The sequence below is a fragment of the Poecilia mexicana genome, unplaced genomic scaffold (genome assembly GCF_051168715.1).
Source record: "Poecilia mexicana isolate PSO_F unplaced genomic scaffold, ASM5116871v1 scaffold_12, whole genome shotgun sequence".
Classification (NCBI taxonomy): Eukaryota; Metazoa; Chordata; class Actinopteri; order Cyprinodontiformes; family Poeciliidae; genus Poecilia; species Poecilia mexicana.
Genome location: NW_028263381.1, coordinates 21,123,633 through 21,358,721, shown reverse-complemented (window position 1 = coordinate 21,358,721; position 235,089 = coordinate 21,123,633). Strand labels below are relative to the sequence as shown.

The 235,089-nt window shown below is 38.6% G+C and overlaps 14 protein-coding genes and 4 long non-coding RNA genes across 19 annotated transcripts; 7 read left to right on the top strand and 11 right to left on the bottom strand.

Annotated features, from left to right (window-relative positions):
• Positions 1-3,991: 3,991 nt before the first annotated feature.
• Positions 3,992-4,575, bottom strand: LOC148156056 (uncharacterized). Of its 2 annotated transcripts, XR_015764904.1 has the most exons (3): positions 4,440-4,575; positions 4,145-4,348; positions 3,992-4,067 (listed from the first exon to the last, which is right to left on the bottom strand). It is a non-coding gene; the product is annotated as an uncharacterized LOC148156056 (long non-coding RNA). The 2 variants fall into 2 exon arrangements; XR_015764903.1 differs by having other exon boundaries at positions 3,992-4,348.
• A 4,407-nt stretch (positions 4,576-8,982) lies between these two features.
• LOC148156055 (uncharacterized) lies at positions 8,983-9,522 on the bottom strand. The gene is made up of 2 exons (XR_015764905.1): positions 9,431-9,522; positions 8,983-9,339 (listed from the first exon to the last, which is right to left on the bottom strand). It is a non-coding gene; the product is annotated as an uncharacterized LOC148156055 (long non-coding RNA).
• A 737-nt stretch (positions 9,523-10,259) lies between these two features.
• On the top strand, positions 10,260-12,354 carry LOC148156054 (tripartite motif-containing protein 16-like). Its single transcript, XM_088011098.1, has one exon. The coding sequence runs from the start codon at positions 10,275-10,277 to the stop codon at positions 11,940-11,942; it is 1,668 nt and encodes a 555-aa protein (XP_087867224.1). The 5' UTR covers positions 10,260-10,274; the 3' UTR covers positions 11,943-12,354.
• Positions 12,355-17,050: 4,696 nt separating this feature from the next.
• Positions 17,051-19,181, top strand: LOC148156053 (E3 ubiquitin/ISG15 ligase TRIM25-like). Its single transcript, XM_088011097.1, has one exon. It carries the CDS (start codon positions 17,093-17,095, stop codon positions 18,767-18,769), a length of 1,677 nt encoding a protein of 558 aa, XP_087867223.1. The 5' UTR covers positions 17,051-17,092; the 3' UTR covers positions 18,770-19,181.
• Positions 19,182-21,822: 2,641 nt separating this feature from the next.
• LOC106912608 (tripartite motif-containing protein 16-like) lies at positions 21,823-23,162 on the top strand. The gene has a single exon (XM_014979421.2). The coding sequence runs from the start codon at positions 21,976-21,978 to the stop codon at positions 23,101-23,103; it is 1,128 nt and encodes a 375-aa protein (XP_014834907.2). The 5' UTR covers positions 21,823-21,975; the 3' UTR covers positions 23,104-23,162.
• Positions 23,163-32,514: 9,352 nt separating this feature from the next.
• LOC106905904 (tripartite motif-containing protein 16-like) lies at positions 32,515-34,202 on the top strand. The gene has a single exon (XM_014970948.2). It carries the CDS (start codon positions 32,577-32,579, stop codon positions 34,200-34,202), a length of 1,626 nt encoding a protein of 541 aa, XP_014826434.2. The 5' UTR covers positions 32,515-32,576.
• A 6,654-nt stretch (positions 34,203-40,856) lies between these two features.
• On the bottom strand, positions 40,857-58,034 carry mamdc4 (MAM domain containing 4). The gene is made up of 29 exons (XM_088011358.1): positions 58,031-58,034; positions 56,248-56,340; positions 55,972-56,133; positions 55,019-55,144; positions 54,100-54,333; positions 53,897-54,022; positions 53,661-53,816; positions 53,401-53,504; positions 53,085-53,240; positions 52,611-52,701; positions 51,874-51,990; positions 51,361-51,453; positions 51,133-51,267; positions 50,914-51,059; positions 50,047-50,155; positions 49,870-49,974; positions 48,813-48,947; positions 48,591-48,718; positions 47,497-47,713; positions 47,286-47,423; positions 46,498-46,625; positions 46,338-46,428; positions 45,784-45,933; positions 44,992-45,117; positions 44,796-44,920; positions 43,977-44,076; positions 43,049-43,209; positions 42,887-42,952; positions 40,857-41,686 (listed from the first exon to the last, which is right to left on the bottom strand). The coding sequence occupies exons 1-29, from the start codon at positions 58,032-58,034 to the stop codon at positions 41,648-41,650; spliced, it is 3,561 nt and encodes a 1,186-aa protein (XP_087867484.1). The 3' UTR covers positions 40,857-41,647.
• A 1,438-nt stretch (positions 58,035-59,472) lies between these two features.
• On the bottom strand, positions 59,473-61,697 carry phpt1 (phosphohistidine phosphatase 1). Its single transcript, XM_014970964.2, has 3 exons — positions 61,322-61,697; positions 60,107-60,234; positions 59,473-60,018 (listed from the first exon to the last, which is right to left on the bottom strand). The coding sequence occupies exons 1-3, from the start codon at positions 61,485-61,487 to the stop codon at positions 59,926-59,928; spliced, it is 387 nt and encodes a 128-aa protein (XP_014826450.2). The 5' UTR covers positions 61,488-61,697; the 3' UTR covers positions 59,473-59,925.
• Positions 61,698-62,230: 533 nt separating this feature from the next.
• On the bottom strand, positions 62,231-76,348 carry entpd2b (ectonucleoside triphosphate diphosphohydrolase 2b). The gene is made up of 9 exons (XM_014970963.2): positions 76,010-76,348; positions 72,598-72,715; positions 71,727-71,877; positions 70,813-70,972; positions 69,627-69,854; positions 68,102-68,377; positions 66,763-66,882; positions 64,676-64,813; positions 62,231-64,599 (listed from the first exon to the last, which is right to left on the bottom strand). The coding sequence occupies exons 1-9, from the start codon at positions 76,124-76,126 to the stop codon at positions 64,387-64,389; spliced, it is 1,521 nt and encodes a 506-aa protein (XP_014826449.2). The 5' UTR covers positions 76,127-76,348; the 3' UTR covers positions 62,231-64,386.
• On the top strand, positions 76,328-80,790 carry LOC148156052 (uncharacterized). The gene is made up of 4 exons (XR_015764902.1): positions 76,328-76,447; positions 77,722-77,772; positions 77,849-78,002; positions 80,358-80,790. It is a non-coding gene; the product is annotated as an uncharacterized LOC148156052 (long non-coding RNA).
• On the bottom strand, positions 79,054-129,011 carry grin1a (glutamate receptor, ionotropic, N-methyl D-aspartate 1a). The gene is made up of 19 exons (XM_014970962.2): positions 128,376-129,011; positions 123,526-123,660; positions 122,726-122,902; positions 117,207-117,304; positions 116,127-116,248; positions 114,707-114,881; positions 112,500-112,644; positions 110,669-110,755; positions 109,364-109,499; positions 108,586-108,713; positions 106,371-106,535; positions 105,043-105,161; positions 104,604-104,716; positions 102,232-102,380; positions 101,199-101,356; positions 100,596-100,757; positions 99,532-99,641; positions 99,068-99,213; positions 79,054-80,548 (listed from the first exon to the last, which is right to left on the bottom strand). The coding sequence occupies exons 1-19, from the start codon at positions 128,622-128,624 to the stop codon at positions 80,480-80,482; spliced, it is 2,643 nt and encodes an 880-aa protein (XP_014826448.2). The 5' UTR covers positions 128,625-129,011; the 3' UTR covers positions 79,054-80,479.
• An 8,775-nt stretch (positions 129,012-137,786) lies between these two features.
• LOC106907543 (cholesterol 7-desaturase nvd) lies at positions 137,787-152,661 on the bottom strand. The gene is made up of 7 exons (XM_014973314.2): positions 151,966-152,661; positions 144,647-144,835; positions 144,197-144,375; positions 142,947-143,072; positions 142,513-142,632; positions 140,489-140,665; positions 137,787-139,169 (listed from the first exon to the last, which is right to left on the bottom strand). Exons 1-7 carry the CDS (start codon positions 152,333-152,335, stop codon positions 139,008-139,010), a joined length of 1,323 nt encoding a protein of 440 aa, XP_014828800.2. The 5' UTR covers positions 152,336-152,661; the 3' UTR covers positions 137,787-139,007.
• Positions 152,662-156,010: 3,349 nt separating this feature from the next.
• Positions 156,011-162,235, bottom strand: cel.1 (carboxyl ester lipase, tandem duplicate 1). Its single transcript, XM_014973309.2, has 11 exons — positions 162,128-162,235; positions 161,796-161,943; positions 160,195-160,314; positions 159,918-160,115; positions 159,713-159,843; positions 159,513-159,620; positions 159,319-159,433; positions 158,985-159,171; positions 158,609-158,812; positions 157,377-157,586; positions 156,011-156,275 (listed from the first exon to the last, which is right to left on the bottom strand). Exons 1-11 carry the CDS (start codon positions 162,227-162,229, stop codon positions 156,086-156,088), a joined length of 1,713 nt encoding a protein of 570 aa, XP_014828795.2. The 5' UTR covers positions 162,230-162,235; the 3' UTR covers positions 156,011-156,085.
• A 2,289-nt stretch (positions 162,236-164,524) lies between these two features.
• On the bottom strand, positions 164,525-171,642 carry LOC106907541 (bile salt-activated lipase-like). The gene is made up of 12 exons (XM_014973310.2): positions 171,565-171,642; positions 170,534-170,609; positions 170,224-170,371; positions 168,725-168,844; positions 168,459-168,656; positions 168,252-168,382; positions 167,491-167,598; positions 167,283-167,397; positions 166,499-166,685; positions 165,149-165,352; positions 164,862-165,062; positions 164,525-164,780 (listed from the first exon to the last, which is right to left on the bottom strand). The coding sequence occupies exons 1-12, from the start codon at positions 171,591-171,593 to the stop codon at positions 164,597-164,599; spliced, it is 1,701 nt and encodes a 566-aa protein (XP_014828796.2). The 5' UTR covers positions 171,594-171,642; the 3' UTR covers positions 164,525-164,596.
• A 318-nt stretch (positions 171,643-171,960) lies between these two features.
• On the bottom strand, positions 171,961-178,264 carry gtf3c5 (general transcription factor IIIC, polypeptide 5). The gene is made up of 11 exons (XM_088011095.1): positions 177,969-178,264; positions 176,614-176,812; positions 176,328-176,538; positions 175,825-176,005; positions 175,603-175,707; positions 174,746-174,860; positions 173,757-173,837; positions 173,379-173,467; positions 173,220-173,302; positions 173,012-173,154; positions 171,961-172,251 (listed from the first exon to the last, which is right to left on the bottom strand). The coding sequence occupies exons 1-11, from the start codon at positions 178,182-178,184 to the stop codon at positions 172,043-172,045; spliced, it is 1,632 nt and encodes a 543-aa protein (XP_087867221.1). The 5' UTR covers positions 178,185-178,264; the 3' UTR covers positions 171,961-172,042.
• An 11,544-nt stretch (positions 178,265-189,808) lies between these two features.
• On the bottom strand, positions 189,809-196,558 carry gfi1b (growth factor independent 1B transcription repressor). Its single transcript, XM_014973308.2, has 7 exons — positions 196,293-196,558; positions 195,921-196,024; positions 195,599-195,775; positions 193,845-194,074; positions 193,481-193,618; positions 192,348-192,513; positions 189,809-191,217 (listed from the first exon to the last, which is right to left on the bottom strand). The coding sequence occupies exons 2-7, from the start codon at positions 196,015-196,017 to the stop codon at positions 191,039-191,041; spliced, it is 987 nt and encodes a 328-aa protein (XP_014828794.2). The 5' UTR covers positions 196,018-196,024; positions 196,293-196,558; the 3' UTR covers positions 189,809-191,038.
• Positions 196,559-198,243: 1,685 nt separating this feature from the next.
• On the top strand, positions 198,244-222,708 carry tsc1b (TSC complex subunit 1b). The gene is made up of 22 exons (XM_088011094.1): positions 198,244-198,565; positions 202,372-202,582; positions 202,657-202,760; positions 202,891-203,043; positions 204,295-204,439; positions 204,510-204,664; positions 205,132-205,205; positions 205,293-205,471; positions 205,917-206,041; positions 206,696-206,861; positions 206,943-207,064; positions 207,415-207,508; positions 208,365-208,472; positions 209,084-209,702; positions 210,114-210,157; positions 212,472-212,638; positions 213,794-213,976; positions 214,054-214,164; positions 218,291-218,413; positions 219,423-219,610; positions 219,693-219,869; positions 220,665-222,708. Exons 2-22 carry the CDS (start codon positions 202,474-202,476, stop codon positions 221,269-221,271), a joined length of 3,753 nt encoding a protein of 1,250 aa, XP_087867220.1. The 5' UTR covers positions 198,244-198,565; positions 202,372-202,473; the 3' UTR covers positions 221,272-222,708.
• A 1,186-nt stretch (positions 222,709-223,894) lies between these two features.
• Positions 223,895-231,667, top strand: LOC106906342 (uncharacterized). Its single transcript, XR_015764784.1, has 2 exons — positions 223,895-224,209; positions 230,661-231,667. It is a non-coding gene; the product is annotated as an uncharacterized LOC106906342 (long non-coding RNA).
• Positions 231,668-235,089: the final 3,422 nt, after the last annotated feature.

Here is a 235,089-nt window from a genome sequence, read left to right as displayed (position 1 = left end):
AAAGGGTTAATTATTTTTATTTAAGTCTTGTGAGTGATAATCTCAAAGTATTCCAGATTATTTTCTTCTTGCTGGCTCCACTTCAATCAAGTTTATTTGTGTAGCACATTTCAGCAACAATGCCGTTTCAAAGAGGTTTACCCAATAAAAACACACAAAAATAAATAAATGAATAAATACCATAATCAATAATTGAGAGAGCCAAATGTAACAAACATTACATTTTGATGAGTGCCATCATCAAAATCATTAATACGCATGAACTATAAAAGGTTCTTTTTATTTCGGCCACAGCTGAAAACAAATACAACCCCTGGCAAAAAGTATGGAATCACCAGTGTTGGATGAGCAGTCATTCAGACATTTCATGCTGTAAAACAAACTCGGATCAAAAACATGATACAATATTAAGGTCATTCCAAAGTGCAACTTGTTGGCTTTCAGGAACACTCAAAGAAATGAAGAGAAAACATTGTGGAAGTCAATGAATGATACTTTTATTGACCAAACACAGGGAAATAAATATGGAATCACTCAATTCTGAGGAAAAAAGTATGGAATCACTCAAATTGGAGGTAGAAAAAAGGACACACCCAGTCTATTTCCTTTCCCTAAATGGACACCTGCCCCAGATTAGATGTGCCCGTTAGTGTGCAGTTCAAAACACCTGCAGTCATGACACCTTGGAGGGCTGCTGGACGAAGTGGAGTGGCGAGAACCATGACTCCAACAAGAGAAATGTCCCTTGAAACAAAAGAGAGGATTGTGAAACTTCTTGAAGAAGGTAACCCTTCACGCATGGTTGCTAAAGATGTGGGCTGTTCACAGTCAGCTGTATCCAAGATATGGACCAAATACAAACAGCATGGAATGGTTGTTAAAGCCAAGCGTACTGGTAGACCAAGAAAGACATTAAAGCGTCAAGACAAACAACTAAAGGTCATTTGTCTTGAAAACCAAAAAAGTACAACTAAACAGATGAAGCATAAATGGGAGGAAGCTGGAGTCAATGTATGTGACCGAACCGTAAGAAATCGCCTAAAGGAGGTGGGATTTCAATACAGGAAAGCTAAATGAAAACCAGCATTGACACCTAACCATAAAAGAACAAGATTCCGATGGGCTAAGGAGAGGCAATCATGGACTGTGGATGACTGGATGAAAGTTGTCTTCAGTGATGAGTCAAGAATCTGCAATGGACAAGGTGATGATGCTGGAACTTTTGTTTGGTGCCGTTCCAGTGAGATTTATGAAGAGGCCTGCCTGAAGAAAACAACCAAATTTCCACAGTCCTTGATGATATGGGGCTGCATGTCAGGCAAAGGCACTGGGGAGATGACTGTGGTTAATTCTTCTATCAATGCACAAGTTTACATTGACATTTTGGACAGTTTTCTCATCCCTTCAATTGAACAGATGTTTGGAGATGATGAAATGATTTTCCAAGATGACAATGCATCGTGCCATAGGGCAAAAACAGTGAAGGCATTCCTTGAAGAAAGACACATTCAGTCGATGTCATGGCCTGCAAATAGTCCAGATCTCAACCCAATAGAAAACCTGTGGTGGAGATTGAAAAAAATGTTCCACAAGAAGGCTCCAACCTGCAAAGCTGATCTGGCAACTGCTATCAAAGAGAGTAGGCACCAAATACTGTTTGTCCCTCATCAAGTCCATGCCTCAGAGACTAAAAGCTGTTATAAAAGCCAAAGATGGTGCAACTAAATACTAGTGATGTATTTTGAATGGTCTTTTGTTTATGTGTTTTTCATGATTCCATACTTTTTTCCTCAGAATTGAGTGATTCCATATTTATTTCCCTGTGTTTGGTCAATAAAAGTATCATTCACTGACTTCCACAATGTTTTCTCTTCATTTCTTTGAGTGTTCCTGAAAGCCAACAAGTTGCACTTTGGAATGACCTTAATATTGTGTCATGTTTTTGATCCGAGTTTGTTTTACAGCATGAAATGTCTGAATGACTGCTCATCCAACACTGGTGATTCCATACTTTTTGCCAGGGGTTGTACTTCTCTGATGCTCGATCAAATACAACAGCTCATGAAGCAGCATGGCTCATCATGCTTTTATTTTGAAAACCGACACGTAAACTTCATCCGACACGCCTCCTTTTTACTTGGTACACGCCTCAAAGCCTGGCTTCAGATGGCCCATCACTATTGGGCAGTGTTTTTTTATTCCTTTTACATTTGAATGGCAGTGCACTCGACAACAGGGAGCTGAAGATGGGGCGGCAGAAAAGAACTCCGGGGTGCAAAACAGAATAAAACTCCATATCAAGTAGTTGGTCCACCTCTTGATCAAGGGGTAGTATACTCTATAGCGCCTGTGGATCAGAAAGGACCCCTTGGTCAGGTCCACAGCGGGGTGCAGGTGCCAAGAGGGCGGTTTAGGAGATGTACAGACAAACGTTAGGGCAGGAGATGAAATGGTGGATTTGCCTGAATCTGAGATTCAATCAGACGCTGAGAATGATGACGTTGGTATTTGTGAAGATGTAACTTCTGATGTTCAGCCTCTTTCTGGCCAAGAATCCACACAGGAGATTGACACGGCCATCACTCCTGAGCCGAGGAGGTCAGCTCAAAAAACTGCCAGACAGCATCCAACCTTATAGGCTGCCCTGTTCTGTGCAGACGAAATGATTCTGTTCTGGGGTAACAGGTCTTTATCTTTAGGTACATCGTCGGGTCGTCGATGCGTAATGATTGGGAGGAATGTAACAGGTGGAACCACCAGGTGTCGCTACCTCCCTACAGGCTGAGCCTCCATAAGAGGGAAGCTGGTGCAACAGAGTCACCACCAGGTGTGACCAGGTGTGTGTTGGCCCACACGTTCCACTGTTTGCTGGCTGTAGTAGGTTTGGAGGAAAACTGTTTTAAATCGATCCTCTTAACAAGTACATGCTGATGTGGTGTTTTTATGGAGGGCCGCACTATTAGTGATGCTCCAGTGGCAGCGTTGCCTGGGCATGTGGCTATTCGACGCCGCAGCTAGGCTGTATACATTTGTCTCTTTTAATCAGATTGAATTGTATGGTTTTGCTTTTTATATTGTTTTTATTTGGTAGGGCTGCATCAGGTCCACCGAGTTTAATGTGTTTTAGATTGATTTGATTAAAGTGATTTATAAGCATTTAGTAATTATTTTTGTAATTTTGTTTTTACAGTTTTATCCCTGCTTCCTGCTGTCCTTTTAGAGTGTGATTTTGTTTTTGTTTGTCCGCCCAGCCTTTGGATTGTTTGTCTTCCCTTAGTATTTGTGAGGGCGGGCCAACAACTTTCCATTTATTTTGTTTTCGTTTTGTCCTGTGTCTTGTTTTTGGGTCACTTCCCAGAAATACACACCTTCCATGTTGCTGTTGATCTTAAATATCTGTGACCCGATCCTGTTTGGTGTGATCTTGGCTTTGGATTGCATCTGATCATTTTGCAGTGAATCCAGTGAATCTCAGGTTTGCAGTGAAGATTGTAGTGGTTTGTGCAGATTTGTCCGAATGAAGTGGCATTTTGAATTCAGGCTGAACCCGTTATCGGATTGACAACGAATGGATATAATTAACGGGAAACCCTCTTATTTATGCAACAATAAATATTGTGAATTAACTTTATTCTGGTTGTTATTTATTACTCTTTGGCTTGACGGAGTCATAACATTAAGCTAGCCTAAAATGACAGGTTGTTGTCTCGTTTGGGTCACCATCCATCCTATAAACTGCTGAATCGTCTCGTATTTGACTGCTAATTGCTGCATCCCGTTTTGAACCGAGACCAATTTGTTCCATATTTCTATTCGTGTCTGATAGACACACCTGTCACAGATCTCAACAATAATGACCAAAACAAAACACAGTCGCGATATTTAGAGACGCATGGATCGGGAGAGGAACTGCAGACCCACCAGAACCTAAAGTGTCATATCGGATGAAACTCGATTAGCCCACATGCAAGTACACAGACAGGAGAACAAGAAAAGTTCAATGGGTTTATTGTAGCGGGGAGGAAAATCAACTGGTGCGAGCGGCGGGCAGCAGCACCAACAGCACACTGAGAGAAAAAAGGGGAGATGGTGAGTTGAGGTGGTGGAACCTTGCGTAGCTTCAGAGATAAACAGAAGAACTTACGGGTGTGGGAGGTATAGAGAAGACTTGGAGGGGTCTGCGATTCTGGGTTTCACTTTCCTTGGTTTTCGGGGGGGGGGAGCGGACAGGTCGGCCAGGGCCTCAGAGCGTCTGAGCGAACGGAAACCCACTTGAGGCGGCGAGGATGGGTTAGACGTTCCGCTTACAGATGGGGGGCGAACGTCCTGATCCGGATGCTCGGGTGGTCTGCAAAGATCAAAAAGGGTGGGTTACTCGGAGAGCCGAAACAGGAAAAAACACAGCGATCAACGAGGGCAAGAAGGCCGAGAGTGAGTACCAAAACTTAGTCAACAATCTGGCGTCGAAGTGTTGGCCACCGCCTCTCTTAAGCTGCAGGTAAGAGCGTAATTGCTGACCGGTGTGTAGCTGACGCAACAGGTCCGTCCCCCGAGCAGCCGTCTCCAGGACTCCACCTAGAGGAGAAAACCAACCCCAACCTCCACCCAGAACCTAACAGTACCCCCCCCTCAACGGTCGCCACCTGGCGACCGAGACACACCGGACGGAAGGGAAGCGTGGTATTCAGAGATGAAACTGGGGTCCAGGATAAAGGAACCAGGCACCCACATACGGTCCTCAGGACCGTAACCCTCCCAATCTACAAGGTATTGCCACCCTCGTCCACGTCGACGAGAGTCAACGATACGACGCATAGTGTAGGCCGGATGGCCATCAATCTCACGGGCGGGTGGAGGGGGCTCGGATGGAGGGCACAGGGTGCTGGTCCGAACAGGCTTTAACTGGGAAACATGGAAAGTGGGATGGATGCGGAGGGCAGCCGGCAGACGAAGACGGACGGCGAATGGACTGAGGACGGACTCAATCTGAAACGGACCGATGAACCTAGGAGACAGTTTCTTGGACATAGATTTGAGCGGAATGTTTTTAGTGGATAACCAGACCTCTTGACCCGGGCTGTAGATGGGTGCTGGAGTCCTCCTGCGATCAGCAAAGCGTTTGTTGCGGGCAGAGGTGCTATTGAGGGCGTTGTTAGCCATCCTCCAGATGTTCTTACAACGGCGTATGTGGTGTTGGACCGACGTGACTGAAATAAGAGACTCGTCAGAGGAGAGAAGAGGGGGTTGGTACCCAATGGAGACCTCAAATGGAGACAAACCAGTAGCAGTAGAAACATGACAGTTATGAGCGTACTCCACCCAAGGCAGAAACTGACTCCAATCAGTCGGGTTGGTGGAAGTGTAACAGCGTAACATGGACTCGAGTTCTTGGTTGAGGCGCTCGACCTGACCATTAGACTGGGGGTGATATCCTGACGTTAAAGAAACCTTAGCATCAATAGCTGAGCAGAATTGTCTCCACACTTGGGAGATAAATTGTGGCCCTCTATCTGATAAGATTTCGATAGGGGTACCATGAAGCCGGAAAACATGTTTAACCAGCAGCAATGCAGTCTGAAATGCTGTGGGGAGTTTCTTGAGGGCAACTAAATGACAGGACTTGGAGAAACGATCCACAATAGTGAGAACGGTGGTCATACCTCTAGATGGTGGAAGTCCGGTGATGAAATCAATAGCAATGTGCGACCATGGGCGTTTCGGAGTGGGAAGAGGCTGCAGTAGACCAGATGGTGGTTGATGGGATGACTTGTTACGGGAGCAGATGACGCATGCTTGAACGAACTCCTTGACATCCTTATGCACAGAAGGCCACCAAAACCTGCGATTAATCAGGGCGATGGAGCGGCTAGTACCTGGGTGTCCAGAAAACTTGGCTGAATGGATCCACTGAATGAAGCGGGCTCGGATGGATGACGGAACGTAAATCTTGTTCAGAGGACAGTTCTCAGGAGGTGGGTCAGACGTCTGGGCCTGTTTAATGAGGTCTTCGATCTCCCAGGTTACGGCTGCCACCTTACAGCTAGGAGGAAGAATCCGGGCCGGGGTCCTCTCCGAGTCATCGGGGGAATGTAACCGAGAAAGGGCATCAGGTTTGACATTACGAGATCCTGGACGGAAAGAAATAGAAAGATTGAATCGGGAAAAAAAAAGAGACCAACGGGACTGACGAGGATTGAGTCTCCTGGCAGAGCGGAGGTAAGAAAGGTTCCTGTGATCTGTCCAGACCAGCACCGGATGATCAGCCCCCTCCAACCAATGCCTCCACTCCTCCAGGGCCAGCTTGATGGCCAACAACTCCCGATCCCCCACCTCATAATTGCGCTCAGAAGGTGACAACCTGCGAGAGAAGAAGGCACAGGGATGAGTCTTGTTGTCCACCTCAGAGACCTGGGAAAGGACTGCTCCTACCCCAGTGTCGGATGCATCTACCTCGACAATAAATTGTTTGGAAGGATCAGGCTGAATCAGGACTGGGGCCTTGGAAAACAAGGACTTTAGCTTTCTAAAAGCAGCGTCAGCAAGGGGGGACCACTGAAACTGGATCTTAGTGGAGGTGAGCGAAGTAAGGGGCTGAGCCGTCTGACTATAGTTACGGATGAAACGACGGTAAAAGTTAGCAAACCCCAAAAATCTTTGGAGCTGTTTACGAGTTGCAGGAGTGGGCCAATCCAAAACAGCCTTGATCTTCTCCTCGGTGGGCCTGACCTGTCCGCCCTCTAAGATAAAGCCCAAAAACGAGATTGATGGCTTGTGGAATTCACATTTCTCAGCCTTGACATACAACTTATTGTCTAGGAGACGTTGCAAAACTGAGCGGACATGTTGTTTGTGTTCAGTCAGAGTCTTGGAGTAAATGAGGATGTCATCGAGATAGACAAACACAAAAATGTTCAAAAAATCTCTCAGCACATCATTAACCAAAGCTTGAAAAAACGCTGGGGCGTTGGACAGGCCAAAGGGCATGACCAAATACTCAAAATGGCCCATAGGAGTCTTGAACGCAGTCTTCCACTCATCACCTTCTCTAATTCTGAGTAAATGATAAGCGTTGCGCAAGTCTAGTTTAGTGAATACTGTGGCTCCATGAACCGGTTCAAAGGCTGATGACAAAAGTGGTAATGGATACTTATTCTTGACAGTTATCAGGTTCAAGCCACGGTAATCTATGCAGGGTCTGAGTGTGCCGTCTTTCTTACCGACAAAGAAAAACCCTGCTCCTAAAGGTGAAGAAGAATGGCGGATGATTCCTGCAGCGAGTGACTCCTTGATGTACTTCTCCATGGTTTCACGTTCCGGACGTGAGATGTTATATAACCTGCTTGATGGCAATGGAGCTCCTGGCAACAAATCTATACAACAGTCATATGGGCGGTGAGGTGGAAGTGTGCATGCTTTGGTCTTACTAAATACTTGTGCCAGGTCATGATACTCAGAGGGTACGGTAGCCAAATCCAATGGATCGACTTCCTGACCCGCTGCCGGAAGGGGGCCTGGAGGAACAGCAGAACAAAGGCAGGTGGAGTGACAGTGGTTGGACCAAGATTCTATCTTCTTGCCAGACCAGCAGATATGAGGATTATGCAAGGTTAACCAGTCGAAACCCAAAACCACAGATGAGTTAGCTGATGGAAAAACAAAAAAGGATAAAGTCTCTCTGTGATTCCCTGAAATTACAAGTTGTAATGGTTTGGTCATATGGGTTATAGGTGGCAAGTCTTTACCATTCAAGGCAGATACACGAAGAGGTGTGGCTAGCGGGACGGTTTCTAATGCTAACCGATGGGCCAGTTCAGAATCGATGAGAGAACGTTCACAACCTGAGTCTATCAATACAGACAGAGGGATTTGATCATTCTCCAAACATAACTCAGCAGGAAGTGTAAGGTGAGAGATGTAATTTTCAGTGCTCTGACCCATCAGGTTCCTCACCGTTACTGATGGGCGCGACAGTTTAACTTCTTAGGACAGGTGGCAACGAAATGTCCAGGGGTTCCACAATATAGACAAAGCCGCGCGGAAAAACGCCTGTTACGTTCCTCGGGGGTGAGGCGAGTATGTCCAACCTGCATAGGTTCCGGCTCGGTGGACGGCGGCGAAACTGGAACGAGTGAGGCTGAAACCAGAGGAGCGGAGCCAAAAGCCTTATGCCCCCTCTCCTTGGAACGGGAACGGATTCGGTTATCAAGGCGGACCGTTAATTTAATCAAATCTTCGAGGGTCTCTGGATCATCCAACACTGCGAGTTCGTCCTTAATATTTTCGTTTAAGGCATGAAAAAACGCACTCCTCAAAGCAGGTTGATTCCAGCTAGATGCCGCTGCCATTATACGGAACTCAATGGCAAACTCAGCCACAGACTTATTTCCTTGTTTTAGGTTCCACAAGTCACGGGAATTTGCAGTCTTGTCCGGATCATAACAAAATATCTGCTTAAACTCCTTCAGGAAGTCGTCAAAAGTACAGCCAAAATTAGCCAGATCAGGGAATTTAGCCTCCGCCCAAGCCAGTGCGTTCCCCGACAGATGGGTGAGTACAAAGGCTATTTTGGCACCATCGTGGGAAAAACCCGAAGGAGCGTGATTAAAGGCTAGAGAACACTGCATCAGAAAGCCTCTGCATTTACTCGGCTCTCCGTCAAACCTCTCCAGCGCCGGCAGGCGAAACTCAGAAAACATGGACCGGCTGGGTGGTTCTGGAGCTGGAGCGGGAGCCGGAGCTGACGCGGTAGATTGTTGGAAACTTGTCTGTAAGAAGTTAGCAATCTTCTCTAGCTTCTGATTAGTTTCCTCATTGGTAGCATGGAGCTTACGTAAAACGGATTCATGGTTTTGTAACGTGGCTTGTTGTTCTGACAGAGTCCTCCTGATTGCGTCTGCGGGGCTAATGGGGGGGCCAGATTGTTCTGTCATGTCGGATGAAACTCGATTAGCCCACATGCAAGTACACAGACAGGAGAACAAGAAAAGTTCAATGGGTTTATTGTAGCGGGGAGGAAAATCAACTGGTGCGAGCGGCGGGCAGCAGCACCAACAGCACACTGAGAGAAAAAAGGGGAGATGGTGAGTTGAGGTGGTGGAACCTTGCGTAGCTTCAGAGATAAACAGAAGAACTTACGGGTGTGGGAGGTATAGAGAAGACTTGGAGGGGTCTGCGATTCTGGGTTTCACTTTCCTTGGTTTTCGGGGGGGGGGAGCGGACAGGTCGGCCAGGGCCTCAGAGCGTCTGAGCGAACGGAAACCCACTTGAGGCGGCGAGGATGGGTTAGACGTTCCGCTTACAGATGGGGGGCGAACGTCCTGATCCGGATGCTCGGGTGGTCTGCAAAGATCAAAAAGGGTGGGTTACTCGGAGAGCCGAAACAGGAAAAAACACAGCGATCAACGAGGGCAAGAAGGCCGAGAGTGAGTACCAAAACTTAGTCAACAATCTGGCGTCGAAGTGTTGGCCACCGCCTCTCTTAAGCTGCAGGTAAGAGCGTAATTGCTGACCGGTGTGTAGCTGATGCAACAGGTCCGTCCCCCGAGCAGCCGTCTCCAGGACTCCACCTAGAGGAGAAAACCAACCCCAACCTCCACCCAGAACCTAACATAAAGAACCAGACATCAGAGTCTCTTCATCCCTCAATCATCTCCTGAGACCGAAAAATAATAGAAATGGCAATTTAAAGAACAAATCATGCTAATAGATTAATGGTAAATAAATACATATTGTGAAAAAAAAATTTTTATTTTTCTACATTAGTTTTTTTGGGCTTTCTGTGTAGGAAAATTTAATTATTGTATTTTATAAGTACATAAATAAGGGAGATAGCTTTATAAACAGACGGATTACAAACTGATATGAACACGATGCAAACATTGGACTCTCTGCTGTTATTATAGAGCAGTTAGGAAACAGGAGGCATATTTTCCCTGAACCACCAAACACATCTAGTTTCTTCAGCAGGAACGATTCTTTCATTTCATTTCCTGAAGCTGTGGAGAGCTAACATGTTAGCAACCTGAGTTTAGAGACTCAGTCGGTTATTTTGAGCAGAAAACTGCTGTGAAGATGATTCAGCTTAAACTATTACTGCTCTCAGAGCGCTCCTCTTCCTGGTCTCACACACACACTGAGTCTGGGCGGGACCTGCTGAAGCTGGAAGCTGATTGGCTGCAGCCTCTCTGCCCTGACATGTGATTGGTGGATCACAGCTCCACCTTGTTTCTGTTCTCAGGAAATGAAACTAACAGTCAGAGCTACTGAGAGCAGAAATGGAGCAGCAGGCAGTTCAGCTGGATCGACAGACTTTCTCCTGTTCCATCTGTCTGGATCTACTGAAGGATCCGGTGACGACTTCCTGTGGACACAGCTACTGTATGACCTGCATTAAAAACTTCTGGGATGAAGGTGAGAAAAAGGAAAACTACCACTGTCCTCAGTGCAGGAAAACCTTCACACAGAGGCCTGAGCTGCAGAAAAACACCATGCTAGCAGCTTTAGTGGAGCAGCTGAAGAAGACTGGACTCCAAGCTGCTCCTGCTGACCACTGTTATGCTGGACCTGAAGATGTGGCCTGTGATTCCTGCACTGGAAGAAAACTGAAAGCCATCAAGTCCTGTTTAGTCTGTCTGGCCTCTTACTGTGAGAAACACCTTCAGCCTCATTATGATTCAGCTGCATTTAAGAAACACAAGCTGGTGGAGCCGTCCAAGAACCTCCAGGAGAACATCTGCTCTAAGCATGATAGGTTGTTGGAGGTCTTCTGCCACACTGATCAGAAGTGTATCTGTTATCTCTGCACTATGGATGAACATAAAGGCCATGAAACAGTGTCAGCTGCAGCAGAAAGGACTGAGAGGCAGAGAGAGCTGGAGGAGAGACGAGGAAACATCCAGCAGAGAATCCAGGACCAGGAGAAAGATGTGAAGCTGCTTCAGCAGGAGGTGGAGGCCATCAATCGCTCTGCTGATAAAACAGTGGAGGACAGTGAGAAGATCTTCACCCAGCTGATCCGTCTCCTCCAGAAAAGAAGCTCTGAGGTGAAGCAGCAGATCAGATCCCAGCAGGAAACTGAAGTGAGTCGAGTCAAAGATGTTCAGGAGAAGCTGGAGCAGGAGATCACTGAGCTGAAGAGGAAAGACGCTGAGCTGGAGCAGCTCTCACACACAGAGGATCACAACCAGTTTCTCCTCAACTACCCCTCACTGCCAGCACTCAGTGAGTCGACACACTCATCCAGCATCAACATCTGTCCTCTGAGACACTTTGAGGACGTGACAGCAGCTGTGTCAGAGCTCAGAGACAAACTACAGGACGTCCTGAGAGACTCATGGACAAACATCTCACTGAAGGTCACTGAGGTGGATGTTCTACTGGCAGAACCAGAACCAAAGGGCAGAGCTGGATTCTTAAGATATTCATGTGAAATCACTCTGGATCCAAACACAGCAAACACACGGCTGAGACTATCAGAGGGGAACAGGAAGGTGACAAGGATGAAACAGGTTCAGTTTTATTCTCGTCATCCAGACAGATTCACTTATTATTATCAGGTTCTGAGTAGAAAGAGTCTGACTGGACGTTGTTACTGGGAGGTGGAGTGGACAGGGGCAGTTGATCTATCAGTCGCATACAAGAGTATCAGCAGAGCAGGACGTGGGAATGAATGTATTTTTGGAAATAATGATAAATCTTGGTCATTAGATTGCTACCTAAGCAATAGTAAATTTAGACACAACAACATTCCAACCTTAATCTCAGGTCCAGTTTCCTCCAGAGTCGGAGTGTACCTGGATCACACAGCAGGTATTCTGTCCTTCTACAGCGTCTCTGAAACCATGACTCTCCTCCACAGAGTCCAGACCAGATTCACTGAACCGATACTGGCTGGAGTTTGTGTTGGTTATGGATCCTCAGCAGAGTTCAGTAAACCCAGATAGATTTCCTCTTGTCTCTCAGGTTGTTGATCAGGGTTCATGGTTCTGGTGTCTCTGCTGTTCTGATCTTCTTTATTTTCCCGGTTTAGTTCTTTGTGTTACAGGAGCCATAAAGGAAATCACTGCTGATGATTTCTTTCATTCTGATGACAGAAATATTTCATGAAAATCTAAACTTCTCTGGACTCTGATGGTTTTCCTTTAACTTTTTTATCCATGTATTTCCATGTTTTATTTGTTGTTAAATCAGTTTAGATCAAAGTGATCTGAACTTGATTCTGTTTTCTATGTTGTGATCCAGAAAACCTGAAACATCAAATCAGAACTGATGCTGTTTTCTTCTCATGTTTTAGATTTAGATCAGAAATAAATGTCTGTTGTTCGTCTTCAATAAAGAAACTTGATTACAGAGAAATGCTGAAAGTTTTCTCATCATTAATGCGATAAATTGTATGATTGGTCGTCTATTGTGCAGAAACTTTTCTTCCAGAGTCTCTTATTTGATGCTGAAATAGATCAGGGGCCTCATGCATAAAAGAGTTTGCAGTTTTCACACTAAAACTTGGCAAATGGACAAATTTAGAAAAGTGCGGGCACAAAAAAGTTCAGATGTATAAAGCCGTGCGTTTGCACATAACTCCACACCTTTTCTTTATAAATCCTAATTTGCAGGAAATAGAGCCCAGCTGCTGGTCCGCCTGTCGCCACCCATAAACACATCTTAATGTAAATTAGTATAAATACCAGGAAGTCTGTCACTACATGAGTAACCATGAGTAACCATGGCAACGCTCCTAGTTTGTAGCAGAATAAGTGTTTATGGTAATAATTATATATTTTATTGAAAAGGTGATTTCAGGGCACATAGAGTCACCTCATAAAAAATAAAAATAATAATACACTTTAAAGAAAAATTCCAAAATTAAGAAAATAAAGAGATCTCAGTGCAGATGCTTGTTTGAACAGCAGAGCGTTTAGCCAGGATTTAAAGACACACAGACAGTCAGAAAGTCCTTTGAAGCTGGTCGTCTATTGTGCAGAAACTTTTCTTCCAGAGTCTCTTATTTGCTGCTGAAAAAGTTCAGATGTTTGTTTTCGTCTTCATTCATCAACAACACTCTGCATCCACCAGCACAGAAAGATCAGAAATGAAGAGGAGCTTAAAGCTCCTCCACTGTCAACATTTAGAAAATTGTAAGAAAAGTTGGAGACGTGTCATAAAACCAGTGGCGATAAAAATGGGTCGGCACTGTATGCAACGCATAGGGACACCAAAACGATGTGGGGAATGTTTTTCTAGTCGTCATTTTCTGTATTTAACAGCTGTTTGAGGATGAAATGATCAGTAACAGAGAAACGGCACTGATTAGTTGCCCCCATCTCTCTCACCCCACTGCCCCTCCACATACAGGTGGGTTGGGCAGTAGTGATGGCCAAATGAAGCCTTGTGAAGCAGTGAAGCTTCCCAGCCCATTGCTTTGCCCAAAGGTTCATTCATTTCTCACTAGTGACATCTGCTGTTGAAACTGTGGCAGCCTGTCACACAGACAGACAGATACTTACAAATATTTGCAAATGCAATATTGCCACAAAGTTTTTGTCAAATTCATGTTTAGTAAAAGGAGAATCAATTAGATCCTATTTAACTAATCTGTTTTAGTTATTAAAATGATTTGTAGCCGATCCTGGTGCATGTTGACTCTCAGTGGCTGTTTTCGTTTGTCATCAACTGACTGACAATAGACATTTGTTTTAGTGTATTGGGAGTGCAGTGCTTGTTGGGACAGACAATATTTTTTGAATTTTGATTTTGCCTCCTGAAAAACTAAACTTCTTCAAAAATTCCCTCTTTCTTGGATTTCTATTGGCTCTCTGATCTGATCCCTTATGTTTTTACTCGTCAGGCCAGATTTTTACTCTTCCAAGAACTTTAAGTCTGTTTCTGCTGTGCAAGACTGGTAGATCTTTGCAGAACAAAGAAATAGTGGAAATTTCAAGAAGGTGAGAATTTTGGAGGTGAAAGGGTTAATTATTTTTATTTAAGTCTTGTGAGTGATAATCTCAAAGTATTCCAGATTATTTTCTTCTTGCTGGCTCCACTTCAATCAAGTTTATTTGTGTAGCACATTTCAGCAACAATGCAGTTTCAAAGAGATTTACCAAATAAAAACACACAAAAATAAATAAATGAATAAATACCATAATCAATAATTGAGAGAGCCAAATGTAACAAACATTACATTTTGATGAGTGCCATCATCAAAATCGTTAATACACATGAACTATAAAAGGTTCTTTTTATTTCGGCCACAGCTGAAAACAAATACTTCTCTGATGCTCGATCAAATACAACAGCTCATGAAGCAGCACGGCTCATCATGCTTTTATTTTGAAAACCGACACGTAAACTTCATCCGACACGCCTCCTTTTTACTCGGTACACGCCTCAAAGCCTGGCTTCAGATGGCCCATCACTATTGGGCAGTGTTTTTTTATTCCTTTTACATTTGAATGGCAGTGCACTCGACAACAGGGAGCTGAAGATGGGGTGGCAGAAAAGAACTCCGGGGTGCAAAACAGAATAAAACTCCATATCAAGTAGTTGGTCCACCTCTTGATCAAGGGGTAGTATACTCTATAGCGCCTGTGGATCAGAAAGGACCCCTTGGTCAGGTCCACATCGGGGTGCAGGTGCCAAGAGGGCGGTTTAGGAGATGTACAGACAAACGTTAGGGCAGGAGATGAAATGGTGGATTTGCCTGAATCTGAGATTCAATCAGACGCTGAGAATGATGACGTTGGTATTTGTGAAGATGTAACTTCTGATGTTCAGCCTCTTTCTGGCCAAGAATCCACACAGGAGATTGACACGGCCATCACTCCTGAGCCGAGGAGGTCAGCTCAAAAAACTGCCAGACAGCATCCAACCTTATAGGCTGCCCTGTTCTGTGCAGACGAAATGATTCTGTTCTGGGGTAACAGGTCTTTATCTTTAGGCACATCGTCGGGTCGTCGATGCGTAATGATTGGGAGGAATGTAACAGGTGGAACCACCAGGTGTCGCTACCTCCCTACAGGCTGAGCCTCCATAAGAGGGAAGCTGGTGCAACAGAGTCACCACCAGGTGTGACCAGGTGTGTGTTGGCCCACACGTTCCACTGTTTGCTGGCTGTAGTAGGTTTGGAGGAAAACTGTTTTAAATCGATCCTCTTAACAAGTACATGCTGATGTGGTGTTTTTATGGAGGGCCGCACTATTAGTGATGCTCCAGTGGCAGCGTTGCCTGGGCATGTGGCTATTCGACGCCGCAGCTAGGCTGTATACATTTGTCTCTTTTAATCAGATTGAATTGTATGGTTTTGCTTTTTATATTGTTGTTTTTATTTGGTAGGGCTGCATCAGGTCCACCGAGTTTAATGTGTTTTAGATTGATTTGATTAAAGTGATTTATAAGCATTTAGTAATTATTTTTGTAGTTTTGTTTTTACAGTTTTATCCCTGCTTCCTGCTGTCCTTTTAGAGTGTGATTTTGTTTTTGTTTGTCCGCCCAGCCTTTGGATTGTTTGTCTTCCCTTAGTATTTGTGAGGGCGGGCCAACAACTTTCCATTTATTTTGTTTTCGTTTTGTCCTGTGTCTTGTTTTTGGGTCACTTCCCAGAAATACACACCTTCCATGTTGCTGTTGATCTTAAATATCTGTGACCCGATCCTGTTTGGTGTGATCTTGGCTTTGGATTGCATCTGATCATTTTGCAGTGAATCCAGTGAATCTCAGGTTTGCAGTGAAGATTGTAGTGGTTTGTGCAGGTTTGTCCGAATGAAGTGGCATTTTGAATTCAGGCTGAACCCGTTATCGGATTGACAACGAATGGATATAATTAACGGGAAACCCTCTTATTTACACAACAATAAATATTGTGAATTAACTTTATTCTGGTTGTTGTTTATTACTCTTTGGCTTGACGGAGTCATAACATTAAGCTAGCCTAAAATGACAGGTTGTTGTCTCGTTTGGGTCACCATCCATCCTATAAACTGCTGAATCGTCTCGTATTTGACTGCTAATTGCTGCATCCCGTTTTGAACCGAGACCAATTTGTTCCATATTTCTATTCGTGTCTGATAGACACACCTGTCACAGATCTCAACAATAATGACCAAAACAAAACACAGGAAATGTGAAGGTCAGCTAAATGGTAGTGGCGAGAGCTAAACAGGATCCCGGACCCTGTTGTCATGGTTACCTAGAGACGGACACTAAGCGGCAGCGGTGAGCTGCCATCAAACTGCATCTTTCTAAAATGTCCACCGATTTTCCGCCGTCCTTAGAAGCAAAACCTCTGGCAGAAATACAGACGTGAGCAGGAAGACGCACATCCCAGGCTGAACAACGTCAGTGAAGTTAAATAGGGGAGATTTAAAAAGAATATGTGTCGCGATATTCAGTGATGCACGGATCAGGAGAGGAACTACAGACCTACCAGAACCTAAAGAACCAGACATCAGAGTCTCTTCACCCCTCAATCATCTCCTGAGACCGAAAAATAATAGAAATGGCAATTTAAAGAACAAATCATGCTAATAGATTAATGGTAAATAAATACATATTGTGAAAAAAAAATGTTTATTTTTCTACATTAGTTTGTTTGGGCTTTCTGTGTAGGAAAATTTAATTATTTTATTTTATAAGTACATAAATAAGGGAGATAGCTTTATAAACAGACGGATTACAAACTGATATGAACACGATGCAAACATTGGACTCTCTGCTGTTATTATAGAGCAGTTAGGAAACAGGAGGCATATTTTCCCTGAACCACCAAACACATCTAGTTTCTTCAGCAGGAACGATTCTTTCATTTCATTTCCTGAAGCTGTGGAGAGCTAACATGTTAGCAAGCTGAGTTCAGAGACTCAGTCGGTTATTTTGAGCAGAAAACTGCTGTGAAGATGATTCAGCTTAAACTATTACTGCTCTCAGAGCGCTCCTCTTCCTGGTCTCACACACACACTGAGTCTGGGCGGGACCTGCTGAAGCTGGAAGCTGATTGGCTGCAGCCTTTCTGCCCTGACATGTGATTGGTGGATCACAATTCCAGCTTGTTTCTGTTCTCAGGAAATGAAACTAACAGTCAGAGCTACTGAGAGCAGAAATGGAGCAGCAGGCAGTTCAGCTGGATCGAGAGACTTTCTCCTGTTCCATCTGTCTGGATCTACTGAAGGATCCGGTGACGACTTCCTGTGGACACAGCTACTGTATGACCTGCATTAAAAACTTCTGGGATGAAGGTGAGAAAAAGGAAAACTACCACTGTCCTCAGTGCAGGAAAACCTTCACACAGAGGCCTGAGCTGCAGAAAAACACCATGCTAGCAGCTTTAGTGGAGCAGCTGAAGAAGACTGGACTCCAAGCTGCTCCTGCTGACCACTGTTATGCTGGACCTGAAGATGTGGCCTGTGATTCCTGCACTGGAAGAAAACTGAAAGCCATCAAGTCCTGTTTAGTCTGTCTGGCCTCTTACTGTGAGAAACACCTTCAGCCTCATTATGATTCAGCTGCATTTAAGAAACACAAGCTGGTGGAGCCGTCCAAGAACCTCCAGGAGAACATCTGCTCTAAGCATGATAGGTTGTTGGAGGTCTTCTGCCACACTGATCAGAAGTGTATCTGTTATCTCTGCACTATGGATGAACATAAAGGCCATGAAACAGTGTCAGCTGCAGCAGAAAGGACTGAGAGGCAGAGAGAGCTGGAGGAGAGACGAGGAAACATCCAGCAGAGAATCCAGGACCAGGAGAAAGATGTGAAGCTGCTTCAGCAGGAGGTGGAGGCCATCAATCGCTCTGCTGATAAAACAGTGGAGGACAGTGAGAAGATCTTCACCCAGCTGATCCGTCTCCTCCAGAAAAGAAGCTCTGAGGTGAAGCAGCAGATCAGATCCCAGCAGGAAACTGAAGTGAGTCGAGTCAAAGATGTTCAGGAGAAGCTGGAGCAGGAGATCACTGAGCTGAAGAGGAAAGACGCTGAGCTGGAGCAGCTCTCACACACAGAGGATCACAACCAGTTTCTCCTCAACTACCCCTCACTGCCAGCACTCAGTGAGTCGACACACTCATCCAGCATCAACATCCGTCCTCTGGGACACTTTGAGGACGTGACAGCAGCTGTGTCAGAGCTCAGAGACAAACTACAGGACGTCCTGAGAGACTCATGGACAAACATCTCACTGAAGGTCACTGAGGTGGATGTTCTACTGTCAGAACCAGAACCAGAACCAGAGAGCAGAGCTGGATTCTTAAGATATTCATGTAAAATCACTATGGATTCAAACACAGCAAACAGAGAGCTGGGACTATCAGAGGGGAACAGGAAGGCGACATTGATGAATCAGGATCAGTTTTATTCTAGTCATCCAGACAGATTCACTTATTTTCATCAGGTTCTGAGTAGAGAGAGTCTGACTGGACGTTGTTACTGGGAGGTGGAGAGGAGAGGGAAACAAGTTAATGTATCAGTCGCATACAAGAGTATCAGCAGAGCAGGAGATGGGTATGAATGTGTTTTTGGAGGCAATGATAAATCTTGGGCATTATATTGTTACCAAACCAATAGTACATTTTGGCACAACGACATCTTGACCTCCATCTCAGGTCCAGTTCCCTCCAGAGTCGGAGTGTACCTGGATCACACAGCAGGTATTCTGTCCTTCTACAGCGTCTCTGAAACCATGACTCTCCTCCACAGAGTCCAGACCAGATTCACTGAACCGATACTGGCTGGAGTTTTGGTTGGTTCTGGATCCTCAGCAGAGTTCAGTAAACCCAGATAGATTTCCTCTTGTCTCTCAGGTTGTTGATCAGGGTTCATGGTTCTGGTGTCTCTGCTGTTCTGATCTTCTTTATTTTTCCGGTTTAGTTCTTTGTGTTACAGGAGCCATAAAGGAAATCACTGCTGATGATTTCTTTCATTCTGATGACAGAAATATTTCATGAAAATCTAAACTTCTCTGGGCTCTGATGGTTTTCCTTTAACTTTTTTATCCATGTATTTCCATGTTTTATTTGTTGTTAAATCAGTTTAGATCAAAGTGATCTGAACTTGATTCTGTTTTCTATGTTGTGATCCAGAAAACCTGAAACATCAAATCAGAACTGATGCTGTTTTCTTCTCATGTTTTAGATTTAGATCAGAAATAAATGTCTGTTGTTCGTCTTCAATAAAGAAACTTGATTACAGAGAAATGCTGAAAGTTTTCTAGTCATTATTAAGATAAATTGACAACCATTGAGTTTCTGCTCAGTGCAGAAACTTTTCTTCCAGAGTCTCTTGTTTGCTGCTGAAAAAGTTCAGATGTTTGGTTTCGTCTTCATTCATCAACAACACTCTGCATCCACCAGCACAGAAAGATCCTGTTAGCAGAAATGAAGAGGAGCTTAAAGCTCCTCCACTGTCAACATTTAGAAAATTGTAAGAAAAGTTGGAGACGTGTCATAAAACCAGTGGCGATAAAAGTGGGTCTGCACTGTATGCAACGCATAGGGACACCAAAACGATGTGGGGAAATTTTTATTCTAGTGGCCATGTTCTGCATTTAACAGCTGTTTGTGGATGCATGAAATGATCAGTAATAGAGGAACGGCACTGATGAGGTGCCTCCTCTCGTTAGGGTTGCCAACCGTCCCATAAACTGCTGAATTGTCTCGTATTTGGCTGTTAATTGTTGCATCCTGTATTGAACCGAGACCAATTTGTTCCGTATTTCTATTCATGTCTGATAGACACACCTGTCACAGATCTCAACAATAATGACCAAAACAAAGGAAATATGAAGGTCAGCTAAATTGTAGTGGCAGGAGCTAAACAGGACCCCAGACCCTGTTGTCATGGTTACCTAGAGACGGACACTAAGCGGCCGCGATGAGTTGCTATCAACCTGAGTCTTTTCAAAATGTCCACCGATTCTCTGCCGTCCTTAGAAGCAAAACCTCTGGCAGAAATACAGACGTGAGCAGGAAGACGCACATCCCAGGCTGAACGTCAGTGAAGTTATATAGATTTAAAAAGGAAATGTGTCTCGATATTCAGTGACACATGGAGAGCTGTGTGTTATCAGACCGAACCCCCTGAGAGTTCGATTGTACAAAACCTCCCCAAGCAAAACAGACTTTCTAGGCAAAAGAGCCAAAGTTTGATTAAAGTGGACTGAGCAGGGCTGGTGTGAATGCGCCCTACGTTTTTATTTGTACTCCTTCAAAATATTTCTGTGCCTATATACCAATTGCATTAATTTATTTAATTCATAGTTATTGCCTCTTGGTCAGATTTTTACAATATTAACATTTCGTTTCATTGCCTTGTGGATGACATCCAGATTTATATGCCCCTAAATCGACTAGATGGTAAAAATGAATCTCTACAGGTATTAATAGACTGTTTATCTGAAGTTAGATCATGGATGCAGCTAAACTTTCTTCACCTCAATCATAGCAAAACTCAAGTCATATTATTTGTCAAAACCTTCACACTAATAATCCAGACTCGATACTTGATTCTTCATCTCTGTTTTGTCGGACTTCAGCCAGGAATCTTGGTTTTATCTTTGATAACTGTTTAAAATTCAACAAACAAGTTAGTTCTGTTGTTAAATCAGGTTTTTATCACTTGCGGATTTTAGAAAAGGTGAGATCTTAATTTTGTTTTAAGGATTTTGAAGGAATTATCCATGCTTTCATTACATCTCGATTGGATTATTGTAATTCTGTATATAAAGACCTGGATAAATCCCTGATTCAGCGTATTCAAGTGATCCAGAAAGCAGCAGCTCGGCTTCTTACAAACACCCAGAAGAGAGACCATATAAGGCTCGCATTGGCCTCGTTACACTGGCTATCTGTTTCATATCCAATAGATTTTAAGATTCTTTTAACAACTTATAAAGTTTTAAATGGGTTAGCTCCTCCTTATCTCAAGGATCTTTTGAAACTTCATTCTGTGTCCAGAACTTTACGATCAAATAATCAGCTGCTACTGAATGTTCCTCAGACTCGACTTGAGAGAAACGGAGATCTGGCTTTCTCGGTGGCTGCTCTGACTCTATGGAATAATCTACCTTTCCAGATTAGATCTGCCCACAGCCTGGAAAATTTTAAATTGCTTCTTAAACTCATTATTACTCTTTGGCATTTAACTGAGGCCTGATACTGTAGCTCTTCTGTTGTGATGTTTTTATTCCTTTACTTATTATTACTCTTATTACTTTAACATCATACATATATTTTTCTTGTATTGTTTTTCTTTTCATCCACTTATTTTTTCTGTACAGCAGGTTGGTACAGTTTTAATCCTGTTTTTAAAGTGCTATATAAGTAAAGTTCACGTTGACATTGACTTAAGAGAGAACGTCTAATGTGCTGCAGCTTTGTGCATCTTTAAAATCTAATTTTGTTCATATATTAGCCTTTGTAGACCTTCTCATTATAAATAAATACAATGTGAACATACCAGACCATAATGTAACTTGATCTACAGACAGAAATATCAAATGTATCATACAGCCCAATGAAGGTTGTTCATTTAGTCATTAATAACTCACTTTTGTCTGTTTAATAACTATAATAAATAAGCTGATTTAAAACACAACGGATATCTAGGCTTTATTTTTAAATACTAAATACAGCTTTTTGGTGTTGGTATCTGTGATTAACCTCATGGTCTTATGAAACGTTGGGTGAAACCTTAACAGCATTAATTTTATGAACTTCAACTTGTAACTGGGTGTAACCAACATCTGCCTTGGATAAAACCTGATTGACTGGAGACTCTCCGCACTGAAACATGAGTCATAAATCAGGTCAAACCAGTTTCTGTTCTCAGGGAGTAAAACTCTGACAGTCACTGTGACTGAGAGCAGAAATGGAGCAGAATCAGTTCGACTGAGAGACTTTCTCCTGTTCGATTTGTCCTCGATGCAGACAGACCTTCACATCAAGACCCGTTTTGAAGAAAAAGGTAAAGTGTATCTGCTATCTCTGCACTATGGATGAACATAAAGGCCATGAAACAGTGTCAGCTGCAGCAGAAAGGACTGAGAGGCAGAGAGAGCTGGAGGAGAGACGAGGAAACATCCAGCAGAGAATCCAGGACCAGGAGAAAGATGTGAAGCTGCTTCAGCAGGAGGTGGAGGCCATCAATCGCTCTGCTGATAAAACAGTGGAGGACAGTGAGAAGATCTTCACCCAGCTGATCCGTCTCCTCCAGAAAAGAAGCTCTGAGGTGAAGCAGCAGATCAGATCCCAGCAGGAAACTGAAGTGAGTCGAGTCAAAGATGTTCAGGAGAAGCTGGAGCAGGAGATCACTGAGCTGAAGAGGAAAGACGCTGAGCTGGAGCAGCTCTCACACACAGAGGATCACAACCAGTTTCTCCTCAACTACCCCTCACTGCCAGCACTCAGTGAGTCGACACACTCATCCAGCATCAACATCCGTCCTCTGGGACACTTTGAGGACGTGACAGCAGCTGTGTCAGAGCTCAGAGACAAACTACAGGACGTCCTGAGAGACTCATGGACAAACATCTCACTGAAGGTCACTGAGGTGGATGTTCTACTGTCAGAACCAGAACCAAAGAGCAGAGCTGGATTCTTAAGATATTCATGTGAAATCACTCTGGATCCAAACACAGCAAACACAGGACTGAGACTATCAGAGGGGAACAGGAAGGTGACAAAGACGGATAAAAATCAGTCTTATTCTAGTCATCCAGACAGATTCACTAATTATGCCCAGGTTCTGAGCAGAGAGAGTCTGACTGGACGTTGTTACTGGGAGGTGGAGAGGAGAGGGGGAGTTTATGTATCAGTCGCATACAAGAGTGTCAGCAGAGCAGGATTGGGACATGACTGTATTTTTGGATATAATGACAAATCTTGGGCATTAGACTGTTCTCAAATCAATTGTACATTTTTGCACAACAGCATCTGGACCTCCATCTCAGGTCCAGTTCCCTCCAGAGTCGGAGTGTACCTGGATCACACAGCAGGTATTCTGTCCTTCTACAGCATCTCTGAAACCATGACTCTCCTCCACAGAGTCCAGACCAGATTCACTGAACCGATACTGGCTGGAGTCTTTCTTGGAAAATCTGCTGAGTTCTGTAAACTTTAACCGCAAGATTCTCAAATACGAGCTGGTCTGACAATAAAATAAATCCTTGAATTCTTGAATGTTTGTTGTGTTTTATTGACTCAGAATATAAGTCATCATGTATTTTTGTTTCAGGTTTCTCTTGACATATTTTTGGGTTGTTTCGTTTACTAGGAAGTTCATGAGCAAAATCCTTTATTATGGTGTTTCATCTAAGTATTTGCTTCTACAAAAAGTTATTATACTGAGGTCATTTTCACACCTGATAGTTCGGTGGACTCTGATCGATTGTAGACCAAAATTGCAACATTTGTTAGGGTTCACTTTCACACCGCACTGTCAAACCAACCAAACCTTTTGAACAACTTGTTCACCTCCTCGCCTGTGGGGGCACTGCACCAAGAAACACTGAAGGAAACAACACAAAAACTTCTGAAGAAGTCACTGAGTGCAACTTTCTTCTTCACAAAATGCAAATAAGTTAATGAATCAATGAATTAAGTAGTACACTGTATTAGGGCTGAAACGATTCCTCGAATGATTCGAGTACCTCGATTACTAAAATTCCTCGAGGAAAATTTGTCAAGATCCGTGTTTTTTGTGTGTTTATATTTGAGTTTTCTGTGTTCAGTCCTGTTTCCCTGTGAGTCTCTGTCCTGTCCTCCCCGTTGATTGCTCCCCAGGTGTGTCTCATTCCCTTGATTACCCCGTGTGTATTTAAACCCTCTTGTTGTCTGTGTTCCTCGTCGGGTCCTTGTCGTAGTTCGTCACTCGCCAGTAGAACTGTAAAGTCCTGGTTTGTGTTTGTTCCGTCTGGTCCGTTTGACAGTTGCTACCGGTATTTAGCTGCGTGCTTGTTCCTGCCGTGCTGCCTGCCTTGGACTGTTTGTGTGCTATTTTCACCATTAAATACATAATCTTCACCATACCTGGGTCTCAGCGTCTCTCCTCACCACCACCAACCACACTTCATGACAGAAGGACCCGACCAAGAACCGGTGAGGAATGCTTCCATTATGGACCCAGTAAGCTGGAACGCCCTCACGGAACCGGACTACCTCCACCTCATGCATCAGTTCAAGAACCAACCGGCCATATTGGAAATAGTTTTTGAACTCTACGATTCTTTCATTCAAGAGAAACATACCTCAATTGTTCCAGCTCCGACACCACCACCTCAGCCCGTTCCTGAATTCCCCGAGCCCGCTGCTGACGAGCAGCCGCCAGTTCCTGAGTTCCCCGAGCCCGCTGCTGACGAGCAGCCGCCAGTTCCTGAGTTCCCCGAGCCCGCTGCTGACGAGCAGCCGCCAGTTCCTGAGTTCCCCGAGCCCGCTGCTGACGAGCAGCCGCCAGTTCCTGAGTTCCCCGAGCCCGCTGCTGACGAGCAGCCGCCAGTTCCTGAGTTCCCCGAGCTTCCAGAGTCTGCTGCCGGAGCGCAGCCCCCCGAGCTTCCAGAGCGTGCTCCGTCCGAGCCTCCTGCCGGCCGGCCCCTCTGCCGGCCTTCTAGGGCCTCCAGCCGGCCCCACGGGCCCGAGGGCCTCCTGCTGCGGTGGCGGGAACCACCGCACCCGCCTCCACGTCTCTGCTTCCCGCGCCGGCGGAGGAGACCGCCGGACCCGCCTCCACGTCTCGGCTTTCTGCGCCGGAGACGCCGCCCGCCGGACCCGCCTCTACGTCTCGGCTTCCCGCGCCGGCGGAGGAGACCGCCGGACCCCTCTCTACGTCTCCACCTCCTGTGCCGTGGGCGGCCCCCGGACTGTTTTTCCTGTGTTTTCAGTTCCTGTGTGGATTAACTTTTGGTTCTGGACTCTGGCCCCTTCCGTCGCCCCTCCGCCCACCCCGTTGGGTTGTTTTTTGTTGGACTGTTTTTCTATGGACTCTTGCCCTCCTTCCGTCGTCCCTCCACCCACCCTGTTGGGTTGTTTTGTGTTTTTGGACTTTTCTGTTTTTGTGGGCGTCTGGTATCCGCCCTTGAGGGGGGGGGTACTGTCAAGATCCGTGTTTTTTGTGTGTTTATATTTGAGTTTTCTGTGTTCAGTCCTGTTTCCCTGTGAGTCTCTGTCCTGTCCTCCCCGTTGATTGCTCCCCAGGTGTGTCTCATTCCCTTGATTACCCCGTGTGTATTTAAACCCTCTTGTTGTCTGTGTTCCTCGTCGGGTCCTTGTCGTAGTTCGTCACTCGCCAGTAGAACTGTAAAGTCCTGGTTTGTGTTTGTCATTTGTCGTCGTTTGTCTCTCGCCAGTAGAACTGTTAAGTCCTGGTTTGTGTTTGTTCCGTCTGGTCCGTTTGACAGTTGCTACCGGTATTTAGCTGCGTGCTTGTTCCTGCCGTGCTGCCTGCCTTGGACTGTTTGTGTGCTATTTTCACCATTAAATACATAATCTTCACCATACCTGGGTCTCAGCGTCTCTCCTCACCACCACCAACCACACTTCATGACAAAATTTACCTGCCTCGAAGCTTCGTTAATTTATGTTTTATTAGTTAGCGCACCGTGTTCCGGCCGGGACTTCATTTGCGTTGTGCGGAGCTCTCACTTCCGCCTCTGAGTTGTTGACAAAAGCTAAGTCTCAGCGGCATAAAGTCCAATCTTCAAGATTGGCCCGTGGAGATTTTATTGATTGATGATAATGCCCGACTTTTTATCGTTTTTGGGGAACCAATAAGGATCCTTAAAATGACTGGGGGAATGCCTAGAGTACGGCAGCATTTCCCCTCCGGGGCTGCTGGTTGAAAGCGAACGGCGGGAAGAGCGCTGAGGTGAGCGGATAGACTGAACAGGGCGGGCGGCTGAGTAGCTGATGCTTACCGTGTAAATGTAGCTTTACCGACGAACCGCACAAAAAATTTCATATCCCGGTCTGAAGAAACGGGTGGCGGAGCGCATCGTACATGGCTGGTAGATGAGTTTCTGAGTGTGACCAGTGAAGGTGTCGTAAATATCCCGTGTTGCTTCCCCCCGTGTTCGTCCCCCGGTCTAACGGTTCGTCAGTCCGCTGGTCTATTTCCTCCCCTCCACCCATCTTACGTTCGTTCATTCGCCCTCTCCTCCCACTCCAGGCGACATTTCCCGTATTTTCAAACCCAAAGGGTGACAGGTTAGGTGGCAAGGTGAGTTTAATTAATCTCTTAAACTCACTGAAGATGAATACAGAAACTAAAAGCTGGATTGTAGACATTTTTATAAGCATATTTGTGAGCCTGCCTCTTTATTAAATTCAATATAATTTCAGATTTTTCTATAACTTTTCTTCTGGTTAACTTAGAAAGTGAGCTATTATTGTTACAGGTTAGTTTTCTAAACTACAAAAAAGCAACTGTTAGGGATGCTCAAATATGAAAAATTTGACTGATATTGATATCTGATAGTAACACCGGTATTATGCCAGATTTACCAATATTTCATTTTATAAATTTTTTTATCCGATTAATCGTAAGAATAATCGATAGATTACTCGATTACTAAAATATTCGTTTACAACAGCCCTACACTGTATCAGTGCTCCAGAGGGAGATGTACATTTCAGTACAGTTTGTCCAAAGAACCAACATAGAACATAGAACATGGGTCGACAGATGCCTGAGGTTGCAGCCCGGGGTGGCGTTGCCCTTTTTTTACATGATAACAACAACATTAGGGTGGAATAAATTAAAAAAGTCATATCTCACATTGTGTCCTGCGTATGTTTGTAAGTAAATAAGTTTGTGAACATTGTCCCAGCTTGTCCACCCAGTCATAGTCTTGACAAGAGATGGAGGGTTTATCAATTGGCAGAGCTCCAATTCAGGTCCCCAGATCTCATGGGGAGGGGAGCAGGAGTGGGAACAGAAGATCTTGTTTACATAAAATCCAGGAGAATTTGAGATAGCCAGCCGTTCAAAGCTGACACAGGGGATCAAGTTCAGATGCCAACAGTTGTTTTGGATCAGACCGACTCCTTTAATTTCCGTCTCACAGCTACATCTCAATAGCAATACATCATCCTAATTTGTGGTCAGTCCCACTGAGCAGAGTTTTCAACCTCTTCAAAGTGTATTCCTTCCCTCCAGCGAGTTTCAGGAACTGCAACTGGCCTGCAACTGTTAGCAAGAATTGCTTCCAGTTAGTGATTCTGCTAACATAGCATCAGAGTGCTGATAGGACGGCCCATACCCTCGCAGAACCGGGGAAGCCTCGCAATCGCCACAACAGTGGCAGACGTTGTCAGAATTTCTTTATGCCAGGAAACCACCGAAACAAAAGCGCAGAAATCCTGTTATCAAAAATCCAGTTATGTAGACATCTTAAACATCCTCAACAGACAAAATGGACAGACACACAGTCTTCCACTTCCTCCAGGAATCCATTGCGTATCCAGCTGCATATGTCCCGTGGAGACAAGAGGACTCTCCTTTGAAAAGCATTCTTGTCAAGAAAATTTGATCAATTGCATTGAGAAATCAGATGACCAGATCCATAATTTGCAATTTGGAAGATATGCAAAGAGAGGCTCCAAAAAAAGACAGCACAAAACATGGAGCAAAAGCAGAGCAGATGGGGGAGGTAGCGCAAGAAGAAACAAATGTCTGCCTTCACCGAGAGCAGGAAGAGACAGAATTTTAGAAAAAGCAGAAGGTTAACCTCCACATCAAAACTAAATCCAGTACTAATGCTATGCCCAAACATAAATGTAGAAAAAATTGATAAATTTAAACAACTTAACTATGAAAATGTTGGATATTATAAGAACCACTGATGTCTTGACAATCTACCCACAGCTTTCCTTAAGAAACTCCAAGCTGTCGTTGCATCTGATCTGATTCAAAAGGTAAACTCATCTCTCTTACCAGGTGTTTTGCCCAAACAATTGTTAAACCAAACAACAATCTGCAGAATTACAGACCAATCTCCAACCTCCCATTCATCAGCAAAATTATTGAAAAGGCTCTGTCTAAAGAGGTAAATGGCTTCCTGACGATGATCCAGCGAACTGATGTCTTTCCGTGCTCACCAGAGTACGGAGACCACCTTCGTCAAAGTGTTCAGTGACATCCACATAAATACAGCCTGTGTAAGAACCATAGTGCTGGTTCGGTTGGACCTCAGTGCAGCTTCTGACACTGTTGACCATGAGATATTATTGAACCAACTGGAGAGTTGGGTAGGACGCTCTGGTCCAGAACTCAGTTGGTTCGAATCTTACAGAGCAGGGATATTTTGTTTCAATGGGTAACTTCTGAACGAGGCAGACAGAAGTCACTTGCAGGGTCCCCCAAGGCTCAACCCTGGGACCCCTCCAATTCAACATCGACATGGTGCCAGTCGCTAAAATCCCACCTGTGTAGAGTTACCTTTGACTATTAAGAACTGAAACATTCATCAATACATTTGAAGTGCATTGATGATTTTGATGATGGCATTGACAAAATATAATGTTTATAGGCTGTTTCACAACTGGAGACAGTGTAAAGGTTTTATGATATAAAGCATTTGAACTGTTTTGTTGCTAAAATGTGCTCTAAAAATAAACTTGACTTGACTACGATAAGTTAAGAAGCAGGTTGTTATTCAGGATTTACATTAATGATTAACTTTAATGCCAAACCTTGTAAAAATGTTGGGTGAAACCTTGGCAAGATTACTTTTACAACTGGAATCTTGAAGTTGGGTGGAACCGATATCTGCCAAACCTGATTGGCTGCAGCCTCTTTACATGAACACATGATTCATAAATCCGAGGTCAAAACAATTTCTGATATCAGGAAATGAGACTCAGTCACTGTGACTGCTCTAAGCATGATAAGTTGTTGGAGGTCTTCTGCCGCACTGATCAGAAGTGTATCTGCTATCTCTGCACTATGGATGAACATAAAGGCCATGAAACAGTGTCAGCTGCAGCAGAAAGGACTGAGAGGCAGAGAGAGCTGGAGGAGAGACGAGGAAACATCCAGCAGAGAATCCAGGACCAGGAGAAAGATGTGAAGCTGCTTCAGCAGGAGGTGGAGGCCATCAATCGCTCTGCTGATAAAACAGTGGAGGACAGTGAGAAGATCTTCACCCAGCTGATCCGTCTCCTCCAGAAAAGAAGCTCTGAGGTGAAGCAGCAGATCAGATCCCAGCAGAAAACTGAAGTGAGTCGAGTCAAAGATGTTCAGGAGAAGCTGGAGCAGGAGATCACTGAGCTGAAGAGGAAAGACGCTGAGCTGGAGCAGCTCTCACACACAGAGGATCACAACCAGTTTCTCCTCAACTACCCCTCACTGCCAGCACTCAGGGAGTCGACACACTCATCCAGCATCAACATCCGTCCTCTGGGACACTTTGAGGACGTGACAGCAGCTGTGTCAGAGCTCAGAGACAAACTACAGGACGTCCTGAGAGACTCATGGACAAACATCTCACTGAAGGTCACTGAGGTGGATGTTCTACTGTCAGAACCAGAACCAAAGAGCAGAGCTGGATTCTTAAGATATTCACGTGAAATCACTCTGGATCCAAACACAGCACACAAGGAGTTGGGACTTTCAGAGGGGAACAGGAAGGCAACATGGATGAAACAACCACAGTCTTATTCTAGTCATCCAGACAGATTTACTGTTTATCATCAGGTTCTGAGTAAGGAGAGACTGACGAGATGTTGTTATTGGGAGGTGGAGTGGGAAGGGGGAGTTTCTGTAGCAGTCGCATATAAGAGTATCAGCAGAGATGGAGGGTGGAATGATTGTGTTTTTGGACATAATACCAAATCTTGGGCATTATGCTGTTTTCAAAACAATTGTACATTTTTGCACAATAATATTCGGAAATCGATCTCAGGTCCAGTTCCCACCAGAGTCGGAGTGTACCTGAATCACAGAGCAGGTATTCTGTCCTTCTACAGTGTCTCTGAAAGAATGACTCTCCTCCGCAGAGTCCGGACCAGATTCACTGAACCGTTACATGCTGGGGTTTGGGTTGGAATCTCTGCCGAGTTCTGTAAACTTAAATAATGAGATTCTCTCAGTTTATTGCTCAATTTGGTCTTAATTTTTGTTTGCTTATCTGTGTTTGACTAGGAAAATAAGTGAACATGATTTTTTTGTGTTATAATATTCTCTTGATTCATTTATGGGTTTTTACCTGTAACAAGAAAATTATCTGTAAATCATTTGTGATGGTGCCTCATGTAAATATTTGCTTGTAAATGAAGTTATTATACATAGGTTGTTTTCGCACCTGATAGTACGGTAGACTGATCAATTGGAGACCAAAATTGCAACATTTGTTGCATTTTCAGTTCACTTTCAAACTGCATTGTATCGAACAATCCAAACTCCTAAAACAATTGTTCAACCTTCACACCTGTTGGGGTGCTGCACCAAGAACCACTGAGGGTAACAACACAAATACCTGTAAAGAAGACAGAGCACTGACATTCTTCACAAAAAGTAAACAAATGGAGAGCCATCAGATTTTAGTGTTTGTAAGATTTCTCCTTGGTGCTTGCAAAAAAACCATGAGCTAATTCTCCCACTAGTACTAACCTAGAGCAGTTGTTTTGAATAAAGAACTAACCAATGAACAAATTGAAAACTAGGTTTGTGGGCGGAACAGAGTTCTCTTTTTTGGTCCGCATCACAGTTTGATTACACATTCACAACTCCTCAAACGAACCGTGCTGTCTGTGCAAAAGAACCAGAATTCAATTAAATCGGACTAAACAGTGTTAGTGTGAACGCACCCTAAGTTTTTATTTGTACTCCTTCAAAATGGGACGTTATGCTGCTAGCACTTAACTTTCATCAATAACTCATAGATGGATATAATTTTGTGACTATATAATTGCATTAATTATTTGGGAGATAATGTTTGACATGTGCTACAGTTTTTTGCATCTATAAAATATGATTTTGTTCAGATATCATCAGCTTTTGTAGAACTTCTCATTATAAATAAATACAATATGGACATACCAGACAATAATCTATCCAGATCTATAGACTGAGATATCAAATGTAATAAACACTCTACTGGTTGTTTTTCATGTAGTCATTGACAAATAACCTATGTCTGTGTGATAAATAAAAAAAATTATTGATTTAAAGCAGAATGGATATCTGGGCTTTTATTTTTAATCAACAAATGCTACTGTTGTCTAAATCAGTCAACCAATGAGAGGCCCTATCATTTTTTTGTAACATAAAATAAAACTCAAATAAGGAAATAAGTGAGGATCTGAGTTTATGCTTGGAGCAGGGTTAAATGTAAGAGATAACAAATGCACTGTGTTTAATTAGCTTAGTTTAATTAATCTAGATTAAGTTTTGACAGTTTCCAGTCAACAGGAGTGCAAGTGCTATTAAAAAGACAAAACGTAACATGTAATAATAGTTCTCGGTTATATCTGTATATAATCATGCAGGCTTTATTAAGCATAGTTCTCATGAACAGTTGGGTCCATTCATATTGTCTGTCTTTAACAACAGCAATTATTACACCACTGAAAAAAACAACTATCTGGACAAATCATTAAAGCAGAATCAATCTCCAACCTCCCATCCATCAGCAAAATTATTGAAAATGCTCCGTTAAAGAGGTAAATGGCTTCCTAACGATGATCAATCGATTTGATGTCTTTCAGCCGTGTTTCCGTGCTCACCACAGTATGGAGACGGTCTTCATCAAAGTGTTCAATGACATCCACATAAATACAGCCTGCGTAAGAACCACAGTGGTGGTTCGGTTGGACCTCAGTGCAGCTTCTGACACTGTTGACCATGAGATATTATTGAACCAACTAGAGAGTTGGGTAGAACGCTCTGGTCCAGAACTCTATTGGTTCGAATCTTACATGAAGAACAGGGATATTTTGTTTCAATGGGTAACTTCTGAACGAGGCGGACAGAAGTCACTTGCAGGGTCTCCCAAGGCTCAATCCTGGGACCCCTCCAATTCAACATCTACATGGTGCCAGTCGCTAAAAACCCACCTGTGTAGAGTTACCTTTGACTATTAAGAACTGAAACATCCATCAATACTTTTGAAGTGCATTGATGATTTTGATGATGGCATTGACAAAATATAATGTTTATAGGCTGTTTCACAACTGGAGACAGTGTAAAGGTTTTATGATATAAAGCACTTTGAACTGCTTTGTTGCTGAAATGCATTGTAAAAAAAAATAAATAAATGTGACTAAGATGAGATAAGAAGCACCTTGTTATTCAGTGTTGGCATCTGTAATTAATCTCATGGTCTTATAAAATGTTGGGTGAAACCTTGGCAGGATTATTTTTATCATATGAACCTTGAAGCTGGGTGGAACCGATATCTGCTGATGGGGAAACCTGATTGGTTGCATCATAGATTAGAGATCAAACTAATTTTTGTTTTCAGGAAGTGAAACTCAAACAGTCCCTGTGACTGAGAAGGAGAAATGGAGCAGAATCAACTACACCACGAAACAGTCTCCTGTTCCATCTGACTGGATCTACTGAAGGATCCGGTGACGACTCCCTGTGGACACAGCTACTGTATGACCTGCATTAAAGGTCACTGGGATGAAGAGGATCAGAAAGGAATCCACAGCTGCCCTCAGTGCAGAGAGACATTCATACCAAGGCCTGTTTTGAAGAAAAACACCATGCTAGCAGCTTTAGTGGAGCAGCTGAAGAAGACTGGACTCCAAGCTGCTCCTGCTGACCACTGTTATGCTGGACCTGAAGATGTGGCCTGTGATTCCTGCTCTGGAAGAAAACTGAAAGCCATCAAGTCCTGTTTATTCTGTCTGGCCTCTTTCTGTGATAAACACCTTCAGCCTCATTTTGATTCAGCTGCATTTAAGAAACACAAGCTGGTGGAGCCGTCCAAGAACCTCCAGGAGAACATCTGCTCTAAACATGATGAGGTGATGAAGATGTTCTGCCGCACTGATCAGAAGTGTATCTGCTATCTCTGCTCTGTGGATGAACATAGAGACCATGAAACAGTGTCAGCTGCAGCAGAAAGGACTGAGAGGCAGAGAGAGCTGGAGGAGAGACGAGGAAACATCCAGCAGAGAATCCAGGACCAGGAGAAAGATGTGAAGCTGCTTCAGCAGGAGGTGGAGGCCATCAATCGCTCTGCTGATAAAACAGTGGAGGACAGTGAGAAGATCTTCACCCAGCTGATCCGTCTCCTCCAGAAAAGAAGCTCTGAGGTGAAGCAGCAGATCAGATCCCAGCAGGAAACTGAAGTGAGTCGAGTCAAAGATGTTCAGGAGAAGCTGGAGCAGGAGATCACTGAGCTGAAGAGGAAAGACGCTGAGCTGGAGCAGCTCTCACACACAGAGGATCACAACCAGTTTCTCCTCAACTACCCCTCACTGCCAGCACTCAGTGAGTCGACACACTCATCCAGCATCAACATCCGTCCTCTGGGACACTTTGAGGACGTGACAGCAGCTGTGTCAGAGCTCAGAGACAAACTACAGGACGTCCTGAGAGACTCATGGACAAACATCTCACTGAAGGTCACTGAGGTGGATGTTCTACTGGCAGAACCAGAACCAGAACCAGAACCAAAACCAAAACCAGAACCAGAACTAAAGAGCAGAGCTGGACTCCTAAAACATTTATGTGAAATTACTCTGGATCCAAACACAGCAAACACACGACTGAGACTATCAGAGGGTAACACGAAGGTAAAGGTGATGGATAAAGATCAGTTTTATTCTAGTCATCCAGACAGATTCACTGGTTATTATCAGGTTCTGAGTAGAGAGAGTCTGACTGGACGTTGTTACTGGGAGGTGGAGAGGAGAGGGAAGGTTTATGTATCAGTCGCATATAAGAGTATCAGCAGAGAAGGAAATGGGAATGAATGTGTTTTTGGATATAATGATAAATCTTGGGCATTATATTGTTCTCAAAACAGTTATGGGTTTAGTCACAACAGCATCTGGACCTCCATCTCAGGTCCAGTTCCCTCCAGAGTCGGAGTGTACCTGGATCACACAGCAGGTATTCTGTCCTTCTACAGCGTCTCTGAAACCATGACTCTCCTCCACAGAGTCCAGACCAGATTCACTGAACCGCTACTGGCTGGAGTTTATGTTTGGGAATCAGCAAAGTTCTGTAAACTTAAAAAGCCAGATTATCTCAGTTTATTGTTCAATTATTAGTTGTCAGGGTTTCAGCACAGTTGTTTAACTTCTGTTTTTCTTTGGTTTCAATTTTTGTTTTGTATATGTGTAGGAAAATCAGTAATTATGTATTTCTGTGTTTTTGTTTCATATTGTTGTGGGTTTATACTTTTGACAGGAAAATTATTAGCAAAATCCTTTGTGATGGTGCCTCATCTAAGCATTTGCTTGTACATGAAGTTATTATACTTAAGTTTTTTCACTCCTGACAATCTAGTAGTAAGGCTGTAGTGATTCCTTGAATGATTTGAGTACCTCTATTATTAAAAATCCTTGAGGAAACTTTATCTGCTCCTGCTTGGTGGCGGTGAAGAGCGCGGCGGGTGTATCAGGTGAGCGGATAATCTGAACATTGTGGGCAGCTGTACTTTAGATGCTTAGCTTTACAGACAAACTGGAAAATACATTTTGTATCGTCCCGGTTGCAACAAATGGGTGGCGGGCTCATCATGATGTTGCATAGCTGGTAGATGCGTTTCTGTGTGTGATGAACAAAGGTGTCAAATCCCATTGCTAACATGGACACAAAAGCTATGATGAAGATGAATACATAAACTAAAAGCTGGAGTATAGACATTTTATAAGGGTATTTGTGAGCCTGCCTTTTATTATTAAATATAAATTCAGATTTTTGTATAACTTTCTTCAGGTTTACTTAGAAAATGAGGTTAATTCTAAACTACAAAAAAGTAATTTTATACAAATATAAAAATTAGACTTATATTGATATCTAATAGTAACACTACTGTTATGTTAGATTTACCAATATATTATTTTAGCAATTTTTTAAATCTTATTACTTGATTAATCCTAAGAGCAATTAATAGAATACTTGATTAATAAAATATTCATTTACAACAGCCCTCTCTGGTAGACTCAGTTTGATTGGAAACCAAAATTGCAACATTTCTTACATTTTCAGCTGCTGCAGTTCACTTTTACACTATAATGTGTCAAATAAACCCAACCCTCTGAGCAACTTGTTCACCTCCTCGCCTGTGGGGGGGCTGCATCGAGAACCGACACTAACACCTTTGAAGAAGACACTGAGCACAACTTCCTTCTACACAAAATGTAAACAAGTGAATGGTTCATTGACTGAATGAATACACAAAAGCACCGCCTTCACCAAGAGCAGAAAGAGAAAATGCAGTGGCATCCGATTCTAGCGGTTGTAGGATTTCTATTTTTACTTTGGCAAAAGACTGTGAGCAGTTGCTAGACTTATACATTTGTTTTGGTTGTATTTACCCAGAATGCCCTGTGCTGTAGTTCACTTACCGTTTCTGGAGCTGTCTCTGGTTCGCTTAGCATTCACATATGCATTTAAACTGCACCAGAGTTTCAACCAAACCGGGACTGAGGTTTTGAGGAAGACCAGAGTTCGATTGTTCATTCACACCTCCCAGTTCTTTTCTAAGCAAAAGAACTAGTTTGATTAAAGGGGACTAAACAATGCTGGTGTGAATGCACCACACGTTTAGTATTTATTGTCTTTCAAATGTTTTTATGCCTAAAAATCTTAATTCTATAAATGTTTTGGGTGATAATGTCTGACATGCACTACAACTTTGTGCATCTATAAAATGTCTTTTTATTCTGATATTAGCCTTTCTAGAATTTCTCATTATAAATAAAAGCAATATGACCATAACACACCATAATGTAACCTGATCTATATATAGAAATATCAAATGTATTAATCAGCCTAATGAAAACTGTTCATTTGGTTATTTAGAAATCACCTCTAATAAATAAACTGATTTAATACAAACTGTAAGTCTAGGCTTTATTTTTTGATGAAACCAACTGGTGTCTAGACCAGTTTTTAAACCTATAATTAAAAATATTTTAGGGTCAGAGTTCCTGAAACCATGATTTAAAAACTTTAGAAATAAAGTGTTTTTATTTTATTATGTTGGTGAAATTTATTGAACACAAAAATAAACTTGAAATGAGAAAATCAGTGTTATGAATATACGCTTAAAGCAGACTTGCATGTAAGAGAGGTAGTAATTTTAATTGTGTTTGTTTAGTTTAGATAAATTCAGTTGTGACAGTTTCCGGTTCACAGGAGGCTTGAGGACAGTCTGGGTCAGACAATTAAAACCTGGTCACATGCAGCAGTAATATTATCCCAATAAACATCTTGGTCTTTCAAAACATGATCACTTGAAAATGAGCAGAAGTAGTTTTTACTTTTAAATTAAAAACTAAGAATTTCATTGCCCACCTTTTCTGTTTGTTAGGCTTTCCTCACGATTCGTCTGGTCTTCCTCGGGTCTCTTCCTCCTCGGCTGTTCGTCCTCAGAACCCCCTGACCCGCCCGGGCTCTGGAGGACACACAAGGAAAAACCTACTCAGAGGCATAAACAATCCAATACCAAACTATTTTAAAATACTGGATGACATAAAAATAAATTTATTTTATTTATTAAATGGTCTCATGGACGGTTGCCCAGGGCAACATAAAAAAGGGGCGCATATTTGGGAGTTGGAGCATTACATTGGTTTCAATTTTGCAACACTCAGAGAACTTCCTGCATTTAGCTGTTGCACATTGAGCACATAAGCTAAGTGGAGTTGAGTTAAAATGGCACAAATGTACAGAAGCCCATAACTGGCAGAGGTAGGAAATAAATTCAAGAGCAGTTTCTTGGTGCTTTTCTCGTTTTAGTAAAATACAAGTTTTATATCTCATTATAATTAGATTGATCTCATATTAAAACTAAAATGTGTTCTTATTAAAATAAGAAACCAACAGTAAAATGTCAACAACTATCAGGATGTAGGGGTTGAATCACTACATATTTTTTAAGGTCGATTACATCATGATAATAGTCGAGTCGATGTCGACTAGTCGCAGTGACGTCACTGTGACGTAAGCACAATTGGTGCAACCCCTAATATCAAGTTGCTTTTGTCGTAATAAGAAAATCTTTTTAACAGATTTCGTAGTTTCTCGGTTATTGACTTTTATGTTTCATTATAATGTGAAAGTGTTGTTTTAATGACTTTTATATCTCATAATTCAAAAGTTTCTAGTTTAGTTTTGTTTTGTCACTATGCAAGTTTCTCATTGTAACAAATTTTGTTTTGCTCTAACAAGAAATAATAAGAAACTGTCTTATAATGCAAAAGTTTGTCTTTTTTTTTAATTTTCGGTAACACTTTATTTGAAGGGGGGTGAATAAGACTGACATGACACCCACATAAACATGACATAACACCTGTCATGAACATGAATAAGCCTTCATGAATATTTATGACTGTTGTCATAAAGCGTCATTCGGTAAATTATGACACTTTTAATACAAAGTTGACATTATTCAAAATATCTTTGTTATGACAACTTGACATTAACCAAGAAATCATTACTGTTTAAACTTTATCTTTAATAACATAAAGTTACCTAATTTTGAAAGTGCAATCAATAATACTTTTATAACAAATTTATATCAGTAATTTATATCAACCCCCTTCAAATAAAGTGTTACCAAATTTTCTCTTCATTAAAGTTTTTTTCATTCATATGAAAAATGCAAATTTAATACTGTAAATAAAATATAATTCCATGCCCCTATTTAGGCCTGGACAATAAATTTTCCTAAAAGTTATTGCAACAGACAATAAAATTGTTTTTTGGAGATTATTTCCAAATTATCATAATGGTGATGGCGCAGTAATAATGCATGAACATATTCACATAGATCAAAGAACTTTAAATAATGATGAGCATTTAACACTGAAACAGGAAAATATTTTAGATATTAAAAGTGTGGCAATGCAATGATATAAATACATAAAAAATAATATAATAATGACAATAAAATTAAATAATAACGTTATCTCCACAAATTTACATTTATAAGTCCAAAAATAAACTCAGATTATAAAATACCTTTTTCTTGTCTTATTCGGCCTGAGAGTGAGCTCTGATACAGATCTGTGTAGATCTTATGCAGCCTTTCTATTTTATCTGATAGTTCATTTCGGAGCATTTTAATAATGTCCGCTTTGGCTTCGTCTAATAAAGATTAAATATCAGCGTATTTCCTGATGTAAATTTGATTTGATATCAATCCTTAAATCTTCACGATACATCCGTAGCTCGTTCCTACCGAAAGAGGGATTTCTTCCTCCGTTTCCGTCTTGAGTAGACCCCGAACCATCGTTGTTCCGGATGGTGAGGCGGGGAGATTTACTAGCCTTAGCCTCGTTAGCCATGTCCGTTGATGTTTTGCTAGCCGGCCGGGATTCGGTCTGTAAAGTTTTTTGAGAGCATTTCCGACTGTCTTTCATAATCTATGTTGTTCAGAGTTGTTTTTTATGCTAACAAATAGCAATATTTGTCGACCCAGTTTGTATTAAAAACAATTTTAAAAAATTTACAGAGCTGACTCCCTTTGCTGTTCACGCCATTCAACCGGAAGCGGAAGTAGAAAGTTTGTCATTTGAACGAGTTTTGTAAGAGTCTTGAATTTTGTATCCCGGTGACTCATTAAAACGGTTTTGGTGCCACTTTTGAATTTTGTATCATGTTTAACGACTTTGTATCTCGTTTTAAGGAGAAAGTTTAAAGTTTTAACGACTCAATATTACTAAAGTTTCTCGTTTTAATGTGTTTTGTATCTCGTTACAATCAATGCGAAGGTCTGACATTAACGTGTTCAATGTTTCGTTATAATGAAGACTTTTTTGTTACAATGAGAAACTTTGTTTTACTGCTCCTGAATTTATATTTTAATTTATCAGATAAGCTTCCGTATTTAAAAGATCCATTTTACTTTTTTTTTATATCCTTCTTCCCTCCACAAGAGGGAGCTCTCACTGTCTACATCAGTGTTTTAAAAGCTTTGGTTGTACAAACCAAAGCTTTTTTTGTTTTTTGTGGCATTTATAAAAGATAGAAGCAGAGTTATTTTATGTATTTAAAAAATGTATTCAAGTTAAAATAGATATTATTTTCTTTGCGATATTGTGAGTATTTATGTTTTATCTCATGTTTCAATGTCAAATACAAACATTTTCATTCTGAAGCCAAAATGAAATGTTTCTCCAGGTGATCAAACTCAAGCTGAAATGACGCACCTTGTGCGCAACAAAGGTCCAGCTGCGGGTTTTCTGGGTCTGGCGCTCTGTCTGCGGTGTTGCATCAAGCCGCACACCAGGTCGTGCGCGATCATCACGTACAGCAGGAAGATGAGCACAGCGGGATCCATTCAAGCAGAGCTATCGCTCCTCCTGCAAAGCCACCAGGTGTCAACAGAACCAGAGCCTGATGGTGATGAAGAGGAAGAGGAGGAGGAGGTGAAGTTACCTTGATTTGCGCTCCAACTTCAGGCGCTCAGCTCGCACGTTTCTCCCCATGACAACGCGCCATGTTCAGAAATCCTCCCCTGATTGTTGTTAAAGGAGGATTATCATGTTTTTTCTTATTTTTTACCCTGGTTTTCCCTCCTGCCTCCCTCGGAAACAGCAGATGGGGGTCGCGCTGCAGCTGCAGCAGCTCAGAGGGGACACCGGAGGATGTTGCCGTAGAGACGCGACCGTTGCTAAGGGCATCGTGTCGTCATCACTTCATCACGAGGTTCAGCAGAGTAAAACCTGACAGCAGGTTTACAGGCAAGAGGATTTAAAACTCGCTATTCAATATGTGAAGAAGGTTTTACTGGGATTTTATGGACAGAGAGTCAAAAAGTGTTGGTTTTTAAATTTATTTCACAAATAAATGTGAAAACTCAAGTGTGACATTTTTATTCAGCATCTCTAGATTATGACAAAGTAGGGACAGACTAAGGAAAATATAGAAAATGAGACAAGAAAGTCATATTATGAGAATAAAGTCTAAATAATATAATAAACAAAACTTATGAATTCATCCTCATAATTAACTTAAAATTGTGTTTTTATCTTCTTATGAGTTTCTTTTAATAATATTATGACTTTATTCTTGTATTATGACTTCATTTGCCTAATTTTACTTTGTGTTTTCTTAACGCAGCCCTAATTCTCTGTTGTAAAATATAATCCACTAACAGCTGCAAACCTTTTGAGAGACGTCAGCTGAACTCCTGCAAAACAAATCATTTTTAACACTTATCCTAAAGTCCATCTGAGTCTGGACTTTGACTAAAATTAAGCTGTTTTTAACCTTTAATGTTGCACAGAAGAGTATTTTTTGCTGTCTATTGCAAGTGATTTCTATTATGTTTGGTGTGGCTCTTTGCCCAGGGTGCCACCTTGTCAGGGGGCGGCATGAGTACTAGAAGGAGAAACCTATCAGTTGCAAACTGAAAATGTTGTCTGTTGCTTTTTGAATATTTATCTGTACATGACAACTAGCTAGTGATGCTGAAGTTGATATTTGATGTCAAATTGGACATTTGACATTTCAAATTTTGAGCTGAAAACAGTTTTAGATGCATAAAATCTGGTTTTTATACTTCTCTGGGATAAAAATATGAAACACCACAATATATGGGAAACAAATGAGTTTACACTCATCAGATTTTTCAAAAATACATAATTCAGTCATAAGTCATGTGGAGAGACCTGGTTTCAATATAAAAAAAAAACTAAATGTGTAAATGTAAAGGAAATAAAAGAAAGGAGACCAAAATGAAAGACAAGTGCTTTAAAATCTGCTTTATTTATGATCAGTTTGAAAGAGTCGACCACATCAGCATCAAGGTTTTTAATTTCTTCTCCATTTTTCATCTGAACACAAATATTAATAAAGCTGAAGAATCAGGTTAGAAATTAAAAAACTGCCTGAAAAGTGACATGATCTCTTAACAGCTCTTTGACATCTGGATTATTTTCTACCAGCTTCAGTAAAATATTTAATTATTTTTGTTTTTATGGTTTTAATGGCTGATGAAAACACAGCTTATCTGAAACAAGCTCCCAAAGTTATTTGTAAGTTAATTTTATCTTATTTTAAGTATACTGATATTTGTACTAGAAATTTAGAGATTTAGAGTTTTTGCAGAGCTGTGGTCATTTATCAGAAGGAAGGTGAAGAAAACGAGACCAACAAACTAAAACCAGTCAGCATTTGGCACAGAAATAGAAAAAGCTAGGAAAATAAAGGATCAAAATCTAATCTAAAACTCCAAATCTGCTCATAACTGCCTGGTTTCCACTTCAGCGCCTGCTAACGCAGCAGTGATTTATTATTCAGGCCCGTTTCATGCAGCTCAGCGGTACCGAGAGCTGCGATGTCGCTCCGACGGCCCCGTGCTGAAGGTCCGATCCCCTCAGATCTGCATCAATCAGCGCTCTGGCCTCCTGTTTTCTGTGTAAATGTGTGTTTGTTTACATGTAGGTGTGATCATTTAGGGTGACACAAGCAGTTCTCCTGCTGTGATATCACCTGCATTTCCCAAAACCACCGTTAGGTGGCAGCAAAGCTCCCCGTGTCACTCCTCCTCCTCCCTCTCTCTGACCTCGGCAGAGATCTGCAGGGCAAAGATAATCAGTTAAGCTGAAGTAATTTTAAAAAATCATCACTTATTCTTGATATTCTTTTCATGAATCAGCAATTTTACACACGCCTAACGGTTCAAATACAGTAGATTGTAGTAGCTAGGGACCAGAACCAACCACAAACAGCTAATATCTGCTTTGAACTGCTGATTTTAAAAGTTCAAACACCAAATATATTCTCCTGCTGATGAAGAGTGGATCTGAACTTCTTACTTTCACATCTAGAAAATCATATCTGATATTTTAAACTAATGTAGATGCTTTAAGGAATGTACAACCATTCCTTAAAACATAGAAAACAAAAAATGAAGAGTTAAATTCTCACACAAAATTCAGAAATTTTGAGATTAATCTCAGAAATCTTATGGGGAAAAAACTGGAAATTTCTGAGCTTGAAAAGCCAAACATTTGTGAGAAAAAAAAATCAGAAATTGTGATATTAATCTCAGAAAGTTTCTAGAAAAATATTGGAAATTTCTATAGTCTGTGCAGAAATTTCTGTAGACGATGAAACAATTCCTGCCTTAGATTATTAGACCATCTTTAATTTCTAAAACAATTTAAAATCATAAAGAAATTACATTACAACCAATAAACTAAATTTACAATAATTTAATGAAGCAATTAAATTATTGCTTCATTAATAATTTAATGAAGCAATAATTTGCTTCATTAAAGTCAACAAACCCCATTGTTGACTTTCTGTAACAATGGGGTTTGAATCGTACACCTAAAAATAAAAAAAGATCTTGCATGTTTGTCTTATTAAAAGTACTTTGGGAGCTTATTTGGAGGAGGGGAAAAGAATAAACCCTAAATTACCAGAAGAGAAACTTTTTGGATCATAATTGGTGCATTTAGTACATTTAATAAATTAATTAAAAGCAGTTTTGGGTACACCAAAGTTTGCTATTGAGTAAAAAGCTCCTATTTACTATCAAATTATATAGAATGCTGAAAATGTGGTTATTAAAGACAAATATTTCTATTGCACCAAACATTTTCTATCAAAAAAAGATTTCAATTTGTTTGCAATAATTTTGGACTGATTAATAAAATGTTTCCATCTGTTGCAAACACCTGTGGACAAGCCTGATACCTAAATTAATAGTTGCTGCCCCCTAGTGGTGAATTTGTTTTCAACAGTATAAACTGAGTTGAATAAAACTCACAGAGATGTTGTTGAATCCTGCAGCCATTGGATGGTTTTGTCTTGGAGGAACGTCCACAGGATCCTCCTGAGAGGCAATTTAACAAAAATCAAACAGGTTTCAGGAGAGAAAAAAGGTGAGAAAAGATCAAATGATTGGATTTATTGGGATGTTTTAACTCACTGGAACATATCCTTCGTTACTAATGCCCACAGAGAGCGATGGAGCCTTGGCGTCTGGTTTGGTTCGCAGGTAGAAGACGAGCAGAGCGACCAGGGTGCCGATCAGCAGCACGACTACGATCACAGAGGCAGCGATTCCTCCGGCGTTGTCCGGCTTCGAGGCTGAAAGAGAGACGAGATCATTTACTCCTAGAAAAGCTGCTAAAAACTACAACAAACATGTTGGTATCTCTTAAACAGGCTAGGATATGTCTGTGGGCTATACAAAACCTGTTTATTACAATTTTTGCACAAAATCATTTTTAGATGATGAGATTTCGATCTGATCACTTCTTCCTATTCTAACTGTTTTAAAGCGTCTTGTCACTTTAAATCCAAATAAGCTGCTGCTGGCCACGCTCTCCCACCTCCGACTCTTACACCTAAAAATGGATATAAACAGATCTGCAATATTAGAACCATACATCTTTGAAAAGCAGAAGTAGCGCCTCCTGCACAACCAACGAGAATGCAGGAAGTGGTTTCTGGATGCTAAGTCAACAACAAAGCACTTATCTTTCCCAGCAGCCGTTGTACAGCGGTAAAACCAGCTGACCAAACATACTGGAGTTCTGCATGGTTGCTAGATAACGGCGCAGTGCCTGTCAAACGTGGACTAATCAGGAAGTTTTTGAAATGGCTCATTTTTCAGACACCAAAAACCATAAACTTATTGCCAAAAAAACCCAGATGGGTGTTTTTTTTTGTCATCATCAAGAAAGTACCACAAAATATTGTGATAAAACTAAGAACATATCACTCTCATTTAAACAGAAGAGAAAATATTAAAACATAAAGTTTTTTAAGCATTAATTGTAAATGATCATGGCAACGATAAATCAAAATTAAATGATAAACGATACGATAAATTTCCTGATTTCCAGTCTTACTTGGTTTAGTGACTCTGGTGGCGCAGTCGAACCCGACGGTGTACTCGATGTCATCCAGAGCTACAAAGCCTGATGTCCCTTTGACGCCTTCAAACACAATCTGTTAAAAAGAAGAACAAAATGCAGCAGAGATGTCAGCTTTGACATTCCTTAATGACTTACAGACATGTTGCATGTTATTACTTACATCCAACACAGGAGGGCAAAAACATTTTTTTACTTGCCATTAATCACCGCGCTGCCGCAGCAGAACAACTCTATTAATAAATGAAACCTAGAGATCTAGCTTTTATTAATCTAGTGGACATTAAATAAGGCATAAAACTGTTTAAAAATAACTCAAAACCACTCATATTCTTTTTTTAATCACTGTGTATCAGCCATACTACACACAAACCTGTTGCCATAGCAACTGGCTGACACCAGCTCTGCTAATGTATCAGTATTCAACACCAAAGAACTACAACGGCATATTAGGGAAACTGTAAACAGCACAAAGAAAAAAAACTCAAATTCTGAACTGAAACACCAATTTCAGCAGCACATTTACAGGCTAAAGTTGTCAAGCTATGCTAGTGATGCTAGCATAGTTAACTTCTTTCTCATTTGCTTTTTTATTAAAACTTTCCACTGACATTGTTATCTAGTTGTTATAGTGTTGATAATTAGTAGCAAAGCACTGCGTCCTTTTCACTTTTATATATCAGGTGTACATTTAAGATTTAGTGCGACAACTAAACCGTTAATCTTCAGCAGTCGTCGTCATCGTCAGCCGTGTGACGTCACATTCCAAGTTAGGAGTTTTCTGGAAAGTCTGACCTGGTATCCCTCACGAGACGTGATGTTCAGTTCAAAATGTCTCCAGTGTCCGCTGAGCTCGTTCACGATCAGCTGCTGGGTGATGAGACCTCCAGACAGGCTCCACACCCTCAGCTGGCCGTCCGCTGGGAACATTTAGCCAAACATGACGCATCCGACCATCAGACGCTAACGGTTAATAAACAGCAGCTCTTACATGACTGGGGCTTGTAGGCCCAGAACCTCAGACAGGTGGGCTGAACCGGTGGCAGCTGAGGGCTCACCAGCCAGGCGTTTTGATTGGCTGCTGTCCGGTTGCTGCTTGGGAAGAACAGGAAGTGACCTGGAGGCAAAGTTAGACGCGTTAGAGTTTATCCACTTTTTCAACAGTAAAATTCAAACACTTTTCTAGAATTTTCCAGGTATTCCAGCACAACATTGAGCCATATTTTAGTTAATTGGTTTTGTTTGTATCTCCATTTTCAATTCACTATTATATGACCATTTGTTACTTTTATTAATAATATTTTCTGATAGTATTCTAGTAAACTAAAATATAACTAAGTTTTATGCTTTGAGATGTCTCTCTCAAACAACCTTCACACCTGACTGGTCTGAGAAAGTTAAAAAAAATCTCTAAAAATGTTCTCACTAAGTTTTATGTCATCCAGCAAATATAAATATTTTTGGTATTTCTAATTGCCTAAAATAAGAAATATTTAGTTTGATTTGGCTTCAGAGAGAGAGAAAATGTGTCTTTTTATTCTGTGTGCATGAATATCTGTAGATAACACTTCACTAATTTAGACTTTTAACCAACATTATAATAAAACAGTTTGAATATCAAACACTTTTCAAGGACTTTGGAAAGAAGTCAGGCAATTTTGAACCTTGAAAAACTCCTAAATAAAATCCAAGCATTTCAGTTCCAACCCTGATTTTGGATCAGAACCAGAACAGAACCTCTTTAAAAACCGATCAAAGCAGCTCCAGTGTCTTCCTCTCTGACCTTTCTCTGTTCCCAGAGTGTGGTCTTCAGGCGGGACGGGATAATGCTTTTCCTTCTCCGGACTGGTCAGCTCCCAGTCCAGCTTCTCCCGTTCTCTGTCCTGGATGTTGATCCAGCTGCACATCCCGTTCTCCAGACTGCACTTGGACCCTGAGGCAGAAAATCAGAACCTCAATATGCATGAAGTTCAAACTTTTCCTCTGAGGAAATCTGACATTACTGGTGGTTCCATGTGTCACATAAGATGTGTCAAATGTTTGTGCTGCGTTTGTGCAGTAAATTTATTTTTTTGTGCTGTTCACATTTATAAAGTCAAACAAATTTGGTGTTAAGCAGCTCAGCTACATTTGTGCAGCAAAAAAATGTTTGTGCTGCTTTTGCTTTCAAGTTATCGCTGTTGACCTCTGATGATAACTTCTTTATTAATATCTTTAAAATGATAGCGGCACAAATTAAAAATTTTGCTGCACAAACGTTCGACACCAACGCTGTTAGGTGTGAAGAAGGTGAGCAGAGTCGTCCTCTCTCAGCTCCTGACTCAGATCTAAACAAACCTTGGTCTTCACATGGATGAGCCGAGACTGTGATGTCATCAACAGCAACGTGGGAACCTCGACTTCCTGATCCGATGACCTCAAACTCCAACTGTGGAGCAAAACCAAGTGAGACGCCAACCCGACTGGGGAAGAAATGCTCTCTGAAGTCGCTCTGTACCTGCCAGGACACAAGGCCAACGGAGATGTTCCCGTTGCCGTGGCGCCAGTCGTCTCCCTCATTCAGGTTCTCAGAGAAGATCGGGACTCTCTCTCCCTTCTCGGGTTTGACGTAGACCGTAAAGAAGGCTGGAAGTTAAACACCCCCCAGTGATTATAGAAGCAGAAAAACATTTATGTACAAATATAAAATAAAGCAAAGGAAAAAAGAGAAATAGTGAAGTGATTTGACAGAAAGTAGCTTTTTAGGCTATGTTCACAATAAGTAAGCATGTTTCTTTGCATATTAAATGCAACCCCAATGAGACGTCTGTATGAACTCTTTATGACTCCAGAGGAAGAACTGTGACATTTTTGAAACTTAAAATTCATTAAAAACACATTAATTTAACATTTTTGTAAATGAGCCTATTTACAAAAAAGCCTATTTTTATGGCCATTGTTTCTGAGAGATTTTTCTAGCTAAAAACAGACAAAAGTTACACAAACAAGGCTAAAAACGACTTAACTAAACATGTTTTGACTTAAAACAAACAGAAGATATAAAATACAGAAAACTACAACAGATTCATCACAAAAAGTCTAAGAAATAACAGATTATAACAAGACGAAGGGAGCTAAGGAAAAGAAAGCACAGCTAACAAGAAGAGATTTTTGTGGAGCGTTGAGTAAAACGTCTGTTTGGATGTGGAGTCAGAGCTCAGAGTGGTGGGGATGTGGTTCCACTAAAAGCAGATCTGGATCACATGACCTGCTGTGTGAACGCAGCCTTGCAGGTAAAACACTCACCTGGGTTCCCTCCTGTCATGTGATACCAGAAGCTGACACATTCGGGTTTGGTGGTTCCTTGTCGGACGGGGGAGATGAGCACAGCGGCGCTGCTGGGTGGCAGAATGTCAGCGTCTGTGTTGACCATCATGTAGTAACCTGGACACAGACAGCAGGACGGGATAAATCTCCTGTTTCCCTGTTTTCTGTTCTCTGATGGGGTTCTGCTGACCTAGCTCGGTCCCCAGAGTGTGGTCTGTTTTGGGTCCGTTCGTCGTAGTGGTCTGTCCGTTCCTGTGGAGCCAGTCTATGGCGCCGTAACTGCTGTAGCCACACTTCTGGCCTTCAAAGGAGCATTTTCTGGGTATGGCACACGGGCCGTCCACAAACGCCACGTCGTCGATGGCAACCTGGCCGTCGAAACCGGAACGAACTGCTTCGAACATCAACTGTTGGGGGACGACAAAGATTTTAAAGGTTTAATCTGTTGTATCTATACAGATGGAGCAGATTATTTCACTTATAAGACGACATTTCTCATAAGAATTTTGATTTATCGTTATGATAAATTTAACTTATTGAAGAAAAATAAAAAATTTACAGTATAATTGGAAATATTAGTTTATCACTGTTAACCGAGAGCATCAATCCATATCAATAATGTGAAAATATGATTAAATGCAGTTACTGTGTGCAGGTTAGTGACGTTTTGAAGAAGCCAGTTTCAAATGAGAATGTTTTTCAAGAACAATATCTGTGTGCTACAGTTAACTAAAAAATTAGTGATAAATAAATATTGAGATAAACTTCTCAGTCCATATTGCCCAACCCTAATCAGTAGTCAGGTTACTTTTTAAAGGTAACTGTGCCAACACATTTAGTTTTCATCTAAAAGTTATTTATTGTTTCCTGTCTGCATGTGATACAAAACATTTTGCTGGAACTCAGCTTTGGTTGCTAGGTGACGGGCTGGGGTTGCTAGGTGACGTGTTGAGCTTCTCTGGCGTTGCTAGGTAACGGGACAGTGCCTGCTGGTTTGTGACATTCTGGAGGTTTCATATTCCAAAAAAAAGTTTTATTCCCAAAACATGCATTGGTGTTTTCTTTTTGTTCTTTTTTAAAGTTTCTGTGCCGTTTTTAGACGCAGTAGAGACTCAAATGAAAGTCCAAAAATGTACAAAATTTGAATTTTGCATAATAATATTTTTCGATCAACAACTAAAATCTGAAAACTGCTTTCTGTAATTTCTCAGGTTACATCTGATCATCTTAGACTTTCCAGCAGAAAAGAAAAGCTTGCTTGGATTTGACTGAATGGTTTGACACCTGAAAGTTGGTGTTTTGCTGCGGTACTGGGCAGTGCGCTTCGTGCCAATCGTTGCCGTGAGCGCCGCTGCGGGTCCACAGTAAGACCTCGTATCCGAGCCCATCGGTCAGCTTCACGTTCAGAGCACCTGGATGGGAACAGGAAGTTAGAGTCATCATTTATCCCTGAGGTGACGTGCATGTCAGGAGATCAGAACCTCAGTTAGCTCTGGGTCAGCTCACCTGCGTTCGGCCCGTAGAGTTTGTAGTAGAAGGTCAGGCAGCTCTCTGTGGGAGTGGGCTGCTGTGGGAACGACAGCAGGCGTCCAAACGCTCCACGCAGCGAAGGACTCCACATGTCCACCACCAGGCTGGAGCCTGAGCAGCATCAGGATTACACACAGGAGCTCAGAGCTCACTCACTAAATTACAATATCGGTGAAAGATTATTGATTTATTATAATAACTCAATCAGAAAGTGAAACTCGTACGTTATTTATTAAGCACAGAGTGATACATTTATATTGTCCAATAAAAATATATAATTTTAATACAACATTTTTATTTTTACAGCTTTTATTTTTTATATATCATTTTTTTATAAAAATAAAAATAATATTTTTTTATTTAAAAATAAAAAGGTATATTTTTAATTTTTAAGTTGATATTACTCATGGGCCACAAATGATTTTTTTCCCCAATCAAAGATATAAAAATAAATGTTTTCTAGCTGTTCCCAAATTATGATGCGGCATTAGAGCCACGGTAAGAAAATAACAAATAAATAGAAATATAAGAATAAATGAAGTCAAAATAATATGGGAATAAGACATTGTATTACAAATATTATGAATTTATTTTTGAAATATTATGGCTTTGTTTTTATATGATTTTATTCTTTATTATTGTAATATTGTGACTTTATTCTTGTAAATTTATTATTTTATTCTCACAGTTTTATTTTTTCTTAATATGGCTCTAATCCTCCACTGTAAGCAATAAATTAAATTCAGCATTTAATATTTAGTTTTTAAGGGTTTAAACACCTTAGAAACACTTTATTTAACTTTATTTTCTTATTTTACTTCTGTTTTATTCATCCTCCAATGAAAGATTCGTTCACTATAGATAAAGGTTTTAGAATCAATAGAAGTGGTGAAACATTTTATAACCTGAACAAATATTTTTGTACAAAACTATTCAATTCCTTCACATGTTGAGGTTTTTCTACAGGTGATAATAAAAGTAAAAATGAAGTCTGGTAAAAAAGTATTTGTTCCTTTATAATCTATGACCTCACCGACTCCGATGCTGTGATCCATCCCAGTGACCACAGACCAGTCAAAGTTGTCACTGTTGTCCTGATACCAAGCGCAGAGTCCGTCCTCGAAGTTACACGACGGCCCTGTCATCCAGAGGAGTTCATTTACTTCAAACATTCGTTATTTTTAAATTTAGAAATCATTCTGAGTGTTACCTGTCGGTAGAGATGGAGTGTAGTCGGCGTGGCAGCTGATGAAGCGAACGTTCCTCACTTTGATCCAAGCAAAAGGCTGAACTTCCACAGCGCGAGCTTCAAATGCCAGCTGGTTAAAAAAGAGGATTAGCTGTTTTGATACTGACAGACAGGGAGTTACGATACATCTACAGTATATTTATTACAGACCCCTGCCAAAATGCTAGGTTTTTGTTGACGTTAGTTCTACTAGCATAAGGCGCTATAAGCGAAAGAGCTAAATTGTCTCAACAACAGGAGTTACAACACAGTACATTCATGTAAGTGGAGTATTCTTTGTTTGTTATTGATATGTTTGCCATTTACACAGCAATAAAGATACTTTGTAAAATCTGATCATGATCAGAGGAAACGAAACTGCCATCTTCACGTCCTTCAGAATAAGAGCATGACTATAAACAGCTAAGAATTCTTAAAAGTCAATAGCAAAAACTTCAACCCATATGTTGAATATTATTAAAATGAAGCTTTACAAAACAGCCAAATTAATTAGAGCTTTAAAGTTTATCTGGAAAAACTGACTTAGCTAAAATGCTAAAGAGTTACACAAAAAATTAGCTCTGTCCAAAATGTTTTTAAAAGTTTAATTTGATATAGGTTTGGCTGCGGTTGCTAGGTAAGCTCATAGTTCCTGTCCAATGTGACTTATCAGGAGGTTTTTGAAACAGCTCCTTTTCCAGACACCAAAAAACACTAAATAATTGAGAAAAGAAAAAACAAATGTTTTTTTAAGCACTTGAGGGTTTTTTTTTAGAAGCAGCTGAAACCCAAATGGAAGAATAAAAATATGAAAAATGTGAATTATGTACAGTAGGTCTGAAGCCTGACCTGGAAGCGATGTTTCCTGACTCCTATAGGAACGTCGGCGTGTTGCCAGGTCTCCTCCTCGTCTCCTTCTCCTGTTTTCCCACTGAACTCCCACAGCTTAGGCCTCACTCCCAGCAAGCTGTCGACCACTCTGACAGAAAGCTCACCTGTACCACAGACAGACTTTCACTGCTGGGAAGAGAAAACGCTGCAAATTTCACACGTGGGATGGGAAATTACCGATATGATCCGAACTCCCAGTGAGCGCAAAGTCAAAGCTCAGGCTACAAGCCGGACCGGTGGGGCCCAGGAGGGGAGTCCGAGTCTGGGCCTCAGTTAGCTGCTGACCTGCAGCCTCAGCTACATACAGGAACTCTGCTTTGAATCAAGAAGATAAATTATACATTAATACCACACATTACTGGAGACACAGAATCCATCAGTTAACTGAGATGCCACAGTTTGTACCTCCAGTTGTTGAACTTTTATCCAGTAGCCAACCTTGACTCCCAATACTGGAGTCAGTCCAGCCTAAACTGCCGTCAGGATAGGAGAAATCCCCTGCAGCAACGATCCAAGAAGAGGTGAAACTTTGTCTGCATGGCTAAACAAAGACTTCTTTTATCAGATCTACCACGGCACCATTATAGGTGGAGAAAGGGAGGAAATTTCAGCCAAAGAAATCTTCTAGGAAAAACTTGGACATTTCTGAGTTTCAATAGGCAAAGTTTTTGACTTTTGAAATTTCCACATTTTTCTAGAAAATTTCTAAGATTAATGTCAAAATTTCTGATTATTTTCTTGCAAATTTTTGACTTTTCAAACTCTAAAATTAAAAAAAAATTCTAGAAAATTTCTCAAATCTATCTCAACATTTCTGAATTGTTTTGTGTAAATTTACTCCTTTTATTTTCCATTTACAGCATAATGGCCTTAATACATCATTGTACAGATCCTTCAGTTTAAAATAAACAAACTCACCGCATTTGGCTTCGTCCTCTGCAGCATCGCAGTCAGCCTGAAAATCACACATCTTGTCTGGGTCATCAATGCAAGGATGCTTTGGAGGGTCGGGGAAATCTTCCAGGGTGGTGTTATCTATTTAGTGCAGCAGATAATGAAACATTTTAGAAAAGATTTTCACAAAAACCTAACTCGGCACAGATGTGTCTAAGGATTTGCTTCTTCACAAAAAAACATTAGCCAGTGAGAAATTCAAGATGGCCGCCATGGTCTTCAAGGAAAATTTTCCAATATTTATCACAGATGAACACGTCTTCTCTCAAATCATTCATAACTGATTGCATAAAAATCCTATTTTCTGATCATTTTTTGATTTTTCAAAATGGCCAACATGATTAGTGTTTGCAATCAAAGCCATATAAATCATCATATATATTTTATTGATCTTGTCGTCTTTTTCGGCGGACATTTTTTAAAATGGCTGTAATACAAAGTATATTGCCAGTTATGGGCACAGCTACCCAAAAAGTTAGGCTCACAAATCACTAATTCGCTAAATAAAAACCTTAACTACGCTAATGCTAATGGTTGTAGCAGGAAGCAAATTAGTAAAAGCTAACAATAAACCACCCCAAAAATGATCAAAAGCTAATGCTAAAAACACATAATAGAAAATTTAAGGATATTTTTACTGATTTCTTTGTTGAATTTATTTACATTGCTTACATTTTGTCTCATCTTAGAGATAATCTCACCAGATGCATTGCGGCATTCAGGGGACAACACGATGCTGTCGACTGCGATTCCTCCATAGTCAAAGTCTCTGATGGCCGCCATGATGAGAATCTGTAGAGGTTTAACAGAATAAAAGATAACAACTTATATTTTCAACATATAATCAAACGTTTTCACCCCTTTTTTGGCTTTTACAGAATATGTTAAACATTTTTTAAAGAAAACAATACCTTTAATGTCAAACTGAAAATGTTTTTTACACAAAGACGACATTTAAATAAAAATAACATTAAAAAGTGATGCATTGAGTGTGCTGTGGTGGCAGGGTTGGCCCAGACGGCCATTTTTCACCATCAGTCCTTACACTGATGGTGAAAGTCAGCGGCGGCCATTTTGTATCATCTGCATGTCTTTCATTGTTATGGAACATTATTTCTGACTAAACTAATGGTATTATCTTCTGTACCATTATTTATGGTAGCTTCATGTCTTACCTGGAAGGTGTAGTTGGACACAATCTCCACCTCCGCCTTCACCCACAGGTCTCCTAAAGCTCCGCCCCTTTTCCAGACCGGGTAGATGAGCTGGTCCGCCACCAGCACCGTCAGCCCGCCGGACCGCGGCCCGAACTGGTGAGTGTACATGACCATCTACGGAAAACCAACAAAAACATATAAATAAACTGAACCCAGAAAGACCGACCGTCCGTCCATCCGTCTCATTTGTATTTTGTCATTAAATGTTAATTGAAATAAACGTAAATAATTTCTAACGCTGTAATCCAGCCTGTCTGCAGCGTTTCAAACTCACCTTACATGGATGCGAGCTGTTAGTTGGTTGAAGTCTTGGGCTCTGAAAAGCCGCCCAGTCCATGGTGAGACCGCTGTCAGGCACGGTGACGTACAGGAAGTACCCTGCCGTAAAAACAGCAATCAAAGGTTTTAGAACGGCACCAAAAGGTTCTGTAGGCTGTAATTATTCTGGACCAGTTCAGAACTGGTTAAAGATTTAAACTTCGGGGGAATCTGACCAGGTTGACAGTGAAACTCAATAATAATAAAATGAATCACCTGATGCTGTATTGTTGGAGTGATCTCTGCCTGGACCTTTCGAAGGATCGGTTCTGGAGATGTTCTCCTGATTTGTTCTGATCCATTTGAGTTTGGAAAACGATCTCAGGTCCCAGTCACACAGATCCTCCTCAAAGTCACAGCGGTAGTAACCATCTGGAGGATAAATCAAAACAAATCCCAGTCAGTGTTTCGGCTGCTCTGCAGTTTTCTGATGACATGTTGTCATTTCGTACCGCAGGGCGCCTCATCGCTGCCATCGCCGCAGTCGTCCGTACCGTCACAGAGCTGCCGCTGCTCCACGCAGCCTCCACCACCACACGCCACCATCCCTGCTGAGCAGTTGGTCCCAGCAGGGGGCGCTGTCGGGTGAAACAGATAGAAACAAATCAGTGAACTGTTTATATCATGGTTTTCTGTTCTGATTAGTCAAACTCACAGGGCAGAGCGCAGTCCAGGAACTCCAGCTGGTCTATAGCGATGTCTCCTTTTTGTCCCGCTGAGCGCGCCGAGTGGAGATAGATCCGGAAAGGGGAGGAAATGCGGCCCAGGAAGACAGTGGCTTCCCTCCAGCTGCGGGTGCTGGAGGCCTCTGGGCGCCACACAACGGCCCCCTGAGAGTCCTCGTGGAGGATCGAAGCCCACAGGGGAGTTGGACCTAAACCCGTGTGTCCTGTGGTTAAAATATACGTCAACACAACGAATGTCAACGATGACAAAAAGATGAATCTGGTAAGTCCACACTTAACACCAGTCCTGGTAAAGACATGAACCATCGTCCCTCTCAGAGAGCTAGTCTTTAATTTAGAAGAGAAACAAGCCCACAGCATCACATGTCTCCACCATGCTTTGTAGTGGACATTAGATGCTTTTCTGATGTCAGAACTTTTTCCATTAAGCTCAGTTTTATTCAGACCAAAGATAACATCTGCAGCTCTACACCAAAGTTAAATATGAAGAATTACAACATCCACTACTATAGATCTACAAGATCAGAACTCAAAAACTCAATGGATGGATGGATGGATGGATGGATGAGTGAACTAATGGATGGATGGATGGATGGATGGATGAACTAATGGATGGATGGATGAGTGAACTAATGGATGGATGGATGGATGGATGGATGGATGGATGACTTAGTTTCTCTGAACTGTGGCTCCAGTCTATAGAAACATTTATAGTTCTCCTCTTTCAGTCTCTCTGTTTAAAGCTCACATTTCTCCAAATCCTTCATTGTAACTAAATGTTCCTGCAGTTTATAAGATAAAAGATTTTCAAGGTTTTCACATGTTGTTTCATCTCTACCAGTGAATGTTTAGGGTGTTTCAGTCGTTTTTTTACCAGTCGGCGGTTACCTGAGTCCCACAGGAAGTATCTGAGTCGCAGGCGGCACGTTGGCGAAGAGCCCTTTATCTTCGGAGAGATTAACACTGAACTCTGAAGAGACTCTGCCCTCACTGCACTCACTGACATGAACCAGCCTGGAGGGCAGGAGACAATAAATGTTTTCATTTAAGATATGAAGATTGAAGTTTACAGCAGGATCTGTTCTAATGATGCTTCATGTTACCAGCTAACATTTATGGCTTTATTATCACCTGATATGTTAATATCAACATATTTTATTTATAGTGCCTTTCAAATGTATTGTACCGTTTGAACATTTTGTCATGTCACAACCAGAAACTTTATTGTATTTTTCATCATGTTTTGAAATGCAGACATGTCAAGTTTTGAATAGAAGGACGCTCCGTACAAAGTACATGCCACACCATTCAGATTTTTATGAATTAAAAATTAAGGTGAAGACAAATGTTTAAAATATTTATCGATGAGTTAGAGGAATTTAAATATTGTTTATTATCCATTTCCATATTAGTATATGTTTTTTTAACTTCGTGTGTATGAAAAAATTTAAATGACTTAATTTTTTAAAATAAAATTATTTTGCAAACCATGCATAATTTTCACCTTACTTCATAATGATGCATTTGCCCGACACATAGAATGGTAAAAATACATACACATTTTTAATGGTAATGTAAGAAAGGTTTATGGGGTGTCCATACTTTTGTAAGGCACTGCAAACAAAAGTACATCAGTAACAAATAATCAGGGATAAACATATTGAGAAAATATTGTTTTAAGATCTTTAGACAACTAACATAATGTAACATAATGAATATTTTGAGACAAATTTAAAGATAAAATAGAGTATTTTCAGTTTCTTGGCAAAAATTGTCCAAACGTATTCAGCAAGCCTATTGTTTCTGTGTTATGTAAAATTTTAGAAAATGTAACTTTGCACCTGTGGCTGTGCCGGTGGTGTAGTCCGAAGTCGGCCCGCTGTCCGGCAGCTCGTCTCCGCTCTGAACCCGCTGCCATTTGTATTCCTCACCAATAGATTCAATATTCCATCCACAAACTCCCTCGTCCTCAAAGTCACACTCAAACGATTTCCCAGAGTAGCCTTGAGAGTTTAGTTTTCAAAAAAACGTCATCAATCCACATTTAATCAGACTGCTAATGGCTAGACTGTAGCAGCCGGTAGTAAGTAGGCTAACGGCTAGTAGCTTAAACTTACCACAGTTTTGCTCGTCGCCACAGTCGGAACAATCACATACAAAGTCACATTCCCCTTCAGGAGTCTCACACCGTGAAGACCCCGAAGCAAAAACTGCGCGAAAAGATAAAATATCCAGAGAAATTTAATCAGTAGCTGGATAGATATTATCAACAAGTGTCAACATATTCACTTTACAAGAGTTTATTTTTGCTAACGCTATGAAGGTAGACATTTTGTTAACTATAAACAATTTAAAACATCTATGTTTTTATTCTTAAACGGATTTTAAGGGTATTATTACAAACAAAAAAAATTAGGTGGAAGTTCCCACCTTGAGGCAAGCTAAGCTAATGATGCTAACCTACATTCTGTTTAGCTAATTTAAGCAGTGGTTTCAAGAGTTATCTCCCATTATAATGGGTCAAACTTACTTTTAACTTGTAGTATGTATAATTTATTCATTTTACTTTGTAGATTTGACATATGAGTAGACTGGCAATTCAGAAAGCACAGTATTAGAAACTTTTGAATTGTTTTCTGGTATTTTGATTTGCTATTATAACTTCATAAACAGATGCTAAAATTTTCTATCCCAGGCAATAATTTTTCCCCTCCTTAGAAAACCACATATGAATCAAATTATAAAATCAAACATAATATTTGTTTGTAACTTTGTTAGTTTGCTAATTAAGCTATATGAGCATTCACACATAATTTGATTAGCAAAAATAATAGCACCTAAAATTAATTGTCATAAATATACCAAAAGTAATAGTTGTCTCTTTTTAAATAAAATATAATATAATTTTTCTATGAACTGCAACTAAATTTTACAGGGGAAATACTCATAATTAAGCTGGCATCATTCTGACTTGCTTATATTTAGTTCTAGGATTAGCCTCCATATTTGAATTAAATTTAATCAAAATAAAAAAAAATTCCTTTATCAGGACAGTTTTGTTTACAGATGTATGGCCTAGCATGCTCTTGGCTAAACAATTCTGATTAAATTAGTTACAAAATAAGATGCTTTTTTACTAGCTAGCTTAGCAGCAGCTACAAGCAGCTGTTAGCTTAACACAGGAAAGCTGTTAGCCTAATTCCTTCATTTCCTTATGATTCTCCAAACTAATATGTATCTAAATGCTGCACTGTTTGGTTTAACATCCTATGTGAATCAAATCTACTTAAAGAACAAATACATTCAAAGAAGTATTTTGTACTTTTGACACTTGCCCTAAATATCTTACATGAAGCTCTCCCAAACTCTTTATCAAGATATTTCCAAATATTTATGACGCAGAATGCTGCAGGCTCAAAGGCCAGAGTATTAAACATACTTTTCACATTTCTACATTAAAGTGTCTAATTGATCTGATGCTTCTAATATGACATGTCATGTTTTCATTTACTGTAAGTGGAAAATCATCATATTTAGCAGAAATAAAGGTCTTATTTGTATAGCACATTTCAGCAGCAAGGCATTTCAAACATCAGTCTGTGTGTATTTGATCTATATTCTTGAAATATTTTTGTAGTAACATCCTAATCTATTAAATATGACTGTAGATACTCTTTGCAAACCAGTATATTCCATTTATTTGACTTTTTTCCAATGTTTTAAGCAAAATAATTGTTCATATTAATGAATTGTTGACTTTAAACAAACTTAAATCTTTCTGAAAAGTTACTTCTAAGTAGTGTTTGTCTTATTTTGAGTGCAATAATATATTTGGACAAGACAAAAAATACTTGGAAAGATGTTGTGCTTTTGCAGTGACATATTCAGCAAATAGGTCACCCATAATTTATGATATAAATGGTGCAATAAAGTTTTGACATCTCAATAAACCCATAAATCTTTGACTGCAACAATGTAACCAACCTCTAAGAGTCTGACTCTCTTTAATTTTGATTATTTGAAGCTAATATCAACTCTGAGTGTTAATTTTTTCATTTTAATAAAAGTTAAACAATTTTCAACCACCTTTATTAAAAAAGTAATTTTGAATTTGCTCTTACCACGCTGAAAACATAACAGCAACAGGACGGTCAGGCGCCAAAAACGCAGCATATTTTCTCTTCCTTCACATCTCAGTCTGAAAACTGTTTGTGGAAATTTCGCCAGCCGATCCCGACCTTTATTTCTCAGAGATAAGAGGCGGACTTTAAAATTACCCAGCATGCAAGTGACAACCATAAAACACCCCCCAAAGAACAGTGAACATCCGTATATTGCTCAAGAGATGCACATGTACGTGCTGAAAGTGAATGTAATAAATACTAAGTTTAATATATCATAAAGGAAATTGCTTTTTTTATGTTTCTTTAATGACTTCCTCCTACCTGTGTGGCGATTCAGCACATGTACAAGACACTGTAAATAACAATATCTTCTCTGATTCAGCAGTATCTTCACAAGATCTTTGATTTCAGCTCTGAAGTCAATTTTCACATTTTGCATTCCTGTGCAAATCAGTTCAGTTCTCATCTCCCTTTAGTGTTCTGGCTGGATTTTCTCTCATTGACTTGGATTTCTCCGGTAGAATTTAAACCGGGCCAATCAGGAAACAGAAGGAGACATTGTCAACGATAATGTTGATTTTCTGTGATGTTTTAGAGTTGTAGTCTGACTGTACTTTTAGCAATGGCAGCAGAGGAAGTAAACGAAACCATTCAGTCCGTGTTGGCCACGGTTCCAAATATTAACAGCCATCTTTATTTGGCTTATCCCTTCTCTCTTGGCAATCTCATAACAATGACTATGAAAGTTGAAATTATTTCTTTTGAAAACGGAATTAAGACTTCTTGTTGGACTTTTATTTTTTGTTTCTTGATAGAAATGGGCTTCTGTAGAGAAGAGATGTTAAAGAACAGAACAGATTTTCTACACTAAACCACATTTTTTGTTGCATAAACATGTGAAAATATGAATATTTGGTCAACCACTAAGTGTTTTGACTTTATTTGAAAACAAAAAGCAGTTGTTCATGAAGTGGATTTAAAACCTTTTCAGAACCTCAGAAACTTTTATTGCTGTATTTCAAAGTTGTTTGTTCTGATTTCCCAATTTGAAATACAGGAAAAACTGCCTTGAATTTGAGATTCTTACTGGAAAAGTTGGAAATCTCATATTCAGTATACTTGCTGTTGTGCATCGTTATTATTGGTCATTTTATTTAAATGCATAGAAAGTACAGAAATATGTCGTGATTTTTCCAATAATTTTCACATTAAAAGAACCAAAATCCAAAGTAAATTTAATTGAAGTTTTTTTATATTCAGAAATATGAAATAATGCATGAAACAAAATGAATCAGAGAACAATTACATCAAATTTAAACAAAAAAAAAACTATTTTGTTAATTATTTATTACCTTTACCACAGAAGTTAAACTCTTTTTCAGTAACACAAGGTAACATAATGTTCACCCTGTAAAACCATTTCCCCCCCTCATAATCTGGACTTAAAACCCGGTTATGCTAATATTTAGCTCGTATTTTGAATATTAGCACAACTGAAGGAGGTTGTAAAAACAGTAAATGAGATTTAACACTGACGTATCAAGTCAACAATGACAATCATGCATTAGTTGTCCGATCTTGATGCAGTGAATAGTGGATGAATTGTTGGTCTATCAGAGTTTCAACAGGTTGAAACTGAATGAAAGTCCAGAATATTCAATGTTATTTATTTCAGTAGCCTTCGTTATCCCAGGTCACCTCGTAGTCTGGGTACTTCTCCTTCAGTTTCTCTGTGGTCTCTGCATGGTTTGCTCTTCCATAGCCCTGAAACAACAAGCCAAACATTAACTCCAGTCACAGTAAAAGTAATTTAAAATAAAGCATTAATTCAAGCCACATTGTTTCTCCGTACCAAGGAGTATCCGTACACATGGATCTTCTTGGCGTCTGGATTATGTTTTATCCTGCCTCCTCCGATGCACTCGCAGTCCAGCAGGCCTCCGTCCTCCAGCTCTGCAGAAACCCTATCGTAGATATCAGCTGCAAATAGCAAATAGAGTATTTTATCAAATATTATGCGCAAACTGAAATAAAAAAAAGCAATTATCACTTTTACAGGTTTAGATTTTGTTATGGATGAACACACAAAAAAAGCCATTTTGTATTCCATTTTGTTTAAATTTCCTAGGAAATTTCATGATTTGATGTTTTATACCATGTGCAGATATTTTGTCAATTAGTAAATCTTTAAATTGTCATGTAGGAAATAAAAATATAATTTCTTTTTGATACTGTGGACAAAAAACTAAAATCAGAGTCAATATTGAGGTCAACTTTTTAAATTTTCAGGCTTTGATAATACCAAACCCTTAAAAAAGAAACCGAAACAAACAAAATATAAAATTATCTGGAAGGGGAAAAAGCACAAGAAGAAATCTTAAATGTAATTTAAGGAGTTAATTAAGAACATTCCAGAATATATCTTATAATCTTAAATTTATGTTATTATTTACATTAGTATGATTGCTGTCAATAAGACAGCAATTGCTAAAAATGGTAATTAAGGAATTAAAAATAAATAAGTCTTTATTTTGAGACAAAAGGTGATCCATACATGTTTAAAAGAAAACAAATTAGTAATCAGTGGCTAAGAAAATTCTTGAATTTTTTATGATTGCTTAGAAATTTAATACTATACAATTATGAAAAAATATGTTGATAATATTTTTATGGTATCTAAATTTTGTTCTTAAATTCAGTTTTTTTTCATACAAATAATGCTTTGTATGAAAAAAATCAATGCAACTTCTGAAAAATAACCCATACCCCACTAAAATCTTTTTTTTAATATAATAAAAAATATCTAGATAACATTTGATAAAATTGGCATTTCCAGAATAAAAAAAAAACATCTGTAAATAGCCTATTTAGTATGAATACTTGGTTGCCATCCTGATGGCAAGATGTGTTAGAGCATTTATAGAATCCCAGAAAGAACCATAGCTGTTTCAAAATTATTTTTCGGTTTCAAATTTGTATTTATTTGCTTTGAAATTCATTTTTTAGCAAACTTTATGGTCCCAATTTAGCTCCATACGGAGTGTTTTAGGGCAGCCTCAGTACTCACCGTGGTACTCAGCCCAGCCGTATCCTCGGACTATATCTATCTCCGAATCGTCTCCCTCCTCTCGGCTGTAAACCCGGATCAAGATGTATTTAAAAACCCCAGAGGAGTCGATGTCAACCCGCGGTATGTTAGCCATGACAGCCGCTGCTTTGGTCTGGGAGCACATCTCCCAACTCTTTAGCAAACCGAGCACCAAAGCAAGCAACAGCAGTCCGAAAGCTCGGACTTTCTCATCAAACTCCAGCCCCTGCTACTGTGCGAGGAAAAACCCGGCGGACTGTTGTGATTGTAGTTGGACGTTACAAGAAAAACTTAAAGGAAAGCGCTCTCAAACCTGCGCCGCCATGATGCTGCTAACAAAAACACCGTCACTTCCGGTTTGTGGAAACAATGTTAAAAACTTTAAATGTTAACTGAGTCATTTAAGCGACACATTAACAGTGCAAGAATGTTTACTACATAGCTAAATCACGAATTGTTTCCATTATTTTATTAAACGTTAAGACAAAAAGCGTTCATCTTTCTCACTTAGCTTTTATTCTGAAGGCTAACAGGAAGCTGCTGTTCGCTGTCCTCTACCAATTATGCGTCAAGCAGCCTGCCATATTGTGAGGGTCATATTTAGCTAACAAAATGCCAGAAAATGTGTTTTAGAAGCAGGGGTTTCTAAAAAATAGTGCCACGAGAGTGTTACAATTAATTAAAAGAAACTTTGGTTAATTACTGTATGTTTATATGAATTTAAGTCTAATATCATTGAAACAAGGCTGTATAAGTTTATGACATTTGCAGCTTCACTGCTCCAGGTTCAACGTTCAGAGTTCAAAATGCCATAAATAAATCACTAACAATCATCCTTGAAATTAACTCTTGTAATGTATTTGCAGACCAAACACATCAGTCAGAATGTACAGTAATGGTCACAACATTTTTATTCAACAAAAAGTCTGCCATCTTGATTGGACGAAATGCCAGCTCAGTGAAATCTAACATTTTATAAAGTGTAGAAAATAACAATATTCGATATACAAGTATTGAATTAGGTCTCACAATGAATTCCTGTCAATTGATATTTTTCTGTTATAACAAACTCGTGTCCAATTTGCTTTGCTCAATGTAACAAACAAGAACCACTAAGTAGAAAAATGTGCTGCCGGTCCATTTATAGTTAACTTTGAGTCCAACATATACAGTATTATTAAACAATTATCTTAATTTATGCAGAAAATCTCATATCATTTAACATCTTCAGTGCATAAAAAACATGTTTGATAATATGTTAACAGACCAAAGGAAAGGGGGAGTTTTCCAGTTTCATGCATGTCAGGAACAAAACAAAATCAGATTTTTCAGTATTTGACCTGCTGATTATGTAATACATGGCCAGTTCAGTGACTTTACAGTTGACTGGTGCATCTCTACATTAAATACCACACATCACATAAAAATAATGTCAATCTCCTATAAAGACCGACGGAGTTACCTGGAGGTCAGTTCACTCCATCTGTGATTTAATGAAACATTCCCATGGTGCTAATGGACTCATGTTTGCCCTCAGTAAAAACCTACACACTAAAGAGTGTTGCAGTCAGCTCAACCTGTGCTGCCTAGTCCTGGTTCTGATAGGGAAAGGTTTAGATTTTTAATTTTGGGACCAGGTGGTCAACTTTAGGGCTCTTCAAGCTAAAACATTACCATTTTTTCCTCTAAAATGTTTGTATTTTAAATAAAATGTGCACGTATTCCTTGTTTGATCAGACAAAATAAAGCTGATTTGAAATTCAATATTGACATTCAAAATGTGAATTGCTGACGATTGAAACTTAAAAGGCGACAACTATTGCGTTCTAATCAGTAATTCTGGTCCCAAGAGTTTTTCTGTGAAACCTAACTCCAAATTATTCATGGAAAATTCAACTGTTAGCCTAATTTGTACAGAAACAGAAAACTGATATGCGAAGACGCAATGCTAATTGAGGCGCCTCTGGTTTGTGTCTGTGACCAATCCAGGAGCGCCGTTCATTTTTCTTTTCGCTGATTGTTAGCATCTGTGGTGCCAAGATGGTTTCTACTGTGTATAGATGCATATTGAGATATATTTGGTGTTTGAAGTATTAAAATAGGCATTTTTTGAGGAGGCCTGAAGTATTCATGGATTTCAGCTACAGGCAGTTAAGGTTCCTAACCCCTGTGAAAACAGGCATGTTAAGCTTCATAGCGAAATATTTAGCTTCAAAATAAATATGTAACTTGAAACTCAATACTTAATTAGCAAGCTAAATGCTAAGTGCTTAGTTTGAAGCTAGATAATTAGCTAGAAAGCTACATATTTACCAAGCTAATTAAATATTTAGTATACAACTAAATATATTGTGTGGAACTAAATATATAGATTGCTGGTTACATATTGAGCTCCTAGCTTAACATTTAATTTGATGTTAAATATTTAGCTTTTTAATTAGCTATATAGTTTCAAGCTAAATATTTAGCTTAAGCCAGGATTTTTAGATAAAAGCTACATATTTACTTAGCTAATTAAATATAGTTTGCTAATTAAATATTTAAGCATAAATATTTAGTTTGATGATTAAATATCTAGATTTCTAGTTATATGTCTAGCTTCAAGCTACATATTTAGCTTGGAACTAAATATTTTGTTTGCTAACAAGGTTCTTACTTTCTAATCCCCTTTTTTTTAAATTACATATTTAATTTTAAACCAATATTTATAAATGTGCGATTAAAATGTTGAAATTATGTTAAAAAAATTAAACCCTGTTTTTTTCCATTCATGACAAACAGCCCAAATTATTACTGTTCATTTTTGACAGTGTAACTTTACAAACCAGGCCAAACAGTCATGTTAAGTTCAAGCTTAGTGGCCGTCTGGTGTCATTGAAATGTTTATGAATCTAATTAAAAAGACAAACAGCTCAAACAAATGCCAGGCTGCAGATGATGGGCAAGCAGATTTACACTGAAGTTGCTGGAAGAAGCAATAACAACAAAAACCAAACGTCCTGCATGTTTCTTTTCTTCACAGCTCTGGAGGCATGATGTTGTATCTAGATGACGTTTTCATCGCCTCCTTTCTTCCTCTTGCTTCGCGCTCGAAACAGCAGAAAGACACAGATGACGAGGAGGACGATGAAGAGGAAGAGGAGCACCCCCCACGCTCCGACGGTGAGAGTCTTCCTCACCCCGGCGCTTTCTGCATGCAGCAAATTGCTGAGCACCAGCATGTAGCCCAGAGCCCAGCCCACCGACGTGTCGCCCGCCTGCAGACAAAAAACAACCAAACTGACGACTGAGGATCACCAGACGTCAGTTATTTATTAAAAAGCCGTTTTTTACCGTATTCTGAAAGGAAATGTCAGGGAACGACGAGTCGTCAAAGCCGTATCCTCTCAGCAGCAGAGCTTGGAGGAGCACAGAGGAAGCGCAGTAATTCCTCACACGGTCGATGTTTTTTTTATCAGACACCATCTGCAGCTAAACAGAAGTTTAAATATTCAGGTCCGACACTAAATATTTAGTTTGGAAGGAGTTTGAAGCTAAATGTAGCTTGCTAACTAAAGTCATAGCTTCAAACTAAATATTTAGTTTCCAAACCAAATATCTAGATTCAAATTAAACATTTGGCTCCAAAATAAATATTTAGTTTGAAGCTAAATATTTAGTGTGCTAATTAAATATGAAGTTTACTAGCTATATATCCAGCTTCAAACTAAACCTTTAGTTTGATGCCAAATATTTACCTTGGTAACAAGGTAGCTTGATATTTAGGTAGATGATGTGTAGTTTGTCATCTAAATATTTATTTTTAGTAATTAAAAAATAATATTTAGTTTTAAATATTTTTAATATTTAAAATATATTTAATATTTTTACGCAATAAAATAGTTTGTATATTTTATATCACAATAAAAATAATACATATTTTGTAATTGCCTGATTTTAAATGTTCATAAGAATCATTTTGTGACTGGCAATTAGTTGTTAAAAAATACTGAATATTACGGAGCCCCCAGGGGACAGGGGGAATTTTTTTTCTTTTGCGTTCCCTCGCAATAATCTACTGATCAGTTCATGCGGCATAATTGATACTGTAAGCCTTTTTTACGGTGGAAGCCGTACTTTCTGCTTTAATACAAGCTTATAAGGTTTTTCCACGGACTATTGAGTTATTATCGGGGGGGTAATAAGTCATCTGATTGTGTCTCTATTGTGTTCGTGTCTGAATGGTTTAAAGGGCTGCTTTCTGTGCCGTTCCATCTGAGCCTTAACAGACATAAACATGCAGTAAATAAATCGATTTTCAATCAGTTTTTTGCACCAAAGCGTTAATAATAATAAACACGTTTTCACTGAGGCTCTATAAGAGCAATATGAATGAAATAAGTAATTATTGATATGACAGGAGCAGCGGCTTTGACACCTGGTGGTGGGCGTGTCGATGTGGGAGTGACTGTCATGAAGTATGAATGGGAAGGTGACGCTGCTGGCTCTGTGTGTGAGGCAGCGGGTGAGCTGGGGGGTCAGTCCTCGCAAAGTTTGGAGCATAATAAAAATTTAAAAAATCGATAATTGTGACAGAACAAAGAAGAGGTTAGGAGTTGATTGACACACGGACAGATGAGATTCCCCGAGTTAATCCAGTGCGGCCGTCTACCACCATTAGTTTGCTGTGTTTTATAATAATAAAACGTGTTTATTATTATTAACGCTTTGGTGCAAAAAACTGATTGAAAATCGATTTATTTACTGCATGTTTATGTCTGTTGAGGCTCAGATGGAACGGCACTGAAAGCAGCCCTTTAAACCATTCAGACACGAACACAACAGAGACACAATCAGATGACTTATTACCCCGCGATAATAACTCAATAGTCCATGGAAAAACCTTATAAGCTTATATTAAAGCAGAAAGTACGGCTTCCACCGTAAAAAAGGCTTATAGTATCAATTATGCCGCATGAACTGATCAGTAGATTATTGCGAGGGAACGCAAAAGAAAAAAAATTCCCCTTGTCCCCTGCGGGGCTCCGTAGAATATCATAAAACAAATATGATTATGAAAAAATTTATAGGATTCATTTTTAAAAAAAATTTTCTCATCTGCACTCCAACTTTCTAAGACTCCCACAGCGCCCTCTGGTGGCCACCACTTGGAAAAACACAAGAAAGATGCTTTTCATGTTCTTTTGCTTTATATTTTTGTCGCTTATATGAATTATTGTAATTTTCATCTTTAAATACCCAAATGTCCATTTACCTTTATATTTTGGTCCATCTGATGATGTATTTTTTATTAAATGATTTATAATTTGATCAGTTACTCAGTACTTGAGTCAAATACTTTTGACTCTTCCTTGAGTATAATGTCTCTGCTGACCTCTATGTGACATTAATGTGTTAAATTGTCAGATTAAATTGTTTACCTGGCTCCAGTTCATGCTGCACACCTTCTTGGTGGCGTTCTCCAGCTGCAGCGGCGTTTTGACCTTGACCCCTGTGACATTCTGCAGGGATGAGTGAATGTGGTAAAAAGCAGAAAATGCCTGGAGATGAAAAAAAAGAAAAAGAGAGTTTAGATGTAGAAACTGGTTAAATCAAAGCACAGACAATACGACTGTCCCATGTTTTCCTGTTCGCCTCGGGGCTGAACAGAGTTTTACGGCTGAATTTTCCTTCATCTTGTTTTGACGTGTCCATAATTTATGCGCCTCAGTGCATTTTTAATCTGCAGCTTCAGGGCTAATAGCATCTTATTCCACAGAGGGACATGTGCTGCTTAATTTTCCTGCAAGGGACAGCAAGTTTCTAGCGCTTTGCTTGTTGCCTAGCAACCAATCTCTAATGAAACACAGTGGATTTAAAAAGGTAATTACAAAAAAAATCAAAGGAAGACACACAAAGAAAAGTGATAATAGATTATCTCCAATCAATAACATCAATCAGAAATCAGCTGGTTTTGGTTTGATTGGGGTTAAAATCAGTTTCAGAGCCTAAAACTGAATGTTTTCCACACATTGGGGTTTAAACCAGGGGTGTCCAAAGTGTGGCTCGGGGGCCATTTGTAGCCCTGGGGATAATTTTGTGTTGCCCAACAAAACTGATATATTTTTAACCTGAAAATGTTAAATACAACACAAAGTTCATTTATTAGAGTTTCTTTGATATTTCATATAAAAGTCATGTGACTTTTTTTATACATGGCTAAACTTAAAATAAACTTAAAATTCTAATGAATATTTCACATAAAGTAATTATTAAAATCCAAAATAAAGAAAACAACAGAAACAACAAACAAAGCAAATTATGAAATCTCTGTAAAAAAAAAAATTGTCCGTAAAGAAATGAGACCAAAGCACCAGGCTGAAGACTTTTGTCATCCAGTTTTTGGTAAAAAGAGAGAGAGAAAAGAAAAAAACGATACATCACGTGTTTGTTTTAATTTATAATGTGATTAATTGATCACATTATAATTGCTATATTTGCTATAATTGCTTATTGTTACAGGCCTGGTCAAGATTATTATTTATTTCTTATTATTTTAGGATCATCTGATAGTGTGGGAATTAACTTTTTATGCTCAGTTGGTCAGAAAATTATCAGCCAATATAAGCAAAAAGTAGGATACACATTCAGTTTCAAGCATCCAGCATCCCGATGTGAGTGAAGCATCTGACACAGAATAAATTTTCTTAAACTAAAGGTATAGTTTTAAAACTGCTTTTAATTTGTTTCACAAATCTTTACTCCTTCTGATTTTCTCACCATGAAGCTGCCAGTGACTTTCGGTTGGAAGACTTTGTCGAATGAACACCGTGAGAAGGGACAACCGTCGTGGGAGAAGAGTTCAGACACATTGCCCAAGCAGTTCTCGTAATGTCCGCTGCCGCGTAGCGTCAAGCTCCAGTTCTTCTGAGGGTTGTAGGCTTCGGGTTTGTACTGCTCGGTGCACGGCGAGTCGAAGATATTCTTCATATCCAGCGGCCCAGTGAAGTTTGCAGGATAGCAGGGATGACTGACCTCTGGAGCGTAACCCTGAGACTGAAACACATAAAACAAGGCGGCCATATTGAATTAGAGTCAATAAATTCCAAAAGCTGCTAACTATAACATGTCAAATGTTGAAATTTCAGACTAAAATTAAGTAAGATTAAAAAAGGTGAATATATGAATAACATGAATGAAAGGTAGATAATAATATTCTGTTGAAGTTCCTCATATTTTCCAGCAGAGGGTGCTGGAAATATTCATGTAAAAATATAATTTTTAAAATAATACAGGACATGTATTAAATAATAGATGATTTTGCCCAAGTGTTTGAGCAAAAAATTGCTGAATTACATGAAATAAAAATAAAAGCAGAGGGAAAAAATCTGCAGCTGATGATTATTTTATTAATTGTTTATTCCGATGATTAATCGATTAATCGATTAAAAAATGCCTACAAATTTTTTATTTAACCAGTTAAGTCTTTGCTATGCAATATTAGAAAAACATTAAGCAATGCAAATAAACAAACATTTAAATTAATTTTTTAAATAAGAAAATAAAAATTTTATCGCTTTAGATACAATAACAGAATTTCTGTTGTGAAGCTAAAACTATTCCTAAGAGGAGTTTGTGCTAAAACATATTTACAGAAAAAGGTTCTTCTTATCTTAAATGCAAAATGTTTGTATATTGTTTTTACAGTTTTGGCTTAATGACATTAAAAGACCATTTTTTGAGTCCTTTTCTCCAGTTAACAATTAATCAAATAATTGATTAATAAATTAGTGCTTCAGTTGTTGACTGTGTTTTATGACTTTCATTTTTGTGTTGTTATGACGTAAAGCACTTTGAACTGCTTTGTTGCTGGAATGTGCTGTACAAAAAAACTTGATTAATTAGTTGACGATTATTTCAATAATCGATTCGTCACGATTAATCTGATAAATCGTTTCAGCCGTAGCTGTACTTAATTATCATTTTATGTTTAGGAAGATATAAACTTTAAATGTAATTCTAAAATAATTACAAAAAGTTCAGATTTTCACCATTCTTGAACTGCAGTCAAGGGCCACACAAACTTATCTGAAGGGCCACAAACGGCCCCCGGGCCACATGCTGGACATCCTTGCTTTAAGCCACAATATGGACTGAATGATTATTGAACTGCAGGGAAACTTTCAGGTTTGTAGACTTTTATTTTTTTGTCCCTTCACTGTGGTCACAACGGTGCGACCTCAGATCATTTTTAGTCAAATTATGGAGAAATTCTGACGCACTGAGAGCAGAAACTTCGTCTTGCCTTCACGATTTGAGCCAGCAGTCTCTTTAGAAGCTGATTCTGGCCGTAGCACAGGAAGCTGTGAGTGTACAGCGAGTAATCTTGGCCGTAGAGACGCAGCTCCTTCCTGTTTGCTTCGTTCTCCACCTTCTCCTGCGTGACGAATGTGATCTGCGTCGACGCGCCGCCGAAGTCCAGCGCTCCCACCGTCGGTTGGCCGGAGCTCAACCAGCGGCCGACAAAGTCGTACTGTACAAACACAACCCGCGGTCAAACACTTAAATCCAAACATTTACAATGTAAAAACAACACAAAAAAACAAAGAAAGACTATTTTAAAAATATGACATTATTTCCTTTTGTTTTAATAATGTATTCTACAGCAAAATGTGATGTTTTTACACCATAAAGGCATCACTGCACTGCAAAAACACAAAATCTTACCAAGTACTTTTAGTCTATTTTATAGTGCAAATAAAACTAATTTAAAAGTAACTTTGCAGCAAGATATAGGAGCTTGTTTTGAGTCAATAAGTCCTTAATATTGATAAAGAAAATTAATTGTTATTATTGTAATAAATAATCTGACAGTGTAACTTATAATTTTTCATCAATATTAAGGGATTATTGACTAAGAAAAAGCTACTATTTCTTACTGAAAAGCTACTTGTAAGTTGGTTTTGTCTTATTTCAAGATAATTACACTAGAAACTAGAGAGAAACTCTTGGTAAGATTTTCTGTTTTTGCAGTGTGGTCTGAGAGCAAAGCATTAATTTAAAATTTAACATCTTAACTTCAGTAAATTTAATGTATAAAATATAAGACAGTCAATAAGTAATTTAACCATCAGAAATAACAAAATATAAAACATTTTGAAACAATCCAAACAAATAAGGTAAAATAACTTCCTGCTCAAATTAAACACAAAAAGTTTTCTGGGATTTAGCAAATAGAAATAATTTTAGTGATGCTAATGAAGCTAAAACAAGAAACTTCAAGTCTGATTTGACTTCAGACAATGAGGAAAAAAATTTATTTCTCTTTTTATTAAGTGTATAAAAATATCTGGGTTCAACTGTAAATAATATTTTCCAAATTTAGGATTTTAATCAAAACTGTAATATAATGTCAAATAGAAATTCAAGCATTTTAAATTATTTCTTTCATATTTTCTCCTCTGAAATAAAATGTCCGAATGCGTCGGCACCTTGATGAAGTTTCTCAGCAGGTAGTTGACGGTGACCCAGCCGTAGGCGCCCTCCTGCTGTCCGTCCAGGATCACCGCTCCTCTGTAGTTGAAAGGAAACGACTGGATCTCACTGCCCACTTCGGCCAGAATCTGATCCGACTGCTTTGGATTGGAGATGCTGAAAAAAAAACAACTAATGTTAATAACAGATGTTTACCGCCCTTTACAGTTAATAAAAACCAACAAGAACTGCACTGCAAACACAAAATCTTACCAAGAATCTGGTTTTCTGAAAACGTTTTTTCTCAAATTCACATTTTTTCTAGAATTTTTACTTTTTTTCTCAGAATTGATTATATTTCCTAGAATTCTGACTTTTTTTCCCTCAGAATTGATTTTTCCCAAAAATTGATATTGTTTTCTTTAGAACTGAGTTTTTTCATAGGATTTTAACATTTTTGTCATTTTATTTCTCAGAAATCAGATTTTTTTTTCTCAAAACTGACTTTTATCCTCAGAATGTTTCATATTTTTATCATACTTGATTTTATTTAACAGAATTTTCACTTTTTTCTCAAAATTTTGAATTTTCTCAAAATTTATTTTTCCTCCAGAATTTTGACCTTTTTTTCTCAGAATTTTGACATTTAATATTAAAAGATTAAAGTAAGAATAAATTTGGTAAATTCTGAGAAAAAAAGTCAAAATTCTAAGAAAAAAGCCTGAATATTTTCCTTTGGTGCCTCTGATCTTCTTCTGTTCAGAACTGCTTTCAATTAACTGATAAATATCATCTAAGCATACGATGGTCGTTTCACGTGTCTCTTTGGGCCACATAAAACTTTACGCGCCCGAACCTTGAGTTTGACACATGTGCTGTAAACAAACATAAAGCTCAAAGGTCTACAGACCTAAATCACACAGTGACTCACTTCAACAGCCTCATGCCGGCCGTGGCTCCCAGGTACACAGGTGTGTTGGGGTGTTTCTCTTTGGGAATCTCTTTAACAGCCTGATTCAGACACGCCCGTAAGCTTCGGCCCGCTTCGCCGACCCGGCCAGCGTATTCAGAAATCCCCCCACCTTAGAGAGGGTTGGGCAGAGAATCATAAAAACAGCTGATTAGATCTCTGTGCTGCATCATTTATGAAACGCTGTGTCAGGTTATGTGGCGGTTTGTTTACACCAGTAAGGCTAGAAATGCTGGTTCCCATGACATCTACCTACACAGGCAGCCATTTTCAGAGCAAAGTAAAGCAAGCATTTATTTTAGTAATTCATTATTCTATTATTTATTTTGTTGATTAATCCAATAATCAGATAAAAATGAGACATTCTGCAAATTTAAGTTTATTTTATACAATATTACAAATACATTAAAGATGTAAATAAACATTTCTTTTTCACTTTTCAGGTAGAAAATAAACATTATATTACCTAAAACTGTTTATCAATTGTAGTAAAGGATGGCTAAATAAAAATATGCTAAATGTGGCGATTTTTAAATCTGATTAATTGTCAAAATTATCGACAATTAATAATTTCAATTATTATTTAAATGGCTAAATCACAATTTAAATGATTAAATTGAAATTTAATCATTTAAGTCATATTTTATTTTATCTATGTGAATTTGATCAAATAAAGTGGGTAATTGGGTAATAAAAGACTAAAGTTTTTGTTCCCCCCTGTGACATTTGTAACCAGAATCGTTGTGGCAGTTGGATGAGTTTGCCTGTAGAATGGGATTAAACCTGACTGGTATTTGACATGCAAAGCGCTGGTTTTAGTGGCGATTCTTACCGTGTGCAGTGCATTCGCTGTGCTGGGTGACCACGCCGGTGCCATTTTGTTTATCTGCAGGCCACTTATAGATAAACAAAGAAGTGTGGGAAGAACCGGCATCCAGGACAATCCCATACTGCCGAACAAAAACAGAACAAGGAATCAGATATGTGAACTCGGAAACCGCTCCAACAGCAGGAAACGAACTACAGCGCAGGGCATTCTGGGTAAATACAACCAAAACAAAAGCCCTAACGAGCGCTAGCAAGAGAATTAGCTTGATTTATTTAACCAAAGACAAAAGAGAAATCCGACAACCGCTAAAATCTGACGCTACTCCATTTTTGTTTACGTTTCATGAGGAAGTTGCGCTCAGTGTCTTCTTCAGAGGTTTTCGTGTCGTTTCCTTTAGCGGTTTTTCGTGCAGCGCCCCCATAGGCGAGGAGAGGAACAGCTTTTTCAGTTTGGATCGTTTGACTCGGTGCAGTGTGAAAGTGAACTTCAGAAACTGAAAATGAAACAAATGTTGGAATTTTGGTCCCCAATAGAGCGAAATATGGCGGACTACCAAACTCCACTTCATTTGTCTAGAAAATCCGGTTTGTTTGGGGAGATGTAAATGTGTAATCAAATTCTGATAAAAACCAAAAAAATTAACTCTGGTCCACCTAAAAGACTGGACTTTGTAGTTTTGGCTAAATCTAAAAGCCCAAAGTATTTTTTAAAGTTACCTTGGAAAAACAGTTATTAAAGGTTTAAAATTATGGGTTTTCCCAAGATGATCATGGTATTTCTCAGTCTGGCTAAATAAAAACACTTTAATACGAGAAGAATATGCGCCTGCAAATAAAAATCTAAAATTAGTACAAGTGTGTCTGCATGGATACGTACTCCCATGTTCTTCCTTCAAATGTTTTCTCATTTCTGTTGTGCAGTGAGCTGTAGCAACCTACTTACTGGAAACACAATGAGCTTTCACGCTCTGCTTTGTCCTTTCACTTTTTAGGGAAAAAGTTGTTTCTCTCCCTGGAAGCTGTAAGAAAATCATTTCTTTGTTTGTGTGTGGCCAGTTTGATGAAACAGCTTTAATAAACCTTAAAAAGAAAACCAGCGGATATCAGTCTGGTTGCATAATTAAGGTAGAACAATGTGGTGGAAACTTGAGCCAAACTGTGAAGAAATCCTGCTCTGAATACCAAAACAACTGCAAAAGAGCTTCTCAACAAACGAGGAAATATCTTTTGCTAGTTCAGTTACTCAACGTCTTGGTTTCACTCGTTGTCACTTTTCTCTCTGGTGAAGCTCTGATAATTATATGTGGTTTAACTGAGCCATCTGCTGTTTATCAGTGTTTTCACAGAAATGTCAGTCATAACATTTTTATTTCAGCATTTCCTGCAGAGTGGGATTATGCTTCACTTGTATTTGCATTGCAAAGGTTTTTATGGTTTTTATTTCACATTAACATAAAGTTTCATGATTTTTAAGCCATAATTATGTAAATTTAATGTTTGAAATGTTACATTTTTCTCTTTTTCAATTTAATTTGTGAGATGAAAGTCCTAATCAGAGGTGATAACAGTATTTCAACATGTATTACTACAGCGTAGTAAAAAAGTATTTATTTCCTAAATGTAACTGAGCACCTGGTTACTCCTCGGCTCTGGTTCTGTTACAGGAACTGTAGGTGAAACTCGGCTGCAGTTTTTATCGTTTCCAACAAGCCGTTTCTTGTCTTTGTGATGTAAAAACGCCTCCAGGTGAAACGATTTCTGAGGCAGGAATCAAGCTCCCACTTCACCGTTTCTAAAGAATATTAACATGACTAACTTACCGAGTACCAACCCTGATCCGTTTACTCTGCACTTCATTTCCTTACAATTGCATCATACCAGCAGTCACTGCAAAACCTAACTTAAAAAAATGTTGTTACTTCAAAATTTTTGTGTTGAATAATTAATTGATAAAGTAATATTAAGTTAGTATAATAAATCTGAGTGTGACGTTTTTGTGTATTTCTTTCTCTTTTTTCTGTGTCCTTGTTTCCCCTGAGTCTCTGTCTTGTCCTCCCTGTTGATTGATCCCAGCTGTGTCTAGTTTTCCTGATTAGCCTCCCTGTGTATTTAAGTCCACCTTTGTCTCTTGTCTCGTCTAATGTCAGTTGTTGTTGTTGCATGTCGAACGTCTAAGCTCTCCAGTTGAACTGCGAAGTCCTGGTTAGCGTTAGCTCTTGTTTTCAGTCTTCTGTATTTCAGTTGCTACTGGTAATTAGCTGTATGTCCTATTCTCTCTGCTGTGCCGCCTGCATTTGGACTGTTTGAGCTTTCATCATTAAATTTATCATTTTCTTCACAACCTGGGTCTCAGTGTTCATCTTCAACACATCATGACACTGAGCTTAATTTTTTAGTATAAACACCAAAGTTTTCTGAAACTAGCATGAAAAGTTGAACTGATTGACTGTATAATTGCACAATTTGACATTTTGAAAATAAATTTGCTTAAAGAAAACACTTTAAAAGCTGATCAGAAGTTTTGACACTATGACGAGGTGTTTACATTTATTTTACAAAACTACAATGGAAACATTTTTTCACATTATGAGCCACATGATCAACAAGTGGATGTTACTACTATTGGAAACTACGGAGAAGATGACAACAGGAAGTAGTTGGAGGATTTTGTTTTTAATGAACAAACTTATTCATGTGTGATTTTAATTGTATTTCTTATTTATTGAAAGCGAAATTGTGTGGGTTTTTTTTTTTTACATTAGCGTACATTTGTAATGGAAAAGCAGCCAATGAGTTTAGCTTTTTGCCTTGAAGCTGCAGTATAAAATTTCATTAAAAAAATAAAATAAAAGTTGACAACTATGTTGTGACAGTATGTTATGAAACGAATAATCTGTAACAAAACTGAGCTCTTCTGCCTCCTCCTAGTGCTAATTGCAGCTAGCATAGCATGTTGTTAATGGTAAGGCCAGTTAGCATAGCCACTGATGACAGCAGCGGTTTTCCTGTTAAGTTGTTTTTGGCATTAGTATGTTCAGCAAGGAGTACATGAGTTTGATTGGCAGCGCGAAGCCCCGCCCTCTGGCTCTGACTGGTTGTTTTTGGTCTGGTTAATTTCTGTAATAGTAGCTCAGGGAGAAGGTGGAGATCATTTTTTCACAGATAATGTCTCATAACATTTTTTTTTAAAAAAGGAAAAAAATATTTAATAAAAGTTGCAAACTATTTTTGTGACAAATAAAAAAAGTAGTATAATCAGTTAAATCCACTTAATTTATCTCATTAAAGTCAACTTTGTAATTCATTATACACCCCAAAATCCTCTGGATTTAATTCAGCAAAACCTTGATCAGAGTTAAATTCACTCATGTTTTTCAATTAAAAACAACGTGCCGGTTTTACAGTGCGGACCTTACCTTGAACCCCGGCGCGTCCTGGACGTCCTGGGAGGGAATGGTGAGCAGCAGGATGCCGACCAGTCCGAACAGCAGCAGCGCGATGGGAGCGATGGGAAGGGCGGAAAACCGAGCCATGAAGTGAAAGTGAGACTTTCTGATTCTGGAAATACGAGCCTTCGCTCAGCAACAAGTGGAAGAAGAGGAGCTGTTCCTCTTCCTCTGTCTGACCGCTTTTCTTCACCTGCTGGCTTCCTGCCCGCCAGCTGACATTTTAAAGTCTGACTCAGATGAACGTTCAAAGTCCGGAACCGTTTCACACCAGCAGGAAGCAGAACCACGGATACGGAGCCAGTCGGTCAGCAATGCCTTTATCTGCCGGAGCTGCTTTACATTCAGCGGCGGCAGCGGGGAGGAGCCACGGGATGCACGGCTCCCTTTACATGAGCTTCAATTACTGTATGTTAAAGAAAACAAAGAACTGGGTGGTTTGCTAAGAGTGTTAGAGCAACTGTAGATGGGGGAAAGAGGAGGAGCACATTTCTGTCACCAAAAATCTGAAATTTTTTACATTTTCAAACGTTGAAAACTTTAGACTTTTAGTAATTTTCATTGTTTCAAAAGTTGGACATTTTTTTTACTTTTCAAACAAAGAAAATTCTCATTTTTCTTCAGTTCTTTCAAGAAAATTTCCGATTTTTCAAACTGCAAAAGTTTAAAGACTTTTCTTTCACCAAACAAATCTGAGATTTTCAGATTGATCTCAGAAATAAAAAAAAATAAATAAATAAAATAAAATAATTAGTTCAACCTCTGAAATGAGTTTGAAAATATGCAGTTTGGTAGAAAAAAAAATTACAGAAAAAACTTTACAAAGTCGAATTTTTTTATGTTTTTATAAACTCAGAATTTTCCATATTTTTTTGTAAAAATAAAATCTGAAATTCATCTCAAAATTTCAGATTTTTTTCTGGAAACTTTTCAACTTATCAAACCCAGAATTTCCCTTGTATTTTTTAATATAAAATTTGCAAGAAAAAACTGAAAATTTCAGATTAATATCAGCAATTTTCTGGCAAAAAATGTCAGAGTTTCAAGTTTTTCTGGAAAAATTCAGATTTTTTTCTAGCAAAAAAATTTTAAATTTCAAAATTTGAGTATTTTCTAGAAATTTTCAGATTTTTTTTTTCAGGAAAACTTGGAAATTTTTGAGTTTGAAATGTCTAAAATTTTCTTGAAAAAAATTCTCTAATTTTGACATTACAGTTTTCTTTGGCAGAAATGTAGTCCTCTTATTTTTTCTTTTTGATTTATGTGTCTGATTGTGATTTTATATTTTATTTCTTCAAATTATAAACAGTAAATTATAAGAACGTTAAACTTCAGCTCATCAAAAAAACAGATATATAAAGAGTGAATCTGTTTCCTGCTCAGTTTTTGTGCTCAGATCTGAATCTCCACATTAAGTCAGGGAACAGTTCCCAGAACAGTTCCCAAAGCAAAACAATGTTTACAGTAACAACAGCAGCAGCAGCAGCAGCAGCAGCAGTAGCAGCTGCTGCAGCAGCAGTGTGAACCGTTTTTAACTTCTCTTCACTGGTAGAAACTGGTTTTGGGAAATGCGGTCTTCAGACGTGTTGATACATTTCCATATTTCCACACTTGTATGTTTTTGATGCAGAAAATGTAGAAACACTTCTGAGGAAATAATCCCAGTGATTTATTCTTTTCAGACAACAGAAACCTCCATTGTTGTCCTGTGTGCTGACTAGCTGCTGCAGCAGGTCAGTCATTAATCCCAACAGCAGAGCTTCAGCAGGTCGAAGCTTCACAGGTTTCCTTTGGCTTTTTTCCCAGCAGGAATCGTTCGCTAAACGTCCCAGGAAAAGGTCGCAGGTTGAACTCTGGGTGGGTCTGAACTCCAACGATCTGAGCAGCGATCAACACTGAAATATGAGCTTGAAACATCACAATGAGGCGATAGGAGGAGACAACTGAAGGATCTGACAAAGAGGTAAAGAAACTGACTGGCTCTTAGCTGTTGGGGGTGATTGAGCAACAGAATCAGGTGGAACTAATAACTGTAAACATAATGCAGCTGGGTGGGAACCTGAGCAGAGCAGGACACCTTAATGATGTTACACAACCAAAACGTTATGACTTATGGAAGCTTCATGGGCTCAAAAGTCTAAAAATCACAACTATTAAAACTCAAAAGTGTCCAAGTTTCTTCTAGAACTTTTTTTTAGATTATTCACAAATTTTCTGAGTTTTATCACAAATATTTGACTTTTCAAACTCAGAAATTTAAAATTTTTTCTAGAAAATTTCTGAGATAAATATGAATATTTTTGACCTTTTCTTCACAAATATTTGATTCTCAAACTAAAACATTTCCAAGTTTGTCTTAGAAAATTTTTAAGATTATTCTCAAAATTTATGAAGTTTTTCTAACAAATTTCAGACTTTTCAAACAGAAATTTTCAATAGAAAATTTAAAGAAAAATGTCAAAATTTAAAGTTTTCTCTCTCTTTTTTAAAGAAAATCTCTGGGACTAATCTCAAAATGGTCCAGTTTCTTTTTTCTCTTAAAAAGTTTTGTGATGAGTCTCAAAATTTTGAAGTATTTTCTCGTAAAAATTAAACTTTTGGATTACAAAACTGTCCTGTTTTTATCTTAAAGAAAATTTCTAAGATTAATTTCAAAATGTCATTTTTTTCTATTAAATTTGTTACTTATCAAACTCAGAAATTTCCAAGTTTATTTTCTAGAAAATTTCTGAAATTCATCTCAAAATGTTGGAGTTTTTCCCAGCAAAACTCAGAAATTGTCTTTATTTTATTTTATTGAAAAGTTCTGAGATGGATCTCAAAGTTTGACGTTTTTTCTTGTAAATTTTCAACCTTTGTGTCACAAAAGTTTCTGTGTTTTTTCAAGAAAATTTCTGAAATTAACCTCCAAATTTGAAGAAGTGTTTTGTTTCCATCTGTCTGTCATGTCCCACAGAAATAATCACATCAGCTTTTTCTTCCTTTCATCAGTTAAAAGCAGAAACAGGTCAGACTTGTCGATGTCAGCGTTTTTTATTTACAGCAGTAAAAACATGATGGTTTAAAGCTGGAAAATGTAGGAAAAAACAAGCAGATGTCGCCGTCGGGGCTTCCTGCTGCGCGTTTGGACGCGTTTCTTACAAAAGTTCTCCGGTTTCCAGTTCAACGTCGTCACATATTTACACGTCATTCAGTTTAAATGCTTCCTCACAGCTCAGCTCGCTGTACAAGGCAGATATGCAGAAACAAACAGAAGCGCTATGTTGTGTATCAATACAGAAGCATGCAGAGGCTTAAAGGAGGCTTCACAAGCAGCTGGTTCTATTAGAAAGTGAAATGCATTCTGGGTAGTTTTGGGGCTTCGCTGCAGCTTAACGAAGGAGACCAATCAGGATAAAGTGCAAAGCGGCGCCGGACTCCGCAGAGGGCACCAGCAGGGGGGCAGCAGGTGTTTCTCACCTCCAGAAAACGGGAAACGGCCCGTTTCCCCAGCCAACCGAGACGTTTCTGCAGCTTTCAACTCACTCCGGTCGTTTCGTGCAAAAGTTCGCTGAGGTTTTGCACGAAAGGCCGAGTGCTGGTTGGCTGGGAAACGCGGCCCTTTGATGCAACCCCTTCCAAAAGCTGGAGGCGAGAAAAACTGCAGCTGCAGGAGAGAGGAAGAGAGAATAAAAACTTTTAAAGTCTCCTTTTATAAAGATATGGAAAGCTGAGTAGTCAAAGCTTTTGCTAACATTTAAAATAACTGCCTTGGGCATGTAAGTGCAAATAAACGTTTCCTAGAAATCGCATTAATCATCATCATCATCATCATCATTCAAATACATAGATTCTACATTTTCATATACAAGCACAGGCATGCTTTCATTTCACCAGAAGCTCGTTTTTAAGTGCCATTATCCCAATAAAATGTCTAAAAACATTTAAAGTGTCGATAGAAACTCATATAATTCCTATTAAAATAATTTACCTCTAGCAGTTTTTTTTTATTGCACTACAAGTCGATTCTTCTGCTCTATTTTAGCCTCAATTGGAAGAGAAATATTGTCACCAGAATCAGATTTTCATCCCTAAAATGAACCGTTTGTCTAAAAGCTACACAGGAAATCGATAAAATCAAACACCGAACATTAAGTTTATGCGAGTAAAAGGACAAAACAAGGCTAAGGTTTAACGTACAGAAGGAAAAGATCGTATATGTGGGTAAGATGGGTTCCTCTGTGCATGCTTAGCAATCCTAAAAACATCTAAGACCAGATAGATAATCCTGTTTTTAAAAAAGGTGCAAAGTTCATCAGAGTCGTTTCTTCTTCCTCAGGTTTTCATTCAGCTGAAGGAAACGTGGAGTCTTCTTCTTCTTCTTTTGACTCGTCTGCGTCGTGAACGGCCTCATCGTCGCTCTCTTTTCTTTCCTTCTCTCCCTCTCTCAGTTTTTTGTTTCTACACCACGGTGCTGACGGACGGGTCAGACAGGTTGAGCTGGCCCGTGGCGTCAGTGGGTGGGTACTGCTGCAAACGTGACGGAGAAATGGAGGCACAGAAACACACAGAGGGCCGTCATTTAGTGAGAAAACGAGACGTTTCATCAGCTTTTACCTCGCTGTCTATAATGCAGCAGCAGCAGGAAGCTAACCGCTCTCAGGGAGAAACTTTAATGTGACAGAGCAGCACAAACGCAGCAGCTTTGACTGGAGCTGAACGGAGAGACATGACGGTGCATTGGGAACAACTTAGATGGAAAAAAGAGCAAACTTCAGCTGAAAAACTCATGAAAATTCAGAGACTGAAGTCTAAAATTTGCTGGAAAAAAATCACATAAATTTGAGATTAATTTCAGAAATTTTCTAGAAAAAACTGAAACTTTTGATTTAATTTTTTTACTTTTATGAAATAACATAAAATGAACATTTCTGAGTTTGAAAAGTCTAAACATTTTCGACATTTTAAAAAGTGTTGTACTTTTATAAAGTAACTTACAATGAAATTTATTGGTTTGGAAAGTCAAAGTATTTGCTAGAAAAATCTCCAACATTTTTAGATTTATTTCAGAAATTTTCTAGAAATTTCTGAGTTTGAAAAGTCAAATTTCTTTTACTTTTTAAGCTCATATATATATATATATATATATATATATATATATATATATATATATATATATATATATATATATATATATATATATATATATATATATATATATATATATACTAGATTCATCTCAACATTTGACATGTTTTTTTCCTAGCAAATTTTCAAATTCAAATTTCATTTTAGGTTACTTTATAAAAATAAAAGAAATTCAACTTTTCAAACCCATAAATTTAAAAGTTTTTTCTAGAAAATTTCTGAGCTTATTCTCAAAATTTCAGAATTCTTTCGCCGAAATACACTCCTTTTTTCTATCTACAATGGACCTAAAACACCATCATAGAAAGAAGCCATATTGACTTTTCTTTACAAATAAAACCAGAAAAATGTGGCATGAATTAATATCCCACCCCTTTGACTTTGATACAAACTGTCTCTTTTCTACTCCAGTGTTTTTTAGTTGCCATTGGTTTTGCAGTGGTTTCCACATACACACCACTGAATGTCGCACCAAAAACCAAATAAAATCATTTTCTCTCATTTTGCTGTTGATGTTTGAAACCTAAAACAAAACTTTCTGATTCATAATTTCACCACTAGGTGGCACTCATGGCGCATTATGCTTTAATTTATAGACACACAGTTGGTAATAATTTAGAAAATAATAAATTAAAAAGTAACGCCCCCAGTCATGACACAGCAGAACACCCAACACTTTTCACAATGCGAGGCCACAAACTAATAACTTTTTCAATCTGTTTTTACAAACCACAGCACATAAGATCAGCCTGCTGTCGACGTTTCCATGGGGACAAAAACAAAAATATTCAACCAAAAAATTAGATTTTTACAGATCCTTTCAGTTACGCCACAATTTTCTAATTTTGGAAAATTGTTTTAAAACCAAACCTTATTTTCCTTCTGAATTGAAATGATGCTGCTTTGTGTTGGTCTCCCTCATAAAGCTCCAATCTGATATACATAATATCACAGAGGGGTGTAAATACTTTTACAAAGCACTGAAACATGATCTCATCTTTCTAGCTGTTGGATTTGAGCTGAGAGCGGTTAGACGGGAGGAGACGAGAGGCTGGACAGCAGCAAGTTTAACGCAGCATCTATCTTTTAAAACACAAATAAGAATTCATTTCTCCTAAACACATTTGTTGTTTTTCTCTGGATTGTTGCAGGAAAGGCAAACTCTCTAATTTTTGCAGCTTAGGAGGAACCTGAGTGAAGTTTGGCCCATCACGCCTCCTTTAATCTGACAAAACTGGTGTAAAAAATGTTCCGTTTGTGGCGCCATCATTTCAGATATTCATAAAAACGTTTCCAGAGCTCATCATCATCTATAACTTCAGAGCAAAAGCAGCAAATGAAATGAATTGACACCTATTTTGTTACATTTGGGTAATGTAGCGCTGGCAGACCTAAAAATTCATCAATATCTTCAAAGAAAAAGCAGCACAAACAAAAAAATGTTGCAGCACAAACCTGGCCGAGTTGATTGTCATCAATTTTGTTTGATTTGAAGAAGGTGAGTGGGCTGGTTGACCTTTCATGACCTTTGGAAATATTTATTAATATCTTGAAAACAACTGCGGCACAAACAAAAAAATTTGCAGCACAAATGAAGCCAACAATCAACTCGGCTTCGTTTGTGCTGCAAAAATCAAACCAAATGTTAGATTTGGATAATGTGACGGTGGTTGGTCTTTAAATTTTTATTTATATTGTCTCAAAAAAAGTAGCACAAACAAAACATTTTGCAGCACAAAAATAGTTGAGCTTGTCAAGTTGATTGACACCAGTTTTATTAGATTTGAAGAAAGTGGGTGGGCTGGTTGACCTTCCATGACCTTTGGAAATATTTATTAATATCTCCAAAACGATAGCAGCACAAGCTAATCTTTGCAGCACAAACTAATCTTTGCAGCACAAACGTTTGATGCCAGTTTTGTTGGATTTGAAGAAGTTGTTGGCGGCTAAACTTCACTCGGGTTTAGGGGGAGCAGTTTAATTATCGTCAGATTTCAACGTGCCGTTGCGTCAGACTCTGCGTCTCGTCCTTCCTTCGCCGCTCTTATTTTGCGGCATCACAAAGAGCTGAGAGGGGAAACAAGATCCCGTCGTCAAGTGGGTAACGAAACTGTTTTCTGCTGAATTTTGTCTAGTTTTAGAACAAAAAAAAGTATCGAAAAACATGTCCGCCAAACATAAAGTCAACTCTAATCCCAATCGTCTCATTCGTTGTTCAGGAAACGTGTTTTTGTTAAACTGGAGAAGTGAGTGAGGGAAGGTGTGCCCGTCTCATCGGTAGTTTCCTATTCAAGCTGCTTACGTTGCTTAGCTTACCTGCAGCTAACAGAGCCAAAACTCTGGAGCGCCTGAGCTTATGATGCTAACATGCTAACAGGAAGAGCAACATCCAGACCAGGTGGTGGGCAGCGCTGTGCAAACAGAGACTTTCTATGGCTGATCGAACGTTTTCAGGATTTTTTTTTTTTCTGAATTTGGCAACTTTTTCAATTGAAACGCTAAGAATTATGGTTCTGATTCAATGAAATAGTTTCAGTAGCTTTTCAGCAAAATATATACCAATAATTCCTAATATAAATTAAAAATATTAAAAATATTAATTCCATTAGCAGATTTTTTCCACTTATAATTAATTCCATTAGCAGATTTTTTCCACTTATAATGTAGGAAAACTGTTTTCTTACGAATAAAAATAATCTGCCAGTGAAACTAGAACTTTCCATTAATATTAAGGAATAATTGACTTAAAACAAGCTCCTGCATTGTACCAAAAATGTTGCTTGTAAGTTAGTTTCGTCTTAATTCAAGCTTAATATATTTGCACTAGAAACAACACAAAATTACTTGGTAAGATTTTGTTTTTGCAGTGTCATCCAAAAGCAAAACAATAATTTAACAAAGAAGAAAAATTCCCACATTTAATAACTTTATTAAAAAAAGATATTTGAACCACCAGAAATAATTAATATTATAAATATTGAACCAAATGAAACAAGTCCTGCTCAAATTAAAATGCTTAAACACAGAAACATCATTTTTTATCAATATTAAGGATTTATTGGCTTAAAGTTACCTGTAAACTAGTTTTGTCTAATTTCAAGTTTACTATAATATTTGCACTAAAAACTAAACCAAAAATACTTGGTAACATTTAGTGTTTTTGCAGTGTATGTTTGTATTTTTTAGAATTTCCTCCTTATCTTTACTGGCTTTTAGTGAAAAAGAACCTAAACATTTGTACATCAGAGGATGTAACTTAAACAAAAATGAAAACGTTTTCATGAAAAAGCAACCAAAGGCCAAAGAAAACCTGAAATCCGACTGACCAAGCCGACTTTAAACGGCTACAATAACATCTACAGAGCTGACTGAAGACTTTTGCACAGTTCTGATCATTTTCTAACCACCAGGAATCAGTTCTGGATGTTCCTCATCGTCAAACAGCTTACGGCCCCGTTTGCTCTCCGTATACCTTTCACTCCCTTGAGGGCGTTTTTAACGACGTCAAGTGGACCAGTCAAAGTAAGACATTTTACTGACATCACAAGCACAGGTAAGGCTTAAAAAGCTGCTTACTCCAGAGGACAGTCTACACACTGTTGCTACGGTAACTACAGCTAGGACAGGTAAAGGAGTCGGCATGCTTGCAGAGGAAGAGAGGAGCGGTGTGGCATGTGGGTGAGGGACACTGACACTCAAGTCCATTGATATCCATTAATATCAAAAAGAAGAACATTGATATAAAATTAAAATAATGGTCAAAGACTGGAGATGGTTGGTCTTTAGGTTTAAATTTATCCGTATCTTCATTAATTTTCTCATTTTCCCCCCAATTAGGGCTCCAGAGCCAACTTTCAAACCTTAAACAACCCAAATTAACAAAACAAGTAGAAGGAAACTTTGGCAGCAGAAAAACAGATCTTAAAAATAGACTAAATCTACTTTAGCCATTTTTAAGAATGTAGCTGATATACGATACATGTGCCTTCATAAATACCCCAAAGTACAAAGTTAAGAGTCGAACGTTTCCAGGTTATTGTCTTTTTCTCCGCAGATGTTCAGATAAGTATAAATGTTGAGGTGAAGCAGCGTCAGGTGACCTCGGGGTCAACGTTTCATCACTTCAAACTTTTTCCATTCAATTCCTCAAACTCACAGAAAACCGATTTTCAGCTCAACTGTAACAGAAATGCAGAAAACCAGAAACTCTCACTGCGTCAAGCAAACGCTTTGGGTGAATTGGCCACTCATTCACTATATAGTGCACCACAAGGTGAGTCGTCCATCTTGTACACCGCGTTAAAATGATTATTATTATTGTTATTATTATTATTACTGTAGCTTTTCAGCAGCTATACAGGCCATAAAACAATCTACGGGTAAAACCAGTGTTCATTTTATTGGTCCTAATAGATCATAAAGCAAATCAGTCAATCAAACAGGACATAATGTTAGCATGTCAATGCTAATGTTAGCAAAAACAAGCTGTTTTTATTATTATCTACTATATAATTCACTAAATATTTGTTATGTTGAACAATATATTTGCGAATAGAGAGAAGGTTTAATTCATGAGTTAAAGTGCAGATTAACGAAGAGCCGTCTGAGCAAACAGGGAGCCAAATTAGCATTAAAATGCTAATATTAGCATGATAATGCCAAGCAACTGCTTTATTATTACTTGCCACAGTAATAATAAATTCAGGGCTCAGTTTCTACAGAAACTGAGCCCTGAATTTACAATTAAGTGTAAAGCATTTATGTTTAATGAAATAATATCATCAATGCTAGTGCTAGCAGGCTAATGCTAAAGTTTAGTTGTCTTTTTACCATGTAGTTGACTAGAAATGTGTTTTATTTTACAGTAAATGTGTTTTTAGGTTCTGGATCCATTATTAAGAAGGGTAAGTGGAACTGGCTCAACCCATGTTAGCACATTAACAGCAATGTTAGCATGCTAATGTTAATATTCAATTATCATTTTACTATAGTACTATAAATATTTTACATTTTAAATACACTGTACAGATGTTACCAAGTGTAAAATTGTGCTAAGTTAATCTAGTGTGCAAGTGTGATAATGCTAATGCTAGCATGCTAACACAACAATTAAAGTGTAATTTCTTTTATCTCCAAAACATTGCAACAAAAAATGTCACATGGAACAGTAAGTATCCTGTGAAGAGTTTATTAGGATTAGTTAAAAATAAAATTAATATATCACCTTTTGGAATATAATGCAATAAATGTACAAAATATAACATTAGCATTGATGTTGGTGTTGTACCATTAAAGTTCAACTGTATTTTATACCTACTATAGGGCACTAGAGTTTATATCATGGTGCAGGATGTTATATTTAAAGTTCCCTTATGTCAACAGAACATTAGCATGCTAGCATTAATGTCATGCAAAGTGTAAAGTAGTCATTTTAACCAATCATTTAAAAGACAGTAAGTCTTAAATGATTGGTTAAAAATCAATCAAAGGTTATCAGTCACTATTTAATCTAGTGTACAGTGCTTTACAGTTGTACTGTTAATGTACTGGATGAATGTTGTGGACAAACATTTTGAAGCTCCCACATGTCGGTACATTCCCACTTGTTGCGCTGCATCTGTAATCAGATAAAGCTTAACATGTGGCTTCAGCTGGCGCGAGTAAAAGTAATTATTCTGGCAATCAGTGGGATGTTTGACCAACATGTGGGGAGTCTGGGTCAGTCTGGTGGAATAATCTAAATTTAAAACAACCAACAACAGAACAGCTGTTTTATTTTTACTCATGAACAAAAACCCAAAAAAGGAGGAAAATCTGTTCCTCTTTCTGACCTACAACCAACGAGAAAACAATCAGCAGCACCACTGAGTTTAGATCAGTGAAATCTGAAGTTTTAGGACAATGAGTAGCATAGATATGTATTTTAATGATCTGTAATAATTTATGCAAGATAATCCTGCTGTTCCCTCTCTGACTGCATTTTCAACCTAAAACAGACAAACTACCTTTTAAATACACATCAAATGTACTCTGCAATTAAAATTACAAAACAATTTACCTCAGTTCAGCTTAATTCACTGGTTATACACCCAATCTTTGAAAATAGACACATTGATTTTCCCACATTTTTAAACATATTTGCTCTGTAAGAGACCATTTATTTATTTATAAAAATCCATGACCAGAATTTACCCAATGTGTCAGAAGATCTGGGCATAAAGGCGATATAACGGATTAAAAATGTGTTTATGGCACAGAAAATGTGTTGTAGATAGGCTATACATGGCATTTGTTAAGAAGTGTAATGTTAGCATGTTAATGCTAATGCTAGCATGTTGAACCTTAAGTAATAATAGACATTAAAGCTCAACAATCCTTCTTTTTATCATAATCGTACCGTAGAGGCATTGAGTATCAGATTAATTGGGGGAAAAACGTAAAGTAATGTGACCTGAGTTAACCAAAACTAACTTTAGCAAGCTAAAGGTCATGTTAGCATGTTTACGCTAATGTTACGCTAATGTCTGAGCAATTAATCTAATGCAGAAGCACAACAATCATCTGGAAATGTAAAGTTGTCCTCCTGTTAGCTAATTCTGGAGCGCTAGCTACAACATTTGTTCCTACTGAGAAAAAGATGCTATGCTAAGGCTGCTAAACGTTAAGTGTAAGTAGCCCTGCTAGCTATGCTACTTTGTGAACAAAATATAGTGACTGAGTGACATTCACATTTCAAACACACCTGCAGTCGTTGAAAATATGCAGAAAAATAATTATGCTTGTCCTGTGATAGAATGAGAGTCTGACAGTTCTCAAAATTTGTTGCATGATTACAAAAGAAGAATAATTCAAACAGAAAAGAAGACGGTCGTCTTCACCTGAAAATACAACCTGAAAGAGGCATGCACAGTTCAGACCACAAGGAAAATAAAGAACTGTGACAAAGAAAACATGAGAAATCAAAAGATTATCAATAAAAATCCATGAGTGTAATCCTGAAAATAGACATGTTGTTAAGTCAGTCAACACGCTGGGTTTCTTCTTAGGCCTGGCCATCACTACTGCCTTGATCATGAGTTTGGAAAGAAAAAAAACAACAAAAACAACAAGAAACCAAAGTTACAGAACACCAGCGCATGCTCGACAAAACATAATCAAAACCCAAACTGAGGAAAGTGCAGGGTTGGTTGCAAAGGAACTGAGGAAACACACAGGATCAAGCAGTCAAAATGACTCCACACAATCATATGAACAGACAGGATCACACACTGCAGCGCCACCACCAGGAAAACCACTGCCATAACCCACACCGAGACCAGGTTAGGAGGGAACAGCAGCTCAACACAAAACACGGCTTGCTGGCTTTTGTCGCCCTCGTCCTCTTGAAGACCCCAAAAACCCCTAGAGACCCCGGATTATCGGGAGGCTTTAAGGAGACGCTTTATTTTGAAGGGGTGTGCATAAAACAGATGGAAGACTGTCGTAAACATGAACGAGTCTTCATGAGCGTTTGACTGTTGTCGTTAAGTGTCATTCGGTAAATGATGACATGTATTGATTCTCAAACTTTATAATGTTATGTAGCTTTATGGTTAATATTACATTGCTCTGTCATTTGTTGTTACCCTTTTTGAATTAATTTGCAAAGTTCATAAGTGTTATAACATATTTATTACACATTATGTCTTAGTTAATATTAAGTTGTCATAACAAAGACATTTATTGTTGACAACCAAACATTAACTAAGATATAATCTATCATAAATATGTTATAACAAGTGTTGACTATCAAATTTAAAAAGTTATGGAGCTTTATATGTTATTACATTACTGTCATTTATTGATAGTCTTTTTTGAATTAATATGGAAAGTTCATGGTTTTTATAACATATTTATTACAGATTATGATGTCTTGGTTAATGTCCATTTATCATAATAAAGACAACAATGTCTTTATGACAACCAGACATTAAGCAAGAAATTATAATCTGTTATAAATATGTTATAACAAGTACTGATTATCAAACTAAAAGGTTTTGTAACTTTATGTGTGAATATTACATTACATATTTATTACAGATTATGATGTCTCAGTTAATGTTGACAACAAAAACATTTATTGTTTTGGATATCAAGCTATCAAAAGACATTCTTCGTCTTGGTTAATGTCAAGTTGTTATAACTGTGTTATAACAAGTATTGATTATCAAACTTTAAAAAGCTCTATAGCTTTGTGGCTTAATTTTCATCTAATTATTCCTACGATATTTCAGCAAAGTGTCTACAAAGCACTTATGAACTTTGCCTATTTATTCAACTTGACTTTATGTCAAATTGTCATAAATAAATTTTGTCTTTGTTAATGTCGAGTCGTCGTAACAAAGACATTTTAAACCAAGTCAACTTTTCATTAAAAGTGTCATTTTTTACTGTCTGACATTGATGACAGCAGTCAAACCCCCTGAAGTCTCCTTCATGTTTACAACAGTCTTACGTCAGTCTCTTACACACAGCCCTTCAAAATAAAGCGTCTCTGTTTTCTCCTCCCAGCTGCTAACCTCGGCCGCCCTGACCTAGGATCCTTCGCTGGTTGACGCTAACGGAGCGGTAAACCCTACATGGTGATGGCTGATCGATGGCAAAAGGGACAGACACTTGGCAGAGGCTGCGCAGAGTCGCGTGGAAATGAGTGGGCTGGACATGGGACTCGTTCGGATGTGGGGGGATGTATGCAGAGAGGACAGAGGAGGAGAGAAGGAGGTGAAACCAGAGACAGAGGAGGAGGAGAGAAACGTGGAGTGGAGGTCGTTGATCCTTCGTCTCCTTACCGTGTCTTTGGAGGACCTACGTCTCTTGATGCTGGAAGCCAGGGTGGTACTGATGGACCTAAAAGAGGCTTTCTTTTTGGGGTCGGGCTCTGCTCTACCACTTTTCCTATCCTAAAATGAATATATGTAGAAACATTATTCGTGCGCTACGGCCGGGGCGACGACTGTGCCGCTCAGTCTCACCCAGTCGCTCTACACCCAGCACCCGACACCCCACCTTAGTGTCTACGGTTTTTAGAAAGGATCTTGTAGGACAAACACTAAAGCATTTAAAAAAGTAAAAAAAAACAAAAAGAAGTGAAAGGAGGGAGAAAGAAAGAAAGGGATAAAGCTTGTTATTAGGTGTGTGTCTGTTCTAGGGCTTACTGCACAGGATGGTGGAGTAGTCCTCCAAAATGTGCTCAAACATCCTCGGAAATGCACTGGGATGAGTGATGACTAGAAAAGATGTCAGTGATTGTGATATTTATATTTACTTAAACCATCTAAATGAATGGCTGCTGCCTGGAAACACCCAACTAATCGAAGCCTTGAGATGGGTTGACGGAAACGTTAAACATGACCTACTGAGGTACGATGGATGTGAAAAGTTTGCACTGCTGGGTTTTTGTGATGTAAAAAAATATCAAGATATTTCTGATGCAACTAATACTTGATTGCCTTTAATGGTATCAATGAGATACATCTTGAATTGGTAGCAACCTCCTAATCTGTCAGGCTGGCTCCTGTTGGGAAACTTAGTTTAACTCGCATCTAAATTGGATCTGAATCCAGTTTTGTTTGGACTAGTTATTATTCTTCGGATCATTGTCCTTTAAACTTTTCCAAGCTAACACTCACTCATGGACCCCTAACTTGAACTGTCCCCTGCAGTAACACAACATCTTAATATTTACAACCTGAAGTTAAAATATTAACTCATTGTTTTTGTTCCTCCAAACAAAAGGTGGCGCTGTTTTGTAAATGTGACAATAAAAACATGAACTCGGGGCGTTCTGAATTATTTACAGATTCTGTAAATATGGATTCGAAGCTTTCCAATAAGTATCAAAAAAGTTCTTTACTGCAAGTGTTGTGAGCAATTTGTAATTTAGAAGCATAAGAAGAAAATAGATTTGTGTTGCTTTGGCAGAAACAAACATTTTCTTTCAGCCAGTCGGCTGCCCAACATTAATACATTTATGTGTTATGTTGCAGTTAGTCAGCGCGGGGCGCAGCGCCGCGTCACTGGTATATAGCTTTCATATTCTATAAATACGTTTGTTTAAAAATGTGAGAAAACAACAATTTCCTGTTTATTAAGTCATTATTTAACACAGTTGATACAAAATAATGTTAAAATTAGTTATTTTTTAATTCAGCATTTTATATTTAGCCAGTCAGGTCATGAAAAGATGGTCGGCACTTTTCAGACAAGAAAATTCAAGTTTTTAAGAAAATGGCCTCTCATCAATTAATTATCAGTTGGTCAATAAGATCAATCAATTTTATCTTAGCTCATTAATTGATATTTATCCTAATTTCTGAGGAACATTTCCAGACTCAACATTGTCTCATTTCTTTACATCACAAAAACAGATCATCTTCAGAGGTTTGTGCAAACTTTGCATATTCAGTGCAATACGACATTAAATGATATTAAATGACAGCATTTTGGGGCCATCGTGGATAAAAACAAGTAAACTTTTGCCAAAAAACTCAGAAATTTTCTAGAAATAAAACAAGGAAATTTCTCAGTTAGAAAAGTCAAAAATTTGCAAGAAATTTTGAGATTATCTTGAGAAATTTTCTGGAAAAAACAAAAAAACTTTTTGAGTTTGACAACTCAAAATTTTTCCCAGAAAATAATCTTAGAAATTTTATGATTAATCTCAGAAAATTTCTAGGAAAAAAATAAAAGTTTTGAGTTTAACAAGTCAAACATTTGGTAGAAAAAAACTCGGAAATTTTTAGACTTATCTCAGAAATTTTCTAGAAAGAAACTTGGAAATTTCTGAGTTTGAAAAGTCAAAAACGTTAAACTTTTTAAAACTCTGAAAATATCCATGCTTTTTTTTGTTAAAAAATAATTTCTGAAATGATCTCAAAATTTCTGATTTTTTTTCTAACAAATTTTCAACTTTTGAAACTCCTAAATGTCCAAATTTTTTCTGTAAAATTTCTGAGATTAATCCTACAATTTCAGATTTTTTTGTAGCAAATTTTAAACTTTTGAAACTCTAAAATTTCTAATGTTTCCTAGAAAATTTCTGAGTCTAATGTAAAGATTTTAGAGTTTTTTGGCAGGAATGTACTCCTGTCTCTTTTTCTACCCACGATGCCCCTAATGCACCGTCACATTGTTACGATCGGAGCTTAGCGAATGGTTTCATTTACTTTTCAAAACAAAGTGGAAAAGTTATTTAAGAAATAACTTCTCAGTAGTTAGCCGTTTCGGCGCCTCCCTCCCTCCCTCCCTCACCCTCTGAGCCCCACAGCTACTCTCACAGTGACTGCATGGTTTGTGTGCAGAAATAAACAAAACCAAATAAATAAACTCATATTAATGAATTCTTACATCCTGAGTCTCTACAGAGGAAGAGGGCTGCATAGGGGGGAGAAAAGAAAAATAAAATAAATTTCCATCCACCTGATTATTACTTTATACAAGATCCTTAAGCAAAAGCCAAGGGAACTAAAAAAAATTGATAAAAAAAAATAAAAATGTGGCGAATATTTATTTAAAAACTGCTAGCAAAGCAAACATCCACATCCAAAGCCAGGCAGGTATAAAAAAGTGAGAAGCTACAGTTTTGGATGCATATCGAAGGGAAAACAATAGCGACAAAAGTCAGTAACTGAAGCCCATTTAAAGTCATTATACCGTGAAGCGGTATAATGGAAATTCACCCCACACACAAGGGAATGTGATGCAGCATGATGGGTGGAATGGGTCCCTAATGCAGCAGCAAACCCACGTTCCTAACCAAATTAAACCTGATATGGAGCAGTTTAAATACCCAACTGTAAGATGGGATTTTATCCTAAAAGTAAATAAAAATAAACAAAAAAGAAGCGCTCTAAGATGGATGTTGGTAAAGAAAATGTGGTGGGTAGTTTGGGGCTGGGCAGTGTGGTGTGAATTTCAACATGCCTTCATGGATGGAGGGGCGTCATAAAGGAGGAAAACATAGAGTAATAATGATAATTAAACATTAAACAGAGCAGGACAGATCGATGGCGGCCAGCACTGGGCCTGCAGAGCATCGTCTCTCATCAGGTCACATGACTCGGCTGTTTCAGCTTCAGGAGACCGCCGCTTCACACTCAGTACGGAAAGCAAAAAAGAACAAAATCTGTTTGTTTTCCTGTTGAAAGATGAGACCTCATGTTGGTAAATATTAATGCAGAGTGGAAACGCTTTATTAGAAGGAGGAGCACAAGGCTGACATGACGACCTCTTAAATATGGAGAAGTATTTATAAATGTTTACCGACGGTTTTATGAACCGTTGGTCAGTAAATAAAGACATTTTTAAGATATAGTTGCATTAAAACCTGAATTACAAGACTTTGCATTACTCAGTCAATGAAATCACAATTTTTCAAGAAAAGTTGCTTTTAGGGTCAGTTAAAAGTGTCAACTTTACAACACCTGGTAAATAATAATTATAAAGAAAAGTTGGATTAAAATTTTAATTAAAAGTCCATTAAAAGTGTCAACTATAAAATACTCGGTAAATAATTATATTTTACAGCAAAGCTGGATTGCACTGAAACTGTTACTTTGCCTTATTTGGTAAATTACGACACTTTCAAAACAAAGTTGCATTAAAATTTGCATTGAAAGTGTTAACTTTGCTTTAAAAGTGTCATTATTTGCCAAATATCCACTTAAAAATGCCTTAAAATAAATTAAAAGTGCATTATTCTGACTATTAAAGCAAAGTTGCATTAAAACTTGCATTAGAAGTGTCATCTTTGCATCATTCAGTAAATTAGATCACAGTTTTCTGAGCAAAGATGAATTAAAACTAGCATTAAAAGTGTCATTATTTACCGAATGACGCTTCATCTGTAAACATTTATGAAAACTCCTCCATGTTTCTGACGGAGTCGAGTCGGTTTTATGCACAACCCTTCAAATAAAATGTTACTGAGTTCATTTGGCTTTAGAAGATAAAAACAACAACAAATCAAAGCTGAGTGACGACACATCCCTTCTTCAGGTTTGGCATCAGCAGCAGGTGAAGCCGCCCGGCGGCGCGGAGCCCTGATGAGGCGCTGCTGCGCTCAGTGTCGGCCATGCTGGGCATGCGGAGCCATCAGACCAAGCCAGGAACGGACTTATGCACCAGATAAACGGCCTGTTTCCCGCCGGATCATTACTCTGTTACCGTCGCTCAGCTGCAGAGGCTGCTGCGTTTCGAGGTGAGGCCAGTTTGAGTCGTTCAGAGAGGAGTGCACCTCTGAGTAAGATCTGCTTCAAAAGGTGAAGCTGAAGCTCAAGACGGGAAGCGCCTCAGCAGGAGAAATGGCAACAGTGATGTAAATCTTTAGAATGTAACATGGTGCAATCAAAAGACTATCCACTATTCCCAGCTTTAGTTTCAGTTTTGTTGGCTTTATTTAGCCTCATTAGCTTCGTTTACAGCTTGTGCTCCTACTATTTTAAGTTTTAGATCACTTAGCTATTAGCTGTGAGCAATTAGCATTTTTAGACAAACTTGTTAGTTTGTTCTAAGCCCAACTAGCAGTTTCTAGATGAAATAGCTATTAGCTGTTAGCAGTTAGCTTGACTCTTAGTCTGTTACAGCAGCTTAAGTCTTAGCTTATCTGTCATTTTCTGCTAGCTTAAGCATCTTTTAGCTTGACTCTCAATCTGAGCAGCTTAACCAAAGTACCTGTTAGCTTCAGCTTTAGCTTAAGGAGCAGCTCAGCCTGTGTAGCTGTTAGCTCTAGGGGAGTACTCTCAGTTTGAGTAGCTATTAGCTTAATACTTGCATAGCTTTTAGCTTAGCTCTTAGCTTGAGCTGCTTGTTCCTTAATTCACATATTTACATATCCATATGCTTGACTTTTAAATTGTTAAACTGAGTCTGACTTTGATTAGCCGTTAGCTGATTTTAGCTAAAGTAGCTTTTGGTTTGAATTATACCCAGACCTGCTGTTAGCTTCAGTCGTAGCACTTGATACCACCCTACTCGTTACATTATTATTTATATTCATCACTTAAACTCTGTAGGAAAAAACTTCATTATTCAAGACAAAAGGTTACAACAAAAACAAACTGTTGTGAACATAAAATACAAAAATAACAGTGGTTAACATTCATGCCTCTTCACTGAACTAATTTGAATACCATTAAATTCTTAGGAAAATATATTCTTATGATGTTAAAACAAAGACACAAAATATATAAAAAACATACATCATAAGGATCTACATCACTATTAGGATAGAAAAACAGCTAAGTGCCTCTGAGTCATGCATTAAACTTTAAAGCTTTTTCAAAAAAGCAGCATCTTCACACAGCATCTTGCAGAGATTTAGTCAGATGTGCACTTTCTCTGAAGCTACATTCATTTTTGAATGTGCACAGTCCTCCATAATGCTGTGATACACCAACCTGAGGCAGTATAAGCATATAAAGCATATACATATAAAAAAAAACATACAAGCAGTCAAAATGAAGCCAACGATGAGACTGCAGGTTTTTCTGCTTGCCGTACTAAGGAAGGAGGACGGCACATAAACTGATCTTATATTCTCCGTCATCATGATTTGTGTCCTACATAAGCAAGTTGTCACTTTCAATAAATGAAAACTGGAGCGTGGAGTAATCAGTGCGCCCAGATAGGATTCGAAATAACATTCAAGCTGAACTAATTGAATTAGTTGGACTCTGCAGGCGCCCTCGGTGGTTGTTCTGCAAGATGCCGCTGCAAATACGTCTCCACAGTGACGGTCAATAAGCAGCAGCGGCCATCTTTGTCCGCTAGACAACGAGACCCTCAAAATATCAACGTTTAATGTGTCGTTCTCCTTTCTCAGTGATAACGCCCTGCATGCATTCAGTCTGCTTCATGTTTCTGAAACTCGAACATCCATATGAGGAGACTAACAGATGCGTCTATCAGTAGACGCCGTTAACAGGCACTTACATTCATACTGTACCTTCCTCCAGCCCCTGCTGTCTCATTCCAGCAGGGACTAACAGACAGACAACAGACACACTGCCAGGCCCGGATCGCTGACTGCGATCGGCCGTCAAGCCACAGAAAACCTGAGTGACGTTCAGAAACCTCACAGCTGCACTGATTGCATCGGAGCACAGCAGCAAATCACGTTCTTGATTGGCCGAGTAAAAGGACTTTTTCCTGGTGCTGCTTGATTAGAGCTGAAATCAGTCGACCCGAGTAAAAAAAGCAGATTCAGACGGAAACAGTACCGTGCAAAACTGTTGAGTCATGCTTTAGCTCTTTGTTTAGACTTCATGTTCGTTAGCCGAGAAAGTTTGGAGTGAAGTGTGAATGTGCAACTGAACTGTGGTTCATCTACAAACCTAGTGGTTTGGTTGAACAAACTCTATAGATATGTTGCAAGATCCTGCTCGCTAACAATGACTAGCATTGGTTTTAGCTGTCAAGTTCTTAACATAACTTGCTAAAATGGCTAAAATGTATGCCTGCTACATACAAGAAAAAGGATGCAGTGCTTTGCTACCAATTGCCAACACAACAAGTAGATGAGATCAGAAAAAAGTTTTCATTAAGAAGAAATAGCGAGGAGGAGGAAAGTATCTCAGCTAAGCTAGCTTGACTATGACAACCTTAACATGTAGATGTGCTGTGGAATTCTGTGTTTTGGTTGTTAAAAACTAAAAAAAAAGTTGACCTAAACACACCAACTCTGACACATCGTCAGTAGAGCAGGAGTTTAAATTAGCAGAGTTAGCTTAGCCAATAGCAGCGGTAGCTAATCCACCACAGCGATCACTTATCAATAATCACAAAATAAACATGAAGCCTAAAAACAAAACTAGCGGTCTGAATGTTCTGTTCTTTGTGTGGGAAATGTTTGAGTGTTTTTTGGTGCTGAATCCATTGTTGTCAGTTGCTATGGCAACGAGTCTGTCGTAGCGTAGCCAAAACAGAGAGCGAGAAAAGAGAAGAATACGAGCGGTTTTAATTGACATAATTTATAATAAAAGAACATTTTAAAAAACGGCTTAAGTTAGAAATGAGTTCAAAGTTAAAAAACATTTAATTGCATGTTAAATAAAAACTTTAAAAAGTTGAGGTAAGTTTTTACAAATTTCTCTTAACTAATCATTTTTATTTTAATATAATTTCTGAAGCCTGTAAGTGTTTTGAACTTGACAGCTAAAGTCATAGCAACAAGGAAACTAAACCGAGTCGAGTTGAGTGACCAAACTTTGTTTTACAGTGCAACTTTTTCAAAAGGCCAAAAATTTTCTCCTTTTTGTCTTCGGAAAGGCTCTGATTAATATATTTTAATGTAGCGTTTATCAACTGTTTTAACCATTTTAAATGCTTTTTTTGTGGCATTTGACTTTAATCCTGGTAATCAGACAGGAAGTGGATGAAACATTTCAAATTAATCCCAAACACTGAGCGTTTAAATACCAAACATGAAGTTTTTGCACAGTACTGTACGTGAATAGTTTACATAAATAACCAGTAATCTGTAACCTGAAGGAACATGCTGAAGGTTTGTGTGAACTGGCCCTTTAAGCAGATAGTTTTTTAGAGTGTGCTGCTCTGCAGAGCCTCAGGCGTGTTTTTCCTGCGCTGCTGCATGTCATGTTCGCTCTCTAGCAGTAAATATGGGTCGCTACAGTCCGACTCAGACAAAGCTTCGATTGTTTTTATGCTCTATTTGTATGTTTTGCTCCTGGCTGCTGCGTCGCTGTGAGAGAGAGAAAAAGTCAATGTTGGGACAATCAAAGCATCAGTTCTGCTACAACCATCTTTGACCTTACGAAGCTTAAAGAAACACTCCACCATGCCATGAAGCAGCTCAAAGGGTTTAGATGGTGTCCACTATGTTTACTTAAGTTCTACTGAGAGCGGTGACGTAGGAGAGCTACGTACTAACGAGGGAGTCCCAGTCACCGCTTGACTTCCAGAGGCTTCCTTACTGTCCTGCAGGCACACACAAGACATACGGCTGCAGTTCGACTCCTGGAAACAATCCGGACCCTGAAAGTCGCCGTCCAGAACCGGTTCCAGAACTGGGTTTTATTTTGGGCCGTATTGAGATTATGATGGTCCTCAAAGGGCAGAATGTGAAGATGAAACCCAGAAACAAACGTCTAAACAGGAATAAAGAGCCGCGACTTTAACTCATGAGTTACATAATGCTGGACTTTATTCCACATCCATGGAGTTTGGCAGAAAGCAGCAGAAGATTACGACCACTGAAAAAAAATAATTCTGGGTTTTATTTTCTAAAATCTAAAGTCGAAATTCTGAGAAAAAAGTTCTGAACTTTTTCCTCAGAATTTTGACTTTTTCTCATAATTCTGACTTTATTCAGAATTAAAAATTTATTTTGCTTACATGATTTTTTTTCTCTGAATTTTCAGGTTTTTTTCTCAGAATTTTAAAAGTTTGTCTCATAATTCTGACATTTTTCTCAGAATTTTCACTTTTTCCTCAGAATTTTTTCCCCCTGATTTTTGTCTTTGTTTCAGAATTTTAAGTTTTTCTCAGATTTGATTTTTTCCTGAATTTTGACAATTCTGATAATTTTGACTTTTGTTTCAGAATTTTGACTTTTTGTCCCTCATAATTCTGACTTTTGGTCTCAGAATATTAAAATGAGACTGATTCTGATAAATTCTAAGAAGAAAGACAGAATTCTTTTTTTCGGAGTCTCTAGTCCTCTTCCACTGAAAACTGCTTTCCTTTGATTGGTAAAATATAAACTGTTAAGGCTTCCTCTGGGCCACATAAAGCTTGGTGGCGGGCCGGATTTGGCCCGCGGGCCTCGAGTTTGACACGTGTGCCTGACATCAGATAAAGGCGGTGACGGTTCTCGGTTTACCGGAGGAGCAGAATCGTTCCTACCTGCAGGTTCTTCCTCCAGACGTTGACGGCCGCAAAGGCCAGCTGCATCTGCTTCCTGCGGGCGTCTTTGTGGCGTTTGTAGGCGATTTCGATGAAGATGAGGAAGATCCCCGCCGCAATGCCTCCAGCCACCAGCATGAAGACTCCTGGTGTCGGGGGAGAGACACAGAAAAACGGAAACGGGTGAGGAGCCGGTCTCGGATCACGCCGCTCCCGCTGAGCATGAACGCTTGTGATGCTCAGCGGTCGCCCCCGTTTCCTTCACCAGCTCCAAGTTGACGACAGCGGCTGTAAACAACAACAACGATACCGAAGAACGGCACAGAACTGTCACAGAGCACCCACGCTGACACCAAGAAGAAAAGTACGGCAAAGGTATTGGACAAAAAAGGGCTACAGTAACTTACCACTGCAGTTTTTGTCCAATCACTTTTAAGGCTTTCTCTACGCAGAGGGGACCATACCTGCCATGTTCTCAAAGGTGAGTGTGGCTGGGGCATTGCTCCGTGAGTCACACTCCTGGTATCTCACCCAGGTTTTATCTAGGTCTTCCATGAAGCCGTTCTCATGAGAACTGCAGGGGGGAGTGGGGAGAGAGGTGGACAAGTTAATACGGCGCCTCCGGAGGCAGGACCTTCGAGCCGCTCACTCCCATGTGCAACAGAGACGGATGGTCCAACAGACAGACAGAAACTTGACAAACAATGCTGGAGAGGGAAGATATAAGAAGATGTCACATAAGCCGATGTATTGAGAATGGATGAGGATGAGAGCCACTAAAAAAAGAAAAAAAATTACTTTTTTCTCAGGTTTATGAGAGAAAAAATCTGAATAAAGACCATCAGCAACCTGACTTTTGATCTCAGAAGATTAAAGTTAAAATGTTTAGATTAAAGTCAAAATTCAGACAAAAAAGAATTCTGAAAAAAAAGTCAGAATTCTAAAATTAAAATCAGAATTCTTAGAAAAAAGTTGGAATTCTGAAATCCTGAGAAAAATGTCAAAATTCTGAGATTGAAGTAAAACTTTGGAGAAAAAAGTAAGAAATGTGAGATTAAAATCAGAATTCTGAGAAAAAAGTCAAAATTTTGAGATTAAAGTCAAAATTTTGAGATTGAAATCAAATTTCAGAGATAAAAGTAAGAATTCTTAGAAAAAAGTCTGAATTCTGGGATTAGCATAAACACTTTGGGATTAAAGTCAGAATTCTGAAATTAAAATTAGAATTCTGAGAAAAAAGTCAAATTTCTGAAATTAAAGTCAAAACTCAGAAAAAAGAATAAGAATTCTTAGAAAAAAAAAAATCTGAATTCTCAGAAAAAAGCCAGAATTTTGAGGCTAAAATCAGAATTCTGAGATTTAAGTCTGATTTCTTTTTTTACTTTTACATTGGCTCTAATCCTCCTCCATAATTGCATATTGAATGACTGTAAACTGTCGGATCGTGACTATAAAATCATACGAATAAGAAAGAAATGAAACAAAAATCAAAGTTCATACGAGAATCGCAGCTTCCGCTGGGACAGACCTGAGAATGGCCAGGGACACATTCTGTTTCCAGGGGCTGTCCTTGCGCATGCCTATGCCAAAGCCCGAACGGAAAAACAGCTCTCCCGTGGTCACCAGGTCGCACTTCTGCGAGGCTTCAAACTCCAGCACCGCAGAGTCCCAGATGAAAGCATGCAGCTTGCTGTGGGGGGGGAACGGGCAGGAAGGGAGGGAGGAGGGAGGAGGGGAAGGAGCGGGTTATGGTGCAACAGTACAATGATTTACAGACACATTTACGCCTCCCAACCTTCTCTTCCTCGCACACCAAATCAAGTGTCATTCAGCGTTTACCAAATGAACTCCAAGGCCAGATGGTGAGGCGCCTGCCCCATCGGGTTCTGACGTTCGGCCGGGTTTGACCTGGAAAAGGGCGCTCCTACGCTCAACATTAGCTCAACCTCGCGCTCAGCGCCAGGAGTAATGGACCCGGGTCAGAAGGAAAGGTCGCAGTAAGGCCTGCCGCTTCCATCTGGCCCAGAGGTCCATGTACCCGACCGGCCCGCCTTAAACCGGACCGACCCTAATCTGTGTGAAGCAGCCGGCCGACGTACGCTCCGGTCGGCCCGGCCTGGCCGAGACTCACTTGTCACGCACGGCCTGGATAGCCTCTGCAGCACTCTCATAGTTGTGCTTCTCCATGTGGCGGTACATAGTGCTAAGCTCCACCTGTCGTCGGAAGTAGATGTCCACGGAGCTTTGCTTCACCGTGGCGTAGATGAACTTATCGGATGGGTTTCTCAGCTGCACACACAGAAGGACAGCAAACATTCATCAGTCCTCTGCTAGCAGTTTGCATTCCTGGCTTGAGTTTGAGCACTTGCTAAGATGGCTGCAAGTAGCTATTAGCTTGACGCAGAGCAGCTGCTAAAATGGATCAGAGCATCAACTGCACTGATTTTCAGAAGTTTTTAGCTTTGCAGTCCTGACTTTGCCGAGCTGCTACCTTACATTTGAATACATTAAGTTAGCTCAAAGTAGCTGTTAGCTTGAGTTTGATTGATTATGTTAAGATGACTGGTAGCAGCTCTTAGCTTTACTCAGAGCAGGCATTAAATGGATTTTGATCAGTTTCCAGGTTGATTCTATGCAGCTATTAGCTTGACTTTGAGCAATTATTAGTTTGAGTTTGAGCATTTTCTAAGTTAGCTGGATGTAGCCGTTAGCCAGACTCAGAAAAGCAGCTAAAACAACTCACAGCATTCGCTAAATTGATTTTGAGCAGCTTTAGCTTGACTCTGAGCATTTACAAATCTTACTTTGGTCAGCTTGAGTTTAAGAATTTGCCAAGTTGGCTATGAGTAGCAGTTAGCTTGACTAAGATCAGGCGCTAAATTAAATTGACGTTGAGCATTGGCTATCCTGACTTTTTGAGCAGCTATTAGCTTGAGTTTAGCATTTTTTAAGTTGGCTCCAAATAGCAGTTAGCTTGACTAAGATAAACCACTAAATCGACCCCATCAGCCATGAAATTAACTTTGAGTAGGCCGCCAAGTTAAATTCATGCAGTCATTAAATTTACTTTAAGCAGCTGTTAATAAAAGCTGAAAAACGAGCAGTTGAATAAAAACATTTGTGATGTTAGACAGCACCATATGAATGGTTGGTGCGTTACCCACCCTTGGGTCATTGATGCCGGTGATGCGCTCCTCAGGCCGGTCCAACACCAGGAAGGCAGCCAGGTTGGCAGTGTAAGAAGCCACAATGATCATAGCAAAGCCAGCCCACACCATGCCAAGGATTCTCGCTGAAAAGCTGCGCGGTGCACCTGTGTTGAGTTCAAGACCAGTTTTCAGCTCTGGTGACTTAAAATGCTTCCTAGAACAGGTTAGGATAGATCTATGGCCTATACAAAACATATTTATTACATTTTATGCAAGAAATCATTCTTAGATAATGAGATTTTGGCTGTTTTAGGGCGTCTTGTCACTTTAAATACAAATAAGCTGCTGCTGGCCATCAACTCTCTTGCATGTGAAAATGGCTGCAAACAGATCCACAGTTATACAACCATAGATCTTTGAGAAGCAGAAGTGGAGCCTTCTGCACAACCAACAAGAATGCAGCAAGTGGTTTCTGGATGGTGAGTCAACAACAAAACACTTGTCTTTTCTAGCAGCCATTGTACAGCAGTAACACCAGCTGACCAAACGTGCTGGAGCTCAGCGTGGGTTGCTCGGTAACGGGCTGGACGTGGCTGGGGTTGCTAGGTAACAGGGCAGTGTCTGTAGATTGCAACTTAACAATAAGGAGTTTTTTGAAACGGCTCATTTTAAAACTTCAACTTGACAAAAAAACAGCTGGATGGTGTTTTTTAATGCTTAGACTGTTTTTAGAAGCAGCCGAGACCAAAATGAAAGTATTAAAAGGTGAAAAAGTGAATTATGCGTAAACTTTGCGAACCTTGATTGGATTTGCTTTAGTCTTGACTGACTGGTGGCTTAGTTTGCTTGTTCTTGGTGTAAACTGATGGATTCAGATTGGTTGTATTTTTCCGGTAGGCCGCTTGCTTTTGACTGATTCTGTCGCCATGACGACCCCTTTCCTGGAAGCTGCAGCTTCCTTGGTGATTTTCTTCACCCTGTCAAGAATCCAAAGTGAGGAACCTCCAGACATCCCAGAAGCCATTACCAATGAAAGGCAGCACTGTCTGCCAGCCCAGCAGCGAGCAAACGGACCAAAGCTGCTCATCCCTTCAGCCCACAGAGGGATGCAGGGAGCAACAGGAAGACATCTGATAAAGGTTAAACTTTATAACACCCTGAATGTTCGTTTTAATTGGAGTCGCGATCTATTCAAATGAAGAGGAGTGAAGCCAGGCAACGCTCAGAGCTGCTAGCAGCTAGTTAACATAAGTCTAGATCAGGGACGTCAAACTCATTTCATTTTGGGCCGTAATGAGATTCTGAATGTCCTTAAAGGGCCGGTGGTAGTAAAATGTGTTGATGAAACCTGTTAACAAGCCTCTAAAATGTTTATAGATATTTATTATTTACAATATCAACACTGGTGGAATTTGGTAGTATACATATGAAAACTATGGAAGAAGATTTGACCGCTGGAAAATAAAAAGAATTCTGGCTTTAATTTTCTGAGATCAAAAGTGAAAATTCTAAGAAAAATGTCAGAATTCTGACATTTTGAATGATTTTTTTCTCACAATTCAGAAATTTTTCTCTGAATTTTCACTTTCTCAGAAATCTACCATTTTCTCCAAATTCTAATATTTTCTCGGAATTTGACTGTTTTATCTCAGAATTAATTTTTTTCCAGAACCTTTACTTTCTTTCTCAGAATTTTTACTTCTTTCTCAGATTCTGACATTCCCCCCCCCAGAATTCTGACTTTTCATCTAAAAAAATTAAAGTGAGAATTAATCTTGTTAATTCCAGGGAACAAGTCAGATTCTTTTATTTATTTATTTTGGTGTCGCTAATCCTCTTCTATTTAAAACTGCTTTCATTTGTTTGATAAAATGTTATTTAAGCATACAACAGTTATTTTCAAGGCTCTATTTATGCATTGCTCTGGGCCACATAAAACTTTACGGCGGGCCGGATTTGGCCCGCGAGCCTTGATTTTGACACTGTGCTCTTGATGTATTAGTTCCAGTGGCATTTTATTTCACTTATAACATGGAAAAATCTCAAGTTATAAGTGGAACTAGAACTTTTTCATCAATATTAAGGGATTATTGACTTTAAGTTAGTTTAAGTTAGTTATGTCTTATTTCAAATGCACTAAGGTACTTGCACTAGACACTAGACCAAAAATGCTTGGTAACATTTTGTGTTTTTGTAGTGTGGGAACTGCGCCGTTACCTAGCAACGCCAGTCGAGCCCAGTTCCGTTACCTAGCAACCCAAACAGAACTCCAGCAGTTTGATCAGCTGGTTAAAACACAGTTGGTAACGTTTTGTGCTTTTGCAGTGAAAATAGCCCAGTTGATTTTATTGCAACGTTAGATAAGCAAATAAGTTGTAAAGTGTGACCTTCTCCAATTCCAGAGTTCAGCAACACTCCCCAGGAGAACCACATGGCAGATGACAAGGTGAGGGCATCTTCTTCCTCTTCCTCACTGTTTACTTTAAATCTTCCAAATGGACTAGAGGGAAAAAATCGGAAGGGTTGCAGAGGATAAAATGAGATGTCTGAGTTCACACAGGGGAATGAATCCCAGCATTTTCCCAGGAGAAGGAGGGAACTGAACATGAGTGAGCGAAGCAAGACAGAGATTAGCTGTCGGAGAAAAGGAAAAAGGCTAAAGACTGTAGCACGGGGACAGAGCAGTGGGATGGTCGGAGGCAATCTTCACCTCGGTCTGCCCTCTCATCCACACTGAGGGAAGATCTGCAGTGCTGAGGAGTGCATATAGACATACACACACTGTGTATACAAACACACATATGGACAAACACGCCCTTCTTGTACCTGAACCGGTCTAGAAGGTAAAGCATCACCGCCACCACATGCACCGAAAGACCCACCAGCAGCCACAGCGTACTCTGGAACGGCTGCATAAATGAGTCCAGCGTACTTCGAGGAATTTCCTAAAAACACATACAGGTTATCAGTGGATTACATCAGAATGACAGGTGCACTGCAGAGGTCGCATTCAATGTGTAGCAGAATGCATTAAGCAGCAACAGTGAAGGCAAAACAGCCATAAAACTTCACAACACAGACAAATGAGATCTGAACACAGGTATTATTCCACTTACTAGTTTTTAATTGTAGATATTTAAGATGAAGAAATTTGATTTCTAAACGGTTCTTGATCTGATTTCACGCTGTTACTCTGACTTTGGATAGCTTTTAGCTTACAATAACTGTAAACAGCTGTCAAATCAACTCTGAGCAGATTAGCTTGACTTTAAGCACCTGTTAGCTTCACTCTGAGTAGCTGTTAGCTTCACTCTGAGTCGCTGTTAGCTTCACTCTGAGTAGCTGTTAGCTTCACTCTGAGTAGCTGTTAGCTTCACTCTGAGTAGCTGTTAGCTTGACTCTCAGCATTTATTGACTCATTAACTGCTAAATTGACTTTGATCAGCCGTTGAACTAACGTTGACAGGTTTTTTAGCTTGATTCTGAGCAGATTCCAGCTAGAATTTCAGCTTCTGCTAATCTAACTTTGAGAAGAGGTTAGCTTGACTAGCTAGCATCTAGTCAAACTAACAGCTGCTCAGAGTCAAGCTCTGATGGCTGCTAAATCAACTCCGAGCAGCCATTAAACTGATTTTGAGCAGTTTTTAGCTTGACTCTTAGCAGCTGTTAGCTAACCTTGAGTATGTATTAGCTTCACTTTGACCATTTGTTAAGTTGGCTCCAAGAAGCTGCTAGCTTGACTCAGAGCAGCCGCTAAATAAACCACCAGCAGCCATTAAATTGACCTTGAGCAGTTGTGAGCTCGATTCAGAGCAGCTGTTAGCTCTAAATTTTGTAAAGTTGGCTCCGAGGAGCTGCTAGCTCGACTCAGAGCAGCCATTAAGTTGTCTTAGCTTGATTGATAGCAGCTGTTAGCCACACAGAGCATCTGTTAGCCTAACTTTGAGAAGCTGACAGTGTTTCTTTCAATAGCTGTTCATTAAAATTTGACAACACTGTTAGCTAGCATCTGGCCAGCTGTTGGCCAGATAATGAACTGTAGCAGCTGAAATAATGTACAAAATAAAAGAAAAAGTTAAATTTAACATGAGGTACCGCAGTAGGACCTCTAGTCATAAATAGCTGGGCAAAAGGACCATGTGAGTGTTTCTCACCTTTTTGACTAGAATAGTGAGGCCTTGATATTTAAAGGGTTTAGAGAACTCTATGTACTGGGCACGCTCGTTGTTTATGGTCAGCGGGGCCACGATCATGTCAGCCAGCCCACCCAGCAGCTCTCCCATCATGCCGTTCCACTCCTTCTTGTTGCTGTTGTTCACCTGAAGTACAAAAGCAAAGGCATCAATAACCCTGCAGTGCGTAGGAGCGCTAGTCTGCACACACAGATGCGTCAGGCACCAAACTGGTTTGAGGCGGTTCACGTTGCAGGGTCTGCTGTCAGAGCATCGTTTGCATCTCCACAGCTTTTTTGGATGTAATAGTGAGCTTTGCATCCCTCTCGGCACTTTTCAGTGTTAGAAGATGTAGCATTAGCCCAGAAACTGTGTGCTAACCTGACCCGACGCTACAGAAAACCAACATGAGCGACTGAAGCATGAAAACAAACTCCTTATGACAAAACATCCTGGCTGACATCCACAATCTTCCCAGCTATAAGTGCTGATTGCTGGCAGCCAAACCACTTTAAGGCTTCCTCAATAATTCATCCAGTAACTAAATATGTTATTGTTTTTTTTTGTTTTTGTTTTTTTACAGAATCTGAGTGTCTCCATGACAAACGTTAAAAAATAAATGCAAGACACAAACTGATAAATTACTGCTAATTACTGCTGTTTTGACACCATTTTCGAGATATTCAGCTCTGGGGGAAAAATTGAGAGAGCACTGCACTGAAAACCTCCTGGTTATTCCACCAAACATGGATTTATGAGTTAAAACGTTAGTATTGTTGTTTATAAACTTGTTTTCTTTTCATTATTTGAGGTCTGAAAGCTCTGCATCTTTTCTCATTTCAAATAATTTGCTTGGAATTTCAGGACATGTCGGTAGTTCATAGAATAACAGAACGATGTTCATTTTACTCAAACATTTACCTATAAAAACGTAAAATTAGAGAAACTGATCATTTTAAGTGGTCTCTTAATTTTTTTCTAGGGCTGTATTTTGTTAATATATTGACCAATAAACTAATTTTGTATAAAACACTTTAAAAAGATTCAAAATAAAACATGACACCAAAAACAATAAATAAAAGCTTCTGCAAACAAAGTATTAATAATCAGAATGGAAATTATTGAACCGACTTGGTAAAAATGATCTATATTGATACGACTGAAGTAGATTATGGTTTGTTTGTGCTGCTCTTTGTGGTGTGTGTTTTATGTCTGCTGCAGTGCTACAGTGGGATACCCTACTTTGATGTATTATGAATAAGGACAGAGGTTATTTTTGGTTCAGCCAGTGTTCCTCCTCTTCTCCTCTACGGATCTCTGCAGTAACCTCAACCCAGATGAAAAGTGGACTCCTGCAGAACTTCCCATAAAAGTACTAACCAAAAACTGACTTAAAACATTTAAAACGATGCATTTAACAACCACAGAATGCTCTCTATCCTTCTTTTACTTTATGCTTAAATTGTCTACAATAACTAGAAAACAAAAGGTGGCCCATTGTGCTTCCTTGATCAGTTTACTGTAGGTCTATGGCCTATATAATACATGTTTGTCACGTTTTATGCAGAAAATCATTCTTTAATAAAGAGATTTTAGCTGTTTTAGGGCGTCTTGTCAGTTTAAATCTAAATAATCTGCTGCTGCCCATCAAATCGCACATCAAAATGGCTGCAAACAGGTGCTTGATTACACAGCCGTACATCTTTGAAAAGCATTAGTAGAACCTCCTGCACAACCAACAAGTGGTTTCCGGATGGTAAGTCAACAACAAAACACTTGTCTTTTCCAGCAGCCATTGTACAGCGCATACAGCGGTAAAACCAGCTGACCAAACTAGATGGAACTCAGCTTGGGTTGCTAGGTAACGGGCTGGAGATCACATGTGGTTGCTAGGCAACAGTGGAGTGCCAGGTTGTGACTTAGCATTTTGGAGTTTCTTGATATGGCTCATTTTCCAGACACCAAAAAACATTAATGTATTGCTAAAAAAATTCAGCTAGATGTTTTTTTGTTGTTGTTTAAGTGCTTTGTTTGTTTCTACAAGCAGAATAAATCCAAATATTAGTACAAAAACGTCCAAATTGATAAAGTTAAATAGAAATTAATGAATGCTGCTCCTAGATTGGCTGCTTTGCAAACACCAACCAATAGCGTGCAAATTAGTGAGTTTATCTGTATGAAATGTGTCTTTTTTTACCCGCTCTTGGGTTCCAAACTTCCCATCAGCCACCAGGTGGACCTCGTAGGTGAAGTTCATGGTCATGGCCAGTTTGATCAGCAGGTCGACACAGAAGCCGTAGCAGCACTGCGGCACGATGGGACGCCCTGCCGGAAAACCACCAACAGTCATGCTGGACGTCACATTTATACGTTTTAATATAAATGTAAAGGAGGAAGAGACTTTTGAAACGCTGCTTCAGAACGGATGCTGCATTTTCATCTAAATAGATCAGAACTGAAAAGTGAATTTATTTTGGATTGAACTCATATGTTACAGAGATTCTTTATTTTTGGAGTGAAATATTCCAGCTTAAGTTTTTTTCTCCTTTAATATTGACGATTTACAGGTCATGAAAACCCAATATTCAGTTTCTAAGATGCTAAAAAATATATTTTTATTAGAGAAATGTCAACCAGAAGAGATGTCGATGTACCGTTTTCAATATTCTCAACGGCTTACCCCGTCTTCACAGTCCTATCGAGGGTGCAATTTTCCCTGTTTGTCGATTTTTTGCTCTAGCACATTTTTTCCTTCCACTAAATTTCCCATTTTTCATCTTGTGGCTTATCCACTTTGTGGAAGGTGTCACTGATTGTCTGCTGGACCAGATTGTGTCTAATAAGTGTTTGAAATAAATCCCTCTGTAGGTAATGAAACTACGTAATCAATTAATTCACTGTTTTCTGAATTAATTTAACCTCTGAATGATATCCTAACTTACTGTATATGTGATGAAATGCGTCTGTTGTTTTACCTGGGATGGTCTCATTGGGCCCGGTACAGATAACCTTCTTTATTATCACTCCATTTAATGCCTTTTCCTCGTTGCATGTCCCGTCTTGCATCGTCGGTTTCACATACACAAACGGCTCCTGGTGAATCGTCACGATCTGCAGCAGGTAGACAGTTCAGATTAAAAGCATTAAAAAGACTCCTGAAATTAAGGCAACACAAAATGACAAATTAGCAAAGGAGGATAATCCGTCTGCAGCTCGTTAATTAATCCACAGATCAAATCTGAAAGTAAAGAATTAGGGTTTATTGATCTTCAAAGAGCTGAAAACCTGCAGTAGATTAAACATTTGCCACTTTAAAAACAGATGGATAAATCTTACACTGCAAAAACACAATCTTACCAAATATTTTTGATTAATTTCTGGCGCAAGTAACTTTGTCAACTTGAAATAATACAAAACTGACTGGCAACTGTTCAGTTAAATACATGAGCTTGTTTTACATTGATTAATAAATACTGGTGATTGGCAGAATATCTGGCAGTGGAACAAGAAATGTCCCCATATATTAAGACTTCAGGTTTACTAAGATACTTGCAGTAGAAACTAGAACAAAAATATTTGGTAAGGTTTTGTGTTTTTGCAGTGTTACACCACTTGAGCCAAAATTCGTCAGAAAAATAAATCTGTGCGTCTCTTTAGTTGAATCCACTGAAAAGTAACTGAAAAGATCAAATATCACTCAAAAATAGGAATTTGTGATTTTCAAAATAGCTGAAAACTTGCAGTAGCTAATCAAACGGCAGTCCTAAGTTCTGCTTAGGTTGCTAGGCAACAGAGCTGGACTTGGCTGGCGTTGCTAGGTAACGGCAAAGTACCCACAATGCAGAAACACAAAATCTTATCAGGTATTTTTTTATCAAGTTTCTACTGCAAATATCTTAATATACTTTAAGTAAGACAAAACTAACTCAGAGGTAACTTTTCAGTGATGGAAAGGAACTAATTTCAAGCCTAATATTGATGAAAAATTTCTAGTTTTACTGTCTTAAGATATTTTTCCATAAGTGAAATAATCTGCCAGTGAAACTAGTATTACTTAAAACAAGCTCATATATTTTGGTGAAAAGTTACTTCTGAGCAGGTTTTTCTCATTTCAAGTGTACCAAGACATTTGCAGGAGAAAACAGACCAAAAATACTCGGTAAATGTGTTTTTGCAGCGCAGCTCCTGTGGTGTGAGAACATTGGATGGATGTGTGTGTGTGTGTGTGTGTGTGTGTGTGTGTGTGTGTGGAGGTGGCAGCCGTGTCCGAGTCCGCTCACCTTTAATCGGGTCGACATCTGGAAGCCCTGCGGTTTCTCCGTCTCCCCTCCAGGCCAGATGATCTTGCGCTGATTGTTCATCACCACCTGCAGCGACGCCGGACAGGCGGCCGCGTTAGCGCTGAGCGCTGACAGAAGGCACGCTGCTGATGAGGCTCCACACACCGCGGGTGAGCATCACTAATGAGTCAGCGTGGCTCCGCCGCGGCTCAGCGGTTCTGTTTTTATTGCCTTCACCTCTGCTCTGTGTTACACCTGCAGCAACTCACCAACATTCAACCCGATCTGCGCCGTCCAGTCGGGTTTTCTTCTTTTAAAAGCTTCCAGGCGACACAAGGAACAAAACTAACATCTTATATTAGTGCTGCAGCACTGAATAATTTAGTAATCCTTTACTCTATCAGTTATTCTGACGGTTAATTGATTAATCAGATCAAAAACATTAGCATATTCTGCAGATTTTACTTATTTTATACAATATTAGAAATATACACTAAAGGTTTCCCCCAGAAACTTGCTGAGCTCGGTGGTTGGGTGCGAAGGAAGTCGTGTTTTTGAGTTAAAAAATGTTTAAAGTTGACAGGAAATTTGAAAATAACACTCAATAATTATGTGTTATTGAAAGATTAACACATGAACACCAACTATAAAGCCTTAAAAAATGCAAAAACCTTTAAAGAGACTTAAATAATTAAGCAATGCTAAGCCTGGTGGGGTCACAAGTAAAGCCTGGTGGCCCGCCAGGCTTATAATACACTGAGGGAAACCCTGACACTGCAAAAACACAAAATCTTACCAAGTAGTTTTGTCTAGTTTCTAGTGTTAATATTCAGATATTAAAAGGAATTCAAATAAAATTAAAATAAAAAAGCACTTAAAATAAAACAAAACTAACTTACAAGTAACTTTCTAGCAAAAAATAGGAGCCTGACTTAAGTAAATAACTCCAAAAAAGTTCTAGTTTTATTTTACTTATAAAATGGGAAAAATGTCTTATTACAAATTAAATAATCTGCCAGTAAAATTTGCACTTTTTTAAAGGAATTATTGACTTAAAACAAGGTTTTATATCTTGGTGAAAAGTTATTTGTAAGTTATTTTTCCTATTTCAAGTGAACTAAGATTCGCACTAGAAATTAGACCAAAAATACTGGGTTGGATTTTGTGTTTCTGCAGTGTAAATTTGTTTTATGTAATATTAAACATACAAGACAAAAAATACAAATAAAAAAATAAAATAAACATTTTATTGCCTAAAATGAAGTGAATTAAAATAAAAATTATCCTGATATCAACATGTGGAAAGTTCAGCTTTTTCTGATTGATTATCAATATGTAGGACTGATCTGCTGATTCCTTTTTTCTATTAATCAACTAATAATTTAATAGCAGAAGATGCTTAATAGATTTATCTTATAAATTTAAACCAGGAGAAGCTAAAACTTCGTCTTGAAGAGTTTTGGGTAAAAACAAAGAAAGTCTTTTACATTTTATAAGCAAAATGTTTATATTTTGTGCCGTTTTGGCTTAATTACTGCTCTGAATACGTTATTCTTTCATAAAATGGTCTTTTTATGAATCTGTTTACACAAGTTAGCGATTTATCGATTAGTTGAAGATTATGTCAATAACAGATTAATCATGATTACTTGTTTCAGCCCTAGTTTATATGCATTTCTGGCCCACTGTAGTGAAAAATCCTGTCTAAATGCCCCATTTGCTGATGACGTTGTGATGCTCAAACTGATTCTGCATCCAGACTGGATTTAATTCAAACCAAATAACCAGCAAAAAGAAACAAAACACTAGTTAGAGTTTTAATAACCGTTACCTGCGTGCCGTTATAAATGCCGACTTGAACCAGGCGAGACTTCTGGTAGTTCAGAATAGTGTAGTGGGCGTATTTCCTGTCTCCGTCGTCGTTGAACTCGACGCGTCCCGTCAGACCCTCCGGATATTTGGACGACATCAGCACTCTGTGGCAAAAAGAAAAATATTATATATAAACAAATATGTGTTTGTGTATTACGATTAACTACAGTGGAAATAAGAAATAAAAGATAAAGTCAAAATAAAATTAGAATAAAGTCAAAATAAAATTAGAATAAAGTCAAATTTTGAGGATAAATCAAATCATAAAGACATTTTGAGAAAAGAAATTTAATACTGAGATAAAATCCTATCATGGAAATAATATAAAATTATGAGAATAAAGTCATAAAATTACAAGAATAACGTCAAAATAATATGAAAATAAAGTCACATTTTGAGGAAAAAGTCGTATTATAAGAATATAGTCATAAAATTACAATAATAAAGTTGAAATAAAGTCAATATCATGATTATTTTCTCAATATTTCAACTTTCATCTTGTAATTTTATAACTTTATTCTCATACTTTTCTTTAACAATTTTAGCGTGACCTTAATACTTTTTCATAATATATATTTGTGTTAGAAAGTGAATGGATTCATGCAGACATGTTTTCACCTGCACAGTTTAAAAGTTTGATTTAACATGAATTATTTCCTCTCAGCCGTCAGATGCAGCAAATCGACACATTTCTATTGTAAAATATAAAAATCATGACAGAAAACAGGCTCGACTGTTTGCAGCTGCATCAGTTTTTATAAACTGCGTTTCCTTCAGTGACGCAGCAGCGAAGCCTCTTGTATCTAGGTCAGCTCCATCTGCAGGATGCATCAACTCCACATTCTCTGCATTTTCAGGAATAAATTCAGAAGAGAAGGCATAGAAAACACACAGCAAGTCGGCTGGCATGAAGAAATGATCAGACCATGATGAGTAAATATCTGTTTTCATTTAAATGAGCTGTAGGAATGATGGGTGGAGCTTTAGGTTGTCTGACCGACGCCTCACCAGTTTGAATCTTAGTTTTCTCATGCAGGTTAGTCGTTGTTTGTTTAGTAGTCGGTCATGTGACAGATTCAAACAACCAGCTTTACGCTAATTGCATTGCTGCACCTGTCCAGATGTTACAATGACTGTTTGTTATTGTTGTGGAATAAAACGACTGATTTTGCAGCAACTTTTCACAAAAACTTTGTCAAAGTTTCTCATTTTTCTAAACTTTACTTTCCCATCGAAAAAGTCGAGTTCCCAAAAAAACAGACAGGACTCCCATACAGTTTATAATAAAATAGTGAATCACATTTCAAGTATCTTATTGAAATAATACCTCAAATACAAAAAAAACTGCAGAACAGCTGAAACACTGAGTTCCTTTAAATCTGGACTAACTCCACCTGTTTTGATTTGTTTTTGAACCATAATAAATGAAACATTGACCAACATCTTGATGAGTAACGACGACAAATAAAATGTAACGTTTACAATGAAAAACACAAAATCTCACCAAGTAATTTTGGTCTAGTTTCACGTTCAAATATATCAGACAAAACTAACTTAAAATTAACCTTTCAGCAAGATACAGAGGCTTGTTTTAAGTCAATAATTCCTGAATATTTATGAAAAATTACCAGTTTAATTGGCAGATAAATTAACTTACAAAATGGAGAAAAAAGTCTTGTTGCAAAAACAATAAAGAAATAGTTTTATATGTTACCATTAAGTGTCACACAGGCTTTCAATGAACTCAGAGGTGTCCAAACGTTTTTACATTAAATTTAAAAAACAAAAATTTGTAAATTGTGATTTTTATTTTTACCTGCTTGAAAATAAAGAACTTTTTCATAAAGTCTATAAATCCTTAAAAAAAAGACAATTTCCAAATTTGTTTTCTATTTTGTTGGTGAAATTTTTACGTTTTTGACTTGAGGTCATCGGGCCGATCAAAATTATTTCAAGGACCACAAATGGCCCCCGGGCCACACTTTGGACCCCCCTCTCTGGGCGTCAGAGAGACGTTGTGAAACAGGAAGTTAAATTCGGCTGGATTGGTCGAAATCCAGGCGAGTTGCAGTGATTGGTCAGATTTATGTGAAAGTTGCAATGATTGGTGAAGATCTAAAATCAGAGCAAAATGTGTGAATGTTGAGTGGTTTGTGGCGAGCGCACCGTTTAAAAAGAGGCCCCGTCTTCCAGATGTTGGTGTTGCCCACGCAGCCCTTGGGCGGTTCTGTGATGTTCTCCTTCTCAAACAGCTCCTGGATGGACTGGGCCACCACCGCCACGGCGTCGGTGATGTGGGCCGATTCGTTCTTCCCATTAATGAGCTGGAGGGCGATCAGACCTGAGACCCGGCGGCAACAAAACCGTCACCAACAGGAGCGAAAAAATACACTTAGGACCCCCACACCACTAGGGGGCGCACAGGAACACCAGACTAGCGCCATAATATATATATATACTTATAAAATAACATTGAATAATACAGACTAAATGGCATTACACATGGAGAGATTGTTGTTACAGTTGGAACACCAATTAATATCTTCCTGCCGTTGACTGCTGTCACTGTTGGGGAAATATAAGATATCAAACTTAATGTTTCCTGTAAATTTAGTTTTTATCAGCTGATTTATTTCAAATAATTAAAATAATATTACACATTTAAATAAAAAATCCAGAAAATGTACCAATTTATTTTAAGTTTGTTACTCCTGTAAGGTTAAAATCAATAGAAAATATAACATTAGCATGACGTAAGCTAATTACAAATTATGCCAATGTTACACATGTATGCTAGTTTAGGAATGGTATCATGTTGGTATGGGAGAACCCCAAAGGAAAATATGGACTAATTTATGATCTCTACAAGCACAAACCTGAAGTATGTTAGCATGTAAAGGAGAATATTGTCTGCTTTTTAAACGAAAATACAATTAGCATTTTTTAAAGGCCTATAAAACATTAATGTTTTACATCAAAGGGGACCTATTATGCAAATTTCCCTTTTTGCATGTTTTTATACTTTTATGTGAGTTTCTGCTGTTTTTTAAAAAACAGTCCAAGAACTTGAAAAACCACCCAGTTGTTTTTAGTGACTGATAAATGAGCCGTTTCAAAAACCTCCCAATTGCTGAGTCACATTCGACGGGCACTTCACCGTTACCTAGCAACCCCAGCGGAATTCCGCCCGTTACCTAGCAACTGAAGCTGAGTTCCACAACGCTTGGTCAACTGGTTTTACCACTGTAAAATGGCTGCTGGAAGAGATGTGTTTCCAAATAAATCCAAATTAGAAGCAGATTATTTGGATTTGAAGTGACAAGAGGCCCTAAAACCACCCAGCCTGTTCAAGGAAGGCTGAACAGGTCACCTTAATAGGTCACCTTTAAACAAAACAACAACTAAATTACTTCAGTTCTGAGTGTCTGAGTCTATTTAATCCTTAAACAGAAGGTTGAAGAGTTTAGCACAACATGCAGGTGTTTCTGGTATTTATCTGATGATTACTATCTAATCTCTGGGATCCTTCATGTGTTTCTGTTTGATTCTGGACCAAACGTCGGGGCGGGTTTCTGGCTGGACGTACCGTCTGGCGCCTCGCTCAGAGCTTTACCGGACATCTCCCGCTCCCCCACCAGCCACACGTAGCCCGAGCCCGTCATGTTGAGGAAGCGGGCCGCCTTGTACACGGCGGCAGCATCGTCCTCGCTGGAGATAAAAACAGAAAAATATTACACTGCTCCCGTTTGTTGGGACTTAAACCCTCGTTATGTGAAATGACAGGAAGCAATTCTGATGGTAGCTTTTGTGTAACTCATATTCTGTTGCCACATTTCTCTGCTTTTTGGATACTGTGCAGCTGGAAGCGTTTTCTGCTCTCTCTTTTTTGGTTTTTATGGTGGTTTCTATGGCAACAAGCTTGTTTTTACAAACGGAAGCAGCTGATTAGCATCTCAAAAGCTGAAACATCACCTGAACTACGACAAATCTCAGAAGAGCTGGAAAGGAGACCAACATTTAAAGAGGAGCAGCAAAAGCAAAGGAGGTGGATTAGCAGAGCTTGACACAGGACATTTCTGCTGCCTGGATATTGAGGTCCAAGAAATCACTCAAGTAAGAGTAAAAAAGTGTTTGGTGAAAAGTCTACTGAAATTATCAGTCATTTAATATTTAAAAATTACATCATCAAATGGACTAAAAACTAAAGTTAAGTGGAAATTTTTGTATTTTAAGGACCAAAATGACAATAATTCATGTAAGTAACAAAAAAATGACAAAATCAGGCAAAATAAAATGTTTCCAAATCATTTTATTTCAATAAAAAACTTATTAAACTTTAACAGACCCTCCAGGTGTGTGTCTGTTTATGGTGAGTTTTTGGTTAAAACATGTTTGTTTTTCATTCAGTGGGTAGAAAATCCAGAAATTTTACTCAACTAAGAGCAAAAATGCTTCATAATAAAATTACTCAAAGTACAGAATAGTAAAAATACTTCTAAAAGTACATTATTTCAAAAAGTTCCTCGAGTAAATGCAACTAATTACCACCAAACTGCATCTATATTTGTGGTTCTACACTGCATTAAAGACTTTGCATATTTATCTCTGCTGACCGTGCAGCTTCTTTACCTGCTGAACCGGGCAGAAAGGTGAAAGGTCGCCTCACCTGGCGGACAGGATGATGACCCGGGCCTCCAGCTCTTTGGCCTCCAGCAGCAGCGCGGTTAAGTTTGTCTCCTGACTGAACTGTAGGACTTTCTCTGCCTGCGGTTGGGGCAGAAGAAAGGTCAAGCCAGCTACTTTTCCCGAGCACAGACGCCATGCTGCCGCTTTACCTGCGTGGTACGAGCGTGGCCAATTTGGTTTGAAAAAACGAGAGACAGAGATTAAAAAGGAAAGCGATCCAGGGGAACCGGCTGAACTAAAAAAAGAAAAAGCTTGAAGGGAAAAAAACTTTTGCATTTGTCTGCATGCAAACTGAGGGTTATGTCAAGGCTCCAAAGAAGAACGTGCATGTGTTAGGTAGAGGGGAGAAGAAGGTCAATGCAACCAGTAACTAAAAACAGGTGAGGAGGGGAGTGAGGGGGCGTTCTCCCTCCGAAAAGATAAAGAAATCAAATCAAGAAAATAAAAACTGCTGAAACCAGGGAGGTGCTACGGAGAGGGAGGAAGTAGCATCTGGGAAGTCTGAGTCCCAAACTACCGGTTCTCCACAAGGGAATGAGCTTGCAAACTGTTTTTTTTTTTCGTATGTGTGAGTGTGTGTGTGTGTGTGTGTTTTTAAGAACATGCATTCCTTCATTGACGGAAAAAAAAATTAAAATGAGAAAAGCCGGGCTCTGTTCTCTTCTTCTTTTTTTTTTTCTGGAACAACCGAAAAAAATCTATTTTTTTTCATACCAAAATCATTCTTTTTTTTTAATTATAGGGAAATGTCTGAAAGTAAAAACTCAAAGAAAAGACGTGCTACCAAGAGAGAGGGGGGCATTTCTGGGTCGGCTGGTGACTGGTTTGGGCTGGTTTCTAGTTGCTACGTTTGGAAAGTTGGTGGGCGGCGTGCATTGACCATGCAAATATACCTTAGGTCCTCGCTTGTTGTCATAGGACAGTTGGTCGAGGTTTTCATAGTTCCTTTTTTTATTCTGATGAGTAATGTGCACAGAGAAAATATGCAGACACAGAAAAATATTATAAACAGTTGAAAATGGAGGGCAGTAAAGCATTCCAACAAATCTCCACTTTTCTGCTTCAAATTGGGAGCTTTAACACTGGGGCTTGCAAAGAACATCGCCATAGGAACCAGAAACCACCGAAATGTGCTGGGAAACAAAGATCAGGAAGGTTTACTGTGCTTAAGACGAGGTCCTGACGTAAACGCAACATTTTTAAATCTTATTTAATGTTTTTGTGCTTCCATTTGGGTCTCATATGATTATAAAACAGTTCAAGAACTTAAAAAAAACAACCAGCCGTTTCAAAAACCTCCCGATTATGAAGTTACATTCAAAAATCTGTGAAATCTTACAGAGTATTTTTGGTCTGGTCTGTAGGTCAAATGTCTTGATAAGACAAAACTAACAAGTAAAATGTCATCTTATTTTTTAATAATATAAATACACTCTACAAGGAGTAGAGAAAATATGTTCATTACATTTCTGCAGTCAACAACAAAACTCCTGTCTTTACCAGCAGCCATTTTAAAGCGGCTGACCAAACTGCTTTTCAGTTGCTTTTCAGCAACATATAGCAGCTTGTTTTAATAAAAATTCCTTAATATTAATGAAAAGTTTTAATTCCACTGGCAGATTATTTCACTGGGAAAAATGTTAGTAGAAGTGAAATAATCTGCCATGAATTATTTTCTTGTTGATGTTGAAAATACCAAAATCTCTACATAACTTTATACTTTAGCCCGTCAGTCATTTAATTTTAAATATTTAAATATTAAATGATTAATGTTCTTTCTTGAATGTTACTCAAGTAAAAATGTACTTTGAGTAACATTTTTACCAAATACTTTTTTAACAGGCAAGTTTGGGTTTTAACGAACAAGCTAAGAACAGAAGTTTTTGTGTTTTCTGCTCATTTCTGTTCATCTCAGCGCCCAAAATAAATCCCTCTTTACGTTCTTTATGCTCTTTTTTTTCCCTTAAGTGGCGCCGCATCAAAATTACATGGTGGATTTTTAAAAGGCAGAAGAAACCTGGCACTTTGTGTCTTTTCTCAGCAGTTTGTGCTTTAATAATTTACAGCTTCTCCAACTTGCCTGCAGCTCTCGACCCAGGCTCTTTTCTCCTTTTACAGAATGTTGCATCAGCTCTTCTTTGTAAAGAAACAAAGATCTACTTTTATAAATTCAAAACACTCTGTATTTTTGAAAAGTATGCAGAGTTATTTAGAGTTATTGACACAGCAAACCTCATCCTAAAGGAATATTTTATTCTGTAGCCTGATTATAGTTTAGATAGAAAAACAGGAGTATAGTTTTGCCAAAATACGGAAATTTCTGAGTTTGAAAATTTGCTAATTTGTGAGAAAAATCTCAGAAATTGTGAGATTAATCTCAGATTTTTTTTTAGGAAAGACTTGAAAATTACTGAGTTTGAGAAGTTAAAAATTAGTGAGAAAAAAAATCTGACATTTTTAGATTTTTAGAAAAATGGGACAATTTTTTGAACTGAAAAAGTCAAAAATTAGCAAGAAATTGAAACTGGAAAAAAAAAAGATTTGAAATTGAAAAAAATGTTAGAAACTGACAAAAAAAATGTAAATGAAAGCAAAGACATCAAACAGAAAAAAATGTTCAAAACTACTTTTCAGATTCAAGGTTTGATTTTTGTTTTTTCAGTTTCTGATTTTTTTCTTTCAGTTTCAAATCTTACTTTTTTCTTTGAACAAACTTTGTGGCACCAATTTAGCTCCATAGGTGACTGTCTTTTGTACTGCCTGACTTGGCTTAAAGGTTTTGTCGGTTTTATTCGGCGTATGTAAACATGTGGCTCTAGCTGCAGGTTGTGTGGGAATTAGAAACACAACATGTCAGTTTTATTGACAGAGTTGAACCCAGTGATGCGACAGCAGACACATTATTAGTCCTAGAATCAATTTTCTCTGTGTTTTTGTCTGTTTGTGTGGATTTTCAGTCCTCATCCTCTCCACTCTGAGCTTTCGGTGCATTAATCGCTTCCTGAACTGGGATATATTTCCACAGCAGCTATAAAACGTTAAACTGGTGCTGCAGTTGTGTCTAAATATACACTCCTGACTGGAGTCTCGCAGGAAAACGAGCGGCGGCGTTAGATGGAGAGCACAGATGGGCTCATTCTGACATCCAAACTGCATCGTGCATAAAAGCAGCTTCCTGGATCCTCATCACAGGATTTTAATTGTCTGTTTTTTCTCCGTAAATGCAGGATGTGACTCTGGGCTAAATGATTTGAGCTGAGTAAATGGCGGCGTAATTTTTTTTTTCTGAAGTGTTTCCTGTTGGCGTTTCGCGCCGATCCCAGCAATCGGAGCAGCTTTCGCTTCAACTTGGGCAAACAGCCTCGGGTGGATGTCATATTCTGAATCTCTGCAGCTTCTGATTTAATTAAGCCTCCGAATCGGGACTCATTTCACTCCAGCACACAATTACAGCAGAAACTCGCCCCGAGAGGAGCGAGAACCCGTCCCGCAGAGATTTCCTCCATTAAATGGATCCAGCTCAGGTTCAGTCTTTTTATTCTAATTCTGTTTCTTCCTAATGAGGGAAACTTTGTCATGTTGTAACTCTGAATTCAGCTGACAGCAAAATTCAGGAACATGATCCATTTTCACTTTTTCTCATGTTACAAATGCAAATTTGAATGAATTTTATTTTGGATTGATTATTTGAATTAGAAGATGCAAGTAAACAAATCATTCAGTTCCTTATTTTAATGATAAAATAAACATTTTATTACCTAAAATGCAAAAATATATCATCCCTTTAGTACGTCTGAACTGGGTGAAACTAAAATGAACTTTTCAGTAAAACTAATTTACAATGAAAGTGTTTTTTATTTTAAATAAAAAATGTGTAAAAATGTTATCAGTTTGGTTTAATTACTGCTATGAACACAGTTTTTTTCAACAAATGACTTTTTCAGTCTGTGTGCTCCAATTCACGATTAATTGATTACTAAATAAGTTGATGATTATTTCATAACTGATTCAGCCCTTTTACAACAACTTATTCAAGTTTATTTTTGTCATTTTCCTTTGTAAAATGTTTCATTAGCTGCCTTCAGGAGTCAACAACACAAACATGAACAACAACGGAGGGAGGAGAGAAATGTTTTCTCTGAAAATATGTCACTATTTTCAGTTTGTTTCAGCTAAACATGAAAACATTCAGCTTCATTTTACATTCTGTGCCGGTGACAAAGTTTTATTCAGCTTCAAAAACACGATTAAAGAGGAATTTTCAGCAAGTAGGGAAGCAAAAAGCTGCAACTAATGCAGGAGGTTTCCGCACACAAACAACAAAAGATGGAATTTGGTGCAAAAATTCTGTTTTTCTTCAAATGAAAGCAGGAATTTGTGCTACGTCAAGTCAAAAAAGATGAGTTTTTATTAAATTTTTTAAATAAAAAATACACATTTTTGTCAGAAAACAGTCAGGAGAAACATTTCTGACATTAGTGTTAAACAACACAGAGACATCTGTGATGTAACTAATAAAGTAACTTGTAATCCAACTACTTTTGAAACCAAGTAATCAGTAAAATAACCGTAAATTCAAGTGTAACAACAGCACCTACTTTCAAACAGATGAAAAAGTATTAAAATATATATAAAATAAACCAAATTAAGGTTAAGTTACTAAGTTAGTATTAATATTAAGTGCATTTGAGAAGCTTTTTAGGGTAAGAAAGCGCTACAGAAGTGATTAAATTTAAATTTTCTTTTTAGTTGGATTACTTTTTCAAGGTGTTTTTATTAAAATATGTTAACCCTAACAAAAAATCTATTTATTCTGTCTGAATGTTTATATTTTTAATTTTACAATCTTTTGCAGCTTCTTGTGTAATTTTCCTATAAAAAAATTTCCATAAACTCAACAGTTTCCTTGTCTTTTCTGTAGGAAATCATCCCACAGCATGATGCTGCCACTGCCTTATTTCCCTGACAGGATGTTCAGGATGATGTGCAACGTGTTTATTTTACTTTCTTATGTTAAATTTTGCAAATAAAACTAAAAAAAGCTTAATATTGTATCCCTTCTGGAAAATGAAAAACATTAAAATTTGCATCTGTAACGCGACAAAACATGCAAAAGTTTCCACAGTAAAAAAAACAAACCCTGGAACCATTTTAGTTTTTCTGCGATGGTTTGCAGAGCCCCATGTTAAAGTCCACTATTTGGCTCCCAGTGTGGATAGACACAAGATAATTTGGACTGTGGCGAAAAGCAACGTGAAGATGAGCAAATAAACATACAAACTTCTGTCAGATTAGACCACATTAGACGCTGTTGATGTCTCTGGGAATGTTAGCCAATGTTTACACAATGGTGAGAAAGAGATGTGCTCAGACAACAGAGAGGGAAACAGCTAGGTACACAGAAGATCTCCGAAAAACACTCGCACACACTCGTGCTCACACACTCCCTAAAGGTGGAGGGAGGAGATGAGGGCGGGCCGCAGCGCCCCGGCGTCTCACCTTCGTCTCCCGCTCCTCCAGCAGCGTCTCCAGCCTCTTCTGAGCCGCACGGCCCTCGTGGTCGTCGCTGACGATCAGGATGATGTGGTTCCAGTTGAACTCGCGCATCAGGTCGAACCAGACGTGAGCTTGGTGGGAGTACGGCGGGACCGTCCGCAGGAAGGACAGGTGGATACTCTGAGGAGAACCGAGCGGGAAACAGAAACTTCACAATAATTCACCGTCTATTAAGAGATTAATTTCAGTCCCTGCAGCAGCGGGAGAACGTTCTGTCTCCACACACTCTATGAATCAAAAGAAGCTGTAGTTCTGTTGGTGGTGAGCTCTGTAAGGTAACCTGGAAGTCTCTGAAATGTTATATGCAATTCTAACATTTCAGATTTTAAAATTACTATTAAAATCAATTACCTTTCAAAGTTCACTCCAGGATGTTTTTCCACTTTCCATTTAAATAAAATCTCTAAATGTTTCCAGAGTTGTGAAATCCTCCCTCCAATGTTAATGGAGATCTTCCAAGGCCTCCTTTAAATTTTTAATGCCTCTGCTTTTTTTTTAACTCATCTGATTGCTTTTAAGAGTTCATTACTGCAGTTTGTGCGTCACAGCTTTTTTTTTTTTTTTAACATCAGGGGCAATATTAATAGCAGACTTTCGACTTTCATGTGGAAAGCCGTTTAATCACAGCTCCCCTAATGGACGCTGATGGGACGTTTAATCTAGGAAGCTCTTGAAGGCGTCCCTGGGGAACTCCGTAATTCGTCTGAATGCCGACTCTCCAGCCGTGTTCATCCGTCACTCACCTTGTCGGAGTAGATGGACATGCGCGTGGTGAGCCCCACCACCGGGATGCGGTAGAAGCCGGCGGTGTAGGAGACGGGCGTCGGGGTGAGATGGTCGCTGGACTGAGGCGGGTGACTCACCAGGATGGCGTAAACCTGCAGGAAAAGACGGATGAAAACGCTGATAAATCACAACAAGACTAACATTTACTTATTTATTGAAATGTTTCATTTTTGTATGGAGATACAACAGGGTCATAAATGTGGAAAAGACTTCCAGAAAACTGCAAATCCGTTAAAAACTCACCTGTTTAGAGTTGGTTCTGAAGCGTAACAAATGGAACATTGACCAACATATTTGATTTGTTCTTGTGATTTTGATGACGGCACTTGAAAAAATGTAACATTTCTTACTCTTACTTGTTTCTCAACCGCATCTTGTTATTTATGGTTTTATGATGTAAAACACTAAAATGTGCTGTGATTCATAAATAACTCACTTATTAAATTATTCAATTTATATTTTACATCATTCATTAGTTAAATTTGAAAACAAAAGAAGAAAATCCTTAAAAGTATAATTAATTAAAAAGTTAAATATTTAATTTTGATTTTATATATATTTACAAGCCATTATTTTCATCTAGTCCTTATAACTGTTCTGAACTTCCTCCATAGTGTTTGGTGTGTAAAAAATAATAAAATATATTTTTGTTTTAATTCTATGGAAGAACATTTCAGCCAACTTGTATATCATAAATGTGACAATCCTGTAGGACAACAAACTGCCGACGATAACTACCAGAAGTTTTAGTCGTCAACTTGTCAACATAATGCACTAAATCTTAAATGTACGTGTGAAAGTTTTTCTTTTCTTTTGACAAAACTTTTTTGACCTTCCAACCTGCTGCTGTGAGATAATTTCCTCCGGTCTCCTTTTCAGCTGGTAAAAGTGACTTTGCTACTAACTGTCAACACTACAACAAGATAAAGTTAATTTTTTTAAAAACAGCAAGGGAGAGGGAAATATTTCCGCTATGCTAGTTTGACTATGACAACTATAACATGTAGACGTGCTGTGGAATTCTCTGTGTTTCGGTTCAGTTATGAAATAAAAAAAGAAAGGCCATCCACAAACCAACTGTGACAGATCATCAGAAAAGCAGGTATTTCAATTAGCTAACCAACCGCTGCGGTGTTAGATTAGCTAGTAGCAGCGGGAGCTAATCTACCACAGCGACCACTTATTAATAATCACAAAGCAAACATCAAACCAAAGACATAAAGCTATAATGGACAGAATATTCAGTTCTCTGTGTGGGAATTTTTTTTGTTTTGTTTTGTTTTTTTGGTGTGGAGCCATTGTCAGTTGCTATGGCAACAAGTCTGCGCGTAGCTTAGCCTACAAAGAGCCAGGGAAAAAAGAATATGAGGGGTTTTGAGCTGTTCTTCAAAAGTTTTTCTGTGTTATTTTCCCTTTGCTGTGGCTCACTGCACTGAGTGAATAATCTCTACGTGTCCAGTTTTTACTTTGTTAACGGAGTTGTTCTACTTCTACAGCCGCAGCGCGGCTACGGATGGCTTCTTGCCTTCTGGCATTGTAAGCATGCGCCAAAGTTCTGGATGTAAACAGTAACATACTCCTTTAAGTCATTCATTCTCCTGCTCACCTTCAGTATCTGTCACATTTGAGCTGTGACGGCTGGTGTTCTCATATTTTATAGACTAAAACATCTGACGAGAGCCGGTTAGCCGTTGCTAGCATGTAAACAAATGCCGTTTCCGGTTTGAGGCGGAAATTGCGCCCATTATTCACGCAAAGCCGCATGGGAGCTAGGAATAATGAATATGATTTTGATCTTTTTTTTTCTTTTTTTTTTTTGCATCAGTTAAAATAATTTGGTTCTGAATCAGCAGTAAAATCCAAACTGTGTCTTGTTTTATGATTATTAATGAGAAACTAGAAGATTTACCCCCATTACCATCTGCAGCTATTAATTTAGGCATCACATCCTGTAGATAAATTAAACCAGACTCCTCTCTGCTCCAAAAAGTTGCATAAAAAGGTTAAAAATAACATTGTCGTCTGGAAGGATGTTAGTCACGCAGGAGGAATAAGTCTTTTGTTCGTCATTGTGGGTGTTTGGGTTGAAAACCAGAGCGGATGAGACGCCTGGGAGGCGGGCGGGGAGGGAAAGGGGATCAGGCTGGCAGAGATGCTGCGGCCCGGATTATTGGATGGGAGCATCCCGTATGGCTGGGTCAGAAATGAGGTCTTCCTTCCAAGGAATGCTCGCAGGCAGCTCTTCTCCTCCATCTGCCACTACGTCCTACAAGCTAATCTCATCTGATTAAACTCCCCGCAGACTTTCTGCCCACTTCAGACGGTTTGTTCTCATTTGCACATCAGGACTGTTTGGTGTTTTGGGTGTAAATGTGATCAGATGAGACTGTTATTCTACAGGAGTGCATCAGTTTGAGGCGATACAGCAAGCAGAGGATGAGAAAGCAGATCTGAACCTGTGGGTGTTCTTTCTGGGTTTTTGTATAAAGCCTAATTATGTGTGTGGGAGAGAGATTCACGCCTCGGGTCGCTGTGACATAACGCCGGCGCTTCTTCCAGGGTTCACAGTAAAATCCAAGCATTTTTAAGGCGTTTTCACACATTGCACCACAACAGTTTGGAGATACTAACAGTACAAATGAAATAAAGAAGACAGTTTTATATGGAAGAAGATTTGGGCCAAGAAATAAAAATGTAAAATAAAAATCAGAGTGTTTTCTCCAAATTCCAACTTTAATCTCAGAAGTCTGACTATTGTACAAAGAAGAGAAATCTAATCTTAGTTTTGACTAAAAAAATAGTGTAGTTTCTAAAAAAAAAAAAAAAATCTCAGAATTCTCTTTTATTTTTGGAATTTTGACTTTTCTCAAAATTCTAACTTTAATCTCAGAATTCTGGGTTTTTTCTCGGTATTTTGACTTTTCTGAACAAATCTAATTTGAATCTCGGAAATTTGACATTTTTCTCAGTATTCCGATTTCTTTCTGAGAATTTTGACTTTTCAAAAAAAAAATCCTAACTTTAATCTCAGAATTTTCACTTTTTTTCCTCAAATTTCTGACTTTAATCTTTTGGGATCAAAAGCTAGAATTCGTTTATTGAAATTTCAGGACTTAATCCTCTTCTGCAGTTTCATTTCACTATTTTATGATCATTTATGATTGTTATTGATAATATCTGGTGATGGAGGTTTTTAATGGATTTTGTCAACACATTTCAAGCAGCCCTTTGAGGACATCCATAATCTGGATACGGCCCAAAATAAAAATGAGTGTGACGTTCCTGCGTCACTGCAGCAGGAACAGAAGTAATCCCTCCTGAAAAGTTGTCGTCTCGCTCAGTTAAGCTACGGTTGGCCTTGAACTATCCCCCGGCTGCAGTTGCAGCCTCTTCTTGCAGGCGTGTTTTAATGCTCTGCAGATTTTCACCCCTGACCTGCTCCTGTGCACTTCAGTAGATCTGCAGCTGTGCGCCCGGAAAAGTGGAGCGGTCCTATCGTCTGAAATCTGCCTCAAACCAAAGGCTATTTTTGAACGCTGAAAGATCTGTGGGGAGTTCGTCATGTTGGAGCAACACAAAGTGGAAAGAAACATCAGTTTTTAAATGGTTAGAGGAATATTTACGTTTTGAAGCTGAACTCAGATCAGTCAGGTGTGAATTTTATGTTTTCAATGGATTTATTATTATTATTAAGTCAATAGATGTCAATACTTTAATTCACAAAGGATAACTTGTGTAACATAGATATATGTCCACCTTTCATTTCTGTCGGTTTTGCTGATTTTAATACTATATAACACCAATACATTTATTTCTTACACAGGAAACGTCAGTCGACTCAAAAATATGTCTTTCACAAAGTGTACTCATGAATTATTGACTTAAAACAAGATTATATTTAAAAACTAACTGAAAAGTTGCTTTTCAGTTAGTTTTGTCTCATTCCAAGAACTAAAAGATTTGCACTAGAAACTAGACCAGGAAACTTGCTTGAGGTGCAAATTCAGAAATTTAACCTCAGAATTCTGATTTTATTCTGCTGAGATCAAACGTCAGAAATCTGCTAAATAAAGTTTGAATTCTGATTAAAGTCATAATTTTGAGATTAAAATCTGAATTCCGTGAAAAGAAGTCCAAATTCTGAGATTACAGTCCGAATTATGAGCAAAAAAGTCATAATTTTAAGATTAAACTCAGAATTCTGACAAAAAGAGATAGCCAACATTTTGAGAAGAATTCAGAATTTGAGCAACAAGTTATAATTTTGAGATTACAGTGAGAATTCAGAGATTGAATTCTGAATTGTAAGATCAAAGTCATAATTCTGAGAATAAAGACAGAATTTTTAGAAAAACGTCAGAATTCTTCAAAAACAAGTACAAATTATGAGATTAAAGTCAGAATTATGTGGAAAAAGTCAGAATTATGTGATTATAATCCAAAATCTGAGGGAAAAAAATCTGAATTGTCAGATTAGATTCTGAATTGTCAGAACAAAGTCAGAATTCTGGGATCATTTTCCCAATTATGATGAAAATATGTCAGAATTCCGAGATTAATGTTAGAATTTTGAGATTAAACTCATAATTGTGAGTTAAAAAAACAGAATTTTGAGAAAAATGTCAGAATTTTGAGAAAAAGGGTACTTTTTCCCCCTCTTCCAGTGGCCCTAATCGTTTTCCGTAGAATTTCTCCTTAAATGAAAAAGAAAAAAAACTTTGAACGTGTCATGGTGGGGAGCCTCCAGCGCAGCAGAACACTCTGCTCCGATGCGGTACAGCGGTGCGGGACGCGGCGGGTCGGTTACCTGGCTGTGGATCAGGTCCTCGCACACCGACAGAGCCATCTGGATCGCGTTGGCTTTGTGCGTGACGGAAATGGCGTTGAGCTTGAACTTGTCCCGGCCGTACACCTGGTTGGCCTGGTTCACGGCATCCTTGAACACCTGCTCGTACCTCTTCTGGCTCAGGACGGCCCCGATGTTCACGATCTTGGGCTCGCAGCCGGCCCGCGCGCAGGAGCACGAGAGGAGCACCGCCAGCAGAAACAGACGCATCGCGTGGAGCGCCAACCCGCACAGCGCAGCCCGGTCCCTTTTCTCCGCGGTGGCGGCTCGGCTCGGCTCGGACTGAGCGAGGCGGGCGCGATCCAGGTGAGCGACGAAACCGACCGGGGCGGGGGGAGGATGGGAGCCCCGAAAAAGGAAAACGGAAGCCCGGAGAGAAGCGCTGGCTATGCGAAATGCGGAGGAATGTGCATGATCAGGAGCGGAAACCTCCAAAATGCATCTTTTTTCTCTGTTTCTCTAAAAAAGATAAAATAAAATGAATTTTTTTAAAAACAAAGAGACTACCTAAATCATCGCACTATCTTCCGTCGAACCGCGTCCCAGCCCGTTTGGACTCCCGAATCGCGTCTGGAGCGGAGCCGGTGCCGGTGCTGTCCTTGGTGCTGACAGCTGTGCGATGCGCGCCGCGGCGATCGGCTGCTTGTGCGCGCTCCCGCGGGATCTGCTTCATTCACTCCGAGCAGCTTCTGCAGATCCGCTGCTGCTGGGAAAAAACAGGGAGGTTCTGGTGAAACGTTGATCCAAACACATCAGAGGAAAGAAATATTTAAAAAACATCAACAAATTGTTTTTGTTTCTGCTTTTTTGATGCTTCAAGTATTAAACACAGCCACATTGCGGAGTACAGAGAACCAAAAGTGCCACAATTACTGGAAATAAGTGAATATTTGTGTGCAACTGTATAGTTGACATGATTTTCGTGTGTCAATAACTGATTAAATAAATATATTTAAACACAAATTATTTTATGCAATATTTTTATGACTAAACATAAAAATAACTATTAATGGCTCCTGTTATTTAATTGAGTTAAAGATACAGCTCCTCAATTGACCAATCATATTGCCTTTAGCAGTTTTAGTCCCACCCACTTGTTTAGATGTGTTACGTTACACAGAATTAAATAAAATAATAATATACTGCAATATAGGATTCTGAAATGATTGTTTTTATTTTTGTGAATTCCACTTTTCTTGAAATTATTACACATAAATATGTTTACCAACTTGAATTCAAATTCAAATCCAATTCAAAAATACTTTGTTAATCCCAAAGGGCAATTAGATGCTGTTGTAGCTCTTAATTCAAATTCTTCCATTTTAAATTGAATTGAATTTTGGCACTATTGGTCCTCGACACTAATTAATAATAAATTATGAAATTAAACATAAAATATATGTAAGATGAATGAATAAATATAAAAATAGACATAAAAAAAGAATGAAAATTAAATAATGATGAAAAAATCTCTCATCACAAAACAGTTAAATATTTTTTTTTTCTTTTGACCTCTTCTTTATTTAATATACATTTTTATCTCAGTGTTTTTGAGCAACGAGGTGATAACATTTAATTTAGGTCATTATTTGTCCCTCCTGGGCATAAAACCCCCTGAACCAAACCTCATTAATCACACCAAACACGGGCGCCATCTTTCCTTCTTTCTTCCTTTCTCGTCTCCTTAAACATTTACTCTCATCCTGAGAGGCGAGGAAAACCCAAACACTACATAAACACGGCGCAGGTACCGAGTATCTCCTCCTGCAGTCTAATGTCTGCCTGTTTTTGTTGAAGAAGCTGCTGCTGCTGCGGGGATCGTCCCTGCAGCCTGAACAGAAACGAGGCGAATCAGCCTCCCGGTTGCCATGGAAACAGGCTTCTTCACAACAAGAGCGCGCGCGCCCTCAGCGGAGCTCTCTCTACCGCGAGGATAATAATGATAATAATGATAATAACAGTAATAACAATAACAATAATAATAATAAGGGCGATACAGACAGAGCAGCAAAACCAGACATTAAAAAAATCAAGAATCTGAATTTGAATTCACGTTGTCACATTATAACAACAGCAAGCTTCGTTGTATTTTACGAGTATATATATATATATATATATATATATATATATATATATATATATATATATATATATATATATATATATATATATATATATATATATATATATATTTAGTTTTTATTTAATTATTTTGCGCAAACTGAAATTATGAAATAATAGGAAACACGCCGATTTTGAGTCTGCGCTGGGATGAGGTGACGATATAAAACAGACAAAACCCGAGTTTAGCAACCTGTGACGTAAAATCGGTGTGCGCATGCTCATCGCCACAATGTAGGGCGGCTTGTTGGGTAGCACAGATAGTCAGTACATCGGCCGTAGTTTGATGAATTTCATTAAAGTGTAATGGAAACATTTCTTTTCCACATCACACGAGTCACATGATCAACAGCCGGGACGCTACTACTGGCGAAAACGACGAAGAAGACGACAGGAAGTGGCACGATGATGTCTTTCTCTGGACAATGTCCGGCTCATAGGTTCATTGCAGTTTATAAAACATTTTTTATGTAATTTGAATGTGTTGCTCTTCTGTAAAAAGTGTTATTTTAATTTTATTTAATTTCTTATTTAATTAATGGAGGCAACTGCGAAATTATTTTTTGACATCAGCAGATCAAAGATTTGCAGCTAAAGTTGTGCAGAATTGCGAAATGGATTTTCTAATTTTACAAATTAAAATCTTAAAAGTGTGGTGTGCATTTTTATGAGACACCATCTTCCACTGCAAACAGTCTCATCTAGAAGCTGAAATATTTTTCTTTCTTACAAAAGAAAAAGCTCAAGCGCAGGTAAATTGGAAAGAGAGCCTCTGTGAAGATACATGTGGAAGCTGTGCCAGTTGGATTAAGGTCTGGACTTTGACTGGGCCATTCCTAACACATGAAAATGCCCTATAATGGTATGTTTAGGGTTATTCTCCTCAGTACCATTAAAATGATAGGTCAATAATAGTTCAGCTCTGACCAACCTCCTCGTCCTTGCAGAAGAAAAACATCCCCGTAGCATGATGGTGCCACTACCATGTTTGGTGTGTTCAGCATGGAGAGTTAGTTTTATTTGACAAGCTGTAGCAATAAGAACTGAGAAACATGGATTTAAAATAAAATCAATATGTAATAGTAACAAATGTAATCATTTGAAAACTACACTTATTTTACTTGAGGAATATTTGATATAAATTACAGCATTTAAGTGTGATGGTCCGTATTTTTCCATTAAAGAGATAAAACTACATATTTGGCCATATTACATTGTTACTGGACGGTAAAAATAAAACAAAGCAAACGTAGTTAATATTAGATGCAGGACAAAGGAAGAAAGGAGAAAAACTTTCTGTCGTTTTTAGAAACAACATCTAAATAAATCAGAAGGATGAGCGAGTATGAGTCCTGCTTCTCCCTCTGGGCTCGTCTGGAAGGATTTATTTTTAAAGGTTTTCCTCATTAAAGCGAATAAACAAACTCCCAGGAGCAGAAAAACATTTAAAACATTACTCAGAGAGAAGAAATGACAGCGTATTAGGGTCATTATAGAAGAAAATGGGGAGTAAAACTCTGGCAGAAAAACATAACTGAAATTCTTAGATTAATTTTTTAGAAAAAACTTTGACATTTTTGAGTTTGAAAAATCAAAAATGTGCTAGAACAAAATCAGAAATGTTGAGATTAATCTAAAAAAGTTTATCGAAAAACATTGAAAAATCTGAGTTTGAGAATCTGATACGAAAGAAAAAAAACAAAAAAAAAAAAAAACATTTGGAGCTTGATCTCAGAAATGTCCTAGAAAAAATAAGAAAATATCTGAGTTTGAAAAATTCAAGTGTCTAGAAAAAAAATAGAGATTAATCACAAAGATTTTCTTTAAAAATACACAAACATTTATGAGTTTGACAACCCCCAAGATTCTAGAAAAACAGGAAATGTCTGTCGAAAATATTGCAAGAAAAAAAAAATCCTATTTTGAGATTAATCTCAGAAATTTTCTAGAAAAAAAATATACATTTCTGAGCTTGAAAATTCAAAAATTTGCTTTAAAAAAACCTCAAAATAGACATTTTTAGCTTAATGCCAGAAACCTACAAAAAACTGAAATTTCAGAGTTTGAACAGTTCAAACTTAGAAATTTCCTTGATTTTTCTGGAAAATTTCTGAGATTAGTTTGGTGGAAATTTACTCATTTTAATATATCTACAATGTCTCTGTTAGATCAAAACACAAAAAGCAGAAAAATGTTTTAAAAACAACTCAGGAGAAGAAATGTCTCCATCATCATCAAATTAAAAATACCATGAAGAATAAATAGGTTTTAATGTAAAGCGTCGCTCCTAAAGATTAGCTTGCAGCCTGACTGTCACAGGCGGGTCGGTCCCTGTGGGCTGAAGGCGGATCGTTATCTTCATCCTCCTCCTCCTCCTCACACATCGATAAACCTGGACCGGTCCTCACACCGCTTTACGCCAGAATCCGGCCTGAAACAGAACAATAACTCTCCGGTTGTTTGAGGATAAATCATAAACACAGCAAGACAAAAACCAAGTTCACACACACATACACACACACTCTCACACACACATGAACTCTCACACACACACACACACAGTAGGAAGACGCTTTGAGTGATACACACTCCGCCCCCACACACAGTCCTCTGCAGAGCAAAGGGAGGAACTCATGTTTCTGTGTGCATGTGTGTGTGTGTGTGTGTGCGTGTGTGTGTGTGTGTGTGTGTGTGTGCGTGTGTGTGTGTGGATGTTGCTCCAAAGCAGCAATTACCATATCAGCCATTCCTTCTAATAAGTTCTGTAAAACAATATGAGCAGACGCAGGATGCATCAGAACAGGGACGTCCAAAACGCACCGCGGGGCCGTTTGGCCCCGAAATGACAGCTTGATGCTGATGATGTTTTATTATTCATTACTGCTAAATCTGCTGCGGAATAATTTATTAAAACTGGCGGAGTTGTGTAGTCACATTTATTTGAGTAACGTTTTGGGAAAAATGTACTTTTACTACACTGTAGTTTTGACTTTTACTTGAGTAATTTTATAATAAAGTGTCTCTTGTTTTCCCCGAATGAAGAATAATTTTGTTTTAACCAAAATTTTACCAAAAATAGACACTCTCCTGCAGTTTTTGTTAAAGTCTCACAAGTTTTATGTTAAATTATATTTTGATATAAATTATTCTCAGTTTGGGTCCTGAAATACCAAATTTTCAACTTAACTTTATATTTTGGTCTGATTATGTCATTTTTAAATATTAAATGATTTTTGTTTTGATCAGTCACTCAATGCCTGAGTCGCCTTTTACAAAAATACTGTTTTACTTTCACTTGAGAAAAATATGTTGAAGCAGAGCTACTGAGTATAATTTCTGGGTAATCTAATACAATATTAATAGATAAAATTTAGGCTTGTATTGTGTTGTAACAATGTAGTTTGATACACACATAATGAAGAAAAGGCTTCTATGACAATAATTAACTTTTCTACTGAAATCCTCCTGTGTCCCCCTGCTGGTCATTTCTGGTATTGCACACCAAATTAAGCAACAAATTGATTGCTGTTTTCTTAGCGGCTTATTTTATTTATGCAGTGATAAATATGAACTTAAATGCAACCAACCAGAACAATATTTATATGCATGAATTATAAGTTTGTTTTAGTAAAAACAAACAAACAAAACTCACTCAATGTAAAGCTACAACAGTGTACTACAGATATACGAACAGAGGAGTAAATTTCCACCAAAACAAAAAAATGAAATTTTGAGATTAATGTCAGAAATTTTCTAGAAAGCAGCATTTAAATTTCTCAGTTTAAAAAGTTGAAAATTTGCTTTAAAAAATTTCATTTTGAGATTAACCTCAGAAATTCAGAGTTTCAGCAGTCAAAAACGCTCAACTTTTCCAAATTTTCTGAGTTTCAAAAATTTAACATTTTCATGTCTTGAAAATCAGGAATGTCCATTTTTTTCTTGAAAATTTCTCGGATTAAGCTCAAAATTTCTGATTATTTTTCTACCAAATCTTTGACTTTTCAAACTCAGAAATTTCCATGTTTCTTTCTAAAATTTCTCATTTCTTTCTTTAATTTACTCATTTTCTTCTATTTACAATGACCCTAACATGCTGTTGTACAAAACAACGTAAAGAGTAAATATCAGGCTAAATAATATATTAAAATATACACACTAATTAGGCATTAATGTCTAAATCATCATACATTTTTGAAATGTTAACCAATGTTCTAATATGTGGAAGGTTAATGACACAAAACTAGAATAATTTCACTCATTTCTTCAAGGTTTTAACATTTTAATTATCTCAATTCCTTTTTAATCATTGTCCCTCCTCTCTCTAAAAACCTCTTTGTTGATGAAGATGAAGGCTTGAGTGAATGAAAGATGAATCGATGTCGTTGGAAGCGTTCAAAGTGGGAGTGAAGGACAGAACAGTCAGAACGTGTTGCGCTTCAACGCCTACATGCTTTAGCGCTCAACACGACAGCAGCTTGCTTCTCTGCAAACTGCCTGTCCTCGGCTTCTCCTCCTGATCTGTGCAGCAAATGAAAGCTAGCATGCTAAAGTGGAACGGTGTGAAGAAAACAACTGATTATACGGGGTGAGGCTGAGCAAAGAGGCTCTTTTTGGACTGGAACTGTTGACCACTATTGACACGAACCTCTTTCTGCAAGAGCTGCGACAAAAACGACGATGAGACCTTGAAATTAATAGATTTAAGGAGTCATTTTCAGATGGATGCCTACCTTTCCAATGTGTTTTTCATGTTAGCGCGAGGTTCTTGCATAAATCATGCCTGTGGAACTCGACTATTCTCTTCTGGTTCTTTTTGTCTCAGTGCTGCAGCTGAACATGGAAAATCTTTTCCAGATTCAAGTTTTTACTTTTAAAAAGCTAAAAATAAAAGCCCCGAAGGAGGCTGCTGGCTTTATTAATCAAATTTTTGTGTCACAGTGGAGAACGCCTGCTAGCTAACTGTGTAGTAGCGCTTCTGAAAACCCCAACCATGGTCACATGGGAATAAAATCAAAGTTTTACGAACCAGCTCAATTGTAAAAAGGGAAAATTACATAAAAAAACTCTGGTGGACGCTCTTCTGCTAATCTGTTCATCTGCTAACAGTGGAGGTAATTTTTCGCTTAGAGCTTTAGTACTTTTGCTAGCTTTGAAAACAATTACCATTAGCGCATTTTAGCTTCTACTAAGTTAATTTTTACTTGACTGTTTTGGTGCCGCACTTTTGTGTTAGCTTCCGCTAATACTGCATTGGTGTACCTCTTTAGCATTAGCGTTTGGTAAATATCATTGGTATAGTGTCAGAGTTGACACCTATTAGACACAGCACATAACACAGGAAAGACAAGAGAAAGTTAGATTCTTAATACTCGCGAGGAGAACAGACAGAGATGTGCTTTCAGTTACAAATCTCCTACCGCTCTGAAGCACATTTGCCTGCCCCTCTCTTTTTATTGTCTTTAGGATCCCTAATCACAGAGAGCGCTGTAACTCTAAGGGGAGGGGGAAAGACACTTCATCACACAGTCACAGCGCCAAGATTATAGCTAACTAACAACACAATCTATCTCGCACTAGCTTATCCAGTTCCTGACCCAGGATCAAGCAGGACAAGTTGTACATCTTCACGGCGATGGTTTTATAGCTATCTAAGAGGTCAAAGCAGGCCGTTCTGTGAAGAGCTGTTGTCACTGCTCTTCTTCAGAGAGGCCTCCTCTGAGGAAGGAAGCAGAGTGATTAACAATACAGAAACATTCCTTAAAACCTATGACTAAACTAAATAAGTAAGAATACATAAACTAAGAACATAATAAAGATATAACAAATAGTTGATAATAATACAATTTACCTAACATATAGCATTTTAGCATTAGCTTCCACTAATACTGCATTGGTGTAGCTCTTTAGCATTAATTAGCTTCTGGTAAATACAGCATTGGCATAGCATTTTAGCATTAGCTTCCACTAATACTGCATTGGTGAAGGTCTTTAGCATTAGCAGAACTAATGTTTTGAATATTGCTTTATTGTTATTATTCTTCCAGTCATTATGGTGAAAATCTTTTATTTTTAAATTAGACTACAAGACACACCTCCAAAAATTTGCTTTGTTGTTCCCGAGTGGCTTTACAAACTGCAATCTACCATCGTGCCTCTTCTTGTTGTCTCACAAGGAAGCAGCGTATTTGAAGTGTTGCCTTAAAATACATCCACTGGTGTGCTAATGTTTAGCTCAGATGTTGCTAATCCACCCAGTAAAATCTAAAAAAACCTTCAGCTAATAGGGAGTCTAACTGTTACACCTGCTGTGTAACAGTGCTATGCTATGCTAGCTGCACCTAGCTTTCTGCTAGGTGCAGCTAGCAAAACCCGCCTCATGAATCTGGAATCTGGTTGGCTGTTTCCAGTTACAACTGGAGAACTGGGAGGAGGTAGCTTGACTTTTTCACAGATTATGTCTCATGCCATTCTTAGCTTTAGCAAATATTTTATTGCCTAAAATGTTTATTTTCTTATTTTAAAAATATAAAAGATTTCTGTAATATTTTATATTAAATTCGTAAGTGGTTAAATGAAAAATCAGCAAAATGCGACGATTTTTTTCCTAATTAATCGTAATAATAACAGAGATATTAATGCAATACGTTAGTTGCAGCTGTATCCATGCTCATTAAAAGATGATCCTGGTTTTCCACAGTCCTGAACTTACAGTCCTTCCGGTGGGATTCCTCCTTGTACTTCTCCATTCTGCAGAATGAGGTTCGGCTGGTCCGGCGTGTTGTTTGAGCTGAAATCATGCGCACGGTTTGCTGCAGATGGGACCATCACCGACTCCTGACACTTCCGCTGCAGCCAAACCCAACTCTTGAGGAGCAGATGTCTGATGATTGGCCCCATCTGTTGTTGTTTGTGTCTGCTTTGTGAAGCTAGTCGCAAGGCTGCGGAGTCAACTCAACATCCACTCATACAAAGAGTGTTTTCTGTACCTGGCAGGTAATTTTTCAAACCCAAAACAGGCCCAACAAGCTTTTAAAACAGTGTATTTCCCCTTTAAATAGCCAAGTTTACTTAATTATTAATGTGACGCTTCAGCACAAACAATTCTCCCACAAACCAAAACAGAAAAGGCGTTTTTACAACATGGCGAAATGCGGCAGACTAACCCTTTCCCCATCGATTCTGCTCGATTTAACCCGCTAACATATTCAACTGGAAGCTTCTAGCTAAGAAATGCATGAGCAAGCACACGAAGGCAGGAGAGACAGCTTTAATCTGAGTATTTAAATAAACATTACAGCTGTGGATCATCTGTCAGTTACAAAAAAATATATTCAGGAGCAACAGAGGTGATAAGTTCCTCCTGTTTGGCTAAAACTAACGTTGCTGTTTCTGTCACACGTTAAAGTTTCACATCAGATTTTAGACAAAGGAGAAATACTACAACCACTAAAATAAGGCCAAGGTATTTTTGTTTACCTTTCTTGGGGAAGGAAGTGGCGCTGGTCTTCTTCAGAGGTTTTCTTGTCATTTACTTCAGTGGTTCTTGGTGCAGCGCCCCCACAGGTGAGATGGGGAACAGGTTTCTCAAATTCGTTAGTGTACTGTCTGACTTGAACATGTGAATGCGTAATTGAACTCAGCACCAAACGGACCGGAGCAGGAAGTGGACTACAGTGCAGGGCATTCTGGGTAAGTACAACCAAAACAAACTCGCTAGTGTATTATTAGCAGGAAAATTAGCTTGTGTTCTTCTATCAAAGACAAAAGAGAAATCCTACTACCACTAAAATCTGACGTTACTCTATTTTTGTTTACCTTTCGTGAAGAAGGAAGTTGCGTTGGTCTTCTTCAGAGGTTTTCGTGTAGTTTACTTCGGTGGTTCTTGGTGCAGCGCTCCCACAGGCAAGGAGGGGAACAGGTTTTTCAAAGTGTTTGGATTAACAGCAGTAAAACCAGCAGATCAAACGTCTTCTTTGGTTGCTAGGTAACGGCGCAGTGCCGGTGGAATGTGACTCAGCATTCCGGAAGTTTTTGAAAGAGCCCGTTTTCCAAACACCAAAAAACAGTAACTTACATTAAAATAAAAAACAGCTTGATGTGGCTTTTAAGCGCTTCGGTTGTTATTAGAAGCAGTGCAGACATGAAAGGAACTATAAAAACGTGAATTTTTGTGAAACATTAACATTTACATTCCATCAAGTTCAAACCATCCCATAATAAACTTATACAACAAATTCACACTTTTAGACAGTTTATGTGCTTATTGTTAGTAAAATTTCACATTAAAGGGTTGAAAGGAATTTATTTGTCTTCATGATCTTGGATGGATATTTTTTCCGCTTGGCCTTTAGGACTTTAGGAAAGCATAAAAAAACCCCGCATAGCTTAATTTTTCCAACCTAAAACAGATAAAAATCATTCCCTCTCTGAGAGGTTTCTTGGAGCCAGACCGAGGCGACCTCCAGAGGCGGGTCAGAAGTCCAAAGTGTCCCGCCGGTACTCCAGCTGCGGGCTGTTCTGGCTGTAGAACTGGCTGAACCAGCGGCGGTGCCTCCGAACCGCAGCGTCCTCCTTCACCAGCAGGGGCTTGGAAATGTACATCTTGTTGTTCCAGATCATCACGTCGCGTTCAAACTGCGGACGCAAACAAACAAACAAACAAACATCTGGATCTGGTGACTTAACTGGGACCAGGAGTTGATTCTCATTATTATGTTTGTTATGCTGTCTTGTCTCGGTAAATTATCATGACTCAGCAGCAGGGGGTTTGCTGCTAAATGTCACTCCACAGTGACTCTAGCTGCTGCTGAGATCTGGCATTTCACTTCCCAGCAGCTGTAATCTGTTTCTATTCAGCGCCACATTGGAGAAAAAAGAGATTTCTGGAAGTTTGATCAAACTATTTGATTGTAATTATAATCTACAGCTTTTAAACCAACATGTAATTTGATTTTGATGCTAATTTACACATTTTTCTGCCTCATTCAAACAGCTGACAGTTTCTTCACCACCCAGCTAATTATCAGCTTTAATGAGGAAGTATTTACACTTTTTCTGTGACTGTACGGCACGAGGAGGAGAGGGTGACGCATGCACCCAGTGATCTCTTCAAATTAAAGTCATTTTGAAGGAAATGCACAACATACTGCAATTAAAGAACAGATCCAACATTTAAAATAAAATATTTAAAAAATGATTTTTGGTTTTCATTTAACTTGCTTAATACATTTTATTTAACTTCTAACATGAACTTAACATCAACGACGAACTCACAATGTCAATAAGCTTAAATAAAATAAAATTATAGGTTAAAAATTATCCTTTCAAATTTAATAACCGTTTATATAATAAACAATTTCAAAACTTAAATATTTGAAGATTTAAAAAACAAAATAAATAAAAATAAAATGAAAAACAAAATATTAATTTAGGACTAAACTAATAAAGGATTAAACCAAAGGTAGTAGTAAAAGTATTTCTCTAAATAAAGTAAGTATTAATACGTAAAAAAAAATGAACAACATAACATAAGTGACTCAAAAGGCAGACTGGATGATAAATGTACTAAATAAATCTTAGTTTTTAAGCTCACCACTAATATGAAGCTTCTTTAATATTAAAATTAATTTAAAAATAAATCAAATTATTACACAGATTAGCAGAACTAAACCATCAAACCAGTGGCGGATAAAGGCAAATTAGAATAAATCCTTTTGTTATAAACTTGCAACTGATAATGAGCTATTTTGGCATGTGAAAAATAAAATTATATTAAAAAATGAATAAAATAAAACAAAAGGTAGAGCAGCTGAAAAATGCAGCCGATAATCTTTTCAGACTATGACAAATCTCAAATTCAGAGCTAATGAGGAACAATTTCACTATTTATGTCTAAGATTTAATAACATTTGAATTAAAATAACAAAAATAAATATAAATTCATAATGCTGCACCTGGATGGATTCTCCTTTGAGGATGAATTTGGGCACCACAGCTGGGATGTTTCTCTGGTAGAACATGGTGTGGGTTACGCACTGCAGCAGCGGCTCCACTGGCGTCACGCAGTGCATCATCAGCCCCCGGCCCAGGAAGCTGTGGTCGAACCGCAGAAACACCACGCCTGGGCCCACCTGGAACAGTTACGAACAGCACTGAACCGGGAATAAAAACATAAACTGATGGGTTTAGGGCTTAAAGCCATTGATTGTTGTTATTAGGGTTGTAACTTATAAATATAGTTATCAAAAATGTACATTAGCTAACTATGTAGTTAGCTATGCTAACCGTAAAGTGCTACACCACCACTGTGTGTAGCAGAAGCTAATGCTAAATCGCTAACTTCAATTCAAATCATAACCCTTAAGCACCAATTTAGTATTAACATGTTAATTTACATGTTCTGTAAAGTCCTAAGATACTATTTTCATGTTTATATCGTTTTCTCTGCTATTTTATTTTGCTCTTTGAAATATAGTAAAACGGAGGAAACAGGAACTGCTGTGTAAACACTATTCAGCCATTTCAAAATAAGAGCTTGAATATTAATGGCTTGAAGGATTCTTAGCAGTTTATAACCAACAGTTCATAATAATTTACATGTTATATATTGCCCTTGGAAGTTGTATTTATGTTAATATCTTGTTGTCTGCAGTTTCATTTTGCTCCTGTATGTTTGTTGTTTGAATAAAGTAAAATGGAGGAAACAGGAACTGCAGCGTATACATAGATAGATACATTAGACTCAAAGTCCAATGTACATAAAAAGATAATACAATAAAAATAATAAAAAGTACAATAAAAAAGGTTCCTAACCATTCAAGAGCAGATACAAACAGTTCACTGGCACTGGTCCATCTGGGCTTATTTAACAAAAGTCTTGGTGCATCATTATAAGCCACCTTCAGTCTATGAAGACTTGCTTTTCTAAAATTGCACCACAAATGTGCAGCATACAGTGATGTACAGTATGATCTGAACAAGTTCAGTTTCACTTCATCAGAACAGAATCCAAACTTACGAACAAGGATATTTGCCTGAGCGTATATCATTCGAACCTGACGATAAATATCCTCATCATCAGACAGACGGTCTGTCAACACATGACCAAGATATTTTACTTCATTTGAGACATTCAATGAAGTTCCAGACAGCTTAAAATCTGGAAATATCCTGTTTTTGTCCTCTGTAGTGTGACAGATCAAAATGAGCTCACCATATGCTGAACACACATTAAGCACCCTTCCCCCACTTCAAAATAAGAGCATAAATATAAACGGCTAATTACTTTAAGTATTTTGTTTTAGCAATTTAAAGCCAAACTTCATTGTACATATTCCAGAATGTCCCTAGATATTGTTTTTAAGTTCGTTTTTTTGCCATCTACTGTTTTATTTTTGTTTCTTGATTGAATTAACGTCAGTTGGGAAAAATGAAAGAAACAGGAACTGCTGTGAAAACACTCTTCAGACACTTCAAAATAAGAGCATGAATACAACTGACTAACTACTTGACGGATTAACAGTTTATAACCAAAACTTCAACACAGATGTCAAACTTAATTCAACTGGAAGTTTACAAAACAACCAAGTAAATTAGAGATTTAAAATATTTCTGAATAAATGTACTTAGCGGAAGCTAAGTGTGCTAAACGTTTTTATAATTAGCTAAATTAGCTCTACTGTTAGCACATTTAAGTACCTCAAAGCTTCAACTTCTGATTTTTTTTACCTTAATGTACATTTATTGACCACTTCTTTGCTGCCTTATTTTTATATTTTAGGTAGACTTTCTGGGAAACTTATTAATATGCATCTTCTTTTTTTTTGTTGTTTTTTTTTGCAGACTTATACACAGATTAGAGGGTAATTCTATGAAATAAACAAAGAAACTTGAATTTGAAGAAAGTAATACAAAAAGCTTCATTTATTATTTCAAAATAAATATGTGGTTTCAGCTGTGTGTACTGTATTTACTGTACCTGTCTGGCCACAACGCGGAGATCCAGCAGAGGCAAGCGGCAGCCAAACAAGGTGAGTGAATGATTGACCCTCATCTGAGAGCAGTGACTGTTGGGTTCAGGCTCCGGATCCCATTCAACCTACGAGGGAAACCAAAAAACAAGACAGACAAAAATTATTCACTGTTACTGTCACAGTTAAATAACAATTACAAAGGTCAGACAAAGAATATCTGGATTCCTCTGGCTTATCAAGGAAGATTAATTATATAAAGACGCAAATCCCTGATAAGGCTGATAAAAGTGTTTCTATGAAACAGGAAAGGCACCAGAGGACATCTTTGGTTGAATAAACAGAAGCAAAGTGCACAGAGATAACGGCGACTGAATGATGCAAAGAAGAAGCTCTGAACATTTTCAGCATTTAAAGCAAGAGAGAATAAATGTTTGATTACCTTCCAGTCGTGTCGCACAAACTCCCAGGTTTTGCTGTTGGTGTAGCGCAGATCCACTCCGCTGGGGAGGCCCGGAGTGTGCAGGTGACCCAGGTGAGCGATGTCAGCTCCGTTTTCTGGAATCTCCTGAAGAAACAAGTAATTTTAGCAACAACAGCGACACGTTTCTCTGTTTTTTAATGAACTGCCCCTAAATGTTAACGGAAAACCAAAAATCAACAAGTTAAATAATGAAAAAGACATCAAAAACTGAAAAATCCCACTCACATAATCTGTAAATGCATCGGCAAACTGAATCTTCTTTGGTGCAATTCTTATTTTTACTATAGTAGAAAATTAGACCAAAGCTATCAAAAGTATCGTAGGCTTTAATATTCAAATGCAACACCCTGAGACTAAATTTCCCAACGTATTGATCCATAATCAAGAGATAATAATAAAGGTTAAGAAAGTGACAAAATATTGGTTAATTACAACCAGTAAGCTATATTATGAAGTATTGTGCAGCCCTAAATCCAAATACAGTAAAAGAAAATTTAGTGGAAGAAAAAAGTGTGATATAAAAAAACCAAACAGTGAAGCAACAGATTTACTAATTCAGTTCATTGTGAAGTTGGAAAAGAAAAAAACTGATGAAAATGTTGGTTAACTACCAATCTTGTCGCTGTAATATTAAACAGAAATGTGAAAATTTCCTAATATATCCAAAAATGCCAATGGAAAACTTAGTGGAAGAAAAAAGGTGAACAGTAAAGCAACAGATTTAGAAGTACATCTTGAATATAGTGCAGCCCTACATCAAAACACACCAACAGAACATTAAGTAGAAGAAAAAAGTGTGATGAAACAGATAAACTAGCACAGTTCACACTGCAAAAACAGAAAATATAATCAAGTACTTTTGGTTTAGTTTCTAGTTTTTATTACACGTAAAATAAGACAAAACTAACGTACAAGTAACTTTTCAGAAAGAAATAGGACCTTATTTTAAGTCAATAATCCCATAATATTTATTAAAAAGTTCTAGCTCCATTGGTAGAATGTTCCTTGGCGCCGTTACCTAGCAGCCGTTACCTAGCAGCCGTTACCTAGCAACCTCAGCCGTTACCTAGCAACCCAGTTCTAGTTCCATTGGCAGACTATTTCACTTGTAACATGGGAAACATGTCATGTTATATATATTTTAAGCTCTCATAGTTCAGCTGCTTCCCGGTGAACGTGGATATTTAGTTTGAATTTTTTCCACCTGCCTGAATGTGGCAGTTGATGAAATGCTCGGTTCTGCCTCTGTAGACCCACTGGCCGTTAGCGACCTCCGGCTGCTCCGGGACGCTCCACTGCGGTTCCAACCCGTCACAGTGGAACCAGATCAGAACCTGCTGGTTCACCTCACAGCTGGGCCAGCGGCGCACCTGGGCGAACTCAGGTACTGAGAGAGAAGAACATATGTATGTAAGAAATTTCAAGAAATACACCAACTTTATGATACAATACTGAAGGAGCTCAAGAAGAAAATGTTACTATTTCAGATTTAAGAAAATAAATGGACGACACAAGGAAGAAAGAATGAAAAGGAAGGAAGGAGAGACCATTGTGAAAATGGAAAACAGAGTAAGGTCATAAAAACTAACATTTTCCAGCGTATTTATCGATGGAACCACTGAAACCAAAGACAGGAAGCTGCTGTGCTGTTTTCGTACCTTTGTCTGAGTACGGAATCTTCTCACATTTCCCGTCGCTTCCCCGATACTGCCAGCCATGGAACGGGCATTCGATGCAGTTTCCCAACACGCGGCCGCCCACAGCCAGGTTGGCGCCCAGGTGGGGGCAGTACGCGTCCAGCACATGGGCTTTGCCATCGTGGCCCCGAAACACCACCAGCTGCTGACCTGAACGGCAAATCACAGAAAAAACAGGCCATGAGACGACTTTACACTGGTAGGTGGTACCAGAACCTTCAACAGAACCTACTTGGTACTGTTACATGCTAAAAAAGGCTAACTGTAGCACTGCAACACAGCTAGCTGGTACAGCAAGTTAGCATTAGTGCAGCTGGAACAACTAGTTCCAGCTGCACTGGAACTAGTTGCTAAAGCTAACAACACGTTAGCTTTAGCACTTCTAGCTGATACAGCAAGTTAGCCTTACCGCTCCTGATACAGCAAGTTAGCCTCAGCACTGCAACACAGCTAGCTGGTACAGCAAGTTAGCCTTACCGCTCCTGAGCCTTAGCACTGCAACACAGCTTGCTGGTTCAGGAAGTTGGCCTTAGCACTGCTGGTACAGCACGTTAGCAAGTTAACTTTAGCACTTCTAGCTTGTACAACAGATTAGCCTCAACACTGCAACACAGCTAGCTGGTTCAGTAAGTTAGCCGTACCACTGTGACACAGCAGATGTGTCCAAATTCAGGGGCTGCAATGTAACGTTAGCATCAGTGCTGTAGCAACCGTAGCCACTAAAGGAGTCAAATATGTTGTATTTTTTTTAAAATCTTTTTATTTATTCTTGTTGATGCTAGATCGTGCTTAGCACCAGTTTTATCCAACTGTTCATATTGATCTGGGTTGTTGTGGTCTGAGCTGAACAGGTAGCGCTAATGCTTGCTGAGCTAATCAGGATGGAAAGGACCAGAGCAATATTCACCAGGGCGTAGTTTGACATTTAACAGGCAGAAATGTCAACAGGGCGGTCGATGGAGCTGCACACTTGACACATGTCTGATAAATATCCAAGCCACTCAGAATATTATTTTTGGATCTTATGTAAGATTTTTTGGTGCTAAAAATGGCATCATATTTAAATAAAGCCAATGAGATCAGGCACTAAATACACGTCTATAAAAGTAAACAAAACAACTTGTATTGCATAATTTATGGAAGCAATCTTACATGATATTTATTTATATAATCCTTTGAAATAAATATAACTGAAACAATTTAGTCATTGATTATTATTCTGACATAATCTGACACTCTTCATGATGGAAGTGAACATCATTAAGGTAAAAGAGATTAGTGTTGATTTCTGAAATGGCAACAAGACAAACCTGTAACTGCGACAAACAAGGCTGGTCAAGGGCCTTATGCAAATGATTAATTTGCATAAATATCCAATATGGCTGCCACAAATAAAATACAGATGCATATAGGAATTATTTGTTCCTACAAATAATGGTTTGTATCTCTTTAAACCAGCAGTTAGACAAAATAAAACCTCAACAAAACAATCTGCTAGCAGCAATTAGCACCAAAAACAGATGGCTAATCCCACCGGTTTTCCAACTAGCAATGCGCTCATTTTGATTGTGATGTCATTCATAAATCCGACTTTTACATTATTGATCGCCAAATAAGTAGAAGTGTTCCAAAATATAGTTTTTCATAAAAATCCAGATTGTCAAATTAAAATGTCCCAAACTTGATTTAAAAAATAAAACAAATCCGTCGTCTGCCGGCCTCCATCTTGTAACCATGCAGTGTTGATTGTTGTGTACAAAACCAAAACTTATTGGTTGTGATGCCATTTTCATCATATTAGTTGCAAATTGTCTCAAAATGACAATATTATTGTTTATCTCAATAATTTCTGGGATAATTTATCTACCAGTAAAGTTTGTTAAATGTGCTTTTCATACCTGCAGTTCTTCAAAAGCAGAAAACATCCAATTTCAGGCCATTTCTCAATATTCTGTTACAGCATCTTAAGATTAATCCACTTTTTAATTACATTTTCTTCATCTGTCACAGTAATCAAACCTGTAGGCTGAGCTGAAGATAAGGCTGAATAGGCCTGTTGAATAAGCAATAAATTAATCGCGTGATAAATTAAAACGATCTCAAACATTTCCATTTGTTTGATTTATTGTTTTTCTTTTTCTCATACCAAAAACTGGATGATAAAGTCTTTAGCCTTTTGGTTTCAACTAGCCACTTTTTTAAAGATATGTTTGTTTACAGAGACATCATAATTCATTTGATTTGTTGTTTTATTTCTTTATTTTGGATATTTAAAATGTCTTCCAATTCCAGTGTCTCAAAACAACGATATTATCGTTTATTGCGATAACTGCTGGGACAATTTATCATCCAGCAAAATGTGTTATTGTGACAGGTCTGTTGTGTCCCAGCTGTGAATGATAACTTGCTGAATAAATGTGCTAAAAACAGGCCTGTCACAGTAATACATTTTACTGGACGATAAATTCTCCCAGCAATTATCGCGATAAACGATAACATTGTTGTTTTGAGACCTTTTTCAAGTCATAAAATGGTAATAATACATACTCACAGATTAATTGTAATGAACATTTAACACTGGAACTGTAAGATATGTTAAATATCCAAAATAAACAAACAAAACAACAAATAAAATGAGTTATGAAGTCTCCTAGTTGAGTTTGGACCAGTCAAAGAGAAAAACGATGGAAATGATTGGGCTTGTTTTAATTTATCATGCGACTGATTGATTGTTTATTGCGACAGGAGTAATTTTCCTTCTTTCTTCCTCTGAGTTCAGCTGGATCAGAGCGAACTGCGCCGGCTCTTTCATCGCCCTGGCAGGATATCGTGGACGGATAACAAGAATAATCCCAACGCGCCGTGACACAGCTCTGCGCCGCTGCCAGAGCCTGTCGTTCTGCAGAACTCGACTCCCGTCTCAATCTGTTATGACAGCATCAGGCAAAATGTGCTCCGTAGGCAGAACCTGAGACAAGACGACTGCAGGAAGCGGACGAGAGGGAGACACAGAAACGATTCCCAGCCGGTGTCAGCAAAATATGGGAAACTGAAGCCACAGAGGCTGCAGGGAAAAACAGCCAAACATCGTTTTCATGAATAAATCTGCTGCAGGATGAACACAGCTTGTAAAACTCTAGGTTTTCCTACGTCACTACTTCGCAAAAAGTTTACATCAGGGGTGTCCAAAGTGCGGTCTGGGGGCCATTTGTGGCCGTTGGACTGATTTTGTGCGGACCCAAACTACAATTCAAAAATGATCCAAATTTGACCTGTTGGTGCAAATGGAGGCTTTTAATTTGTACTTTTCTTACAAATTTTAACAAAAGGTAAAATCATCTTTATTTAGAGGTTTCTTTTCCCTTAGTGAAACAAATAATTTTGAATTTACACAAGTTGTCTTTGTGTCATGATAAAATAAAATAATAATAAAAAAAAAAAAACAGAAGAAATCTGTAAGATTTTCACATATTCACATATTCTGAATGGCTGTAATCAACCCTGTTGCTTGTGCATCATTTTATCTACCTCAGGTTTTCCTTCCACTCAACTTTCCAATAACAGCAATAAATCTGTAAACATTTCTTTGCATTTTTATTGATCTTCTGCTGATTATCCCATCAAACGGATGGATAGTGAAAGGGAAATCTGGTGGTGAAAGCGGCTCTCCCTGTTGTGTTCCAGGCTCAGAAACTCTTTCATATTCGGCTTGTTTTGGTGATGTAATCCACGCCAAGCGACAGCGAACATGAAAGCCTCACATCCTCTTTGAAACCCCATTTTTAATGATCAAACACCCCAACCAGCCTGCAAACTGCAGAGAGACGAGAGCAGGATGTGAAGCCTCAGTGAATTCATTCTGCTCACCAAGCACAAAAAACTTTATCATTATAAAGATACAAATAAGAATCGCAAATGTTGCAGATGCAACTGTGTCTCAACCAGCAGATTTTTCTGCTGTTCAAATACCTGAAACTCAGTCAGACACTGCAAAAACACAGAATGTTACCAACTAATTCAGTCCAATTTTTACTGCCAATATCTTATGAAATTAGACAAAACTAACTTTTCAGCAAAAAAAAGAGTACTTTGAGTAAATAATTTCTTAATAATAGTGGAAAAGTATTGGAGTAAACTCAACACAAACGTATGACAGACTTTTCAACAAATTATTTCGCAAGAGAAAACATTTAAATCAAATGAATTATGGAGGCAAATTACTGATTAATGACTTAATATGAAGTTAACTGATCTCATCAATCAACTAGCAATTAATTGATAAGCAGCCATTTCAGTTTTCGTTTCAGAAAACATCATTACATTTTAACGATATTGTGCATCACCTGCATTAAATACCGACTGAATAAATGTGTTTTAAATAAACTTACACATGTTTAAGAATAAAATTAACAAAACAGAAACTTGTTAAGCTACTGAAAAGAAAAATTAAAGATTAAACTTGATACGTTTGTCGACTTTTTACAGTGGTGCATTAGATTAGATTTGTAGAAAAAAAAGGAAATTTCCACGAATAAATTCTGAATTTTTCTATAAAAACAAGGATATTTGTGAGAGAAAGGTTGAAAATTTGTTAGAAAAAATTCGAGAAATTTTGGCATTTCCAACATTTTATACAAAAAAAACATGAAAATTTCTGAGTTTCAAAAGTTTAAACCTTTTGAAATTCCAAAATTTCCATGTTTTTCTAGAAAATTTCATGGCTTAATCTCAAAATTTCAGTGAAACTTTCAGTGAAACTCTCTAAATAAACAGGGTTCAAAGCGGGGCCATAAAAACATAAACACTTTTTGTTGTTTTTAACATTTTCCATTGTAAGAAAACTAAAAATTAAAAGCCTCCACCAGCTTTAACAGGTCAAATTTGTATCATTTCTGACTTGCAGCAGGGCCACACAAAATCAGCCAAAGTGTCACTAATGGCCCCCGGGCCACACTTTAAACACCTGTGGAACTGATTTTAATCTAATAAACCAATAATCAACTAGTTGAGTATAATTTTCCTGAAGTTTGATGATTTTTTTTGTCTTGTTCTGCCCCATAAAATGACAGTAATACCTTATAAAGGAACTGAAATGAACTCTGTCGCCTGGTTAATTAGCAGCTAGCTCAGCCAGGAGGAAGTTTGTCATATTATTTAATGAACTCGTTGCCTTCCAGCCACACCTCTTCATTTCAAAGGTAACCACAGGTCAAAGACAAGGTCAGAGAGTTTCTGCAGGAACTTTGTTTCTGCAGAAATGTTTCCAGGGACCCCAAAACAAAACCCAAAACTTCTCTGTGAGTCACAACAATCTGGTATCCTGGCACCAGCTCAGACAGAACCAGGAAAGAAAATAAAAAGCAAACACACAAGAAGCTTGTGGAAAATTTTGAGGGGAAATAAACCACAAGTAAAAAAGTGTAAAAACTATCAGTTTAGACTGATATTTTCTTTCACTTCCAGGGTGTTTTGCTGCCTTTTGTTCCCAGTTTCACCATTAAATGTTTACAGTTTCACAACGAATCCAAGAGGAAACCCGAAGTGTTGCAAAGTGGGTTCTGCTGAACAGGTATAAATTCCTAGTCCTGGTTTCAGAGCCACCAACGCGGCAAGTGAAACTAAAAGAGGCTGCGGCGTTGATGTTGGAGCGCTGACAGCAACGAAGAAGACTACTGACTAGACAAGCAGGAAGGAGAGAAAAGGCGCAGAAGAAAGTGGCTGCATGCAAAACTATTAACAGAAAGTTGAGTGGAAGGAAAACCTGAGGTAGAAAAAAGGCGCGGAAGTGTTTTAAAACACGCAGATATCTCCAGAACAACTTCCTTCTTTATGTGAAGTGTTTTAACAAGGCAAAATCAAAGTTATCAGAATATATTTACAAAAATAATCCTCTATCCAGGAAAATTCAGTCGAAGGAAAAACTTTGGGTGGATAAAAACAGCCTTGAGAGAAATGTGGAACAAAACAAAGCTGCACTGAGCAGATATTGGGATTCGTTGGGATCAATAAAGTATTTTTGGATTTTAATTGAATTTAACTGAAAATACTGAACACACTTTCTAGTAGAAATATGATCCTATGTTGGTGTTATGTAATAATCTGACTCCCTGGAAAACTAGATTTGGAATTAGTTTTAAAGAATTAAAAGATAAATAATTAAGTTTATTTCACATGAAACTATCAACATGAATCTTGGAAACTGTAGCTTCCAACCTCGGAGGGGGAGCTAGGTCCACTGAGGTGTTTTGCACGGCTGAGTGGTTGCCATGGGAACTGCGTCACGAAAAAATAAAAATAAAAAATAAATAAATAAAAAGTTTTGGCACAAGGATGATTTGGTTTTTTGGCATCAAAACCGCAATGAAAACTAATTTTTCGCATCAACACCAGTCACACGATCGACAGGATGTTACTACTGGTAGAAACTAAGAAGAAGACAGGAAGTAGACGGAAGATGTTTTGTTAAACTTATTCATGTTTTGATCTCAATTGTGTTTCTTAAAATTTTCTACATTAAACGGAATGCCAAAGAAGTTTTGTTCACTTTTGTAAAGGAAGTGCAGCTACAACATATATTTTTTTAATGGGGTAATAACTTTGAAACATGACAAAAAACTAAAACAAACTATTTTGCATAATCCTACCCTTGACCAGTAACCCTGTTTAGTCTAGCCAGTTTTTTCCTCAAATATTAGTTAAAGTTAAACTTAGTTACATTGAATCAATTATATTTACTTCAGTAATATTTTTGAAAAAATGTATTTTTATGAGTATTTTTACTTCATTGTACTTTGAGTAATTTATTATGAAGTATTTCTACTCTTACTTGAGTCAAATTGTTGGATTTTCTTCCCACTGAATGAAAAACAAACATGTTTTAACCAAAAATTCACCAGATACACACCTGCAGTTTCTGATAGTTTCATAAGTTTTTATATCGAAAGAAACTGATTTAGAAAAAAATATTTTTGCTACTTATATCAATTTTTGTAATTTTGTAGAAAATCCACTTCACTTTATATTTTGGTCGTTCGATTACGTAAATATTACATGATTGATAATTTGATTACTTTTTACTCTTAATCGAGTAATTTCTTTTACTTTTACTTCAGTAAAATCTTTGCGTTCTCGCAGTTTCCACACGTCTGTGAATATGACGTCACTCTTCAACACTCTTTGGCAAAAAATAAAATATCAGAAGAATTGCAAGTAGTTTGCATATTTTCTGTGTTTCCAGAACAAACTAAAGTGGAATTTCAGCGTTAAAAGTTGCGCCATACCTAGAATATAGGCGCTTCTGACCTCTCCCCGGCCCAGCATGTGGGAGTCCAGAACCCGGTACCAGCCGTTCGGGTAAACCGGCGGCAGCTCCCCGACTTTCCTCCGGCGGCGCGCCTCGTTCGCGGCCCGGGCCTTGCTGCGCCCGTCCTCGGCGATGTATCCCACATCCTCCGGGGTCCGGAGCAGCTCCAGGGGCTGGAAGAGCAGCCGGTGCAACCGGACCAGAACCAGGACGGTGACTCCGGCCGCCACGCACAGGACGAGCCGCTTCGCAAAGCCCCAGTCCTCCAGGTGGAAATCACCTGAGGGAAGCGTGAGGAGGACGGCTCCGAGTCCCAGTCCCACAGCCAGAGCCGCGTTGTTGGGCATGTTGTCCCTCGGGGGCCTCGGTATCTGCAGGCGGTTCGGGCTCAGGAAGTTACACCACAAGTTCGGATTTATTTACAGGCGTGTTTGCGCGTTAACGCCACATCTGAAGCTGGAAAGTTTTGGGGAGGATGGTTTTCCAAAAGGCTGGTGCTGCAACTCAGCAGCAGGGTTGAAGTTGAATTAAAAAAAAAAAGTAGGCCAACAGCAGAGAGGATTTGGATGAAAGTTCGCCAGAAGGTGTCACCATCAAGGCTCACTGCTTCATGATTTAAGAAGATTGATCCAAACAGTGTGAAATATTTATGTTTTTTATTATTATGTTGGTCATTTTTATATGACATTGTATTAGGGCCGTTGTAATAGGAAAAAAGGAATACATTTCTGCCAAAAAACTAAAATTTTGAGATTAACCTTAGAAATTTACTAGAAAAAATGTTGCAATTTCAGAGTTTGGAAAAAAAAACAGACATTTTGAGATTAATCTGAGAATGTTTTAATATATTTTTTTAATTTTCTGAGTTTCAAAAGTGAAAATTTGAGATTCAAAAGTTCCAAAATTTTGACTTATTAAGCCAAGAAATTTCCTTGATTTTTTTTCTAGAACATTTCTGAGATTAACCATTATGTTCAAAAATTTTCTCACAAATAGTTTTCAAGTTTTCTCTAGAAAATGTCTGAGTTCAATTTCACAGTTTTTTTCTCAAATTTTTTCACGTTTTTTTCAAGAAATTTTTTAAAATTAATCTCAACACATTTGTTCAAGGCTATAAATCTGTTTGCGCCTGTTTGTAGCTGTAAATTTGCAGTTTGTGTTGAAGGTGTGATTTTGCCTCTGGGTTTTTGGCATTATGTAGCAGAGAGGTGATGGCACACCCAAGTTTTTAGGCAACATCAAAGGCAGTGTGACACCTTCAGCATTAAAATTGTTTATTTTGGAAACCGTTTAAATGTGTTTTCATAATGAAGATGTTGCATCATAACTGAAGTGCCAAACAGACTTCAGTCCTGACCTGAACTCAGCCTCTCCCATCTGTTCGTGTCTCTTCAACATTGGCTAGCAGCTCAGATCTGGAAGAGTTTCAGCAATCACTTTTACATAAACTCAGACTTTGAAATGTAGATTATCCAGACATTCAGGTAAGACGCTAATCATCAGCAGCTGGCGTTCAGCCATGCCGCCCTACCCTGTTAAACACAAACAGATCCCCTCCAGGCTCTCGTGACGGTTCACAAGAAAACTTCTGGCTCATCCTCTCAGGTCATCGAGGGAACGTTGAAGACATCTTCATGAAGGACGGCGTTGATATCGTCAGGGAAGAATCACTTTAAACCACGATTCAAAGTGTATTTCAATCCACTTTATAATAGCACCTGCTTGAACAGGAGGCGTGCTATTATTCAGGTTTATTACCTTCATCTGTTACTGCCAGCTTAAGCTAAATTGCCCCTGGAGGATAATAAAGATACCCGGACTTTGACTCTTCAGCAGCCGTTGCATTAGAAGTACTTTAGATTTAATGTTTAAGTTGTCGTAAAACATCAGCCCATTGATAAAAGATGAGAGAGTGGATTTAAAGTGACAGCTGATTACATTTTTACTTCAAAAATGTTTTCTCTACATAAAAAAATGGAAGTTGGTGCTTTGAATGAACAAAAGCTTTCATCTGCAACAGAACAATATTCAAGGGGGTATTTCTTGTTTTGCATGCGTCTTATTTTATGAACTATGGATGGTTCATAAATCATTTCACCAACCAATAAAGACATTATGTATTAAACTAACCAACTGACCAAACAAGAAACTAGCTACCAATGAAACAAAAGACCAGCAAACTGAACAGCCAACACAGCAATTATTCAGTCTGCCAATCATGATCTAACAAACTTGCATGATCTAACAAACAAACCTGTAATTGGCCAATTACATATTCCATCTACCAAACACAGAGCTGCCAACCAATCAACCCAACCAACCAACAAATTAATCAGCTAACAATCTAACCAAGAAACCAAATAATTAGCCAAGACCCAACAGACCTACTAATCAACCAAGTAGCCAAACTATTCTTCAGTCGACCAACCAGCCAACAAACTAACCAAACAAACTATTAATCAACCAACAACCAGGCCAGTTATTAATCCTACCAGCCATGATCCAACACACCTACTAACAAATTACCAAAACAACTAACCGACCAATTATATATTCAATCTGTCAAACACAGACCTGCTAACCAGTCAACCAACCAAACAACAAAACAATCGACTAACTGAACAAACTATTCAAGACACCAACTAATTAGCCAACCAAAAAACAAACTAATTATTCAATCTACCAAGCAGGATCCAACAGATTTGCTAACCAACCATTCAAATAATCAACCAACCAATTAATCAGGCAACCAAATGACCAACCAACCAACCAGTTATTCCACCTACTAATCATTATCCAACTGACCTGTTAATAATCAATGATACCTCAGCCAAACAACCAATTAATAAGCCAACTAAGACAACCAACCAACATTTGTTCAACCTACTAGTCATGATCCAACAGACTTGCTAACCAACGAACCAGTCAACTAACCAAACCATTCCTCATCCAAACATCTGTCCAGCAAGCAAAATAACAAATGAATCAAAAAATTAAAACAACCAACCAACACAACCCACCAGTCATGATCCTACATACCTGTTAACCAACTGACCAACCACCCTACCAAACCATTCCTCACTCAAACATCCAACCAAATAAGAAATGAATCAGCCAATTAAAACAACCAACCAACACACCAAATGTTCAGCCCACCAATTGTAATCCTATATACCTGCTAACCAACCAACCAACCAACCAACCAACCAACCAACCAACCAACCAACCAACCAACCAACCAACCAGCCAAAAAATGTCAAACATGCACTCAACCACAAACCTGCTAACCCACCAATCTACCAATTCCTCACCCAAACATCCAACTAACCAAATAACAAATGATTCATATTGACAAAACTGTAAAAATATTAGATTAATATTTGTTTCTCTTCTTAAGTTTTGGAATAAAAATAATTAATCACTAACATACAGGAATATTTAATTTTGGGTGGGAGTCATGTTGATAATGAAAATTCTAAAAAAAAAATACTAGACATAAATATTTTCATAATATTTCAAATACATTTAAATAAGGTTTGCTCATATTTTGCTCTTTATATCAAAGTTCACAAACAGCAGAAGGACTTAAGACAAATGGGTCATAAGCGCCACCTGCTGTTGTTTTTACGAACTGAATTAAATTAATTTCATAAAAATATTTTTTAAATATTTTACTTAAATAAATTGACTTAAGTAAAATATAGCATTTTACTTAAATGAAAACAAAAACTAATGGAAAAAACACAAATCTTGTACCTTTATTATTATTATTATTTATTATTAATAATAATATTAATATTGATAGTAGTAATAATTTACTCCTATCAATATTAATCTTATTATTAATAATAATGATAATTTATTTATTATTCATTTTACATATAAATCTGAAAGTACTGCAACATAAAAATAATAAAAATGTAAATCAAATATTTATTGAATATTTATTTGAAAACAATGTGTACACAGTTTAAAGTAACCAGTTTAAACACAAGTAAGTAAACAAAAACAGTAGACAAGTGTTTTTATTTCTTTCATCCATTTATTTTTATAAACCAAGACTTGTGATGGAGGGCTTCATCTCCAGCCGGAGCTCTTCACTCTGAGTCGGCGTACATGGTGGGAAGGTTGGGCAGGATGCTGGTCCAGAAATTCACAAAGCGCAACCTCAGCTTCTCTCCCACGGAGGTGCCGTCCATGTCCCCATTGATCTCCACAAACTGGTGTCCAAAGGCCGAGAATTGTGGCCACGAAACTGGGACGCTCAGGCCTCCTCTGTTGGGGTCTCTGCGAACCAGAGAGAAACAAAATGTAGGTCAGTCTATCTCAAACCGCAGTCCGCGGGCACCCCTAGTGGCCATAAAGGTAACTGCATGTAACGGACCGTTGATTTGCCGTGACGTCAGCTGTATGCCAGTTTGGTAAGCTAGCTAGCGTACGGCCAGTTTACCGAAGAATTATGTTTAAAAATAATAATGAATAAATTGGCTTAAAACCGAGTCACTCAAAAGAAAAAGTGAAGATACCAGTGGAAAGAAAACAACGCCAGGACTACTTATGTGAAGAAGCCAAATCATTCATGGTAAGAGTTTGGATGTGTCGTTTATGAACGAATCGATTCTTTTGAATGATTGTAAGCTGTGAACGAGTCTCGATTCTTTGTTTTTTACGACCTTACTTGCCTAATGCTAGGCTCGCACCTGAACAACTATTGTTATTTTTATTTAATTCAAAATCATTAAATTCAATTTCATTATTTAAATACAATAGATAAATAGCTACAATCTATGAAATTGGTGGTAATTTTATATTTTAGAAGAGGAGTTTTCTTTTTGGAATAGCAACTCAAGTCTTTTTCTTTTTCTTTTGTTTTTTTGGCTTTCTGGCTTTAATTTTGAGAAAAAAAATATCACCTCATTGAATTCTCAAAATTTTGATTTTTTCAGAATTCTGACTATTTTTCCTCATATTTTTTTTACTTTTTTCTAAGAATTCTGATATTTTTCTCAGAATTTGTACTTTTTTTCCTCCGAATTCTGACTTTTGATCGTAGAAGATTAAAGTAATAATGATTGTGGTAAATTCTGAGAAAAAAGTTAACATTCTAGGAAAAAAATAAATATTTGTTCAGTGTATCTAATCCTCTTCCGTTGAAAACTTCTTTCATTTAATTAATTAAAATATTGTTTAAGCTTACAAAGGTTATTTTTAAGGTTCTATTTACATGTCCCTCTGGACCACATAAAACTTTATGGCGGGCCAGTTTTGGCCCGTGGGCCTTGTGTTTGACACATGTGGACAAAGTGGTTCTCATCCTGACAAAGTTTGAGAAACACTGATGTGGATCTATTTCCACACTTGTAAGTGGATTTTGGGTTGTATTCATACCCCGTTTTGGCGAAGTTGGTCCAGTAGGCGATCATGTACCCGGAGGCGTCCCGATGGCGCGGCCAGTACCCCAGCGGGGTGGAGAAGGGCTTTCCAAAGACGTACTGCAGGTCGTCAGCGTGGTCGGCGCCCATCCAGCTTGGGTAGGGGCTGAGGAGGCCTCCCATACGGTTGGGCTCAGAGAAGAGGTACGAGTACGTACGACCAGTTCTTCAGTGGAAAACAAGAGGATGTAACGGATTAAAACAATAAATATCACCTGCTGAAGCTGATGAATATTCATACAAAGACTCACAAAAGTATTCATTTCCCAGAGAAATGAATACTTCCTGAGGAAAAGTATTCATCAAATAACCTTTAATTCTAAGGGAAGAGCATAAATGTGGGTAGAAAGAAAAAACAGTAAATTGTTTTGCTATTTTTGTCATCAAAACTTGAAAACTGTCAGGTCCTGCTAGCAAGCTTGCTAACTAATTTTTTTTTTTCAAGGTAAATATTTATCTTACTAACTAAATATTCAGTTTGGAGCTAGATATTTAATTTGTAAACTAAATATTTCACTGGCCAAGTAAATATAGATATAAAGTGAGGCTAAATATTTAGCTTGTTAGCTAAATTTGGTTTAGTTTACTGCTAAACATTTAAATTACAAAATAAATATTTAGTTTGTAGCTAGATTATGTAGTTTGTGAAATACATTTTTAGCTTGCTAATTAAAAATTTAGTATGAAGCCAAATATTTAGCTTGCTAACTAAGTCTTCAGCTTGGAGCTAAATGTTTATCCTCAGGCTAAATATTTAGCTTGCAAACTGAATATTTAGTTTGTAAATAAATATTCATCTTTCTAATTAAATATTTAGTTTGAGGCTAAATATTTAACTTGCTAGCTAAATATTAGCTAAATATTTGGCTTCTTAGCTTAACTCAATATTTAGTTTTGAATTGGATATGTAGTTTGTAAGATAAGTATTTGGCTTGCTGGTTAAATATAAATGTGAAACTGTGACATTTTATGAATTAACATGGTTGAAATATAACTTTGAAAAATAAACCAACATTTTTTACTTTTATGACAGGTTAAAAAAACAAATACTTGTTAAAATTTTTACTTTTTAACATTACAATCAGCACACTGTTTTGATTAATGCCAGCTCAAACGTTGAGCCCAGCCTTTACAGAAATGCCTGAAACATCTGAGAGTGATATTTGTAAATGCAGATCATCTTCTTACCCTGAATTGGAGGCATGAAGATAAAGAGCAGCCTGAGTGGGAATCAGGAAAAGGTAGTCCGTTTCGATGGCCACAACAGTTTTCTTGACAGTCTCTCCGCTGGGTTTGGTTCCCCAGTCCAGGGTGTACGTGGAGAAGGCGTTTTCCAAACCAAGCGTTCCCTTGTCCTTGGTAAAGGAAGTCAAGAGCCTCTTGACATCTTCACTGCAGTCAGCAGAAGGATGTAAGACACTTATATTTATATTTAATGATACATTTGACCATTTTAGATTATGAATTATTGGGAGCAAATGCCACAGAAACTCTCAAACCTTTTCTACCTTTCCTTACCTGCCCCCAATACACTAAATGCTTCACAAAGTTCACTTGAACTCACACAGGGGTGTCCAACAATGCAGAGTTGATTGAAGGGACATCAATGCCTGTGAAGATGTGTCCGTCCATGTCGTTGGCTCCGGCCATGTAGTCGACGTCGGCGGCGTTGTGGAACAGATTGGATGGATCATCCGGCAGGAAGTCGCCATCAATCACAGGAGACAGAGCCAGGTTGTTCACCAGAGGGTCTGGTCAATGGAGAAACAGCAACATGCTAGGCTAAAGCGATCAAGAACATTTGTGTATTTACATAGCAATGTTCCGCTGTGCTGTGGAGAGAGTCTTGAAGACATAAAGCTGTTTAAAAGTAGGTCAGTATTCAGCCTTTGACTTACTGTCGGGTGAGCCAGAGAGATGGATCTTTCCTGCCAATGTCAGAGCCTTGGGGTCGGTCATTTTCAGACAGGTGGCCATGCGACTATCGATGGGACAGTTGACTTGTAGAGCAACCTGAAGGGTTGGGTTCCAAAAACAACCCGTCGTATTTCAGATCATCCATAAAATGAAAAACACAGGAGGAGCCATGTACCTCTTCAGCAAACTTGCGAGGGTTTTGGTTGATAGCCCAAGGGGAAAGAGCGACCCCACTTTGGGAGATGGCTCTCTTGATCATCCCCTTGTTGTGGGGAGTGAGAATCTGGGAGACAAGAAAACAACAGAAAGCAGATTCTTTTTAAAAAGTACTACCTAAAAATTGATTTAGATATTTTGCTTTGGGCAGCTTCTGACCTGGAAATTAACACTGGCTCCCCCGGCGGATTCTCCAAAGACGGTGATGTTGCTGGGGTCTCCTCCAAATGAGCGGATGTTTCTGTACACCCATGCAATGGCGGCCTGCTGGTCCCACAGCCCATAATTTCCTAAACATGATCCAAAGCGATGTTTGCAAGAAAAGAGTCAATTGAACCTCTGGATATTTTCAAAAGACGCCTACCAGGCATAGTAGAGTCTCCAGCACTCAGGAAGCCAAGGGATCCCACACGGTATCCCAATGTCACCACAATGACATTTCCTCTGTCTGCGAGTTCCTGTCCGCTGTACAGATAGTTATCCAGGAAGTTAGCACCCTGCGAGGCTCCAACCAAGAAAGCTCCACCGTAAATCCAGACCATGACGGGCAGATTGGAGGCCACTGAAAATTTAAGGGAACATTATTACAGTTAGTCTTGGTCAAATTTCAGTCACACTTGGTGCTAAGTCTAAGGATTTACATGAGTTGATGTGAGGAACCCAGATGTTCAGGTAAAGACAGTCCTCGCTGCCATAGACGTCGTTCATGAGAATCGTCAGCTGAAGGCATCTGGGCTTGAAGCTTGTGGTCTTCAGAGTGCCTGATCAGAATTAACACAAACATTTTAAGATTCAATCCTCCGATTCCTCTAGGGGGCTCTACAGTTTATTTCACACAGGGTTAAAGTGACTTCCCGACAGACCGGAAGTGACTTGACGACGAACCGGAAGTAGTTTTATGTCGACGCAATCACGCTAAATTAACCTTAAAACTACTTCTTTCTTACGTCTTTGTGTATTGCCCAAAATGGTGAGTTGATGCTGAATGTTGTTAGCTACTGAAAAATACTTTTTTCATTCTACCTGTGGGTTTTGGCAAATTAGCTTTAAGCTAATGAAAATGCTAGTGGTTTCAATGAGTTGTTTTGTACATCAGCAGCTAATTAGCATAATGCTAGCTCTCGTTTATTGCGCAGTGGTATTTAATCCTGATGTTTATTATACTGTAAAGTGTTGAAGGAGTAAACTGTGTTTTATAATTTGTTGGGTAAGTCAAGCATAATTACCCAAAAGTTGTTCTCAAGTAAGAGTACAGATACGTCGACATGTTTTTACAAAAGTAAAAGTAAAACGTAGACATCCAAAATAATTACTCAAGTGAGAGAAAAAATGTATTTGGTAAAATGGCTCAACTCCTGAGTAACTGATCAAATTACCAGTAATTTATTATTTAAAAATTACATAATCAGATGGACCAAAATATAGTGTTTCATGGACATTTTGGTATTCTAAAGACCAAAATGACAATAATTTTGTCATCATTTTTGTTACTTTTGATACATAAGTAACAAAATCAGGCAAAAGGAAATTTATTCCAAATCAGTTTCTTTCAATAAAAAACTAAAGAAACTTTAACAAAAACTGCAGGTGCGTGTCTGTGTCTGGTGAATCTTATTTGTTTTTTGATAAGTGGGAAGAAAATCCAGAAATTTTACTCAAGAAAGAGTAGAAACACTGCATAAAAAATAGTCACGAAAAGTAAAGAAAATACAGCATAGTAAAAAAATAGTAAAAGCAATTTTTTTTCAAACAGTTACTCAAGTAAATGCAATTAAGTATTATTTACTCCCACCTCTGCAGATAAAGGTTTAAATCTGTGTTTTAGGTTTATTTTTATTGGAATATTATTCAATACCAAATATTGCAATTTAGTTTTTTCTTCATTTACAGTAAAAACACCCAGGAATGAAAAGCAAACCATTAGAATAAAACAAAATGTATTTAAAATTTTAGTCAACACAGGTTGTCAAGTAGTCTATCATTTTAAATATTTGCTGATAATGAGAAAAATCTTCACCATGACATAAAGAACAAATTTTCCTTTAAAGTCTATTGGGTTATAATGAATATAAAATGTTGGAAGTCTTCAGCTTCCTGTTTCTGATCAATAAGTTGACCAATCAGGACACAGTTGGACATTAACGCTGATAAAGTCCCAGAATGGTTCCATACAGCTGAAATCTTTACTATAAAGGCTTTTTGTGACATAACTTTATCTGGTAACTGTGACTGGTTTACCCACCGTCCCAGCCAGAGTGACGCTTTGGCTTCTCAAACCTTCCAGGAGGCGCAGCGAAGGGGATGCCTTTGAAGACGTCCATGTGCCGCCCGGTGCCAAGGCGAATATTTTCCCCCTGCACCGCTCCTCCCTCGGTATTGACAATCCCGAGCTGCAAAGATAAACACGGAACAGCTCAGTCAGTAGATGTTTTTGTTTTTAATACACAAATAATTCATTTCTAGTCGTATTTAGAGCAGGTTTAACCAAAAACCTGTTAAATTAGACTTTATTTTGGTTGTGGAAGACGGTGTAATTCCTCGACGTGAGGGTTGTGCTGTTGGAGAGAAACTCACGGAGTTGGCGGAGACGGCCTCCAGAAAAACGGCAGCAGCAACCAAAATCCCAAGCATGATTACCAGGATTGAACTGTGAGCAACAGGGTGGTGGTCAGCCATGCATTTATAAAGGAGACCTGCCCACCACACACCCTCCACAGCATCTGGCACACACACACCCAGTGTGCAGCTTTTCCCACAGTTACACAATCGGTAACCAGCTCAGGTGTGCAGGCTCGAGACTGCATTGAATTATTCAAATATCACTTTTAAAACATCAGGAAAATGCTGTTGGTTTAAAGTTTAATTCCTGTTTTTGCTGCAGTTTTGGAACATGAATGATAAAATAAAGTCACCAATGTTTGATAAAGATACAGGATATTATTATCGATTTGCCAAAAATCGATTTCAACCGGCTTATGTAATGAACCTATGTGAAAACTGACATGTGAGAAACTATTTTTGATGTTCTACATCTAAATATTAACCAGATTCTCAAGGTTAAATAAAAACAGAAAACCTCCATCTTTGTCTGAACTTTATAGCTTTTATTTGACTTTTATATAACATTCAGAAAAATACATTTATATGATTTGTAGCTGCTTCACCAAGGTCAAAGTGCACGCGTCCGTCCTTTCAGAGGAACCTTTCATGTTGTGTTATGACAGCATCCATCTGTCGTTTTTTTACCCTCCAAGGCCATTGGACGAGAGGCGGCGTACGCCTCAACAGGTTGCCATGCCAACGCCCGGCTACAACAACGTGAATGACTAAAAATAACTTTACCAGGAAGCCAGACTTGGTTTATACAGCTGTCCTACACAGCTTAAGTCCCAAAACACTGCGCAGTACGTAAGGCTAAGTTTATGATACACTTCTTTATCAGTCTGACTAAATATAGACTTCATTAACAAAACATACACAGGCTGTGAAATTCTGTAGTCTTTACCAGGTTCTAAGTTATTTAAATCTGTTTAGAAGAATACAACACGGCAAAATGTAAAGTTATTTTCAGTTAGCCTACCAAAACCTATAAGCAAAAAATTATCAATAAATCTGTTAATTTTAGCCTCTATTTCATAACTTCCTGTATATTATTCCTCGGTGGCACTGATAATTGTTTTATTTTTTTTATATTTAGGGTTCTTTTTGCCTCTGTTTCCTCCATTTCAGCTGGTGGTACTTTTTATTTTTCTAAAAGAAGTATAACGCCAAGTTTTATGCAGCTTAGCTGAGTAGCCAGTCAGGAAGCTACATGCTATCATGCTAGCTAGCTGGTAGAGAACGGGTGTCAAAGTCATTTTCATTTTGGACCAAATCAGGGTCATGAATGCTATTAAAGGGCCGGTTGTGCCAGAATGTATAGATAAAACCTGTTCATAAACTGTTAAAATATCAATCAATTCTTGATAGTGAGGAACTGAAAAGATTATTGAACATATTTTCAGTCAATCCAAGACTGAAAATCCTGGAGGAATCACAAAATCAAGGATTTCGTGATTCGTTTTGTGATTTTTTGGGGGGAAATATTTTCAATATTTGCACTTATTTATGACTGTAAATAGGACTTTTAATGCTCGCTGTATAGATCCTGGACTATAATCTGACATCAGTTGAGGCTCAGGCATCTGTTTGGTACAAGTAAGAATGTTTTTGACAATTTTTGAGAAAAACCTATAATAAACTCCCAATTGTTGATTTTCCATGATAATTCTCAAGAAACTGGAGGGACTGATTGATATAATTTGGCCATAAACAGATAAAAACTGCATTAATTTGATAACACAATTAGCACAATTAGTGTTTAGTCCAGAATCTAGAGGGCCCCATAAAAGGCTGTGGCGGGCCGGATTTGGCCCACGGACCTTCAGTTTGACACACGTGATGTAGAGTTTGCGTATCATCACACATTGTACACAGTTTTTCTGATAAAAAAAAATGACACATCTGGACTTATCCAGATGTTGAAGCTGAGTTAAAAATAGATGCTAAAGAGGAGAAAGTAGAGCGTGAAGTCATCGGCATTTAGACAAATCCATTTAATTTTCAGTATTTAAGGAAATAATTTACTTGTTTACCATTATAATGTTCCTTCTTATGATGGATTTTATTATTTTACTTCCTAGTTCCGTGTTTGAGGAAGTTATTTAGACTAATTTTAAGTTTTTAACCACCAATGGCATAAAGGCCAACTGAAATGCAAAAATAAGGAAGTTTTACATTCTTGATTAATTTTTCTCATTTTTCTTTGTAGTTACAATAACTACAGCACTATTGCTCCTTTACAATTAGTCGGTGATACTTTCCAGAGCAATGTGAACAAGGCAGCAATAAAAATCTAAATATATCCATTTATTTTTTAAACATTTATTCAGTATAGTATTTTTTGTATGAATTAAAAACAAGAAAGCAGTGTTTGCATTCCTCATGTGTTTATTTTTCATGAACCAGCCCCACTAAACATTGGCTTCATTGCAAACGCAGGTTTTATTCTGAGTAGATGGAGGGAAGGTTGGGAAAAATGCTGGTCCAGAAATTCACATAGCGCAACCTGAGCTTCTGCCTCACGTAGCCGGCGTCCATGTCGGAGTTGATCTCCAGGAACTTGTGACCACTGGCCGTAAATGTCGGCCATGTTGCAGGTACCTTCAGATCTCCTACGTTAGGATCTCTGCGAACCAGAGAAGAAGAACATTTCACCAACCCAGATCTACTTCCAAGTCTGAAAACATATTTTGTGTTGCATTCGTACCCTGTCTTGGCAAAGTTGGTCCAGTAGGCAATCATGTGTCCAGACAGGTCCCGATGTTTCGGCCAGTACCCCAGCGGCGTGGAGAAGGGCTTTCCAAAGACGTACTGCAGGTCATCGGTGTGGTCGGCGCCCAGCCAGGGCTTGCCGTAGATTCCCAAACGGTTGGGCTCAGAGAACAGGTACGAGTAGGTGCGACCAGTTCTTAAATGGAGAAATAAAAAGATAAAACACCTTAATGATAACCAAATATGTTATGTTATATTTGTAAAAGGAGGCTGCATTCTTACCTGGCATTGGAGGCGTGGAGGTAAAGAGCAGCCTGAGTGGGAATCAGGAATATGTAGTCTGTTTCGATGGCCACCACAGTTTTCTTGAGGGTCTCCTGGCTGGGATTGGAGCCCCAGTCCAAGGAGTAGGTGGAGAAGCCGTTCTCAAAGCCTTGGGTCCCTTTCTCCTTGGTGAAAGAACCCAGGAGCCTCTTGACCTCATCGCTTCAGTCAGGACAAGAATGTTGGACATTTAGATCTGGTACAAGCCATCAAATGCTGTGCAAAGGTTTGAGTTCAACTTCCTTGTAGTTTTAAAGTGGTCAGTAGTGTCACCAGCCTTTTTGAAAGTGACCTTTCATGCTTCCTTAAACAGCTTAGGGTATATACAAAACATGTTCATTACACTTTTTGCACAAAATTATTCTCAGATAATGAGATTTTATCTGCTTTAGGGCATCTCGACACTTTAAATCCAAATAAAGAAGCTGCTGGCCACGCCCCCAACTCAGCGTCTACTCAATGGCTCCAAACAGATGCACAACTGTCTTGTGTCTTTGTAAATCTTTGAAAAGCAGAAGTGGAGCCTCCTGCACAGCCAGCCAAAAGGCAGCAAGTGGGTTTTGCGTGGTAAATCAACAACAAAGCACTTGTCTTTTCCAGCAGCCATTGTACATGGCATATAGCGGTAAAACCAACTGACAAGAAGAGTGCTGCTACTCTGCTTGGGTTGCTGGGTGACGGGCTGAGCTCCTGGGGTTGCTAGGTAACAGCGCAGTGGCAACTGATTGTCACTTAGCAATCAAATAACGTTTCCTAAACACCAAAAAACATGAACTTATTGCCAAAAAACAGCTGGATGTTTTTTTGTGTGTGTGTGTGTTTTGTTCATTTGAGAACCAAATGGATGTATAAAACCAGGTAAATGTGAAATTTGCATAATAAGTCTCCTTTAAAGGTTTTTCTTCAGCCTTTGGATCCTCAGATTTGGTCTAGATCCTGACCATTTCAGTTATTTCCAGAAGACATGTTGTATTTTCCTTCTCTAGCCGGATTCATTAAATATTCCACATTTCTCAGAATAGAGTTTCTCTATTTTGTTACTCTTAGAATAGAGTTACAGTAAAATTGCATGTTTTATTCCAAACAATTTGAGCTACTAGCAACTGGACAACAGAAACAAGCAAAAAATGGGTAAATGCGCAACCAAAATCCAAGAAAAACCCTTGCAGGACCTCCAGAAAACTGACAGAAGTGATCACATCACTTTCAAACATTGCAAGCGCTTAAAATTAGAGGTGATTTGAAACTTTTACCTGCTTTCAACAGACTTATTGTGTCACAAATCTAGTAAATACAACTTGAACTCACACAGTGGTGATCGTCAGAAGAGAGTTGATGGACGGTACATCAAATATGGTAAACATGTGTCCGTCCATGTCGTTGGCTCCGGCCAAGTAGTCGATGTCGGCGGCGTTGTGGAACAGGTTGGACGGGTCGTCGGGCAGGAAGTCGCCGTCAACCACAGGACTGAGAGCCAGGTTGTAGATAAAAGGGTCTGACCAACAGAGACACTGGCTCAGATTAATCTGATTTAACAGCAAAACATATTTGCTTCAAATATAAGAGACACTGATTTTCACCTCAAGTTTCCTTTTTATACTTCACTAAGAAAGTTTTTTATGTTGAAAAAAAGATGCTTAAAATCATTAATCAAAGTTATTTATCTCCAATTGACAAGATTTTTCAACAAATGGGTCAAATTTGCTAGTGTTAGAAGTTCTGCTAACATTAGAAGCTACATTGACATTGTATTAGTAAAAATTAGCCAGTGCTAAAGCTAATGCTAAAGCGCTAAATTGAACCATTTTGACACCAACCTCAAGTCAATGAATTGTGTCACAACATAGATTTATTTGTGTTCAGAAAATGATTCTTTTGAACAAACCATTCACTTGTGGTTCCAGTCAGTAAAACTTCAACAAACATGTTGAACTTTATTCAAATGAAAGCTTATAAATCACCCAAGTAAATTAGCGCTTTTGAATTTATTTATAAAATTAATTTAGGCGAAGCTAATTGTTTTCAAAGTTAGCTAGAATGCTAAAGTGCCACTGTTAGTGCATCAGCAGATAAGAAGCAGTGTGGAGCTTACCATCAGCAGAGCTGGTCAAAGAGACGCTTCCTGCCTTAGTGAGAACCTTTGGATCGGTCATCTTCAGACAGTCGGCCATTCTGCTATCAGTGGGGCAGTTGACTTTCAGAGCAACCTGGAGAAAAAGCTCTAAAAATGTCACATTGCTAATGTTTTACAGTAGGCATTTCAACTGATCCCTAAAACATGGGTAATAGGAGCCATGTACCTCTTCGGCGTACTTGCGAGGGTTTCTGTTGATAGACCAAGGGCAAAGGGCGACGCCGCTTTGGGAGATGGCTCTCCTAATAAGTCCCTTGTTGTGAGGGGTGAGTGTCTGTCAGAGAAACAGGAAGCACATTTATTAACATCCTTTCAAAGTAATTCAGAAAGGCTTTTAGTAGTGATGGACATCGCTAACTAAAAAGTAAGTTGTGATAATGTTGAAGTGCTAATCATTAGCATTAGTTCCACTAACGCTAAAGTGTTACACTCGGACGGTATTCAGCAGAAGCTAACGCTAACGTACTAAATTCAACCATGTTGAGTTTTACTAGCTCTGTTGCTGATTTAGCCTGGCTAACCATGGCGGGGTTGCACATGAGTTTTTAAATGTGTTTGTATTTTTCTATATACTTGCCAGTAGCTCAATAACATTTGTTAAAAAAAACAAGAGACAACATGAGAGGAAATGGAACTGCTGTGTAAACAGTCTTCACCCCCTTCAAAATAAAAGCATGAATATAAACATGAACTACTTGAAGAAGTCGTAACAGTCAATAACCAAAACTTCTAAACACACATTGAACTTTATGAAACAACCAAGAAGCTAAGTGCACTAAACAAAAACTTAGCTCTGCTATTAGCACATTAGCATATTGACAGTGGTAGTGTACCCACCAATGGCTTTTATCCATTCAATGTAACATCTGTTAAACAAGTGTTTCTGTTCTTAAAAATCTGCTGAATGGTACAGGTTAAACCTCTGACCTGGAAGCTAACACCGGCTCCCCCGGCGGATTCTCCAAAGACGGTGATGTTGCTGGGGTCGCCTCCAAATGAGCGGATGTTTCTGTGCACCCATGCAATGGCGGCCTGCTGGTCCCACAGCCCATAATTTCCTAAACGAGATCCGACAAGGTGAAGATTGCACAAAGCATTGAAGGTACCAGGTGGATCTTTTTAAAGGGTTCCTACCAGGAAGAGAAGAGTCTCCAGCACTCAGGAAGCCAAGGGTTCCCACACGGTATCCCAATGTCACAACGATAACATTTCCTCTCTCTGCCAGTTCCTGTCCACTGTAGAGATAGTTTCCCAAGTAGTTCATTCCAAATGACTCACCAAACATGAAAGCTCCACCGTAGATCCAGACCATGACGGGCAAATTGGAGGCCACTGGAAAAAAACTAAACTCAGTTGTGGTCTAAATTTGATCACCGCTGTAGGTAAATGTAGATATTTACATGAGCCAAGGTGAGGAACCCAGATGTTCAGGTAAAGACAGTCCTCGCTGCCAGAGACGATGGTCATGTAAGGGTCCAGTTGAAGGCATTTGTCCTTGAACTGGGTGGTCTTAAGTGTCCCTGATTAGGCACATCACAACCAAGGTGGGATTTTTAACTGATTAATTAACTAGTAGAAAATAATTCAATCAAATGGCAGCAACTCAATGCATTCATGCATCTAAATGTGATGACCTGATGAAATTCAAAGGGCTTGTTACAATTTCTCAGTTATATTTACTTCAGTAAACTTTTGGGGGAAAAAATACTTTTAGGAGTAGTTTTACTACACTGTTCATTTTACCTTTACTTGAGTAATATTTGTATAAAGTTTCACTACTTTTTAATCTATTATTTTGTAATTATGGCATTATTTTGTATTTTTTCCCTTAATTTTAGTCTTTAAAGTATCAGAATTTGAACATAGTTTTACATATTTGTCTGATGACTATTTTTAAAACATTAAATCAGATGTTCTGGTGCTCAGTACAGTTGCCTTTTTAACCAGATACTTTTTTTTACTCTCATTTGAGTAATTTTTTGAACGGCTAAGTTTTACTCCTACTTGAGTAAAAATATGTTTAAGTAGTGTTATTCTTACTTTTTTATTTTCTGCAACACACCTCGTCAGTGATATTTTTGGTGAACATAAAAAAAAGAACGAAAGTGCATCTTGGGAAGCTGAGATACCTAGCTAAAATGCTACTTGACACGCTATTGGCTGCCGTTTACAAAGCAGCCAATCCAGTAGCGCCATTCATTTTCCTTGGCGCTGATTGGCTGAATATAAGGAAGACCATTGACGTTAGCTTCTGCGATAGTGCTAACCATAGAGCTGCTAATTCGTCCTTATTAATTAATCCATATCAAGTTATATTCGGTGTGTGAGCTATTAAAAATAGGCAGTTAAAAGTGTTGTTAGAAGAATTCTAAAATATTAACGGATTTTAGCTTTTCGTGGGCGAATGTAGTCCTTAATTTCCGTGAATATCGAGCGATCTTATTACCTTTAATTTTGTAGTTGATAGTATCTCATCTATCCAGTGATTTTAAGATAAAACCACATTTTGTTTCTCCCAAATACAGTAGCCATTTTCCAAAAGCAAGTGACCACAATCTTGTTTCTACTGCTGGGAATGGACAAAATTGTTTTCAATTGTGCCCAAAAAGAACTTGCAAATGGGAAAAAAAAAATCTATTTGGTTAAATAAAATTTTGCATGTTTACTTTATTGCTAAGGAGGTAAAAACAAAATTATTCTAATTATATATATATATGTGTGTGTCAAAATAAATGTGTAATTGCATAATTTAAATAAATTACACCTAGACTACATATCTAATTATTTAAAGTAAGCAAAAATGAATACATTTATGTTGCTTCCTGGAAGTAAACAGACTTATCCGGCTGTTTTGAACATCTGTCCTGGTTGTTATGGACGGTGTGTGAGGGTCACCCACCGCTCCAGCCTGGGTGACTCTTTGGCTTCTCAAACCTTCCAGGGATGTCAGCGAAAGGAATGCCTTTAAAAACGTCCATGTAGCGAAAGAAGCCCAGGAGAAGGTTTTGACCCGACACCAACCCTCCCTCGGTGGACACAGCCCCGAGCTGCAAGGGTTACAAACAGAAACTAAGACTGGATCATTTTAGGCTTAAATAGGTCCTTTTTGATAGAAAAACAAAAATTACTAGAAGCAATATAAGAACCTCTTTATCTCTAGACAATTCTGAAACTGTTGGGGTAAGTTTTGTTTTCTGAGAAGGACTTACAGAGGTGGCAGAGATGGCCTCCAGCAGAACAGAAAGAGCAACCAAAACCCCGAGAACCGCCATCAGGAATAAAACCCTAAAAACCTGGATGATTGTCAGGGTCGCTCTTTTAAATAGCATCTGACACATGTGCATACATGGCACATAATCATTAACCAGCTTGTGTGTGGTGAGTTTTCTTCAGATAAATATTACACTTCACATAAAGAAACAACAGTCATCATGTAAAGTTCAATGTCAGTTTTTCAACTTGATTGAAAATTGACTTTAACATGACCATAAATTTGCTAATTTCTTCAACTTCCAAGTCAGGAAAACATCCAGAGTATGATATCAGTTTCTCAAAGCGAGCCAAAATGTTTTTTCCAAGTGTTGTTTTTTCCATTTCATGGAAATTTACTTATGCAATGAAATAAACTAAAAACAGGCATATGAAGGCTACGTTTTAGGTGTGCTGCACCTTTAAATGAACTCATGAAAACAAATTCTCAAGGATAAATAAAAATAATTCAGACATGAACATTCAGAGACACATAAAAACGGTTACAAAATCAGTCTTCTATCACCTGAAGAACATTCTAGGTTTAAACAAGATATAAATATAGAAAAAAAAAGTTTCTTTAGTTGAACTGACTACAACAGTGTCATTTTAATCAAAAACAGAAAAAAAATACTGTGAAGGTGTGTTTTTGTGTGAGATTAGATTATTGCCTATTATAAACTGATTTAGAAAACCAAAGTAACTTAATCACAGCGGTGTCTTCACAGATCTACCTAAAAACCAGGCAGCTTGTTGATCCAGATCGCTGCTGCTGCTGTTCTCTCTAAAACCGGGAAGATCGAGAACATCACGCAGTTTTAAAGTCCCTGGAGCTCAAATACACTTTAAAATACTTCTGTTAGCTTATACATCGCTGAATGGCTTGGCACCAAAATACATTTAGGATCTGTTGTCATATCAACCGTTATGTTGTCATTTTTCTGCGTTTCGCCTCGCAGCACATCAGTAGTTTTTGGTTGTTTATATTCACCACAGAACCGCATGAAGCGCATTTTGCATCCCGCATCAGGCTTTGTTTGGACCATTTCTTTCCCGTTCTGATACTTCCTCCATCTGTTTCTGTCAACGGATGACCAGCGGCGCCCTCTGCTGGTTGGAGGCCAAATTACAACACTAAATAAGGTCTAACGGACGTTATTGGTCAATCGATTGGAACTAACTTTAATCTAGTGAACCATTAATCGACAATTAATTATTAGTCGATTGATTGTTTGTGATCACAGAATCAGGATGGCTCCTTTGGAAGTTTTCCAGGTTGGAGGATAATCTGGAAAGAGATTTTCCTAGATTTCCCTTTTGGACCACCGAACCGCAACCTGATCTCTGAGTGGAAGATTTTACAAGTAAAGACTCAGCAGCTCAAAGCTTTAGAAGAAATTGATTTATTTATTTATATTCAGCACAACAAAAAACTAACTTTTTACAGAAATGGACGCCAGATTGTTTCGTCACATGTAATCCAGGATTTCTGTCTCCATCTCATTTTCACTTCCTTCCGAAGGCTGAAACTCATCATCCTCGTTTTCCTCTTCGTCTTCTTTGTTGTCACCCTCCTCCTCTTCTTCATCGTCCTCTTCCTCATCCTCTCCTTTTGGATCGTTCACCGTGTATTTTAAATGTCCTTTCCGTCGTCTTTTAGGGAACCTGTCTCGCTTTTCTGAAGGAAAAGGGGAGAAAATGAACTGAAGGATTTAAAAAAAAAATCATCTTTAAAGTGACCTATTATGATTCCATGAACAGGTTAGGACAGATCTACGGGTGAAAACAAAACATGTTCATTACATTTTTTTTTTTTACACAAAATCATTCTTGGATAGTAAGATTTCAGTCTGCTCAGTTCTGCTTGTTTTAGGACGTCTTATCACTGTAAATCCAAACAAGCTGCTTCTGGCCACGCCCCCCAACTCAACATTTACATTCACACGTGAAAATGGCTGCAAAGAGATGGAAAATTATACAACTGTACATCCTTGAAAAGCAGGAGTGGAACCTCCTGCACAACCAGGAAGGGTGAAGCAAGCTGTTTGTGGTTTCTGGCAGCCATTGTGCAGCGCATACAGCAGCAAAACCAGCTGACCAAATGTTCCAGAGCTCAGCCTGGGTTGCTAGGTGATGGGCAGAACTCTGCTGGGGTTGCTAGGTAACAGCGCAGCGCTTATGGCATATATGGCTAATTTTCCAGAAACCAAAAAACATCTGTTTTATTTTATCTTAAGCACATGGGCTGGTTTTAGAAGCAGTAGAAAGTAGTAGAAGTAGAATGGAAGTATAAAAGTATACAACAGAAAAATCTAAAAAATCTACATGAAGATCGCATAAACTCAACTGTGGGTGGGATTTCTCACTGTGATCAAAGCTGTAACCTTTGATCCAGTGGATTATGAAAGAAGGAAACACACTGAAGTTGTTCTTCATACCTGGTTTCTTCTCCTTGACCACCTTCTTAATCATAGCGGAGATGACGTCTCTCAGCTTGTCCGTGGTGCCGACGACACACCAGCCGTCGCGCTCGTCACACTCCTGCTCCTCGCCGTCATTCTGGCTTATCACCTCTCTGATGCTGGGGAAGCAGAACCGTTAGCAAACTTTGGTGACAGCGGGACAGAGTTTAAAGACGCCTGGTACCTGTCCACGTCCAAATCACAAAGCTGGTAGAACATCTGTCTGTGTGGAGGCAGCAAACCGTCTCTGAAGATGTACGCAGACTCCTGCACAAGCAGAGGAGGTCGTTTCAGAGCAAAATGCTTGAAATTGTTCATTTTCTTGGTGTTTTTGTTGACCGACCTTCAGCTGGAAGGAGACGGGAGGCGGGTCGCGACTGGTACTGGGACCTTCTGGGGCGGGAATATCCAACAGGCTGGCAGCCGGAGGAGCTTAGGAAAAGATAAGTGGCAGCTTCAGTTTCAAGATGATATCACTGTGAAGATTATTCTGTTTCTTAGCATGAAATAGGGCTGCGGAGTAAATAAAATCAATATATGTCAATCAATCAATATCAATAGATAATACAACTGAGAGAATATTCACACCAAATATTTCAATGTAACTCCTTAATAATTATCGATATTGACTGACATGAAATGCTTACATCACAAGATTTTCAGCTCTACAATCAAAATGCTTAAACAAATTTGCATAAATTTGCATGAATCACATTGAAACCTGTTTTGTTCAGCGTGGTCGGCAGGCTGTAGCTCAGGGTGCTCCTCTTGGCTTTCACCGGTATGTTGGGCGGCGTGCAGCCTTAAAAACGAAGAAAAACACGGTGAAAACGTAACGCGCCACAAACAGTCGGCCAGCACTCAGCATCTGGCAGGCCAGACAAAAAACCATGACGGTAGTCCAGGTAACGGGAACAAACCGAAGAAAACAAGCCAATACCAGCATGAAACTGGTTTTAGGATGGATCAATAAACCTGTAAATCTATGATGTCATTCTCTAAGCACTCAACCCCATAGAAAACCTGCCAAAAGTCAAAAAAATGTCAGAAAACAACAATTTCAACCAAAACTCTAGAAGAGAGATCAAATATCCAGCCAGAGTTACACAGGATGTTTGAATAGATTGGAGCCTGAGATTTAGAGAAAACAATTACAATTCATTGGACAATTAGTTGTTTATAGGGCTGAAATGATTAATTGGATTAATTGTGATTGTTTGGTTATTGAAATAATCAAGTAATTTAGTAATCGATTAATCGTCAACATGAGTATTCAAACTTAATAAAGGTTATTTGCAGAAAACAAAAACACATTCAGAGCAGAACTTAAGCCAAAATACTGTGCATTATATACATATATATATACATTGTTTGCATATAAGGTAACAACACCTTAAACTTAAATATGCTTTAGCCAAAACTTCACCTGCTTCACATTTTTAGACATTAAAATGTTTTTAATTCAAAAATGAATTGAATTATTTATTTGCATATTTAATAAAAAACTATTAAGTGGTAGAGTGTGCCATTTTTTATATCCGATTAATCATCAGAATAATCGATACATTAATCGATTAATCATTACTTGCAGCCCAAATTTTCTTCCAGATTAGGAAAAGATCGGTTGCAATAAACCCTGAACATCACCAGATTATTGATGACGTTGTTGCTTCACCAGGAACCTGGTGGCTGGCGTTTGGTTCCTCTCACCGTATTTGGAGCTGACCCGGATCCTAAAGTCCAGGATCTGGTATTTCTTGGACTCGGTGGTCTTTCTGGGGTCGTAGCCGAGCCGAACCCACAGGCTCCTCCAGGGTCCGGTCACCTGGAGAAAAAACACCTAGAGGTTAGAAAGCAACAACCGACACAATCCTGTCAAGGCCTGTTATTCCTGTCCATATGTGCCATATTTTTTCCTTCCACTAAACCTTCCATTTATTTGATTCTGCTGGATAGCAAAGAGCTTTTGTGTTTTACCCTGAGTGTGTTTATGAGTCTGCTGGAGTTTGACACAATGTCACATTTCTGCTTTAAAATTTAATATTTAAATTGATCTTTATTTGTAGTAACAACTTTCTGAGATTCAGAAATAATGTTAGAAGTTTTACTTCCTAGATTTAATGATGGAAATAAATTTACCTTTAAATTATTGTGTTGTTTATTGATATGCATGAGTGGTGGAAGTATTTTGTTCAGACTTTTAACAGCAGAAAGTATTTCATGAAATTAAAAGACAAAAGAAAGAAAAGGGAGGAGGAAGAAAAGACAAAAGATAGAACAGATAAAAGATACAAAGAGGACAGAAGGAAGAAGGAAGAAGGAGGAAAGAAAAAAGAGAAAATAAGAAAACGAAGGAAGAAAAATACAGATGGAGGAAGAAGAAAATAAAAACCAAGAAGAAGAAGAAAGAGGAAAAAAGAAAGAACAACTGGAGGCCCAGCAGTTTTTTGGCCTCTAGTTGTGCAGCAACGTTGCGCTGCGGTCTCCTGGTTGCCGCCCAGGTTGCCGCCCAGGTTGCCGCCCAGGTTGCCGCCCTGGTTGCGTTGCCTGCAGGACGTGCTGCTCACCATGTAGTAGGCGTAGACGGGCAGCAGCAGCTTGAGCTTGTCCGGGTGGAGGTCCAGGTTGGCCTTGAGGGCGTTGCGGGACCAGATGGGCCGACTCTCAAACATCTGAGCAGCAAAATGTTTTCCAGAGATTAGATAAAACCAAAACGTTCAACACTGCAAACAGAATCAGACGCTCCAACTTTCCAGTCGGGCCGGCCGTGTTTTCAGCTGAACAAATACCTTCTTGACCTTCTCCTCGCTCTCCAGGTCCTGCTCCTTCAGGCACAGCCGGCCCCAGTTGACCCGCGCCGCCTCCAGGCACTCGGTGGGAACGGCGGGGTCCGTGAAGCTGATGAAGATGGCGTTATGGGGCCGCCGGGCGCGGTTCAGACCGATGAAGTTCTTACTGACGGGCAGAGGGCTGCAAACGCAAAACAGGAAAACATTGACAAAACAAATCAAACTCCCTCGTTCCCCTACGGAAGAGGGTCAGGGCCACTGACTGGTAATATCAGGAAAGTCAGAATCCGGAGGAAAAACAATCTGAGATTAACGTTAGAATTCCGAGAAAAAAAGTGGGAATTCTGAGAAAATTAAGCCAAAATTCTAGAAAAAAAAAAAAAAGAATTCTGAGAAAAAAAGAATCTGAATTCTTTGGTTAAAGTCAAAATTCTGAGAAATGTTAGTTGTTTTTAGTGGCACTAATCCTCTTGTGTATTCTGCCAGGCTTCAGGTCGACCTACAGAGACGACGTCAGCTTCTGAACGGCGTCGGGTCGGTAGAAGTAATCCACCGGATTGTCGAGGCGTGAGAAAATGGCCGGGGTCAGGAAGTAAGGGACGTCCTGCGCGAAGAACGCCTGGTTCTCCGCTTTACGGAGGATGATTTTGTCGTACAGAGACACGTTTTTTCCATTCTGGGAATCCACAGCAAGGCACTGGAAGTCTACCATCCCTGCAGAGCAAAAACACGTTTTCGTTTTCTGTTAATTTAACAAATGAGACGCAGTGAAGCGGGTTCAGACTTCACCCTGGAACTTGTACGTGGTTCCTATGATTCCCATGATGTCCATCTGGATCTGAGCGTCTTTGGGGTCTTTCTTTCGGACCCGCCGTCGCACCCTGAGGAGGAGGTTGCTCGACGGGAGCCGGTTCCCACACAGAGAGTGGCAGAAGGGGTCACGGGGTCGGAAACGCATCTCCAGTCGCCTGCTGGGGTCACTGAATGTCTGTGGGAAAACCAGGAATACGAGTTCAATAATCGATAATCAGATTTGGGAACCACAAAGACAAAATAAACTTTCCATCTTTAAAGACATAAGCAGGTAATTCTAGTACTGAATGCTAAATGTTAAAAGAAAAAACATGAGGACATAGTTTTAAAGGAGTGTATCAGCGCTGTCAATCATCCTCATGTACTCGATACTAAATGGTCCAATGGTGGAGAAACAACTTACAGTCATTGGTGGCCATGCTAACTAGGATTAGCTATAGCTTTAATATATTAAAGCTGAAGTGACATGCTTCATTTTTAATAAATTCAGAGGTGGGTAGAGAACCCAAATATTGTACTCAAGTAAGAGGAGAACTACTTCAACATGACTTTATTCAAGTAAAAGTACAAAGTAGCCATCCAAGAAATTACTCAAGAGTAAAAAGTATCTGATATAAAGTCTACTGAATATCTAATACTTAAAACTTACATCATCAGATGAACCAAAATATAAAGGGAAGTGGATTTTTTTAATCTTAAGGACGAAAATGAAAATAATTGATAACAGTAACAAAAAATAACAAAAATAGGCAAGAGAAATTTTTCAAAATGAGTTTCTTTCAGGAAAAACTTCTGAAAATTGCAGGTGTGCGTTTGTATCTGGTGAAGTTTTGTTTAAAACATGTTTGCTCTTCAATCAGTGGGTAAAACAATCCAGACATTTTATTCAGGTAAGAGCAGAAATAAATAAAAAAAAATACTCAAAGAGCAGTGTAGTAAAAATACTCTTAAAGTGCGTCTTTTCAGACCAGTTACTCAAGTAAATGTAACCGAGTAAATGTAACTAGTTACTAACTTACTACCCAATTCTGCTGAAATATTGACCAGCTTTTCATATTTTTCTGTTCCCCCATGACAAACATGTTGTCCCTGTTAAGTAAGAGAACATATTTCCTCTTTTAGAAAGATAAAAAGTAGATTGTTTCTCTGAACTCCAAAGGGGAACAGAATATTTCAGCCTGACGTTCACACCCGGTCATGTTTTGTTACCCCATGGGTTATTTTCTGTTATGTTTCGGTGACATTTTTTGGTGAATTTGGACACATTTAAGACATTTACATTTAAGGCATTTCACACAAAACCCGAACCAGCAGCGGTTGGTTCCGCTTACTTTCGTCACCGTGTGTTCTCCTCCCAGAGTCTCCAGCATCCTCTCCACGCTGGTCACCATCGCGGGATACTCCACGCACACCAGCTTCTTGTTCCGCAGCTCCACGGCGGACGAGCCGCCCGGCGTGGCCCCTCCGGTCCGGCCGGACAGGCTCAGCTCTTTCAGGGTAAAGTTTAGCATCACATCCCTCTGATCCACAGCACCCGGAGTCGCCATTGCTCCCGTTAAAAGCGAGAGAAAACGAATAAGAAATGTTCACATTCACGCCGTACGCGGACGGTGAACAAAATAAGCTCGGGCGGAAACAAGTTTGCGATGTAAAAGGTTCCGCTTCCATTTCCGGAGCCAAATTCTATGATTCACTAACAGGTATGAAATAAAATAAACAAATAAATCAAAATAGCTAGCTAGCCAGATAGCCAGCTTTCGTAGACGCGTATGTTGGTTTCACGTGTTTATATTAAGAAGTCAGACTTGAATTACAAGATTAAACCAAAAAGCAAAAGAAATTAGTCAATTAACTTTTGGTTCACTATTTTTATATTGTTTTAATTTTTCCACAAACTTTTAGAGTTGACGTTGCATAAATATTGTAAAATATTTTATTCTCTATTTTACTGTATTTTCTTTTGTATATTTCTATCTTCCTGTCATTCTACAAAAAAATCATACCCATCTTTTTTATTTCTAGCAGTAGTTTAGTTATTGATATTTTAATTTGAGAAACAGTAATGTGTTTTTGTGGGTTTTACATACACTTTCAAAACCAAAAATTGAACATGTATAATTTAATTTCAAAATAAGATTAATTGGTTAGTATTTTTAAAATATTCAGACTATAATTAGTAAATAATAAATGAATCAAAATTATTATTTAGTTTCAATGCCAGCTAATAACAATGACAAACAACTGATTCTTCTTTTTGTAAAATAACTGAAAACAATAATAATAAAAAGCATGAAAGAAAACGTTTACGGATTCATCAAGGAATTTCTTTTTATTTTTAATTAAATACAAGATTTTAAAAACAAAAAAAACTTTCTGTATAATGACGTAAATCTACAGCACAACCAGCTGAAGCAACCAGAGGCTTTTTTAAATATAATTTTACAAATGATTTCATTAATAATTTCTCTGGTTTTATTTATAGATTTTTGAAGATTTTAAGATTTTTACTGCATTTTCACTCGCTTGAAGTTCAATTCTTGTACCAGAGGAAAGAAATTGAAAAAAAAAATAAATAAAGTTTTTAAATCTGTTACTTTAAGAATGATGTTGCTTTGCCGTTTCTGGCCACATGAGGGCAGCATTCTCAAAACTATCGCGAGACAACGCCTGTCTGTGTGTGAGTTTTTTTATTTATTTTTTTTAAAGCTTACACTTTGCCAACCTGTTCTTTAAAAATTCTTTATGCAAATACTTTAGATTTGCAGCTGGGCGTTTCAGCTGCTGGTAAAAGTGCGTTCAAGTAATCTGAGAAATCCTGTGTTTTTAAAAGGATCTGAATAAACAAGATTTTTCCTCAGTCGCGCCCTGGAACTGTCAACAGATTATCATCCCATGAGGAAGAAACAGAGACGCTTCGTTCGTCTGAGTGTTTACAGAGTTATCTAAGATGCTGCTGGATATTCATCCGTCACTTTATTTATTTTAGTTCAGGTTTGTGTTCTTCTACAGACATCATACATCAATGCTGTGCTATTAGGTTATTTTTAACTCTTAAATGAAGAAAAATTCAGCATTGATTCGATTTAGTTGTAGCAATTAGTAAAAATAGATCAAATGTTACTGACCTGCTACAGTTATTTTTTAAAGTGTGGTTTCTGTTTTAGGAAATAAACCTGATTTTCATTACAAAGACAATCCCAGCTGTAAAAAAAGCAACATTTGGAAAGTTAATTTGTGCTGCTTGCATTGAATTTAAGAGCTAAAAAAGCAGTGGAGTGCTGCTTATTATTATTTGACTTGCGCGATTAAGCCAGCAAAAAACTGAATGGATGGACTGAAGCTTTAAAGTTGCACCTAAATAAAATAAATGGAACTAGTACTCATTCTACATATAGTAGAATAAGTACTACTATACTATTATATTTTGCATCAAGATTTATTGATGTAAAACAAGAAATAAGTTATCTTGCTGAAAAAGTTACTTTTAAGTTATTTTTGTCTTAATTCAAGTGTATTCAATATTTGCACTAGAAACTTGACAAAAACTCATGTGAAACATTTTTGTTTTTGAAATTTAGAGGCAAATTACTGGTGCTAAAATCATGAGGTGTAATTAATTATTTACAAATGCTTTTCACTTGTCTATCTGAATAGAAATAAAAATACTTTATTTGTGATTATTGAGCCACTATTAGTGCTGATTATTAACTCAAATGCTTTTTATATTGTGACCAATAAGTAACACTAGAAACGGCAATGTTAATTGCTACATCAAGTAAAAGTAAAACGTACAGCATAATAAAAATACTCCTGAAAGTATGTTTTCCCCCAAAAAAGTTACTGATAACTGATCGGGATGCAAGTTATCGATGAATGAGTTAATCCAAAATTGATTGCTCTTATATTTTCTCAACAGTACGTGGGCAGACCGTCTTTCCAAAACATGAAGGGCACTATCTGTAATAGGCTGAATTAAAAAGAAGAATCTTTAAAACAAATGTGTGTCAGTTATTAAATGCTAACTGAATAAACAGAAATTTGTGGTTTTCTCACATTATTAAACGTAAACAGTCCTCAAAATCAACTTGTGCTTATTGGTTTCGTGTCTTTTCTATCATATTACGCTTTCCTGTCATCACATCCTCGCCTTTGTAGCTAAAAACACATTTTTATTTGAGACGTTGACGCTGCACGGCTGACTGAGCGCTTTAAGGTGATAAATTAAGAAGTCGAGTGTTTATATGTCCAAATAAATTGTGAAATGAATCTTACACCCCTCTCCGGACTCGGTTCTCTTCCCCGCCATCTTTGTTCTATCAACCACATCAACGGCTTTGCTTAGGGATGACTAGCGGCGCCCTCTGCTGGATGGCGGTCAAATTACAACACTGAAGGGCGGTCCAAGCCGGGACAAAATCAACTCAAGGGTACTTGGTCCGAAATATATCTTTTCTGTTTTTCTTTTAACTAAAACCAAAAGTTTTATTGGGCAATTTCTTTCTGCTTAACAATAAACTAAGCATGAAATATTTTAGGTAAACAAAGAAAATTGTCGGATTTTTTTGCAGAAAAGGAACGCGAATCATTGTAGATTCAAAACTTCAAATACATTACGAATTATTTCTTTATGAAAGAAAGGCAACCACTTTACTCATTTATTTTGGGCTCGACTGAAGAAAAGATTTAGTCTATTTTCAGCAATTAAACAGGATTTATGCCTCTCTTTATTTGAAAAAAAGTTTTAATAGTTTTGTCCTAACTGAATAAAAAAGGTCTCTGTCTTTGTGCATCAACCACATGAGATGGTAAGACACATTTGTTTCAGTCCAATCAGGGCCAGATTCTGAGCCAGGGTTGTCCAAAGTATGGCCCGGGGGCCATTTGTTGCCCTTGGAATGAGTTAATGTGGCCCCTCATTGCAGTTGAAAAATGGTGAAAATTTGTCTCTTTGGCATTTGGATCTGATACAGATGAGATGGATGTTTTTTGTAATTGTTTCAGGTTGAGTTAATATCTTAAATGGAAAATATACAACACAAAATAATTTTTCTTTCTTTAGCATGAAGTCATACCACGAACATCCAGCAACGTTTTACTCTGAAACACACTTGGGCTGCACACAACAAAAGCTGTGAAAGAAAATTCTTATATTTATTGCTCGAAATTAACCAAAAACAATGTACAGACCAACAAAATAGAAAATAATTATCTCAAAACACAAAATAAAGATAAACATTAAGGCATATTTCATGCTAATGTTGATTTTGGTAAAAAATAAAATAAAATAAAATGAACTTGTTCAATTTATTGTTGGGCAGGTAAAGAAAACGAATTCACAATGATATTATTTTGTGTTTTTAATTTTGGCCCCTGAGAACTTTCAACTTGGAGGTTTTGGCCCTCAGTGCAGAAAGTTTGGACGTTAGTAGTTAATCATTTGGAACTAGTTTCAGTCTGCTAAACCAGCGGTGTCAAACTCATTTTTATTTTGGTCCATATCAAAAATCTGAATGTTCTTAAAGGGCCGGTTGTCCCAGAATATATTGATAAAACCCATTAAACTGTTAAAAAGGTCATTAACTAGCTGTTTGTTTCAGAAACGTGTTTCTTAAAATAAAATAACATTGAACGACTTTTCATGCTGATCAGTCCATCCAGGATTTCATGATTGTTTTTGTGTTTTTTTGCAGTAAAAATCACAGATTTTGTGGTGATAATTTAGAAATATTTGTAAGGAATTTTTACAATATTTATGCTAAACGTGACATTTTTATTTGCCAGACTATTTGGCCCCCGGGCCTTGAGTTTGACACATATAGTAAGACATTAATCAGCATAACTACTCAGTAAATGTAACTAGTTACTACCCAGCTCCAGTAAAGCACTGACAGAAAGCCCAGCTGATTGTCACTGGCAATCTGTTTGCGCAGTGGAGAAGATTTGCTTGATCTTTCTCGTCTTCCCTCTTTGTCTCAGTTGTCATCCGATGTTCACAGACATCCTCGTCCCGCAGCGTTTAGTCGCTATCTGCCCGCTCCTCCCCATCTCGCTGCTGCTGCAGCCGTTACAGCGTGGAGAGGCCATGATAAGGTTATCAGGCAGCCTGGACCGGCGGCTGCCGCCCGATGATTTCAACCCTCTGCTTTCACTCATTTCTTTGACTTCCCTCGCCACGTTCCGCTCTTTCTTCTCAGCAGCTGGGGTTTTTTATCAGTTGAGGAGGAAATCTGCATTTGGATGCATGACTTCGAAGTTTGAGACTCAACTTTTGAAGGCAAATGGATTATTATGTTGACCTCCAGGGCCGGGGTTAGAAGGAACTGGGGCCCTTGGGCTGGAAACCGTTTGGTGCCTCATCCAATAAAGCAGAGGTGCCAAACTTATTTTAATTTTGGGGAACATCAAGATCATATGATGGGATATTAGGGATACATTAAGGAAATTAAAAAATAATAAAATTGCAAAAACAAAGTCATGAAATTACAAGAAAAAAGTAATAATGTTACAAGAACAAACTTGTACAATGATATGTTTATTTTATTTTTGCAATACTACAAGAATAAAGTCTTTCTCATAATATTATGAATTTATTCTTGTATGAATTCTTCAAATTTTTTGACTTTGTAACATTTTTATGATTTTATGAGTCAAAATATGTAGGAATTAGCATGCTAGCTAACCATCATCCATTATTGTTAGACAGGTAAGCACAAAAAACACAACGCCTCATTATAAAATTCACAGGTCAGAACATAATACACATAGTTTTATTAAAATATGTCTGAAAACACATGCATTCAATAAAAAAATGTAATTAAATTCTGTGGGCCGCCCCCAAAATTTTGAGCCCTGGGCTACTGCCCTTGTAAGCATTTTCTAAAGTGATCTGTTCCCACAGTTTACTGGTGCAAAACATCCGGCTTTTAAATCACCTAAAAACTGGAAATTTAAAAAAAAAACTTAGAAACTATAGATGAAAATTAAAAAACATTTTATTTTGTTTTTGAAACAGAAGAATAAAAGAGATCGATTGGCTGCTATTCCTGAGATACTCGTAGTGAAATCATCATCTGTATTTGTACTGATTTGGTCGAAATATAGCATGCAACATGCAAAATATTTAAAGGCCTGGGAAAAACCCTGCGCCTTCATGTCTTAGATTTAGAAACTCTCCCGGATGAATCATAACAGGTTAGCTAACTTGTTAGCATAACATCATAACAAGTTAGCTAACTTGGATGCAAAGTAATGGAGGCGCCAAAACAACCACAAATAAAAGTGAAGAAGTGTGGAGGAACTCTGGTTTGTCTGGTTTCTTCGGGTAGTTTGATGTTAACCACATCAGCCTCCAGAAAGATTAACACAGAGTGTCGTCTTACAACCACAGGCTTCGCTTTTTGATTGGATTTTATGTGGTAAACCACATAACACATAACTGAAAAATGGAATGAAAACTGTAACAGACATCTGTATTCAACCCCCTTCCCTCTGACACCCCTAAAAGAAAATCTAGTGTACGCTGTAAAAAAAAACAAAAAAACAACACAAAACAAAACTTAAAAACTGTTTTTTCCTGTTTTCATGTCAATGCCAGTGAGATGTACTGTAAAAATAAAGAATATTTTAGTTTTCAAATACCAGAAATGTTTGTGAACGTACCAGGAGAGAAACTGCTAAAACACAGAACATTTCAGATTGGGGTTAAACGAAATGTGAATAAATTAAACAAACTCTTAAATAACAGTTAGTATGCATTTTAGAGTTGTTCCTGTAGAGCAGCCATACTGGAGTTTGAGGTCACAGTTGGTTAGAAAACTGACTTTCCAAGTTCAGACGTGTTCTGTTCTTGTTCTTAATTTCAACTTCCAAGAACTCAGAGAAAACAGCTGGTTGAAGCAACAAAACTAAAAAAAATGTTTATTACCAACCAAAGTTAAGTCTAGTTTTCAAGATTTGGGCTATATTTAATGCCCCCTTTATATAATTGTTTTTAAGTACATCTAATTGCCCCAATTTGTTTAAAAAAACACAACTAATTAGAGTTTTATTCAATTTTATCTTAATGCCATGACGCAGCTTTAAAGACAGGTGTAAACGTTGACAGAAAACACGTTAAGAGAGGTTGATAGTTTTTGTTTTTGTTGACTCCTAATGCTCAGTCAGGCGTGGACATTAGCTAGCGTCACTTAGCCGTCACCACAGCACTTATCTGCAGCAAGCCAGGACTGCAGGCCTGCATCACGCCCCGTACTGACAGCAGTGATCGCGCTGCGTCTTCCTGGCATCACTCACACAGAGGAAATCTGCTGACAGTTACTGTTCAGGAGTGATGCTGGCATTTCATTTAACATAAAAAAAACAAACACAAAAAACGTTTTGTTGTTTTTCTCATTTTATCTGTAAAATTTCAATTATTTGTGTCTTTATGTGTAGATAATTTGACCGTATTTTGAATAGTTTAAAGTGTTATTGGTTGGATTTCAAGTGCAGATATCTTGGTACCCTTGAAATAAGACAAAACTGACTCACAAGTAACTTTTCAGTATAAGAGTTTCCTTGATATTGATAAAAAAAGTTCTTGTTCAACTGGCAGATTATTTAACTTAACATATGGTAAAAATGTTACAAGTGAAATAATCTGCCAGTGGAACTAGAACAATTTCATCAATATTAAGGAATTATTTACATAAACCCTGACATCTTACTGAAAAGTTTCTTCTAAGTTAGTTTTGTCTTATTTCAAGTGCAGAGTTCTGTTGGGGTTGCTAGGTAACGGGCTGGCCTTCCCTGGGGTTGCTAGGTAACGGGCTGGCCTTCCCTGGGGTTGCTAGGTAACGGGCTGGCCTTCCCTGGGGTTGCTAGGTAACGGGCTGGCCTTCCCTGGGGTTGCTAGGTAACGGCGCAGTGCCTGCTGGTTTGTTACATTACATTCCAGAGGTTTTTGAAACATTTAATTCAAAATCGACTTTGTGTTTTCTGTTTTTAGAGGCAGTTGACACCCAAATGTAAGTATAAAAACATTAATTTTGTGAATATAGATGAAAAATGACTTAAACTTAAAATATGGGTAAAATGTCTTGTCATAAGTGAAATAATCTGCCAGTGGAACTAGAACATTTTCATCAATATTAAGGAATAATTGACTTAAAACTCAAATAAAAGTAAAAAGTAGCCATCCAAGAAAGTAAGAGTAAAAAAGTATTGTCTGAGTACCTGGTCAAATTATCGTTTATTATTTAGAAATTACATCATCAGATCGACCAAAATATAAAGTATAAAGTGAAAATTTTGGTATTTTAAGAACCAAAAATGATAATAATTGATGTAAGTGACAAAAATTAACAAGAACATTTTTCCAAATCAGTTTCTTTCAATATAAAACTTCAGAAACTTTAACAAAAACTGCAGGTGTGTCTGTATCTGGTGGATTTTGGGCTGAAACATGTTTGGTTTTCATTCAGCGGGTAAAAAATCCAGAAATTTCACTCAAGTAAGAGTAGAAATATTTCATAATAAAATAAAAAGACTCCTAAAAGTACATTTTTCCAAAAAAGCTACACAAGTAAATGTAAGTAGTTACTACCCAACTCTGCTTGTAAGGTAGTTTTCTCTTATTTCTAGCATATTTATATATTTGCAGCAGAATCTCTAAAACTCCTTGGTGAGATTTTGTACGGTTTGACGACAGGAGCTTTAAAACGGTAAACAGTGATTCGGATTCCCAGCCGTGAATCTCTCCGGCTCCCAGCATGGACTCCATGAATGCATCATTGATGCCTGGGGCGTTTGCTCAGACACCCTTCACATCCTGCACGGCTTCCAGAGTACTGGCTGCGGCTCATTTGCATGGAGATTTGCAAAACAAATCCAGAACATCCTGCTCTATCTCTTTACCTGTTTCTGCCAGATAGTTTGCACACTTTGCAAAACTTTGGCTGTGTGTTTTATATTTCTGCTCCAGCTGGTCTGTAAGGAGAATAATGTAGCTCCATACACTTTCTGGACAAACAACACAGAAAGCACAACTTTAAACTATATAATCTAAAAAAGAAACGTTTTTAACCCGTTGCACACCTAGCAGGAATGGCTCGGGGAACAGTTTCCTTCGGTTTTTCCCGTTTTTCCCCAGGCAACCCCCGGCAGCCGCGGCCCGCCCCTTCCAGGACTCGCGTCCTGTTTGCTCAGTCCCACCCTGGAGGATCTCAGGCTTTTGTTCTGCTGCTCACCTGTGCACCGTTTTGATTTGCTCCGTCTCCTCACACCGGGGTTCTGCAGCCGCAGTATGTCTAACTGTTCCCAAGGATTAAACCCTGACCCTGTCGCCTCTATTTGCCAACAAATTTTGCATACAGAGACCTCAGATTTGTTTGTCAGACGGTCCGTTCTCAGGAATACTCTGATTTCTGCAGCTATGGTTTGCAGTCATGTGAACGGTTTCAGATTAGATTTGCAGAAAACTGGATTTTCTTCTTCTCTGTTGGACAAAACTCAAATATTTTACATTTACAACACACAAGCATCCATTTTGAATTTGTAAGCTTGCAAGACACAGCCTAACAATTAAATAAAGGTTGATTTCATTCAAAATTTGGAAACATATCCAGAATTACTGGCTGTTTGTGGGATAAATGCAGCTTCTGCATGTGTGTGAGAATCGGTGACCTGTTTAAAAGTAATGTTTCCCAAAGACAGATTGTGAATTTGCATAATTTCTCTGTGTTTTTATATTTATCTGGAGGAAATCAGTGTTGTGTTGTGTTGTGTTGTTGTGTTGTGTTGTGTTGTGTTGTGTTGTTGTGTTGTGTTGTGTTGTTGTGTTGTTGTGTTGTGTTGTGTTGTGTTGTTGTGTTGTGTTGTTGTGTTGTGTTGTTGTGTTGTGTTGTTGTGTTGTGTTGTGTTGTGTTGTTGTGTTGTGTTGTTGTGTTGTTGTGTTGTGTTGTTGTGTTGTTGTGTTGTGTTGTTGTGTTGTTGTGTTGTGTTGTGTTGTGTTGTTGTGTTGTGTTGTGTTGTTGTGTTGTGTTGTTGTGTTGTGTTGTTGTGTTGTTGTGTTGTGTTGTTGTGTTGTTGTGTTGTTGTGTTGTGTTGTTGTGTTGTTGTGTTGTGTTGTGTTGTGTTGTTGTGTTGTGTTGTGTTGTTGTGTTGTGTTGTTGTGTTGTGTTGTTGTGTTGTTGTGTTGTGTTGTGTTGTGTTGTTGTGTTGTGTTGTGTTGTTGTGTTGTTGTGTTGTGTTGTGTTGTGTTGTTGTGTTGTGTTGTGTTGTTGTGTTGTGTTGTTGTGTTGTGTTGTTGTGTTGTGTTGTGTTGTGTTGTTGTGTTGTGTTGTTGTGTTGTGTTGTGTTGTGTTGTGTTGTGTTGTGTTGTTGTGTTGTGTTGTTGTGTTGTGTTGTGTTGTGTGAAGGCCTCAGAGGTTTGCAGTTAGCTGAAGTGGGAAGAACAAAGTCATGGAAGAAAAGAAAAATGAGTTGTTTGGTCAAATAAGGTCAGTTCGGACCACAAATATGTGGAAGAACACTTCAAAAACACAAAATCTTGATAAGTATTTTTTGTCTAGTTTCTATATGCCTTGAAATATGATAAAACTAAATTACAAGTCAATTTTCACTTAGATATAAGAGCTTGTTTTAAGTCAATAATTCCTTAATAATATTGTTGTAAGTTCCACTGGCAGATAATTTCACTTATAGCAAGAAATTTTACCCACATTATAAGTTATAAGCACTTTTACATCCATATTAAAGAATGTTTACTTATAGGTTACTGATTATGCAAAATTCACATTTTGCATGTTTTTGTACTTTCATTTTGGTTCCTTCTGCTTCTAAAAACAAACCAAACGTTTGTATATTTAAAAAAAAAAAACGCTCTGCCATTTTTGGGCAGGACCTTCATGTTTTTTGGTATCTGGAAAATGAGTCGTTTCAAAAACCTGAGTAATGTAACGTCACAAATCGGCAGGCACTGACCCTTCACCCAGTGACTCCAGAGAAGCTCAACCCGTTCCCTAGCAACCCCAGCAGAATTTCACCCGTTACCTAGCAACACAGACTGTACTCCAGGATGTTTGGTCAGCTGGTTTTACTGCTGTATCAATTCAGTTCAAATTCAGAAATATTTTATTGATTCTTGTAATTCATATTAATATAATAAGAGTTATTGTAGATGGTGATTGCTGATGAGGAAAGATCTCCTGTAGCAGTTTGTATTACAGTGAATCTGAAGAAGCCTCTGACTGAAGACACTTTGTTTTCCTAATACAGATTCATGAAGAGGATGGTTAACGCTGTATGCGCTGCACAATGGCTGCTGGAAGACACAAGTGTATTGTTGTTGACTAACAATCAGATTTAACTTGCTGCATTATTGTTGGTTGTGCAGGAGGCTCCACTTCTGCTCTTCAAAGATGAATAGCTGTATGATATATATATCTGTTTGCAGCCGTTTTAACGTGTGAGTGTAAATGTTGAGTTTGTGGGTGTGGCCAGCGGCAGCTTATTAAAGTGACAGAAGGCCTTAAAATAGCTAAAATCTCATTATGTAAGAATAATTTTGTAAAAAAAAATGTAACAAACAGCAAGAGGCGTTCTGTGGATTTACAGACTCGTCCTTGTTGAAAGGTGAGCGTCGTTTCTGCGCCGTCCTCCTCGTCAGATTTAAAGGCCGTTCCTGATGATCTGATTTGCCTCCAGCAGCTTTGGTGTTTGAGGAAGGCGGCGTTTGTTGCCGTTTGTTTGTTGTAAGTAAATTCAACAGACTGGAAGGGTGGGGTGGCAGTTAGCTCAAGTAATCAATCCCTTTTCCACACACACACGTACACTCATTAATCCTTGTTTCCCAATAAAACCAAATGCAGAATTCATGAGCTTTCCTCTGATTTGACTTCTGCTTTTTCATGTTTTCGAAGCCATTCCTGAACGCTTCCCCGACTTTCCCTTCCTGCTGCTTTCTAGTCCACTATCAGGCGCTGCGCGTGGATTTGCATGACGCTCCAGGTGTGTTATTTGACTGCAGGATCACTCTGGTCACGCAACAGATTTTCACCCGACTTAACAGTCCTGTGGGAATCCCACATCCTGCTTTAGACGAGAACGTCGCGCAAAAACAAACAAAAAATACAAGTGTGTGGTTATGAAACACGGATTATTATCAAAAAGGAAAAGGAAAGATTTTACAGGATTGCAATTTATATCAAATTGTTTATTATCCCCAACAACCTGAATCATTCAAACACTGCAAAAATTACAAAATACTACCAAGTATGTTTGTGTAATTTCTAGTTCAAGTACATGTAAAATAAGACAAGATTAACTTCCAAGTCATTTTCAGCAAGATAAGAACTTAAGTAAATAATTTTGTAAGATTGATTATAAAAATGATTCGCTCCACCAGCAGATTACTACATTCTTCCAATATTATTTACTTAAAATCAGCTCCTGCATCTTGCTAAAAAAAGTTACTTTTAAGTTACTTGCAACCAGAAGTGAGTAGAATAGAACTACTTCAACATATTTTACTCAACTTCTCAAGTTACAGTAAAAAGTATTTGGTAAAAAGTTACTCAAGTGCTGAGTAACTGATCAGATTATCAGTCATTTAATATTTAGAAATTACATCATCAGATGGGCCAAAATATAAAGTTAAGTGGAAATCTTGGTATTTTAAAAACCAAAATGACAATAATTCATATAGGTAACAAAAAAAATAACAAAATCAGACAAAATATTTTTTTCCAAATCAGTTTCCTTCAATAAAAAACTTATGAAACTTTAACAAAAAATCCAGAAGTTTTACTCAAGTAAAAGTAGCGATACTTCATAATACAATTACTCAAGTAAAAGTGTAAATAAAGTACAGCATAATAAAAAGTAATTATTTTTCAAAAAAGTTACTCGAGTAAATGTAACTAGTTACTCCCTAACTCTGTTCAAAGTGAAATAATCTAAATAATCTTTTTCTATAAGTTAAAATGTTTTATTTCACTTATTAAGGAATAATTGACTCAAAACCAGCTCCTATTTCCTGTAAGTTTTGTCTTATTTCAAGTGCAGAAGATTTTTGAAGAGTTCCTTTGGGGTTGCTAGGTAACGGGGCCCATCTTCCCAGGGGTCGCTAGGTAACGGGGCCGTCTTCCCAGGGGTTGCTAGGTAACGGCTGATTTGTAACATTAGGTATTTGAATTGAAACTAGACTACAAAACTTGGTAATATTTTGTTGTTGTTTTTTTGTAGTGACCAGAAAATAAATACAAAATTATACCAATTTTTCACATTTATACAGACATTTGATTTTAAAGATGGATTCCTATATATTACATTTCAGTTTGCCTGAAGGAGTCCTGCCATCCCAGACACACCTGACACTCGTGGTTTTAATAGAAATCTAATATGTACAAACATTCGGGCGCCTTCACTTCATGCCGTGCTGACTCTCGTGATGCCGGCGCAGATCCACCTTTCTCTGGAAGCCCTTTGAGCAAACATCGCACCCAAACGGTTTGAATCCCGTGTGCTTCCTGCTGTGGGTGATCAGGTTGGAGCTCTGGCTGAACGCTTTGCCGCAAACCTGGCACTTGTGCGGCTTTTCGCCTGCGAAAATAAAAAAAATTATTTCACTTTTTGTTTTGTTTTTTTACCCCTTGACTGATTTGATTTTTCCTTTAGCTGCAAAAAAATCAGAGTTGCTTAAAAACAGCATCAGATGTTTTCACCTCACAGGTAAAGTTTCTATTAGCGACCAATCGAGAAGAATCGCGCCATTGTTCAGATTTGTAGAAGCCATGCTGTCAACAAATGTCAACTGAACAGACTTCCTTTTATAGAGCGCAGCGCGAAGCAGGAAAACCAGACATGCAAATTGACGGGATATTTGTTTAAACTTCTTTTTCTGATTTATCAGCAGCTTTATAACCTCTGGAAACAATTCCTCCCTGCTGCACCTGGAAAGTTGCTGATATCATCAAGCACATCTTTGGACAGAAACGAATCCCAAACTGGAAATCAAATTAAAGCTACAAATGCAGTGTGGATGGAGTGTTAAGGCAAGACTAAGAAAAAATAACAAATAAAATAACAAAAATAAAGTCATAATATTACAAGAGTAAAGCTGAAATAATATGAAAATGAAGTCGTAATATTATGAGTGTATTTTTGTAATTTTATGACTTTATTCTCGTATTATTTCAACTTTTTTCTCATCCGACTTTATTCTTGTAATCTTTTAAAATAAAAGATTACAAAAATAGACAGAACAAATAAAAGTGTTCTGTCCTGTGAATTGTACAGTCCTAAATATTGCATATGATCTGAATAATTACAAAAAAAAACTATTTTAAAATGATAAATTAACTTATTTGTGGTAAAATCACAAAACTGTTGTTTTTAGCTGCAGATGAATCTTAATCAAGCTACAAATCATCAAAAGTTCACTAAAGGATTGATGTGTTATTGCATTTTAGGTAATAAATTGTTTATTTTCTTAATTTAAAAAAGGATTTTAAAATGTATTTCTAATATTAAAATAAAAATCAGCAGAGTGTGATCATCTTTTATCTGATTCATCGTCGGAATAATCGATTACTAAAATAATCGTTAATTGCAGCCCTGAAAAGTCTAATATTTTCAAAATATTGCACTTTTTCAAACGGCTGATAACTGAATGGTTGATGCTGTAGCAGGTTGAGTCCAGAGCAGAGTGGGAGGATCTCCGCTGTAATTACCTGTGTGGATGTACGTGTGCTTCTTCATGTCCGACTTCTGATGGAACCGTTTCCCGCAGTACTGACAGGGGTACGGTCTGGTGTCGGAGTGGATGAGCAGGTGTGTCGACAGCGTGGAGGAGCGCTTGAAGGATTTACCGCACATCTTGCAGTCAAAGCTTTTTTCCTGAACATACAATAAAATGAAACAATTTAGCCCCGTCTGATAGTTTTTATAAGTAATAAACTGCGACCTTTTAAAAGTAGAACTGCAGGATTTATTCTGCAGTTCTACTGCAAACATCATTTTTTGCATAAATCATCTGAAATTCCTCATGGAAATGTCTCTGTATTAGATTCAAAACATTACGTTTTCATGCTAACTACTATTAGCAATACAAGCTAATAATACATTTCTAATCATTTCTATGAATAAAAACACAAAAGAACCATGTTAACAAGTTGAGATTTCAGAACAAATACTGTTTTTGTAACAGTAAAATTCTGGCAACCACAGCTGCCGGTATTTTACCATAAATGACAGATTTTTTTCTTTTTTTACAGTGTATAACTGTATAAAACTCAGATTAGCTGGGTGAGCTTTGACTTTCCCAGTCTGTTCTTGTTTTTCACTGAAAAATCCGATTTCCAGGTACAAAGAAAACGCACTATTACTATTCAAAATGGCTGCCAGGCTTAAAGATAAACCAGGGATACACCATTTATTGGTAGCACTTTTAAAACCAGTATCCCACTGTACAACCTCTACTTGTGATTTTTATAGTGCTGAATGCATAATTGGATATTTTAATTAATGTTTAAGTATGCCATTGTTGTTTATGCTAACTTTTGTTAGCAGCACAAAACAATATTAATGTATTTAACTGATTTTAACACAAACAAACAGTGTATAACTATATTGATGACAGTTTGGTAGATGAGATGAAAACGATCAGAAGTATAAATAAACGGCCTTTCACCATTATTCGGCAGCCATATTGAATTTTCACTTTCAATGGGATTTAAAATAGATTTTTCAGACTTAAATCAATAATTTCTCAAATAAATGAAGCATGGCAACAAACTACTGTTTTCTCAGTTTTACAAGATTACAAATTTTTATGAAATCTGAAGTAATGTGTGTTTTTGTTTACCTGGGAGTGAACGTTCATGTGCTGCTCCAGGCTCACAGCGTGCCCAAAGGTTTTCCTACAGATGCTGCAGCCAAAAGGTCTCATTCCGCTGTGCGACCGCCTGACATGAACCTCCAGTCCATGAGAAGTTGAGAACACCTGAACAACAAAAAACAGCAAAAACAACCTGAGTAAATTAAAGGCAAATGTTGATTTTATTTGCTAACAGAAAACATTTACTCAAACCCCCAAGCCGCACTTTGGACACCCCTGGGTGGAATAATTTGTACAAGACGAGGTTGGTTTTGATTGGCTCTTATTTTAATAAATGAAATCATCATTTTAAATATTGACATTCCATGCAGTGATGAGAAAAGCTGCCTACTTTGTCGCAGGTGATGCAGTGGTAGGTGTTGGAGGTGGGGGAGTAGTGCGTGCTGCAGTCCAGCGGCTGCTGCGGCGGCGGACTGCGGCTGATGTGGCCGCCGTACAGGCTGCTGGCGTGCTGCAGCACCGTGGGGCTGAAGCTCAGCTGCCGCAGCTCGTAGGACGACGACACCGGCTCCCAGGCGTACGAAGGCTTGTAGTAAGGTGGGAACTCGGCCATGTGGGGCTCTGACACAGGGAGAACAAGTTGAGAGGTGAAATATTATGTTTCCCTTTACAGGTTGGGACACAAAACATGTTCATTACAGTTTGTGCACAAAGTCATTCTTTGATAATAAGATTTCAGCTTTCCAGCAGCCATTGTACAGCACACAGAGCAGTAAAACCAGCTGACCAACCATACCGGAGTTCCGCTTGGGTTGCTAGGTAACAGGCTGGGGTTGCTAGGTAACGGCGCAGTGCCTGTGGATTTGTGACGTTGCATTCCGGAGGTTTTTTGAAATGGCTCATTTCCAGACACCAAAAACAATTAACTTATTGCCAAAAAAAAAAACTGCTAAGTGTTTTCCTTAGAAAGCAGCTGAGAACTAGATGGAAGTACAAAACGTTTACATAGTGTCAAATTTATTCTTTAAAAATGGGACATTGGATATCATTTAGCATTTACATGCAAATATATGAGATTATAGCCAAGTGACTAATTTTCATATCTAGTTCCACTGGCAGGATGATGATAATGTAAAGTTTAATGAGAAGAAAAGAAGAACAAGCAGAATCAGACTACTGCATAAAACCTTTTCACTGAACTCTGATCTAGAACCACACAGCATTCTGGGAGATGTAGGCGTACAGACTTATAGCCGCTCAACCTCTCTCAGCCAGTTAAGCTTGTTTGGTGCAATCAACTAACTCACTCACTCTTCGGTTACCTAGCAACAACCTGCTGGATAACAAGTAGCAGTTCCAGGTTTCACCATAACTGCTTAAAACTAAACAATAACTGCGGATAAAACAGGAAAGGCCTCAGTTTGGCAGCATTTCACACATTTAAAACACAAAAACTACTCAATACATAGTTTTCATGTGACGTCACACTTCAGTGAACTTTGTAACTGACAGCCATGTTGCCAGGTGGTTGCTATGGAGTTTCTATGACAACGATAACAAGCCTCAGCTAACTCTCGACTCGTTCCTATCTAACTTACAAACAATAAAATACATTACAACTACTTGAGTACTCTACAGATCTCTGTGTAATACTAAGATAAATATCTGAGATATTTACTGTTGTACTGCCGAACTAGCAAAATTAGTTTAACTAATGTAACTTTTATCTGCTAGCTAACACCGACATGTAGCCTACGTGTTTGTTACTTCATTTACTTTGCCAATCACCAGAACCTTGTTAATCTGAAGAGTTCGCATCCTTTACAAATCTGTTTAAACGTTGATTATTTTGTACTCAAGCTTTGTGTTTAATAGGCTGCTAACTGTATCATAGTATGAAATCGGAGGAACATCTCCGTTTTATACGGGTCAATCTCTCTCAAACTGTCCACATATTTTCTTTTTGTTGATCTCAAGCCGCTATGCTTTTTACGCTGTGTTTGCCTACTAAGATGGCGCGTACCACTTCCGGTTCAGACTTGTTTGGAATCATGTATATGATTATCTATATCAGCAGATGTGAAACGCTTAAAAAGTCCGTACAGGCCCCTGCTAATGTAAAGCTGGTCTGGTTGAGGTACCGACCTGTCAGGTAGTAGGGCTGAGAGGGGGCCAGCGGCGGGCTGGCCGGCTCTGGGTGAGCAGGTAACGGACACTGCGGCTCTGAATCCTCCGGAGGGGAGCACCGGTCTGCGGACAGGGAGGGGCCCTCAGACAGGGGCTCCTCTGATGAGTCTGTGCTCTGCAGCTGCGACGGGACTTCTGATAAATGCACAAGAAATAAACAAAACAGTTGAGCACATTGCAAGCAGCTTCAATTTTTAATGCGTGCAACATTTAATCAAATGTTTATTTAGCGAAGAAAAGGTGATGCATTTTCCATTTAAAGTTTCAGATAAAGTCTTACCCTGGTCTTCAGACTCCGCCGGCTGCTCCTCTTCATAAGTGCGATGAATGTTATAAGAGGCGCACCGTTTGTTTTTCACCAGAAATGACCGCGGCATGTTGATTCTGCGTCGCAAAAATAGCACACAAAACGTTTTATATTTGTTTTGAAATAAAATTAAGTATTCTAAAATGTCTTTATAATGTTAAATAAATATTTAAGCTACACATTAGAATATGTTTTTAAGGTTTTATAATTGGTTAGAGCTAAAATGTAACTTTGAAGAAGTTTTTTATTCTTGTTTACCGAAAACAATTAAAGATATTGTTGTTAACTGCCTGCTTGCGTTATTATACAATTTATGACAATGTGCAACAGTTGGCACCGACTCACCGTTAATTGAGCCCGAATTAAAACAACAATAATAAACTTTATAGATCCAAAATGCGTCGCAAGGGAAAAAAAAGAAAAGAAACACAGAGAAAGAAATCCGTTTCCTAAAAGTTGCAGGCGCGTTAAGCAGAGTAAGAAGCATCATCAGCGCTCGCAGCTCGGTCTTTTTCTCCCCTCCCTGATTTTCAATCAGATAACTTCGCAGGGGAATCTGACTGTGGTTTCAGCCAATGAAAAGGCCAAGCTGCAGGTGGAAATTTGCTTAGAACAACAGCGGCCTTCGGAACAGTTATACAAAACAGCCGCGACTGAGGGGGAGAGACTTTTTAAAAAAAATTACACAACAGCACGTTAAACATGCGAAACAACAACAAAATTAAATAAATCCTGCGTAATTAATTAAAATGCAGAAACAAGAACAACAAAAACTTTACTTCAACTTTTAAAAGAAATCCCTAACGCTTTCTGTTTGGTTTACTGGATTTACACAAAGTAAAATAAAGTAAAGTTGTGTGTAAGATGTACGAGTCTTAATCTTCCACATATGTAACTTTAGCGCCTCCAAAGATACACATACCAAACCAGGCTGCTTATCCAAGCACAGCTAACTGGTGGTTGCTATGGCGACACAGAAACACAATTTATTCAGTCAATTAAATTAAAAGTTCATTTTAATACTAATAACAACCACAACCATCATCATCTTCCTCTTCTTAGTCATCATTATTATTTGTGAGAGTTTCGGTGTAAGAAGGACAAAATGAAGTTTGAGTGCAAGAGTGACATCTAGTGGACAGAAACATCAACGTGCCACATAATATAATATAATATAATATAATATAATAAATATAATATAATATAATATAATATAATATAATATAATATAATATCACGTCATAAATTACTATAAATTAGAATGTTACTGCAAATATCGCAATGTTTATTTCAGTAACTCCATTATTCAGTGAAGCAGATTATTTGCACACATTTGATGTCTTTAAGTCTTTATTTCTGTTAATTATAATGAGTTTATGCTACGGTTAATGAAAATACAGCATCAGACAAATGTGGCGATATAATGCTGCCTTCATGTGAACCTGATGTGATGCACAGTGTATTAGTCTCAGTCTAAAGTTTAATTAAGAGTTCATGGTGAGATAAGTCAAATCTGGCTTCATTTCAGCGAATAAGTAAGAACTGATAAATATTTCAGTCTCTGTGTGCAAAAATGATCGAGACAAAAACTGGCAGCTGTAAAAGCAACATAAGGTGTTTTTATTTAGGGTCCATAATATATAAGCATTAGGATTGGTATTCTGACTTTAAAATCAGAACTCTAGTTTTATTATGAAATTTAAAATTTTATTATCAGAATTCTGATTTTATGATGATACTTTAATCAAAAAGATTTTGGACTGGAATCTCAAAATTTTGACTTTAATCTCACATAATTCTAACTTTATTATCAAATTTCAAACTTTAATATCAGACTTTTTTGCTTCAACCTCTGAATTATGACTTTAATCTATGAGAAATCAGACTTTAATCTCAAAATTTTGATATTAATATCACAATTCTAACATTATTATTATTATTATTATTATTATTATTATTATTATTATTATTATTATTAAAATTTCAAACATTATTATCAAAATTCTGAGTTTGATCTATGAGAATTCAGACGTTAATCTCAGAATTAAGACTTTTCTCTCAGAGTTATGATATTTTGTTCTCGGAATTAAAACTTTAATACCAATTTTCAAACTTTATCATCATAATTTTGACTTTAATCTCACAATCCCGACTTTAATTTTAGAATTTTGACATCACAGTGGAAATAATTATCTTCTGCCACACAAACAAAACCCACACCGACGTGTTTCTGTAAAATCTTATTTAATTTGCTTTTAAAAAGTAAAACTAAATCGCGCGTGCGCTCTCCGCATGTGGGTCACGCGAAGCCGCATTACACACAGTTCAGCCCTTCAGCAGCAGCGATGGGAAAACAAACTTTAACTGCGCGACAGAGATAAGAATCAGCCGCTATCCGTGTGGAAGCTCGAGCGGAGTGTCGTCTGTCGGGATTACGATGATTTTCAGAAGCTGTCCCGGTTCGGTGCTGGTGGAAAAGCGGCAGCATTGAGGCGCAGAGCCGCTCGGAGTTGCGGGATTAGTTCGCTCGCAGCCTGACAGCGGAGGCTGACTGCGGTGGGATGGGCTGTGAGGTGTTCAAGATGGCGGCGCCCTGTGGAGTGAATCTACTCTAACAGGTAAACAGCTCCACTTATTTGTGAATAATCCGGTTTGTTATCAGCGGGTTCCAGCTCAGATGTTGTGTTGGGTTCAAACCGAACCGATCTGGCCGCTGTAGGTCGAACCGAGCCGGACTGACATGGAGAATAAATGTTGCTCGGAGTGTGGGTCGCTGCTCCCAGCTAACGTTAGCTGTCGGCGCTGGGTTGACTTGTGTTTTTTTCCCTCCTGGACAGACCTGGTGATGGATAGAGTTGATTTTTCAGAGATTATATCTTGATTTTATCTTTATTTGTGTATGTTTTGTAAAATCGCTGCTCGGCGTGTCACGGAAAAGAAGTGTTCGTGTTTTAGAAGCGGGTAAAGTAAAGCCAAGCCTGCCCATTGTTCTCTGCGAGTTGTTTACGACAAGCAGCAGCAGCAGCAGTCAGTGGTCAGTCTTCATGCAGCAGCGGCTCCTCTGCCTTTCTGACTGAACCATGTTGCATTTAATGCATCCCAATGCTTGACTTTACCTTAATCATGCAACCAGCTAGCAGTAAATATTCACGGATTTTTGTTGTTGGTTTCTTCGAGTTAAACCCATCAGGATGTTTTTGCTAGAGCCTGCAAAAGAATTCAAAATTCAGTGCGTTTTCAATTCATTTCAACAATTATTTCTTTATTTTTAAGGGAGGGGAAAAAATACTGTAAACTTCTATGATTTAAGTGTCTTTGGTAGCAGTAAGTGTTGCAGCAAATCTAAAGACACTTCTGACTGAAGATTTTCTATATGACAGTCTCATGACATGCTAACAACTCAGTATCCCAACAGAGACAGTATTTCACGGTAACATGACCTGGATGACATCATCAGCTGTTAGGAAGCTCTGCTAATCCACCTCATTTGCTTTTGCTTCTCCTCTTTAAACGTCTATTTGGTTTTATGGTTGCTGTTATGGTTCTCTTTCTGCTCTGCATCCATGATGTCTCCTTTTCAACTCCTCTGGGATTTTTGGGTCGTAGTTCAGGCATGATTTGAGCTTATGTGATGCTAATCAGCAGCCTCCAGTTGTAAAAATGATGCCTTGTTGCCTCGGTTACGCATCATAACCGTTTTCTGAAGGCAAGAAAGTAAGAGCAAAAATACTTCCAGCTGCACAGCATTCAGTAATTATCCAAACATACAGCGACTTGACCAAAAATACAACCAATCAGAGCTAATGTAGCACCGCTATTCTAAAATATATGTTTTTTTATTGAACATTTACAACAAACTAATAGAAAATAGAAACAAATGTCACACACCTTGACAGCTTTAAAGTCACAAAAATGGAGACAACTTTCCAGTAATGCTAAATCTGGATTACGGATATATATAAAACTACACAAGTGCACATTTGTTGCTGTCCAGTCATACCTAATATCCTGTGTGGAATAAAGTTTTCAATAGTTTTGAAATGAGAAGGGAAAGTTTTCCTGCTTGTGGTTGAGATCTTTCTGGACGTTGGATGTTTTGAAGTGGATCTGCTGCAGTTCTGCAGGTTCCCAACATAATGAGACCCTAAAAACACCCAGAGAAAGCTACAATGATCAAAGCATGTTCATGTGTTAGAAAGGACTAGTCAAAGTCCAGGCTTAAATCCAAAAAGGAAGCTTATTAGATGCATCCTTGCCCCAACAAGCTAAACGTTTTCAGCTGCTCTGATCGCAATAATATCATATTAATTCAAGTACACCCTCTCCTAGATGAAAATAAAACTTTAATTTCTGAAAAATATTTAACACTGGAGCTGGAAAACAGTTTAAATACCAAAATAAATAAACAAACAAAACAAAACATGGATTATGGATTCTCTGTCACCAAAATTGTTTCAAAAATGATTAACTGTTTAAACCTGAAATGTTTGACACGGTGGACTGTGAAACCATTTATTCCTCATTCTTGAAGAAAACCTCAAGATATTTTAACTCTAATGGAAAAGACTCGGTGCTTCGGTTTAGGATTTTCTCAGAATTTCAGAATTATTCGACCGACATTTACTCCTTTTCATTGGTTTTCCATCGACAGTAGCCCCAATTCGCCGCCGTCTTCAGCGGCTGGCGTCTCCCGCTCAGATAGTTATCGTTTCCAGCGCCTCCCTGGCCGCGCCGGCGCTGCATAAAGCGTCTTTGTGCGACGCGGAGCATTCCCCGGCTGCCTGAGATCACATTGAGCGTTGCTCATGTTTGTGTCTGCTCTCCTCGCCCGGACGTCCAGCCACATGAGTCAGCAGTCGATTGAAACAGAGGGACGATTGAGCTGCGGATGCTGCGCCGCATCAGAAACAAGCGCTGAGCTGATTGGTCATGGAAGAAGCACAGCTGCGTTTGAAGAAACTTTCAGTTGATTGTCATGTTTTAGCAGCTTTCTCTGCTCGGACGTTTGGAGTGAGATCTGAGGAGCCGATGAGATCGGCTTGAGCTGAATCATTGTTCCAGGTTGGTGATAAGCTGCCTGGCATTAATGAGCTGCCCGTCAGGATTACACTGCAAATCTGCTGCCAACAGAATATCTAATCTTTGTTGATATTAGAAAACATCCAGGTTGTTAATTTTGATCTTCAGTTCCATTTTCCTAAATGAGGCCAAGGAAAGTTGGTGCCTCAGGAAAAGAAACTAAAGGCCTGGATTTATTTTATTAATCAAATCAAAGCAGTTTTTATCTGCCAAATTATCAATCAATACCTTCTGTTTTTTTGCAATTCTGCAATTTTTAACGCACAGTTTATTGCAAATTTTCTACAAATGTTTCTACAGAAGCGTTTGTTTTAAGTGATGCTAACTCCCACCTGCAGTATTTCTTACTTCTACTACTCTGCTGCTCCAGCCTGACTTGATATAAAGTTACTGTCTGTTCAGCATGGTGACTAAAAAAATCACATTTACCGTCTAAAATAGGCGTAAATATTCCAAAATTACTTATAAATATTTCCAAACTAGCTCCACAAGTTCAGTGATATTCTAAGGAAAAATCACCAAAACGGCAAAATCCTGGAGGGACTGATTACTGGGATCAATCCATCTATGACAGGAAATAATTTCAAAATGCAACTCAAAAAAAAAAATATATATATATTTTTAATTTTTTTACAAATTAAAATTTCAGAACCCCAAAATTCAATTAATCAATTTAAATTTAATCAATTTGGATTAGGGCAAAAATGACTAATAGGGTTAATCATAATTAACCAAAATTTTATTCCATCTTTAAAGGTTTTTCTTATGTTAAAAAATTAATTCAATAATTTTTTTGCGTCTTTTAATGTATTTCTAATATTTTATATATAAAAAAGGCTCAAATGGATGAATGAAAAATCTGTAGAATGTGCCATTTTTTTAAATCAATCAATTAATCGCTAATTGGAGTATACAAACTAAAAAAATCCATTTGCTGAAAGAACAACATATTCAGAGCAGTAAATAAGACAAAACCGTAAAAAAATAAACATTTTGTATTTATGATTTAAGAAAAAAAAAACATTTGTCTCTAAATATTATTTTTCCCAAAACTCCTCAGATTGCGTAGTGTTAGCTTCCGGTGTAAAGAACGCTGTGGTATCGCATTTAAAATGTTTTTCTTATTTTAAAAAACAAATTATTGTATAGAAAATGTTTAAGTAGTTAAATGAGAAATCTGTAGAATGTGCCAATTTAAAAAAACAATTGTTAGAATAATCGATTTCTAAATTAATCGTTAGTTGTAGCTCCTGTCTGACTGTGTGCAGAATCCTCTCAGATTTTAAATGACCCAGAGACGTTCTGGAGCCGTTTCTGACTCTGGGTTTGGGTTCTGACCCGCCAGCGGTGCCTGGAGACTGTATTGGTGGGCGGGCCCCAGGAGTCCTCCAGGCAAGCCGGGACTGACACTGAGAGAAACGCGGCCTCCACCTCCAGCACTGCCACCATGGCCAGGGAGCAGCCCAACGTCGGGGACCTCCTCCCGCTCCTGGAGACCTCCGACCTCCAGCAGCTCGAAGAGATCCGGAGCCTCATCAACGAGCAGCTCAGCACCGGTGGGTCATCCGGCTCCGTCGACCTGAGCAGAAGTAAACGAACGAGCCGGTTAAAAATGCTGCTTCCCTTCCAGAGCGAGGCTCCATGCTGCTGAACGGGTTGGTGGACTACTTCCTGGAAACCAACTCCGCCCAGGCCCTGCATATCCTGTCCTCAGTCAGAGAGCCGCATGACAAGGTGAGAGTCCGGTTCGTTTATGATTAGCTCTGGCTGTTGCTCTCCTTTATTCCTTTAAGCATAAAAACCATCTGTTTTTTTGCTAACTTTGCTTGTTGTAAACACATCCAACCGTTTGTCTGCCGCCCAGCACCTTCTGGACAAGATGAACGACTGTATGGCCAAACCAGCTTGCCGGCTGCCCACCCTCATGCTGCTCGGCCACGTGGTCCGAAAGCAGCCGTCCTGGATCCACAAGATGGCCCGCTACCCTCTGCTGCTCTCCCTGCTGAAATGCCTCAAGGTGAGCCGCCATGTTGGCACGAAGCAGCAGGGCGAGATGGTTTGGTTTGTTATGATGATCGAGATTCTCATGGAGTTGTTGGTGGCAGTGAGAACCAGAACCGTCTCCCTGTCACTCTGATTTAAATACCAAGGTTGGTCCTTCAGAATGGAGAGTCCTGATTCTAGAAGACAAATTTAGGAAAGTCAGGTTATTAGCCATGGATGGGTGGATGGATGGATGGATGGATGGATGGATGATGGATGGATGGATGGATGGATGATGGATGGATGAGTGAACTAATGATGGATGGTTGGATGGATGGATGGATGGATGGATGGATGGATGGATGGATGGATGGATGATGGATGGATGATGGATGGATGATGGATGGATGAGTGAACTAATGATGGATGGTTGGATGAATGGTTGGATGGATAATTGGTTGGATGGATGGATGGTTAGATGACTGGATGGATGGATGGATGGTTAGATGACTGGATGGATGGATGGATGGTTAGATGACTGGATGGATGAGTGAACTAATGGATGGTTGGTTGAATGGTTGGATGGATAATTGGATGGTTGGATGAATGGTTGGATGGATAATTGGATGGTTGGATGAATGGTTGGATGAATAATTGGATGAATGGTTGGATGAATGGTTGGATGGTTGGATGGATAATTGGATGGATGGATGGATGGATAATTGGATGGATGGATGGATGGATAATTGGATGGATGGATGGATGGATGGATAATTGGATGGATGGATGGATGGATGGTTGGATGGATAATTGGATGGATGGATGGATAATTGGATGGTTGGATGAATGGTTGGATGAATAATTGGATGAATGGTTGGATGAATGGTTGGATGGTTGGATGGATAATTGGATGGATGGATGGATGGATGGATAATTGGATGGATGGATGGATGGATGGATGGATGGATAATTGGATGGATGGATGGATGGATGGATAATTGGATGGATGGATGGATGGATGGATGGTTGGATGGATAATTGGATGGATGGATGGATAATTGGATGGTTGGATGAACTGATTCCTGTCTGTATCTTTCCTCCTTTAAAACATTTGATCTCGTTTCATTAATTATCCAGGTTTACTGCTTGTATTGATTTTCTCAGTTCAGCTCATAGAAACAGAAAATGGCCTCATCCTCTGGGGATCAGACCAAAGTGCTGATCAGATCCCAGATCAGCTTCTGCCCTGAACGTTTTCTCCATGACCTCCCTGTTTTCCCTGCAGACGGACACAGACGTAGTGGTGCTGATAACCGGAGTTCTGGTGCTCATCACTCTGCTTCCCATGATCCCTCAAGCCGGGAAGCAGCACCTCTGGGAGTATTTCGACATCTTCGGCCGCCTGGCGTCGTGGAACCTCAAGAACCCAGGTAGGACAGGATGCTGCTGAATTTTCTGGTAGCTCCGTGTTCGTCCTGCTAACCGTCTCCTCCCATCCAGGCCACGTTTCCGAGATCTACCTGATCCACCTCCACGCCTCCGTCTACTCCCTCTTCCACAGGCTCTATGGAATGTATCCATGCAACTTTGTTTCCTACCTGCGCTCCCACTACAGCATGAAGGAGAACATGGAGACCTTTGAGGAGGTGGTGAAGGTGAGGTGTAATGTCACGAGTGAGTGGGCACCTCCCCTCATCTAGCAACCCCAGCTAAGCCTAGCTTGTTACCTAGCAACGCCAGTGGGACTCTGCCGATGGGGAGGGTTCCACTGACAACCAACCAAAGCTGAGATCCAGCACGGTTGGTCTGCTGATTTTACCGCTGTACAATGGCTGCTGGAAAAGACAAGTGTTTTGTTGTGGATCTACCACCCATAAACCACTTTCTGGATTCTAGTTGGTTGTGCAGGAGGCTCTACTAATGCTTTTTAAATATGTGAGGTTGTATAGTTGTGCATCTGTTTGCAGCCATTTTCAGGTGCGAGTGTAAATGTTGAATTGTGGGCGTGGCCAGCAGCAGATTATTTGGATTTAAAGTGACAGGAGGCCCTAAAACAGATAAAATCTCATTATCTAAGACTTATGATTTCATGACCAAATGTAACTGTGTGAAACCCTTTCAGCCAATGCTTGAACATGTTCGTATACATCCCGAGTTGGTGACGGGAACCAAGGACCACGAGCTGGACCCCACCAGGTAAACCCGTCCTGCTCCTCCTGGACAAAATCCTCCTTTAGTTTTATTCGCTTCTCTCTTCCTGATGGCGCTCTGCTTTCCTACCAGGTGGAAAAAGTATGAGATCCATGATATCGTCATTGAATGTGCCAAAGTGTCCCTAGACCCAAAGGAGGCGTCCTGTGAGGAGGGCTACGCCACCATGCCTGAGAACTTTTACCCACAAGCCCACCTGCGGGCGCAGGACTCCACATCGAGCCCCTACACAGACCTGCACAGCAGCTATGGTGAGAAAACACACTGACACGTTTCAATGCTGAATTTATCTCACATTTCTGTTTATTTCTTTGCCAAAAATCAAAATACGTTTTCTCTCAAAGTATTCACGCCCGTTTAGAAATTTTTGATGTATGGGGACTAGGATTGAAACGATTAATCACGATTAATCGTTTATTGAAATAATCATCAGCTAATCTAGGGATTGATTAATCGTTAACTGGAGTACACAGACTGAAAACAGTGTAATTTACTGAAAAAACAACATAATCAGAGCAGTAATGAAACCAAAAGTGTACAGAAAATATCCACATTTAGTATGCAAGATAAAAACACCTTTATATGTAAACATGTTTTAGCCAAAACGTGGCTACTAACAGTATTGATTCCTCATCTTCTCAGCAGTAACTTTGCAGCCGCTACGTTTACATTGGCCTCCATGTTTGTTCTCGACAGGAAGTTCCTCTTCGACGCCGTTCTCGACTCCACGGCAGCCGCTGCCCCCGCCCCTGTCCCTGCCGCCCCTCTCAGGCTCTCAGTCGTCCTCGTCCTACCGAAGCCCGCAGACCTCCAGACGGCAGGTGAGGTCATCCACCAGCTGGGTTAGGACTGGATTCATCGAGTTTCAAAAATTTAACCTTTGGAAAATCTCCTATTTATTGGGGCTTTTAACTCTGCGATGAAATGTTGGGGCCAGCCTAAGATTTAAAATGTTTTAATTCAGAGAATAAAGTTATAGTATTACAAGAAAACAGTCAAAATAATGCAAAAAATAAGCTGTTGTTACCAGAATAAAGTTTAAATATTTTGAGGATGAAGAAATAATTTTATGAGAACTCCTATGTGAAAAATATAAAAAAATTCAATAAGAAATGTTGAACATTGGTGATGGTATCATTGTTACAGATTTCAACACCTGAGCATGAATTTATTTTCAGCACCAAAAGTTCAAAACAATCTTGATAACTTTCATTAAAATTGGGAGATTAATTTTTATCAAAATAATTTTTTGTTTTGTTTTCAAAAGTCTGACTTTTATCTAAAAATTCTGATTTTAATCTCAGGATTCTAACTTTTGTCAAAATTAGAACTTTTTCCCCTCAAAATTCTGGTTTTGATTTCAAAATTTTGACTTTGTTTTCTCAGAAAATTGCAGTCAGAATTTTGAGAAAATCTCCAGATTCCTTTCTTTTGTTTTTACCTGTGGTCCTAATCGTCCTCCGTTGTTTCTGCAGAACTCCAACAGTGAACTGAACTCTTCCTGTGGGGGGAAGGACCCCCTGTGGAGCCCCTCCTCTCTGTGCGGCATGGCCACGCCCCCTTCCTCCCGGGGCATGTCGCCCAACCTGGAGCTCTCCCACAGTGCCTCACACCTTCCCAGCCGCTTCCACTGCACGTCAGGTACAGAACCAACGCCGCGCCGTTGCATCGCTCCGCGACGTTCAACGCCGCGCCTGAATCCGTTTGTTTCGCTCCGAGCAGGAGGAAAAGGAACGCCGGCCTCCAGCACTCCAGCCACCTCATCCCCACCTCCCACTCTGTCAGATGACTTCCCTGTAATCTCCTTACCAGCCAACACGGTCCAGTCCAGTCCGCCGAGAAAAGTATGAAAACTCCCCGTCTGTTTTATTAACGGCTCTGTGGAACAGGAATGCAGTCATGGCCAAAAGTTTGACAGACATAAAAATGTTTTTGTAGCTTGAAAATGTGACCATAACTGCACTTCAGTTGTTCAAAACTTTGTACTTTACAGTTTTGTTGCCCAGATGGAAACAAATTGTACATATATTTGTGTGGAAACACATTTTAGTTGTATTTTAAGGCTGTAAAGCATGAATCTGCATCTGATAGCCACTGTTCCATGTTTGCCAAAACATTTCGTCCATCGCTGTTAGGTTACCATATAGGAATTAACTCAATGAAGTCCGAATAATTTAACTTTTTTTTTTTCTAGGATCGTCGACAAGGAGAAAGCAGCAAGCCTGGACTGGTGAGACAGGAGCAAGTCAGAGAGATGGAGAAGAGTGTAGAGGGAGCAGGAAACAGAGGTGAGACACGTTAAAGCTGGACCTGAACCCATAAATCAATAAAACAAGGTCAACACTTCCAACCAGGCCAGGATACAGAGAACACACTGGTAACCAGCCTAATTTAGCTTATTTGTACCTTAACTTACATTGTTTGTAGATTATCTTAGCTTATTTCTCTTTAGCTTATCTTCTTTTTACATTATCACATCTCATCTTGGCTTAGCTTAGCTTATTTTAGCTTAGCTTGTTTTTCTTATTGTGTCATCCTATCTAAGCTTATCTTGGTTTAGCTTATCTTTGTATTAGTTTACGCTGTGTGTTATCTTTGCTTATTTCACCGTAGCGTTGCCTGTTTTTACCATATTGTGTTATATCTTAGCTTTTCTTGGTATAGTTTGATTTAACTTATTTCAGCTTGGCTTATTTTTACCTTATTGTGTTGTATTATAGCTAATCTAATCTTGGTTAAGCAGCTTAACTTTTGCTAACTTAGCTAAGCTAACCTAAGTTAGCTAACATAACCTAGTTAAGTTAGTCAACTAACTTAACTAACCTAAGTTAGTTAACAAAACTAACTTAGGTTAGTTAAGCTACGCTAAGTTAGCTTAGATAACTTAGCTTTTCTTAGTCTTACCTTAGCTTACCTTATTCATAGCTTATTATAACTTATAACTTATTTCACCTCAGCTCATTTGTAATGTATCATATCTTAACTTAGCTTGACTTAGCTTAGCTTATTTTTAGCTTAGTTTAGCTTTGTTTTTACCTTACCTTATCTAAAATCAAGCACAGAATCTGTGAAACCTTGTCTGTTTTCTGTAAGCGTTTTCTTCAGACATCCGCCGTCTTTAAACATTTGTTTTTTCCTTATCAGATGCAGGAAGTGCAGCGAATGTCACCATGACGCTGACGGAGCTGTCGGTTTTCATGACGAGGCAGGAGCTGGACCTTCAGCTGAGAACGGAGAAGGAGAGAGAAGAAGGTCAGTCTGTGGTGCAAAACAATGCGGCCATGAAAAATCATGCAAAGTCACATTAAAAGTGTCTTTATTTACGGAATGGCACTTCATGACAACAGCCAAAAACATTCATTGACACTCCTTCATGGTCATGTCAGTGTTATGCAAAACCTTTCAAATAAAGTTTTAAGGGCAAAACTAACTTAGAAGAAACTTTTGAGCAAGAAATAGTAGCTTGTTTTAAGTCAATATTGATGAAAAAGCACAACTTCCACTTACAGATTATTGGACTTATAACAAGGGAAAAGTAACATGTTTTAAGTGAAATAATCTGCCAATGGAACTAGAACTGGGTTGCTAGGTAACGGGCTGGGCGTGGCTATGGTTGCTAGGTAACGGGCTGGGCGTGGCTGTGGTTGCTAGGTAACGGCAGTGGAATATTCTACTAATGGAGCAAGAACTTTTTCATCATTATTGACTTAAAAAAGCTTGTATATCTTGCTGTTACTTATAAATTAGTCTTATTTCAAGTGTACTAAGATATTTACAGTAGAAACTATTGTGATTATACAAGCGAAACACAGTGTGTCATTGATTAATCAGATTAATCATGAATTTCTTTGTTTCTGCTGCAGCTGCCATCACAGAGGAGCTGATGAAACTCACTGAAGACAAGCAGGAGCTGCCGGGGCTGAGAGGCTACGACTCTCCTTTCTTCCACACCACTGAGACTCTGACGGGCCGCCAGACGCAGAACCCGACCTCCTCCTACAACGCCCACCCAGGCGGCGCCGTCAGAGAGCCGCGCTACACCGCGTCCACTCCGGACAGAGCCGAGAGCGCCTCAGGCGGCGGCGGCGCTGGCGACAGAGCAGCGGCGTCGGATCGGTCCGCCGTGGATCGGTCCTGGTCCTTCCAGTCCGGCTTCACCCCCATCGACCACCACCTGCTCCGGAGCCCCTCCGCCCCCGACGACGACTCCTCCAAGTTTGAGATGTTCTCCCCGAGCCCGTGCGGCAAAGCGCCGGTTCCGTACGAGTCGCTGTTCGCGCTGGCCCTGCCCAGGGCCGCCTCGCTGTTCGTGGGCCAGAAGACGTCGGAGGCGGTCCACAAGGCGGCGATGGAGAGGCTGCTGCAGCGCGAGGAGGGCCTGGAGGACGGGGAGGAGGAGGGCGTGGTGTCGGCTTCGCCACTGGAGGTGCTGGATCGCCTTGTTCAGCAGGGGAGTGACGCACACGACAAAGTCCTCAAGAGGTGATGCTTGCAGTTGATGAAAATATTGTTTTATCTGTTCTTTAATATTTTTACTGTCATTAAATGTAACCTCAGTTGATATTAAATATTCAGAGTTGCATATAATGGACCAACATGTTTCCCTTTACTTTAGTTCTAACTTTTTAATAAGGTAAAAATGAATTTTGACTAAACGATATATATTGAAATAAAATCACAGGTTTTATGGTATAAACAATAATTCTGAAAAACAAATGGTGACATATTTACTTCACAAAAAATAGAAAATTAGATTTTTTCTCCTGTTGGCAGAAAACTGCAAAAACAGAAAATCTTACCAATTAATTTTGGTCCAGTTTCTGGTGTGGTTGTTTATTTCCAGCTGCAGTGAATCTCGATGAACTTGTTTTTGTTTGTCTTGTCGTTTCACAGATTACCTTTGCCAAGTAAGTCAGCTGACTGGACTCACTTTGGAGGTGAGGAGCTGAACTTTTCTGTTCGATTTTCAACAGATTGTTGTTAAAAATTAACAAAAAGAAACAAATATAAAGTGAATAAACCAGCAGGTAGTTTAGCAGATTCAAAATGTTTGTTGAATTAAATCTTTTGTCAATCTGGTCATGTTGTAAACACAGAGAGACGCTGAAATGTTCTGAATTTTTTTTTTATGTTTTATTTTTTGCAAAAATGCAATGGAAAAAACACTTTTGCCTCACGAATCACATGATCAGCAACCGGATGTTGCTACTGGAGGAAATTACAAAAAAGAAGACAGGAAGTAGTTGAAGGGCATGTTTTTTTAATAACTTATTGTGCATGTGTTAAGCTCGAGGCCTGGGGGCCAAATCTGGCCCGCTGTAGCTGTTTGTGTGGCCCTCTATACTCCAGACCCTGATTATGGAAATTCACATAAAATCAACGGATCCTAGGATTTTTTATGCTAATGTATAACTAAGTTTATTGCATATTTTCTGCAAAAATGTAGAAAAATGTTGGGTTTAAGTGACACTAACTGTAGAAGTCAGTTATTTCTTACTTTTATGACAAAAAGTCACATGGAACGTCATATGAAAGCGCAAAATTACTTGCAAATATTTTTAATTAGTTCCATAAAATCTCAAAACAATCACAAAAACAGTTGCAAAACTCTGTAGGGATGGAACAGTTTGGACAGATGTTCAATATTTATAAAACTTAGAGACTGATACTTATTGATAGTTTATCAATACATTCTGGCACAACCGGCTCTGAAAGATCTTTCATGATCTTAATTTGGCCCAAGACATATGTGAGTTTGACACCTCTGACGTACAAACTTATTCACATGTGATTTTAACTGCATTTCTTGCTATTGTGTTTTTTCGACATTAGTGCAAAATTTGACAAGTTTTACGCACATTTTTAATGGAAACCCCAGTATTGACTCCAAGCATACGTCACTCAAAATGTTTTTCTTCTTGAAATAAATCACTGAAAGTTTTTCTGTTTGAAACCAACAAAAAATGAGGATTTTTATGAGACATTGAGTTAAACTTAAAGTAAAAGTAGAGTTTTTCTCGGCTCTGCAGTCAGTGAGAAGCTATCAGAGGAGTGCCAGTGATGGGTCACATGCTCTGAGACATGAGTGGTATGTTAAAGTGTTAGCGAGCTGAACAGGGAGTTTTCTCTTTTCAGCTCAGGCTGATCAAAACAACGTTCCCACAGTTCCCATGAATCCCTCCACCTCCGAAATGAAAAAGCCGACCAGTTAGAGATGACTCGGCTTCTGTTGTTTGGATGCCAGGCCACACGAATCTCATTTTCTCCAGCTGCAGCCCACAACAACATAAAACTCTAATTAATCTTCTGGAATTGAATAAACCTCCCTGGTTTTCCTGATGGAAGTCATGTCATTTCTATTGAACTCAGTCTGCTGCCTGCAGGTGAGAGGATGTTTCAGGACTCACCGAGCTTTCAGGAAGTATTCCTGAAACGATTAATCGATCATTGAAATAATTGACAACTAATTTAGCAATTATTAATCATTAACTGCAGTAGTTAATGAGAAGCAGGCCTGCAGATGAGAAACAGGATCAGGATTTATTCAGCCTGAAACGATTAATCAGATTAATCGTGATTAATTGATTGTTGAAATAATTTTCAACTAATTTAGTAAATGATTATTTAACTGGAGGATACAGAGTCAAAAAAGGCCATTTGCTGTAAAGCCCCGTTTATATTTACTTTTTATGCTTAGCCAGATTTGATTTCTTTAAGTTGTGTAGAACTCGGATAGGACTAAACCGATTAATCAAATTAATCGTGATTAATCGATTATTGCAAAAATTGTCAACTAATTTGGTGACCAATAAAATGTTAACTGGAGCATACAGACTTAAAATGGGCATTTGGTTAAAAAACCCTTCATATTTAGTTTTTATATTGGTGTCAGGCTAAGAATTTATACTTTTTCTAGAATAAAGTTGTACAACAAAAAAGTTCAAATAATACGAAAATAAAATGTAAATTTTACTAGAAAAAAGTCGTAATATTAAGAGAATTGAGTGTTTTTTGAGAAGTCCAACACAAAAAAAATAACAAAAAAAAAATCTCAACACTGGAAGCTTTTTTTCTTCATAATTTTAAGATGTTATTCTGGTAAAAATGTGTCTTTATTCAACAAATATCATCCCTTTCTTTTTGCATTTAAACAAACCTTCTTGTAGTGAGACGAACGACTGAGAGAAAAGTCATTTTTTCAAAACTATTTCCTGTCATTTTTCATCTCCTTTTTTAAATTTTTGTTGTCAGGCTCGGCTCCTCTGGACGAGCTCCACACGCTGCGCAGCCAGCTGCTGCTGCTGCACAACCAGCTGCTGTACGAGCGCTACAAGAGGGAGCAGCACGCCGTCCGCAACCGCCGCCTCCTCCGACGCATCATCAACGCCACGGCGCTGGAGGAGCAGAACAACGCAATGGCAAGTTTCAACTCTTTACTACTTCTTACCCACTTTCCAAGAAACGGGCAGTTGCTAAGCTAAAGTAAATAAAACGGGGCTAGCAGGTGTTTATCTTCCATATAAACTATAAAGTATCTTTTTGTCGTGCTTGCAGATGAGTAGGGCCACTGAAAACAAACAAAGCGGGATTCTGACTTTTTAAAATCTGAATTCTGATTTTAGTTCTGTATCGATCCATCTGCCAAAATCCAAATAAATAGCCAAACTTTCTAATGTCAGTCAGTTATGATGACAGTTCATGAAATGAATCATGTGGCTGTTTATTCTTTGTAGGTCTGCATTTTATCCAGACTGACAGTTTGTCCCAAATTCATCCGGTAGAGTTCAGTTTTAAGACTAGACTTGCCCAATGGTGCGCATAATATTTAAATAATTGATAGTGGAAGAAAAGTGGGAATTTTGAGAAAAAAAAATCTTAATTCTGAGAAAAACGTCCAAATTCTGAGAAGGAAGTAAAAAATTCTATTTGAAAATGTCAAAATTCTGAGAAAAAGTTGGAATTCCGAGAAAAAAAGTCAGAATTCTGAGTTAGTTGGAATTTAAAAAAAAATAAATGTCGGAATTCTGACAAAAAAGATGGAATTCTGAAAAAAGTCAGAATTCACAGAAAAAAACTCGGAATTCTGAAATAGAATATTAAAAACTGTCGGAATTCTGATAAAAAGATGGAATTCTTAGAAAAAAAGTCGGAATTCTGAGATAGTCAGAATTTTCAGAAAAAAAGAGATTAAAGTAAGATTTTTTTTTCAGTTGCACTAATCTTTATCGTTTTGTTTAACCAAGTTTACTAAATGAAATGAAATCTGACTTGGCTGCCTCTGTTTAGATGCAGTCCTATTTATTCTAAACATTTTGTTGTACAAAGACAAATATGTGTTGTAATTAATATTTTCCATCATATGATAATTGTGCAAATAATAAATTCACTCTTAAGAAAAATAAAACATTCAATAGACAAGTTTGTATCATTATTGAACTGCAGTCGGGGACCAAAAAACTTATTCCACGTGTGTGTGCGGTGCGCGTGTGTGTATGTATGCGGCACGTGTTTGTGTGTGTGTGTGTGTGTGTGTGTGTGTGTGTGTGTGTGTGTGTGTGTGTGTGCGTACGCAGAAGGACCAGCTGAACCTGCAGAGCGTGGACATCGTGTCTCTGAGGGACAGCCTGCAGGTGGAGCAGCAGCGCTACCGGCAGCTTTGGGACGACCGTGAGACCGTGGTGACCCGCCTGCACAGCCAGATCCGGCAGCTGCAGCAGAGCCGCGACGACTACTACACCAAGAACCAGGAGCTGCAGGTCCGAAGCGCTGAGATGGCACCAAACAAACGCCGTTCTCCCGTCGGGGTTTCTAACCGTTTTCACGGCTTCCACAGAGCAAGTTACAGGAGTGCCAGAAGAGGATGGACGACCTGGAGGCGGAGCTTCAGACGGCCAACAACAAAGTGGGCCACACCGGGCATCTGCTCAACCAGATGACTGTCAAGGTAGAGTCACAGTTTGGTCCATTTATTAAACCGAATCTGTGGTGAATACCAAGGAAAACTCAGTTTAACAGACAGAAGACGAGGTGAAGTCACAACGTTTGTCTGTTCTTATAGAGGCTTTAATGATCCCAGCATAGAAATGTGTTGAGTTTATACTGAACTCTCATGCTGGAGTTTATTTAAGCCAGTAATGGACCAGTTCAGACTGGGGAAACGGACTGGTTTCTGCTTTAAAGCAACACAAACAGGTTTCAGTTTCACTGCTGGTGAAACTTTTTCTGGTCTCAATAAAGTTGGAAAAACAAATTAGAAGAAGAATTAAAGCTCCGCGGAGCCTCAAGCGGCCCTCGCAGCCAAGCGCCGCTCAAGCCTAGCCACCGCGGATGTTCCAGCACCGCCTCCCCTCAGCACCTCCTACCCCCAGCCACCGCCTCCCCTCAGCACCACCTCCCCCCAGCCACCGCCAACGCTCGCGCGCCGTCCTCCATGCGATCCGCTTTGATGCCTTCGGCAGCATTCCCTGGCGATGCACCCAAAATCTGGAGCAGATTGGGCCATGTGGCAAGGAGATACAGCTGTTTGATTAACATAGGGGGCGCAGTGGAGTCAAATTGCAATTAAACTGTATTGGGCTTCTTAGAGGTTCACAAGTGTCACTCATAAAAAGTCTGGTGTAAATCGGATGATGCGTTTGTGAATAAGAGACGATCGTATGTATATGGCGAGGGACAGCCATTTTGCCACGTCCCCACGGGTCAGTAGGCATTGACAGAGTTCATCATCATCTCATGTTATGTCAGTGTGCACAGGGTTGGAATCCATGACACACCAACATGTTTTAGAGTGTAAAAGTAAGACATACAGTATAAAAAACAGGTGACTTAATGTCGGAAGTGGGCGGGGCTACGGTGATGTCATCAATCGACCACCTAACTGTGATGAGGGCTGGTCTATAATGAGACATAGAAAGTCTGATGCATCTGTGACCTGGCATTAGGAAGTAATTTCACATTCATGTTTCATGATGTATATTCAAAGTTTGGGACTTAGCCACGCCCCCACGGGTCAGTAGAGTTCATCACGGCAGAGTTCATCTTCATGTCATTTTATGTCAGTCTGCAAAGGATGACACCCATGTGAAATAGAGAGAAAAAGTAAGACATACAGTAGAAAAAACAGGTGACTTCCTGTCTGAAGTGGGCGGGGCTAAGGTGACGTCATCAATCGACCACGTAACTGTGATGAGGGCTTATCTATAATGAGACATAGAAAGTCTGATGCATCTGTGACCTGGCATTAGGAAGTAATTTCACATTAATGTTTCATGATGTATATTCAAAGTTTGGGACTTAGCCACGCCCCCACGGGTCAGTAGAGTTCATCACGTCAGAGTTCATCATCATTTCATTTCATGTCAGTCAGGACAGGATGAAACCCATAAGAATTAGAGAGAAAAAGTAAGACATACAGTAGAAAAAACAGGTGACTTCCTGTCGGAAGTGGGCGGGGCTAATGTTATGTCATCAATCGACCACCTAACTGTCATGATGGCTGGTCTATAATGAGACATAGAAAGTCTGTTGCAGCTGTGACCTGGCATTAGGAAGTTATTTCACATTCATGTTTCATGGTGTATAGTCAAAGTTTGGGACTTAGCCACGCCCCCACGGGTCAGTAGAGTTCATCATGGGAGAGTTCATCATCATTTCATTTCATGTCAGCCTGCACAGGATGAAACCCATAAGAATTAGAGAGTAAAAGTAAGACATACAATTGAAGAAAGAGGTTACTTCCTGTCGGAAGTGGGCGGGGCTAGGGTGATGTCATCAATCGACCACCTAACTATGATGAAGGCTGGTCTATAATGAGACATAGAAAGTCTGATGCAGCTGTGACCTGGCATTTGGAAGTTATTTCACATTCATGTTTCATGCTGTATAGTCAAAGTTTGGGACTTAGCCACGCCCCCACGGGTCAGTCGAGTTCATCATGGGAGAGTTCATCATCATATCATGTCATGTCAGCCTACACCGGATGAAACCCATATGACTTAGAGAGTAAAAGTAAGACATACAATAGAAAAAACAGGTGACTTCCTGTCGGAAGTGGGCGGGGTTAAGGTGATGTCATCAACTGACCATCTCAATGTGATGAGGGGTGGTCTGTAGTCAGATATAGGAAGTCTGATGCAGCTGTGACCTTCTATGTGGAAGTTATTGCATCTTGATGTTTCATGGCGAATAGTCAAAGTTTGGGACTTAGCCACGCCCACATGCTTTGACATAGAAAAATTCCTACGATAACTTTTCATCTTTAATGTCTCAAGTCTCTGCTGACTGAGTTTGAAGTCTCTATCTCAAAAGCTGCAGGAGGAGATAGATCAGATGCGATGTCTATGAAAAAGAGGAAATGGCTGATTTTGATCCAAAATGGCCGACTTCCTGTTGGGTTTGCACCATGGCTCCAAGAGACTTTTTTGTAGGTCCTGACATGATACACATGTGTACCAAGTTTCATAATTCTAGGTTAAAGCATGGCTTGGGGCTGATCATTTAAAAATTTCTAGGGGGCGCTGTAGAGAAATTAGGCCACGCCCATCAACGACTGTTATGGATTCCTGTTCGGGGATGGATAAGGATGCATCCTAGTGAGTTTGGTGCAGCTGGGCTGAACGATGTGGAATCTAGAGCCAAACGTATGGCGGCGGCGTTACCTCTGCTTCGCCGCGGTCCCACGGCCACGCCCTCTACAGAAGACTCTTGGCGCTTTAAAGCAAGTGAGACTAACATGTTATCTGTCATCCAACACAGAATCATGTTGATTAGGTGCAGTGAGCCAGAAAGGCAGCTTTCCATGGAAAAAAAAGCACTTCCTGTTCTGAGGGGGCGGGGCTTAGATGACGTCAGACTATGACAACATAGGATCGTAGGGGACCCTACCAGGATCACTCATGTCAAGTTTGGTGCAGCTGGCCTCAAAATTGTGGAATCCACAGCCAAACGTAAGGACACGGCGTTTAGGGTCACTTCGCCACGCCGCCACGCCCACCTGCTGGATTCAAATGAGCTTGGCTTGGAATCCTCAACACACCAACATGTTTTCTGTCTGTGGACACAGTTTCACCTCGATTAGGTCAAAGGGGTCAGATAGCGACCGTTCAGCGTAAAAAATGACACTTCCTGTTCTCAGGGGGCGTGGCCTAAGTGACGTCATCATTTGACCGTTGGGTATTGTAGAGCATCCCATGATGATCAATCACTGAAAGTTTGGTGCTTCTATGAGTTTTTTTCAAAGAGTTATAACAGTTTGATGTTTCATGGCGAATCGGTGACCTTTGACCCCCGGAAAGACCCCTTCAGCAAGCCCGAAAACGCAAACCTACGATAACTTTGGATCGGCCATGCCTTATGAACGATCTGACCGAGTTTGAAGCCGATTGATCGAAATCCCTAGGACAAGTTCGATCAAATGCGAACCCTGTAAACGGCCAAAATCGGGTCAAAATCGGAACTTCAATCCAAAATGGCCGACAATCTGTGATACTTGCACTATGACATTAATTGTAAATTCAGAGTGTCTTGGGGAGCTCTACAAGTGTACCAAGTTTCAAGTCTGTACGATAAAGTAAGTGAATAGGAAAGGGTCTTTTGAAAGTTGGTAGGTGGCGCCCTTGAGCCGTTTCTTGTGCGATTTTTGCAGGTACCTTAAAATACGTAAATTTTACACGGGCTCTATGCCCCCGCCAAGTTTGGTGAGTTTTTGAATATGATAAAGCCCCCAAAAAGCCAATTAATTTGGCTGAAGAACTATAATAATAAGAAACAGCAAGGTTTCAATAGGCTCTCGCAGCGCTTAGCTGCTCGGGCCTAATTAATTTCTATAAATCTCCACTTTTTAGTTACCCAAACGTTTCCATCCATTCATTCATTTCCTCTTTTTGTTGTCCAAATGTTGAAGCAGAGCATTGTGGGTAACGTAGTACTTCTTGACCACTATGTAGAAATATTGATGAATGAGGCAAACATCTTGAGTTTTGGCCTCCTCCTTAAAGCCGACATCGTCCTTATTTGTGTCCTAATGGGCCGTTTGTCCTTCCTTGTCCCTGTTTGTCTCCTTCGTCCTTCAGCTGAGCAACAGCGAGAGCAGCCAGCAGCAGATGAGCTTCCTGAACAAGCAGCTGCTGCTGCTGGGGGAGGCGCATAAGCTGTCCATGCAGGACGCCCAGCACCCAGGCATGAGCAAGACAAAGGTACGACAGCCACAACAGGTGTGTGTGTGTGTGTGTGTGTGTGTGTGTGTGTGTGTGTGTGTGTGTGTGTGTGTGTGTGTGTGTGTGTGTGTGTGTGTGTGTGTGTGTGTGTGTGTCTGTCACACTGGAGCGACAACATATTGTCTACCAATCACAGTGAAGTAGTTTGATATATTTACCCAGATATCCTTTATTATTGTTCTTCATTAGTATTATAGATATGTTTTTAATGGATAGAGAAAATTAAACCTTGTTACAGAGACATTTTAGACATATTTCACCATCATTTATACTAAATACTGTTTGGGTGGAATTCTGAGAAAAAAGTCGTAATTCTGAGGAAATGGCATAGTTTTGAAGAAATGTCGCAATTTTGAGAGAAAGTTTGAACTCTTAAAAGTTGTAATTCTGAGATAAAAGTCAGAATTCTACAAAAATTAATAAGAAATTCTGTGAAAAAAGTCAGAATTCTCAGAAAATTAATAAATAATTCTGATAAAAAAATTCTACGTGTAATTCCGAGGAAAAGTTGAAATTCTGACAGAAAAAGTTGGAATTCTGATAGTAAAGTTGGAATACCAAGGAAAAAAGTTGGATTCTAAAAAAAATTATGGAAAATTCTGAGAAAATTCTGAGAAAAAAGTCTGAATTCTTTTATTTTCTTTCTTTTTTACGGTGGCCCTAATCTTCTATTGTAATATTTGGTCAAGTTTAATAAATTCAATTAAAGCAAAGTCGGCTTTTCAGTGAATGCCTCTGTCCTGACAGTTCTATTTATTAGAAAAGTTTTCCTGTAAAAAGACAAATATCATGTCCTGTAATTAACATTTTCTATTGTGAGAAAATTGTTAAATAAAATTCTACTCTTAAGAAAAATAAAAAGTTCAACAAACAAATTTGTCATTTTTAAACTCCACTTGGGACCACAAAAAACGTCAGTGTAAGGTCCACAAATGGCCCACGCGCCGCATGTTGTTCCACTGAAGCAGCTGTTCCTGGTTGTTGCTAGGAGACGGAGATGCTGCGGATGTCCCACATGAAGGAGGTGGACTCCCTGAGGCAGAGCCTGCTGGCCCAGGGCCAGAAGCTGGAGGCGGCGCAGCAGCGAGCGGCCGAGCTGGAGACGCTCCTCTCCAAGAAGGAGCACCTCATCGCCGAGCAGAAGAAGTTCCTGGAGGACGTGAAATGCCAAGCCAAGTGAGCGTCCGCCTCTGATCCGACGTCCTCTGTGACCCGGTTCCTTTCTGACCTCGTCTCTTTTGTTTCATTTCGTGTGCAGGGCGGAGCTGCAGGCGTCAGACTGCAGGTTCCAGGCTCAGAGGAGAGTCACCCAGCTGTTGCAGACTGAGCTGCTGCAGCTCTACAGCCGGGTGGAGATGGAGGCTCCAGCCGCCGCCGCCTGCAGCAGTTCACCACCAGGGGGCAGAGCGGAGACACACAGGCATCCAGACTGCAGGTCAGGGAGGCTAAAAACAGAGATTCATCACTTAATACCTATATTAGTGATTTAATCTGGGTTAAAAACTTCCTACCAAACAACCTGGATGAGTCTTTCTTTTTTTTCTTCTTCTTTTCTCTCTTTTGATTTTCTGTCTTTTTGTCTTTCTTTTTCGGTTTTTGTTTTATTTTTTCATCCCTTTTTCTTATTCTTGTCAGTTTCTCCCTCTTTCTATACTTTTTCTTCATTGTAGTTCTTTCATTTGTTTCCTTTTTTGTCTTTTTAGGATTTTTTCTGTCTTGTTCTTTTTTCTTCTTATTTTTCTCTTTTTATTCTCTCTGTGTTTTTCTCTTTTTATCTCCCTTTATTCTTCGTTTTCTGTCTTGTCTTTCATTCGTTCATTCTTTTTTCTTTCTTCTTTCAATTTCTTTTGGACTTTTTCATTCTTTTTTCTTTCATTAATTTCTTTCTTCCCTTCTTTCATATATTTTTATTCTTTATCTTTATCTTTTTTCTACTTCTTTTAATATCTTTTTATATCACTTTTTTCCTTTTTCTTTGTACCTTTCTTTGTTTCAATCACTTTTTCTTTCTTTCACCTGTTCTTAAAGCTTGTCTTGATGTGAATATCTTGTGTTTTTAATTGTATTCTGTGCACTTTATTATAGTAAATAAATATTTTGTTAAAAAAATATATTTCTTTCACTCTTTCCTTCTTTTTTGTATCTTTTCATATATTCTTCTTTCTGTCTTGTCCTTCCATCTTTCTTTCTGTTGATAAACTCCTCCCTCTCTTTTCGTTTTGCCCTCCAGTGCCACCGCTCCAGGCGGTCTTCACGCCATCGAGCAGCCGAATAGCCCATCACCTCACGATTCCCCACGGGGGACGAATGGCAGCACTTTATCGCCGGGGCAACCGAAGGCGAGCGGCTCCTCCTCGCCCCCGGCCAGCTCCATGAACGGAGGCCAGGACCTGACGCCGCCCCTGCTGATGGAGCCGTCGGCACCGTGTCCCCACGCCGCCCCGCCGGGCGCCCTGCCGGCCGCGGACGCCCCGCTCACCGTGGGCTCCTACCCCAGCGCCAAAAGCTTCCTGGGCATGAAGGCGCGCGAGCTTTTCCGCAACAAGAGCGAGAGCCAGTGTGACGACGAGCAGCCGCCGCCGCCGCGCCTCGCCGGCCTCGCTCATGGCCTGAAGACCGAGCTGTGCGTGGAGCCGGGTCCGGCCGGCCCAGCTGCCGTCACTGTGCACGCCAAGGAGCCGCCGCCCGAGCCCAGACTGCGACCACTCGGCCAGGGCAGCCCTCGCAGAAAAGCCGGGCCCGGGCAGGGGGGCGTTAGGGGCCCCTCGGGGCCCGGTCGCCCTCGGCAACAGCTAAAGATCATGGACTACAACGAAACGCATCACGAGCACAGTTAAAGACGCAGAACTGAGAAACTAACGGAGTAAAGCTACAAATCAGCAGAAGAGTCACACGTCCGCAACTCTTTGGCATTCAGTGTTATTTGTCCTCTTAAGTGGACAACAGGATTTCCTGCTTCTCTTTTCCTCTTTTTGTTTTTTAAATCATTCCCATAAAAAATTTAAAAATGAAACATGCAGAACATTTGAGTCATAAAATGTAAAAACTTCTGGGAATAACTGAAAGCTACAATATGCAACTTCTATTAAAAATGTTTTTTTTTTACATATTTGTTAAAACTATCATGTCATGGCAGTGTGTTATCAGACAGATAATCTGTGAAAAGATTGATTTCCTCCCTGGCCTAAAACAACCAATCAGAGCCAGGAGGAGGGGCTTAGCGCCGTCAATCAGTACTGCTAAATGTGCTAATGGTGAAGAAAACTGTCATCTGTGGCTATGCTAACCAGCCTGAGCATTCACAACATGTTAAGCTAGCTGGAGTGTGTTAGACCAAAGTGGGTATGAGCAGCACCACGCAAGATTGATTGGCAGCGCCAAGACCTGCTTCTTGGCTCTGATTGGTTGTTTCTAGTTAGCAATGGAAGGAGCTAAATTTTTTTCACAGATTATCCACTTAATACCAAACTGCCGCGGCATAGTGACAGTTTCAGCAAATATGTAAAAAAAATATACTTTTATAAAGTTACAACTGTAACTTTTAAGGAATTTCCAAACTTCCTTGAAGAAAGCTCAGGTTGGTTCTAGAGATTTTTTTTTTAAATTTGGATTATGAAATAAAAAATAAAAAAATCCAAAATGAAATATTTCAGTAGTTTTTAAAATAATTTCCTACTCTAGAAGAGTCCTGGCTGAAGGTTTTCCAGATGTTGACTCTCTTCTGGCTTTGTTGGAACATGTAGGAGTATTAATAATCTGAAACATTTCCGTTCCAGCTTTAATGGTCAGGAAGAAAATATTGCCAAAACATCCCGAGGAAAGCCGGCTGAATGTACAAACTCAATATCCCACTTCTCCTGGATCCAGTGGTTTTGATACACAGTGTACTTACTGGTTCATAGCATTTCTATCTTCCATGTAAACAATGATGGCGATTCCAAACATCTGGTCCAATGGGTTTTCTGCATTTCTTAGTTTTTATTTAATTTTCTGGAACTGATCATGAAAAGCCTGTTGTCCACTGGGAACTCCTGCTGTCATTTTCTTCTGCCTCGCTATCTGAAGCATGTTCAACAATCCTCTTTAAATGCCAACCGTAGAAACGACAGGAAACCACCAACAGGAGGTACAATCAGCACAAACACACGACAACCAGGACTCCGAGCGGAGCCGGAGCATCTGGGACAAAACGGCAAAAACAAGGAAGTTCATAAAGCAGTGGCTTGTGTTTAACTGTGAACAATAAAGATCGTCTTCAATGTTTTGCACTACAATTTATTGTTTGCTTGTTTTGTTAATCAAGTCTAACTTTAGCTATTAAACTCGTCGGACATGTCGCCATTAAAAGGCAGTCTTGAAACCACAAACTGCGGATCTTTCCGTTGACAATTTGAGCTGACGTTTTCTTTTTTTCAATAATCCAAAAGTGTTTGTCACTGATTGGCTGGCCGCCGAGACGCATCTCTTTCGAGAATTCTGATTGGTCAAGGCACCGGAAGTGATTAAAAACGGTGTTTGGCTAGCTCAAACGCTAGGTAAGCTAAATTTCGGAATATTTTCGAACGTTTTCTTGTGTTTTTGATGTTTCCCGGTGTCTTATGATGATCCCTAGGACTTATATGATGATTCCTAATACTTTTCTGATCATTTCTGTAGTTTTATTGTATTTTTCTGAGCGGAGAAACTGACGCGGTAAAAATGTCCTCCATTAAAAAAAAAGTATATTGTAGCAAAATTTACAATAAAGATACAAGCACTTTATTGGCAATGAATACATATATAATTTAATTTAATTTAAAATTTAGTTAAATTAATTTGTGTTACACTTTAGAGCTGAAGTAATAATTTGCTGATATTTGAAGATAAAACATGTTTGCGTCACTAAATTGCTGTGCGGCATTTTAGGCTGATTTGAATGGAAACACGGGCAGCTGGGTTTGGGCATTAGCTCATTTTTCTCCAGTAGCAGTGATACTTATATTCGTCTTAATCTCAGTTTCAGTTGAGTATTTGTCACCAATGCTCCTTAAATATTGGAGTTTATTCATATCTGGGAGTTGTTTTAGTGTTATGTAACAACTTTCTGCATAAGTTAAACTTTAAAACAATTATGAATTTGTTCGGTACACCCCTAGTTATTCTAAAACACAGAAGAAAAAGGCCTATTTAAAGTAATTATGTTTAATTGTTTGTGTGTCAGTGACAACGGCCACTAGAGAGTGTAAGTGTAACTGTAACAACAAAACCGCCATCCCATCCCAAAGGTGAAACATGGTGTTGGAAGCATCATGCTTAGCAACATCCCATAGTAAAAAATGTATTCAGCTTCTTTTTTCCGAAGGTTTTCTTTATTATGAATCATAAGACTAGAAATAAAATGGCGTTTTTTCAGAAATTGTGACAAATTTATATATAAAAAATGATAAATTGTCTTTTTTTCAAAAGGTCAGGCAGCGTTAGTGTTGTGACAAGACTTGAGAATCTACATTACAAATGTAACTGTAGTAATTTAATTTATTTTTCTGGCGAACGAAACGTTTGACTCCACAGTAATGAGTTGGTGTCACCGGAAAACCCAAACCCTGATGGTTCCCTCCATCATCATCATCATCATCATCATCATCATCCTGTGTGTTTTCCTTTTTCTCCTGAATTCTGTCTTTGTCCCACCAGAGGACACTGTTGCTCCAGAATCCGACTCCAGAACCTCCTCCGTCCATGTTGGGATCAACAGGTAGAGCAACCCGGCAACCTGGAGCCAGTCAGCAATCACAGGTGATTCAGGTGCTTCATTCTGGGTTTCTAGAAGTATTTTACTAACAAGGGAACTGAAGATGATTAAAAATAGTTTCATTTCACAATCAGAAACGATGTTCCTGCTGCATTTTCTCCTTATTTCTGTCGGTTAAAAAGCCTCAGTTTGACACAAACGGCCTCATGGTGTCATATTTGCTCTCCATACGATTTGTTTTTAAATGAATTGACCTTTAATCTCTGTTCATTCATGGGAGGAGGTGTGCTACCTGTGGTTTTTAATAACTTTATAATGCAGCTCATGTAGCTTTTTAATTTTTTAAATATATGAGCTGAGAAAGAGTTTATTAGCCAGTTACAGAACAATTTCAAAACATGGGAAATTTACAAATTTTGTTTAAATTTTTCTAAATTTATCCTATATTTTAAAAATATTGTCTGATATTTTGTAAGTTCTATATATGTATAGATTATTCTGGGTTACATGCCAATTGATGAGCTGTACAGGTTTAAAATGGGCGAAAATAGCAAATACTTTAACAAGTACTTTCTTCTGATTTTAACATTTTAATATAATGTCTATATTTATCTCTTATTTTCTGATTTTGTTTTCGTTTTTGCTTTCATTTTTAGCCACATGCCAACGGTTTGGGGTTCAAAACATGGCAAACTTTCAGAATTTCTCCTATGTTTTCAAAAATAGTTTATGTATTGCTGTATTTTACATAAAACTGAGCAAACATTTCCTTTTACACTGGATGTTTGAAGCTTATTCTGAGGTACACATCACTTTATGGGTTTTAAATGTGGGAAATTTTTTAAATAATTTGCTTTAATTTCTTTTAATGAATATGAGGAAGAGTTTTTATCGGCTATTATGTGGTTTTACACATCAATTAGTGGACAGTGGAGGTTCAAAATACAGGAAAAAAATGCAAATAGTTTTGGTTTGAAATTAATTTAAATATTTTTGAGAGCGTTGGATTTCAGTTTTTAACAAAAAGAGGGAAAACAATTGTTTTTGCTAAATTATATCAAAAGCGTTGTTCATAGTTTTAAGTGACCCTATGCGACTGAACTGTGTTCAACTTCTGAGTTTTTCTGCGATTCTTTTTCTAAACGTAATTCTTTTAGTTAAACCGACCAAATATGATTAGTTTATCAAATGTGTGCATGTACTGCATGAGAAAAGAGAGGCCAAAAAGAAAAAAGTCATATGATTAATTTACCAGCAATCCACAGGGTCAAGGAAATTGATGCCGGATAATTGGGCACACAGGGAATCCTCGGCAATTTGTGCTTTCAGACTCTACTTGAGAAATTAGATGTCAGTGCAAATGTGAAATTGCTCCTCAATGTTCTCAAAGATTCCATGAAAATTTAAATATAAATCTTAAGTATTTCCAGCCAAAGGGATTCTTCCACTTTTTCCCCCCCCATTTTTTTCTCCTCCAGACTTGAAATGAAGTCCTGTGAAAACGATCCGAATGAAACGAAAAGTGCGTGAGGAGGGGAGCGAAAAGACGTGGCGGCTCGTGTAAAAGTTCGAGGCTGTTGCTCTCAGTAAAAATCCTCATGCAAGAATTTATTACACTCCTTCTGACAGGAAGTACAGCTTGAATCTATCTAAAGACGAGTGATTATAATATTCAACATACCTATAATGTAAATCATAACTCGGCTGTTGCCGCGTTCGCCTCTTTTATCAGTGCGGGAGACGGCGGAGAATAAATTAAAAAGGAGGGAAAGTAACTCGAATTCCAGGCTACAGAATGAAAAAGTTATTTCGGTTTGTATCAAATTTGAAAACTTTTAGCTGATCCATTATTTTTAATCCACATTTCATCAGTTTGGCTGATTATCAACACCAGGAGGAAAATGGTCAGCTTCATACGTCTGCTGATAGTTTTTAGGAATATAAATTCAAAAGAGGAAAATATTTCTTCTGTTTTAGCTTAAAAGTTTCAGATTATCACATTTTAAAGTAAAAGATAAAGATAACTTGGCTCTATGTGAGGAATGTAAATGTATTTAAATCATGCATTAATTGTAAATAAACACCATTTTCTGTTATTTAAGACCCATAAGATCAAGAACTCACTTAAATTGGTACCTGCCAAAACATCCCAGACGTAAAGAAATTCAACAACAAATGAGAAATAAAGTCATTTCTGAATCAGAAACTCATTCAAGAGTTCATAAAGAACCCAGAACAACAAATACAGGCCTCACCTGTCTCAGTTTCAGGTCAAAGTTCAATAAGAACGAGATAAAGCTTAACTTATTACGTCAAACTAACTCATCATGTAGAGAAATAAAACTTTCCAGCAGTCAAACACGGTGGTGGCAGTGTGATGATGTGGTGGCTGAACGCTTTGGACGCAGAGAAAAATCGATTAAAAGAAATATCCTGAGTGAAATTCCTCCTGAGTGATTTATAAACTCACTTCCTGTTATCATTAACGCTTGTTGTCAGCTGCTGCCACCAGCAGGGGGCGTGATTACTTGAAATTTCATTTTGGTTAAATTCAGGTTATCGTTTCCTGACAGCAGGATGTTTGATGTTCTGAAACAGAAAGAATCTGTAAGGGGTTGAATACTTTCCCCACTATGACATAAAGTTTGATGCCAAACCAAATAATCTTATTTGAAATATCAACTTACAAATAATTACATCAGATTTGACCTGGTTGAGAAAAAGCGTTACCTCAGCATGATGCTACCTCTACCATACATCACCAGAATCCTTTGAGTCTATCTGAAGATGAGTGATTATAGTATTTAGCACAAAGCAATTTAAAAGAAATAAAAATATCATCCTACATTTGAGCTTATGAGCAAAAAAAAATTATTTTAGAGAGAAGAAAGTTTGGGATGGAAGAGGATCAGGGCCACGAGTGGAAACAACTTGATCTCAGAAGATTAGGCAGAATTTTCAGAAAAGTTATAATCCTGCAGCTAATGTCAGAATTTTGAGAAAGAAATTGGGTTTCTGAGAGAAAAACAATCAGAACTCAGATTAAAAAAAGTCAGAATTCTGAGAAAAAACATCAGAACTACGAGATCAAGGAATTCTAAGGATAAAATAATTCTGAGGAAAAAAAATAGTAATTTTGAGAAAAAAGTCAGAATTATGAAAAAAAGTATTGGCATTCTGATGAAAAAAGGATTCTGGGAAAATTCTGAGAAAAAAAAAGAATTCAGAGAAAAATGTCAGATTTACAAGAAAAAAGTTAAAATTCTGAGAAAAAAACAAATCTGAGAAACAAAGATTCTTAGAAAAAAGTCAGAATACTTCTTGTGATTGTCCCTCATCCTCTTCCGTAGTTTGGCTCCATTGTTTTCCCGATGATCAATCTCCGTTTTAACAATTCATCGTGAAGTGAATAAATCATAACCGTCGCCATCCGGAGTCTGATCAAAATTTATGGAAGATCAAAACAAACTGATTGCAACTCTCCAAACTCCGAGTTGCACTTATTAAATATAAGTGTTTATTCCTCACGGATCCCTCAGTGTGCAGGAAGGGGAGAAAATGCTAAACAAGAATATTTTTGGTAAGCATACTCCATACTGACACTGTGGAAAACGGCTTCATTTGTCCTCATTAAAAGCTTAAAAGTTCATGAATAAATAATCCTTAAAAAGGATACTTTTCCCTCCTTTTTTAGTCTTAAGGCCTTATGCTAAATAAACTCCCTGACTAAATAAATATGCTGCATAAAGGCTGTTTAGAGCGGCGTCCACCCCCTCCCTCTGCCTCCAGATTTAGATGGCTGACGTTCACCTGAAGATCAGATCCGATCCGATGCCGGCTGTCAGTTTTGGAGGGAAAAAATTGGACCTCCGAGAGTCGACTTAATGCAATTAAAGCGAGGATGATGAGTCCTTTTCTCTCTCTTCCTCTCTCTGTGTGCCGCTTGAATCCGTAAGCAAGGCGGGATGAAAACTTAAAGGCGAGAAGAGAAGAAAAGAGCCGGCGCATGGACCGGTCCCAGCGGTTTAATTATTTTAATTATCTCCCTTCTTTCAGCTTTCCTAAAAAAGAGGCCATTAAAGGATGCCCGTTTGGGTTAATCTGATTAAAAAAACAAGATGGAGGACGAGATGAAAGGCTGCAGATGTCAGTGCTAATCAGGGGAGTTAAAACTGCTATTTGTGAACTGGGACGGTTGTTAAAGCGGGTGGAAAGTAGAAAGTAGAGACCCGCCATCTTATTTTTTTATTTCTTTTTTTTCGTTTCAAATCGCCTCATCCTGCCGCCGCCGCCGCTTGTTGGTAAACTCCTCAAGCTGACGCCATGTTGGATCTGCCGCCGGCTACAGCGGGTCAGGACGAGGTAGCCGCTAAAGAGGGAGAAATGAAAGTTAAAGTTCGGTTCCCTGGCGGTTCCGCTTTCTAATTCATGAAAGACGGCGGCGTTAGCAATTAGCAAAAGCTGGAGCGAGAATAAACCTGCGCCGTTTTCTTTTTAACCCCGACGAAAAAAGTTTTACCAATTATCTGAAGTCTATATTCTTCAACTTGAAGTCTTCTTTTCTGCACATATGGGTTCATATTTTCAAAAAGTGTTTATTTCACTAATCTAATTTAAAAAGTGAAACTCATACATATTCATTACGCTCAGAGGGATTGATTTCAAGCCTTTACTGCTGTTAAAGCTGATGGTTTGGTTTACAGCTAATAAAAAAACAATCCAAAATAAATTTTCTCACAAGTCTAGAATATTACAGCAGATCAAGATAAAATAGAATGAAATGTTCTGTTGGCATCCACAATCATCAATACACACTTACTTACCACTGGCTGCTGCATCCAAGCCTTTATGGGAAAGCTGAGTGGAAGGAAAAAATGTGGTTGCAGGAAAAGATGAAAAATAAATAGATTTTATTGATTAATCAAATTTTAGTATTTTTGAAGATCTATTTTTCCTTTTTTCATGATGCACTCTTCTTGTTTTATTGTTCAGTGACGTCAACACATCTGGGGCGGCCATCTTGTTTTACAGCTTTGAATTCTATTCACTTTACGCTGAAATATTATCAGGCTAAGATTTTTTTTATTATATGAAAGTAAAGTATTCATATTACCAGAATAAAGTCGAAGTATTATGAGAGTAATCTACTCAGTTTAATTCTATGTTTATCATGCAACACCTTGCTTTATTTATTTTACATTATATAATTTAACTTTCTGAACCATATGAAATAGTTTATTTTTAAATGTTTGATCAAGTTAGTCAGTCTATTGTTTCTGTCATTTTCAGGATTTTTTAGTATTTATTTTGCATTTGCTGTTTTACTCCGAGTTGCATTGACTGAACAAATTAAAGTTGGTATCGGCCGATACTAAAACTCAGATATCAATATCGGAAGTTAAAAAAGTCGCTCATGATGATCCTTGTATGCATCTTCCTGTCGTTGCTCTTGATTCTCCCACTTGCGAATCTCCCTCAAACTTTTGAGATTTCTGGTTTTGTTTCACAATCCTCTAAGGTGCTTGAGTCAAACTGAAGGTCCGGGGGCCAAATCCGGCATGTCGTATGTTTCTAAGTGGCCCACTTGGCGTAAATGAAACTTTCAAGATAGTAGTTATGTGCTTTGATCTTATTCCATCAATATAATCAAATCAGTCTTTTTTTTGCTGGATACTGCCACATTACATCTTTGTGCAAATATGTTCTGTGTTATTTAATCTTAAAGTTGCAGTAGATAACTTTTCTAAAAACATTTTTAAAACATTTTTGTTAATATATCTTCACAGTAAAATATAAGAAAGATAATCTTTGAAAAGTCCAAGCTCCTCTGCGTTGACTTCAGAAATACACCACTCAGTCAAAATCAACCAATCAGAGCCAGGGGGTGGGGCTTAGTGGTGTCAGTCAATGTCATGTACGATCCTAAATGTTCCTAAACGGCAGAGAAACAACTTGATGTTACAGGAAAACCGGTAAACCGTTTATCCACCGTGATCGGTGGTCATGCTAACTAGCCTTAGCATTCATAACATGCTATGCTAGCTGCAGCACAACAGAGACCACACAGGGTCAAAATTCTGAGGAAAAAGTCAGAATTCCGAGGAAAAAAGATTTCTGAGGAAAAAACACCTGGGATACAAAAAAAATCTGAGAAAAATGCCAATTCTAAGAAAAAAAAATAATTCTGAGAAAAAAAAGTCAGAATTATTTTTTCTTATTTGGCCCTAACCCTCTTCCGTAGTTTGGCTACTTGTAGCAGATCCATTATTTCTCTGGTGATCAATCTTCATTTTTCATCTTGAGGTGAATAAATCTTAACCATCGCCATCTGGAAGTCTGTTCAAAATTTATGGAATTTCTCTGGGTCATGCCTTCTTATTCTTATGTTTATACAATGTAAAGCTCTTTGACCTGCCTTGTTGCTGAAATTTTCTATAAAATTAACTTTAAATTTAATTTAAATTTCAAAATGCAAAACCTTTTGGTGGCCCCCAGGTCTAACCAGCCCTTTAAGCTCCTGCTGGATCCGGCCCTGTTCCACTGCTTCCAGATTATTTACCACCCTCCACTCTGCAGGCCCCAACATGTCAGCGTCCATAACGCTGCGGCTTGTTTAAAACTTCCTCCGACTGCAAAAGGCTTGACATTTGTTCGAAACCAAACACAGGTGATGAAAAAAAACCCCAACAAAGATCTTCTTTCAAACCAAATCAAGCAGAAGGAATGTCCTGAGTGTGTACAGAGATGGACGGGAGCCCATGCAATATTAAAGCGGCATGTCTGCCGATGCCAACAGTGCCACTCCTCTCCGCTGCTCCCGCCTCCCGGCTTCCCGGCCATCGGCTCTTCCCTCAAGGTGACACTTCAAAGCGGGCACGCAGACGTGGCAGGCCTGGCTGTCGGCATGAAGCCAGCCTCCCCCCACCCCAACTCTACCTCAAAGACACAACTCCTTCCCCCTGCTGGGCCAGGTCAGCGCCAAGATCCACACTGCTCGCCGCCTCGGGAGCCCCTGTCATGAAAAAAAGAGGAGACTCTTCTCCTCTCCACCAGCTTAATTAATAACGTTCCGAATGCGAGGCTTTCCGAATCTGCAGCCTGTTTCCCTCGCAGGCTATTGGTGAACGGCGAGGCCTCGACAGAAGGCTGGGGACGCGTCCAAGTCATTTGAATTCCGATGATTGGAAGACGCCTGCATTATTGGACACAGTGGGCGCCATGCAAGTTATCGATTCATGAGTCAATCCAAAGTTAATTTCCTTGGTAGGGACAATGCACATAAAAATTTTGGTAAATGCAACAGAATTAGCCAAAAAGCTACTGTCCATCTGTGATCCATAGATAATGACTCGTCTGTCTTGCTAAAAACAGTTAAATGACTTAGAGCTGCAATATGTGACTTCTGTAAAAACATCTTTTTTACATAGTTCTTAAAATTGTCAAAATGTCGTGACTGTATAATATGAGACAGATATGTGAAAATATAAATCTTCTCCACCTTCTCCCTGAGCTATTATTGCCATCTGAAGAAATGCACCAAAAACAACCAATCAGAGACAAGAGGCAGGGCTTAGCGCTGTCAATCATCCTCATGTATGCTTCTACATGTGTTAATAGCAGAGAAACAACTTACTGTTACAAGAAATCTGTTTATAGCTGTCATCAGTTGCTATGCTTACTAGCTTTAGCATTAAAGACATGCTATGCTAGCTGCAGCGTAGCAGAGAGCACACAGAATCAATAAATACAATCAATGCAAACAGGAAATACAAAACAAATAAAACTACAACACAATTACCTTAAAAAGTCTGAGAAATCATTAGAACTAATTGATTTTATTGAGCTATTTTCCTAACAGCCTGAGCTTTCTCTTGTATAAAGTTATGTTTTTCCATAACTTGAATGGCTAAAGTTTTCTCAATATGGCAAATGAAAAAAAAAATAATAATAATAATTTTAACATTATTTTGTGTCTGATGCATTAAATAGAGACTGAATGAAGAGAAAATTGTGTCTTTCTCATATTATTATATGTTATTATAGCAGGAATAAAACCATAGAGCAAGGCATTCTGGGTTAATACAACCAAAACAAACATGCTAGTTTAGCGCTAACGGGACAAATGGCTTCTAAAAGACAAAAGAGAAATCCTACAACCACCAATCCATTTGTTTACATTTCATGAAGAAGGAAGTTGTGCTTCAGAGGCTTTTTTATTATTTACCTCAGTTTTTTTTTTGTTCAGGGCCCCCACAGGCGAGAAAGAGAAGTAACCACAAGTTAGAAACAAACTACAAAAAAATTTTAATTTGTAGTTTTCCAGTAATTATGGTTACAAATGGTCGTAATTCAACTTGGAAGTGGTTGAAAACTGCTTGTATCTGTAGACTGATTTGTAGTTTTTCAATTATGGACATAAACTGTTTTAAAAATTTAACAGAATTAATTTAAATTATTTCCATTTATTTTGGTTCTCATCTTGCCCTTGCTATAGGACTCTTAGTTAAACTGAGAGACTTCGAGTACCATAACAAAAAAAAATTTTCACATCAGACTTTGTAGATTCAATCGTCTTGTGGAAATTTTCTCCTTTTTGTTCACAAAAATTTAAAATAACATTTTAACAAAAACGTAAAAAACTATATTTATGAGCCCAGAAAACCTGTAGAGCCCAGTGAGTCTCCTCCAAATTCTTTGTTTCATCCCTTCATTTCTGGGTTGCACTGTGTGCCTCCTCGTCTGGATGTGTTTTTTTTAAACATGTCTCTCTTCTGTGGATGATTTGAGACAAACCAAAGAAATTCAGCTTGCTCTCCTCAGCCAGTCTCAGAGGTTGGAGGGGTTAGAAAAACCTAAATGTGCGCACACATTCCCAGCCTCTGTAATCACCTGTCAAAAACCTGCAGGGAGAATTTTACCGAGCTCGCCGTGATCGATATTTGCTGATGTGCCTGCCCGCATCAGGCTCAAATAAAAGCAGAGAGCAGGAGACAAGGCAGCGCAGGCGGGTCGCGGGGAGGTCTGCGGCGCTGCCCCGTTTGATGTCTGTGGAAGAAGAGCTCATCAGCGTGGAGCGCAGGCCTCATCTCGGCATGCCGGGTCACCGCCGCCTCACCCCCACTCCCACCCTGAGCAGCACAAGGCTGATTGTCTCGCTGTCAGGCCGAGTGGGCCCTGGTTTTTCCCCCCACCTGAGAGGACGGATGAGTTCCAGGAAGCCGGTCCGTCATTTTTATTCTCCATAATAGGATCCATGTTAGTGGTGGAAGATCCTACTACCGCCACGTAGTGTTAGTATTTATTATTCTTAAATTACCTTATTATTAGTTAAAGCTTGCATAATGTTTGATGCATTAAAACTGACTGAATAAACAGAAAATTGTGGTTTTCTCACATTATTATAGAGGGAATATTTGGGCTGCTTTCTTTGAAGGCCAGATTTGTAGGCTGGTTACATCATAACACTGCGACAAGGCCTGTCCGATTCAGAGACTCCTCCAAACGCATCCTTCTTTTTGAAGGATGGGTCCGGTGTGTCCTTCATGGCCACCATATCCCATAATTCGGAGAGGCAAATTATTTTGCTGTATTACACTTTAAGTGACTCAACATGATTTTTTACAACGTTTTTTAGGCGAGGATGTAGCTGTGACTCCTGGCACATTGTTTTACGAACTCCTGCCAGCTTTCCCCAATTAAACACTTTATTAATCCCAAAGGAAAATTAAACAAGTGGAGTATTATTCACACAGGTAATATCTAGCTGTAAAGTGTTTGGGTTACTGAAATATTTAATTTATTCCTGAGCAAATCAAGTTGATTGATTAAAATTAAGCCTTCAAACATAATAGTTTTATTTAACTGTAATGTTTTATCTGAGATCTGGAGAGTATTGAATAATTATGAATAATTATTATGAATAATTTGCTTATATTCATTATGTGTAGACACATGTTATACATGTTTAAACATTTTAGAATAAAATAACAGATTTCTTTACTACCAAAGGTTTAGAATAATACAGGAATCTGGAGTAATACGTGGCTAAAAAATGGCTCCGTTTCGCCGCTCTGCGCTTCACGCTGTCGCAGTTGCTAGGCAACATAAATTACGCTGCGGTGGAGGCTAGCAGCTATCTGAAGGCCACACCAGATTTTCTCTTCCGGTCGTCGTTTATTCGCCGTGCTGGACGAAGGACACACACCCCGATTGGACACAACAGTTTTTGTAAACACAGCGGATGGGCGCGCAACTTCACTTGCAGCTAGATGCCGCTGGTTGCCATGGTTACCTGCGGTAAGCTTGCTGTTTTAACGTTAGCTAGCATGTTGTCAGTCAGCTACTACATCTGTTTATCGCAGCGTGATAAAAATAAGTTATTCTACCAAATTGACATTAGTGAATAAGGTGCGTCTCAGTGATACATAAGCATTAAATGCAGGTGAGTCGATAAATGAAGAGAGAAAATGGCTCAAACGCGAAATATTACTAGCTAGCAATATTTGATCATTAGCTCTCAATGAGATATGCTGAGTCCCTCTAAATAAGACAAACATGTAGATGATGAGCAAAATGGGTACTTTCATAAAATGAAAGTTTTTATTTAAAAAATAAAATTTCAAAAAAGACAATAAAATAATTTCTTCCTAGTTTAGTCACAATTAGAGGTAAAGTGAAGCTGTAGCTTCATTCATCAAGGCAATAATAACTTCCATGTCTCATCATTATGATATAATATCTCATAGAAATGACTTGGCTGTGTTGCAGTTATGAGATACTATCTCAAATTTTTAATGTTTTCTTTCATCACATTGGTGAAAATGGGTTTCCATGGGATCTGGCATCTTCCAGGGCAGCCGAGGCCGACACTCAGTTGATATGATGATGATGAAGAGGAGGAAGAGGAGGGGAACTCATCCAAACT

Excerpts from the sequence above, each read along its gene's own strand:
- gtf3c5 (XM_088011095.1), bottom strand. The coding sequence starts at position 178,184 with ATGGCGACTCCGGGTGCTGTGGATCAGAGGGATGTGATGCTAAACTTT. Across the intron at positions 176,813-177,968 it reads GAGAACACACGGTGACGAAA|ACATTCAGTGACCCCAGCAG; the intron begins GTAAGCGGAACC and ends GTTTTCCCACAG. Across the intron at positions 173,838-174,745 it reads CCGGGTCAGCTCCAAATACG|GCTGCACGCCGCCCAACATA; the intron begins GTGAGAGGAACC and ends TTCGTTTTTAAG.
- cel.1 (XM_014973309.2), bottom strand. The coding sequence starts at position 162,229 with ATGGCTGACCACCACCCTGTTGCTCACAGTTCAATCCTGGTAATCATG. Across the intron at positions 161,944-162,127 it reads AGGCCGTCTCCGCCAACTCC|CTCGGGATTGTCAATACCGA; the intron begins GTGAGTTTCTCT and ends TTATCTTTGCAG. Across the intron at positions 159,621-159,712 it reads GAGCCAGTGTTAATTTCCAG|ATTCTCACTCCCCACAACAA; the intron begins GTCAGAAGCTGC and ends CTTGTCTCCCAG.
- entpd2b (XM_014970963.2), bottom strand. The coding sequence starts at position 76,126 with ATGGCTCGGTTTTCCGCCCTTCCCATCGCTCCCATCGCGCTGCTGCTG. Across the intron at positions 71,878-72,597 it reads CAGCGAATGCACTGCACACG|GTGGGGGGATTTCTGAATAC; the intron begins GTAAGAATCGCC and ends ACCCTCTCTAAG. Across the intron at positions 64,814-66,762 it reads GCAGCATGAACTGGAGCCAG|CTGCAGATGGTGTCTGATAA; the intron begins GTAAACAATTTA and ends ACTTCTGTTTAG.
- LOC148156054 (XM_088011098.1), top strand. The coding sequence starts at position 10,275 with ATGGAGCAGCAGGCAGTTCAGCTGGATCGACAGACTTTCTCCTGTTCC.
- LOC106907541 (XM_014973310.2), bottom strand. The coding sequence starts at position 171,593 with ATGCAAAATGCGCTTCATGCGGTTCTGTG. Across the intron at positions 168,657-168,724 it reads GGTTCCTCACCTTGGCTCAT|TGGCCTCCAATTTGCCCGTC; the intron begins GTAAATATCTAC and ends GTTTTTTTCCAG. Across the intron at positions 168,383-168,458 it reads TGGAGACTCTTCTCTTCCTG|GAAATTATGGGCTGTGGGAC; the intron begins GTAGGAACCCTT and ends GATCTCGTTTAG.
- LOC106912608 (XM_014979421.2), top strand. The coding sequence starts at position 21,976 with ATGGATGAACATAAAGGCCATGAAACAGTGTCAGCTGCAGCAGAAAGG.
- phpt1 (XM_014970964.2), bottom strand. The coding sequence starts at position 61,487 with ATGTGCTCCCAGACCAAAGCAGCGGCTGTCATGGCTAACATACCGCGG. Across the intron at positions 60,235-61,321 it reads CGGCTGGGCTGAGTACCACG|CTGATATCTACGATAGGGTT; the intron begins GTGAGTACTGAG and ends TGCTATTTGCAG. Across the intron at positions 60,019-60,106 it reads ATGTGTACGGATACTCCTTG|GGCTATGGAAGAGCAAACCA; the intron begins GTACGGAGAAAC and ends TTGTTGTTTCAG.
- LOC106907543 (XM_014973314.2), bottom strand. The coding sequence starts at position 152,335 with ATGCCCAACAACGCGGCTCTGGCTGTGGGACTGGGACTCGGAGCCGTC. Across the intron at positions 144,836-151,965 it reads CAGAAGCGCCTATATTCTAG|GTCAGCAGCTGGTGGTGTTT; the intron begins GTATGGCGCAAC and ends TTTGCCGTTCAG. Across the intron at positions 139,170-140,488 it reads TCAAAGGAGAATCCATCCAG|TTTGAACGCGACGTGATGAT; the intron begins GTGCAGCATTAT and ends TTGCGTCCGCAG.
- tsc1b (XM_088011094.1), top strand. The coding sequence starts at position 202,474 with ATGGCCAGGGAGCAGCCCAACGTCGGGGACCTCCTCCCGCTCCTGGAG. Across the intron at positions 213,977-214,053 it reads CCAAGAACCAGGAGCTGCAG|AGCAAGTTACAGGAGTGCCA; the intron begins GTCCGAAGCGCT and ends CGGCTTCCACAG. Across the intron at positions 218,414-219,422 it reads CAGGCATGAGCAAGACAAAG|GAGACGGAGATGCTGCGGAT; the intron begins GTACGACAGCCA and ends GGTTGTTGCTAG.
- LOC148156053 (XM_088011097.1), top strand. The coding sequence starts at position 17,093 with ATGGAGCAGCAGGCAGTTCAGCTGGATCGAGAGACTTTCTCCTGTTCC.
- grin1a (XM_014970962.2), bottom strand. The coding sequence starts at position 128,624 with ATGCGTCTGTTTCTGCTGGCGGTGCTCCTCTCGTGCTCCTGCGCGCGG. Across the intron at positions 109,500-110,668 it reads AGATGTCGACCCGATTAAAG|ATCGTGACGATTCACCAGGA; the intron begins GTGAGCGGACTC and ends TACCTGCTGCAG. Across the intron at positions 101,357-102,231 it reads CCGGCATCAATGACCCAAGG|CTGAGAAACCCATCCGATAA; the intron begins GTGGGTAACGCA and ends CTGTGTGTGCAG.
- mamdc4 (XM_088011358.1), bottom strand. Across the intron at positions 51,268-51,360 it reads TAAAAGTTCAACAACTGGAG|AGTTCCTGTATGTAGCTGAG; the intron begins GTACAAACTGTG and ends GATTCAAAGCAG. Across the intron at positions 44,921-44,991 it reads GGCCTACAAGCCCCAGTCAT|CGGACGGCCAGCTGAGGGTG; the intron begins GTAAGAGCTGCT and ends AAATGTTCCCAG.
- gfi1b (XM_014973308.2), bottom strand. The coding sequence starts at position 196,017 with ATGCCGCGGTCATTTCTGGTGAAAAACAAACGGTGCGCCTCTTATAAC. Across the intron at positions 195,776-195,920 it reads GGCGGAGTCTGAAGACCAGG|AAGTCCCGTCGCAGCTGCAG; the intron begins GTAAGACTTTAT and ends TGCATTTATCAG. Across the intron at positions 192,514-193,480 it reads ACATGAACGTTCACTCCCAG|GAAAAAAGCTTTGACTGCAA; the intron begins GTAAACAAAAAC and ends TTGTATGTTCAG.
- LOC106905904 (XM_014970948.2), top strand. The coding sequence starts at position 32,577 with ATGACCTGCATTAAAGGTCACTGGGATGAAGAGGATCAGAAAGGAATC.